General features: G+C 52.4%; 11 protein-coding genes across 29 annotated transcripts in view; 7 read left to right on the forward strand and 4 right to left on the reverse strand.

Annotated features, from left to right (window-relative positions):
- The first annotated feature begins 23104 nt into the window (after nt 1-23104).
- LZTS3 (leucine zipper tumor suppressor family member 3) lies at nt 23105-71144 on the forward strand. Of its 4 annotated transcripts, none has more exons than XM_040064747.2 (4): nt 23105-23262; nt 59590-60078; nt 61626-62456; nt 63616-71138. In XM_040064747.2, exons 2-4 carry the CDS (start codon nt 59629-59631, stop codon nt 64324-64326), a joined length of 1992 nt encoding a protein of 663 aa, XP_039920681.1. In that variant the 5' UTR covers nt 23105-23262; nt 59590-59628; the 3' UTR covers nt 64327-71138. The 4 variants fall into 4 exon arrangements, with proteins under 4 accessions (XP_039920681.1, XP_039920682.1, XP_039920680.1 ...); XM_040064748.2 differs by lacking the exon at nt 23105-23262 and adding an exon at nt 24561-24683 and having other exon boundaries at nt 63616-71144; XM_040064746.2 differs by lacking the exon at nt 23105-23262 and adding an exon at nt 49893-50065 and having other exon boundaries at nt 63616-71144.
- Nucleotides 71145-73313: 2169 nt separating this feature from the next.
- On the forward strand, nt 73314-90816 carry UBOX5 (U-box domain containing 5). Of its 2 annotated transcripts, none has more exons than XM_040065064.2 (5): nt 73314-73378; nt 82081-82177; nt 83365-84541; nt 87477-87638; nt 90044-90816. In XM_040065064.2, the coding sequence occupies exons 2-5, from the start codon at nt 82124-82126 to the stop codon at nt 90256-90258; spliced, it is 1608 nt and encodes a 535-aa protein (XP_039920998.1). In that variant the 5' UTR covers nt 73314-73378; nt 82081-82123; the 3' UTR covers nt 90259-90816. The 2 variants fall into 2 exon arrangements, with proteins under 2 accessions (XP_039920998.1, XP_039920999.1); XM_040065065.2 differs by lacking the exon at nt 73314-73378 and adding an exon at nt 74572-74652 and having other exon boundaries at nt 90044-90391.
- On the forward strand, nt 73325-80032 carry FASTKD5 (FAST kinase domains 5). 2 transcript variants are annotated; one of them, XM_040065061.1, is made up of 2 exons: nt 73325-73378; nt 77432-80032. In XM_040065061.1, exon 2 carries the CDS (start codon nt 77471-77473, stop codon nt 79856-79858), a length of 2388 nt encoding a protein of 795 aa, XP_039920995.1. In that variant the 5' UTR covers nt 73325-73378; nt 77432-77470; the 3' UTR covers nt 79859-80032. The 2 variants fall into 2 exon arrangements, with proteins under 2 accessions (XP_039920995.1, XP_039920997.1); XM_040065063.1 differs by lacking the exon at nt 73325-73378 and adding an exon at nt 74529-74652.
- A 5890-nt stretch (nt 90817-96706) lies between the features above and the next one.
- On the forward strand, nt 96707-98421 carry LOC120753108 (vasotocin-neurophysin VT-like). Its single transcript, XM_040065050.1, has 3 exons — nt 96707-96871; nt 97371-97572; nt 98160-98421. The coding sequence occupies exons 1-3, from the start codon at nt 96752-96754 to the stop codon at nt 98327-98329; spliced, it is 492 nt and encodes a 163-aa protein (XP_039920984.1). The 5' UTR covers nt 96707-96751; the 3' UTR covers nt 98330-98421.
- Nucleotides 98422-100692: 2271 nt separating this feature from the next.
- On the forward strand, nt 100693-101715 carry LOC120753163 (neurophysin 1-like). The gene is made up of 3 exons (XM_040065162.2): nt 100693-100852; nt 100933-101134; nt 101549-101715. The coding sequence occupies exons 1-3, from the start codon at nt 100733-100735 to the stop codon at nt 101596-101598; spliced, it is 372 nt and encodes a 123-aa protein (XP_039921096.1). The 5' UTR covers nt 100693-100732; the 3' UTR covers nt 101599-101715.
- Nucleotides 101716-102024: 309 nt separating this feature from the next.
- Nucleotides 102025-105045, reverse strand: MRPS26 (mitochondrial ribosomal protein S26). Its single transcript, XM_040064708.2, has 4 exons — nt 104783-105045; nt 103900-104037; nt 102886-103009; nt 102025-102653 (listed from the first exon to the last, which is right to left on the reverse strand). Exons 1-4 carry the CDS (start codon nt 105043-105045, stop codon nt 102522-102524), a joined length of 657 nt encoding a protein of 218 aa, XP_039920642.1. The 3' UTR covers nt 102025-102521.
- A 1074-nt stretch (nt 105046-106119) lies between these two features.
- On the reverse strand, nt 106120-107235 carry LOC120752921 (progonadoliberin-2). The gene is made up of 2 exons (XM_040064709.2): nt 107098-107235; nt 106120-106294 (listed from the first exon to the last, which is right to left on the reverse strand). The coding sequence occupies exons 1-2, from the start codon at nt 107233-107235 to the stop codon at nt 106175-106177; spliced, it is 258 nt and encodes an 85-aa protein (XP_039920643.1). The 3' UTR covers nt 106120-106174.
- A 4600-nt stretch (nt 107236-111835) lies between these two features.
- On the reverse strand, nt 111836-227303 carry PTPRA (protein tyrosine phosphatase receptor type A). 2 transcript variants are annotated; one of them, XM_040064687.2, is made up of 24 exons: nt 227186-227303; nt 200404-200538; nt 170321-170392; nt 134930-135008; nt 134160-134525; nt 132170-132187; nt 128403-128487; nt 127104-127177; nt 125207-125343; nt 123372-123462; nt 122813-122889; nt 121905-121941; nt 120678-120775; nt 120430-120549; nt 118866-119032; nt 117974-118109; nt 117015-117164; nt 116812-116905; nt 115772-115848; nt 114346-114480; nt 113982-114107; nt 112939-113090; nt 112609-112744; nt 111836-111937 (listed from the first exon to the last, which is right to left on the reverse strand). In XM_040064687.2, the coding sequence occupies exons 3-24, from the start codon at nt 170330-170332 to the stop codon at nt 111863-111865; spliced, it is 2442 nt and encodes an 813-aa protein (XP_039920621.1). In that variant the 5' UTR covers nt 170333-170392; nt 200404-200538; nt 227186-227303; the 3' UTR covers nt 111836-111862. The 2 variants fall into 2 exon arrangements, with proteins under 2 accessions (XP_039920621.1, XP_039920622.1); XM_040064688.2 differs by lacking the exons at nt 170321-170392; nt 200404-200538; nt 227186-227303 and adding an exon at nt 143428-143507.
- A 1765-nt stretch (nt 227304-229068) lies between these two features.
- On the forward strand, nt 229069-236341 carry MAVS (mitochondrial antiviral signaling protein). 3 transcript variants are annotated; one of them, XM_040065236.2, is made up of 7 exons: nt 229069-229119; nt 229742-229871; nt 229982-230162; nt 230490-230695; nt 231083-231656; nt 232681-232835; nt 233276-236333. In XM_040065236.2, exons 2-7 carry the CDS (start codon nt 229755-229757, stop codon nt 233936-233938), a joined length of 1896 nt encoding a protein of 631 aa, XP_039921170.1. In that variant the 5' UTR covers nt 229069-229119; nt 229742-229754; the 3' UTR covers nt 233939-236333. The 3 variants fall into 3 exon arrangements, with proteins under 3 accessions (XP_039921170.1, XP_039921172.1, XP_039921171.1); XM_040065238.1 differs by lacking the exon at nt 229069-229119 and adding an exon at nt 229155-229274; XM_040065237.2 differs by lacking the exon at nt 229069-229119 and adding an exon at nt 229295-229502 and having other exon boundaries at nt 233276-236341.
- A 2232-nt stretch (nt 236342-238573) lies between these two features.
- Nucleotides 238574-254861, forward strand: PANK2 (pantothenate kinase 2). 4 transcript variants are annotated; one of them, XM_040064948.2, is made up of 7 exons: nt 238574-238834; nt 246801-247153; nt 248269-248522; nt 249463-249639; nt 249883-250006; nt 251562-251687; nt 252347-254861. In XM_040064948.2, the coding sequence occupies exons 1-7, from the start codon at nt 238624-238626 to the stop codon at nt 252395-252397; spliced, it is 1296 nt and encodes a 431-aa protein (XP_039920882.1). In that variant the 5' UTR covers nt 238574-238623; the 3' UTR covers nt 252398-254861. The 4 variants fall into 4 exon arrangements, with proteins under 4 accessions (XP_039920882.1, XP_039920884.1, XP_039920883.1 ...); XM_040064950.2 differs by lacking the exon at nt 238574-238834 and adding an exon at nt 239048-239092; XM_040064949.2 differs by lacking the exon at nt 238574-238834 and adding an exon at nt 243345-243468.
- Nucleotides 254862-256338: 1477 nt separating this feature from the next.
- Nucleotides 256339-277648, reverse strand: part of RNF24 (ring finger protein 24) — a 29424-nt gene continuing 8114 nt past the window's right edge. For 5 of the 8 annotated variants that reach the window (XM_040065756.2, XM_040065758.2, XM_058420811.1 and 2 more), the window contains 6 exons: nt 277347-277430; nt 267920-268069; nt 262416-262458; nt 261472-261513; nt 259417-259496; nt 256339-257539 (listed from right to left, as the gene is read on the reverse strand). In XM_040065756.2, the coding sequence (XP_039921690.1) occupies nt 257401-257539; nt 259417-259496; nt 261472-261513; nt 262416-262458; nt 267920-268062 (447 nt within the window). In that variant the 5' untranslated portion in view covers nt 268063-268069; nt 277347-277430 and the 3' untranslated portion in view covers nt 256339-257400. Of the gene's footprint in view, nt 257540-259416; nt 259497-261471; nt 261514-262415; nt 262459-267919; nt 268070-269361; nt 269605-270426; nt 270562-277346; nt 277431-277648 lie in introns of those variants that run through there. The other 3 variants (XM_040065755.2, XM_040065761.2, XM_040065762.2) reach the window with 3 other exon arrangements.

Genomic DNA, 277648 nt, shown 5'->3' on the forward strand with positions numbered 1-277648 from the left:
GCCTTCCCAAGGCATCAGGTTTGTCTCCCTGTTCCTCCTCCAGACCCAGCAGCTCCATGGATAACACTCTTGGCTGGGAGGAGCAGGTGAGGGTCACCCAGGTGGGCAGCGCTCCTGGACACCGGAGTGGGGAAGATCCTAAGGGAACTTTACCCCCCCAAAAAAGGGCTCAAATCTCAGTGCAGCACATCCTGTAGGAGTGGACACACTGACAGACCATCCACCCTGTGGATCATCCAGCTAAAGGTCCATCCTGCACAGTGCCCAACCTCTGAGAGCAGGGAAGAGGGGAATGAAAATCCAATATGGAGTGATTATCCACAGCCCCCAGAAACTTCAAATTCTGACAATTCCTAGGGAAAAGTCATAGAATGATGACTGAACCATGGGTGGTTTTGGTTGGAAAGAACCTTAAAACTCATCCAGTCCCACCCCTGCCATGGCAGGGACACATTCCACTGTCCCAGGTTGCTCCAAGCCCTGTCCAGCCTGGCCTTGGACACTTCCAGGGATCCAAGGGCAGCCACAGCTTCTCTGGGCACCCTGTGCCAGGGCTCTCCACCCTCACAGGGAACAATTCCTTCCCAATATCCCATCCAACCCTATCCTCTGACATGTTTTAGTCCATTCCCCCTTGTCCTTGCCCATGTAAAAAGTCGCTCGCCCTCGTTCTCACAAGCCAGAAGCTGAATCTTTGGAAGAGCCCTTTGGGATTATCAGGTGCTAAACTTTTGGGATCCATGTAAGTATTTCACGTTGGCAGCATCCCGCAGCAGTAATTCCTCGTTTAGCTGTACAGGTGATGGGGAGCAGGTCTCTGTTGTGTCCGATCTGCGCTACCCAAGCGTCTCTTGATTGCTCCTTTGTCCCCAGTTCTGTGTCCTGACAGACAGAGAGGCCAGCAGGGCGTTGCCTGTGTCCTTTTCCCAGCCACCCTTAATTTTACAACTCATTTCAATCCCAATCAAATCCTCCTCTGTCACCCCTCCAACTTGAGCTGTCACATCTCTGAACCTTCCTTCCCTCCCCTACAAACCCTCCCCAAAAATTCCTAACGAGGGGTGATCAGGACGAACCAAAACCCACCAGAGCATTCCCGTGGTGGGGGGGGCTGGAAGACCCCAGGGAGCACGTGGGCATCCCTCTGATCCCTTACATAACCACCGGCACTCTTTGTTTTTCTTTTCCCGACTTCTTTTTTATTCCGTGCGCGCTTCTCCCGCGCTCGCCGCTCCTAAAGCCGCTTAGAACGGCGCTAAACCCCGGCTTAGCCAGACGCTGCTCTGGTCCTGGGTGACTCACTGAGCACCTTCCCGGCGAGGAAAAGCCTCCCCACCTCCTCCCAGCACCCCAAAAGGATGAGAGCGGCTCTGCCACCCCCTTCTCCGTGTGCTCACCCGCCGCCTCTGGCACTGAGGCGCTTTTGTTTCCCTTCTCGCTGCACCAGATTTGGCGTTCTCGTGGTTTCTCCCCTGTGTGGTGACTCTGATTTGGCACCTGCTGCCCAGGAGATGCTCAGGTGGCCTCCTCAAAGGTCTCGGTCATCCTCAGGAACACCAGCCTGCCGAATCCCCCCTCAAAAAAACCCAAAATTAAATCCCAAACTTGCAGAGGAACAGGGCAGCTCAGGCTGAGTGTGGGAGTGGGTGTGCAGGAGGCACTGAAGTCGAGGTCCTGGATGTTTTTCTGACATAGTCTCATCTTGCCAGGGAGATTTTCATAAAACACAACCTGTCCTGCTCTTGCTTTGTGCAACGTCGTCCTCTAAAACCTCTGTCGTGTTACTTGTGTGTGAGCACACTCGACAGATGAACACACACACCTCTTTTCTGTGAAATCCCACCTTGCTAAGGCGGACCAGGAGTTTTGGGGCCTCACTGAAGCCTCTTTGCTCTGCAGGGTCACTGTGTAGAAGCCCTGGTCTATCCAGGTCTTTTTTATCAATGCCTGAGTCTTTTTTGGAAAGCAAATCGAATTTTCGTGGGCATTGAAACAAAAGCAGTACCTGGGCTTTGTATCCTCTCCAGAAGAGCCCGACCAGTTCGCTGCTGGGAGAATTGTGAAATCTCCTGAGCTGGAAGGGACCCACAAGGATCAACAGCCCAACTCCTGGCCCCGCACAGGTCAATCCCAAAAATCAAACCACGTGCCTGAGAGAATTGTCCAAATGTCTCTTGAACACAGGCAGAGCCAGGAGCTGGGACACAGCAGTAAACTGAGGCAGGGCATTTTTAAAGCCTTCCCAAGTGCTGCAGCTGCCCCAGCCCAGTTCCAGAGGCTTCTTCCCCCAGCCCAGTCCCAGAGCCGCGGCTCCGAGGGCTCAGCTCGGAGGCAGCTCTTCCCTTTGTGATGCTGAACATCAAGGAAGGGATAATCAAATTACATCCACGCGATTACACGGAGCACCCCGGAGGGATCCGTCCTTTGTCCCTTCGGGAGGGCCACTGGATCTCTCGGAGAGGCCAAACGGAGAGGCCAAACCCCCCTCAGGATACTGAACAGCCAGGATCGATGCGGCCACCTTGGGCGCTCCTGGATCTGCCCGCCTGGTTCCCACCCTGACACTGATGTCTCTTCCAGCTCCTTCACCTCTCCGCGCGGTTTTTGGGGCGCTGCCCCCCATCCTGAGCCCTCTGGAGGGGGCGTCCCCCCCCTGCACCCCCGTTCCAGGGCACAGCCCGTAGGAAGCAGCTGCTTCCCGGCTGGAGCCAGCGCCGCCGGGGCTTACGCAATTATCGGGTGAATCAGCAGCACATCTGGGCACCTGATGAGGCCGCACAGTCACATTTTCCCCTCCATCCCAAGCCCGACGAGCTCTTAAGCCCCGGAAAGGCAGAGATCCAGCCCGGGCTGCCTGGCTGAGAAGCGGCAGGGAGAGGAAGCCGGGCTGGCTTTGCCTCGCAGGGGAAATATTAAACGCTGCCATCAAATAACTGGGTCATGTCCCTGCGTCTTCCTGAGCCGGGGTGAGAAATCGGGGCTGTGTTCTCAGGCTGGTTTTAGCGTCCCTGTGCGCCGGCCTCGGGCGTGAAGGGGAGATCCCCCCTCCTCCTGCTCCCGGCTCCAGGCTTGGAGGCAGAGGGATGCTCCTGAGCTCGGCGCCCGGGTCCTGGAGGGCCGGGATTTATGGGGCCAGGTCAAGCCCAGGGCAGCACAGACAGCCAGGGGCAAGCTCAGGGTGAGCAAAAGGAGCTGCGAGGCCGGCGATGGATGAGGGGGAGGCTGGGGAGAGAGAAGGAGAGGCCGGGGATGGAAAAAGAAAGGATGGGGATGGATGAGGGGGAGGCTGGGGAGAGAGAAGGAGAGGCCGGGGATGGAAAAAGAAAGGATGGGGATGGATGAGGGGGAGGCTGGGGGTGAAAAAAGGGAGGACGGGGTTGGAGAAACAGAGGCTGAGTATGGAGAAATAGAGGAAGGGAGGGGATAAAGGAAGAATGGGGATGGGGAAAGGGAGGATGGGATGGAGAAGAGAGTCTGGGGATGGAGAAGGGATGGCCTGGCCTGCATTTGCACCACGAGGAGCTGCAGCCAGGCTGAACAGACCCCTTCCACCCTCCACCATCGCGTGTATTTCCCCCAGCCCATCACCCCAGTCCACGAGGCAGGGGAGTGCCCGTCCCAAAAATGCTCCCGCCCCGCCAGCACAGCCCCATCCAGGGGGGGATTCTCCCCCAGCAGGTACCTGGAGCCTTGCGCACCCCCCACCTCCGGGACCCCAAGCTGCGGGGCTGGATGCGGGGATCGGGGCGCTGCTGGAGCAGCTCCCGGGGCTCCGTGGCTGCGGGAGGGGCAGCGGCTGGCGGGGGCGGCCGTGTCCCCGCCGGCACAGTCGAGTGTCGCCGCGCATCACCGTCACCCGGCACCGGCACGGATCGGCCACAAGCCGACAGGACCGCAGGCGGCTCAGGCGGTGCGGGAAGAGCATCCCTTCCCCCATCACCCCCGCTCCTTCCCCCAGCGCTTTGCCTGGCCCCAAATTCCGGCCTTTCCCAGGATGATGGGGAGAAAAGCAGGCAGGGCGAGGGGGAGGAAGGTGTTTCACAGCTGGAACAAAGCCCGAGGGGGAGGCTTGGCCAGCGGTTCCCCTCCTTGGGGGATGCGGTTTCCTCTCCTGCCCCCTCGTTTTCCCCTCTGGAAGGAAGAGGGGGATCGGGTGCGACATCACGAGATGCCGGCCGGAAGGGAAAAGGGAGTGTGTGGATCCCACGCTGCCACGGCACAGCCAGCCCCTGCCACAGGAAAAATAAAACAACAAAAAAACCCCACTTTTCTGAGGAAAAACGGGAAGCTGGGGAGACGCGCCTGCAAATGGAGAGCTGGTTCCTTCAGGCTGTGCTTCCCAGAGGAGAACATCTCTTCTGGGAGGCACCAAACCAGGCCCTGGGACAATCCCAGCAGGATTTGGCCTCTGTGAATTATCACCTCATCCATCCAGTCACGCCAATGGGTGATGGAGAGAAGGGGACACCTCCGTGCTCCCGTTTGATCTCATCAGCAATCAGCAATCGATGGTCGATCCAACACAGCTGGGCCACCACCACCCTCCTCTCCCTCAAACCAGAGGAGGAAGGAGAATTTCTCCAGCTCGCTCAGGTTCACGGCCTGCCCCGATTTTCCCGTGCCATTTTCCAGATGAAAATCTTTGAAGTGCTGCGCTTAATGTTGCCATATTATGTGAGACGTTTACAGCTCTGTAGCTGAATTCTCATGATCTGTACTGTAAGCAATCGTGTTTTTCACATTCCTTTCTGTTGAGGGTCAACTGATTGACCTTATTACTCTCTACAACTTCTTGAAGGGAGGTTGTAGACAGGTGGGGGTCGGTCTCTTCCACCGGGCAGCAACTGACAGAACAAGGGGACACAGTCTCAAGCTACGTCAGGGAAGGTACAGGTTAGATAATAGGAAAAAAATTTTCACTGAAAGAATAATAAAGCACTGGAATTGTCTTCCCAGGGAGGTGGTGGAGTCACCGTCTCTGGATGTGTTTAAAAAAAGACTGGATATGTGTGGACTTAGTGCTATAGTCTAGTTGAGGTGTTAAGGCATAGGTTGGACTTGATGATCTTAGAGGTCTCTTCCAACCTCATTATTCTGTGATTCTGTGATTCTGTGATTCTGTGATTCTGTGATTGACTTCTAGCCTGGCCAGTGGGATGGAGAGGTGGTAACCTTGTTCTCCAATCCCTGGTCATTCCTCAGAACCTATATAAGCGACGTCTTTTTAAATAATAAGAGCTTCTTCAGCCTTCATCTTCGTGGAGTCAGATCTGTGAGTATCTTTCTTGTACTCTAGCAACAGCTTAAAATTTAGAAGGCCAAAAAAAAACCACCCCAGGCAGCGAAACCTTGTGCGCACAGGGCAGGGAGTTCGAGGCTTGGTCTCATTAACCAGCAAGCCACGACGAGCCGCGACGCTTTTGTCAGCGTTCGCGGTAACAAATCCAACACGCGGCTCCCAAATTATCCAATTACCGCTAATTCCCGTCCGTAATGCAATTATGGCGGCTACACACGGCCTTCTGAGCACCTCCTGCGCTCTCCTCTCCTCAGAGTGGCCACGGCGAGTCACCAGCACGGCAGATTTTGTGCTGGAGGAGGTGAGGGCGGCAGGGTGGGGGCTGTTCTCGTGCCTCCCGCCACAACCTGCAGCTGGCAGCTGCGTGTCCTGGTTTAGGGCAAATTTGGGAGAAAACCCCTGAATGGGGTCCCTCTGGAGAGCAGACCCTTCTAACCAATGTTGGAAGGAACTTCCTTGGAGAAAAGTGGAAAAAAACAATTTTACTTAACAAACAAAGTGCATACAAGTACAAAGAATGAATAATAAGAAACACAAACACCTCTCGTTCTGGAGTGAGATGGCAAATTGAGAAAGTCCTTGCCGTGGGTGGAGCTCGGCTCTCTCTCAGTCTCTCCTCAGTCCCAGTCCCTCCAGCGCTGCTGGAAAATGCCGAGGTCCAGGCCCCGGTGGGCCGCAGGTGCAGCCCCCAGTGCTCCCCTGGGTTTTTTCAGTCCAGAGCAGGTTTAAACAGTCCCAAGAAAAGAAAAGAAAAAAACAGTCCAGGGAACTTCTCTGCCATAGCTAGCTGAAACTAACTAAAAGCAAAAAGATCTCTGTCCTGCAGTCTCTCCAAGGTCCGGAGAAGGATGTGCAGGAGTCAGGCAGTTCTCTCAAAACAAACTCCGCGCTTCTCCTTGCTCCCAGAACCGGTCTTAAAGGCACAGAACTCAATATACAGCGCAGACAGAACAGACAGTTGGGGATACAAGCATCATGAAGTCACCCCAGGACATCGGGTCAGAGGCTCACCCCTGATTTATTCAGATCCTCACGGGCTGGTTGGACGTTGTCAGGGTGAAACTGTGCACTTGCAAAAGGCCGGGTGAAAGCTGGTGGCCTGACTGGTTGCCACACCAGCACTGCTCATCTGACCATTGGGCAACGCACTGCTTCAGCTAAAAATCAACTGAAAAGGGCTAAAAAAAGCTCCAGGATGAGCCAAGGCCTGCCAGGACCTTAGCCCTCCTCTTGCTAAGCTAAAGAAGGAGCATGACCCAAAGGCAGAGGTCACATTTAATTTTTGTGCTCCCAGGGCATAAAGGCAGTGTCGTGATGTGCTATCCCTGAGTCCTCCCTCGAGTCTGCCCTGAAAAGGGGAGATTTGGATGGGATTTTGGGAAGGAATTGTTCCCTGTGAGGGTGGGGAGGCCCTGGCACAGGGTGCCCAGAGAAGCTGTGGCTGCCCCTGGATCCCTGGAAGTGTCCAAGGCCAGGCTGCACGGGGCTTGGAGCACCCTGGGACAGTGGAAGGTGTCCCTGCCCATGGCAGGGGTGGGACTGGATGGGATTTAAACCTTTCCATGAGTCCTGCCTCCTCCTGCAGCACTCTTGGGTCCATCCCACCCTCCGTGCTCTCCCATCCAGCTCTTGGAGACCACCTGACCTCCACTCTCCTCTTGGCCCCAGGAGGATACAGACAACAAAACATCAACATTCACCGTGTTCCTACAGGATTTTCCTAAATCCTCAAACATTAAGGGACATTTCGCATCCTTCGAATGCTTAACAACAAAGCTCTGGTTTCCTTCCCTTTTCATCTTCCTTTGAACACTACTCCTTTCATTCCCATCACCAAATCTTTTGCACAGTGAGGTTAAGTTCCCATTTCCAGACATCCCTGCCTAAAAAGAGCCTCAGGCTGCTGGTCCAGAGGATGGCCAGAGCAGGGAGGGCTGGGGAGGCAGAGCTCAAGGGTTTGTCCCCGAGCTGGCTTGGAGGAGGATAAAACACTGCTGCAGTGTGAGGTAATGGCAAGGAGAGATTTTTTTTTTTTTTATTTTTTTTTTTTTTTTTTTTAGCTTGTCAGTAGGAAGCATATGGCTGCCGCTGAGCTCCCAGGCTTATTTAGGATTTAGTGACTATTTGATCTATTTTAATCCAGATGTTCAGCTCATCACATAACGAGATCCCACCAGAGGAACTGGTGATGCCTCCCAGACACCCCAGTCCCCAAATTGCACTGGGGAGAAGGAGCAGCTCCACCAAGGCTGAGCATCCCAGGGGAGCTCGTGGTTCATCAACACGCCGGTGTTGGGAGTCCAGACAGCTGCCCACGTCCTTCTGGCATCCAACCTTGGCAGTTTCTAAAATCTGACATTTTTTTATCTTCAAGCATTTGGAAATTTCGAAGGGTTTCGCCAAAGATGGGATGTGTTTCTCTCCAGCCTCCTTTTCCCTGAGCCACGGGCATTCCACCCTGACACAGGCACCATTTCTTCTCCTTGTTTTGGTCTCTCCTCACCTGGATTTTGGTGTTTGTGCCCGTGGAATGTGCCAGCTCCCAACTGCAGCCTATGGATGTGGATGGGAATCCAGGCTGGAGTCAGTTGCCTGCTCATATTGCCACCAGAGGAGCCTCCTTAAAGCGCTTCCCAGGAGAAATTATGGTCGGTTTGGAACACTAAATTCCTCTGACTTTGAAGCTGACTCCCACTGTGGGCTCCCCAGAAGGTGACAAAAACACATCTCATCCCACCAGGGCCGCTCCCCAATCCCGCTGTCACCACTGCAGGATTCACGCTGGGATTTAAAAGTTTATCGAGATTAAAAAAGGCTTTTCCCAGGTGCAACCCCGAGCCTGGCCAGGTCTGAGGCTGGGACAGGCACCTGGAGCCGGGGGACTCGAGGTGGGTCAGGATGTGGGTGGCCCGAGACGAGAGCCGTGTGCGTTTTTCGTTGGCACTGGACGGCGGGAGGATGGAGGTGATGGATGTGTCCTGCCTGCAGCTTCCTGCCCTGCTGCCTCCTCCCCTGGTTCATCTCCAGCTCTCCTTGGGAGGACAAACTGTACAGAAAGATCCTCTGGGAGTGCCAGCACTCGGCATCCAGCCCTCCATCAGCCGCCAGAAAGAGCATCTGGCACCTCTCCACGTCGGACACTGCGCCTTTCCCAGGGAGAGCCGAACAGGGGAGGAGGCGGCTCCAGGGACAACTCAGTGTGGAGGATCAGAAGAGGATGGAAGCACCTCAGCTCTGCAATTCCCCTCCCTGGAAGTGTCCAAGGCCAGGTTGGAGGGGGCTTGGAGCACTCTGGGATGGTGGAAGTTGTCCCTGCCCCTGGCTCGGGGGGTGGAATGAGATGAGCTTCAAGTCTGCTTCCACCCCAAATCCATCTGGGATTCGGGGATTCTGGGATTCTGGGAATCCATCATGTTCCCAGGCCCCTGGGGGGTGGTGCCAGGCTGACCTCAGCTGCAGGGGAGCAGTTTTGGTCCTTCAGGATGTCCCACACTGCTGCGGGACAGGACTGGCTTCCCCCGGGGGTGATGCCCCAGGAGCAGCCCTGGCTCTGGACATGGAGGAGCTGCACCCCAGGCTGTGTTTGGTGGATCACAGAACCATGGAGCCTCCTGAGCTGGAAGGGACCCACAAGGATCACCCAGTCCAGCTCCTGGCCCTGCACAGACACCCCAACCCTGTCCTGGGAGCATTTTCCAAACCCTCCTGGAGCTCTGGCAGATTTGGGGCCATGCCCATTCCATTCCCTGGGGATCCTGGGCAGTGCCCAGCACCTTCAGGGAGAGAAGAACCTTTCCCTGATACCCAGCCTTTCAAATAAACAACCCAAAGGATTTCAGGGGATCCTGCGTGGCTGTGATCACAGTTTCCCCACAATTTTCCTATCCACAGCTCTCCCTCCTCCTCCCCACGCTGTAACTGAGCTCTCCGTGAATCTTTCCAAGCAGAGGAACACTTAAAAGGTAATAATAATAATAATAATAATAATAATAATAATAATAATAATAAACCCTGCATATCTTGACATTTAATTAAAGAGATGTGAGTGGTTCATGGGGGATGCAGAGTGAGCAGCACGGGGACAGGAGATGCCCTTGACGGAGCCTGTGGATGTGCTGGGCTCGGGAGCAGGGGGAGGAGGGTGGGAAACCCATTTCAATTAAGATGCTGAGGCATGAAAGCCCTCTCGGCCTCATTCCTCTTTGCACTAATGACCCCCGACTCCCCTCCTCCATCCCAGGTGGCTGCTGGGAGGTTATGGCACAGGCACAGCCCTGTGAGAGAGGCAGCAGGAGAGGGATGGTCCCCGCCTGTGGCAGGGTCTTTAAGGTCCCTTCTGAACCGGACAAGTCTGTGATCCTGTGGTTGATTCCCTGGTGCAAGTCCAGCTTTGTTCTTTGGTGGTGAACGCAGGAATGACCATCCATTATCCGGGGTTTGCACTCGGGATTGTGTTTTCAGGGAAAACACCTCAAATGAGGGGATTTTTCTTTCCTTTCTGCCACCTCCTGCAGGTAAACTCAGAGCAAGAGAAGCACCTCTACTCTCATTGAGGAGGAAAGGTTGTGGCAAATTATCCCTTCAATATTTCCGAGGGTTTCTTGCTGGATTCAAGACAGCCTGGTGGGGTGACGCTGGCACGTCCTGCAGCATCCTTCCCCCAGCTCCTGAGCTGTGAGGAGAAAGGAGGAGCAGCTCCCAGAGCCATGAAAACACGGCGCTGGACCTGCCCCATCCCTCTGAGAGCAGCACTCCCTGCCTCTGCAGCAGCTGGGGTGGGGTTTGCAGGTGCCAGGCGTGTGCCTGGGGTGAGAAATGGTCAATTTATCCTGAGCTGTGTCAAAATTACCTCGTGATGCCTTGGGAAGGCTGAGCTGGAACAGAGACTGGACAGAGCTAAGAGAATAAAGTAGAGATTTATTAAAAGGTCTTCAAGGATACACCTTGGGTAGGACAAGAGCCTGGCCAGGGTTACACCCAAGGTGGACCCAAAATGAACACAAAATGGTCACAAAATGGACAAATGGTCACGAGGTCTCACACTTTTATAAGTTTTGGTCCATTTGCACATTGGGGTTTAATTGTCCAATTACAGCTTTAGATGATGAAGTCTCATCCTTCTTGTTTTCTCTCTCAGCCCAACATTGTTTGTGCTTTTGGGCCTGAAAACTTGTACCAGTTGTCCTTGGTCTGCAGCAGGAGAAGGATTTGTTTTGTGTCCCTGCTCTGTACAGAGAGCTGAGTGACATTGAATGTGAGCTCAGAACTGCACCCCTGAGCAGCGCAGAACCTGAAAAACATGAAAGTTAAAACTTAAGGCCTCAGAGGGGAGGCTGATGTGCTCAGGTGGGCTCCTGCTCCCAGTCCTGCAGCCCACCTGCCCCTGCTGGGCACGTGTTCATTCCTGGTGGTGTTCATTCCTTCCTCACCTCTCATCTGGCTTCCCAAGGCCAGGCTGGATGCAGCTTGGAGCAACCTGGGGTAGGGAAAAGTTCCCTTTCCATGGCAAAAATCCTTTGAGGTGACCAATCCACGACTCCGCGCTGATTCCCCACTGTTCCAATGCAAACAGATGTGGTTGGCCCCAAAACACGAATCCCAAAAGCTCTGAGGGCTTTGTCCCCGTGTCCCCATCCATGGCACCCCCAGGTACTCCCAGCACTGTTTTTTTCCCTGTCCTCCCGGTGTTAATGAGCCGGGAAGTGCCCTTGGCTGCAGGAGGAATCTTCACCTTAATTACTGCACACAGAGCTGTACCCAGAGCAGGGCAGGAACGGAGAGGGAAGGAGATGGATTATCCTGCCCTGATGCACAGGGCTGGGAGGTGTCTGGAGGGATGGGAAGTGGAAAGGAGATGGGTTCAGGGCCCGGATCGCCATCGATGCCCAGGATCATCGGTGTTCCAGAATGCACTCAGCTCGGGAGTGTGGGGATCTGCGCAGCTCCATCCTCTCCAGAGATCCCTCCCTTCAGCACAGCCCTTCCCCACCCGTTCCCAGGAGATGCTCGGGGTTTATGTGGATCTCTGGGCACACTGATAATCTTGGATAATCCTTTCAAGGATTCTCAGGAACTGCCGGTGGTCCCCACCAGCGCCGCGTGCTCCCAGGCTGCACCCCTGGAAGAAAAGAGGACGAGCCGCCTTGGATTCGTCTCAGGTTTGGTCCCAGGGTCAGGTGAGGTGACGCTGGAGGTGGGATCCTGCTGGATCAGGCCCTCGCCGAGCTCCAGCAGGATTCAGCAGAGATTCTGCCAGGCTTTTAATAGTGGACTCCTTCCCCCAGCCGCCCCCGACCGCGGCACGTGCAGATCATCAGCTGAAAGCCTGCTGTGGGCAGGCAGCCCACGGCTGCTTCTCTAAATAAACCTTCCCCTCCCTGCCTGACTCTCCATCTCCCTGCAACGGGATGGATTTTATTCCTTGGGTGCGGATCGAGGCCTGGGCGGCCTCTGGAGCTTCCTCAGCACCAGCCTGGCTCCCTGGAAGGGACCTGCATCTCCTCACCCACCCTGGAGCTCTCCTGCTCCAGCGGAGCCATCTCCTGCCTCCTCCCTGCCACCAAGGAAATGCAGGACACGGTGCGCCCCAGAAAACGCTGGAAGCTGAGGAAACTCTTGGATCAGGCAAAAATGTTGCCGTGGGCTCTGATAAAGCGGGAAATGCCCCCAGACTGTGAGGTACCAGCACGGTGCTGCTCACAAAGTCTCTTTTGCAGTGGCTGGATCCCCTTCCAGCCCCCCAAAAACCCAGGGCACGGAGGGTGTGAGCAGGCAGAGGGCGATGGGGGGACCCCAGTGTCCCCTCAGCACAGCGATCTCGGTGCCAGCAGCACGATTTGCTGCCCGAGCCCAGCTCCAGGATGAGATCTGTCATGCTTCACTTGACCTGTTGGCCGAATCATCATTACGTGGGGAATGCTTTGATTTATTTTCTTTCGGCTGTGTAGAAACAAGGGGACAGGGGAGGAGGGAGAGGGACGGTGCCTGGCTGTGTCCTCTCCTCTCCTCACGTGTCCCTCGCCGTGCTCACGGAGCACGTGGGGCCCGGTGGAGCATCACTGAGGGCTTTAAGGAGGGGTTGCTGCAGTCCCTGGTGCCCTGGCCAGCAGCTGCTCTGGATTTTGGGTCCTGCAGGGACCAGGCTTTGCTCCTCCAGCCTGGCACCATCTGGGAATTCCTTAGGGAATCAGGATCTGATCCACCCCACTCTGATCTCCCTGCCGCGCGTTTCTCACAGTTCCTTGTGCCAAAATCGTGCAGTCCCATGGGTTCAGAGGGGAGGCTGAGCACAGGGAATGACTTGAGGACAGACTGGGCACAAGGAATGACTCTCTTTGGGAAAGAGAGAGCAGATGAGAGTCACCTTTGCCTTCGTGTCTTGACCCAGTGCTGGTGAGCACTGGCGTGGTGACAGCAGCACTGCCCCATTCCAGCACGGCTGGTTGTCCTGGTTTAGGGCAAATTCGGGAGAAACCCCAAACTGGTGAGGCTCTCCCAGGAAGGGCTGGATCAAGGACTGAGATAACCCAGCCCCTGCTAAGAAAAACACCTGCAGAAACATCGCAGTGAGCCCCAATCGTCCGGCTCAACCCGAACCTGTGTTCCCAGAGGAGAAGGACGGAGAAATACCAACCACAGCTCTCCCAGGAGCCCTTTGCCCGGGATTTCTGGCCCAGCTGGGGACACCAGGAGTTATTTATGGGTTGTGTCATTTTTATCCTGCTGTGATCAATAAGTGTGACCCATCACACAATCCAATACCAGATCAGCAGTGAGAGCAGGAGAGAAAAGATTTTCCTCTCTGTGCCACGCACCCCGCTGTCCTTCAAGGAGGGGGAGAACCAGTCACTCCCTCCAGGCTGGAAAGAAAAGCTGGGATTCTCCTCCTTTTATTCCCGTGGGTTTCCAACAAACCACCTTTAGGTGCTTCAACAGACTTCCAGGTCCCGTCCTTATCACCTGGTAAAAATAATCCTGTGGGAAGATAACAATGGATCCAGCAAGCCTGTGTTGAGGTGGGAGAAGCTGGAACACATCTGTGCTGCTGAAGCCCTGGATTGCCCTGCCCTGGCTCTGGCATCCCTGACCTCCAGCTCTTCCTTGGATCAGCAAGTTCCTTCCAGCCAGCAGTAGCAGGAGATGGTGATTTGGGGAGTTATCCACATTTTTCGCGCTCAGAGAGTTGCAGCCAACCCGGATCTTGGGAAAGGGATGTCCTGGGGGCAGGGTGCTGCTCCTGGTCCGTATTTGTGCCTGAAAGAGACTTTCCAAGAGTGGGATCACGGAGAGGAGGAGGCAGCATTGAGCAGCTGTCGGAGGATCTCCTCCCAAGACAGGGTCAGCCCAAAACAGAGCCCTCACCAAGAACTCGCAGCTCTCTGGTCCCCAGCTGGGTCTCACTGGGGTTCACCTCTCCTGGGATGGGGCAGGACACTGCTCCTTCCATTGGGAAAGCAGATTCCCTGAGGAGATGGCCCTCAGGCAGCCAGAGCTGAGATGCTTTTTGGCCACCATCCAGCCCCGATGCCCGAAGCTTACAGGCTGTGCCCCTCTCCAGGTGCTTTCCCGAACCACCAGGAGATGTCTCTGAGTGAAAGCCAAGATCTCCTCTCCTCCCTCATCAGGAATTGCATCAGCAAACACCTTCACCCACCCAGCCACACCCCTTGGGTCAAGCCCTTCCATCCCAGTGTCTCATTCCCATTATTTTTACCAAGATTCCGGAGGTTTCTCCCCCATGGCTGCTGCCCTTCTTTCCTGACATCCACGGGGGGTGTTGCTGGAGTGACCATGGCCCGTTGTTTCTGGTGCTGTTGTTCTGGAACATCCCCTGTGCACCATAAACAAAGAATTTATCACCCAAACACACGAGGAAGACAAATGTCGGGTACAGGGAGCTGATGGATGGGGCAGGGAAATGGAATTAAGCAGGATTTTGGCCGGAAAAGATCTTTAGCACGTGGTTGGAGCTTGGTATAAAATCCTACCAGCACGTGCTGAAGGCCACCAGAGAGCCCCTCTTACCCCTCCTGATGGGGACACTGAGGTCCCCAAATGAGAAGGACACTGCAAACCACTCCCCAGATAGAAAATGCTCTCCACGGGTGGAAATCTTCCTTTTCCCTTGCTCGGGGCAGTGATTGAAACGCCACAGGAGGAATTTCCATCCCAAAGCTTCATCGCACCTCCAGTTTTTCTTCAAAACCAGGAGCAAAGTTACAACCTCGTAGTTCTTCCCCGCTCCCTTCCGTGGTGTCATCCTTGCAAGGACAGAATCCCTTTCTCTTCCCCGCGGCGGGGATGCACAGGCTCCTGCTCCCATCGCAGATGGCATACCCAGGAGCAATGGGCATGTCACCATAAAACCTCCTCTCTATTTATACAGCGCTTGTGACCTTCAGCTGTTGCTACACCGCTCTGGACGCAGCACAGACCGATTTTCAAACATCCTGGGGCTTGTTTCCGGGAGGTGCAGAGGTTCCCTGTGTTTTCCAAGGGGTCACGAAGCGCAACGACTCCGGGCCTTTCCGCAAAGTTGCTAACAGCCTGATTTTTAAAATTTTTTTTTTTTTTTCTGTCTGTATCATCGTTTCTGGGGTTAAACTTAGTATTTAAAAACACAGATGGGCTCAGTTTAAAGACTGGGAGAGGATCCAATTGTAAGCTGTCCAGCTGGTGAAAACACCCTCGCTGCTAATAAAACGGGTGAACTTGGGAATTCAGGCAGCTCCGTCCTCCCATCCTCGCCTCTCCCTGCGCCTTTTCCCAGCTCCTCCAGCAAAGCCACGAACCCCCCAAGAGGCCTTCACAGCACAAATGGGGTCAGCCCTTGAGCCACTGACCCCTTCCCCCCGTTCCACAAACCCATCCCACCTCTCTGCCTCTCTGGCCGCGGCTCAGCTTTCTCAGGCCGTTAAAAACCTGGCGTTTTCCTGCGCTTCCTCCGGTTCTCCTTGGCTCCCTCGGAAGCGCAGGCACAGGAGGGGGGTGCAGGACTGACCTTTAGTGGGATGTGGAGCCGCTGCACCCCTCAGCCTCTCGGCTGCCTCCATTCATAAAGCGTTTTCCACGCGGTTATGGATGAACTCATCCCAATAATGGCAGGGAAGCGCCTTCTCCGGGCTCCCAGCCCAGCTCCCGTCCTTGGGCGGGGGAATGTGTCAGCCTCAGCTTTGGCTTCGTGGTGTCCCAGCATCAGCAGCTACCTCTGCACCCAGGGGGGATCATGGGGTGTCCTCACTTGTTGCTTTACGGTGGGTTTTTTTTAGGGAGATGCAGGATGGGGATGAGGCAGGAGAACGAGATTTTCTAAATCTTGAAGCTCAGGGGAAGCCTTGCAGTCCAGTGGAGAAAGCACTGCTGGGAGAGAAATTAATGTGAAATTAATATAAAGCAAGTTGTGGGTGTTTTGGGGAGGGGAAAACACAGATGTGCGAGGGTCTGGGTGTTTATTGCATGTTCAATAAGGAGCATTTGGAGCCAGGAAAGAGATCCCAGTTTTAAAGAGAGTGAGGCAGAATATCTGAAGATGAAATGAGCTTTGGGGGCTGACAAGGAGGGATTGGCTCTCCCCGCTTCAGCAGAGCCTCAGGAGGGTGCTTCCACTAAAAAATGAAGGTATTTTCCCTCAAAGCCTGCTTGGCTCCCCTTGCCTGGCTGCATTCTGGGGGGAGCTGGGCAGTCAGTGCCCGGAGGGATGGGACAGAGGGTGGGCAGTGGGCAAACCAACCCCTGGGGATGGGGCAGAGGTGGGCAGTGAGCAAACCAACCCCTGGGGATGGGACAGAGGGTGAGAAGTGAGCAAACCAACCCCTGGGAATGGGACAGAGGTGGGCAGTGGGCAAACCAACCCCTGGGAATGGGACAGAGGTGGGCAGTGGGCAAACCAACCCCTGGGGATGGGGCAGAGGTGGGCAGTGAGCAAACCAACCCCTGGGGATGGGACAGAGGGTGGGCAGTGAGCAAACCAACCCCTGGGGATGGGACAGAGGTGGGCAGTGAGCAAACCAACCCCTGGGGATGGGACAGAGGGTGGGCAGTGAGTGAACCAACCCCTGGGAATGGGGCAGAGGGTGGGCAGTGAGTGAACCAACCCCTGGGGATGGGACAGAGGTGGGCAGTGAGCAAACCAACCCCTGGGGATGGGACAGAGGGTGGGCAGTGGGCAAACCAACCCCTGGGAATGGGGAAGAAGGTGGGCAGAGAACAAACCAACCCCTGGGGATGGGGCAGAGGTGGGCAGTGAGCAAAGCAACCCCTGGGAATGGGGCAGAGGGTGAGAAATGAGCAACCAACCCCTGGGGATGGGACAGAGGGTGGGCAGTGGACAAACCAACCCCTGGGGATGGGACAGAGGTGGGCAGTGAGCAAACCAACCCCTGGGGATGGGACAGAGGGTGGGCAGTGAGTGAACCAACCCCTGGGGATGGGACAGAGGGTGGGCAGTGAGCAAACCAACCCCTGGGGATGGGACAGAGGGCGGGCAGTGAGTGAACCAACCCCTGGGGATGGGACAGAGGGTGGGCAGTGAGCAAACCAACCCCTGGGGATGGGACAGAGGTGGGCAGTGAACAAACCAACCCCTGGGGATGGGACAGAGGTGGGCAGTGAGCGAACCAACCCCTGGGGATGGGACAGAGGGCCAGGGCTGCTCCTCTTCAGGCTGCTCGAGCCCAGGCCTCTCCTTTAGGAAGCCCTTCTTTGCTTTCAGCAGAGAGAAAGCACTGAAGAGAGGGGTTTGGATCGCGCTAGAGTCCTGCTGACTTTCAGAAGAGCTCAGTTATTGATTTCTGGGCCTGTGCTTCTCCCTGGAGGACTGGAGAAAGCCCAAGGCGGTTGCCTAGGATGCCTGTAAACTGTGACTCTGAGAGCAGCCTTGTTTAACCAGGACCTTTCCTAATGGGATTTGAGGCCAAGGTCATTCCCTCAGGCTGCTCTCCGGCAAGCAGACTGCGAGGGGCTGGAGGATCTGCCAGCCGAGGCTGCTCTCCCTGGCAGCAGATCCCAAAAAAAGGTAGAAATCAGGATAAGGATGTTTTCCCCCTGGAGCCTTTCTGTGGCAAAGAAGCAGAGATTTCCTCCTGGCTGGAGTGGCTGATCTGGAGGCCCCAGAGCCTACACGAAGAGGAGCTGGAAGTTGTTCATTTCCCACTCAAAGGTGTGGGGAGAGGTGCTAAAATGACCCCGGAAATCACTCCTCTGTGCAGGGCGGTCCTGGGAAAACTGGCTGTGGCCATCTGGCATGACACGGGCACAGACCCTGCGGATGTGCTGGGCACAGGGACCTGAGGTGGCCAAAACTCCATTTCCCATATCAAATAGATGGAAGCACCTGTCCAAGACTCACAGAATCATTCAGGTTGGAAGAGACCTCCCAGATCAAGCCCAGCCTTTGACTGACTGCCACCACTCCCACCAAGGCCAGATCCCCACATCTCATTTTTTGAACACTTCCAGGGATGGTGACTCCACCAATTCCTGTGGAGCAATTCCTGTGTTCCAATGATTAACCAGTGATTAACCACGCCTTCGGTGAGGAGGCTTTTCCTAATATCCAACAAAAACCTCAACTCATACAGAGAAAACAGGCAGTGCTGTCTCCAGCAAGGATGTCCACCAGAGGTGATGCCGGTGGAGACCCCACTCCACGTCTGCCTGCTCCTTGTGGGTGCCTCAGATATCCTGGGACACCTGCAGAGGTCTTAGACACTGCTTGGAAAACTGAACCGAGCTCAGATCAGCACAGGCAAGGAGCTGGGATTGCTGCTCACCTGGCACTGGTGTGGACACCAAGGTGCAGTCAGCCCTGTGTCCTTGAGGAGGGACATTCCCAGGAGCGGGCATCCTGCAGCCTGAAAATCAGGGAACCACTGGAAGGGACCTTAAAGACATCTGGGACACCTTCCACTATCCCAGATTGCTCCAAGCCCCGTCCAACCTGGCCTTGGACACTTCCAGGGATCCAGGGGCAGCCACAGCTTCTCTGGGCACCCTGTGCCAGGGCTCAGCACCCGCACAGGGGAGGATTCCTTCCCAACAGAGCACCCCTCAGTGCCCAGGCCTTGGCTACCTTTAACAGCAATCAGCCTCCCACTGATTCCAGCGTGATCCCAAGGGTGGCCCCGCAGCCTCCAAGGCTGCACACCGCTCGCAACACGCTCACAAATAAAAGGTCCCTGCTCTTTCCCCGCTAAACGTGAACCCACAGAGGTGTAAAACTGCCAAACCCGAGCTGTGCCTGCGGCTTGGCGTGATGGATGGCAGGGCTCAGCTGGGAGCTGTTTAATTTGGGTGAAAGACACTGTGTGGGAAGCAGCCCTGCCTGAGCTCCAAGGTGTGTAGGAGCCAGCTCGGTTTCATCTCAGCTGATTCTAGCAGCAGAGTGTTGCTTCGGAGAAAAACGAAATGCCGGGAGCTGTGGAGGGGGAAGGAGGCCGGGACAAATCTCCCCATTCACTTTTGCAGGGATGAGAGCAGCAGCAGAGATTTCAATGGGAATTTCTCCGTGGAAGGGCTGTGAGAGATCTGGTGTGGTGCTGAAAGGGGAGATGACCCGGAGCGTGCCTGCCCTGGCCAGCTGGCCACGCTTCCGACCCTGGGCTCTCACTCGGAGGAAGCCCTGAGGCTTCTTCCTGGCAAAGCCAGCGGTGTCCCTTCAGCACAGAACCATGGATTGGTTTGGGTTGGAAGGGTCCTCAAAGACCATCTCATTCCATCCCCTTCCACCACCCCAGGGTGCTCCAAGCCCTATCCAAGCTGGCCTTGGAGACTTCCAGGGATTCAGGGGCAGCCACAGCTTCTCTGGGCACCCTGTGTTCCCTCCCCAGCCTCACAATTCCTTCCCAGTATCCCACCCAGCCCTGCCCTCTGGCAGTGCGAAGCCATTCCCCCTCGTGCTGTCACTCCAGGCCCTCGCCCAAAGTCCATCAGTTCTTCAAATTCCTTTGGACTTGTAAAGAGAATTTTTGATACAGGATCCCATACCCCGAAGATCTCTTCCTCTTTGCATGATACCCCAAAGATCTCAGTTTCTGCTCCTTCTCCTCAAAATCCATCGAAACCACCGATACTCCCGAGAGTTGCTCACAGACCTCCTGCATCTCCCCATTACTTGGAGAGACCTCCTTGGTCTCGAGCATGTTCAGCCTGCCACGATGAGACAGCCCTTGGCACCGGTGCTTCTGAGCACCCCCAAACCATCTGCTCTCCTTTCATCCCTCTTCTGGGTCCCTGCGAGGAGGAGGAGGCTCCAGCTGAGAGAAAGGGACAGGCCGCCCACTTGTGCTGAGTAACCATTGCCAAATTGGATGCCAGCACACACACACACACACACACACACACACACACAAATATTTCCACCGAGCTTGCTATGAACAATGGTCCCTTGATGATCTGCTGCCTCAAACACTTTTGCCTTTGGCAGCCCTCCACGGGGAGCAGGCAGTCCAAGCACTGACCCTCCCGCCCCTGGGCCGGCCCGTGGGCACCTCCACATCCGGCACTGCCCACTGAGAGGGTGTTCCGTGGATGAGGATCCCTGCGCTGGGGGCTTGCGAGACGAAGGTTGGCACCTGGGCAAGTGCAGAGCTGCGTCCTCGTCGGTACTGGGGAGAAAATCCTTCTGCCTCATCACCCCTGGGCCTTCCCTGCCCACTTGGAAAGCCTGGAAATCTCCCCGGACACAACCCCGGCCTCATTTTGTTACCATCTTCCCACATTCCCTTCAAAGCATTTGCCATGGTGCCCACAAACCCACGGGAAGAAGTTGTGGGAATGCCCAGCCGAGGTCGGTCGGTCCTTTTTTCCAAGGGTGCGACAGAGTAGTGACACCCTGAGTCACCCTGAGTGGCACCAGAGTCACATCCCGATGATGTCCCACCTGAAAGGTGGACACCAGTGATGGAGGGAGATGTTTGAACCCAGGGAATGGGGTGAGTTGAGCCAAGCCCTGCTTGGCACAAGGTGAGAACGTGCTCGGGTAGTGGAGAAACCGGCGCTGCCTTTCCTCAAGCCAAGGGGGGAAAGACGGAGGTTCTCAGCAGCAAAATGTTCGATCTGATCATTGTTTGTGATGCTCAGAGGTCTTTGGGCAGCCCTTGGATGGCCTTCCCTGCTGGTTCCTGCTTGGCCTGGAGAGAGCCTTCCAGAGCCCCCATCCGCTCGCGGCGATCCCCGGCTTTTGCACCCTCTACAAACAGTCGGTGCGTGCTGAAAAGAGCAGATCTGGAGCCACAGTTGGCAAATTGCACCAACAAGCATATTCCCAGCGAGGCATTGTTCCAGTTTGTATATGTCTGAAAAGAACTGTTCAGGCATATGTTAAAGTTGGCACCTTCTCCCGGGGACTCGCTGCAAGCTGACGGCTGGAGCGTGATAACCGCGGCACGGCGCACAAAACAGCCGGCAAAGAAGGGAAAACAGAGCCCGCTCGGGGTTAGCAGGGCCGGGATGAGGATGAGGATGAGGATGAGGATGAGGGTGAGGATGAGGATGAGGATGAGGATGAGGATGAGGATGAGGATGAGGATGAGGAGTGGGGGCAGAGTGCTGTCCTCTGGAGGGAGAGCTCATCCCAGCCTGCCACAGGGAATCTGCACCGCCAAGCACTCGGAGAGGGATTGGTGTAGAGGAGGAGAGTGAAAATCCTGCAGTGCTGGTCCCGGGATGATCCTTACCAAAAGCGTAGGAGAGGGAATGGGGGGGTGTCCTGCAGGCTCTGGGCTCCCACCCACCCAAGGAGGCAGCGCCTTGCAGTGGGGATGGACTCGCAGCACATGGAGGGTTCTCAGCTCCCAGGGATGTCTGGACCTGGCATCTCCCTTGGAGATGCTGGAGAATGCCAAGGGGGAATATTGTCCTGTTTTACTCTTCCTTGGGTGTCCATGGACAGCTGCAGCTGGGGACAGGATGCTGGGCTGGCCTGGTGGGACTGTGACAGCCTCAGAGCATCTCTTCTTAGCAGGGCTGGGTTCACTTTTGGACTCTGAGATCTTAGGGGTCTTTTCCAACCTCAACGTGATTCTGACTCTCAGCTACAAAACTGGACCTGCCCCAGCCTAGTTTTGGGTAGGGGGACATGTGCAGGCTCCCTGTTAATCCCCTCGGGGTGTCCAGTGCCCCTGGCAGAGGGCAGCTGGAGCTCGTCTCCAGCTCCAGGGGCGGCTCCACGGTGGTGCTCAGTCCCGGAGGTGTGTGGTGAGGTGACAATCGGAGCAGGGATTCTCCAGAGCTGGAGCAGCACGAGAAGCTCTGTGAGCTTCCTGTGGGACACCCCACTCTTGCATGACCCCCAAACGAGGCTGTGCTGGCAGGCTCAGAGCAGACCAGGCTGCCCAGGAAGGACAGGACAGGACCCCTCCAGGTTGTCCGGGACTTAAACTGCTCCAGAGCTTGGCGGTGCTGGTGGGAAGCGGCAGAATCCCACCCACAGCAGAGGTGGCTTTGCCCAGCCTGTCTAATCCCGGTCCTCAAAGGGCTGTAAATAAATCAGGGAGCCTCGGTTGCCCTTTCCATCCAGGCAGGATCACACACAGCCCCTGGAGCGCTGTCAGCAACAACCTGTGCAGGGAGATACTCACAGCCTGAGGTTCTGGGGCGGCAGCCGAGGGCCTGCTCGGCACTATTAGCAGGAATAATTAATTACCCTCCCTGCCATTTCACTGGGAAGCTGCAGAATCCAGTGGCAGCAATTCCTGCCTATTTCCTCCCTCCTGGTACTCCTGGCAGGTGAGCAGGAGGGGTGTGACCTCCATTTATCCATGGAAGGGCCAAGGCGAGAAGCAGAGTTTGTTGTTAGGACCTGAATTTGCTGTGGGAAAACTGGGTGCAGGGACACGTGCCCCCAGCCTCTCCATGGACAGCATCATGAGTTTTCCTTTTCCTTTTCCTTTTCCTTTTCCTTTTCCTTTTCCTTTTCCTTTTCCTTTTCCTTTTCCTTTTCCTTTTCCTTTTCCTTTTCCTTTTCCTTCTCCTTCTCCTTCTCCTTCTCCTTCCCTTTTCCCTTTTCTTTTTCCTTCTGGCACCTCTCATTTCTCCTTGGAGAAGACAACTCGTGGAATGTCACAGACAGGAGCTGCCCTGCCTTCGACTGGAGTCCTTGGCCATTTGGATGCCCCTTTCTCAGCTCGTTCGTGTCAGAGGGAATCTGGGAAGTTTGGGTAGCTCAAGACGAGCTCAGGTCCCTGGATTCTCCGTGGGCTGGGAAAAGTTATTTCCTCTCCCACACTGACTTTCCACCCCCATCCCACCCCCAGGGGTTCAGGCCGTGGCCCCTCCACCCCGAAGAGCTCTGCTCCTGGAAATGGGGTGAAATAGGGACCAAACCGGGATTTTCACGGTGGATTCAGGCAGGCCTGAATCATCTGCCTCCCCTCGGCCTCCTCTGTCACCCGGGGGCTGCCCGTGCCCCCGAGACACCCCCTGCCCCGCTGCCCGGAGCAATGTCAGGGCTCACCTGTGCTCGGGGACTCTTTTTTGGGGGGAGGCACGAGGGCGAGGAGGCACGATGAGGCTGCGGGGGGACGGAGCCGGGGCACCAGCAGACCCCAAACCTCCCCTGCCCCGGGGCCCTGCGGGGGAAGGCGGCGAGGTGAGGGAGGTCCGAGCAGCATCCCCAGCCAGCCCCACGGGGACAGAGCCCTGTCCCGGCGGGGGGGGTGGCGAGGGAAGGGTTAAAGGGAAGGCGAGCAGATCCTCCTCCATCCTCCCGCTCCTCGCTGTTAGGCTGCCGCTGTGACAGGGGGTGGGGTCGGGGCTGGCCGCCGTTTGCCGCAAGAAGGGGGGGGAAACGTGGCTGCGAATGTGTGCGTGTGCGTGTGTGTGTGCGCGCGTGTGTTGGTGACACAGGACAAAATGAGATGAGACCCCTCGGACGGGAGCGGCCGCCCGGCTGCCAGCCCTGATCCCTGCCCGCTCCCTGCGCATCGCTGCCGTCGCTGCCGGGCACCGGCGCAGCCCCGCCAAGAGTAAGGCTCGGGGTGGGAAGCGACTGGGAGGAACTGGGACTGCGAGAGGGGGGAGGTGGGATGGGGTGGGGGGTGGTAAGGAGCGGGGAGGCGGGGGGGGGTCCCTCTCGGGGGTGGAGAGAGGTGGGGTGCACGGAGAGCGAGGCGGGGGGACCTGATGCTGGAGCTCGGCTCGCCTGAAGCACCCACCCAGATGTAATTTGGGGAGGGGGGAAGGGGGAGGGGAGGATTTTGGGGAGCGGGGGGTGGGGTGGAGGATGGGCTGCCAGCGCCGATTTTCGGGTGTGATGGAGGGGAGGGAGCCGTGTTTGTGCCTAAAGTCGCAGCTGCCTGGGTTTGGCCCCGCGGGGCCATTGGGATGTGACAGCACCCAAAAATAGAGTGCGAGGCGGGGAGGAGCGGCGGGGAGGGGGGGGTGCAGACCCGTGTGCCAGTGCCAGCGCCAGGTTATCCCCCCTCGCCTCCTTTGATTTCATTTCTTTATTTCTTTGGCGGTGATGCCAGGGGAGGGGAGCCGTGGCTTGGGGCTGGGGGTTGGAGCGGCGGCCGAGTGATTAACGTGCAGTTGCTGGGAATTATGTCATCTGCCTCGGTGCTGGGTGGCCCTCGCCCAGCAGCGACGGCGGGGAGGGAGGGAGGGAGGGCGTGGGGGGACGTCACGACATGGGGCTCCCCGCCTGAGGCTTCACCCCGGCTTGGAGAGGACTTGAGCATCCGGCGTCCCTCCCCACCCCGGCGCGGGGATCCCCGCTCGGGACATCACCCGAGGAGGTGCCGGTGCCTCCTCGGCTGCTCAGGGATCCGGCGGCCCCCACGCCGTGGGTGCGCTGCCCGCTGCTCCCGGGGGAGCGGAGCGGGGTCGCGGCCGCTCCCGGCGGCTCCCCCCGCTCTCTGGCCCCGCTGCCGGGTTTGGAGCGGGCGGAGCGGGCGCTGCCATCGAGGGGAGGGTGAAGGTGGCATCGCCTCCGCCACCTCCCCGGGAGAGAGCGCGGCTGGGGCTGCTGCAGTGCAGCACGGAGCCCCATCCGCGGCCGGGGGTACGCCCGGGGGGCAGCGGGGACCCTCTTTGCCACCCAGGAGCCCCGGAGAGAGCCTGGGGACCTGTGGCTGCCGGCGGAACCCCCAGGCCTGATGATCCCTCTGCTCCAGAGGAGGGTGTCGGGCCGCTGGGTGCTCCACACCCTCCTTGGGCATTCCTTGAGCATCCCCCGAGCACTCCCTGAGCTCCCTCCCCGAGCATCCCCGTCCTCTTCCCCACGTGGGGAGCCGGGGGAGGAGGACGGGGCCTGCCGCTGAGCCAGGCGCGGACCCGGTGCGCATCCACCGCCTCTTCCCTCGGCTCCACACCCCGCGAATCGCCGTGCAGGGCGTCGGGCAGGGAGAGGAGCAGGCAGGAGCCGGCAGGAAGGCTGCAGGCAGAGGTAGGAAGGGCGGGCACAGCCGTAGAGGGGCATTTTCTGGCATTTTCTGCCCCACAGCTCTGTCCACTGGAGGGAGGGGGGAATGCCGACAGCTTCCCGGATGCCAGCTGGGAGCCAGAGGGTCCTGTCCCAGCCCGGGGATGCCGCTTGCCCCGTGGGATGGATAACCTTTGGCAACTCCCTCAGCTCGCCGCGCTCTGCTCCCAACACCCTCCAGCGCATCCTTCATCCTCAAAGCCGCTCCGGCGGCGGATTGTGCCGGCGCTGAGCCCTCCGGGAAGGAGCTGGCATTAAAGGGGGACGCGGGGCACCCCCGATTTGGGGCAGGCAGGGGCCGGGAGGCCGCTCCATCCCTTCCCCTCGGCCGTGCCCTCCCCAGGCGGGCTCCGTGCGCCGGGGGTTTGTTTATGCGCGGCCCTGGTTGGAGCGGCGATCTGCCGCGGCTAAATATAGCAGCGATGCTGTCATCCGAGTTCAGCCCGGCTGGGGAATTTATTTTCTGCAAAGGCTGCGAGGCGAACGGGGCTGGAAACAGGCGTGGAAACGCCGGAGCCGTGCGATTCCCTGGCTGCCCCGGCTCACGCGAGGGGAGCGGGCGCGTCGTCCCCAGCGCCGGCCTTGTGATGGAAACAGGGAAGAGGGGGAATGTGTGGAAGGGCTGGGATTGTCCCCGCTGGCTCGCCGGGGCAGGGGTGGGTGTTTAAAAAGCGGCGCGGTGCTTGTGTGGCTCCGTGCAGGGAAGAGATCCCCTCCTCCTCCTCCTCCTCCTCCTCCTCCTCCAAATCTTCCTTGCTGGGTCACCGCGCCGGGACCGACTCCCAGCGCCTTGAGAGCTGGAAGGAGCCGGGAGAGAAGCGTCTGGAAGTCCAACAGCTGGCTGTAGATATCCGGGAGGGAGCAGCAGCTTGTCCTGCAAGAGGTGGGATGGGGAGAGCCCCCATCCCTGGGGGCTGCAGCATCAGCCTCGGGCATCCCCCGCTGCTGCCATCATCGTGAGAAGGGAGCCTCTGATCACCCATCCCGAGGAAAAACGGGAAAAGAGGCAGGAAGGCAGGTTCCTGGCTTGCAAAGAAAAAAGCAGGCGGCTGGGGAGGGTGTTTTCCACATGCACACTGTGAAAACCGCGTTGCATCAGCAGTCGGAGGCACTCGCTGCCTGATAACTCCGTGCGGATGGAGCAGGAATGTGGATAAACTGCGGATAAAAAGTTTCTGAAGGGAGTTATATCCCGGCAGCGAAGGTTAAGAGTTAGGAGAGTGTTGCCGGAGCTGTTGAAGGGTTTCAAATCTGCTTTCTCCCGAGGAGGAACTGAGCCATGGCCCGGGCTGTCAGAGAAATCCAGCAGACAAAGGGTGAGACGAGGAGATTTCTTGTTTCCCTTCACTGAGGATCTTTCCCATTAGTCATTCCTGTCACAGGAGCTGGCAAACGCGGCTCTTACTTGAGGATCTGGAAGTGCAATGGAGGCACGAGGCCAGGAGCCCAGACATCCCTGCCCTCGGGATTGGGGAGCAGGCAGGGACCCCCCAGCCCCTCCGGCTCCCCCACACCTCTGCTCCATGGCTAAAGCCACCGGATTCATCCTCTGGTTGTGGGAGCCCTTCCCAAGGATCCTGGTGTAGGATCCCTTCCATCCCAACCCATTCCAGGATTCCACGGCTCCTGCAGGACACGGTGGCACCGGGAGCCGTGGGAAGGCTGTGATGGAGGTGGTGGAGGATCAAGCACCTTGAGGTCCTGCAGGTGGTTCCCCAAAGCACCCCAAACTCAGCTCTCCCGTCACCCCACAGCCCTGGGCACCTCCATGGGGGAAAGGACCAGGCTGAGCCCCACCGTGGGTGGGAAGAAGCTCCATGGAGCTCCCTAAACAGCAAGGAAAGCAGAGAGAACTGTTAAGGCAGCAATCAGGAAATGGGGATGGCTCGTGCCTTATCATCCAGGCCTGCCTGGAGCCAAGAGCTGTCCTGGCAGAGGGAGCTGAAAGTCCTCTTGAGCCATGCAGGAGCTGCAGGAGTTCCTGCAAGGCTGCAAGGCTGGGACCAGGTTCACAGGGATTTGGGCTGAGTTTCCATCTCACAAAACCGGGGGGGGCTTTGCCATGGAGATGGGTCCTGTTGGCTTTGTCTGGTTCCCGAATCAGAAGGACGAGTTTTGTCTGAGCCCATCACGAGCCTCTCTTTCCTTCAGGGCCAAATCCCGATCACAGGCCAGCGAGGTGCTCCAGAGCCAGCAGGATGCTCCAGGTTTACACAGGTGCAATCCCAGAACCATTCAGGCTGGAAAACACCTCCGGGATCACTGAGTGCCAACCTTTGACCAAACACCGCCACCCACCACCCCTGACTAAACCAGAGCACTGAGTGCCACGTCCAGCCATTCCTTGGGTAATTCCAGGGATTATGACACGTCCAGCCGTTCCTTGGGTAATTCCAGGGATTATGACACGTCCAACCATTCCTTGGGTAATTCCAGGGATTGTGACTCCACCACCTCCCTGGAGAGCCCTTTCCAGTGCTTAGCAACCCTTTCCATGAAGAAACTCTTCCTGGCATCCTACATAAATGTCCCCTGGCCCAGCCTGAGGTTGTTCCCTCTCCTCCTGTCCCTGTTCCCTGGGGGCAGAGCCTGACCCCCGCAGCTGTCCCCTCCTGTCAGGGAGTTGTGCAGAGCCACAAGGTCCCTCCTGAGCCTCCTTTTCTCCAGGCTGAGCCCCTTTCCAGCTCCCTCAGCTGCTCCAGTTGCTCCACACCCTTCCCCAGCTCCATTCCCTTCCCTGGACTCTCTCCAGCCCTTCCAGGTCTTGTTGGGAGAGGTTCAAAATCCACCCCCAGCCCTGGAAGTGCCCCAGCAGTGCCAGCACAGAGGACAGGCGCTGCCCTGGCCCTGCTGCCGCCCCATTCCTGACAAAATCCAGCTGCTGTTGGCCTCTTGCCCACCTGAGCACACCTGGGCTCATGTCCAGTCGCTGCTGACCAGCTCCTCCAGGTCCTTTCCCACCGACGGGCAACGGGGCCCGTTCCCTTTGCGGGGAGCCCGGGAAAAAGGCAATCGGATCATTAACACATGCTGCTCTTCACACAACCAACCTCACAAATATTTATCAGCTGGAGGAACACACGGGCTCGGAAGTTGCCAAGTAACACAACAAGAGGCGCTTTGAAATAAATATCTGCGCGTCTGCGGGTGACGAATTAACCAAATCCCTTGGGACGTGGCCCAAAGATATGTTTTCCTCTGGAAGCCCGGCACCAGGAAGAAAAATACTGATCCAAAACCTGGGATAAGCAGTGTCTGACTGTCTGTCCAGCGCTGGAGGGAATTGGTTCCCTGCTGGGAAGGTCAGCGGAGTGATGCCCAACAGATCCGTGCCTGCCAGGGACAAGTTGAGAGCGGGGAGGGATGAGGTGGGGTTTGTTCTGCAGGGGAGGTGGGAAGGAGCCCAGGGCTCCAGGCTGGGTCTCCTCCTGCACCCACGTGCCTCTCCTAAACTCCCACAGTGTGAGTGTTTAGGAGAGGCACGTGGGTGCAGGATGAAACCCAGGAAATTGGGATGAAACCCTACAGATCTTCTCTGTAGGCTCAGGATTTCAAAGTCTTTTGTTGTTGTTTTAGAGCCTGAATCTCTCTCTGCTTCTCCACGTTCCCTCCAGCCCTGAGAAGGGTCCATCCCTTCCTCTCCCAGCCTCTGGGTGTGTCCCAGGAATCCTGCAGGAATATTGCTTGCCCCAGGTGTGTCCTGCACTGGCCAGGGTTCCCCTGTTGCTAAATCCTATCAGATCCTTGCTGTGAGGTCAGTTTGGAGGTTTTGAGGGTTGTTAGGAGGGGTCAGTGCTGACAGTGGAGACCAGGCGGGTTTGCAGATGTATGGAGATCTCTCCTCCAGTTCCTTCTTCCAAGGGGAAACTCTGGCTGGTGGGGATGGGATTTCACAGAGCTGGGGAATGGATTGGGATGGACCTTAAAACCATCCCGTTCCACCCCCTGCCATGGGCAGGGACACCTTCCACCATCCCAGGCTGCTCCAAGCCCTGTCCAGCCTGGCCTTGGACACTGCCAGGGATCCAGGGGCAGCCACAGCTTCTCTGGGCACCCTGTGCCAGGGCCTCACCACCCTCACAGGGAAGAGTTTTTCCTAATATCCCTTTTAAGTCCCTCTCCAGCTCTGTCAGAGGCCCTTTAGGTGCTGGAAGTTCTCCCCAGAGTTTTCTCTTCTCCAAGCTGAACACCCCCAGCTCTCCCGGTCCGTTCTCCCATTTGGCGGAGATGTTCCCATACAAATCCACCATCACCAGAGGGCTCGGCCTGAGGGGTTTGCAAGCAGGTTGTCATTTTGGGGCCCATCTGTGGTCAGTTTTGGGCCCATTTGGGGGTCATTTTGGGGCCCATTTGGGGTCATTTGAGGGTTCCTGCCTGAACCAAAACATGAGGAGAACACAAGCTGGACGTGGATCTGGTTGGCAAAGTCAACTTGGAGAGCGGTTTTGGGGTGACAGAGCCTGCCCAGTCCTGGTGGGCCCAGCTGAGGGCGAGAGGACACGGGCTGGCCGAGGTGATGGCGGGAGATGCCTCATCCCAGGAAAAGCTGGAATGTGGGAGCCATGGCAGAGCCCCCAGGCACACGCTCAGATGATGCACAGGGGGAGGTCGGAGCTTTTATTAGCCCAGCTGCTGGAGCTGGGAAAGAAAAAACCAGCCCAGCTTTCAGGCCCAGGAGCTCATCTCCTTGTCCCCGCTTTCTAATTATATCAGCTGATCTAGCACAGGCTCCTTCCACTCCCCACGGGCCGCTGCCTTCATTCCAGCCCCGGCTCTGCCCTTGGCAAGCTCTTGGAGGAGCAGCCAAGCTGTCCCAGAGGAGATTTTGGGATGGCAGCACCGCCTGCCTCACCTCAGACGTTCCCCTGCAGTGCAGTGCCTGCCTCCAGCACTGCCAGGAACGGCGAGGGGACAAGGGACAGGGACAGGGGACAGGGGACAGGGGACAGGGGACAGGGGACAGGGGATAGGGGACAGGGGACAGGAATGGGGACAGGGGACAGGAATGGGGACAGGGACAGGAACAGGGGACAGGAATAGGGACAGGGACAGGGACAGGGGATAGGGGACAGGGGATAGGGGACGGGGGACAGGGACAGGAACAGGAACAGGGGACAGGAATAGGGACAGGGGACAGGAATAGGGACAGGGACAGGAACAGGGACAGGGGACAGGGACAGGGGACAGGGACAGGGGACAGGGACAGGGGACAGGGATGGGGACAGGGGATAGGGGACAGGGACAGGGACAGGGGACATGGGATGGGGACAGGGACAGGGACAGGGACAGGGACAGGGACAGGGACAGGGACACGTTGGTGTTTGTTTCGTCCAGGCTGTGTGCACGTCACCTTTCAAAGTGCGGCATGGGAAGGCAGGAGAGGCTGTCCCCGTCACGGGGATTGGCTGGGGTGGCACCTCGAGGTGGCTCAGAGACTCCAGGGCAGAAAGAAGAGGATGAAAACATCCCCCCAAATCATCAGGGATGCTGGGATGAGACGGGCACAGCTGCATCCCCACAGGTGCCTGCACCCCGTGGCTCTCCTGCCCAGGGGAGGGGGTCCCTGGTGGTCTCTGCCCAGGGAAGGAGGGCTCTGGAAACACCAGGATCTGCCCTTGGCTCAAATCTCTCCCTCCCCCAACAAACACATTTCTCAAAAAGGTCTCAGTTAGGAAAATCCACACCTCCACCCGCTGCAGCTCAGCGAGGACAAAAACCCCGGTCTCCAGGAGCGGGCTGAGCACAGCCCATAAAGCTGGTGCCAGGCTCGGGGAGACCCTGACGTTCTCCCAGCTCCTCCAGCAATGTAAATAATAAATCACCGCTGCCGAGCTGGTGCCCAGCCAGCCACTGCCCGGCAGGAATTTGCTCCGCTCCTTCCTCTGATCTGCCGCGCTCTTCCTCCCTCCCGGCGCTTTTCCAAGCCTCGGGGCTTGATCTTTTTGGGGGGATCGGGGTGTCCCCAACACACAGGAGTGGTTTTGGTGCTGTTGAGTCCCAAGTGGAAAGTTTTTAACCCGTTTTGCTCCCCGCTGCTGGCTCTCGATGCCGTCCTTGGCGCGTTCCTTAACCTCAGTTTCCCTCTGCCAGGCTGCGCTGCAGCCTCCCGAGGGATTGTAGGGACCGGGAGCTGATCTGGGAGCTGGGATGAGGTGTTCCAAAACCTGATCGTGAGGCTGAGGTGGCGAATGTGCCACCTGCACGCGTTTGGGGTGGGTGACCCCCGTGTCTGCTTTTCCCAGCAGAGCCCAGACAAACTCCTCTGCTGCAGCTCAGGAGAGCTTCGGGACCAGCCCAACCCACCCCCGGCCTGCCGACACTCCTCAGTGCCAGCCAAGAGCTTCGCCTTCCCCTCCACGCTCTCAGAAGCCCAAATTAGCTTTTAATAATATTTCATTAAAAAAAAAAATTAAAAAAAAAAAAAATCCCCGGGCAAACAATCCGGCCTTGGCGCCCGCCGAGACAGCAAACACTCCCGGAGGGGCACCAGGTGTGGCGCATTCCTGATAGCTGGAAAAGAAAGGAAGGATTATTTCCCTCTCTGTGCAACGTGCGGGGTTGAGCAGGAGCAGCCAGCCCGGCTCCAGGCTGGGCTGGGTTGTGCCCAGCGCCGTGGGAGGTGGGTACGTGGCTTTGGGAAAGGTCCCTCAGCCAAGCCCCGGGCTCCGGAGCTGATTAATGGTGGCATTTCTTTGTTCCGCACGTTTCCTCCTGGCGGAGGTGCGCGGTTCCAGGCGATGAAAGCGTTTTGTTTGTTTTAAAAACAAGTCCTGCGAGTCAGCCGAGCGATCCCTGGGGCAGCTGCCCCGTGCCCCGAGTGCCCGCGTCCCTGGCACAGCCATCCCGGCCCTTGTGGGGATGCACCCACCGCTCAGAGAGTTATTCCTCAAAGCTGGAAAACCTGATTTTTCCTTCTTTCATCAACTTTCCCACCCATCTGTCGTCGTCTTTCCCTCTCACCCTTAGAAGAGGAGTCGAGCGCAGGCAGGACATGGTGCCACAGCCCCAACCCCGGCTTGGATCGGGACAGAAACCAGGGAAAACCCTTCCCTGCAGCTCTCCCCCCTTGGCTTTGGAGCTCAAAGCAATTTTGCACCCCTCCGGGGTTTAAAAGGCAGGCAGAGATTTGGGCTGCCGGATAATGTTTTCTCTGGGCCAGCTGCTGGGATAAACCCGGGGCATCTGTCAGCTCCCGAGCCAAATTCCTGCTCGAGTTCCAGCACTTAGCGCAGCATCCCTGCGCTCCGAGGGACAGCACGGGGGAGGTGACACCCGCACCTCCTCGGGGACATCCCAGCGGGATCCGCATCTCCCTTTCAAACCCCGCTGCGGGGAGAAGAATCCCTTCATTTCCTTCGGACTCTTATCCTCTAAGGATCTTGATCCCGGGGGCGAGCGACAAAAACACCCTTCAAATCCACCGCAGCGGGCTTAGGGGAGGATTAGCAGATGTCTCCGCAGGCTTTAACACCAGGCTCCGGCTCCCGGGGTCCCACCCTCGCGGCCCCATCCAGCTTTCCCGGAGGAGAAATGATGGAGCCCAGCCCGGCTCTAATTCCCGTCGGGAGATCGCTGCATCGCAGGCTGGAGATTCGCTCCCAAAAGTGCCAATCGGTTCTTCACTGGTGGGTGTCCTGCGGCCGGGAGCAGAGAGCTCTTCCCAGGATGTCTCACCTTGGAATTTTCCAGGAGGGGGAACCTCCCCTGCTTCCCACCTTTTGGGGATCCCTGCAGAGAAGCCCGGATAATTCCCCGGATAATTCTGACTTCTGCCTCTCATCCCAGCGTGGCTGGTGGCAATCAGCCCTCTCCACCATCCCTTTTGTGTTTGCAAGCAAATACCTGGATCGCTTTCCGTTCTCTGCACTTTTCCTCCCTAGCTTGTCTCAGTGATTTTTTTTTTTTTTTTTTTTTTTTTTTTTTTTTTTTTTTTGTGTGTGTGTGTGTGGTTGGGGTGGGGGTTTTTTGTTTTGTTTTGGGGGTGGGGTTGTTTGTTTGTTTGTTTTCCTTTAATTTCCCTGCTACCTCCCACATCCCTTTTACCTCTCCTCAATTCCCACCCCCGAGGGATGATTTCTTTTTTTTTTTTTTTTTTTTTTTTTTTTTTTTTTTTTTTTTTTTCTTTTTGACCGCCAGGACTCTCAGCATTGGCTTTCATCCAGCGCGCTGCGAGCTTGCATAATAGCTGTTGACACCGCAACTTCATTTGAATCGATCTTGTTTGCTAATTAGCTGATTGCAGTAATTGGCATGAATTACCTTGGGGGATTCCGCCTCCCCGGGGGTGGCCAGTGGCCGGCGTGTCCCACGTTAGAGGTGGGAATAGCGGTGAGGTGGCTCCTGCTCCTTTTGGAGCTATCCCGGCGATTCGTGGAGCTGCAGAGGAGTTTCCAGAGGGGAACCACAGCCTGGTGCGGGGATTCTGAACTCCTGGAGCTCCTCAGAGCCACCAAAATGTCCCGAGTAGCTGCTACAGAGCCTAAAATGGGTTAAAGCCCCCGTTTATGTGGTGAAGGCGTGAGGGGATGTGACTCCGCTCCACCTCAAAATGCAACGGGAGATGACCCAAAGCGCTGGGTTAAAGACAAACCGAGCGAAGCAGCTTTTCTCAGAGGTCGTAATTCCCTTCTGAAAATTCCCTTCTGAAAATTCCCTGCCAGAAATTCACGGAGGGTGGAACAGCTCGGAGGGAGCAGGCAGTGTCAGCGTCCTCTGATGGCAGCAAACCTGCTGGGGGACCCCCAGACAACCTTGGGTGGGAGGCGTCCCCGAAAAGCTCTGAGGCTCAGGGGAAATGGGATGGGATCAGTGAGACTCCCGTGCTCCCAGGCCCTTTTCCTCTAAGCAGCAGCTGCACAGGGAGGAGGGAGGCAGGGAGAACCGTCCCTGTCCCAGTCCCTTGGGATCCAGTCAAGATCCAATATTTCCCACTGGGAACTTCGCTGACAAAAGAAGAGGGGCAGGTTGTGGATGATAGGACAAAGGGAGCAGCTTTAAACTGCCAGAGGGCAGATTTACCTTAAATATTGGGGAGAAATCCTGCCCTGTGAGGGTGCTGAACCCTGGCACAGGCTGCCCAGAGAAGCTGTGGCTGCCCCTGGATCCCTGAAAGAGTCCAAGGCCAGGTTGGACAGGGCTTGGAGACACCTGGAACAGTGGAAGGTGTCCCAGCCATGGCAGGGGGCTGGAATGAGATGAACTTTAAATCCCTTCCCACCCAAACCATTCCACGGTTCTGTGATAACTCATTTTTTTTAACCAGAATAACCAGGACACCCCAAACCAAAGCTCCTCACACGGGCACATTTCCATCTGTGGCGCTGCCGGGCTCTCCTGATCCAAACCTGCCCACAGTGAGGCCAAAGGACTCTGTGAAATGCTGGGGTTTTATTGAGCCATCTATTTGTATTGACAGCTCCCCACGCTCCATCCCTCTAATCCTGCATCCCTTTCTACCAGGCTAAGCTGCATCATTCCAACTCTTCTTTCCCCACCTTTTTTTTTTTTTTTTTCTTTAATATTACCCTGTGATTATCATCTTTCCACTCTTCTGGGATCTGAGAGAAATCCCAGGACTTCTTAGAGAGGATGAGCAGCAGCCCATACCTCTCCTCGTCCAGCTTCCAGTGGGCTCTTGGGAGCAAATTAATCTGAACCTGCTGTTTAAAAATGTTTATCCTCAGGCCATGCCATTTAGTGTCTTCCTGGGTTACTAATGGACTAGAAAGCACTTCGTTGTCCCTGTGCAACATGAGAACGTCAGGCCGTTTTTTTCCGAAGCCAGAACAGAAATTATTGAACTTTTTTTTTCTTTTTTTTTTTCCCCCTCCGTTATTATCAGCAATTTCCTGATCTCCAGCTTGAGGACAGGCAACGCTGCTGCAGTTATTTTGCTGCTCTCAATTTTGTAAAATCAAATTAAAAGTCGCTTCCTCCCCGTAGTCCATGAACATCCAGGAGAGACCTGATAGGACCAATTGCAGACCGAATTATGGAGTAAATTCCGTAACTTTATTGATCCAGAATGCCAGTAAGTTTTGTCTTGGTTGCCAGGGTTGGTTCTTAAGTATTTCGGGTGGAAAAGAGAGAGCCCAAATGCAAACCGAGCTCTCCAAGACCCTTTGGTGGGTCAGGAGGCCACATCAGGTTGGATGTCGGGAAAAAGATTTTATGGAAAGAGTGGTAAAATACTGGAATTGTCTGCCTGGGGAGTCACCATCCCTGGATGTGTTTAAAGACAGACTGGATGTGGTGCCGTGGTTTAGTTGAGGTGGCGTTAGGGCTGGGCTGGACTCGATGGCCTTGGAGGTCTCTTCCAACCCCAATGATCCTGTGATCACTAACCAGAGCTTTTATTCTTTATTTCGAGACGTTGTAAACGCACAAGAAGCAGCTGGAGGGGGGTCCCCAGGGATTTTGTGGTGATTTTTCCCAGCTGCAGCAGAGGGGTGAAGACTCCTGAAGGGTCTGGGTCAGACCTGGCCAGGGGATGGATATCCCATTTTCCCACCCTGCTGGTGGAGCTGTCACCCAGCAGCTCTGCCGGGCACGAGTGACACGAGTGGCGGTGGCTGAGCCGAGGGAGGAGCTGGCAGAGGACACGGGGCTCAGCAGACAAGGGACCGCAGCAGGAGAAGCCGCTGCTTTTCCTCCCCGAAGGTCTGCAAGGTTGCACACAATGAAATTCCCTCCCTCCCTCCCTCCCTCTCTCCCGTGCCCGAGGCAGCCACATCCCAGGAGGAATTCAATGCTGCCTCCGAGTCCATTCAAAACACCGCCAGGGTCAAACCTTTATGAGGCAACAAAGAAAAATAAACCCAAAGACAAAAAGCTATTCTGGAGGAGGGGAGGGGAAGGAAGCGGCTCCCAAAATATCGATGAGAACTTTTCCTTTAACCCCAGCTGCGGGATGGGGTCTCTGCTCCGGTGGGACTGAGCAGGGGAGATGTGGGCACGTCCTTCTGCACCTTCCCCTTGGTGGGAGAGGGCCACAGCGACCAAAGGGCAGAGTTTTGGGAATGCTGGGTCAGGATCACGAGGATATGGGTGCTGGAGAGGGGACAGCTCTGGGTGGGAAGTCTGCTGCAGGGAAAAGGGTGTTGGCTGCCACCAAAGGACCAGGGACCCCCTCCTCTGCCCCATTTCCTGTGGTCACCACTTCCCTGGTGGCTGTGAGGGTTCCTGGGGTCACCTGGTGGTTTTGGAGGTTGCATTTCTCCTGGCTGTGGTCCCAGAGGCAGCTGGATGGACTCCTGGACCCCACACCTCCAGGAAAATTCGGGTTTTTCCCTTCATTTCTGTTCTTCAGCTGGGAGCAAGAAGTGAGGCTTTCTGAGAAAGGTGTTTTGAGTTGTTCCCACGTGGGGTTAGAGCTCTGGCGCTCGGGAAGGGACAGGAGAGGACTGCGAGCTGCAGGAGGGGGTGGGAGTCAAACCAGAGCCAAGCGAAATCCCATGGGGTGAGAACGGACGCACACAGGGTCCCACTTCCCGCTGGACACCTTATTCCAGAGGGTGAGGCTCCTGCAGGTGTAGAAACCCCCACCAGCAGGGCTGAGCCCCAGGAAGGACCCCAGGAAATCCCGGGAGAAGCAGAAGAGGGTGAGGATGCTCCGCTCAGGATCCTCCCCAGCCCGGCCCGGTGCCATCTCCCCGTGCCTGAGGACAGGGCTGTGCCTCCGGGGGTCACCAAGGGTGGCTCCGGACACAAACACGCTCTGTGTGGAGCGGAGCAGAGAAGGACGATTTCCCCACGGCCCCTGCCGTGACTCAGGAGTTTGTGGCCTGTGACGGGTGAGTCAATGTGAGCGGGAAAAGCCGGGCTATTTTTAGGGCTATTTTTAGGACCGCTGACATCTGGGGGGGTTTAACCCCTCTGCCTCCTCCCACAGAGGCATCTCAGCAGTGCCTTGAAGAAGGAATGAAAGAGCCTTCCCCAGGCAAACAGGTGCCAGCCTCACGGGGCGGGGAGATGAGGGAAGCAGGATCACGGTGACCTGGAAGAGGCTGCCAAGAGCCACAGAGACAAAGCGAGAAGCCATGCACAGGGAGAATCCCAGAATTGTTCAGGTTGGAAAATCCCTCCAGGATAATTGAGTCCAACCATTCCCCCAGCACTGCCAAGGCCACCACTGACCCTTGTCCCCCAGTGCCACATCCACACAGCTTCTAAATCCCTGCAGGATGGGGACTCCAGCACTGCCCGGGGCAGCTCTGCCAATGCTTGACCGCTCTTTTGGGGTGGAAATTTTCCCAATATCCAATTTAAACCTCCCCTGGTCCAGGCTGAGGCCATTCCCTCTCCTCCTGTCCCTGTTCCCTGCCAGCAGAGCCCAAATCCCCCCGGCTGTCCCCTCCTGTCAGGGAGTTGTGCAGAGCCACAAGGTCCCTCCTGATCCCCCTTTTCTCCAGGCTGAGCCCCTTTCCAGCTCCCTCAGCTGCTCCTGGTGCTCCAGACCCTTCCCCAGCTCTGTTCCCTCCCCTGAGCACTCTCCAGCCCTTCCAGATGTTTTTCCCAAGCTCTGCCTGCCACTTCTCCGAGCACTCAGAGGTCTCTCTGCGCCAGGGTGATCCCCCCACTATAAATGCTCACAGATCGAGTTTTAAAGCTCCTCACCAACCCATTGAGAGCTTTTCCAGACTTTTCTTTTTTCCTGGGTCTGAGGGCCGTGTGGCCACATCCCCTGAAGCTCCTGGGACCCCTCTACCTGCAAAAGTGACATCATGGGGCTTCTCCAGCTTCCAGATGGGCCCTGGGACAGCGTTTCCTCTCCTTGTGTCCAGGGAAACCACATTTAGGGTGGCCTGAGATGCACCATGCTGTTGCTCCTGTCCTTATCAGGGAATTTGGGCCTTCAGCGTCTCTTCATGGGATGAACAGCCTTTTCTTGGGGATGCTCTTCCTTCCCACGGCTTGCCCAAAAAATCAGCCCCCATTTCCCCTTCTTTGCCATCCCACCTTCCTGCTGGACATGAATTTCTTGTCCTACCGTGCAGATTTAGCTGCTTTCATGACAGTTAATCCGTCCTCAGCGTGAAAAATTCCCTGGTTTCATTTAGTTTAGCAAAATATTACGGTGTTTGGTGGTTTGTATGGTTGGCATATTGGGGGTCTTGGTTTTTTGGGGGGTTTGGGGTTTTTTGTTTTTGCTTTTGGTTTGTTTGTTTTGGATTTTTGGTTGGTTTTTTGGGGGAGGAGGGTTTGTTCTGGTGGGGTTTTTTTTTTGTTTGGTTGGTTGACTGGTTGGTTGGTTTTGGCTTGGTTTTTGTAGAATCATGAACCCAGGCACCTTTGGATTACAACAATTTTAATTTTGACAGCTCTTTCTGCACAGTCTGTTGCATTCCTGGGACACAATGGGGCACTTAATGTTTTAGGGATGAAAATCAATATGAATTTTTGGGCTTGATGATCTCAAAGGTCTTTCCCAGCCTTAACAATTCTATCAGCAATGGGCAGGGAGAGGTGAAAAAAAGGGCCAGTCTGACAGCCTGCTTTATATTCCCTCAATACACTCCCAAATCTGCCTTCTGTGCAATTTGCAGCAGATCCTGACAGATTTCTGGTCCATGAACTTGCCAAATTTCCCCTCAAACACTGAACATCAATTGCATCCCAGACAAGGAGCTCTCCAGGCCACCAACCACCACCTGAGGAAGGGTTTTTTTTTTTCCTTTTCTCCCTTTTTTTTGCCTTCACCTGATTCCTGACGGCGATTTTTTTTTTGTGCTAAAAAACTGAAAAAAAGGAGACAGCTCCACATCTGTGTGTCATTTGGCTGTGTCTCTGGTCCTGTCTGAAGCGCTGCCCCAAATCCATTGATGCTCCTACAGAGCCTCCTGGGAATGTCTGAGCAATTTGTCAGCACGGATTCATTAAAAAAAAAAAAACAAACCAACCCAAAACTGCTGAGGAAAAATGCTGGGACTACTCGTGATGTCTGCAGAGGCAGATCCCACGGCAGCCCCTGTCAGCAGCACAGGTGAGATGAACGGCGTGGGATTGCTCCCAGCTCAGACAAATTAATCAGGACGCTGTGCCGGGGTGAGTTCTGTCCCAAATATATGAAGTGCAAGCTTGTAACATGTGCCGAGCTCCTCTGGAGCTTGTTTCACAAGTGCTTCCCATTTTTACACGCACGCCTGAGGAATTCTGCTTCCCCGAGCTCAGGGTAGGGATGAAGGGGAAAGAGAGGAGTGGAGAGAGCAGGTGGTGCTGCAGCCCCAGCAGACGCCTTCTCCTCTGGCAAATCCTTGCACAAAGCACCAGGAACCTTTGCCTGGCGTCTTGGTTTAGGAACACAAGGTGTCTGCCAGGGAAATCCAGAGCTTCCCTTGGAATGGAGAATGTAAACCTCCCTCCTTCCGAATTATTATAGTTTTGAAATTAAGGGGCTTTCAGGCAAAGATATGGGAATAGGAATAACAGTGCTTTACTAGGGATATTAAAAATAAAAATGTAGCACGAAAAAAGCCAGCAAGCAAAAAAAAAAGATAACTCTGACAGAGTCAGAACACAGCCTGACACCCTGCTGGTCAGGGTGTTGGGAGCAGTGCAATCAAGTCCTTCTGCAGTGACCGATGTGGTTCTGTTGGAGCAATGATCCTGTAGAAGGGTGGAGTTTTCCTCTGAAGGCTCCAGTGGTGGTGAGATGGGTCCGGTCTTTCTCTGGGAATCCAGTGCACACAGGCTGTGCTGGTGTTCCAAATCCCAGGTTTTATCCAGGTAGGAATGCTTGGCTCCTCCCTCTGGGTGGAGCATCTCCCGATGGGATGATGTAATTGTATCAGCCATGCAGTGAGCCTGGATGGCCCATTAACAGCAGATATCCCTGGAGGAAGGATGGGTCCTGGAAGAGAGAAAGAACACTGCCCCATCTGGATTTAACAGCTGGCCCGTTAACAAAACACGCCCAAAGTCACGAGGAATGGGTCACAGAAGAGAAAAAAAAATTTCCCCAACCGGTTTCAACAGACAGTAATAGGATACATAGCCCTGGCCACATCCTGCCCTGCAACCCAAGACACCTGGATTTAGGCCACAGACTCTGGGCTGGCTCAGGATGGATGGACAGCCCCAGCTAGGAACTGCTGCATTCCTTTGGAAACAGGAAACCACAGAATGGTGGAGGTTGGGAAAGAACCTCTAAGGGTCATCAAATCCAACCATTAACCCTGCGCCCCCAAGCTCACCATGAAACCACCCAAACCATGCAGGAGCTTGTTTTCTCTCCTGCAAATCATTGACAAAGCTGCATTCCCTTTCTCCCTGCTCCCACATCACCCTTCTCCACCTCTCCTCTTCCCACACAGAACGATGTGCTGTGTCACTGGGGCGTCACTCCCCACCTTCTCCCTGGGACTCTGGTGCTGAAGAGGGAAAATTTCCAAAGATGAGGAGTTTGGGGTTTTTTTAAGGGTTCCCCAGAAGCATTGGGATGGAAGCAGTGAAGACCACACATGAGCAGGGTTAGGGCAGAAGGGCAAGGCCAGCAGCTTTATGTCCCCAGCGGTGCAGCCACGCAACACAACCCCACATTATTCTGGGGAGCCCCAGCAGTCCATGAGAGGCTCTGCAAAGCTCAGGTGAGCAATGAAAGCCACAAAGGCTGTGCCTCAAGGGCCTAAAAGGGAGCTGCAGAGGGACTTTGGATGTGGGGAATGGCTTCATATTGACAGAGAGCAGGGTTAGATGGGATATTGGGAAGGAATTCTCCCCTGGCAGGGTGGTGAGGCCCTGGCACAGGGTGCCCAGAGAAGCTGTGGCTGCCCCTGGATCCCTGGAAGTGTCCAAGGCCAGGTTGGACAGGGCTTGGTGCAGCCTGGGACAGTGGAAGGTGTTCCTGCCCATGGCAGTTTTAAGGTCCCTTCCCACCCAAACCCTTCTGTGACTCTGTTGTCACGATGATTTTCAGGATGACTGGGGCAATGGGTTTTATATCAACCACGGGGTGTTTTAAAAAAGCTCAAGAGGACACCAGGGCTGGAGATATCTCAGTGGAGACATCATGGATTTTTATATTTTTTCATGCTTGCATTCTGGCTCTGGGTTTTCCTCTCCTGGAAAGACCATTTCTGATCACAGACACACCCAGCAGCTCCTGAGACTGGTCGTGAACAGGAGCCAAAGGTTCCCTTTGGACAGGCCTCACCTCGTGTCCCCTGGGTTGGTTATTCCCTGCTCACAGGGCGGCTCACAGGTTTCACTAGAGCTGGCCCCAACGACAGCTCTGCTGAGCTTTGGAGCCCTCCTCTCTCCCCATCCCCCAGCCCTCCGCATCTTCTGAGTGGAAATAACGCAAAACTGAGAAAGGGGGAGGAGCTGTCACCACCCCACTCCACGGGGCCAGGATAGAGAGGATGTTTTTCCACTTGAGGATGGTTTATCCAAGCTGCTCACACACGCTCTCACACACACAACACAACCGTCTTCTCACCAAGCCCCTGGGATTTTGGCACTCCCTCCCACTCTCCTGGTCGTGCGCAGTTTCCAGCTGAAGGAACTTCCTTGGAGATGTGCACAAATCTCCTCGCTGTTTTGTTTGCAGCAGAGCTGCTGGCGCTTTCCCGGGCTCCCAGGCTGGTTATGAGCAAATGGAAAACAGAAGGAAACCAAATCCCTGCCTCATTCATCCTCCCCTCCATCCCTTGCTGTGTCCCTGGCGCTGCCAGCTTGTCCCGTGGCCATCTCCAGCTCCACATGAAAAGCCCTTCATCAAACCAGGAGCTTTGCAGCCTCTGCTTCCACTTCAAAGCCTCTTTTCCCTTTTGCCTAGGATCTGGAGGGATGGGAGGAGTGTTCAAAGCCCCAAGTTGGTTCTGAAGTCCAAAGCTGGGCGAGCAAAAGGGGTTTGTTTTATATGACAGAGCAGAGAGCGCAGGAACCTGTGAGGGCAACACCTCCCTGCGAATCAGGTCATTTATTTAGCGAGGGAAGAAAAGCCTTCCCAAGGTTCAGAGCATCAGGGCAGAAATCAAAGGGTATTTGAAGGAGGAGGGAAAGCCAAGCCCTGGCTTTGCCATTCCTGCCCTCCCGCTGGATCCCCACGGCCCAGCAGGCACCGAGGCAGGCCGGGAAAGGATTTCACCTTTTACACACCACTTCAAACCCTCAGAGCCGCCCTTTCCCGAGGGACTGGGGTCAGCTGCCACACTAAACTCCAAATATTTTCCTAGCTGGCAAATGCAGAAAAAACCCAAAAACCTCCGTGTGTCTGTGCCTGGCTCTACAGCCAACGTACACGGAATGATAAAGCCCCTGGCACACATCTTGCAAGAGCTAATTATAGAATTTGGAAGCCAACGTGATAATATTTTCTTTAGATGTGTGGTGCAGATGTAATTACTTCTCCGGAGATGCCAGCCGCAGATGACGCAGGATGCCCTTATGTAATCACCTTTATTATGCAGCTATGGAAATTTTCCCTCCCTGGCCCATCCTCTCAACTCCTTCTTCTCGTTCCTCGCCCTAAACTCTTTGTGCCGCATTCAGAAGGCGATGGGGTGAGGTCCACAGGCCGGCTGGGAGCACAAGGGCAGCTCCAGAGAAATCCCGTTCCTGGGTTTCCCCATCCATCACCCCTCCAAGGAGCAGAGGGTGTTGATGGCTGCGCACTGGCAGGGTGGGAAGAGGCCCCTCTTCACCTGGTGGACTGCAAGGGGGTCACGCTGGAGCCAGGTTTCCCCATCCCTGGCATCTCCTGTGGCTTGGACCAGGAGCCAACTGCTCCATCGTCCTGCTGTGGAGGAGCACCTGCATGGAGCCCCCTCCCAAAAATGGGCTGGGGGATGCCGAGGATGCAAGAAAACTGCAGAAGAAAGCTGGTTTGTCCCTGCAGGGTGAAGGCTTGGTGGGTCACAAACACCTGGGTTGCTGCAAAATGTTCTTCCAGAATGCAGGAGGATCTCCCAGGTGATCCACAAAGTCATTCTTGACAGGGTCAAATCACAGCATGATCACAGCCAAAAAATGCTTCCAATACAAGAGGGATTTTTGCTTGTGGGTCTTTTCTGAGGTTTCCCTTTTTGCCAATGGATCCTCTCGGTGGTTTTCCATTTCGCCTGTGGATCCTCTCTGAGGTTTTCCTTCTTGCCTCTGGATCCTTTCTGAGGTTTTCCACTTTGCCTCTGGATCCTTTCCGAGGTTTCCCATTTTGCTTGTGGATCCTTTCCTAGGTTCTCCACTTTGTCTCTTTGAAGTCTCTCTGCCCCACTCTCCACAGGCCACTGAGGTCCAAGCCATGGGTATCTCCAGGACAGAGGCTTTCCCCACCACCAGTGCTGCTCAGGGGGGACACAATCCCCTGGCACAACCAGTAAAACCCTGCCTTGGCCACAGATATTCAGGAAAAAGGGTCGGTAAGCAGCCTGGAGCCATCACCCTGGAGAGGCAGCACAAATTTTGGCTGCGTACCTCTGTGCTCCTGTCCCTCTTCCATCCCTCTTCCCAGCCAAACCTGGATCCTTCCTTGCTGTTTTTAGGGATTCATACGTGATGCAGAGGGGTGAGTCCTGGTTCTGGGGCATCCTGATGCCACCAAAGTTGCAAATCTGGGTTGTGAAGAGTTTTCTTTCTCTTTTTTTCTCTGCGTGGCATCCGAGCCAGGGCATGGATTGAGGAGGATGAGCCTGGAGATGGACAAGGCTGAGTCCCTCAGTGGCTGGGGAAGCAGAGTTCAGAGAGTTGGGAAATGGGGGAATTGGCAATGCAGCCGGAAGAAAAGGAAGCCAGGGAGACAGACGGCAGCTGGAGCAGGGCTGGAGGCAAAACCATTGGTTCACCCACTGGGGAAACTGGTTTCCAGTCCGGGGTCAGTGCCAGTGACTGCAAAGGAATTTGTCCTCAGGGCTGGGAATACCCACATTCCTCCAAGGACATGGGGGAGGCAGTACTGGGGGGATGTGTTTGTAGCACTCGGGACATTCATTAACTGCAAATTCCAAATTCCCGGGATTCCAGGGCCATCAGATGGTCATGGATTCAGGCAGCGTTTCAGCCCATGCCCATTTCCAGTCAGCCAATCCCTCCCTGTGGTCCATGGACTGTATCAGCTGGAAAGGGACTCTCAACCTTGAGTCCTATCCAGAGAGGCCCTGGAGCCACCACAGGGGTGCTCCAAGCTTCCTGCTCGGTGTTCCACTGCCCCTCCAGAAGATCATTCCCAAGATTTGAGGATTCTCATGCTTCTGCTCCTGCTGAAGCCACTCAGCCACCAATTCTTCCCCAGAGCAGAGGTTGGTCATGATGGAGATCAGATAGATGGAGATGGAGGTGGAGGTGGAGATGGAGATGGAAATTGGAGATAGAGATGATGGAGATGGAGATGGAGATGGAGATGGAGATGGAGATGGAGATGGAGATGGAGATGGAGATGGAGATGGAGATGGAGATGGAGATGGATGGGACAAGAAGAGCACACACAACTTAGTCCTGAGCCTGATGTTCCTCCCTGAAAAAAAACTCCCACCCTGAGCTGAGGGGGCTGTGACAAAAATCCCTAATTCCTGATATGGACAGAAAGGGCACTTCCAAACAGGATCCTTGAATGCCTGGTGGTTTCAGTGGAAACCTGGCCCTCCTGGCTGCAGGCTGGTCTGCTCCAGTTTATTTTTACTAGGCCTGGCCTGATGCTTTGGGACTGTGAATGGGAGGTTTGTTTCCTTCATTCTGGATAATCGCCCAATGATGCTTAAGGAATGGTTTTAAACTAAAAGATGAGAGATTTAGACTAAATATTTGGAAGAAATTCTTCCCTGTGAGGGTGGTGAGGCCCTGGCACAGGGAGGCCAGAGAAGCTGTGGCTGCCCCTGGATCTCTGGAAGTGTCCAAGGCCAGGCTGCATGGGGCTTGGAGCAGTCTGGGCTAGAGAAGGTGTCCCTGCCCATGGCAGAGGGCTGGAACTGGATGATCTTTAAGGTGCCTTCCAACCCAAACCATTCCATGATGATACTATGATCCCACGATTCCCAGGTCTAGACATTTTTGGGAAACCTGAGAATTCACTTTCTCCTCCCCCCAGGGCAGCTCAAATCCCAAATCCCAGGACACCCAGCACACACTCCGGGCTTTCAGCACCCACGGGTGGAGATGCAGGAGCCTCTCCTGATTTATGGGAAGACCTGGCCCGTGCACCAGGCTGTGGCTTGCCAGCGCTGCGAGGCTTTGTCTGCCCTGTGCTGGTACAGGAGGAGACAGCTGATACCAGCAGGGATCTTTTTTCCAGAATAAAACCCCATCCCTCTGGATGACACAAACCAGAGTCTTTTGGCTTGTTCCTGCTGGCTCAAGCCGAGCAGGCAGATGTCACGGCTTGGAGATGGGAAGTGTCCCCCGTTGCAGCAGCTGGCATCAACTCAGCTTTTGGGGTCAACCCAGCCTCAGCACCCCCGGTTCTCCCCCTGTGGCAGTTTGGAGAAGCTCCTCTCGCATCCCCAGCTGTGTGTGGGTATGAAGAGGTCTCACACAGGCTGAAATTAGTCCATTTAATGAGCAGGAAGAGCCTCTCCCAGCATTTTAACTTCCAGACTGGTGGGATATCCCTGTGCTGGTGAACCCCCAGGTGCAGAGAAGGTTTGTTTTACCACCTAACCAGTTTCTTCTTGCACAAACAAACCCTGGGTGTCATCCTGACATTTATTCTGGGAGCTCAGCCACAGAGCCTGCTCAGGCTGTGCAGGCTGCGGGGGATTTTTATCTGTTTTCCCTGATAAAGGTCGGATTTCCTGGCATGGCGTAGTCATGCTCCCCTACCAGCCCCATCCTGCACGTTTGGCTGTGGTCCCTGCGATCCCTGCAGGGATCACTCACAACAAATCAGGCAAGGCAGCATCTCTCCACAAACACGGGGAAACCCTTGGATGTTCCACACCCACTGACTCTCACACAAAACAGGGTCTTTCCTGGGAAAACAGGGCTGGAGATCTCTGCTTTAATAACAGACAGCGGGGAGGGGCTTCAAACAGAGCCTGGCAGGGAGGTACTGCAGGAATTCTGGTTTCGCTGTCCAGCCTGATGGATGTCAAGCTCTTACAGGCACAGCCAGGTCACAGCTGAGGTCTGAGCTGGGTTTAAGTTCTTGGTTGGAAAGCTCAGAACTGCCTTCATCGCCAGACCAGGCCTTGACATGGCCCAGCCAAGGCACTCAGACATCCTGGGATGGAGATGCCACTTCATTCATGGCCTCAAAGTGTGTTCAACAGCCAGGGCACCCTTATTGAGGGGCTTTTTCTGCTCCTCAGGGCTTTGAAAATGATCTTTCTCTCCAAATAAAGGAGTCTGGGTGAAGAGAGCAGGGTGGCTCTTGCTCACATTGGGATGTCTCGGACCGAAAAGCAGCTCCCCAGGGCTTTCCAGGAAGAAATCCCCGTGCAGGGAGCTGCTGTCTCTGCTCCCATTCCCATCTCCACCTCCGCCTGGCCGCGTGCCTGAGCACATCAACGCTTTCCGTGTGTTCCCTGGGGAATGTCCCGGGCCATTGATGCTCCTTCAGACCTCACTGCAGCTGATGAGTTCCTCCTTCTCTGATCAGTGCAAAGAACACTGAACCAATCCTGCAGGTGCAGTCCAAAGACTTTGGAGAGCTTGGGAATCTTGAAATGAAACGGCTCCGAGAGAATGGGAATCACCCTGCCAGGGGCTGCCACTCCTGCAAGGGAAAGGAAAAACGAAAAAGGAAACGAAAGGACACGGGAACAAAGAGTTTGGATTTTGGAAGAGTAAGTTTTTCCTTTTGGGTGGATGTGCAAAGCCTCAGCCCCAGGACGGAGCGAGGGCATCGTGGCTGGCTAGGGAAGGATTTTTAGGTGGGTAAACCCAACTCTGTAGTCCCAGGCTGGAGGTGACCTCAGGTGGTTGGGCCTGGGTGACACAGTTTGACCATGACCACCCAAAAAGGGCAGAGCAGAGAAGGATAAACCCCACAAAGGGCCGAGGCCAAGTCCTGGTGGTTGTGTCCCATGGGGACAGGGAAACACGGTGGGCTGGGTGCAGCCAGCTGTGCAGGAGCCCTGGCACAAATTGGGTGAGAACTGCGGGCCTCTGTTGGCTCTCAGAGGTGCTGGAGGGGCTCTGCTGGACTTGAGCTGGGTGGGCAGAGAGGTTCCTGGCTCAGCCACCCGAGCCTTGGGTTAGAAACCGGAGTCGGGAGTTCAAAAGTTTACGCCCCGCCTGAGAGCGCCAGGAGCACGGGTTATCCTGGATTTCCCAGCCTTCTCCAAAGCCTCTCCTACCATGATTTATTCATCTGTGGGAAGCGCTAAGACATAACTCAGCTCCCAGAGGGAGCACGAGCACAGCCTGCACCAGCTGCCTGCTCCCTGTGCCCTGCCGGGCAGCCACAGGCTCCTGTGCTCGGGCAGCTTCCCCAAATCCCGCTGCTGGGAAAGCTCCACGTCCCAGCAGAGCTCCTCTGGTTATTGCCAGGGCGGTGCCAGCGGTGGAAAGGGCTCTCTGTCTGCGTCGCTGCTTCCGAGGTGCACACACATCCCCAAAACCAGCCTATTCGTCAGAATTCTCTGCTTCTGGAGCTTGAGGGCAAAACTAAGAGCTCGAATCTCCGCAGGAATGCATTTGGGTATAATTTACACCTTCCCCCTGCACCCCAGCAGCGTGTTGTTCCCCGGGTTTAACCGCACATTAACCCATATTTGATTATTTTGGCGTTATTGCTGTTTTGCCGCTCTCGCTGTTGTTTGCCCACCAACACCGGCACCGTTTGCGAGGCCCCGACCCGGCGACTCCTTTGAGCCCCAGACATCCTGCCAATCGAAAATTCACTCCAGCAAACGGCTCTAAATTAGCGGTAGCTTTGTGTGGCTTTTCTTTCCCTCCCTCCACGACTGCAAATAATCCAGAGTAAGTGCTGAGGCTGGATGGGCCCCCCATGGGAAGCCTGATTGCCCTCCTGCCGCAGCGCTGGCAGCTGGGAAAGTGGGAAAAGGAGCTCTGGGCCATCCTGTGTCTGCAGGGCTCTGCTCTGAATGATGGAAAGGAAGGAGGGAAGCATCCAGCTCCAGCTTTTGGCCACGTGGGTGGAGCTCGGAGCACTCTGGGATAGTGGAAGGTGTTGGAATGAGATGAGGTTTGAAGTCCCTTCCCACCCATCCAGGTCTCTGCCCCTCTTTGAGAGCTCCTCACAGCATTCCATTTCAGCCACGCAGATGGGAAGCATCCCCAGAAGGATGGGAAAGTTGAGAAGGGTCACCTGATAGAAAGATCCCAAAATAACTATTTGAGTCAAAATGAGCTGTGCTGAGCAATCTTCACTCAAAAAAAAGCCCAGTTTGTCAGACCCCAAAATTCCATTTGGAAAAAGCCCGGCTGTCAGAGCCCCAAATCGCTGTTTGTACCAAAACAAGCCCCCAGACCCTAAAATCCCTTTTTAAAAACAAACAAATAAACAAAAAACAAAACCGGCAGTCAGACCCTAAATCCCTATTTGAGGAAAACCCTTCTGCCAGACCCCAAAATTCCGCTTTAGGCCAAAATAAGTTACCTGATCCCAAAACCTCCATTTGAGCAAACCCAATCCATCAGACCCCAAAATTCCCTATTTGAAAAATAACCCAAACCTCAGCTATCTGATCCTAAAATCCCTGTTTGAGCAAATTGAATCTCAAATTCCTCCATTGAGGAAAAACCAAGGCCTGAGAGTCTGAAATTCCCTATTTGAGAAAAAAAAAAGAAAAAAAGAAAAAAATTAAAACAAAATAACCCAACAGTCAGATCCCAAAATTCCAGTTGAGCAAAACAAGCTGTCGGACCCTCAAAACTTCCTCTGTGCAAAACCAAGCTCTCAGACCGCAAAATTCCCATTTGAAGAAAAATGGGTGGTCTGACCCCAAATTCCCTGTTTGAGCAAAAACAAGCCTCTGAACCTCAAACCCCTATTTGAGTAAACCCCAAAACCTTCCAAACCCATAAATCTCTTTTTGTGCAGAAACAAGCTGTCAGACCCCAAAATCCTCATTTGGAGAAAAATGAGCGGTCTGACCCCAAATTCCCTGTTTGGGCAATAACAAGGCCCTGAACCTCAAATCTGTATTTGAGCAAACCCCAAAACCTTCAAAATTCAGAAATCCTTATTTGAGCAAACCCCAAAACCTTCAAAATTCCCAAATCCCTATTTGAGCAAACCCCCAAACCTTCCAAATCCACAAACCCATATTCGCGCAGAAACAAGCGGTCTGACCCCAAAATTCCCATTTGAAGAAAAACAAGCGGTCTGACCCCAAAATTCCCATTTGAAGAAAAAAAAGCGGTCTGACCCCAAATTCCCTGTTTGAGCAAAAACAAGCCCCTGAACCTCAAACCCCTATTTGAGTAAACCCCAAAAGCTTCCAAACCCATAAATCTCTTTTTGTGCAGAAACAAGCTGTCAGACCCCAAAATTCCCATTTGAAGAAAAACAAGCGGTCTGACCCCAAATTCCCTGTTTAAGCAAAAACAAGCCCCTGAACCTCAAACCCCTATTTGAGTAAACCCCAAAAGCTTCCAAACTCATAAATCTCTTTTTGTGCAGAAACAAGCTGTCAGACCCCAAAATTCCCATTTGAAGAAAAATGGGTGGTCTGACCCCAAATTCCCTGTTTGAGCAAAAACAAGCCTCTGAACCTCAAACCCCTATTTGAGCAAACCCAAAAACCTTCAAAATTCACAAATCCTTATTTGAGCAAACCCCAAAACCTTCAAAATTCCCAAATCCCTATTTGAGCAAACCCCAAAACCTTCCAAATCCACAAACCCATATTCGCGCAGAAACAAGCTGTCAGACCCCAAAATTCCCATTTGAAGAAAAACAAGCGGTCTGACCCCAAATTCCCTGTTTGAGCAAAAACAAGCCCCTGAACCTCAAACCCCTATTCGAGCAAACCCCCAAACCTTTCAAACCCACAAATCCCTATTTGAGCAACCCTCAAAACCTTCCAAACCCACAAATCCCTTTTGGTGCAGAAACAAGCCGTCAGACCCCAAAATCCCCGTCCGAAAATAGGAAAAGGCAAACTCCAAACCCTTATTTCGGGAAAACCTCAGCGTCTCACTCCAAAGTTCCCGCTCCAAGCTAAAACAAACCATCAGCCCCAAATTCCCCTTGGAGGAGGACGGAGCCAAACCCTTCCCCAAATCCCTGCCGGAGGTGGGCACAAAGAGTTAAAGCTCCTGCGGGCGCCGTGGCCAATCCCACCGAGCGAAGGGCAGCGCTTGGCCGCAGCCCAGCAGCAGGTTGCTCTCCGCAGGTATTATTTTGGACTTTTTTCCCGGGATCCCGCGCAGGGAAACGATGAATTTTGGCGGTCGGCGGAGGATGGGGAGCTGCGGGACGCACCCCTGGGTTGTCCGGGTAAATCACGGTGGGTGCCGGCTTGTTTTGTGGGATCTTTCCTCTCCTTCCCCCCTCTCGCTGGGTGTCTTTGTTTGGGGCCGGGCAAGGGGGAGAACAGTTTTCCGAGGATTCGTGCAGGGCTGAGCCCGTGGGACACTTCGCAGGTGATTTTTTTTTTTGGGGGGGGGGGGACACCGAGCAGCGCTGGCCGCGGAGGTCGGAGCAGAGATGGGGTGCGCGGAGCTGGGTGGCTCGGGGTGGGGAAAGCTGCGATTTCCTCCTCTATATCCTCTGTAAACCCCGCTGGATCCAGCTGGAACCCTCCCCCGGCACCGCGACCTTGCACCCCGGCGGATTTTCGGGCGTCACTCCGGTTTAGCGGCGCTAATTCCGGCGGTGGGGACAAGGCACAGCCGGGACGAGCCACCATGGGGGTTTGCTCCGAGCGTGGTGTCCGGGGAGGAGCGAGCGCTTCCCGGGCTGGCTCCGCGCCCGAGAAATTCCTCGGGGCGAGTTAATGATAAATCACGGCCGGGCTGGGGGCGTGGGCGTGGGCGGCGGTGGGAGCTGCTGGCCGGTCCCCTCGTTGTCCTTCCTGCGGGGACAGAGGTTTTGGGTAAAGTTTTGGGACGGCAGAGCCAGGCAGGGCTCGTGGGGACGCTCTGGGGGTGATGGCTCATCCCAAAGGGCAGGATCAGCTTCCCCCCAGAACATCTCGCCCGGGACAGGGGTTTAAATCGTGCAGGGGGGGTTCTGGTGACAAAGAGGGGGGGTCCTCACGGCATTTGGCGCGATGGAGCTGGGCTGGAGCAGGAGATCACATTGGGATCCCGGAGACTGGGGTGTGGGGGTGTGTGAGGAGGCAGGCAAGGGATGTAGCTCAGTGCTGGGACACTCTCAGTGGTGACCAGGAGCTTCCCCATATCCCCCGTGCTCGGGAGTCCCACAGGCTCAGCTGCCAGCACCTCATCTCCAGCCACATTTCCAAAGAATTTTTAGGGGATTAATGCAGGGCTGAGCCAGTGGGACCCTTTCCAGGTGCTTTTTCGGGATGGGATGTACCTGCCGGGCTGTGTTTGCACCCGGGGGGGTCAGAGGATGGATGCACAAAGGTGGATTGTTCAGGATGGGGAAACCTCACCCTGGATCCCACTGGCAGCCCCTTAACAAGGGGAAACTGAGGCACGCAGGGCCGGGATGACCCCAAGCAGTCCAGCCTGACCCTCAGGGCTGCAGCCAGCACTGAGGCTACTCAGTCAATCTGTCCATTCCCCGTACTGAGGGAAATCAGGGAGTTTTCCCTGTGCCACCAAAGCTGGTGCTTTCCTGGGCAGAGGTTGCCATCGGGACCTCCCTGGGGACAATGACACAGCTGGCCCCGAATGTCTTCTGGGGGTCACAAGGTCACAGATGAGATCCTGATGGACACATGGGGTTTGGGTTGGCAGTTTGGGCCGAGCTGGAAACCATCCTGATGGACACATGGGGTTTGGGATGGCAGTTTGGGCCGAGCTGGAAACCATCCTGATGGACACATGGGGTTTGGGATGGCAGTTTGGGCCGAGCTGGAAACCATCCTGATGGACACATGGGGTTTGGGATGGCAGTTTGGGCCGAGCTGGAAACCATCCTGTCCTGCTGCCCCTTGGGATGAGGGGGACAGGTAAGGCAGGGTATGGAAAACCCTTCCTATCTCCCCTCAGGTGCATCCTGGAGGATGCCAGCCCCGATCCAAACCCAAGGCTCTGAGAGCAGGTGGGGAAAAGGGGGAAAAAATCCCCCTGAGGATGAGGACACTGGCCAGGGGAATGCTGGTGGATATCCAGTGTGGCTTGCAATAAAATCCATAGGATAATTCCTGGTGGAAAGGACCCCTGGGGCTCTCCAGGCCATCTTGCTGCTGGTGGACCCTGCCTGGTCCATTCAGGGCTTGAAAACCTCCAAGGACGAGACAAAAAAGCCTCATTGGGACTGTACAAATGTGCCTTGTCACACCTCCACGTCACCTGCCGAGGTTTCTCTGGGGCTTTGCCCACCTCGCTGCAGCCTCCAGGATAATTTTGATTTCTTCCCTTACTGGAACAGCTCAAGACTGGCGCGTCCTGCCAGGTGCTTGGCTTTTTATTCCACTCTGGCTGCTTTTTTGGATCCTGAAAATCCTGTGGATTAAAACTGGGAGCCCCGGGAGATGAGGAGCTGGCATGGAGGAGATGGGCTTGGGACAGGTGGAGCAGCTCGCTCAGGATGAACAATGGCCATGCCCAGATTGATTTACTGATTATTTTACCGTCAGTAAGAGGTTTTCGGGAAGCTGTGGCAGGGTGTCCATTCCAGGAACACCCTCAGGGAGCTGAGAGGGAAGGAGGGACGAGCAGGAGGGCACAGAGCCAAGGCCGTGCGCTCCACAGTGCAGATTGTGCTTCACCACGATTCCCCCTGCTGCCACGTCCTGGGGGATGGGGACAGCGTGGCGCTGGACTGTGTCCCTCAAAGACAGCGACCAGCTGAGGGAGGAAAGCTGATAGCAGGGTGGGAGGATTGGCCAGGGAAGGTGGAGCAGGCTGCAGTGCTCAGGCTTTGTCGGGGGAGAACAATGGGGCCTTTATTGGAGAATGGAGGTGGCGAGGCTGGCAGGGACACTTTGGAACACAGAGAGTTCCCTGGCCAGCTGGGGCACGGGGCACTGGCGTGTGGGGTGGGACAGTCTGGTACCCAGTGTGGGGCCAGGGAACTGGGATGTGGGCTGGGACAGGCTGGGACACACACTGGCCAGCTGGGGAAATGGGAAATGGAAATGGAAATGGGAGTGGGAAATGGGAAATGGGAAATGGAAATGGAAATGGAAATGGGAAATGGAAATGGGAAATGGGAAATGGAAATGGAAATGGAAATGGGAAATGGGAAATGGGAAATGGGAATGGAAAATGGAAATGGGAGATGGGAGATGGGAGATGGGAAATGGAAATGGAAATGGAAATGGAAATGGAAATGGAAATGGAAATGGGAAATGGGAGATGGGAGATGGGAGATGGGAAATGGAAATGAAATGGAAATGGGAAATGGGATGGAACAGGTTTGTAGCCAATGCATCCCATGGCCAACTGGGGGGAAAGGGAAATGGTCTGGGACAGGCTGCGACACACACTGGGCAGCTGGGGGGATGGGGGAATGGGAAATGGAAATGGAAATGGAATGGGACAGGTTTGTAACCAATGCATCCCTTGGCCAACTGCGGGGTCAGAAAGTGAGACAAGGAACAGGGATATGGGATATGGGACATGGGATATGGGATATGGGATATGGGATATGGGATATGGGACAGGCTGGTACCCAGAATGTCCTTTGACCACAGTTGGAGGAAACTGGGACTCAGCAGATGGGAAAAGGGACGGGTCAGTTTGGTACCAGACATCCTCTGGTGGTGGGACTCATCCCCAGGTGCCACTGTGAGCCCCGCAAGTGCTGACGTGACTCCTTGAACGTGGATTCATGGCCACCTTCCCAGATCCTTTGGCATCAGGAATTGCCAGGAGTGGTTTAAGAAAGACCTGGTTCTGAGGACCCTGGGGACCCTCCCAGCTGAGAACGAGGAGCATCCCACGCTGGGGACATCCTGAATCAGGCGCTGCCACCCACTCCAGACCAGAGGAGCTTTGGGGGGATGCAGGAGTCCGTCATCCTGCAGGCTGTCCCTTGGCAGCTCAACAAGAGCTCCCCCGAAGAGCCCGCCTGGGTCTTTTCATCTCATCCCTTTTGTTTCAGGCTTATTATGTAAATAGCTGATGCGGCCCCCATAATGAGAAAGTGGTTTCCCGGAATACAAAAGGCTGTAATTATCTCATTAGCAGGCGGAAAGGAAAAGGAAATGTTCCTAAGCCGACTCACTTTTATTTCCCACAGCTGCCCCCAAAACCGGGACCTGCCTGCCCCTAATCCTGCCACCCCCTCCTGACGCTGCCACGCTTTCAGGAGAGAAAAGCAGAGCGTGATCCCCCTGTCTCAGAAATGGGTTTGTACTGGGAGGATTGAGGGTTTTGAGCTGGGACCAGTTATCCAGAGGATGCTGCAAGTCCCTGTGCAGACCCCTCAGTGCTCTCAGGGGCTGGCTGGAAAGTGGAGGGGCCACAGAGGGACAGGACAGTCCCCATGTTCCCAAATTGGATGTTCCTAGGCAGGACTACCATGCTGGGCAGTGCAAGTCCAACCTCCCTGCTCCAGCAGGGTGCCTGCTCAGGATCGTGTCCAAAAGTAAATCCAATCATAATTCCTTTGCACAGAAGGATGGAAAATGTGCAGATACACAGCAGTGCCACAGCCCAAGGGGTGTCTGAGGGTGGCTGCAAGAATTTGCCACTGCTTGAGCCTTCAACCTGCCTTCCTGGGTTTGCTTTTTAGCCCTGAGTCGGGAGAAAAAGATTTGCAGTTCAGGGATAAATGGGAAAAGAGAGTTCTCTGTCCTGGGGAAGGAGCAGGAACTGTTCTGACTTCATTTGGCTTTTGGTTGCGGAAAAACTTGTGGTCGAAAAGCTCGAGATCTGCATGTTTTTGCAGACAGGTTCAAGTGTGTTTGTGCTGTATTCCAGCAGTGGAGAAAAAACCTGGCAGCCACCGAGCCAGGATGGGGGGAAAGGAGTAGGAGGAGGTGCAGGAAAGAGCCACAAGAGTTACTTGAGGGCTAGGAAAAAAAAATGCCTGTGAGAGACAAGAAAAGCTCATTCTGTTCCCCTCTTCAGACTGAGCAACTTGAGAAAGGTGTAGGAGAACAGGAGGTGCCGGGGCACTGGAGCCAGCTGGGAGCGGAGCTGTGGGGTCCCTGCCTCTGGAATCAATCCCAGTGGAGGAGCTCTCAACCAGGATTGGGCCCAGCACGGCCGTAAGGACGTGGCAAGTGACACACAGGAGGCAGAGCTGAGTGGTTCTTTTTGGAGGATGTGATGTACAAGAAAAGATGAGGGAGAGGAAGAGGGACATGACTGAAACCTGCACCTGAAACCAAGAGGACAAGAGGGAACAGCCTCAAAACAGGAGAGGTCTAGGACTGGATATTAGGGAAAATTTCTTCATGGAAAATTTCTTCACGGAAAATTTCTTCATGGAAGGGTTGTCCAGCCCTGGAACAGCTGCCCAGGGCAGTGGTGGAGTCCCCATCCCTGGAGGGATTTAGAAGCCATGTGGATGTGGCACCTGGGGACAGGGGTCAGTGGTGGGATTGGCAGTGATAGGGGAACAGCTGGATCCCTTGGTCTTAGAGGGATTTTCCAACCTGAATAATTCAGTGATCCTACGGTTCTACAGGTACAACTGCAAGTCTTGTGTTTCAGTGGTGCTTTTTTCCCCAGGGCTTGTTAATGCCTCACTGGACACAGGTGGTTTTGCTCCCTGCAGGGTCTGCGTCTTTATTGCAAACCCATTCCCGTCTTTCCCTTCCCACTCCGCGAATCTTCCTGGACGAAGCTGAAATTACCGCAGCCATTCTTTCCCCACCATTTCCAACCCGTTCCACCACCCCAGGACGTGTTGACTTTTTCTCCTCCGGCCAAACCAAGCCCTTGGCAGCGCTGCCAACAAACTGGCAGGGCCAAGCCATAAACACAAGGCAGGTGTGGGCCCTGCCCCTAGAAAAACAACAGAGCAGAACACGGGGTTTATGGTGTCAGTAATTGCTCGCTCGTTAAAGCCCACGCAAACCGACCTGACTGATGAAGGTCAGGGGCACACCTGTTACCACGGTTGGCAAGGGCAGGAATTTCTGACCTTCAGACGCCTCCGCTGCCCGTGCTGCCGGCGCCACATGCCTGGGAGGGCGCGTGTGCCAGCGCCCTGCCTTGCTCTGGGGCTCCAAGAGCGATGATTGATCCCCTTCTCCATGTGGCACGGTGCCGAGGCGTGTCTGCCTCCCCAAGGCCTTTGTTAGGAGAGCGTTAACAATTAACCTCCTCAGGCAGAAACTGGAGCCAGGCCTCCATGATTCAGTCTTAGTTAACCATTCAGCTGCTTACCTCGGAGCAGTTTTTTCTTCTTTTTACCGGAAGGCGTTCACTGAAGGGTCTGGGTAGAGCAAGTGCAAAGATGCAGTTGTTGTTTTACAAATTACTGTATTCACAGTAACGTCCAGGAGCGTCCTCGAGCTGCGGGTGCGGCAGGAAACCTTGGAAAGTGGTGGACATGCAGGGTTTGCCTGGGGAAAAGGACATTTCACCCCAAGATTTTCTGCATCAGGCATCAAAATATTGCTGTCTCCGTGGCGAGGCTGCTGCAGGAAAGGCCAAGAGGCCGCTGCAGTTGGGTGGGATGGGGAGGTGGTGCAATGTGGAGTTGTGGATTCCCAGTGCCCCTGGTCGGAGAAGGTCGCCCAGCTCTTCTTTCCTTCTAAAGGACCAGCCTGGGAATGAAATGCTGCTAAAGGCAAACCACTTGGCTTCCCTCAGCCTCCCTGTGCTCATGGACAGGCTCAGCACCCTTGGGAATCACCCGCTTCCAGTTCATGTTCCCGTGGGAGGGGGGCGGTTATCATGGGATCATGGAATAGTTTGGGTTGGAAACTATCCAGTTCCACCCTCTGCCATGGGCAGGGACACCTTCCACTATCCCAGGTTGCTCCAAGCCTCTTCCAGCCTGGCCTTGGACACTTCCAGGGATCCAGGGGCAGCCACAGCTTCTCTGGGCACCCTGTGCCAGGGCCTCCCCACCCTCAGTCAATAATTTCTTCCCAATATCCCATCTAACCCTCTCAGTTTGAAGCCATTCCCTCTTGTCCTCTTGCCCCAGAGATGATGAGATTTAAGGAGAAGAAATGTCCTGGGGAAGTTTTCAGTCACACATTCCCCCAAACCTGGAAGGAGAAAAAAAAAGGCCTCTCCTGCTCTGTGCCAGAGCTTGGCAACCTTGTTCCTGTGCTCAAAATCTGATTTCACATTTCGGCTGAGGAACAACCAATGTAAAACCTGACTGGGAGCTGGAGCTGGCCGGAAGATACAAACCCAAGGGTTGTTGTTCTCGGAAAAAAATGGCCCTTTTTGGCAAACAAAGCTGTACTGTCAGGAATCTGTTGGCACTTCTGGAATCTCCTTAATAACATATTTGTAACACTTGTCTGTATGCTCTCTTTATCAGATCCCGGGTTTGCAGTAAACATAAGCTAAGAACAAGGGGTTTGTTTATTTTTTTTCAGAATATTTTCTCGGATGATTCCCAGTTAAAAGAAAACCCTTGTTGTTGTGTTGGCCTTTTTATATTTTTCCTTTTGGAAGGATCAAATTTTCCAGTGACCTCATCCTGCCCTCAGAGAGTCAATGTAAATGTGCAAATGTCACCGTGAAATTTACCCAGCGAGGGAAAAGTAACCTGGATTTCTCCCTTGCTGGCTGGGGAGCACTGCAAGGAGACAATGCCACTTCCTTGTCTGGAGCTGAGACCTTCCAGCACATCCCTCCCTTGCTGCCTGGTGTCCCATAAAAAGAAGTCACAGCTTATAAAGATTCCCAAAGTCACCAAAAAGCAGGTTATTCCTAAATTAGGAGGACAAAAAGTCTCCCCTTGACTCATAAACTCCAATTTTATGGCACCGTTGGTTGAGTGCGGCTTCAGGTGGGTGTTCTCCATCCTTCCTCATCGCCCCACAGCCCAGCCAAGTCTCCAGGTGCTCCTGGATTAACCCCTGGGCATTGTGCACTTGTGAGCTGTCAGTGGTGATGTATCTTTAGGGTGTGACGGGGTCAGGAGCCCTTTGGGTGCTGCTCAGAGCACGTGTCCAAACGTCGCCTGCCGGACACGTGACCAGACCCTGCCACTTGTTGCTGCTGGCAGAGGTTTTGTCACCTGTGATCAATCAACACTCGTGTGTTTTGGCTATAGTGGATCTCCATACGTGCTCATGTGATCCTCCTTTACTGCCTGGCCTTTGGACTTCCATCAGGGAATGACACGAGATCATCCGCTGGGGACAGAGGTGCAGCCTGCAGGGTGTCCTCAGCAGGGACCTCAAGGTGTTCACTTAATGCTTGCTCATCATAAAATCCCAGAATGGGTTGGGTTGGAAGGGACCTTAAATCCCATCTCAGCAGCTCTGTGTCCTCTCCCTGCGGCACAGCAGCTGCCACATCTGCCACTCGGGCTGTACTTTGGACAGGGCAGGATGCTGGGAATAGGGGGAGGAGAAGCCTCCAGAAAAGCGGTTTAATAAAAGCAAAGCTGAGCAGCACAGGGCCTGCTTTAACCTTTTTAATTCTTTTTCCATGCCATTATTAGTGCAAATAGCAAGGCCCCGTGAGACACCACATGGGAGCTGAGCTCCAGACCTCAGCTTGCTCTCTGGGGAAATAAACCCAGTTCTGCTTTACACAGGGAGGGCTGAATGAACATCCCTACCCCAAGGAGAGGGAAAACCCCACTGAAATGGGGATTTTCTCCATCTCCCCTTCCTGCTGGTCCTGCCTAACCCCTGCCACCCCTGAACCTTTCTCCAAAGGGCATCACTATTTTTATCCCATCCACAGGGAAACCTGCACCTTCTGCTGCCCTTAAGTCCTGCTTTAGTCCCCACCCTGCCAGGATGGTGTATCCTGGAAAACCTGGAACTGAGAGGAAAGAAAAGCATCCATTCTGGCCCATGGGGACCGAGTCAATGAGCTCAGTAGGGCCGGGTGGACAGTGGTCAGCTGAGTGGCACCTGCTGTCCACGAGCCACTGACCGTGCTCCTGACCCTGCTCCTCCAGGTTTGGTTCAGCCACACAAAATTTGCAATGCACCTTCCCCCTTCCTTCAGGTAATGAGATCCTTGGCTTGTACAGGTTCAAATTCTCCATTATTCAATAAGGCAACAACAACAAAAAAGTTGTTATGGGTCTTTTATTTTCTTAAATAGGATTTTACACCTTTGTGTAAAAGCTGAAGAAGAGCGTGTGATAATTGGTCCCATGGATAATTGGTCTCAGGACAACCCTAGTGAAAGACAACTTTTGAAACCATTATTTGCATGTTATCCATGTCCCATGGCCTAGTTTAGGCCAACCCAAGGCACAGCCTAAGTAAGAACCAAATGGAAAAGGGGAATAAAGATTTTAAAGAAAATTTCGGATGACACCTGCACAAAAGCATCTTTTTAAAAGCTCAAGTTCAGGCGAGCAACAATCCCGAGAAAGAGACGGAAATTGTGTTGCTTAAACCCTGTGGTGTCATCCCTAAGGGATGTGCTGGAGGGAGCACTTGTACGAGCCAGGAGCAGGGATGGAAACCTTCCATCCCCATGGGAACACAAACCTGGGAAAAGGGACAGAAATAATTCAATCTGGGGCACAGCAAACAGTTGTGTCTCACCGATGCCGTATTAAAATCCATGCAACTCACCCTGGGAACCACAACCCTTGGACTGAGAAGATTAGGAGCTCTTTTTGATAGCAATGGGTGGGATTTGGGGAATGCTGCTCCTCCGAGCGATCTGGGGGCCCCACAGAAGAGGAAAACCCCGTCACTGGGACACGATTTCACTCCGCAAAGGGCACGGCGGACAAAAGGCATCTCTTTAACGACCCTTTTTCCCTCCTTTGTCCCAGTGCCACTGAGCTGTGCCTCCACCTCACCCCTACGCTGCCATGGCCACGCTAGAGACGCTGCCCGTCCTCAGTGACCCGGCCTACCCCAGCCCGGAGAACTTCCACGGCTTCGCCCCCCGGTATTCCCAGACCATCCCCAAGAGCGCCATGGGGAGCGTGGGCAGCGGAGTGGCCAACGACCAGGAGTTCGCCATGAAGAGCGTGGGCACGCGGACGCAGAGCAGCGGCCGGCAGACGGAGGGGCCCCGCAACGGCTACTCCGCGCGGGAGATCTCCAACCGCTACTCCGGCGAGGAGAAGACCTACAAGTCGGAGAAAGTCTCCAACTCCCTCTACATCAACGGCGACCTGCGCAAGAGCGAGAAGGTGAAGATGGACATCTGCGGCAACGTGACCACCAACAACGAGAAGAACCTGCCGCCGCCTCCCCAGTACCGAGAGCCCAGTAACCCACCAAAGATTTTGCCGATCTCCGGCAAACTAGACCAGGTGAGGACCTCCTGGAGCAGCTGGGTGGCTGTGGAGCTTCTCTGGGAGCACAGACCAGGAGGCTTTGGTGCAGTCTTGATGGTCTTGTTTTTATTTTGTACGTTTTTTTTATGTAGAGGTGATATAATTCTTGTGACTTTCAGGGGGGTTGTTAGTTCTTGAGGAACCCAAGAGCATGACCACAAGTCTTCCACATACAGCTCATTTTAGCCTGGGTTTAAGTCACTGGCTATTCCAACTTCCCTGAGATGTTGTGCCTGCCTCCCTGGAGGATGGGGAAGGAGCTGGAGTTGGCTCCTGTTTCAGCAGGTCCGGCATCTGAGTCCCACTCCTGTTTTGTGCCTTTTATAGGCAGTTTCCAAACACCCACTGCCACATAAGGCTGTTGCCTGAAAGCAGCCACGAGCATCTGTTCGCAATCCCAGCGCCCCTTTTGAGGGAGAAGGCTTGGGAACTACCCCTGTAAAAGTTTATCCCCCAGCCCAGTCCTCGTGGTTTATACTGAGGCTCATTTGCTCATTCAGGGAGCAAGTTGGAACCCTGGAACTCTGATAAAAAACGTCCACTGGAGCCATAGGAGCAAAATCTCCCAGGCCTAGAGGAACAGAGCCCCAGAGCCAGCAGTGTTTTATGTAGCCTGCTGCTCTGCTCCAGTGACTTCCATAATTTGTCCAGTATTATTTCTGCAGCCTTTGGTGGCCTTTTCTCCTGGGTTGTTAATCCAACAGCCCCTGCAGTCCATCTCAGTCTCACACTTGGTCTCCAACCTGTTCAGTGGAGCTTATTCTGTTTCTCCTAGAAGGCACTTTCAAAATACCTTTGCTTCCTCCAGTTTAATTTTCACCTAAAATCCAACCTGCAGCAGGGGAGGCTCAACCCCATTTTGAGGAAAATTTTGTTTCTAATGGTGCATTGATGGGGTGAGGAGTGTGCAAATCCTTTAAAATCCTTTCTAAATCCCTTACAGCTGTGGCCTGTTGTCCCCCAGCATTGCTTATGCCACAGAAAACACAAATTTCAAATGAAGAGCAGCTCCAGTTGGTGTCACTGCTGTCACAGCTCCTACCTGCTCCTGTCTGAGGACAAGCAGGACACGAGGTCCCCACAGGCACTGGTCACTGCTGGCAGTAGGGAGATGTGATGTTCCTGAGGCAAAATCCAAGGTTTTGATTCAGCTTTCAGCAAAAAGGCAATGCAACCTCAAGGGTAGAAATATAATCAGCAAAAACTAGAGTTGCTCAAGTCTGGTAAGCAAGGGGCAGCCCTCCTTGTGAAAAGCACTAAGGAGGATTCTAGGGAAAAATCACGCGGGTTTGGGGTGAGTCAAGATGGTTTCCTTTCAGCTGGGGCAAGGGAAGGCATTGTGTTGCCCTTCGAGTGACCACAGGTCCCTCATGTGCAACCCCAAATGGTCCAGGGTGTAACGGGGTGGGATAAGGAGCCAGCACCAGCTGCATCAGCCCCACCCCGTGCTGACGTGTCTCTTTTGTGTGTTGTTACCGAGCCTCCTGCCGTGTTTGATGCGTGGTCCTTTTTCCTTTTTGCAGAGCAATGAGCCCTTAGTTAGACCCTCAGCCTTTAAACCAGTAGTTCCTAAAAACTTCCATTCCATGCAGAACCTCTGCCCGCCGCAGAGCAACGGGATGGCAGAGAACAGAAAGAGCTTGAACCATGCCAACAGCAATAGCCCGTCCGCACCCAAGGGTGGACTCGACAAGAGCAGCCTTAACAGGACTACAAACCAAGGCGGGGGGCTCTCGGATTCGGGGCGTAACTCGCTAACGAGCCTGCCCACCTACGGGACGGGCTACAGCCAGCACGTGGGCCCCATGAGCGCCTCCACGAGCCACATCAACCGCATCGGGACCACCTACGTGGAGAAGAACATCGTGGGATACAACGGGATATCTACCTCAGACAGCGGGCGGTCCTCGAGCAAGAGCACCTCGTCCTTCAACAGACTGAACCATCTCAACGAAACGATGCCTTTCCACTCGCCCTCGACCGACGACATCATCCAGGACCTGGAGGACCGGCTGTGGGAGAAGGAGCAGGAGGTGCTGCAGATGCGGAGGAACTTGGACAAGAGCGAGGCGGCCATCTTCCAGGTGTTCGAGGAGAAGCAGAAGATCTGGGAGAGGGAAATGGAGGACCTGAGGCAGAACTATGCCAACAAGTTGCAGCAGGTCTCCAAAAAGGCGCAGCGGGCTCAGCAGGCTCTGCAGCTCCAAATCTTCAAGCTCCAGCAGGAGAAAAAAAAACTCCAGGATGACATGGGACAACTCCTCCAGCAACGAGAGGAGCTGGAGAAGAAATTTGTGGCTTTCAAGAAGGAGCAGGCTGAGTTTCTCCCCAAGATTGAAGAGACCAAGTGGGAGGTAAGAGCGTTGTTGTAACAGGCCGTGAATGAGGCTTCCATCGCGGAATCTGGTGACCCAAATACCTCCCACGTGCCCTAAGTGGAGCCCACAGATAACAGCCATGGGTTGGTGACCTACAGGTAACAGGTGACCCTTGTCACCTCACTTGTCTTGAGTCCCAGGCCTGTTGATTTCAGTAAAGCTAAAATAAGCACAGGGGTTTTTTGTGCACACCCTCCTGTGCTGGTTAATAATTTGACTTCACGGTCTGGTCACTCCAAGTTGTGACATTCAAATCCAGTTTCAGGGAGCACAGGTCTTTCCACACAGGTAGTTGTGCCTGCCAAAAATGGGCTTAAGTCTATTTTAATTAAATTCTTTTACCATTTGCATTTGGGCAAACCTTGAAACCTCTTTTCAGAGACTGGACTTTTTTTTTTTTTATTGAAGATATAAAAGCAACTGAGCTAAGAGTGACATTGATAGCCATGTCTACCTCATGCCTTCCATTGTAACACAATGTTTTCAGTTGTTAATAAGTTTGTCTCTCTTAAAAGGCTGAAAGACAAATTCCTCTTTCTAGTGCTCCTCCTGAGACCTACATAACTTTTTCCTACTGTTCCTATTTTTAGAACATTTTATCAAGGTCTGTTTGTATAGCCAGTGCTAACGTACCTTTTTTTCATCTTGATCATGTGAAGAATTTTAATCCTCCCATGCACAGCTTAGAAACTTTAAATTTATTAAGAGTGCAGAGGCAAAACATAGCCCTAGAATCAAGAAGACCTTATTCTGCTAATCCTGATGGAAAGTCACTGAAGCTGGGATTAATTAGGCTCTGAAATGTGGCATTTTGCAGATGTTCAGCAGAAGGTTTGGGATTGAGCCCCGCGGGTTTGTGTGTGGGAGAGCAAGATGAAGGCAGGAGCGAAGCATCGCTGGTGGGGACTGCAGCACTGGGCTTGGCTGTTTGGGCAACTCCAGCTGGGAACAGCGTCGGGTCCCTGAGAGCCAGGAAAAAACACAGAGGTGTTTTTTAGGGACAACCTCTAGGTCCGTGGCATGGTCTGGGTCCTGGTGAAGGCTGGGTCCTTGAGCACGGTCATTTCATGGGCAGTGCAGGGGACAAGCAGCTCCTCATTGCCATCCACCAGCCTCACAAGTGCTCTCCCCACAGGTGTGCCAGAAGGCAGGGGAGATCTCCCTGCTCAAGCAGCAGCTGAAGGACTCCCAAGCCGACGTCTCCCAGAAGCTCAATGAGATCGTGGGACTGCGGTCGCAGCTCAAGGAAGGTAAGAACTTCCTACGGGAAAAAGAGGAGCAGATCCTCACCCTGAAGGACTCCTACAGCTCCAAGAGCGTCAACCTGGAGATCTGCGAGGGCGAGCTGCAGAGGAAGATGAGCGAGGTCCAGGTGCTGAGGGAAAAACTGAACCACTGTGAGCTGGAGGTCTCCGGCCTGAAGCGGACACTTGCCAGCATGGCACCTGCGGGGTCTTTTGGCGGGGACCTTGGGGAGAAGCTGCGGGACCCGCTGGCGTGCGAGAGCGACGAGGCCAAGATGCAGCGGCAGAGCGAGGACAGCGTGAACACCCTGCGGAGGGAGGTGGAGCGGCTCCAGATGGAGCTGAAGCTGGAGCGGCAGCAGCGGGAGCAGCAGGTGATGGACTTCGAGGAGGAGCGGCGCACGTGGCAGGAGGAGAAGGAGAAAGTCATCAAGTACCAGAAGCAGCTGCAGCTGAACTACGTGGAGATGTACCAGAAGAACCAGCTCCTGGAGCACAAGGTCAACGAGATGAACACGAAGGCCACCAGCCCACCGCACACCGAGGAGAAGAAGACATGGACTCCCTCCCGACTCGAGCGAATAGAGTCCACCGAGATCTGAGGAGGGACCGAGGAGACACAACGGAATTTTTCATTGCTGTGCATGTACTACCTACTCAAGCCAGTGATCTTCCGAAGGATAATGCGCTCCTGTCGGAGCGGTGTGAGTGTGCTCCCACCAGGCTCCATCACCCTTACCCTCCACTTCTGTGCTCTGTAGGTAAAATAACTGTGGATGTGCATTGGTTTTCTATCGATAATGCAACATCTCATCTGGGTTTTTTCCTAGTACAGCTGGTGAGGGTCAATTGGCTCTTTTGTAATCTGCCCTGACTGTTACTTCGCTAGAGGCTGCCACCCCCTCTCCTACAATTCACCCTTCCTTGGTGGGTTGTTTTGGAGGGTTGTATTCGGTTTCTTTGGTTTTTCCAAGCATTTACGTGCAGCGAAACAGTTCAAAGTGGCAGGTTTGTTGTTTTTTGGGTTGTTTTGTTTTGTTTTGTTTTCCAGGATGTTTTTAGCCACATTGGCTAATGGAGCAAAGCTCTTGGGATCATGAGCAAACTCAAGTGTTCTGCATCAAGTATCCTGTCTAGACGGTGGTCTTAGTGAAGTCAGTGCGAGCTTGGCCACTGATTTCAGTGAAACCAGACATATCTCTACCAGACAACTCCCTCTTGCCCTGGTTGCAAGAGGGTAGGACATCCTTGAGGAGCAGGATGAGCCTGTCCTGGCAACAGAAGCCAACAAGGAATGATGTCCCAGCAGGAGCCTCTCTGGAGGCTCAGCAGAGCCTAACATATGCTGCGTTTTCACCTCCTTGTGGTTTCCTCCTGCAGTTCCACTCTTCTCCCAGGTTGTGACCAACCCCGGGAGCAGAAATACCCTCTCACTTCTGCCTTCGTTCCCGTACTCTTACTCTACACCCAAGCTGGCTACAGCAAGAAAAAAGCTCGGAAATCCGAGCTAGTTTCCCTTCCCAACAGCCCTCTTGACTTCCCAAAGTCAATGGAATCGAGGTTTGGGGAAACCTCCAAATCCATGGGATGTTTATGCAAACTGAAGCTTTAGCAATCTGCCCCAAAAGAGGGCAATTGTGCCACCCTATCCCCAAACGAGTGACACCTTGGTGCACTCTCTTGGTCCAGGGTCTGCTTAAAAACAGCACTCGAGCCTCACTCAGGAGCTGCAGGGGGGGGCACAGCAGCATCACAGCTGGATGGCAATGGTCAGCCTTCAGTACTGCCATTCCAAACAGCGCCCACAGCCATCCCAAAATCCAGGGATGGAGATAATAACTCGCAGGCCTCGCTCAAGAAAATACTCAGCTACGAACTCTGAGCATGAAAGAAGTCATAAGAGGGGAAAATGCTTAAGATCACGCAAGTGCTTATGCCGTGGCAGAATAATAAACCAAATCCTATGTGCACAGCCACCGAGGCAGCAAAGCCTGGCATTCCGCTTGAAAACACGGGCAAAGTGAGCTCGGTTCTTCCTGTCACGGACAATTTTTTACCATGAGTCACAATAAAGAGGAGAAAAATGTTGCAAAGTGGAGTTTGCACTGGCCAAAGGATCAATAGGAGTGGGGATTTTGGCTCTTTGCCCTGGGGAGCAGCTAGAAGAGAAAAGTTAGAATTAGCACTGGGATGTCTTGAAGTGTCTGTGACTCCAGGGTGAGTTTGGCCAGATTAAATTTCATGTGCATACCAAGGAAGAACCTCGAGGCATTGGGGGGCTGAAGACCTTCCAAACAAAAGCCCTGAAGCTGCACATTTTCCATGTTCTGTCTCCCCAAAGCTCTCCTGTTCATGACCAGGTCTGACCTTCAGTTTGAGAGCAAATATTGTTGTGATGAGCTCCAGACTGAGCAGAGTGGAGACTGAAGTCAGTCCCACCAGCCCAAGTCATCAGCCAGTGCTACTGGCCAGGAGCTGGCTGCCAGAGATCCCTGGAGCCATTGAAAAATTGAAAAGTGCAACATGACCAGGGGCATTTCAAGATCCAAGTTGACCGTTCCTGTCTTTGCCCACCACTTCTGCCTGTGTTGGAGCTGGAGGAAGACAACTCATGGAAAACACCCGGGCTGCTCAGGCTAAGCCCCTTTCCCTGGACCAGCCATAAAAGGGGGATTAGGTCAGGTCTGACTCCTGACAGGTGTGGGGAAGAGTCCTACTGCAAATCCTGAAGATGCTCCAGCGCTTTCAGATGTCAGCCCGTGCGCCCCAGCACGGAAAGAGTGCAGCTGACTGCCAGTGCCACACAGCTGCAGACTTTGCCATGCCCAGGGAGACATCCACGTACACCTGGCCAGGCAAATCCTAGAGCTTCCTCCATGTCATACTCCAGGCCTTCCAGACAGAATCAAACATCCCACAGTGTCAGGGTTGGACATCTGCTGTCCTGCACCATCTCAGCTTTCTTTTGACATCAGACAAGCCCACGTTGTCCTCCGCCTCAAGGCAGGTGTTTGGTGTCTATTCTTGTGAAGACTGTTCACCTCAGAGGAAAGGCCCACTCCCTCCACCTTCTTCACTGCATCACATCGATCCAGAGTTTCAATCCAGATCTGAGAGACCTCGACTGTGGACATTCCCTGGATGATAGAGCCTTGCAGACATCCATTAAGACGCTCTGCTGCTGGTTTTCCCTCTCTCGGGATTCTCCCACCCAGGATCCCCCAAGCATCCGGCTGTCCTGCAGAAACCACCCCACCAGTGCTACGGAAAATACAGATGGTTTTGGGAGCCAAACTGCCACAAAGGATTCCTGTGCTTCAGGATTCCTTCCCACAGCTGGATGTGCTGCTCCCCTGAGCCAGCCCTTTGCTCAGCAGAGACGGAGCAAAATGATGGCGGGACACCTGGGTTCCTGCTGTTTGTGCCCAGGTGGGAGCTCACCTGGCTCCTTCCAGATCCTTACGCTTTCACGAGTTGATGAAATCTCTCATCAAAAGCTTTGTTGAGGCTCTGGGGTCTTAGCCCTGGATTAGGACAGCCAAGGGGTGCCAGGCTGGTGTTTGGGTGACTATATCCTGGGAATGGCCAAGGAGGCGTGTGTCTCTTGAAGGCTCAGGCAGGGCTGATAAATTGTTCCTGTCCCATGGAACTTGGGCTTGACCATCCCCCAGCTGTCCACTCCACCTCGGAGCTAGTGGATTTCAGCATGACGTCCTGGCTCACGTGTCATTCTCCAAGTCCTGGCCCCAAAATCCTCTCTAACTTGCCACTGGCCCCCACCACAAGCTGTGGCCATGAGGGTCTCAGCTCAGTTGCCCACAAGCATTAGAGATGCTCTGGGATAACCAACACATGCAGCTGAACAATATGATCCGAGATTTTTGGGAGAACCAGGCCAGTGGTGGCAGTCCTGGAGCAGCTCTGGTGTCACAGGGCCCCATGTACAGAGCCCAGTCACACTCCAGGCACATCCACACGGCGAACAGAGGGCGCTGATCAGCTCCAGTGGCTTCCATCCATGAGGATGTGGGCTGAGCAGGCTATCCTGGTGCCAGGGAAGCTCTTACTCTGCTGTGAGCGGGGCTGCTTTGCTCCGCCACCATCCCAAAGCTGGCTGCTACTGCTGATCCAGCAACCCAGCTGGGCTGATTCCAGCACTCCCCTCTCACCCCCAGGGTGGACACCACAACCAGGGCACGTGCTTGTGCTTCACACAGCCCCACTTAGCTCCTGTCTGCTGGCAGCTGGTGGACCCAGTCCTGCTGTCACTGGTGGTGGTCTCTCACCTCCGGGTTTCCACGCTCCAGAGAGGAATGGAATTGTTTCTCTTACGCTGTTGTACAGAGAGAAGTGCACTTGGATGTAAGTAAGAGCCCAGCTCTGTATGTTGATGATTAAATGCAGACAAGAAAGCTCTCTGTCTTCTCTGTTGGCAAGGGGGACCGAGCGCTGAGCACCGCACAGGGGGTGCTCAGCACCCCGACCTGTGCCTGGCTGCACTGAGAATCTGGGCTTCAGCACCTCCCAGGAACGCAATCCATTTGGGATTAGCTCAGCCTGGTGTCACTCTGTCCTGCTTTGGTCACCCTGAGCCAGGTTTGCAATTGCCCCCTGGTTAAGGGAGACGTCCCTGCTGCCTGTCCGGTGTCACACCCAGACTCCAGGCAGACAGTGGCTCCCAGATGTGTCCCCCCTGAGCTCTGCCAATGGAAAGAACCATCCTGCTCCCCTCCTGCCCCTTGCAGTGGCACTTTATAGCTCGCTCAAGGCAGCGAACTCACGAGCAACATGACCAAAGATCTCCAGAGAGTGTTGGGCTGCATGCTTGGAGCTGTGTTCCGGCTTTCCTGCAGAGAGATGAGGCTGGTGTGGGCTGGAAAAGGGGAATGAGAGCTGGCCAGGGTCTTGATTTCCCCACGTCCCACCTGGGAATGTTTGCAGGTCCATGAGGGCCTTTCCTGTATGAGATAGGACAGCATCGAAAGGAGTTCCTGGGTGAGGTGATTGTCCCCAGTTGGTGACACCAGTGTCCTCCACAGCCATACCAATTGGCTCCATTTCCCATGGAGAATTTGGACCAGGGACTGTCCCTAGGAATTGAGATGGATGCCATTCCCTTTCTTCTTGAGGAGAAGAGAGTTGCCAGTCTTCAGGCAAATTCCTGCCTCTCATCTTCAGAGCAATAGGTCTGCTCTAGGTTAGCAGCAGACACCACAACAGGGTCCAGTCAATTGTTCTGGCTCAGTGGGAACTGTCCAGGAAAATCAGCATCCTGAGAGCTGGTGGTCCTGCTGGCTGCCGCCCACAGCTCACCCCAGGGCATCCTCAGCACCCGCCTTACCAAGGAACCAAATTCCGAGGTGAAGGCAGCGTGTTCTTCGCTTCTTCTGCTTGGGGTGTTGAAAGCATCTCCGCCCACCTTTGCTCCATGGAGGCTCCTGGGCCTGGCAGGAGGCCAGCGGGAGATCTGTGCTCCTGCAGGTGGGTGTGCAGGTGGGTCTGGGCCTTGGGCAGATGCCTCTCACTGTGCCTCTGCTCCCCAGGCATTCTCAGCCTCCTCCACTCCATGCCTGGGGTGGGAGAGAGCCCAACTCACTGTTAATTTAACCCAAACCTTCAGTTTAAGCCTTGGAACCCCTTAATATAAGGTACTGTTGACCAAGACCCCTTGCTAAAGATCTGCTCATGTGCCCTGCTGCTCCTCTGCTCCAGCTCTCCAGGCTCTGCTGCCTCCTTTTAGATCATCCCCATCCCACTGGAGCAGTCAGTGCCTCTCCCAGTGCTCTCCCAGGTACATCCGGACAAGCTGGAGCTACAGCGCCCACTGAGAATGGGTTATCCCAACTCTGCTCTCAGGAGCTTTCCAGAACACTGATCCACTCCTCTCTGACATCCCCATGGCAGCTCCATCAGCCCTGCTTTACCTCCAAGGACAACCTGGCTTCCTGCTGAAGGACATTCCCATGGCCTGCAATCCTGTGGGATCATTGCACGGGGATTCACACCATCACCACCCAGCTCTGGAGCTCCCTGGTTCTTCCACCCTCTGGAAAAAACAGGGGTCTGAGGGGTCTGTGAGGTCCTTAGGGGCATGCAGGATCCCACAGTGTATCAAAGGGTTGGGATCACATCCAGCTGTTTGCAGATGTTGGCTTCCCAGTAGGATGTTCCATGCTGGCAGTGCAACCTGCAGGATAATCCTCCTCCGTGGTTCTCCCAGTGACGGAGATCGTGTCAGGTCTGGAGCCTGGGACCAGGCTGTGTTTCCACAGCTCTTTCACAAATCTGTTTTCTCCAGCAGGAAGTCTCTGCTTTCTGCCCCAAAGCAATAGGCCATTCCAGGGAGATTTAAAAGGGACTATTCCCAACTCTGACGCCTGCAGGCAAGCCAACATTCCCGTGAATACCTTCACAGCTCCAGCCCTGGCCTCGACTCCTTTGGAAAGGGATGCAAGGCCCAGTCTGGCTCTAAATAACCACAGTGGTCTGAGCTCTAAATAAACAGGTGGCTCTGTTCATCCGGAGAGCCCAAAACTGCCCACACCCAGCAGGCCACCAGCAGGCGTGACCCATCTCCTCCTGGTGCCCACCCCATGGCTGCCACTGGGTCCCTGCAGCGGGTCTTCTCCACCTGGGAGCCACTGGGGTGTCGGAGCTCATGGAGTCGCATCCCAGCGGGACACTGTGGCTCTGCCATCCCTGAGAGCCAGGCTCGGAGGAGAAGGCCCCCTTCACCCCTTTCCCATGACCGAAAGGAGCAGAACGCGTGCGGGCAGAGCTCCGGCACCGGCGCAGGAGCGTCCCGGCACCACCCAATGCTGCACACCCGGCTGATGTGTCTATGCAGTCCCTTCCCAGGCAGCCGTGTCCCCGCAGAGCCCAGCCCGGGGCCGGGGCTCCTCCAAGGTGTCTTCGTTTGCACTCTCCGGGACCTGGTAATCGCTGTGAGCCCAGAGGAGCCGCGCCGGCCTTTGCCTCGCTCCGGGCACCGCGCCGGGGAGGGTTTTCCTCGCCCCAAACCGACGCACGTGGCTGAGTCGTCCCTTCTGCAGCAGATCCATGGCTGTCCCCTCAACCCCCAGCTCCCGAGGGCGGGTGGGGCGAGGCTGCTGTCCGACTTCACCAGCAATAACGGGAGCTCCGCTGGCGCCGGGCCGTGCCCCTCTGCAGGAACTCCTGCGTGAGACCCCTCGTCCCATTCCGGACCTCCCCGAGTGTAAATTCAACCCCAGCCTCGTGCTTTCTTCCCTCTCGTTTCCTGATGCCTCGGTGTCTCTCTTTCTCTCTCTCTCTCTCTCTCTCTCTCTCTCTCTCCTGACTGTGAATTCAAACCAGAAGTGTTCTGAACTCGACTCCGTTACTGTTCTGTTTCTGCGTCGACTGTTGCTGGTTCTCCGAACTGCGTTTAAACGAGACTTTGAAAAAAAAAAAAAAGAAAAAAAATAAAAAAAAATAAAAAAAAAAAAAAAAACAAAAAAAACAAAAATTGTTTAAAAAAATTGTAAAAAAAATTATATATATATAAAAAAAATATATATATACTTTAAAAAAAAATAACAAAAATATTTAAAAAACAACTCCATAAAGTCGGATGTCTCTCCTGTCCTCTTGGTCACTGGTCACTTCCAAACACTGTTGTCTTGACTTTGCCTCTGGTTAAGTGTGTTTAAAGAGGTTGAACAACAACAACAAAAACTAAATAAAAAAAAATTAAAAAAAAAAAAAAAGGAAAAAAAGAGGTAACACGCAGCGTTCTGAGATTTTTTGTACAGCCAAGGTGTATCTGTTTCAGAGGTTTTTTGTCAAAACTCCACCACACTTCCCAATTCCCTGCTGGTCTGTTGTCTGTTCCCATTGGGTTATCCAGATGTGAAGAGCTACTGCCTTTGCCATTTTCTACGGTGAAAATATAAATATATCTGTACAGAGGTATGTATATATATAAATAGACATGCAGATCTATATGTATACGTATCTCCAACTCTCCTCTCTCGACCTGACTGTGAAGGATTTTTATTGGGCAAAATAAAATGGAGAAAGGCCCCGTTTTAAAAACAGGACTGCGTGGTTTGTTTGGCTGCATCACGGGTGGGAGAAGGGGGGGAGAACCAGGGGGATTTTGGGGATGGATCCACAGCTGGGCTGGGGAACTTGGGGCAGAGCTTCACCCTGGGTGTAGCAGCACGCTCCCATCCAGCTGCAGTGGTGGGAAGGCAATTCCCCTTCCATCGCTTGGAAAAGCCACATCCCACACTGGAGCATCTCTGGGGGTTCCCTGATTTCCCCAGCACGAGCCCTTCACGTGGCTGAAGCAGTGGAAAACACTCAAAATGCACCAAATTTGTGCTGGATCCCAGATGTTCGGGGTGAAGATTCAGATGCAGCCCCCAGGCCAAGGCCCATCCACCTCGCCTCATAACCAGGGAGGCAAACACCACGTCCAAAACCTCCCGCAGGTTTTTACTCAAATGAATCCTGCCCAACTCTGTCGGCCTCACTAAAAAAACCCACATAACTGTTGTTTTTCTTTAAAAACCCAGCAATTCTAGCACTTTTTCCGATGGCAGCTTTATTAGAGAGGTCTCCTGCCCTCTGGTGACAAAGCTGGTGCCTCCCAGGGCAAAGTGAGTCAGGGATTCCATGAGTTCCCTCATGAGGTGCCATCAGCCAGCGTGGCTCCCCTCCAAACCCCTGTGGCCTCCTGAAAATGGGATTTCCTCACTTGCCAGGGGATAAAAGCCTGGTCGGAAGGAAGAGGTGGACAGAAAGTAAACCTGGTAGAAATATCAGGAGGAGACACAAGCGCTATGTAAGGTTCAAGGCAATATTTAAATAGTTTGCCAGTGCTGAAAGCCTGCAGTGGACGGGAAGATGAGTTCTGGGAACAGTGGAGCCGTGATTATTGGAAATACTCAAAATCTGTGTGGACACAGCCCTTGCCAACGGGCTGTGGGTGGCCATGCCAGAGCAGGGGCTCAGGCGAGACCTTCACAGGTCCAGAGTCACCGGAGTTCCCCTCGTTCTCTTGGGACAGCTGCAGTGACGGGTGTCAGCTCGGACACCGGCCTCCCACACACCGCACTCACGCCCCCAGCCCACACACGCGAGGGAGCTGGTCCCTAGGGACAAAAAAAGGACATCCATGGGTGTGCACGAACCCAGCGGGTTTCTGCAGCCACCAAGGGTGTCCTGTAACCACAGACTCAGAGAGCCACGGAATGCTTTGGGTTGGAAGGGGCCTCAAAGACCATTGCCATGGTCAGGGATCAGGGACACCTTCCACTAGCCCAGGTTGCTCCAAACCCCGTCCAACCTGGCCTCGGACATTGCCAGGGATCCGGGGGCAGCCGCAGTTTCTCCGGCGGGTCGCAGGGCTCGGGTGCTGCGGGACGGTCACGACTCTTCAGTGTCCCCCTCAGGACCCCCGGGTCCGCCATGGCGGCGCCCACGTGACTCCGAGCTGTCACGTGATCTCCGTGTCACGTGGCCGCGCGGGGCTGGGGAGGGGGGCCCGCGCCGCGCGCCGCTGGCGCCACCCGCCGGCCGCGCGCGCTCTGGGAACCGGAAGTGGCGTCACCGGCGCGCGACCGGAAGCGGCGGGAGGAGGCGAAGGGGGCAGGAGGAGGCGGCGGCGGCGGCGCCGGAGCGGCCCCGGTGAGTCCCGGCCCCTTCCCGTGCCCGTTCCCTTCCCCTTCTCATCCCCGTTCCCTTACCTCTTCCCATGTCCCCGTCCTCTGACCGAGCCACCCTCTCAGCCGGCGAGGCCGCTCTCGTTCTGCCCTGAGCTGCATTGCCCCATATACATATATTTATATATATATGTCTATGTACGTATATATACGTCTCTGTGTGTGTATATTTATATTTATGTGTTATGTGTCTATAGGTGCAGCCGTAGGGTGAGTAGAGGGGCTGGGGCTTCCAGCCCTGCCCGCCCCCGGTGCTGCCCTGGAGCCCCGGGAGAAGGGAATTGCACGGAAATGCTGCGAGGGCTGGAGCCCCTCTGCTCTGGAGCCAGGCTGGGAGAACTGGGGGTGTTCATCTCGGGGAGAGCAGGCTCCAGGGAAAACCTCAGAGCTCCTTGCAGGGCCTAAAGGGGCTCCAGGAGAGCTGGAGAGGGACTGGGGACAAGGGATGGAGGGACAGGACACAGGGAATGGCTTCCACTGCCAGAGGGCAGGGATGGATGGGATATTGGGAAGGAATCCTTCCCTGTGAGCGTGCTGAGCCCTGGCACAAGGTGCTCAGAGCAGCTGTGGCTGCCCCTGGATCCCTGGAAGTGTCCAAAACCAGGCTGGATGGGGTTTGGAGCCACCTAGATTGGTGGAACGTGTCCCTGCCATGGCAGGGGTGGAATGAGATGAACTTTAAATCCCTTCCCACCCAAACCATTCTGTGATCTCAAAAAAGAAGCAAAAAGCACAGACAACCCAAAAAGTGACAATTTCACTCCCTGACATCATAACCTTTTGGGGGAATAAAATCCCTTTTCTGTTTCTCCTCTTCAGCCCAGTCCAGGAGTTCCCTTGAGGCTGTTGGCCAAAAGGAGCTGTTTTATCCCCAACATTTCATACCCCGTTCATCCCTCACACATCCCCAGGAGATTCCCTCTGCCCTTTGGCTGTCAGAAGCACAGAGTGAGGGGTTTCCAAAAAGTGAGTGTTCCAGAGGGAGCAAAAGTCCTGACAGCATTTTGGGATGCACCAACATCCCTTTCCACAGGGCTGAGCCCCTGGGTTGGGTGACATCCCTCTGGGAATGTTCTTTTACAGGTGTTTAGTGATGCTCAGCTGTGACACTGAAACAGAAGCGTTTCCGTGCCTGAGCAGCTCCTCAGAGGGCATTCCCAGCCTGCAGAGCCCAACTCCAAAACTCCTTGGCTCCTTGGAGCTGCTGGAAGTGAAAATTCTGGAGGGACCTGCCCAGAGGTGGGAAGGAGCTTGGCTGTGTTGGGATGTGAGGTGGGAGGAGGAAGGAAGGAAGGCTGATTGCTCAAGGTGCAGAGAGGCAAATCCAGCGAAGGTGTGGGTGGAGTTGGAAGAGAACTGGGGTGGAAACTGGAAAGATCACAAAGATTTGGGCCAAGGGTGGGCAAAATCATGGAAAAAAAATCACTTGGAGCAGCCTGTTGCCCTTGAGGGTGCTTGGAACTGTCTTGTCCCATCCCAGCCTTGCTCTGCTGGTGCGTGGTCTCCTCTTTTTTGCTGGATTTGGAGCAAAGGAGGAGAGAAACGATCTCTCCACTGCCTGGATTCCCAAATGTGTCACAGCTCCACAGTCAATCCAGGGAGGATATTCTTAGCAGCACGCGGCGCTCGCCTTCGGAGCCTTCACCGGGGCTTTGATTCCCTGACTTTGAAGTGGGGCTGTCGTTGCTGGGAGGGGTTCTGGGAGCAGCAGTGCTGGATTTCCTGGGGGGTAACACCTTTCACAGCAGAGAGAAGTTGGTTTATAGAAATAACCTGGGGTTTGTTAGCGGAAAAATAGATAAAGACACTCAGAAGTTGAGTCAGGCAAGGAAATCGCTGGGAAAGCCTCGCCTGGGTAAACCTCCTCTTGTTCAAGATGATTTTTGGAGCTTGGTCCAGCCCCTCTAAAGGTTAAAGCTCTGTGAGGTGCTGGAGGAGGAGATGTTGGAGGGGGTTTCTCTTTCCCCCAGGTGCAGCCTGAGCCTTGTCCCCTGTCTTCAGCATCTGTCACCTGTGGCCACTCCAGGCTGGACACCACAGCCACTAGAGCCAGGAATGATCATTTCATCAGACATTGCTTTGAAATCCAGCTCTTGGCTCAGGTTTTCCTCTCAAGCTTCTGAGGAGGCTTTTCCTTTCCCCGCTTCTCAGACAGGCAGGAAGGAGCAGAGTCTCTGCTGCCTGGCAGGATTTGACTTCTCCTGCTGGAATGGGACAGTCACAGCCTTGGAACAGCCTGGGGTCTGTGGGACAGAGCCTGATCTGCTCCTGGGACAGCCTCAGCGTGTTTGGAGAAACAGATATGGTTCCCAGTGGGTTGTTGAGCAGCTCACAATATTTACTGATCACCCTAAAACCTCAGTGGCCTCTCTTGTACCCTCCTCCTTGCACGGCTTTCCCCACAGATCCACATTTCAGTTCGCCTTTCCTTCCTCCCAGCACCCCCCAGAGCCTCTTATCTCCAGCCCAGTTGTTTTTTTCACCTCTCTGCTGGGGTGGGTTCTGCTCCAGCAGCTTCTCCTCCCTCTTTGGCTGGTGTTTGCTGCCTCCAAGCTCCGTCCATGGAGCAGAGGATGCCAGATGTCCTCATCTGCTTCAGTGGAATGGGCTGCCCAGAGAAGCAGTGGATGTCCCATCCCTGGAAGTGTCCCAAGGCCAGGTTGGACAGGGCTTGGAGCAACCTGAGCTAGTGGAAGGTGTCCCTGGATCATGGGAGGTGTGGGGATCCTTAAACACCCAAAAAATCCAGTTTGTGCTCAGCCAGAGCTGCACGTGAGCCTGCATCCCACTGTCCTGCTCACACACCCCAAACCCACCTCTTCTGCCCCAAAGTGCCCAAAACTGACTTTGCCTGCATTGATCCCACCTCTTGCTCCATCCCTGGTCAGGAAGCCATGGATGCAAGCAGAGCCCCGAGGGGTGTCCATGAGGATTTATTTCCCCATGTGAGGAACACAGTGTGTTGCAGTGACAACATCTCTGCCAGGCTTTGGCTTTCCTGGTTTCCCAGCTCCCTCTGTGGTACCGAGGGATTTTAAGGAATTGGATAACACCTGCGTGATGGATATTTGGGTGGGATAAGGATTTGAAGGAAAAACCTGACCTGGTGCTTTGTTTTTTTCCTTAATCAGCATCTGAATCGTGGTAAACAGGGCTGGCTTGGCAGCCAGCGCAGGCTGGCAGCACCCAGCTGGACTCCTACGGATTTCTCATCCTCACCCTCCGAGCTGTAGCTGCTTCAGGCAGGAGTTAGGAAGGCACCAGCCATTTTTAAGCCTCTTGTACCCTAAAACTCTGGGGAATGCTCTCAAATCCGGAGCCTAAAGCTCTGTTCCCCGTGGTTCTCAGCCTGGGATGCAGCGTCACGTAATGATTTGTGTTACTTCTCCCCGCTCTTCCCCCGTTTCGCTCTGGCCACATTTCTTCATTCCTCCAACCTCCATCTGCAGGTTCTGGGCCAGTTTTCACTCTCTGCACTGGTTCTGTGGAGATTTTGCTCTACATGCTGTCTCCAGGTGCAAAGGGCAGTGTGGCACCCTGGATATTTGGACAACTTCCCAGGTGGTGGTCAGCAATTCAGACCACAATGACCGAAGCAGCAGAATGCTCTGTCTGAACACATAAAGCCTCTTGAAGCTGCAGCTCTTCTGCAAAAACACTTTTTTTTTTTTTTTTCCATTGTTCAGAATGAAAGAAAAGCAGCTTGGGTCTCTTAAAAATGAAAAAACAAATTTTTTTTTTTTTTTTTTTTTCCTTCTTTACTCTCCTAGTCTGTGCCAGGTTTCTTGTGTCTGCTGAATGGCAGGTCATGCCTGGCCACCTTCTGCTCCATCCCCAGGTCACCTGGGTGCTCGTCCTCAGCTGCCTTTGCACGAGGTGACATTCCGTGGTGGCTTTGCGGGGACCCAGCCACCCCGGCCAGGGGAGGCACCGGCTCCGCCTCCCTCTCGTTAGCGTAAAGGATTGATTAAAACCTGTGAGGTGGAGGCCACTCACTCTCCGTCTGCCCTTTTTTCAGTACCTGGAAGCAGCTCTGAGCCCCAGTAAGTTGAGATCCATGGCTACGGTGCTAATGTGCCGAAGATTGCCCGGGCTGAGCAGGGTGACAGCGTTTTCCACCACAGCCAAGCGCAAGGCCAAGCGTGGCAGCAGCAGAAGCAAGAAGGAAAATCAAGAGAAACCAGGAGCAGCCAAGGCTGGGACCGAATCCGGGGCTACAATCCAGCTGCTGAAGGCGCAGGACTACAGAGTGTTGTATAATCCAGCTGCCTATGCCAAAGGCGGGGCTGGCTCCCAGCAGCACATGGATAGGGACAGCAGCCAGGGCCTCGGTGACACGTTCACCGGCCCTGGCACCGTGCAAACGTTCCCCACTGCCTCTTCCCAAGCTTTGTCACCCGTCAGGAATGCCCGGCCCAAGCCCAGCACGCTCCTGGAGCGAACCGTCCTGGCCACGCTGAACAAGGAGGAGGCAGAGAAAGAAAAACAGGAAATGCACAACTCCAAGGAGGACCCCCGCATGTTCCAGAAGGGGAGGCCTGAGTACAGATCTCTCAGCTGTGACAGCGCTGAGCCAGCACAGACCCTCCCTGCAGAGGAAGGGGACTCGATTTTACAGAGCGTCGCCGGGTGCGAGGGCAGCCCGGGAATGCTCACGGATTGTTTCCTCAAGCTGAGCCGTTTGCCAGCGGAGCGACGCGCGGCGCTGCCGCCCGACCCCCGCTTCGGTGCCCTGTGTCGCCGTGCTGCCACAGCCATCAGGCTGTTCAGCACCCTGGATCTCATCCAGATTCTAAAAGCTTGTGTCCCTTTGGCCGTGCCAGCCTCCCACCCCCTGCTCGACGCGTGCGAGGCCGAGTTCTGCCGGCGGGCGTGGGACATGGGCCTGGAGCAGCTGCTGCTGGTGGCGGATTGCTGGCGCTGCCTGGACCGCAGCGTGCCCTCCTACCTGGGCATCCTGTTCAGCTATGCCAACCTGCACTGGAGGGACCTCACCTTGCCCCAGTTTGTGCAGCTCCTCTACATCATCGGGGAAGGCCGGAGGTCGCCCGCGGACTTGGTGCAGAAGGTGGAGAGCGCGATCCTGAAGCACTTGGACGCCTTCACCTTGGAGGAGCTGGGTGCCATCTGCCTGGGGCTCTTCAAGTCCCTCAGCGGGATTTCCGACCACGTCATGAGGAGGATTGCAGACAGGGTGTCCCTGCAGATGGAGGACATGAGCACCTACGCCTTGGTGAACGTGCTCAAGATGCTCCGCTACACCCGCATGGATCACCTGCCCTTCATGAGGGAGCTCGGGAAGGTGATTCCTGCTCGCATTCCTGCCACGAACATCCAGGGCATCATGCACATCGCTCTCACCTATTCATCCCTGCACTTCTTTGATGAGGATGTTTTGGCTGCTGTAGCCACCTCGTTGCCTTCCAAGGTGTCCTACTGCCGGAGCAAGGATGCTGCCAAATTCCTGTGGTCGTTTGGGTGCCTGGACTATGAACCTCCCAACAAGGAGGAGTTCTACTCCAGCCTGATAAAGCAACTGCATGCAAAACTCCATGAGTTTAGCAAGTTTCCAGAGCATCTCCTCACTGCTCTGCTTGGCCTGGCATTTGTCAAACGCTTCCCAGAGGAGCTGATAGACTTTGCTTTGAGGGAGGAGTTTGTCCAGAAAACCAGAGGTAGCAAATACGAGCTCGAAAAGGACCTGTTCACCCTTGGTAAGAGCGTCGAAATCGAGTGCCCGTCCTACCGAGGCAGCCGCCTCCCACCTCAGCTTTGTCAGGAGTTCACTGAGATGGTTTCGAGCTTTGCAGAGCAGGAAATCTACGTCAGGCCTGAAATCGTGGAAGCCACGTCCCTCCTCGAGAGCATGTTGGGAGGCCCCGAGTATGTGAAGAACCACATGATCCTGCCCCACACCAGGTCCAGCGACCTGGAGGTGCGTTTGGCCGCCGATGGATGTCCCATCCCTTTCAACTTCAAGGATCCCGTGGCAGCCAAGAAGCTGAAAGGCATGGGAGTTAGCCTGACAGATGATTTAATGTCTCAGCTCCTACAGGGGAGAGCTCATAACCACAGTCCCACAGAAGAGGGAAGTGAAGCCGGGATTCCCGGACGGCAGCGAGGGGACGCCGCAGGAACGCCGTGCTCGGGTGGAGCCCTTCCTGCGGGTGCCAGATCGTGGGCTGAGCCTAACCCAGGGCGCTGGCAGCCTCGGGAAGTGAGGCTGGCGCTGCAGGTGTCCAACAGGAACCACTTCTGCTACAGCTCCAAGCGGCTGCTGGGGCTGCACTGCCTGAAGCGGCGGCAGCTGCGCCTGCTGGGCTACGTGGTGGTGGAGATTCCCTTCTGGGAGTGGTTCCCCCTGCTCAAGCGCACGCGCTCCGAGAAGCTCAGCTACCTCCACTACAAAGTGTTCTGCCCGGCGCTGCTCACCAGGGCCGGCTAGTGGGGGCAAGGGCTTGCCCCACAGCCTCCCCAGTTCATCTCCCTGACTGGGTGCAGTGGTCTCTGGGTGTTGGGCTCGGTTTTTGGCAGGTGCTCTGTGTGGCCGTTTGTACGTCCCACGCTCTCCTTTTGTAGCTGGATCCTTCCGCCACCAATAAAACCTGCTGAGGATTCATTTGTCTCTGTGCTTGTTTCTTTCTCCGCCCTAGACTGGAGTGGTTGGCTTTGGTGCCTCTGTGAGAGCAGGAACGGAGGGTGTTTAGTTGTGAGGCTGAGCTGGGTGCCAGGAACACACCCAGCTGTTCCCTCGTGTTTTCCATCCCCATGGGGCTGGAGCTGAGGGCGCAGCCTGGGTTTCTCCTTTAGGATGGAACGTGGATACTTGAGTGGCGCTGAGGGTTGGGGTGCTCTGACCTCAGGACATTCATTTCATGCCCCAGTGACTTTTTTTGGTGTCCACCATGCGGGTTCCTTATGGCAGCAGCTCCGTAGTCCCACGCAGGACACCAGGAAGAGTTGTGGTGACAAACTCCAGAGTGTCTTGTTTAAAACTCCTTGTCCAAAACCACTGAGGATTTTTTTCAGGTCTGCATTTCGCTGCCTCAGTCCAAAGATCTTAGTCCACCTTAGGGAAGGTACACACTGAAGAGAGAGGAAAAAAAACCCAGCCATGGGTAAAAGCAACTCGGTGACTCAACTTTTGCCATGAGATCTGTAGCAGAGCCTTGCGGCAGAAGGGAGTGCAGTGACTTGGAGATGGAGAATGATCCATTTTCCTACTGAGGTATTGAGACTGGAAAAATTACCCTGAGTTCTTTCTCTCAGGGCCACAAACATAGAGGAGAAAATCCCATAAAATACCCACACAGAGCTCCACATGTAGCAGGAGAAGTCTTCAGCCCAGGAAAGAGTGGGGAGAGAGAACAGGGGGAGAACCTTGAGTTTTCCCAAGTTTTTCCAAGCAAGGACGGTTGGTTTGCCATTTTTCACGACACCAGTGCTGAGAGCCAGGTGAATGTACCACTTGGTAGATTCATTTTGGTTCAAAATGAGCCAGAAAGAGCAATTTTGAGGCACAGCCTGTAGCTGAACTGTCAGTCTCCTACAAGATGTGAGTGCCAAAAGTTAGACCAGTTTACACAGCTCCTCACTGGCTGCCCAGTTCTGGAAACCTCTCAGACTCAGAAAGCCAGGAAAGTCATGTTGGAGGAGAGTTGATGTGTGCTTGTCCTGTTCCTTGAGGAGCAGGAATTGCTCCTGACAGCTGCAAGACCAAATGTTGGGATAGAAGCACTGCTCACCTGGCTGTTCCTCTCGTTAGGTTCACACCTGCTTCACTCAAGGCATTGTAGCCAAGCTCTGCTCTCTGCAGAATGCCATGTTGGGATGGGTTTTATCCCTGGGATTTGTGCCTTGAATTCCACCTTTCTCCCTGCAGATGCAGCACGGGCAGCTCATTAACTCTGCCTCTCCAACGTGCCCCCAGAAGACCAATCTCATTTGGGCTGAACCAACAGATCAGTGGAAAATCATTAAAGAGCTGCTTGTTCTTGAAGGAGGCAGCGAGTCTCTGATTTGCAAGGTTGCCCAGGGCGGTGACATTTTAAAGCTGGGGTTAACTTGAGGTTAAAGCTCTCACCTCGCAGATAATTTCATTCTTAAAAGGGATCTGAAAGAGCCAATTCCAGTCACTTTTTTTTTTTCAATGGGAAAGAAGGTGTGTTCACTTGAGTTTCTTTAATGAATGCCAGCAGAAGAATTTGCTGTTCAGATCCCAGACATCTCCCTCAGAGCTATTCCGTGCCCTCTGCTCCCTTGGAGTTTTTTAACACCAATTATTAATATTTGTGGTTCATCTTGACTCACTGTGACAGCCTCCCGTGCTGTGCTGGTGCTTTTCTACACCTACAAAACTCCTGCATCTTTGATAAACCTTCAGATCGAATTGCTGACCTGTTCATAGGTGGTTTTAGTTGAAATAGGCATTTTCTCTTTGATTTTTCTCCATGGGTTCTCTAATCAATATTAATGTGGTTTCTTTCTCTCTCTCAATCTCATCTCTCCACCACATTCATTTGAGTTTATATTGCCTTCACCTTATGGACTCGGATCTGAGCTGCGTTTTAGGAATTCCCCAGCCTGTAAATCACCCAAAACACGAGATCCTTTCACTGCCCGTGGATATTCACTTCTTTTATTTTTAATTTTTTTTTTTTTCCCAAGCTGACTCTGATGCTCAGCAAGTGACCTCTCTCCAGCTGCCAAGATGGTAATAAACGTCTGTCTCCCACAGTTCAAGCCAAGAATTCACTGCAACAAGGTAAAATAATGATGGGGGGGTTTTGAGGAGTGAGAGGGATGGAGGGATTAGGTGGAATTATCCTGAGGGAAGCTTGTTCACTGCTCCTGTGGGATAATCAGCATCACACACTAAATAGTGCAGGGAAAAGCCCTAATTTTGCAGGATCTCATAACCAGACAGCATTATGTGCTCCCCGGTGTAATTTCTTTGGCTTGAGATCCCTTTTTGCAATGTTCCAGCTTTCCCTCTGCCCGTTGGAACGCACAGCTCTTGATAATGTTTGCTGAAGTTGCTTTCCAAGTATTTCTGGTTTCACTCAGCACATCAGAACCTCTTTAAGAAACTCAGTTTTCATTCAGATCTGTTTTTTATTTGTAAGTTTCCACAACATCTCACCCCAAAATCCAGGAGAGCCTTGGCTTTGTAAAGACTGTGCTGCAAAAGCAGCAGTGCTGGAATTTTTTGTGGAGAGGCCCAGCCATGCCACAGAGGTTTGGTGTGATTGTCATGATCAAGACCATATTAAACAGGTGGAATAAACAGATTTTCCTCGTTTTTGTTTGTCCATTCAGCAAGTGCTGCAGATTTCTCAGGGCCTGGGGCTTCCAGGAAAGGGAATGGGTTGAACCAGTCTGCCCAGGAGCAGAGCAGAGCAGAGGGTGGGTTTGGATGTTCCAAACCAGACCCAGCCTGCTTTGATGGATCTCCCTCAGGGATGGGTGAGGTGGCTCCCAGAGGCTGATTCGAATCCAGAGTTCCTCTGGGATGCTGTAACTGTGATCCCCAGTGCATTTCCACGTGGATAAGTAGGCACAAAGAAAATCAGGGGACTCCCACCTGAGAAGGGAGACTGAAAGAGGAGACTCCCATCTCCCCCACGCTCATCCTCTGCTCCCAGCCACCCTCTCCTCCTTGGTTTATGAGCCTCCTGAGCCGACCAAAACCAGGAATTATCCCTAATTTTCCACTCTTCCAGCAGTTAAATCAGGTCTGCACGTGGTGACAGAGGGTGCAGGAAGAGGGGATGGGAGGGGAGGAGGGTGGGAGTGGGGCTGCTGTGCCTTACAGCAGGGATCTCCTGCACATAAACCTCAGCCTTGGCTCCTGAGGTCGATGTCGCCCTGAGAATCCCTGGAAGCGCTGGTGAAATTTTTTTCCCTGCGTTTCCTCGCTCCAAACTGAACCCGGTTTGTGCTGGCACGCAGATCTCTGCCGATGGCTACGAGGTGGAGAACCTGATCTCCGAGGACCTCGCCAGGAGGAACCGCGGCTTCCGCAGCGAGTACTTCATCAAGCCGCCGGTGCACGTCACCATCTCCTTCCCCTTCAACATCGAGATCTGCAGGATCAACATCGACATCTCCTCCGGGGGCTACCAGACCTTCTCCGGGCTGGAAGTTCACACCTCTACCTCATGCAACAAAAGCTCTTGGCAGAGCCCCGAGGGGCAGTGCTCAGGTGTGGCCGGGCAGGCTGTGTCGGACAAGGACACCTTCACCTTGGTGGGCAAAGCTGTCTTAAAAAACCAGAGCAAAGTGACTTTCGGCCACAGAGGCTTCAAGCCGAGGCCTCCCTTCCATCAGATGGAAAATGTCTTCTCCTACCCCGGCTCGGTGTCTCAAGACCTCTGGAACAAAGGGCCGGCCTCGCTCAGCAACGTGTCCCACCTGAAGATCTGCATCACCCACGTGGCCGGCGGGGGCCTGCCCAGCATCAAGAGGCTGGAGGTGTGGGGACAACCTGCCAAGTCCTGCCCACAGGAGGTGATCGAGGGCGTCTTCCAGGTGGCCTCCCAGTTCCTGGCCCAGGACGTCGGCAGCGTCAAGCCGGAGCCCTGGACGCCGATGGAGAGCGACTGCGTCCCCTTCAGCGCCAATGAGCAGCAGACCCTGCGCAAGCTGGTGGACGTCGTCCAAGACGTCCCTGAGGAATTCCTGGACCCCATCACTCTGGAGATCATGACTTTACCCATGCTCCTGCCCTCTGGGAAGGTGATTGACCAGACCACCCTGGAGAAATGCAACCGGAGCGAGGCGTCCTGGGGCCGCGTTCCCAGCGATCCCTTCACGGGGGTGGCCTTCAGCCAGCACTCGCAGCCCCTACCTCACCCCACGCTCAAAGCCAGGATAGACCACTTCCTGCTGCAGCACAGCATCCCTGGCACCAACCTGCTGGGGAGGGCTCACGCCTCGGAGAGCCTGGTGCCCTCCTCCATCACCATGTCTTCTCTGAAAAGGAAGATGGACTGCATGGATCAGGGCTCCCTGCAGCCGCCCTATTTCTCCGCTACAAACTTACTCGTCACAGCTACCTCAGAGAACAGTGCTAAAAAAATGAAAGCTGACGGTGACTCCCACTTGATCCAGATGGACTGTTCCACAGGTATTGCGGTTCCCCGCGTCACCTCCGTTCCCTGAGCGCTGGGACAGCCCCAGGCTGGGCTTTCCAGTCAGGACAAATCCAGTGTCGCACCTCTCGGAAGCTTCCAGGCTGTTGATGGGTGTGGTGGAGCTGGGTTGTTCCATCCGCCTCCCGTGATCCCTGTTCAGCGTTTCACAGCCTTTGTTTGCTCAGGTCACCCCTGTTCCCCTTTAAGCTGGGATTTCCTTTCTCTTCCCTCCATGTGGAGACAATATTTTTTTCTCACCGTCCTGATCTGAAGTTCCTTTATCCAGGGGGATTTATTCCAGGCAAAGAAATGTCTGGTGGTGCGGTGGTGATGGCACGGGGAGTCCTGGCTCATCACGAGGAGGGAGGTGGGAAGGAAAGCAGGAACGGGACACAGAGCAAACCACAGCGAGGGAATTGCAGGGAGGAGGGACAGCTCAGCCTGGGGGAGACTTGCACAGAATTTGCAGGTGGTTAAAGCAGAAAAGAGGCTAAATTAGACAAGAAATGTGACCTGTGGCTGCAGGGGGAGGGAGTGGGTGCCGGTTTCCCTTTGTCCTTTTCCCAATGATGTGGTAGCAGCACTGCTGGGGATACAAAATGTGCTGCAGATCTGGAGAAAAGGAGGCTCAGGTGGGACCTTGTTGTTCCCAACAACTCCCTGAAAGGAGGGTGGAGCCAGGTGGGGTCGGGCTCTGCTCCCAGGGAACAGGGACAGGAGGGAACAGGGGTTGCACCAGGATTTTGGGAACAATTCTTTCACAGAAAGGATTGTCCAGCCCCTGGCACAGCTGCCCAGGGCAGTGGTGGGGATTTAAAAGCCGTGTGGATGTGGCACCTGGGGACAAAGAGTGTAAATCCAGGTGTGGGGGTATTTTAAGCCCAGTTTCCTGGTCTGCTCTAACCCAGTGCTCTGGGACATGTCAAAAGGTGACCCAGAGCTGCTGGGAGCCTTCTCCCTTCTCCCAGTCTGCCCGAAAACGTTTTGAGGACAAAGCTCAGGTGGCAGTTTGATTTTAAACAAATAATTGATGCCGGGTGGTACCAGGGAGAAGTCAGACTGCACATTTCTGCTCTGATCCCTCAGCCTGGAGATTTTAGGAGGAATCTTTGGTTATTTTGGCTGTGGAGGTGTGTGACAGCTCCCACCAGGATGTGCCCCAGCCCCACAGGAGCGGGAGCTGCCGTGTCCATACATAAATAAAAGCTCAGCCCACGGAGCGCGTGCCTCACTGGATCATCAGCCTCGATTGGCGGAGCAAATGTGCAGCACCAATTGCGAGCTCTTCCTCTGGGAGACGGATTTAACAGAATTAGTGATGCAGACAACATTCTCTTAATGCTTCGTGTTAATTAGCGCCGTCGGTGCTGCACAGGGCAGCCCTGCAGGGAGGGTCCAGCCCTGGCCCTGTGGCTCAGAACTGGGACAGAAAGGGGAAAAACAAGTCCCAGGGATTTTATTAATGGTTTAAATGTTCTCCCTGAGCTGCATGGAGCAAGGCTGGGATCCTCGGGAGCTGGCCGAGGGAGTGCCTGGGATTTCAGGGAAAAACAACTTCCTGGGTGAACTGGAGTTCTGCCCTTTTTCAGTCCTGCAGACTCCTACAACTCCATGAAAGGGGCGTGCAACCAGGTGGGGCTCAGGCTCTGTTCCCGGGGAACAAGAGGAAATGGCCTCAGGGTGTGCCAGGAGAGGTTTAGGGTAGATATTAGGGGAAATTCCTTCATGGAAAGGGTTCTCCAGCCCTGGCACAGCCTGCCTATCCCTGAAGGTATTTAAAAGCCATGTGGATGTGGCACTTGGGGACATAATTTAGTGGTGGCCTTGGCAGTGCTGGGTTAAGGGTTGGACTCCAACCTAAATGATTCTGATCCTGTGGGAGTTGGCACAGGGACACCATGTGAATGTCTGGTGGTAATCCATAGGGCATTCCACCTCTAGCACCCAAAGGAGACAAGGCACTCCACCCCAGACCCCAGCCCCTCAGTGGGGAAAAGACACCTCTCAACAAAACAAGTGGCAGGGCTCCTAAAACCCTCCGGAGCCAAGGCAGTGCTTGCATCACAGATTCTTTTCCCCAGCATCTGCTTCTCCATCTTTTTCTTGTCTTTGCAGGCCTGGTGTTTGTGTTTCCCTTTTCAGACCTGATCTCTGAGTTTCCCTTTGCAGACCTGGTCTCTCTATTTCCTTTTGCAGACCTGGTCTCTGTTTCCCTTTGCAGACCTGGTCTCTCTCCCTTTGCAGACCTGGTCTCTGTTTCCCTTTGCAGACCTGATCACTGAGTTTCCCTTTTCAGACCTGGTCTCTCTATTTCCTTTTGCAGACCTGGTCTCTGTTTCCCTTTGCAGACCTGGTCTCTATTTCCCTTTGCAGACCTGGTCTCTGATTCCCTTTGCAGACCTGGTTTCTCTCTTTCCCTTTTCAGACCTGTTCTCTCTGTCTCCCTTTTCAGACCTGATCTCTGAGTTTCCCTTTGCAGACCTGGTTTCCCTATTTCCCTTTTCAGACCTGGTCTCTCTGTCTCCCTTTGCAGACCTGGTCTCTGTTTCCCTTTGCAGACCTGATCTCTGAGTTTCCCTTTACAGACCTGGTCTCTCTGTTTCCATTTACAGACCTGGTCTCTCTGTCTCCCTTTTCAGACCTGGTCTCTGTCTCCCTTTGCAGACCTGGTCTCTGCTTCCCTTTTCAGACCTGATCTCTGAGTTTCCCTTTTCAGACCTGGTTTCCCTGTTTCCCTTTTCAGACCTGGTCTCTCTGTCTCCCTTTTCAGACCTGATCTCTGAGTTTCCCTTTTCAGACCTGGTCTCTGTTTCCCTTTTCAGACCTGATCTCTGAGTTTCCCTTTTCAGACCTGATCTCTGTTTCCCTTTTCAGACCTGATCTCTGAGTTTCCCTTTTCAGACCTGGTCTCTCTGTTTCCCGTTGCAGACCTGGTGTCCCACGAGCAGAAGCTGTCGGAGAGCTTGGACACTGCCCTGACCTCGGCTCTCAGCTCCATGCCCTCCTTCACAGCCAAGCTGATGAAGAGCCAGCAGCAGGCTCCAGGAGAGGGCGGCTGCAGCAGTTCCTGGAGCGTGGGCACAGTCCTTGGTGAGCAACAGGCGCCTCTGGATCCCCTTTGGGAGCTGGGGCTGGGTTAACAGGGAGCGTTGGTCAGAGTCCAGGGTATTTTGTATTCCGTATAAAAATATTACATTGCCTCCCAGCAAGCTTTACTTCACAATCCTTGCCTCTGTCTCGGCAGCTTTGCTGGTTTATTCTCCCACTGAGGCAGGTTAGACCTTGCTGACCCCCACGAGGTGTGGGATGTTGTCCCTGCCCCACGGTCAGAGCGGGCTGTGGCACCAGTCCCGTGATTTTCCCGTGTTTTTGGCTGTCTGTGCTGCCCAAGGATGATCTGTGCTTGGACACAGCCTGCTCCAGCTTAGTTCAGGCTGTTCTCAGAGCTCTGCAATTCGGGCTGAGTGGCTCGGTGTTGCCTCTGAGCTGCGTGGAGCAAGCTGGGGAGCTGCCACGTGGGTGAAGAATGAGTCTGGTGTGGAGATGCTGCAGGAGAGGTGTAAATCCAGCAAATTCCAGTGCTTAAAAGGGCTTGGAAAAAAGAGGGAGAGTCACTTTTTATCCAGGCAGATAATGGCTGGACAAGGGGGAATGTTTTAAAAGAGTAGAGTGAGATGGGATATTGGGAAGAAATCCTTCCCTGTGAGGGTGGGGAGGCCCTGGCACAGAGAAGCTGTGGCCGCCCCTGGATCCCTGGAAGTGTCCAAGGCCAGCTTGGATGGGACTTGGAGCAGCCTGGGACAGTGGAAGGTGTCCCTGTCCATGGCAGCAGGGTGGAATCGAATGGGCTTTATGATCCCTTCCGACCCAAACCATTCCGTGATTCTTTGAAATAACCGTGTGATGTCCAGAATCCCAGCAGGACTGAGGGTCCATAATCCAGGCCACCAAACCCTCGCTGTTTGCACCAAACCCTCGCTGCCCACCCACTCATCCAGCCATGAATGCATTCCCAAAATTACTCCTTTGGGGCACAGAGAAGCACTGAACCTTCAGATGTCCCTCCACGTGTCCTGGCTTCTCCTCCGCTGGGTGAGGCTCTGCCTGCTCATGGCTGAGATGGGGCTTCAGAGGGACCAGGTGACCCTGGGAGGGGCTGTGTCTGTCTGTCCATCCATCCATCCGTCTGTCTGTGCCTGTTTTTCCCTCTCTCCCCCTCCCCGAACAGCGTTTGTTGTTTCACAGTGACGTTCAGCTCCTGAGCTTTTTCCTGTCCCCTCTAAAACTGCTGCCGTTTGAGAGCTGAGTGGCCCCGTGTGTGACCGGAATGCAAAGTGACACCTCAGCCGTTCCACCTGGGAATCGCCGCTTGGGAAGAGCGGGAGGGAGGGTGATTTAGCCTCAGTGAAAGTGAAAAGCCCTTTTTTACACTCATCTCTCCCTCAATTAAAAGCCTGACGGCGCAAGTGCTGATGCGATCCATCCCTTTCCGAGCACGCCCTGCCCTGGGAGCTGCACCGTTCCCTTTCCCTGTGGTAATGACAGGAAACTGAGTCACAGCCGTGCCCCGAGCCCGCAGGACCTGGGGCTCTCGGCTTGTGGCCGGCACTGGCCCACGAGGGGTGGCCCAGCCTGGAATTCTCACTCCCTGCCTGCCCCACCTCTCCTGTCCCTTTGCTTTATGCTCTCAAGCTGTTCCAGGGGAGGTTTAGGCTAGGCATGAGGAGGGATTTCCTCACAGAAAGGGTTTTACCTTCTTTTTGCCAGAGTGGGGATTAAATGCGTGAGACGGTGTTTTCTTGTTCGGACTCAGATGTTTATTAATTCTTATCGATATTAACAGTCTCACAAACTGTGAGTTCTACAGCACGTCAAGCTAACAAACTAAAAATGCCCCCCTATATCTCTTTCTCTACAAGGCCTTTTGAGAATAAACTGTCCAATTAAGAAATGACACCTAAATTATTTTTACTTTTAACCCAATAACCAACCACCCATGGCAATGCGGACTTTTCTGCCCAATTGCAAAACACCACCCAGACCCGCGGAGAAGAAGGTGAAAAAGAAGGACTTAACCTCCACCCTAAATCTTCCATCTTGCTTTATATACATTACTATATTCTAAACCCTTAAACTCTTTTAAGTTTTCCACCATGTGATACCACACACTTCTACTCAAACCACACACCCACAATCCCGGTTCTTATAATTTGATTTTGGAATGGCCTCGGGTCGAATGCAGCGTTTTCTGGGGGGGTCAGTGCCTGTCAGCACAGAAAGCTTGAAATTCCCAGTGCCTGGAATTCCCAGTGCCCAGGGTTCTGACAAAAGCGTGCTCAGACACGAGGGTGACCAGACATTGGAAGGGGCCGCCCAGGGAGGTGACGGGATCACCGGGAACGACTTGGACGCGGCGGTGTCGGGTCAGGGGCCGATGACTCGATGACCTCGGGAGCTTTCTCCAACCTGCTGATTCTGTGATTCCTCGTTTGCAGAGCACGGCAGGAGCGGCCAGACCCAGGCGTGTGCTTCGTGTGGCAAATCCTTCTCCTGCTACTTCAAGGCGGAGCCCGTGTACCAGCTCCCCTGCGGGCACCTCGTGTGCCGGCCCTGCCTGGCCGAGCGCCAGAAGGCTCCGGCGTCCCCCATCCACTGCGGGAGCTGCAAGAGGGCGGCGGCCACGCAGGACGTCAGGAGGGTTCACTTCTGACCCCCAGGGCAAATGAGGAGCTGCTGCTGTGCCCCGCGTCCGCACGGAGGGCGGAGAGGACTCGGATCTTGTGCTCGCAGAGCGGCGGGGGGGAACGGGGTGTTAGAGCCTTGAGGATGACGAAAAAGCCATAGCTTCTTTATCAAGGAACATGTATTTATCCAGGACTGGTCTCCAGCACTGCCCCCGAGGCTCAGAGGTTTAGCACAGGTGCCTTTCGGAGCAGCTCGAGTCGACGCCGCGTTTGACCGGCAGCCGCCCGGCCGCGGAGCAGGTAAAGTCCTCGTGAGTGACAACACACACCAAGCCCCCTCTGGCTTCCTCCCCGTCCCCAGCTCGCCCTCTCCTCCCTGCTGGGAGCCGTGTCTCTCATCCTGGAACCGACAGTGAGGTGTGAGGAGCTGGCAGTGATCTCACCCTGCTCATCCAGACTCTTGTAGAAAAGCCATCCCACCCCACCCCCTCGGTTTGTGTCGTGTGACCGGCCCAGCTCCTTGGCTGGCTGATAGACATTTAAGCCTTAATAAAATGTTTAAAGTCGGGTTCTTTCTCTCTCTGGCTCCTCATCGGTCTCGTCCTGGGACTCCTGCGGAGTGCATCTCTTGGCAGGGGAGGGAAATAAGCGGGCTGGGAAAAGCCAAACCGGCGCGGAGGAGCTGCAGCCCAGGGGTTCAGAGGGGCTGTGGCAGCAGCTTCGTGCCTCACAGCCCTGGGGGCTTCAGAGAAAAAGCCAGACAAAAAATGACTCGGCTGTGTCCTGGATGTGCCGGGCTAAGGTGACATCAAAGGGTTTGTCACCTCTACAAGCCCCTGCTGGTGCCCCGTAATTGCTGTTCTGGGCCACGAGGAGCTTCCAGCTCACTCAGCTCACCTTGGTCACGCTTTTCTTTGCTCTCAAAAGGCACCTGAGCAACGTCGTCGTGCTCCTGGCTCGGGAGGGAGCTGCTCATCCCCTGGAACCTGGCTTTGTGCCGGCCCCACCCTGATCCTGCTCCCCGTCTGCGTCAGCGGGAGTTCACAGCCCGAGCAAAAACAGAAAATCGCACGTCTTTAAATGATAAACGCTTGGAAAACAGGCGCAAAAATTCCTAAAAGCCCCGCGGTTCGGAGGCAGTTAATCCGCCCGGCTGCAGCGGCGGTGCGGTGTTTGCAGTGAGCCATCCCGGGGTGATTCAGCTCTCACACCTCCCCCAGGGAAGGGGGAGGATGGATGGCAGCCTCTGGATCCCCAGAGCCATCACCTTCTCCGGAGCTGGCAAAGCTTGGATGCTTCCAAAGCCGCCGGTTCTGACAAACTTCTCCAGTGCCCAAAAGTTCCTCGTGGTGTCCAGGTGGGAGCCATCTCCCAAATTATCTCCGGGCTCCCTTCGCTCTGCAGGGAGGGGCAGGAGCCCCAGGGAGGCGGGGTTGGAAGGAAGGGGTGGTGTTGGGACATCAGGTTCCCCTCCCTGCTCGGAGCAGGGCTCATCCCCGGCTCGTAGCAGGTTCTCAGAGCTTTCATCCCCCAATTTCTCCTCCTCAACCCTCTGGGACCTGTGGTAGCACATTTCACCCGCTGTGTCCCCTCTTGCAGCAGATCCAGGGATGAGTTTCCCTCTGCCCCCGCATCTTGGAGCTCAGGGAAGGACCACCTGTCCCAGCTGGGTGTGAGACCCCCTGATCCCGGGGCACTGACACCCCTGTGGGCAGCAGGGACCCTCTCTGCACCCCGAGGTGACACGGGGCCAGGAATTTCCCTGGCTGCCTCTGCCTGGACCCACAGCTCCCACTGGGATGCCACCAGCACCAAACCTCTCTTCTCCCTGGGAGCTGGGATTGATTGCAGCCTGAGCAATTTCCTCTAATGCTGTCCTTCAAGCATTTTTTGGACAAATCCATCCCTCGCTGGTCAGTGACTTTCCCGGCGTGATGTCCACACCCCAGCAGGGTGGATTTGGCCGTGGAAATGATCAAAGCAGTGCCCCAGCCGATCTTGACGTTGGCTGTGCTGCCTTTAAAGAGGCATCAAAGCTGTTTTCCAGCTGTCAGGGTAGCAGAGGAGCATCTCTGTCCGTGCTGTGAGGGGAGGAGGTGCAGGATCCCCCTCCCCACCACCCCCCGGCCATTAACCCCCATCAGCCACGGGGCCGCGGTGACAGTGACAGATCCATTTGAGGAACATCAGAGCTCCCAGGCGGGAGCAGGGAGCTCTCCCTTGCCAGCCTGACCCTCTCCGTGTGACATCTTCCAGAAGTTTCTCCTCCCCTGCTGCATCCCCCTCCAGCCACGGCAAAGGCAGGAAATGCACAAACCAGCGGAATTCTTCCTGTTTTCCAACGTCCTCTGCCTGATCCTGATCGAGTGCTGTGGCTCTCATTCATCCTGGTTAAACTTTGGTTAAACCAGGAGCTCTGTGTGCTGCAGCCAAGCTCCATCACCTCCATCCCTTCTCCTGCCTCCTAAAGGGCTCACAAACCTCGCTGGGGGCTCCAGAGCTAACAGAGCTCCCGCTGGCAATGGAGGAAGGGGGAGGTTCAAGCTGGGTATTAGGGGAGGTTTCTTCATGGAAAGGATGCTCAGGCACTGGCACAGCTCCCAGAGCAGTGCTGGAGTCCCCATCCCTGGAGGGATTTAAAATGTGGATGTGGCACTCGGGGACACGGGGCAGTGGTGGCCTTGGCTGTGCTGGGGGAACGGTTGGACTCGGTGACCTTGGAGAGCTTTTCCAACCTCAGAGACTCCGTGATCTCCGTGGCTGAGCCCCTCTGGCCGCCCCAGCTCCTTTGCTGGTGCTACAAGAGCTGGGGCCGTATTTTGGCTGAGCGAGGGGGCAGATTTGAGGGTGCTGCTCCATTCCCAGCCCAGGTCAGGCCTTTGGGATTTCCCTCATTCCCCAGGGGAGCTGGCAGCCAGGAATGCCCAGATGAATTCCCTGGCACCAGCCATACCCTGCGCGTGTTGTTAGGAGATCAGAGCTAGGGAAGGGACATCCCCTGGGGAAGAGCAGGGATGTGGCAGAGCAAATCCCGTGCTGGAGACACAGAGAAGGAACCCTGGGGCTGGTGTTGGAGGATTTGGGGTAGAGCTCTGAGTGGCCCCAAAGCCTCGGCTGGGAGCAGGATGTGGGACGGGAGCCCAGCAGAACCCCGGGTACCAGGGAGCATCACAGCCTACCCCTGGGAAACCCAGCCCCTGAGGGATCACCTATCCCATGGCTCACCCCAGGTGACCCCAATATTTCCCTCTTCAAAACCCCTTTTTTTGTGTTTTCTACCCATTTTCCCCTCCCCTTTCCCCCCTCATCCTCCCCTTGATTCCCGTAAGTGATTCCGCGTTGCGGCTGCGGAGCCTCTGCAACTCGGGAAAAAAAAAAACATTTTATTAACCTTCCTTGACTTTAGAGAGCATAATTACATTTTAATCTCATATTCCTGCGTTATCATTCCAGACACAGAGTCATTTGAATGCAGATCGTTGCCGGCTTAATGTAATTTTACGATACAGTAATGAAGAGACGGCGCACGAGCGCGGAACACCCAATTTAGAGCTGACATTTGGGGTTCTTTTAAAGAAAAGTTTTCCCAGCCGAGGGCTTTTGCATCCTCCTCGGCCCTGCAGCGTAAGTGGGTTTGGGCTCCCGCTGTGAAGGGATGGCTTTGGATGGCGGAACGAGGCTGGCGCTGATGATGTCGGTCATTAAGTCCCCCACGGCTGCCCCACGTGGGTGATTCGGCGTCACGGGGCAAATTTGGGAACTCGCCGCTCCCTGGGTCCCAGCGAGAGCTGAGTCAGGGGCTGTGGCCGCCCTCACCCCCCCTTGAGGGGAGGAAATCGCCCTCGTGTTACCCAGGAAAAGCTCCGGAGCCCGGCACTGTCACCCCCCGGGCCGATCCATGCTCCGAAATCACACGGCGGGAGCTGGGAGCAGGCTGGGACCCCCCAGCACTGACACATAAAATGCTTCCCTGCGTGCCTCAGTTTCCCTTGGGGGGGGAGCAAAGCGTCACTTCTGGGGTTCAGCCCCCTCCAGCATCCCTCCCTGCCTCCTGTGGAGCTTTTCAAAGCGCTCTGAAACAAACACAGAGGTTTTCCAGGGGGGATTGCAGTGGGATCGCCGTTTTCCTTTGGGACGCTCGAGCAGAGCATCCCCTTCCCCACCCAGGGTACCCCCGTTTCCCTCACTCTAACTTGGGTTTGGTGTTTGTCCAGCAGAAAAGGGTGTTAATGAGGGGGAGAAAATGAGGGAAACTAATGAGGGGCGGGGGAAAAACATGTTCAGCCACCCCAAGTGATGTCCAGGCTGATTTTTAAGGTTCTCTGCCTCAATTCCCCACCTCGTGTGAAGACGAGTAAAGGATCAAACCACTCCAGAAGTGGAACCACAGCTGGCAGCACTCTCACATTGTCCAGCCCCCTCCCAGCCCCCCCCAAAAACCCCTCCTGATCACTGTGAGCCAGTCCCAGCATTTCTGGGGGGCAGAAGGAGAGGGTGGATACCCACAGGCACCGGATTCCGCTCTGCTCTTTAATTTCACTTCGCTGAGGTTGCCCTCGGTGCAGCTGGAAAAGGGATCTGGGAAGAACAGGGATGTTCATGGCTGGACAGGGCAGGGGGTTGCTGATGGTGTTTTTCCCGTACAGATGTTTTTGACAGCCCATGGGTGCCTCGAGTGTGCTGCTGCCAACCCCAAAGGCACCTTTTCCTCTGCTCTCCCCTTCTCCCATTGGTTTCCCTGACTTCTGGTTTCTTGGAGAAGAGGGGGAAGAGGCAGGAGAGCCGTGGGTGGCACTGAGGGATCACTCTGGGGACAGGGTCCTGCCCTGCACCACAATGCCACAGCCCAGCCCCTGGTTTTGGGGTTTGTTTTGTGCACCCGGGGTTCTCTCCCAGGCCCAACTGCCCTCCAGTAATCCCTGCCCAGAGCAGGATCAGTCAAACCATCCCACAAATCAGCATCCCTCCCCAAATCAGCATCCCCAAACCAGCATCCCTCCCCAAATCAGCATCCCCAAACCAGCATCCCTCCCCAAATCAGCATCCCCAAAACAGCATCCCTCCCCAAATCAGCATCCCCAAATCAGCATCCCTCCCCAAATCAGCATCCCCAAACCAGCATCCCTCCCCAAATCAGCATCCCCAAATCAGCATCCCTCCCCAAATCAGCATCCCTCCCCAAATCAGCATCCCCAAACCAGCATCCCTCCCCAAGCCAGCATCTCCAAAACAGCATCCCTCCCCAAATCAGCATCCCCAAATCAGCATCCCCAAACCAGCATCCCTCCCCAAATCAGCATCCCCAAATCAGCATCCCTCCCCAAATCAGCATCCCTCCCCAAATCAGCATCCCCAAACCAGCATCCCTCCCCAAATCAGCATCCCCAAAACAGCATCCCTCCCCAAATCAGCATCCCCAAATCAGCATCCCTCCCCAAATCAGCATCCCTCCCCAAATCAGCATCCCCAAACCAGCATCCCTCCCCAAATCAGCATCCCCAAAACAGCATCCCCCTCCAAATCAGCATCCCTCCCCAAACCAGCATCCCTCCCCAAATCAGCATCCCCAAATCAGCATCCCTCCCCAAATCAGCATCCCCAAACCAACATCCCTCCCCAAATCAGCATCCCCAAATCAGCATCCCTCCCCAAATCAGCATCCCCAAACCAGCATCCCTCCCCAAATCAGCATCCCCAAACCAGCATCCCTCCCCAAGCCAGCATCTCCAAAGCAGCATCCCTCCAGGACCAGCGTGCTCCAAACAAACACCACTTCCCAGCACTTCTCCCAAAATCTGCATCCTTCCAAACCAGCATCAATCCCTAATCAGAATCCTCTAAATAAACAACTCTCTCTAAAGTGGCACCTTCCAAACCCTTACCCCCACACAAATTAGCATTTTTCCCAGATCAGCATTGCTGTGCCACCAGCACCTCTCCCAAAATCCACGTCCATCCCAAACCAGTATTGCCCCCAAACCAGTACTCCTCCCAAAATCCACACCTATCCCAAACCAGCACCCTTCCCACATTCTGCATCCTTCCCAAAGCCACATCTCCTGAATACATCTGTCCCCAAAGCCACCTCCCTCCCCAGACAGCATCTTCCAAACCCACAACTCTCCCCACACCGGCACCTTCTGAAGGAGCCGCTCTCCCTGAATCCACCCCCCAGCCCATCCGGCCGCCCTTCCCAAGCGCATCCCAGGGCCGGCCCGTGCCCCTCGGAGCAGCCAAGGATGGGATTCACCAGCCCTGAGCGCTGCCGCACTGAATCATCTCAATTACAGATTTGTTTGGATGCGATTTGGGGAAAGGAAAAGAAAAAAAAAAAAAAAAAAAAAAAAAAAAAGGAAAGGAAAGAAAAGAAAACAACAAAAAAAACCCAACCCATCCCTCTTCTTCCTCCTCCTCCTCCCCTGGGAAGGGGTGATGGCAGCATAAATAGCAGCTCTCTCAGCACGGGGCCAGACGCAGCTGGAGCAGCTTCCCCTGGCACGGCCGCGGGCACCTCGCACCATGGCAGAGCCTTCGCTGCCCCTCTCCTTCCTCTGCCTCCTCGCCCTCTCCTCCGCCTGCTACATCCAGAACTGCCCCCGGGGCGGGAAGCGGGCGCTGGCCGACACCGCTCTGCGACAGGTACGGGCCGGGACGGGCGCTTGGGGACGGGGCACGGAGCTTCAGCAGGGACACGGTGGCTCTGCGGGGTGCAGCAGCTCCCCGTCACCTGTGGGTACCGCTGGCCGTGGGGCAGCATCACCGCGGGGTGATGCGCTCCCCGCAGCAGTGGGAATTTTGGGGGACACCTCGAAGGGCAGGCGATGGGGCAGCGGCGGAGGAGAGACCACTCCGAAGTGCTGCTGGCACCTCGGGAGCAGGCTCGAGCTTGGGTGTCCTGCAGGCCAGGAGAGGGGACAGGGAGGTCGTGGGGGCGGTGGGGACACCCCAAAGCGGGGACACGAGGTCCCCGCTGCTGGCGGCGGTGACCAGCGTTGGTGGCAGCGTGGCACCTCCAGGAGCTGGAAGAGGGGTTGGTGGGGCGCTGCTTTGGACGCGCAGGGGTTTCTAATATGAAGGGGTGCAAAAAGGGGGTTTTTTGGGGGGGAGGTTTGGGCACTGAGGCAGCTCCTTCCCGCAGTGCATGCCCTGCGGCCCCGGCAACAGAGGGAACTGCTTCGGGCCCGGCATCTGCTGCGGCGCGGAGCTGGGCTGTTACCTGGGCACGGCGGAGACGCGGCGCTGCGCGCAGGAGGATCTGCTGCCCTCGCCGTGCCAGGCGGGCGGGCAGCCCTGCGGAGCCGGGGGCTCCTGCGCCGCGCCCGGCATCTGCTGCACCGCCGGTAACCGGGGCACCGACACCGCGGGACGGGGAGTTGGGGGTGGGTGGGGAGAGTTGGGATGGCGAAGGGGAGAAGTCTGCAGGTAACGCTTGGCCGGTGGCGTGGTTTAGTCTTAGCGGGGGGGTGGAAACTGAGGCCTGGAGGGGAAGAGGTGTTGGGTTCGGAGATAATGTGGGGGCGCTTGGATTCAGGATGAGTGTGAGGAAGGAATTCTCCCCTGTGAGGCCCTGGCACAAGGTGCCCAGAGAAGCTGTGCCTGCCCCTGGATCCCTGGAAGTGCCCAAGATGGGGCTTGGAGCAACCTGGGCTAGTGGAAGGTGACCCTGAGTAGTCTCTAAGGTCCCTTCCGACCCAAACCATTCTGATTCTAAAGGACTGGGCTCGGGGCCCCTTCCTGACCCACCATGAGTTTTCCCTGGCCAGCACAGCCTCCCTGATGCGCCGGGAAATCCAGCCCCACTCCCTGGCTAACGGGAGAGACAAAACTGTAGCACGAGCTGTGCCACCAACCCCTTCCCCAGCCGAAAACAACCCCCTGACGATCCCAAAACCCCTGTTCCATGGCCGCGTTTTGCTCCCTGCGGCAGAGACGTGCGCCGTGGACAGCGGCTGCCTGGACGAGGGCAGCGACGGCGCTCAGGAGGAGGCGGAGGAGAAGAACCTGACGGTGCTGGATGGCTCGGCCGGAGATCTGCTCCTCAAGCTCATGCACTTGGCAAACCGGCAGCAGCAGCAGGGCAAGCACCCCCTGCTCTGAGCCAGGGCTTGGGGAGCCCCCCCTGCCCTGAGCGACCCTCCCCAGCCCGGTTCTGTACATAGGAGACCCAATAAAAGTCCTCGTGCACTGTGGTGGCCTCGTCCTGCGCACGGGGGGTGGCTCATGGGGGCTCCAGGGGATCCGGCTGGGGCTCGGGATGGGGGGGTTGGAGCATATTCTGTCCCCAAATCCTCACAGAGAGCCGGGGGTTTGGCCAGGTTGGGAGCAGGAGTTGGCCCCGTCCTTGTAGCTGCCAGGGGAAGGAGCTCAGGTAGGGCTGGGATTTGGGATCTGGCCATCGAGTCCCACCCAGGAGACTGGGGACAGCTGGGATGTGCCACTGTCACGTTACCTCGTGCCCAAGCTCTTCTTTGGGGCGGGTTCGGGGACTCGCTGCCTTCAGGAATCAGCACAGCAGCTACTAGAAAATGATAAAAAGCATGGAAAAGCGCCCCGAATCCCTCAAGAGCAGAGAGATTTGGGATCCCAGCTCCAAAGACCCCCTCCAGGGCTGGTCTCATCTTTCCCCATCCCCTCTGGACACCAACGGGGAGGATCGGTGCCCGTTATCCCGCAGTCACCCCCCAAAATTCGGGGTGCGGTTATCCCAACCCTCTCCCGGCTCTCTTACCCTGCGGGATCCTTTGCTCCGAGGTCTCTGCGGGCTGGGACTGGCCACGGCACAGGGGACAGCTCGTCCTTTATACTGTCCCTGAGGGAGGTGGCACCTCCGGGGAGGTGGAGCTCCCTGACACCGGCGGATCCATCCTGCCCACGGCAGCTCCCCGCAGGGAATGCAGGATTGATCCAGGACCTGCTTCCCACAGCCAGCACCTTATCCCAGCCTTGGGGAGGGAAGCAACCCCAAATCACCCCAAAATCATCGGGAGAGGGGTGACACCAGCGTGGATGGGGGATTCCAAGGTGGGATGAGGGAACTGGGCTTTCAGCCCAGCTCTAGCACTCGGAGTTTTCCGAGATGCAGGATGTGACCCCCAACGTTCCTGCAGCACCGGGAAGCATGTGGCTGAGCTGGGAATGCCCCAGCTGATGAACACCTCAAAACCAGGTAAAAATCGAGTCCCCAAAAAGCACCAGGGGTTGATAATTGTGGGGGTTTTCCCCACTTTGTCTACCCGAGACACATCCTGCAGGGGTCTGGGCACCCCTGGAGCAGCTGTAGGGACTCTGGGGTGACAATTCCCTCCCTCCACCCTGTGCTGCAACCGGAGCTGAGCTGCTGGGACGGCACACAGCCGGTGCTGAGCCCCATTTCCAACAATTACCAGGATACCAGATCCTGCCTTGTCCCCAGGGACTGGGGCTGACCCCGGCTGGGTGACAGGGACCCGGCTGCCCTCGCGCCAGCTGCGCTAAGTGGAGGATTTCGAAGCAAACCGGAGGGACAGGAAAAGGTCACGGCTGTCCGGCTCTGGGCTGCCTAATTCCCAATTAAGCCGGTGCAGGGGAATGATCTCAGTGGACGTCAAGTTTTGTCCTCGGCAGGGAAATTTATTCAAGCTGGGAAGCTCCTAATTGGGATAAGGAAGGCGAGGGGCCGGAGTGAGCAGGACCCTGGGCGGTTGCATCAGCCTATGGCCTCATCATCCTCGGCGCTGCTGCTCGGGGAGGAGGGGGGACTTTGTCTGCTGCTGATGTGGCTCAGGACACCACATTCAATCCCTGTGTGCAGCTCCAAGGAGAAACAGTGGGGAAATTTGGGATTTCAGGCCTTTTCCCAGGGGGTTTGGTGTTCTCAGGTGGTTTTGGAGCTGTTGGATGAACGTGAGTGGGGACGGGCTGGGTGTCACTGCTGTCCCTGAGCAGGATGAGCCCAGTGCTGAGCATCCCCCAAAGGCCAGGCAGGGATGGGTGGGCAGGGCCATCGAGGCCATTCCCCACCCCAGATGCCCTGGATGATCCCCGAGGATATGGGATTGCTTCCTCCCACCCAAAGGGATTTGAAGCCAAGGGAAGCACTCGCTCCTGGGTGGACAAATCCCACCTGCAGCTGCCTTCCTTCACCCCTACGCTCTCCACGCCAGAGGGATTCCCAACGGGACACACCACAGCTCAGCAGCCCCAGGTGGCTGCGGGAGAGGGGCCCCAAATCCCTGACTCCATCCACAACCTCCACACGTTCATCCAGCTCCATCCACAACCTCCACACGTTCTCACCGCCGCCGGACTCATCACGGAGGAGAAAACCAACACCTTGCCCTTGACCTCACGTCCTCGACCTCCGGCTATTAGCCGAGCCCTCTGCTGTGGGAAGCAATGCCTTGTGGTTTTTAAGGAACACGGGTGACGCCGGTGCCAGAATCCCTAAGTAGGAGCCAGGACTATAAATACAGGGCCAGCGGTTGGGATGAGCAGCCAAAAACCTTCCCCTGTCCCGCCGCTATGTCCTGCAAGGCTCTGGCCCTCTGCCTCCTGGGGCTCCTGGCTCTCTCCTCCGCTTGCTACATCCAGAACTGCCCCATCGGGGGCAAACGCGCTGTGCTGGACATGGACATCAGGAAGGTAAGTCCTGGAGGGATCAGAGCGCTCCAAAGCCTTCTCTTCCCTTCTCCCAACCTCCTTCCCCCGTGTTCCCCGAGCAGTGCCTGCCCTGCGGGCCGCGGAACAAGGGCCACTGCTTCGGGCCCAACATCTGCTGCGGGGAGGAGCTGGGCTGCTACATCGGCACCTCGGAGACGCTGCGCTGCCAGGAGGAAAACTTCCTGCCCACGCCCTGCGAGTCGGGACGCAAACCCTGCGGCTCCGGGGGGAGCTGCGCCGCTCCCGGCATCTGCTGCAGCACCGGTGAGGGCGGCACGGGATCCCGGGATTCCCGAGCCCTCGCACAGCCGGGAGGGAATTCAGGATTCTGTACAACACTGGGAGAGGGGAGGATACCCAAGGTCTGCTCGGGGGCTGAGCAAGCGCAGGAGCCACGTCCCCTCCTGCTCTCGGTAGTTTTTCTCCAAATCCCACCCTCCTCCCTAAATGAAATTACCAGAGATCCTGCTATAAATCCTGGGAAGCAACAGAGAATGGGAAGCACGAGCTCATTAAAAACCAGTGCTGGGGGGGAGGTCCCTGGATCGGGGATCTCTGGGGGCTGTTTCAGGGATCTCCTGGGCCCATTTTGGGGGATCTCTGGGAGCTGTTTCAGGGATATCTGGGGTCTGCTCAATGCTGTCTGGTCTCACCACCCTCTCCCCTCTCTCCCCTCAGAGGGCTGTGGCACTGACTCATCCTGTGAGCAGGAGATGCTGTTCGTGTAGCCCACCCGGCAGAGAATCCGCGGGATCTGCATCCATCACTGTCCCAGCCCCACCTCAGGGAGCTGAAGTGATGAGCTTAATTAGAAATAAAACTTGGACAGAAAAACTACCCAGAAAGAAGTCTGTGGGTTTTGTGCACTCGCCTGGTTGAGGTGCAGGCTCGGGAGAAGACGCTTTTAGGGAAAAGTGGAGGGAAAAAGTGAGGATTTCAGGTCAGTTAACTGAGGGAGGGAGGGAGGGATCTGTAAACCTCAGCTGAACCACAGCAAACTCCAGGCTCAACGCTGGGCAGCCCAAAGCCAGAAGTTCTAGGAGAAAGCCTGCAAGACCCCAACAACCCAGAACACCCAAAGTCATTGCAACGCTATCTACACCTTCGGTGTCAGGTGATGAAGGGAGGAATAAGGAGACACCAGAAATCCTGCATCATTCAGACACATTTTCTTATTCAGCCACACCAAGGGATGTGCAAAGGAGGGTTTAACATGTGAAATCAAGATTACAATTAATTCCTTCCCCCAACAACAAAAAAAAGGGGAAGGTCAGTGTTTCCTACAAATTCATTCAGCCCTCATTTGCCTTTGGAAGCATCCAGAGGAGCTGGGAGCGAGGAGCTCAGAGCCAAGCTCTGCCTCGGGACCGCTCCTGCTCCTCCCCACATGCTGTGTGTGAAGGCAGGAGCCATCCAAACACGTGGGAGGTGGGATCACGGCACAGCAGCAGGGCTGAGCCAGGCTGCTGGAGCCTCCAAGTTTCCCCTCACCCCCTTTCCCGCAGGCGTCAACCCTTTGGAAGCAGCACAGCCAGACCCCGTGGCCTTTCTCCACCACTTGTGCGGTCGATTCATACATTCAGCGGAAGGATCTGTGTTTTTTGGGGGCCCTCTGGACACAAGCCAGGCCGGGAGCCCCCAGCCAGGGCTGCTATGACAGCACCGTGCGCTTGACGATCCGCCCGTCCTTGTCGATGGCGAAGTTGTAGTTCCGTGGGTTGTCCAGGCACTCCTCGATCCGCGCCTCCAGGTTCTCGGGGGTGATGAAGTTTTTGGCTTCCTCCTGAAGCAAAGGACAAGGATTGTCCCCCCTCAGGGTTATCCCACCCTGTTCCCAGAGCTCCGGCTCAACCTCTCTCCCATCCACGCGCTGTCGACACCCCTGGAAGGTGCCGACGTTTGTGTTCCCAGCTGGGAACTGAAAAATCTGTGGAAAACGAGCCCACGGCTTCCACATGGCTCCCTGGCAGGGAATTCTGGCAGCCTGGCTCCCAGGAGGCACCAGCTGCTCTTACCTGCAGCTGCAGAACCTCCTTCTCCTTCTCCTCCTGGAAAGCCTCCATTTTCCTGGCCTGTTTCTCCGCAATCTCTAACTTCCTCCTCTTCTGCTCCTCCTCTTCTCTCCTGACTCTCTCCTCTCTGCCAGAGAAAAGGAAAATCTGATGGATGAGGTGACACATCCACCCCCAGGAGAGCAGGAGGCTGCTCAGAGCACCCTGACTTGGCCCTCAGCAGCAAAAGGCACAGGAACACAACAGCTGCACCGGCAGATTTATTTAAAAAGGTGAGGATTTCCCAGAATCAATTAGGGTGGAAAAGGCTGCGTTCTCTTGTCCTCAGCTCCCAGGGAGCAGATCCTGACCCATCCTGGCGGCACCCTCCTGTCAGGGAGCTGTGGAGAGTGACAAGGTCTTCCTTGAGCCTCCTTTTTCCCAGGCTGAGCCCCACCAGCTGCCCCTACTAGGACTTTCCCTGGACACATTCCAGGGTATCAAGGTCCTTCCAAAACAGGGGGGCCCAGAACTGGACACAGCACTTGAGGTGTGGCCTCACAAGCGCTGAGTAGAGGGGAAGAATCCCTTCCCTGCTCCTGCTGGCCACACCATTCCTGATCCAGGCCAGGAGCCATTGGCCCTCTTGGCCACCTGGGTACTCTGCTGGCTCATGTCCATCCTGCTGTCCATCAGTGCCCCAGGTCCCTTTCTCCCTGGCCCTGTCCCGCCACTCTGTCCCCAGCCTGCAGGGCTCCAGGGGTTGTTGTGGCCAAAGTGCAGGACCCAGCCCTTGGTCTTGTTAAACCTCCTATCCTTGGATTCAGCCCCGGGATCCAGCCTGTCCTGGTCCCTGTGCAGAGCCCTCGTGCCCTGCAGCAGAGCCACGCTCACACCCAGCTCGGTGTCATCTGCCCAGGCTTCTCTGTAAATATCACTAACTATTACTCCAGCCTCTAGCTGAGCTCAGCTCTGCCTGAGCAGAAGCCAGAGGCGGGCAGGGCAGCGTCTCCCTGGCCCCGCAGGGGCCGTGCTGACCTGCGTGCCTGCTGCCGGGCGTTCTCCTCGTCGTTCCAGGCCATCAGGCGCCGGTGCTCCTCCTGCTCCTCCACGGAGCCCGCGGCGGCCAGGCGCTCCTCCTGCTTCCTCTGCAGCACCTCGGCCCTGAACTCGGCCCTGTCAGGAGGAGGGGAGGGCACTGAGCTGCTGCCCGCGGCTGGGAGCAGAGCCAGCTCTCCCCACAGCAGAGCCAGCCCCACCACCCTGCCCCACAGCGCTCCCAGTCCCACCACCCCCACCCTCCTCTGCCACGCATTGCTCAGAGACCCACCACCCCTTCCCACAGCAGTGCAGTCCCAGCACCCTTTCCTACCCCCCAGTATCCCAGGATTTACCTGCTCCTGTTACAAAGTGCCCCAGACCCAACCCTCCCCTGTCCCTCGCAGCAGCCCCAAAAGGCCACAAGCCTGACAGTCCCCTGCCTCCCACCCCACAGCCATTCCCACACCCAGCCACCAACCCTCCCTCGTTCCACATCAGCCCTCCAGCACCTCACCCAGCCTCCAAACCCACACCCAGAGCCGCAGCCAACCCCAACCTTCCTCTGCCCCACAGCAGCCTCACAGCCCTACACTTACACCCCTACCCCTGTGCCCCATCCAGTCAGCCCCAGAAACCCCGCACCCAGCCCTTCAGTCCTCCCCTGCCCCACAGCCAGTCCCTTACCCAAACCCACAGCCGCCTCCAGCCCCATAACCAGTGCCAGACCAACCTATGTCCGACCTTCCCCTGCCCCACAGCAGCCGCGCAGCTCCAGCCCCCACAACGCTCCTCTCTCCCACAGAAGCCCCCATCTCCATCGCCACAGCCAGACCCCGACCTGCCCCACAACCCCGTCCCCATCCCCGGCCCGTGCCGGTACCGGAGGGCGCTGAGCACCAGCCGGTGCTGCCGGTACCGCTCCAGCACCACCAGCAGCTCCTCGGGGTCCACGGGCGGCGGCAGCTTCACCCGGGCCGCCTTGGACTTGGCGGGGGGATCGTGCCGGGTCTTGCGGCCCCGCGCCGGCACCGCCCGCGGGGACCAGCCGGGACAGAGCCCCGGGACGGGGCCGGGCCTCAGCGCGGCCGCCAGGGCCGGGAGCGGGACGGGCCCCGGGCGGCAGCGCCTCAGCGCCGGCAGCATGGCGGCGCCGCAGTGACGGCACGGCGCGGAGAGTGACGTCACGACGCTGGCCCGCGCGCGCGGTGCCACGGGAGGGGAGGGGGGAGCGGGGGCTGATGGGAAATGGAGTCCGGGAGGGGAGGGGGACTGGGACGCGGGCACGGACATCTGTGGGGTCGGGACACCCTACACGGGACAGGGACATCCATGGGACACGGATATCCATGGGGCAGGGACAGCCAGGGACAGGGACATCCATGGGACAGGGACACCCTGCACGGGACAGGGACAGGCGGGGACAGGGACATCCATGGGACAGGGACACCCTGCATGGGACAGGGACATCCATGGGACAGGGACATCCTGCATGGGACAGGGACAGCCATGGGGCAGGGACACCCTGCATGGGACAGGGACATCCATGGGACAGGGACAGCCAGGGACAGGGACATCCATGGGACAGGGACATCCTGCATGGGACAGGGACATCCTGCATGGGACAGGGACATCCATGGGACAGGGACAGCCAGGGACAGGGACATCCATGGGACAGGGACACCCTACACGGGGCAGAATCACCCGCGGGACAGGGACACCCGCAGGGGACACGGACATCCGTGGGGCAGAGACACCCCCTTGTGTCACACCCCAGGGACCGGGACACGGGGCGCAGAACCCCCGCCGGACAGGGACGCGAAGCCCGAAGGAACAGGGGATCCGCCCAGGGAACAGCCGCCCACGGCGCCCCAAACCACGGGACACGAATTCCCGAGCACTGTCCCAAGGAACAGCACAGTTCCCACGGGACACGGGACCCTCAGCGGACACAACCGCCCCTTATCAGACACCCCCCAAGGGACAGAGCCCCTCCTCGGGACACAAATCCCACCCCAGGGACAGATTTCCTCCCACCCCGCGACACGAATTCCCCGCACGGGATGGCGTCCCCGGGTGACGCCGTTATCCCCGTGGGACCCGTGCCACCCCTCCCACCATCCCGCCCCCCATCTCACCCCCACGCAGGACCCTTCCCCAGCACCATGGCTGCGCACAAATCCCCCCCGGCCCCTTTATTCCCCGCGGGTGGGGGGCCCCGGCTCGCTCCCGCGTGGGTCGGTGGTCGCTGCGGGAGAGGGGCGGGGGGCATCGCTCAGTCCCGCTCCTGGGGACCCCCCCGGGACCCCCCAGCCCCGTTCCCGCTCACCGACAGCGGCTCCTCCCGCCGGAGGGGACACGGGAAGGGACGGCAGCGCCCGAGAGGGGACGGGACCTGCGGGGTGGGGGGAAAAAAGGGGGGACACCCGTGGGGGGAAAAAACAGCCGGGATAGGGGGGAATCACCCCGCGAGTGGGGGGAATTCCAGGGAGGAAGGTAAATCGGTGGGGAGGATAAGCAAGGGAGAAGGGGATTATCTGAGGGGGGGATAATTCAGGGAGGGGGGGATAACCTGGGCGGGGGGGGTGGTTATAGCCCGTGGGGGTGATAAATCCGGATAATTCGGGGAGGGGGATAACCCGGGGGGGTTATAGCCCGTGGAGGTGATAAATCCGGATAATTCAGGGAGGGGGATAACCTGTGGGGGGGTTATAGCCCGTGGAGGTGATAAATCCGGATAATTCAGGGAGGGGGATAACCCGGGGGGGTTATAGCCCGTGGAGGTGATAAATCCGGATAATTCAGGGAGGGGGATAACCCGGGGGGGTTATAGCCCTTGGGGGTGATAAATCCGGATAATTCGGGGAGGGGGGGAATAACCTGGCGGGGTCATAGGTTATAAACCGGAATGGGGTTAAATTTGAGGCGGGGATAAATCCAAGAACTCTGCGGGGAGATACAATCGCGGGACGGGGATTGCGAGGATGATTTGGGGCAGTGTAACTCGTGGGAGGGGGATAATCCGGAGGGATTACAACCCCTGGAGAAGGGGGCTTTTATCCCGGGAGAAGAGGGGGACGCACAAACCCTGGGGACGGGGGACACAGCCGGGGTGGGCATCGCCCTTGGGCGGCGAGGAATCCCCCCGGGAGGGAAGGGAATGACCTGCAGCGGGGTGACGCGAGGGGGACACCCTACCTGGAGGTTCGTGGCGGTCCGCAGGTCCCTCTTGCCCCCCGGGTACCAGCCGTGGGACCAGTGCTGGCCGCGGCCGCGGGGCAGGGCGCAGCTCAGCAGCAGCAGCGCCAGCAGCAGCAGCGACCCGCGGGGTGCCATGGCCGGGGGGCTGTGGGGGACACAGGTGGCCCTGTCCCACCGGCATCCGCTCCGGGGACACCCCCGGGGGGCGGGATACGGGGGGCTTGAGCACCCGTGGGTGCTGCCGGGGGTGGTTTGGGTCTAGCAGAACCCCAGTTTGGGATGCAGGTGCTGGAAGGGATGCGCCAGCGTCTCTTTAGGGTCGGTTTGGGATGCAGATCCAGAGTGGATGAGCACCCGCGGGTGGTGCTGGGTGGGTTTGGGACGCAGATGCTGGAGGGGATAACCCATCTCTTTAGGGCCGGTTTGGGATGCAGATCCGGAGGGGATGAGCACCCGTGGGTGGTGCCGGGTGGGTTTGGGACGCAGATGCTGGAGGGGATAACCCAGCATCTCTTTAGGGTCGGTTTGGGATGCAGATCCAGAGGGGATGAGCACCCGTGGGTGGTGCTGGGTGGGTTTGGGATGCAGATGCTGGAGGGGATAACCCATCTCTTTAGGGTTGGTTTGGGATGCAGATCCAGAGGGGATGAGCACCCGTGGGTGGGTTTGGGATGCGGATGCTGGAGGGGGATAACCCATCTCTTTAGGGTTGGTTTGGGATGCAGATCCAGAGGGGATGAGCACCCGTGGGTGGTGCTGAGTGGGTTTGGGATGCAGATGCCGGAGGGGATAACCCAGCGTCCCTTCAGGGTCAGTTTGGGATGCAGATCCGGAGGGGATGAGCACCCGTGGGTGGTGCCGGGTGGGTTTGAGATGCTGATGCTGGAGGGGATAACCCATCTCTTTAGGGTCGGTTTGGGATGCAGATCCGGAGGGGATGAGCACCCGTGGGTGGTGCCGGGTGGGTTTGAGATGCTGATGCTGGAGGGGATAACCCATCTCTTTAGGGTCGGTTTGGGATGCAGATCCGGAGGGGATGAGCACCCGTGGGTGGGTTTGGGATGCGGATGCTGGAGGGGGATAACCCATCTCTTTAGGGTCGGTTTGGGATGCAGATCCGGAGGGGATGAGCACCCGTGGGTGGTGCCGGGTGGGTTTGGGATGCGGATGCTGGAGAGGGATAACCCGTCTCTTTAGGGTCGGTTTGGGATGCAGATCCAGAGGGGATGAGCACCCGTGGGTGGTGCTGAGTGGGTTTGGGACGCAGATGCTGGAGGGGGATAACCCGTCTCTTTAGGGTCGGTTTGGGATGCAGATCCAGAGGGGATGAGCACCCGTGGGTGGTGCCGGGTGGGTTTGGGACGCAGATGCTGGAGGGGGATAACCCAGCATCTCTTTAGGGTCGGTTTGGGATGCAGATCTGGAGGGGATGAGCACCCGTGGGTGGTGCTGGGTGGGTTTGGGACGCAGATGCTGGAGGGGGATAACCCGTCTCTTTAGGGTCGGTTTGGGATGCAGATCCAGAGGGGATGAGCACCCGTGGGTGGTGCCGGGTGGGTTTGGGATGCGGATGCTGGAGGGGGATAACCCATCTCTTTAGGGTCGGTTTGGGATGCAGATCCAGAGGGGATGAGCACCCGTGGGTGGTGCCGGGTGGGTTTGGGACGCAGATGCTGGAGGGGGATAACCCATCTCTTTAGGGTCGGTTTGGGATGCAGATCCAGAGGGGATGCGCAGCCCGTGGGTGGTGCTGGGTGGGTTTGGGATGCGGATGCTGGAGGGGGATAACCCATCTCTTTAGGGTCGGTTTGGGATGCAGATCCAGAGGGGATGAGCACCCGTGGGTGGTGCCGGGTGGGTTTGGGACGCAGATGCTGGAGGGGGATAACCCGTCTCTTTAGGGTCGGTTTGGGATGCAGATCCAGAGGGGATGCGCAGCCCGTGGGTGGTGCTGGGTGGGTTTGGGATGCGGATGCTGGAGGGGGATAACCCATCTCTTTAGGGTCGGTTTGGGATGCAGATCCGGAGGGGATGCGCAGCCCCGGGGCTGGAGAAGCCGGACGGGCTCAGCACCCCGGGGTGCTGCTGGGGTTTGGATCCCGCACGGACACGCCCCCCACCCCCCCGCTGGGGTCCGATTTGGGGCGAGCAGGACCCCGCACCCCGTGCCGTGGCCGGGGCAGCCTCACCTGGGCGCGCAGGTGCCGGCGGTGGCGGTGGCGGTGACCGGAGCCGTGTCCGGCCGGGCGGGCGCCGCTATTTGAAGGGCTCGGTGACAGTGACGTCGGCCTGGCCACCGCTCCCACGGGGGACCGTGACCTCGCTGACGGCGTCCACCTCCCCGTGCCTGTGCCCAGTGCTTCCTTCCCCCCCAAATCCCCTTGGGCACCGCAGGACGGCACCCCGACCCCCCAAAACGGGCTCATTTCCCATCTCCTGGCAGCTGGGAGTGGGATGGATCCACGTGGTCCCTCTGCAGCTCTTGTTGAAAGGAGGGGAGCGAATTCCCCGTGCCTCAGTTTCCCTGATCCCACCCCAGCCCCCATTTCCCCGGTCCTCCCCCCGTTCCAAATCTGTCACCCCCAAACCGGGGCTGGACGTTGGCCACGGAGCGTGGAGCTCCCGGCTCAGGGGATGTGACAGAGCTCGGGAAGGGGATTTAGGCACGATCTGGCCCTGGATTATCTCCAGCAGCTGCTCCTCGCTCTGATATTTGCAGTTGGATGCAGGACGGGGCCCGGGCAGCTGCTGTGGCAAAAGCTCAAGGAAAAAAAAGGGGAGAAAACTCCTTGAGAGCAGGCAGCAGCCATCGGGCAGTGGTGGCATGGAGTTGGGGTGACTTGTTGGGGTGGTCCTTGCTCCTTGTGGGGACAAACAAAGCCCTCCTGGGTCCCCATTTCTTTGGGGTCACCACATTTATTTCTGACTGTGACCGATTCAGTCACAAAGCCCCCAAAATTTAAGAGTCGGGATTTCTTAGCAATGGGGTGATGTTGGGGGGTTCATGAGGGGTACCAGGAGATGGAAGGGGGATGATGGCAGCAGCAAAGCAACTTTTGGGGGGTGTTTGGGGTGGCTGAGGGTGTCCCCTTGCCTGTGTGCCTCCACTGAAACCCCCTGTGAATCCTGCCTGGATGGAAAAAAGCGGAAAAACTTGGATACTCTGACTGATGGGCTGTTTTTACCCAGAATTTCCCAGATTTCAACCCCATATCCCGAGTCTAGGACATCCCTGGGCAGAGCTGTCAATATTCCAATATTCCTGCCACCCACCCTGTGCTCCCCATCGCTGTTTGCAGCGTCCAGAGAAATCCTTGGCGTGGAGCTTCTGCTCCAAACCAGTTCTCCCAGTTCTGCAGTGGGGATGGAGTTCCCCCACTGACCTGGGCATGGTGGAAGGTGTTTCCTCAGGCACTCCTTTATAACAAAGAAAATAATAAAATAAACCCTGTTAACCTGTGGTTTTTTTGGGTTTTTTTTTTTTCCTAATATACAAACGTTGCACCCCTGGTCCTCAGGATACTTCTTGAACCTTTGGATTCTTTTTGAAAGGGAGCAGGCCTGGAGTAGGGATTTGGGAGAAATCCTTCCCTGTGAGGTTGGCAAGCCCTGGCACAGGATGCCCAGAGAAGCTGTGGCTGCCCCTGGATCCCTGGCAGTGTCCAAGGCCAGGTTGGACGGGGCTTGGAGCAGCCTGGGACAGTGGAAGGTGTCCCTGCCCATGTCAGGGGCTGGGATTGGATATTCTGTAAGATCCCTTCCACCCCAAACCATTCCCTTATGCTGTGATCTCTCAGGATATCAGGAAAAATCACCTGACATCTCCTCCAGCAGCTGGGGATGGAGCTCACCCGCTCCAAGGGGCACCAGCAGCGGTGGCAGGGCCACAGGGCCAACCCCAACCCCTGCCCTAAAATCCTGCTCCAAACACACAGACCTTCCCTGCAGGGAGCAAAAATCCTTTTGTTTTTCTGGGGTTTGCTTTTTTTGGGGGTCGAAATCCCAACATCCGGGCGCTGCTCTGTGGCAATTCCCGTTTCCAAACCAGCAGCACATAGTGGCCTGAGTCTGAGGGAGGAAAAGTTTTTAGCTTTTGGTACAAAAATGAGGGTATTCATATATAAACACACACACAGAATGAGCTTTTTTTTTTTCTTCTTCTTCTCTCTTTTTTTTTTTTTTTTAAGAGCTGACCAGCAGAAAAATGTGAAACCATTTCCCTGCAGGATTGGAAAAGTTTGTGCTGGTGGGGTCGAGGCGGGGAGGGGGGAGTTTGGCTTTTGTTTTCAGATGAGATCCAGGATACATTTCTTTCCTTTTTTTTTTTTTTTAAAAAAAAAAAAGGCTTTACTCCCTCAAGGGGAAAAAAAAAAAAAAAAAAAAAAAAAAAAAGAAGATTTACAAACAAAATAACAGCCTGTATCAACTCTCCAGAAGAGAGATGGTATGACAATATTAATCCAAACATCACGCTATTTAATTCCCCAATAAAACATTGGAAAAAAAAAAAGAAGAGCCAACAGTATCTGCACTAACACTTTGCTACATATAAAATCTCCAGCTAATATGAAGCTTATGGTACCAACCTCTAAAACAGTTAAGATATATACACATAGGGTTTTTTTTGTTGTTGTTTGGGGGGGTATATTAACAAACAGAATATTACAAAATATTAAAGAAGGCAACTCTTCTGTCATTTGTTTTTTGTTTTTTTTTTTGGGGGGGAGGGAGGGTGGGTGTGGATTTTTGTTCCTGTTTTTCTTCACTTGAAGTTGGCGTAGTCTGAGAAGGCGTCGATGTATTCCTGCACCACCTTGTAGCAGAATTCGTACTGTTCCTGTGGGATTTGGGAGAGAACGGCGTCAGAACGGGAAAATCCATGCCTCAGACAGCACCTGCTGCTTGGTCAGGTGTCCAGAGCAGCTCCCACCTCCCCTGTGACCCCCAAACCCTTGCTGGGGTACTCATGGCAAAAGAAACTCTGCTTTCCCCTTGCCTCTCTGAGGTTCTGTTTGGATCCCAAAAAGAGTTTTCCTTTAAAACCCCGAGCAAACCCCTCTTGCAAGACCTCAGCCAGCCCCAGCTGCTCCGTGCAGGGTTCCACAGCCGCTCCAGGACGCTCTTCCAGGTGGTTCAGCCCGTTAAGGTATGGACTGTGGCTGAGGATGTCTCCAAGGAGGTTCCTACAACTGCTGTCAGTGCTTAAAGGGCACTTGGTGCCTTAACGAAAAGGGGAGACAGCTCCTGGCCCACCTCCTTAGAATCATGGATCCTGGAATGGTTTGGGCTGGAAGGAGCCTTAAGGATGACTTTGTTCCAACCCCCCCCCAGGTTGCTCCAAGCCCTGTCCAGCCCGGCCTTGGACCCTTCCAAGGATGATGCTCTCACACCTTCCCTCGCTCCCTCTTCCACGGAGAGCGAAAACCTTCGAATCAAAGAGGTTTTTGCTCAAACCCTGAGCCCCCAGCCCGTCCTTGCTGAGGTCCTGGCGGGCCAGGAGGCACCTACCAGTGTCTGCACCATGTGTGGCCTCTGTAGTCTTAAACTCTTGACCGTCTGAAAGACGTCCAGGATGGCCTCTGCCTTCACCCTCTCCAAGACAGTGCTCAGCGCACAGAAGGTGCCCGTTCTTCCTGCTCCAGCGCTGGGAAAGAGAAGCCAGCAGTGAGGGAAAAGCCCTTGTGCCACCCCTGCTGGATTTATCCACCGGAGAACTGGAGGAGCCGCTCCTGCTCCGGCCTCTCCCGGTTTATCCAGCGCTTTGGGATTCCGACCGTCTCCCCAGCTAACTAAAAGCAAAGGAGGTTTCTGTTCTGCCCCGGCCAGGCTCGGCTTTACCTGCAGTGCACGGTGATGGGGTGGTTGCCCGACTGCTGCTGCTGCTTCTGCACCGCCGCGATGATGTTGATCATCCCCTTGCCGTCCCCGGGGATCCCAACCTCCGGCCAGCCGTGGAAGTGAAACTGCCGGATCTGTCGGCTCTTGTTCTCCTGTTGGGAGGGCACAGCTGGTGCTGAGAGCGTGGGGAATGGGGGGCAGGAAGGGGGAGGTTTGGTGGTGGAGGGGATGGTCGAGGAACATCGCTCCTGGACCGTGTCATCTGCAGCAGGACAGACAGCGGGACAGAGCTCTGCTTTTAGTTAGTTTTTAGTTAGCTGAGGCAGAGAAGTTCCTCGGGTTGGTTTTGGGGTTTTTTTTTTTTTTGCTTTTTTCTTGGGACTGTTTAAACCTGCTCTGGACTGAAAACTCAGAAGAGCCCAGGGAGGTCACAGCTGTGAGCCTGGACCTTGGCATTTTCCAACATCGGAGGGACTCATAAAAGAGACTGGGAGAGCCGAGCTACACCCACAGCAAGGACTTTCCTTTGCCATCTCACTTCAGAACAATGAGAGGTTTTACTGTTTCACATTATTCATTTTTTATGCTTGTGGGCACTTTGCTTGTTAAATAAAGTTTTTTCCACTTTTCTCCAAGGAAATTCTTTCCTGGACCAGTTGGGGGAGGTTGGGTTTGCTTTCCAGAGGGACCCCGTTCGGAGATTTTCTCCCAAATTTGCCCTAAACCAGGACAAATACATTTCTTGGCTAGGCAAACAATCCGTGTAGGAAAGCTCCTTGTGGAGGCACAGCATTCCCAGGGCATGGAGTAGAGGAGGTGTGGGGAAAGAGGAGCAGGAGGGAGGTTTGGTGGTGAGGGCAGCAGAAAGGAGGGGATGGTTGAGGAACAAGCAGCAGGACAGGGACTCTCAGGGCTGGGACGCAGGATAAAATCCCTTTGGGACAACGGGGAGCTCACGGAGCTGAGGGAACACCAGCAGGGGCTCGTGGCAGTGAGACCCAGGAGCAGCCAGAGGTGCCTGGAGGGAGCAGCCAGGCTCTTACCCTGGTGTTGGTCACCAGCAGGTCCCGCACCGTGTAGCTCTCACACTCCTCCTCTTTCTTCAGCTCCACCGTGATGTCCCCGTAGGACACGGAGCCGTCGGACGGCCAGTACTGGGCACACTTCTCCTGAGGAGGCACCACAGGAGGGCACAGGGTGAGGACCTCGAGTTTTCCCCCATGGGTTTGGAGAGAAGAATCTTCTGGCAGCTGCCCAGCACCGTGTGGGATCCCACAGGCGTCGCAAACTCCCCGAAACACAGACCGCTTTGGGCTGGAAGGGTCCTTCAGGCTCTTCCCATTCCAAACTCCTGCCATTCATTTATTTATTTCCCTGCTGTTTGTGCAGCTGATCCCGGGAGCTTACCTGGCCTCTCTCCTCCAGCTCTGTCAGCATCACTATGGAGCAGGATTTCCACTCCCAGATCATCCTCCAGAAGTCCTCTATCGTGTGCTGCAGCGGCCCTTGGCTGGCGATGTACGAGTCCTTCTGGCGATAACCCTGCAATTTGGGAGCGGGGTCAGACCAGCAGGAGGAATCTCCTGGATGTGGCTGGCCTACCAAGCTCAGCTCAGTTTTGGGAGGATCATATCCCCTACACACACCTGGCTTTATCCATTTGGCTTTCCAGCACACCTAAGCAATTATTGCAAGCTCTGAGTGCTGGAGAACAGCTTTGCCTCAGCTCCAAGTACTCCAGGTATGATTTTTTATTGGGGATTTTTGGAAGAAGCAAGCAAAACCAAACAGAATTAGATGATCTTTAAGGTCCCTTCCAACCCAGACCATTCTATGATCTATGGAAACCAGCAGGAAGGCTGGATGACTCTGGCTCTTCCACAGCCACAAAGAGTTTCTGTTTCCAAACCCCCGTGCCCTCCCTGCAGACTCTGACTGCAGATGCTTCGTCATTTGGAGTTTGTCATTTAAGCAAAGTTCAGCAGAGGCAGGAAATTGAATCCTCAGCCCAAATTGCTTACGTGCCACGGAAGCTTTCTGATCTGGATGCACAACAAGGCAGCTGCTCCTGCCACAGCAGGGACACGGCAAAGGAGATTTCAGGGAGCAGTTAATTAGGGATGTTAGAACTGCTTTTAGTGGGCAAACCCAGCAGCTGCCTTTTTTTGGGGGGGAAAAAAAACCCCAAAACAGCCCTGTGTCAACAGGAGATGAAAGCAGAAATTGGGCTGGAAAAGAGCAGGGTCTGTCACTTGGTCAGCGCTGGCATCACTGCATGGAGATCAATACTCATCCGAGATGCCTCCCTGGAGTCAACAGGACTGCTCAGGAGAGAAGGATGTGCAATCACTCATCTCCTCCTGGGAGTGAGGACAGCACTTAACCTCCCTGCCTCCCCTCCTGCTGCCACCCAGACAGGTGTAATGGGATTGACCTGGCTCCGCTCCAAGGCTTTGGCATCGTGTTTTGCTCCCCGATCTAATCTGGTGGATGTTTTCTGACCAAATGGCCCGTGCTGCGTTATTTCCATGGATATGTGGATCCCTTCTCCACAGCCATCAGCAGAACCCAGAGGGGCAGAAGTGAGCCCAGGATTTGGAAGCTCTGCTCAGGCTCCAGCTCTCCTCTCCCACAAGGAGCTGGATAAACCCGGGGGTTTCTTGGAGAAAGAAACCAGCACCATCCTGTGACACGAAGCAAAGCCACGGGGAGGGAGCTGTGCAAAACCCTTAAAAGGAGTGTTTGGGACAAATTCTTCCCAAAGAAAGCAGCTTGAGGTGGTTGAGGTGGTTTCCATTGGGAGAAGATGGCAAGAAGATTGGAGAAGACTCACATCAATGAAGGAAGCGTTTACATAGTCTGTGTTCTCTTCCCCTCTCTTCACTGGAATGATTACTCGGTTGAATTCATCTGGAACAGAACAAAATCACCTGAGATTTGGGGTAACCTGCATGGCCTTTAGCTGGGGAGTCACCAAGCCCTAAGTGTGGGACAGAGATAAGGGCAGGGGAGCAGAGGGCACCTGGCTGGGACAGGGACAGTCAGCTCCACCCTCCGCCGTGCGTGGTTTGGGGCAGAAAGGGAAGCTGAGCTCTCCAGCAAAAGGACCTGCTCAGCACTGGGACTCCCTTCTCCTTGAGGCACAAACCTCAAGGTTTTGGCAGCAGAAACCAGCAGAGAGGGACCTACAGGGCTGGATGCCCATCTGTGTCCAAAGTTTGAGTATCTTCAGGCACAGAGACTCCACAACACCCCTGGGCAACCCATGTCACCCCCACAGCCAAAACGAGTTCCCTGTGTTCAGAGGGACCCTGCTGTGGTCAGTGTGTGCCCGTGGCTCCTTGTCCTGTCCCTGGCCACCACTGGCAGGAGCCTGGCTCCATCCTCTCTGCACCCTGCCTGCAGGTGTTGATGCACAGGATGAGAGCCCTGGAGCCTTCTCTTCTCCAGGCTGAGCAGCCCCAGCTCTCCCAGCCTTTGCTCAGAGCAGAGATGCTCCAGTCCCCTCACTGGGCTCTCCCCAGTGTCCCCAGTGTCCCTCCTGTCCTGGGGAGGCAGGACTGGACCCAGTGCTGCACGTGTGACCAGTGCTGAGCAGAGGGGCAGCATCCCCTCCCTGGACCCGCTGGAAGTGTTTTGTCTCACACAGCCCAGGCCACCACTGTCCCTTTTGTCACTCTGCTGCCTCAGGTCCAGGCTGGAGTCAGTCAGGACCCCCAGATCTTGTCCTGCCAAGCTGGGTGACCCCAGCACAGACTTGTGCCTCCCCAGGGGCAGGACTTTGCCCTTCTCCCTGTTGAATTCACACCACAAGGTGCCCGTTTGTCCCGTTTCTCCAGCCCCATTCCCCGCACGCAGCCGAGCGAGCCTTACATGGAATTATCTGAAGCACCCTGTTCTTCTTCATGTTGGCTGGCAAATTGCCCGTTCTCATCTTGTCGTTCTGGATTTTGATTGAAGTGAGCTTCTGCGGGGCAAGGAGCAGAGCAGAGCGGGGTTTCAGAGCCACCCAGTGCCAGCCCAGCGCACGGGGATCGCTGCACATCCCAGCACATCCACCTGAGGACAACGCTCACCTTGAACTCCTCCTCCAGCCCGTTGCTGCTGGTCCCTGGCACTTTGTTGTAGATCTTCTGGAGGTGGATCTCTAAGGAGGTCACCTCCAGCTCCGTGTCACCGTAGAGATAGTGCTCCAGAAGTGCTTGGTATATGAACACATACTGCATCTGGAGGGTGGCAGGGGGAAACGGTAAAAGGAATCCTGAGTGTCTCTTGAAATCCTCCTTTTTAAACTGCTCCCACTGCTCGTAACTACACCTCCCCTCTACCCATACAGGTTATTTTGCTTTTTTTCCTTCCCCTGCTCCTTTTTTTCCGCTGTGTTCCATGCCCTGTGAGCACCTGCTGGGTGCAAACCCACCACCCCCCCGCCCACCCTCTGAGACCCCAGGAAAGTGAGTGACAACCTTCCTGCCACTAAATGGGGGCTGGGGCTTTATTCACCACACCAAACAAAGCAGGTGTGACACAAAATGTTCTCCAAGCCTGGTAGAAAAGGAGGCTCAGGGGGGGAACTTCACAAAATTCCCTGACAGGAGGGGGGAGCCAGGAGGGGGACAAGGGTTAGGAGGAGAGGGAACGGCCTCAAGTTGTGCCAGGGGAGGGTCAGGTGGGATATTGGATAAATTTCTTCATGGAAAGGATTGTCCAGCCCTGGCACAGCTGCCCAGGGCAGCGCTGGAGTGCCCATCCCTGGAGGGATTTAAAAGCCACGTGGATGTGGCACCTGGGGACATGGGTCAGTGGTGGCCTTGGCAGTGCTGGGGGAACGGTTGGACTCGATCCTAAGGATCTTTCCCAACCGAAACGATTTAACGACTCTACAAAGGGCATTAAAAAGAGCAGGACCCCGCGAAGGGCTCCCTTGACGCCGCATCGCCCAAAAGCGAGCGATGATGACGCTCCGACCCCTCGCACAGGCTTTGGCTGGCTGAAGGAAATCCACGCCCAGAGGGCAGAGCAGCACCACACTCACATCTGTCTGGACCATCTGGCAGCGCTGGGCCCGGATGCGGCTCACGAAGCCGTACACGTCCACCTTCCTCTCCGTGTGCATCATGTCCAGCATGGCATCGATGACGATGAAAGTGCCCGTGCGTCCCACGCCGGCGCTGCAAGGCAAGGGTTGGGGGGGACACTGGGAAGGAATTCTTCCCTGGCATGGTGGGCAGGCCCTGGAGAAGCTGTGGTTGCCCCTGCATCCCTGGAAGTGTCCAAGGTCATGGCTTGGAGCAGCCTGGGATGGTGGAAGGTGTCCTTGCCCGTGGTAGAGGGTTGGACTAGATTGTCTTCAGTGAGGCCAGTAGATATTAAGGGAAGAAAAAGCTCTTGGAAGCAGCTGCCTCCCAAGAAGGCAAGGAAAATGAACTTGAGATGGTGCAAATGTGCCAATCTCTGGTTTTAACCACGGGGCTCCTTATTGCAATGTGGAAGCTCCTGTGGCTCCCCCAGGGCTGCTGCTGTGCCTGAAACCACTCCAGCTGAGGCCAATCTCCGTGGCCCTTGCTCCAGGCAGTCTGTCAGCCCAGTTCTGCCTGCTCCCAAAGAGAGATGTCATCTCCTCATGCCAGGGCAAGGGAGACGCCACCAGCGCTCAGCCTGGCTCACTCAGCATCCAGCCAACACAAATGATCCCTCCAGATGAGCTGTAACACCCCAACATCACTGATTCCAAGGACTTCCTCCAATTCATGCAATTTTTTTTGCATGTCCCCGCGAGGAACATCGCCGTTTAACACAGGGCAGTTAAATAAAGATAATGAAAAAGTCCTGACTGAAAAAAAAAAACCCAAAAAATTCCCTTTTAAGCAGGAGACGTTCTCCAGGTGACCCAGGACGGGCAGAGGCTGGCTGTGAGCAGGACTCACCTGCAGTGCACCACTATGGCTCCTGCATACTGGGGGTTGCAGGTCTTCACCTTCTTCAGGAATTTCAGCATCCCGATGGGGGTGAAGGGCACCCCGAAGTCGGGCCAGCTGGTGAAGTGGAACTGGGTCACCAGGCGCTGAGGCTTCTTGTTGGTCACATCTCCCACCTGGAGGGGAAAGGTGGGCTCAGGTTAACGAGAGACACTCAGGGTTCCCTTCTGCTCCAGGGTGATTCAGTGCTCAGCTAAACCTCAAAAAGACTAAAAGGCAGAATTTTTTTTTTTTTTTCGTTAGTTTTAGCTAACTAAGGCAAAAAAAGTTCCCTAAACTGTGTTGTTTTTTTTTTTTAATCTCTTTTTCTTAAAACTATTTAAACCTACTCCAGAATAAAAAACCCAGAGGAGCAGCAAGAGCTCAGTATCTAGAGCCTAAACCTCCAGAAAAACTAATAAAATTAAGAGAGCAAAGCTAACCCATAACAAAGACTTTCTAAATTTACCAGCTCGCTTCAAAACAACAGAAAGTTTTATTGTTTCATATTATTCATTCCTTGTACTTGTAAGCACTTTGTTTATTAAATAGTTTTTTCTGCTTTTCTCCAAAGAAGTTCTTTCCCAGACCAGCTAAGAAGAGGAGCAGTTTAGATTTGCTCCCCAGAGGGACCTTATCCAGGAGTTTTCTCCCAAATTTGCCCTAAACCAAGACACCTTCTTCCCCTAAAATTAAGAGAAGAGAGGGATCTGCAGACCCGAGATGGAGCTGGATGGCAGCATCCACAGCTGAAAGGGCATGGACTCAGGCTCTGGGACAAAAACATGACATTTTAACCACCCAGCACCACATCCCAGGGGCGTGAGATGCCAGCCTGTCCCCGCCTGTGGATCCAGCCTGGCAGCAGCTGCCATGTTTCATCCTCAACAAGCTCAAACAGAAGCTGTTGCTCCATCCTTCCCCACTCCTCCGTCCAGATCATCCTCGGATTAAAGGCAGGGGAGGAAAACACACACGTCCAGGCCGTTGGAGGGAAGGATAAGACTCAGGAGAATCAGCCTCAGGGTGCAGACAGGTTTGCAGGCACCAACTCTTCCCTGCCCGCCTCTGAGAGCGGCAGGAAAACAAACAAGAGTGACTCAAACACCCAGAGTCTCCATGGGGGCCAGAGAAATGTGGTGACAGATGGGAAAGCAATCAAACCCAACACAAACGGCGCTGGATTTTGTCTCAGCTGAAGGGGATGAATCTGATTATTTTCAGGCTTTAAATGTCTGTGGGTGAGAGCAGGAACCAACACTGGTAACAGCAAGTGCTGGAATAGTGCAGGATGGAATTTCAGCCCTGGCATCCCTCAGCTTCCCTGCTCTCAGCACAGCCATGCTGGGAACAGGCTCTTGGGAGGGACAAATCCGTACCAGCTCTGGTTAAAAATGGGTGCTGGGGATCATTTCATCCCAACTCTGCCCTCACAGAGCCTTGGAGGAGCTGAGGCAGCACCTTTGGGATGGCCAGTGTGGAGAGGGGAGGGATGGGACGGGACAGGAAGGGATGGAGAGGGGACCCCTGGCACCTGCTGGATGCAGAACTTGCGCACGGTGTAATCCACCAGCACCGTCACGTCCTCCACGGACACTCGGATGTTCCCGTAGGTCCAGCAGCCCTGATCCGGCCAGTACTGAGCACATTTACACTGTGGGGGGAGAAAACAGGTGCAGGTGAGCTCTGGACACCCTCAGGAGGCTGGGGATGGCTCCAGGACACGCCCATAAGCACAGGATGTGCCAGGTTTGGCTCAGTTTGGCTCAAATCCCAACCGACCTCTTTCCTCTCCTTCAGGTTGGTCACCATGACAATTGTCGCTGTGTTCTGCTCCCAAATCATCCTCCAGAAATCGTTCACTGTTTCTTCTTTTGGTCCTGAGGGGGAAGGTAAAACAAAAAGCCCTCTTTGGGATCGACCTCTGACAGTTTGGGGCCAAACCCCAGCGTGTGAACCCACACGTCTCCAACGATCCAACACGTTTTTTTTGCCAGGAGGTCACAGGAGGTGCTGCGGTGTCTGGGCATGCCTGATCCAAGGAATAATCCTATCACACAATAGCTGGGATTTCTGGATTTCTTTTATGGTCAGGAATTCCACATTTAGCTCAAGAAAGGGGAAACCAGACAAACAGAGCATGGATTTGCCCAAGGTCACCCAGGGAAATCGTGGCTGCCCCAGAGTCTGCCCAAGTCCTGCCCTCGGATTTTGGGTTTTAACCATGGGATCCCATTTCAGAGGGGCACAGGAATAGTTCCCTGCTGCCTGCCAGGCACGGAGCTAACTCAGCCTACGCTCCCTTGCCAAGCCTGAGGCTCAGGGTGAGCCAAGAGAACAGCAGGGCCAAAGCTTAACCTGAGCCTGGAAGCGCTGACGGAGCTGATCCAGCCTCCTTCTCCAGCCAGAGCCAGGGAGAGCGGCCAGGAATGCCCTGACCCAAGGGCAGGTCAAGAGAGGAAATACAAAACGCTCCCATGGGCAGGTAACATCCTGCTGCTGACATGATCCCCACCCTGTGAGAGGGAATTTTGGTTTTAGGGATGTGTTTGGACTTCTGAAGGTCATAAGGACGTTTCTCTCTATGCCATCCCTGGGAGTGTGCTCAAGGGAGCTTGGAGCAACCTGGGATAGTGGGAGGTGTCCCTGTCCATGGCAGGATGGTGGAATGAGATGGGCTTTGAGGTCCTTTGCAGCCCAAACCATTCCATGGTTCTGTGATTTGGAGAGTTTAATCCCTGGCAGTATTTCCAGAGGTCACAACACCCTCCAGCAATGAGTATTGCACAGGCAGGATTTTCCTTCTGTCCACCAAGACATCCAGCACTGCTCTTTGACTGGGAAAATCATTTTGGGAACACTCTGTGGAGCAGCCAGGCCTCCTTTTGACCAGGGCAGCTCTGCAAGATGCTGTGCTGGGGGTAGAGGGGCACAGCTCCACTGAGCAGAGGGACCCAGCCCAGCTGCCCCCAAAAGAGCAATTCCCAACAGGAATGGTCAAGATTTTACCTTGTGCAGCAATGAACTTGTTTTTCTCTTGGTACCCCTGCAAGGAAAGAAGGAAAAGGAAGAGAAATTAATATTTCTCTAACACAGGAGTCATGAAATCTACTTCAGGAACAAACATCTGCTCTGCTGCTCATTCCCCCTTGTGCAGAGAAGGGGCTGCAGCCTCTGAGGGGAGAATCAGCACCAAAGACGGGCTGAAATAATTGAAAATCCTTGTGCAAAGGGCTGATTTCCCACAGGAACACTCCCCACGGTCACACAGCGCAGGAATGACCCCACTGGTTGGCACAAGGCCCTGATGAAGCGGTACCTGACAGCCACCGGGGTCAGGCCCTGCATCCAGAGCATCACGTGAAAACCAGCACTGACCCTCACAAGAGGAGCTGTAGAACTCAGGGGGAGTGATTTTGTGTATTTAATTTACTGGGGAGGAAAGGGAAAAAAAGCTCTTCTGAGTCCTGCTTTGCTTCATGCGCCTGCATCTCTCACGTGACCCTCCCAGCTGATTGGGGCCACGTGGTGACAACCACAAAGGAGCCATCCCCTTTGTGCAGGGCGAGGTTGCTTCCATCTTAGCTGGATTCCTTGATTTCTTCTTCAGCCCCTTCCCACGTCCAGCCCTGCAAGCTGGGAAGCGCTGATGATCCACTGGCCACGCCCTTCAAGGATTTAAAACCGTGTGGATGCGGCACTTGGGGACACGGTTCAGCGGTGGCCTGGAGGTGCTGGGGGAATGCTTTGGGATTTGGGGGTCTTCGAGGGCTTTTCCAACCTCAAAGATTCCGTGATTCGTCAGCTGTTTGTTGATCAGGAGTGCCCAGCTCCAGCAGGAGCGGTTCCCCAGCCCCTCCCAAAGCAGCCAGCTCGGCTTTGCTCCCGGCCAAGGGATTTCCCACCCCAGAACTCACATTAATGAAGGAGGCGTTGATGTAGTCGGAGTCAGGGACCCCTTCCACGGGAGTCAGGTGAACCCTGGAATGATCATCTGGAGGGAAATCAAAGCTCTGCATTAAGGACAACCCCCTCCACTCTGCTGGTACCTGGCACAGGGAGAATCCAGGTGTTGGAGCGGAGCCCACGCTCCTGGCTCTGCTGCAAAAACACCTCTATGCCCCCAAATTCCTCGTGCTTCAAGCCAGAGAGCTCCTAGATCCTGTCCAAGGTACTTTTCCTTCTGCAGAGCGCGTATTTGAGGACACCCCAGGCCAGCCCACTGCCCAATGCCACCGGGCAAGAGCTGTCCCTTCTGGCATTTCCCATCTGTTTCACTCTCCACGGCCTCCTGGCCGCTGAGGGCTCCATGGAGCTTCTCCTCAGAGGTATCTAAAGCTAAATCAGACACAGCCACCCACCTAGGAGGTGAAACGCCCTCAACTGTGCCCATTCCCATCCCAAAACCAGGAATGGGGAGTCCTGCCAGGAGCCCCTGAGTGTTTCCCCCTTCATCCAAGCAGCTCTGACGCTTACAGGGCAAAATGTTCACGTATCTGTTCTTCTCCTTGTTCTCCTCCTTGGAAGCAGCTTCACACGTGGCCTGTATGGGACAGGCTGGGAGAGCCTGAAACGGCAGAAATAAAAGGGTTTTCCGTGATTTTCGTGGCGCAGCAGGAACGATGTCCCATCCGAGCATCCTGCCCCTCTGGGACACGTCCCCAGCACCCCTCACCTCCACCCCAGCAGCAACTCTGCTCCCCAGCCGAGCTCCAAGTGACCATTTAAACAGCTGGGCTGGCCCAGAGAGAGCCAATCCCTCCGGAAAGATGTCTGGAATCTCCCGATCCGCGGACACGAGGTGGCAGCAAAGCCTCCAGCTCCGAACCCACCCGGCAGCACCGACGAGCTCATCCCCGATTCCTGCTCTCGGAGGCTCCTGTGAGATTCCCTCATTAACAGCGCTGCTAATTGCGACCTGATTAAGCCCCCACTGGCCCAGGCCACCCGGTGATGGCAGGAGCAGCACCGGGGGACCTTTGCTGGGGGGTACTGGGGTGACACAGGGGGACGCTGTCCCTGCGTTTCCCGGCCGAGCACTGGCGGCGCTTCCTCAGCGCCGTTTCTCCACATCCTCTCGGAGCACCAAAGAATGTTCTGGAGGTATCCACCATCCCCTCCTCCAGCTGACAGGATGGCAGGAAGTGTCCAGAGCGATCAGGTATTTATAACCCTAAAAATCCCCCCCTCCCCGGGCATTCATTGCAGCTCTTTGGTTTCAGGGCAGCACGGCCAGGAAAGGGATCGAGTTTTGTAGCAGCTGGACAAGGCCGAGCGGCTTTTTATCTTCTCCTCGTTCTCATGGTGCCATAGCACGGCTTGGACCTGGGCTGGGAGCACAGGTATGATGAGGAGCTGCTGAGGGAGCTGAGGGGGTTCAGCTTGGAGAAAAGGAGGCTCAGGAGGGACCTTGTGGCTCTGCACAACTCCCTGACAGGAGGGGACAGCCGGGGGGATTTGGGCTCTGCTCGCAGGGAACAGGGACAGGAGGAGAGGGAACGGCCTCAGGCTGGGCCAGGGGAGGTTTAGATTGGATATTTAGGAAAATATCTTCACAGGAAGAGTTGTCAAGCCCCAGCACAGGCTGCTCAGGGCAGTGTTAGAGTCATGGTCCTTGAAAGTGTTAAAAAAAAGAAAAAAAAAGTGTAGATGTGGCACTTAGTGGTGGTCTTGGCTGAGTTAATTGTTGGATTCAGTAATCTAAGAGGGCTTTTCCAGCCTTAATGAATCTATCCTGTTCTGTTCAATTCTATTCTAGTCCATTTTTCTATTGACAAGGCAAAACGGATTTATTGTCCCAAGCTGCAAAGCTCAGCAATGTCAAGAAGAGGCTGGAGGCACCCCTGAAGCAAAGCTCGGGGCTTGTGGGACAAGCACAATACCTGAACTGCTCACAGCTGAAGGCCAGCCTTTGTCCCACCCTTTGCCATCATCGTGTCTCAGAGTGAAGAGCTCACTGAAATAAGATGGGCTCTTTCCTTTTCTCTCTCAGAACTCTTTTTTTGGCTCTTTCTGGATTTAAAGCCACGAGGACTGGGAGGGAGGTGGGAGGCAGAGCCCGGGAAGCAACCAGCGAGCAGGAGAGCTCTGGAACACCCCAAGACATCCAGAATCACTCCCGAAACCCAGGAAAACTCAACCCTCGAAGAGCTCCTTGTTGGAAACAAATTTTCCGCAGCCAGCGCGAGCTGCTTCTCCGCCCTCACCCAAAATTCAGGGCCAGAATCACCCCCACCGCCGCTCAGCCCTTCCAGAAACCCCCCCAGAAGCGGAGCCTGACCCCGAGGGCAGCAGCAGCAGAGGGAACTCACGTTGAACTCCTCCCTGAAGAGCTTGTTGTCGTCGGCCATGCGGCGATTGATCTCCTCCTCCAGCTTGTCCACGGGCAGCGGCGGGTACTTGCGGTTGGTGCTGGGGGAGCGGGCGAGCAGGGGCATGCTCTGCGGCTCTGCAATGACACCAGGGGTCACGGCGGCCGTGCGCCCCCCTGCCCGCGCCCAGCCGCTTTCGGGGTCTGCCCCCGCGTGTGCGCAGAGGGGTCTGGGGTGGATGGGGACGTTAAAGGATCGTCTTGTCCCAGCAGCTCCCACCAGAGCGGGCTGCTCTGAGCACGGTGACAGCTGGCAGAGCTGGGGGTGGCAGAAGGGACAGGGCAGTGCCAGTCCCCTGTGCTGGGGCACCTCCAGGGTTGGGGGTGGATTTTGAGCCCCTCCCAAGACCTGGAAGGGCTGGAGAGAGTCCAGGGAAGGGAACGGAGCTGGGGAAGGGTCTGGAGCATCAGGAGGGGCTGAGGGAGTTGAGGGGGCTCAGCCTGGAGAAAAGGGGGATCAGGAGGGACCTTGTGGCTCTGCACAGCTCCCTGACAGGAGGGGACAGCCGGGGGGATTTGGGCTCTGCTCGCAGGGAACAGGGACAGGAGGAGAGGGAACGGCCTCAGCCTGCGCCAGGGGAAGGTCAAGGTGGATATTTTGGAAAATTTCTCCATGGAAAGGGTTGTCCAGCCCTGGCACAGCTGCCCAGGGCAGTGTTGGAGTCCCCATCCCTGGAGGGAGTTAAAATCCGTGTGGATGTGGCACTTGGGCACGGGGGTCAGTGGTGGCCTTGGCAGCGCTGGGGGAACGGTTGGACTGGGTGACCTCAAAGGGCTTTTTCAACCCCAAAACATCAGTGATCTCACTCTGATCAACACTCTGGGACCTACACTCTCACAGAGGCAGCACAGGGCCCTGAGAACCAAGTGAACACTGGGGTTGGAGACCACCACGCTTTGAATCCCAACTTCTCCCTCTCTCACACGCAAAGTCTGGCACCGCCACCGTGACACAATTCCCAGGAGGGCTCAGCAAAGGCCAGCTGCTGCTTGTGGTGCTCAGCAAAAGCCCAGAAAAGCCGTGTGAGGGTTACACCAACACAGCTGAGCGTTTAGGAAGTTCACACCTCTGTTAATGGTGATGTAAGACGGGCAGGGAAGGTCTCAGCAGCCAAACATAAAATCAAAAAGGTGCTGAATTCCAGTCAGTGCTTCTCAGAGGCTGTTTGGTTTATGTGGAAGGAGTGCTCAAAAAGCATCTGGACTGAGTTTAGGAGGTCTCCTCAGATCTTAATCAGCGCCTACACATGGATGGAGATGCCCAAGTTCAGACCCTCAGCGTCAGCTCTGCCTCACAGCTCGGGGGCAGAAGAATTTAGACACCACGCAAGGCTTTAAAATTGCATCTGTGCGTTTTTAGGAAGTACAAAAATGTTTTTATAATGAAAATAAGCGTATTCCCTCTTTTCTCCTGGGTATCCAGGTGTCCACAGTTAGCGTGAAGATCTGAGTTTTAATCAGAGACCATCCTAATCTAAAAAGAGCAGAAGAACGTTTAATTACTCCCCAAAGATGTGGGGGTTTTTTTTCAAAAAAGGTTCTCATTTGAGCCAAAGAAACACCGTGAAAACTCAAGAGGAATATGAGCAGTGATTTTGGAAGCGATTTTAACATGAACCACTTGAGGGCAAACATTTAGTCAGCGGAACGAAAGCTGGGAAATGAACCTTCATTCCACGAAAGTCTGCCAAAACCACGGAAAACACGGAACAAAGGAGATCAGGAAACAACAAAAAAACACCGACAAACCAGAAATTTAAAAAAAAAAACCAAAAAACCAAAACACCTGCCTCCAAAAACACAAGGTGGGGGAGATGTGTGGCGCCAGGTGGACTCACCTGTGTCGTCCGTCCGGCCGTTGGACAGACGGAAGGAGTTGGAGTGGCTCCCTGCCTGCTTGTACTTCTTGAACCTGCCAGAGAGGATTGGGGTGCAAAAGTCAGCAAAAATCCGCCAGGAAGGCCAGGTCCCCTCCCAGATGAGAGCTGCCACGCTTTCTCGTGGCTTCCTGGATCAGCTGGTGGGGCCAGGATGAGGCAGGACCTGGAGAATGCTGCCTGTGAGCAGAGGTTTTCACCGAGCACATCTGGAACAGCTGCAGGAGCCCCGAGCCAGCTGGGAACCAGGAGAAGCTTTAAGGGTGCTCTTTACAGGACACCCCAAGGAGTCCCTGCTCCCTGGGCTGAGCCAGCAGAGCGCATAAAGCCCAGGGGGATCTGTCCTGCAGCGAGTCCCTGCTCCGTGTGCTTTTAACTTGCAGCAGCTGCTCGTGCTCCCTTTGCCTGAAATTGGGAGTTTTGCTGAATCACTGGGCAGTGAACACAACCCCTTTTTTTTTTCAGGGCTGGAAGCCAGGTGGGAAGGACTCAAACTCTGCTGCTGCTGAACTCCTGAGGCAAAAAACTCTTCTCAGGTTCACTGCTGGGAGGGCAGGCCTGGAGCCAGGAGACACAGGGAAGTTTTCCACTGCTAAGGATTTTTTTTTTTTTTTTTTCTTTAAGACTTACTTAATCACCAAACTGGTGAGTAAATGAAAATCTTTACTGCAGCTGAATGAAGACATTCCATTTTGAGCAGGGCAGATGCTTGGATTGTAAAAAATGGACCTAAGAAGGCTTTATTATGCTGTAATTTCATTTACAGCGTCACCTAACACTCCTCACAAGGTCCTGCCGCTCGCAGTGAAAGGTGCACAGGGACCATGTGAGGTCTGGTACCCAAAACAGAGCTTGGATGTTGGATCCTGCTTGCTATCAAGATGGGAATAATCAAGGAGTAACACACTGAAAGGACTTTGTGGCTGTGTTCAGCCTCCCTGGATTACTCAATCCATCATTTTCAGCCTCACAAGGAAACCTCACCTGCTTTTCCCCACATTAAACTGGGCTTCAGCTCAGCCTACCCTGCTAAATGTGACATTTTGAGAGGCAGGACAGGAATTCCCCAAACGAGGAGCAGCTTTGCAGAGAAAGGAATAACCCCAAACATCGTTTTCACTCATTGTCCTTACAGGTTTCTTTTCAAAGCACCAGCTGTGTCAGCCTTTAGCTTGGGAGACAGCACAAAAGGCTCATTCCTGTTCATTCAGGAACTGTTTCTGTCAAACAAGGGAACCCAGCACTAAAAGCAGCTCTTACCTCAACATGTACAGAACAATAATAATAAATACTATGACTAGGAGGGAGGACAGGGCCACCATCACAGCTATAATGGGAGTCTCATCTGCAAGAGGAAGAGAAAGGTGTGGTTATGGGCATTGGAAAACATCCAGAGCCATCATTTAACAGGGCAGAGTTCTACAATTTCTGCTTGAAGAACAATTCTGACAATATTAGTAATAAAAAAACCATAATAAATAATAAATAGTATAACGTGAGCTTGCATTTTTTCAGCCTGAGAGTGAAGACAGAAAAGGATGAGTGAGCACCACGTGCCTCAGACACTCCCAGGTCAGATTAAAGCCTGAAACCACCTCAATCTTCTCCAGGAGTTGGTCACTGTGGAATTGTGACCAGGCAGATGAAAACAGTGATGGAGAAAGGTGGGACTGGGCTGCTTTGGGGGTTCCCTCTGCACACCTGAACGTGCACGTGGTGGCCCCGCAGCCTCCAGCAGAAATTTCCTGTCACTTGATGATCTACAACACTTGCTGCCCTGAGACTCAAGGGTCCAGAGAAGTTCCTAACAGGAACCATGAGTTTGGTATAATATGATAAGGAACTTTATATCAAAATGGGTGAAAGCTGTGGCCTCTGGAAGATCCCACAGGTACATTTGTAACACCACCGGCATTTTGCTTCCAGTTCTTTGTCAAACAGGACAAGAGGGCAAAGCTTCCTGCTGCACCTGGGATCTGAACACCTCCAGGGTGAGATTTGGTGTGGACCAGACTGCCCAGAGCAGCTGTGGCTGTCCCTGGATCCCTGGAAGTGTCCAAGGCCAGGCTGGATGAGGCTTGGAGCGCCCTGGGATAGTGGGAGGTGTCCCAGCCCACAGGACATTGGATGGGTTTTAAGATCCTTTCCAACCCAACCATTCTGTGATTCTGTAATTACAGACTAATTTGGGTTGGAATTGACCTCCAAAGACTATCTAGTCCCACCCCCTACTCTTTCCTCCCTGGAAATACAGAGCTGTAGAGAGCAGGAGGGGTCAGAAACCACCAGGCCACCAAGTGTGACCCCATTTGGCTCCCTTGCAGAAGCTCCTCAAGGTCAGGTTACCTCACAACCCCCTTGCAAAATCAGATTAATCCGAACCATTCCCATCCTCCACGACCACAACAGATTTCTTTTTTTTTTTTTTTTTTTTTTCTTTTAAATAAGCCACTTCTATCTTGTGCTGGAGGTCATTGAATCAGTGGTTGGTGCTGGCAAATCACCCAGATGGGTTGGAAGCCGAGCAGCTCCAACCAGGGAGGAGAACGGCCCTGAAGGGCATTTTTTTCAGAATATTGTGGATGCCAGCCATGCCAGCTTGGGGTTATTTCCATTTTTCATCAGCTGCCTCCATCTGAGGGGACCACCACAGCCCCAGGAGGCTGCAGGGCACGAGCCCTCTTCCCACCTTCTGTGCATCCATTTCCCTGCAGATCCCTGCTCCGTGTTCCTCAGCAGTTTCAGCCTGATCTCCTTAGGTGGGGTTTATTTGGTCCGTCTCTGAGCTACCCAAGGGCACTCTGATTTTATTTCTGTGTTTGTCCCTCTGTGGTGTGAGGTCTGGGAATGTTATTTCTATTAAAACTTACATGTTATGATTTCAAGGCAATGACCCCCGGTGCGGCAAATAAAAAAAAAAAAAGAAATTATCCTGATTTTTGCGCGTCTTTGCCCTTCTCATCTACTGCCCTGATGTGGCAGCACCTCCCACAGCCCAAAAGGAATTTTTTGGGAATTCTGCCTCCTGCACACCTCCTTAGGTGACGAGCCTTGACATTCCCCAAAAAGCAAGAACAGCTTGGTCTTGGCCCAACCACAGCCAGCCTTGGCCTCTCACTGAGACTCCTGAGCACAGCCACCGTCTCCACCCTGGCTGCAGGAGAGGAAGGGGAGCTGCACTGCCAAAAATGGTGGTGTTAAGCCACCGTTGGGCCATTTTTTCCTGCCTTGGCTGGAGTTAAGCTCAGCCTAACCAGCGCTGAGCCGGGCTGGAGCTGTGGGGCAGCGGCGGCTGGTGATTTGTGGGCAGGGCTGGCTCTGGCAGCAGGGTGCAGATTTGTGGGCAGGGAGCTTGGAGGTTTTGGGGGTTTTTTTTTGCAGCCCTTCTTTCCACACATCTGGCGGGATGAGGAGTGGGAGCTTTCCCAACCAGCAAAGCCCAGGCAGGAAAGGAGCTGGAGGGTCCCCAGCTGCTCCCTCCCTGCCCTGCCAACCCTGCTGGGCTCTGCCAACACCCCCACAGCTCCTGCGCTGCTCCAGCCCCAGCCTGAGGGCTTCATGCTGGAAAAGGGAAAAATCCGCTTGGAAAAGGAACAAGGACTCAAGGAGCAGCCGCCGCAGCCCAGAGCTTGGAAGGCATCAGGAGGCTTCAGTCTTGTCCTGGCCCCTGGTGCTGGGGATCCTGTGCCAGCTGCAGGCAGAGGGGCCCTAGGTGCTCTGCACGTCCCCTACAGCTGGGCCACCCATCCCTGCTCACAGCTGGCAACATCTGCCCACAGAACCAGTCGCAGGATGCTTTGGGTTGGAAGGGATCTTAAAGATCATCCCATTCCACTCCCTGCCACAGGTAAGGACACCTTCCACCATCCCAGGTTGCTCCCCAAGATGGCTTTGGACACTTCCAAGGATGAGGCTGCCACAAATCTCTGGGCATCCTGTGCCAGGGCCTCACGCCCCTCACAGTCCAGATTTTATTCCCAGTATCTAATCTAAACCTACTCCCAGTTTGAAGCCATTCCCCTTTGTCCCACCACTCTACGCTCTTGTGAAAAGTTCCTTATTTAATCTAATTTCATAATTGTATTTATATTAATATGCATTATTAATGTAAATCTTGTTAGGAAGTCAGATGTACTCCCATTTTTTTCTTTTTTCTTTGCCCTCAGGAGCAGGGATGAACGATGGCAGAGGGAACACAAAATGAGGCGTAAGCCAGGCCAGGTCTGAGGGAACTACACCGAGCATTTCTGCAGAGGCTTAGCCACAATTTCAAATGAGTTCCCTCAGTCCTGCATCCCTTTTATTCCCTCTGCCAAACGCCTGCTGCAGAGCATCTGTGTGTTCCCTGGACCATCAGTGGGCTGGGTGAGCCAGAGTTTGCAAAGCTGCAACACCCATCAGAGCCAGGGTGAGAACACACAGAGGCAGCTGATTCCTCCAGGTGGGAGCCCAGCCCGGCTCTGCCCGCTCCTGGAGCGCTGAAGCCGTGGGTAATTGCAAATATTCTGCTGGAGGTGCCGGTTCTCAGAGCTGAGAGATGGAAAAATGTCCCTAAAGTGCTGCTGTCTTACAAGAAATGGATCTGTGTTAGTGCTTGCCAACAGAACGGAGGAGAACAATAATTATTCCCATCATCTGCAGGATGGGTTTGGATCAAATCGCGTAAGTCGCGGTAAATAAAGACAATTCGGCAGCAAAAAAAAAAAACCCATCAAAAACCAAACCCGAAAGCAAATTGCCTGAATGGTTTCTTAGACTTTGGTCATCCAGCTCTAGGGACGTGCTGACATTCTCAGAGCGGGAAAAATCATATCTAATAGGACATGTACAAATTGGAATGGGATTGCTTCGTTCTAAAAAGAAAAGCTCAACAGAAATTAAGATATCAGCGTGTCACCAGCTCTTCTAAAGAGCTTGAGAGGCTTCATAAAAGCACATTTGGAAGTCCTAGGGAGAGCTCTCTAATAGCAGAACGCTTCTGGAAATGTTTTTACTGAGTAAAGAGCAATGAAATGTAACATTCTTACCTCTTCTGTCAGAGTTACCTGAGGAAAAAGAAAACAAAAGTCTCTTAGCAACAAAGGAACAAGACACTTCAGTAAGTCAGGAAGGATCAAAGACCAAGACAGGAACAAATTTAGTAACTCTCATCATCTGCCTGTAAATCTTTCCTTTAAAACACCAGCTATAAAACCAGGATGTTAAAATGAATTTCTGAGTAAGGAAAAAAAAGGAACAAATCCTGAGTTTTTATCAGCTGAACAAGGAGCTGAAGCCAAGCCTTAAACATCAATAAACACAACTTACTGTTTAAACCCATCACCAGCAAGTCACCGGTGTCATTCATTAGCACTTAAACTTCAAGAGATAACACTGGTGCATAATTTTAAGAGACTTGGCCGAGCCAAGAGTTCAATTAAGAGCAGCTGGGCTCAGGGATGGGGGCGAGGAGCATCCAAGGGAAGTCTCTACCTGCTGGGTTGGATGTCTGATCCAGAGGACACCGGAACAAAGCTGTGCCAGGGAGAGCAGAGCCTGGCTCTCCTGGGGCACTGCTGCTGGCACGGGCACCCCGTGGCCATGAGCTGTGTGTGAAGAGCTGCAGCACAGGGCTGAGGACAATCCTGGTGAGTTTGGACAAGGAGGAACTGCCCGTGCCAGCTGTGACCTCCTGCCCCAGTCCCCTTCTCAAGCGCCACTTAATTCTTCCACGACTAACATTTAACATTCCCTGTTAAATCTAACGGCAAGGGCAGCCCTGAAACTGATTTTGCTCCTTGAGAAATCACTTGAGATAAAGAAAGAATTAGGTTGGATCATTTGTTCTCTGGGCTGATATCGAGTGAGAAGCCACGTTCGGCCTCGATGGCGCAATGGCCAAGGTGTCATGGCATACCAGGGGAGTTCACCAAAACCGGTAAGCCAGATCGCAAAAAGGCGCTGGAGACACAAAAATGATAAATTCGGCCCCTCCAGGAGCAGACATCCTGTTACAAAATCCAGATATTAGCAGCACTTAAGGCTTTTGCCTCCATCTCTCCTGTATGTAGGCTACACTTATACCAAATTTGTCCAATGTGTGTCCGAGGCTACGCCAGACTCCTCCACTCTGCAAAAAAGGATTTGTGCTGGGACGGAAGCTGGACAAGCTCAGGGGTGGCAGAACACTACAAAAGCTGGGTTGTGAACTTCCCTCAGCCACATCCCTTCCTATGCTGGTAGCAAAGACAACTTCACTGCAGCTTCACAGGCTGTGGCTTCCAAAGATTCCCGGAGGAAGAGGGCACACACATCTCACTGAGGTGCAGGGACACCCAACATCCCTTGGGAAGTTGGTTCTTAAGGAATACACGCTTGACACCTCCCTGCATTAACTCCACCTTTATCTTGTTTCAGGGTTTTCCAATCCACGACCAAGTTACCAATCCTGCTTTTCCACTAAATCCCAAGGTCTAGCAGGCACTGCCATCTCCCTGTTGCAAGCTGGAGACACGCAGTGCCCAAACTGGTCTCAGACAATACAATGAGCAAACCATGGCTGAAGAGCCACAACTCAAAGATTCCTGGTCACTTCAGCCTCTTTTTGCCCGATTTTTTGTTCTTAACTCGGACTGAGCAGCCAAACTACGTTTCATGGGGTCACTTTCCTGATGTGCCAAGAGGGGAATGAGATCAGGATGAGACAACTCTCGCTCATCTGGACCTTTCAAAGACTGAAGTTGCACAAGTAATGGGGGAAATTGATAATGTAAGGAGAGAATCACAGACTAGTCTGGGTTGCAAGCAAAGATTATCTAGAGCACCTGTGGATATCTTTCACTAGATGATCTTGGCCCAAACCTTTAGTCAGAGCAGTCTCTTCTGATCTGGGCCATTCAGGGACTTCTCTTGTTCTGTATCACCATGGAATCAACCCCAAAGTGGCCTCTTGCTCTGTTTCGCTCAGCAAAGTGAAAGAAGAGCAAAGAAACAAACCCAGAGGCAGGGTGGAGAAGACGAGGTGGAGGAGGTGCCTACCGTTGTGGGAAGCAGAAGAGGTCTCCTGTGTTGTCACCACCGAGCTGAAATTCCCCTCCGTCACCTCTGCCTCCGTGCTGGGGACAGCGGTGTGCGGAGGCGTCGGCGTCACGCTGGGGAGCAGGGATGGGGCTGGAGGCACAGGCACGGTTGTCCCCAGGGTGGAGGAGATGTTGAGGCTGCCAGCGGTGGCGTTGGGGGAGACCCTGGCGGCTGTGGTCGGGGGAGGTTTTGGCGCTGTGGTGGAAACAGTCCCTGGAGTGCTCGCGTTGAATCTGTTTGTGTTGGGCGAGGTCCCATCCTCAGGACCTGCTGTAGGAGCTTTGGTGGGGCTCCTGGGGGAGGTGGACGCTGTTGTGGGTGGCTCTGAGAAGGGAAAAGCACAGGGGAACCTCTGTGAGATTCTTTTCTCTGATGCTGAGGGGTTTAGATGCTGAAGAGTCACGAGTGTAACTATAAGGACTAAACACCCAACAAATCCTGAGTGCGGGACAGGAAATGCTCTGCACAGCAGGTGATGCAAATGCCATAAAAATATAACCTGAACAGGTGCTATTAACGGGGAGGTAAAAGCATTACAGCCCCTGGAGGTGAGGATCAATATCACTCAGAGCTAAACCATTTATAAGCACCTGAAGCTCGTCGCCCTCTTTTCAACATTTTACGTTACAGTTACGTGGAGGGCAGAAGGAATGAGACACTGAGCACATTCCCACCCACTCCTTTGATCCTAATGATGGGATAAAAGAGAGATGAGGAGCACAGTTTACCTGTTGTAATGTTGTTAGCACCTACACTTATCAGGCCACTTCCGAGCAAAAGGAGAAAGAGCCACAAATCCATGTTGACCTGGGGAGGAAAGCACAGAGCACTCATTTAAACCCTCATGCAATATCATCCCCAAATAATCCAAGGGGAGGGAGGAGTGGAAGCGTGGCTGCAGTCCCTGCAGGGATCTGGACGGGAAGGATTTATGGGTGAGTTCATAAAACCCCAAGGGAAAAGAACATGGAGAAATCCCAGGCTGGTGGAGCAGCAAAAGTGTCCATGGAGAAGCAAGGAATGGGTGAACACTGGAAGAGCATGAGAAGAACAAGCTGAGCAATAAAACCAAGTATCTGACCTTAAAGGAGATTAATAAATGGTTCATATAGCGGTCTGCAAATGAGTGTGCTCTGAGCAAACTCAAAGGCAATTTAGGTGAAGACCACAGCAAAGAGCCTCGATCTCAAATGCCCCAAAAGTGGAGGCAGGAGTGACGGAGAGGTCAGCTCCCCCTGGCTCACTGACACCTGAAATGTTACTGGGCTGGGGCAGAGCACTCAGCTCCATTCAAACCCCGCTGCATGCGGGCAGAACAAACACTCACAAATAATCCAAGAAGATCAGCGAGCTCAGGCTGCACGCCCGTACTGTACGTGCTTCTCAGGAAATGTCCAGCAAAATTACAGGACGATGACATCAGTAAAATCATTTCCCCCAGCCCTTTCTAATACAAGATTTTTACAGTGATTTCTTTCCTCTGGAGACCTCAGAAAGCTCCTGAGAAATGGGTATCATTATCTCCTCCCAAACACCTACGGATCCAGAGGCCCGGAGATGTGAGACGTCATCGTGCTGGCCAGGACAGAGCCCAGAGCTGCCAAGTCCAGACCAGCACGTGGTCCAAGGATGGGCCAACACCTCTCCTCTGCTCTGAGCCCAGAGAGGGCTTGGACACAGCTCTGCCCCGTGCCATGTGCCGGCAGCTGCCGCACGACTCCTGTCCTTCAGGCTTTTGTCCTGTGTCCAGTTGCATCTCCAGGATCTCCCGGGAGAGAGCTGCGAGATCTCGCTGCCAAGTCAACCTGAGGCGCTGCCAAGAACGGGTTTTATTCCCTCCCCCTCTAACAGATCTTACGTTGTTTGTGCTTCTTCTATTTATTTAAATCTGCTTCATCTAGACCCATCCCAAACTCCGGGCAGAAGGACAACACTGAAGTCATCCACGCGCTGGAAACGGTATCAGCGGTACAAGATCCTCCCACCCCACCCAGGAGTATCCTCCCACCAGCACCACCTACTTACATGTTTTTCCTCCCCTTCCAAAAGAAAACCTGGCAAAAATCGACCTTACTCAGTGACCAAAAGGTCAGACAAACCCTGAACCAGAAGGAAACCAAGCTCTGGAGATAAGAGCTTTCCGTAGGCTCCGTCCATGGCCAGCCCTGCTGCTGCAAGCAGGGCTGGGCTTTCTCCAAGGGTCCCGCCGGTGTGAGCATTCCAGAGGGTTTCATCACCAGTTAAAATATCTGTCTGCATGAATTTGAAGTGATTCAGTCCTCCTGTCGCTGGTGAGAGCAGCACTGGTCCTGCAATGCCTCCCCCAGGCTGTGCTCCAGGGTGGAATGTCGGGAAAAACCCACAACCAGCAGTTGGATGGTTTGATGACACGTTCCACTCATGGTGATTAACACACCCCACTCAGCCTGGTCAGCCGCCTGCCTGTCTACACAGGTTTGGTTTTGGGGAGAAAATCTAGTATTTATAAGGAATAAATTCTTTCCTGTGAGGGTGGGGAGGCCCTGGCACAGGGTGCCCAGAGAAGGTGTGGCTGCCTCTGGATTCCTGGAAGTGTCCAAGGCCAGGTTGGATGGGGCATGGAGCAGCCTGGGATAGTGGGACGTGTCCTCTGCCCATGGCAGGGGTTGGACCTGGATGGTTTTTAAGGTCCCTTCCAACCCAAAGCACTCCGTAATTCTATGATCTTTGTAACCTGCTGCATGACTGGCACTGTCCAAGCATCCCACTGTGGAATCCCACAGAAATAAGGGGCTCATCCTGACACGACCGCCGTGCAAAAGCAGGAGGAAGTTAAACACACACTGAAACTCCAGAGAATGGAAATGATGGCGCAGAAATGCTCTGAAAACCCCGCAGGGGCTGATGAAATCACCAAGATCTCGTCATTGCAACCACTTCCCTCACTGGGAGCTCATCACTTCCATAGCAAGGACACAATGCCAACAGAAAGGGAAAGACTCGGCTCTTCTCGAAGCACTGCTAGGAAAAGAGTGACCACTTGCTGTGTTTTGGTGAATATTTGCACAGAAACACCATTCACAGAGGTGGATATGGCTCCTTTCTCTTCCCTCAACTTGTTTCTCTAAACAAGAGTTCCCCTTCCTTTGGGATCCGGTGCATTTGGGATCCCCATTCATTTTGAGTTCTGTTTATTTGGGATCCTATTCACTTGGAACCCACAATCATTTGGGATTTCCATTCATTTGTGGTTCTGTTCATTCGTGATCCCACTCATTTGGAATCCCATTTGTTTGGCATTCCCATTCATTCAGTATCCCATTAATTTCATGTTCCCATTCACATCGGGCCCTTGTTTATTTGGGATCCCATTCATTTAGGATCCCCATTCATCTGGGATCCCACTCATCCCATTTCTGGTCCTGTTTTGGGCAAGCTGTGCCAGAGCCTCCCCACATCCTCACCACACTTTCCCCTGGAATTAAAGCAGGACATGGAGGGTGGGAGGAAAGAAGGAAAAGTTGTGAATCTCCTCTCTGCCCTCCAGTATTGGGAAATAACCCACCAAGGATAAAAGAGTTTGGGCTTATTTCCATAAACCGTGATTGCCACATGGATGAGAGCTACAGGAGATTCCTGGACGGGCTACAGAGCCCCTTTGGGATGGTTGGGATGATCACAGAAATTGTTTAGGTTGGAAAAGACCCTTAAGCTCATCAAGCCCAGCCATCGATGAGGGTCCCTCCTTCGCTGAGCTGGCAGCACAGCTCCGATGGTCTGGAATTACAGCAGCAGGCAGGGAGCACTAAACCCCTCACGATTCTACATTTAATCAGTTCATTGATCCATGAATGGATTGCAGAAGGAGGAAGGGCTGGGCAAGGGGGGATAACGCTGGATTTCCTCAAGCCTTGCCCCGCTCTCGTGAAGAAAGTTGGACGCGGGCAGTCCATGCAGAGCCTGAGTTTTTATGGCTTTATTACAATGACTGTCAGAAGGAACGAGATGCTGGGAGCATCCCAGCTTGCTGTGCACATCATTACCCAAAAATCCAAATCCCTGGAGCTGCTCCTGTGACCGGCAATCAGCTGCCAGAGCTGCTTTATCACCTTAAAACCGGATCCGGAGCAGGGAGCAGAAGAGCCCTGCGCCGGGGGAGGGCTGTGCCAGCCCAGCTCCCAATTCCCAGCCCCTGCTCTTCAACACTCCCTGTTCCCAAAAGCAGCATAAATAAACCCCAGCGGGGTTCGTTCCCCGCTCCTCAACGTAAAAAGCCTCCGGAGTCCAACCCCAAAGCTGGAGAAACCCGAGTCTCCCTTCCCCCTCGGCTCCCTCCCTGCTGGTTTCGGAAACGGAGAGGAAATACTTGTAATGTTATCAACATAAACACAGCTCTTGGCCGGCTGCAACATCCTGCGAGCTCTGCAGAAAAACACCCTGACGTCAGGGCGCCGGCTCTGCCCAGGAGAAAGGAGCCGGCTCCGGCACCGCTGCTCCGGAGGGTCGGGATGCTGGGCATCGTAGCTCTGCCTGAGACCTTCTTTTTTCAAAGACCAGGCTTGGAAACATCGATAATTGCCACTGATGTGCACATAAATATTATAGATATGTGCATTTTTTTGTTGTTGATATAGATATATAGTGTATGTGCGCTGCATTCTTCCATAAACCGCTTGGGATCTTCCTTATAGGAAAAGCTGGATTTTAAGCTGCAGGATGTATGTTTTCAAAGAAATGTATGTTTTAAAAGAAGCAGATCTTGTCGAGATGATTGATGCCGGAGGGGAGGGGGGTGGGAAATAAAGGAAATAATCTCTTTATAAAGCAATAAGTGGCTTCAAAATGCCTGTGGCTGGTGCTACAGGGGGGTCAGGCTGCAGGATCACCCTGCCGCGCTTCCAGAATGCAAAGAATTGGAGTTTATTGCTGCAGAAGCTGCCCAGATCCAACCCGGATACAGCCGTCCACAATCAAAGGCAGGATTTACCCCCACCTCTGACATATTCCTAATTCCTGGAAAATGAGGCAATTTTTTCTCTGCGTGCACCGAGGAGACACAACCTGAATTCTAACCAGCTTTCCCGGGACCCCAGAAATCCCTGCTGTCATCAGGAGGATGCTGAAAGGCAGTGGCTCAACTGATAACTGCCTGACTGCCTTGTGCTGGCTCCAGCTGCGGTGAAAAATAAAAATAAATGTTCGGTTTTCCTATTTATTTGTTGGCGAGAAGGAGAGGGTGCAGAACCGGGAGCAAGGTTGGCTCTTTGAAGCAGCTCACAGCAGGGTGAGAACAAGCACAAGCATAAAGAAAGGGGAAAAAGGACATTATTTTTTAATTCTTTTTGGTGGCAGCAAGCCATCAGCATGGCTCAGCCACCCTGGAAAACAAACCTGCCGTTCCCTCTCCCCCTCCCTGCTCCTTTTAAATCCTGTTTGTGGATTTCCAGCCTCTCACTGGAGCTGTGATCCACGGTAGAGGAGTTTGATAGCAGGGCAACCTCATCATAACCCCAAACCTCTCAACGAGATGCGAAGGATGTAAAAACACACATGGAATAGCCGAGGGCCGCAGTGAGTTGGCCATCACAGGGAGAGAAGAATTGAATTTAGGGGGGAAAAAGGGTTCTGTTGCACTAGAACGCGGTGACTAATTCCGTGCATGTGTCTCCGAAGCTGAAGCGAGGCCTTTGATGTGTCACTGAACATTATCCCCCACCCTCTGCCGCTCCACTCTTCACCAGAAAAGATGAATCACAGCAGCCATTCACCCTTTCTGAAAATCCATTTAGTTGTTCGGTTTGGGGTTTTTTTTGTTTTTAATTCTTTTAAATAAACGTGCAACTTCCTCACGAGGGACAGCCCCTGTGCGGAGCGGGGCAGGAGGAGGAGGAGGAGGAGGAGGATGAGCTTGTGGGAAGGCCCTGGAGCTTGGCTTTCTCCACCTGCTCAACCTCCCACAAATCGCTGCTTTCCTGCACATCAGCATTTGCTCGTGGCATGGTTTGGAAGGAACCTTAAAAACCATCCAGTTCCAACCTCCTGCTGTGGGCAGGGACAACTTCCACCGTCCCAGGGTGCTCCGAGCCCCATCCAACCTGGCCTTGGACACTTCCAGGGATTCAGGGGCAGCCACAGCTTCTCTGGGCAACCTGTGCCAGGGCTTTAACACCCTCACATGAATGAATTTCTCCATCTAATTCAGCTTTCTGGCAGTTTGAAACCACTTCACCCTGTCCCATGAATCCAGGCCCTTGTTTAAAGGCCCTCTTCAGCTCTCCTGAAGCTCCTTTAGGCACTGGAAGGTTTTGAAGGCCTCTCTGGAACCTTTTCTTCTCCAGGTGAACACCCCCAGCTCTCCCATCTGCCTCCAGAGCAGAGGGGCTCCAATTCCTGGAGCATTTTCATGCCCTTCAGTTCAACAGGTGAACACATACTCATCTTTCAAAGAGTAACATCATGCTATGTGCAAGGAGGGAACCCAACCCTATTCCCACATGGACTTCTGGGCACCTAGAAATACCTCTCACTGTTAGGATAATGTTAAAATCTGCTGGTCTGAAGCAGGATCAGTTTTTCCCATGGATATGAACTCGAGCGAGATGTTAACCCATCCCATGGTGATCCTCTCCCAAAGCCCATCCGGCAGCAGCAACGTGTGTGAAGCCATCGTGGAGGGATGGAGAGGATCAGGTGTTCACCAGCCAGAACCTGGAAGGAGGTTCTCCAAGCAGGGAGGGGATGCTGCCCCTCTGCTCAGCACTGGTCACACCTGCAGCACTGGGTCCAGTCCTGCCTCCCCCGGACAGGAGGGACACTGGGGACACTGGGGACACTGGGGAGAGCCCAGTGAGGGGACTGGAGCATCTCTGCTCTGAGCAAAGGCTGGGAGAGCTGGGGCTGCTCAGCCTGGAGAAGAGAAGGCTCCGGGGCTCTCATCCCTGTGCATCAACACCTGCAGGCAGGGTGCAGAGAGGACGGAGCCAGGCTCCTGCCAGTGGTGGCCAGGGACAGGACAAGGGGCCACGGGCACACACTGACCACAGCGGGTCCCTCTGAACACAGGGAACACGTTTTAGTTGTGATGGCGACCCAGGTGCTGACACAGGTTGCTCAGGGATGTTGTGGATTTTCCTCCGTTGGAAATATTCGAAATTTGTCTGGACACTGTCCCGTGCAACCGGATCTGGCAGCTCTGCTGGTGCAGGAGGTTGGATCAGATGACTTCCAGAGGTTCCTTCCAAAATCAATCACTGTGATTCTGTAACTGCCCGTCCTGCAAACTTTTCAAAAAGCAAAGCTGCTGGGATTGAAGCTCATAGTGGAGTAAGAAGCACCTAGCTCTGAGTAGGAGATTCCTACACCGTACAGGATGTTGGAAGGGATTCACAAGGAACACCAAGTCCAACTCTCCCTGAACAGGACAACCCCAAAAATCACACCATGTGCCTGAGAGCATAGTCCAAACACTTCTGGAACTGAAAAATAAACTGATGAGGTTTTCAGAAAAACAAAACAAACAAAAAACCAAAACAAAAAAAACCAAACCAAACCAAACCAACAAACACCAAACCAAAGCAAAACAGAAAAACAATAACTGTGGATGTTTTTGGGATATGTATAGTTCAACTTCCTACAAAGATGCAGAAATAGTGACAGTGGGTACCAGTCACTGAACCAGAGAACGGTTTGGGTTGGAAGGGACCCTAAGGATCATCCAGTTCCAACTCCCACAATTAGGCCCCTGTAACTGGCACATCAGACCTCACTCTTCTGTAATATCTTGCTTTTAGGCAAGAATTCTGTCCCTGCAGGTTTAAAAACAAACAGATAGTAACAAAGAACCTACAGACTTGATGGTCTCATGCTGAAAGTATGGAAGTAACAGTCAAGGGATGAGGCTGCATCCCTGGATCGCCGGGAGCAGACCAGTGGGACATCCAAGACCAAAGCTCTCGAAGATCCTTGTCCATGGAAGGGCATCCCTGCCACAGCCACCGCCTGGAAACTGCCCGAGGTGCCTCGGAGAGGAAGAACTACAAATACAAATAATTTTCCTAATAATAATTTTCCTAATAACTCTCATAATTAGGACAGGTTTAAATCGCCCTCAGCCACTCTTTTCTCCCGGTGCCACAGATGTGCGATCGTGGGAATACGCGCCGCTTGCTGCTGCAGAATAAACGGGGATGGCTTGGGGAAAAAATTATGGAAGAGATAGAGGGGATGAAAAGCTTCCTGGGCCTGTGGCCATGGAGAATGACCAGTTGGAGAGGGATTCCTAAAGGACAGAGCCTCGAGGCAGGACAGGTGAGAGCTAAGAGAAGAGGAAGTTTTGAGGAGGAGTGCAGAGAGCTGGGCCTGAGGGAGCTGTCGGGGCAGGGAGGAGGAATGTGAAGGAACAAGCCCAAGCCTTGACCAAGAGGAAGATGCTGGGATGGAGGTGAGGGATGAGGGGGCAGCAGGAGCTGTGCTGCCAAGGGGAGAGGGAGGTGAGACACTCTCTGGCACGATTCTGCCAAAGAAACGCCCTCAGAGCTTGTAAAAACCCCCGGCTGGCACAAGACCACTCTCCTGGTGCGCTTTCCCCACGGGATCAGCGCTGCAGCCCCAACACGGCACCGGGAAGCGGAGAACAACTGCCTGAGAGGCACGGGAGAAACTGGCTGGACTCATTATTCAAAACCATTAATTAATAATCGAAACAAAAAAAAAAAGTCAAGGCGCACAGGAACGTATTTCCTTAAATATCCCGTTCCAGGGTGTCCCCTCCTAAGTGCCAGGTGTGTACAAAGGAAACACGAGCTCAGTTCACATTCCGGCTATGAAAAGGACCGGTTGCTTTTGATGGAGGAGTCAGGATGAAGGATGGCCATTAATCAGCTTGACAACATCTCCACCTAACAAAATGCCTTTCGGAGAGAGCGAGCGGTGCGTGGGGAGGAGAAACGAGGCTTAAAATAAAAGAAACCCCCACAAAAAAAAAAAACAAAAAAAACCACAAACCCCAAAAAATAAAAGCCCAGCGTTTGGGCTCAGCTCCTTCTGCAGGACCGGGGTGAAGTCCCAGCTCCACACCAAGACTGAGCCGGGAGCGTTGAGGCAGCGAGGGCTCGGAGCATCCTGCTTAAAACAAAGGTGTCGGAGGGGATCACTCGCATGACGGCCTTAAAATCTCATTACGGAGGCTCAGCCCCAATTAAAACGCATGCGTTCGGTCATGCAGCTTAATCTCCGTGGTTGTGCTTACCCTGAAATCCACCCGGGACACCTGTAGGTGCGGGGAGCAGCCAGCCCGTCCCACGGAGCAGCCCCCGGGGCTAAGAAAGTGCCGCCGGAGCCGTGAAATCACCGCTTTACCTGCGGTAATTCTGCACCGCTGCTCAGTTCAGCCCTGTTGCCACAGTAACACTTGTGGTGTAGCCGAGATCACTGATTATGAAACTGGGGGGGGGGGAAATAAAAAAAAAAATCAGAGGCTGCTAATTAGGATATACTCCAGTTCTCCAAAGGCTCCATATTAATGACATTACGAGTGCGAGCGCGGGGAAAACAGATGCCAGGGAGAATCACCTCGGTCAGCACCCGCGGCCAACAGATGCTTTTTTTGGTTTTGGGTCTTTTTTTAATAGACGGGTCTTAAAAATTCAGCCTGCAAATTCCCTGTGAGATCGACTTGTTTTCCTCCTCCTTGAACAAACGTGCAAGACTCGGTGGAACAGTCTTTACTGTTTACATATATTTGCATGTATTAGACTGGGGAAAGAAAAAAAAGAACGGGTTGAGGATGAGGTACAAACGGTGACAGCCAGAGCGGGGCCAGAGATTCATCCCCCTGCATCTCTCATTAACTCTGTTTCTCTGTTTTCCAGATAAACCAGAACCATGATTTTACCAGTGGCTGTGAGGGTTTATAAACAAGGTTTGCAAACGAGGGGAGCTGGATTTGAAGCGTATTCCTCCCTGATTTATGTGAGTGCCAAAAGCATCGTGAGGCACGTCTTCTGCTGAAGGCTTCAAGCTGAAAAGTCTGACTGGAGCAGTTGCGCTGCCAGACACAACTGTTTTTCAGCACAATCCACAAATAAGACATCGGAGCGTGTTTCCAGGTGAAAGGAAAATTGCCTGACAGGTATTTCTGGAGCTGCAAGCCCAGAGAGATGCTGTCTGAAAAACGTCAGCTCATCAAAATGCCATGATTTTTCCCTTTTCTCAGATGAACAATCCAGTGAGTGGATGAAATGCTGCTGAACATGTTGGGCCCAGGGAAAAGTGATTTCATAGATTTTAGAGAGTTTATAAGAGCTTCCAATCCTGAAAGTGTCCAAGGCCAGGTTGGACAGGGCTTGGAGCAACCTGGGATAGTGGAAGGTGTCCCTGCCCACGGCAGGGTGTGGAACAAAATGGTCTTGAAGGTCCTGCCCAACCTGGCCTTGAGCACTTCCAGGATAGGAAGGGAAGCCACAGCTTCTCCAGGCACCCTGTGCCAGTGTTTTACCACTCTCATTGTAATAAACATGTTCCTTACATCCAGAACTTGCAGAACAACTTGGGGACCCGCCTTCTCATCCCCTGCTTTGAGGCAGGAAAATAAGTGAGGATAATTTTTTTCTCCGGCAGCATCACCTAAAGCCTTGAAAGCCCAGAGCCCCCCACTCACAACTGCACCAAGCAATTTCTTCTCCCACTCATCGGCAACGCTGAGGAAGTGTTAGATGGAGTGTTAATTACCTATAAATGTGATTTATTAGCTGGAAACAATACAAGACACCCACCAACCACCACATACGAGCAACTGGCCGAGCACCAGGGCACCCGGTCCTGGGTGGACTGGGATTGGCACGTTGCAGATAACAAATTAATACAAGCACTGGGATTCAGCTGCATTTGATGGCTTAGTTGGAGGCATTATTTCCAACCTTTTAATAGGCTTATTTACAGGACTTAGTCCTTTAATGCCGTATGCTCGTGTTTCCAGTGCAGTCTAAGCCGGCTGCACGCGACCACAGAGAGAACATCTGCTTTTGTGAGCATTTAGGGAAATCATTGCCGATTACATGGACGGCAGGTGAGGGCAGCTGGGGAGGGAGGGTCTGCCAGGAGGGATGAGGAGCCTTGCTAGAAGCTGATGTGGGCAGGAAGTGCCCACATAAACATAAATAACTCAGCAAAAACGAGCTGTTGCCCAGAGTGCCACCGAAACACCTTCAGCAAGGCAAGGATTTCCCAGGCCTGCGGAGTTTAGGGATGATCCCCGATATCATCCACACTGTCAGCATTTCAAGCAGGTCAGCCTCCCAAATATTTCTTCTCATCAGACCATGCTCCTGAAAAATGGCCACACCCTGCTTGCCTCCAGTGGTTCTGTTTCCACTTTTATCTTTCTTTTTTTCTTTTTTCCATCTGTTTTGTGTCAGTTTTTCTAATTTGCCTTTTCTACACCTTTCCATCTTCCATGCCCAAGAGAGTTGTCCTTGTTTAAAGCAAAGTGATGCTGTGACACAGGTCAAGGAGCCAAACCAAGCTGGGCACCTTCTATCATTGTTACTGCTAGAAACCCATGATGTAAAAATACATTTATGGATGCGACCAGAACGTCAAGGGAGGGGATTCTGCCTCCAGTGCTGTGTCCAGCTCTGGGATCCCCAACATCAAGAGGATGTGGAGCTGCTGGAGCAAATCCAGGAGTCCAGGAGATGTTCCAAGGTCTGGAGCCAGGCTGGGAATTATCCCCTGGAGAAGGGAAAACTCCAGGGAAATCTTAGAGCCGCTGCCAGCACCTAAAGGGGCTCCAGGAGAGCTGGAGAGGGACTGGGGACAAGGGATGGAGTGACAGGACACAGGGAATGGCTTCAAACTGACAGAGGGCAGGGAGGGATGGGATACTGGGAAGAAATCCTTCCCTGTGAGGGTGCTGAGGCCCTGGCACAGGGTGCCCAGAGAAGCTGTGGCTGCCCCTGCATCAATGGAAATATCCAAAGCCAGGTTGGACACTGGAGTTTGGAGCCACCTGTGACAGTGGAAGGTGTCCCTGACCATGGCAGGGGGGTGGAACTGGATGATCTTTAAGCTTCCCTCCAACTCAAACCACCCTGTGATTCTATGTTTCTGAGATTTAAATGTCTATAAACCTGTTATAAACTAATATAATATAGCTCCTACAAATTATATATAGATTTTGCTATAAACCTACCACAAACCCAATATCACTGCAATAAACATATTTCCTGCTGAGTCAAGATTGTAAGAACCAGTCCTAAACACCACGGTGGCTACAAGCCCCCGCTGATACCAACACAAAACCTCACGTTCAGCAGTTCAAAAAATATATAATTAAAATGCAGCCTCTTATCTTTGAAGTGATTAACCAACATCCTGGGACGACTGACTTTTAACCCTCCCATGTTATTCAGGATTCATCCTCTATTTTCATCTCCCCAACAAAAGGCTGAACTCAACTGTATTATTGTCAGCCAGGGCTTTTATCTCCAGCCTTTGGAGCGGTCAAGGCATGGGACAGAACAATGGCTCTCACAGGAGAACAAATACAATCTGAACAAAAATACCCTGTTGCTAAGGTCTAAACCAGCCTTCTTTTTGGCACAGCTGGGGAGCTGGGAATTCCAGAGCACCCCTATATATATATATTAAAAAAAAGGGAGAATTAGGACTTGGATAAAGGAAAGTAACCGGACGTTCAGCACTGCTGTGTTCTTCCCTCCAGGATGGCATTTAAAATAAGAATATAAATCCAAAGCTCATGGATGGGAGGAAAGCTGAAGTTGGAGGAGCAAGCCCAGAGGTCCATGCAGATGTTGGCCCACACAGCCACAGAGCAGAAGTTGGGGAGGTCCAGATCAGACCTCCTCTCCAGGAAAGCCCCAGCCCAAACCACAGCGAGTTCTCTTGTGAAATCTACCCCAAGAGCAACCGCAGAGCAGCTGTGTGCGGTTTCCACATCCTCAGCCGAGGGAGCAGCACCTGCTTCTGCTTTTGGGGTTCAGCAGAGAAATGTCCCTCCCCAGCAGCGGCTGGGCAAGGAACTGGGTCTGGCTGTGGTGTCCTCCCCAATAAACACAAAGGTTTCCAGCAGTAACGTGGCTCTGGGGTGAGGAGTGACCCCAAGGTCAGAGAAAGCACCTCTCACAGCGCTGGCAAAGGTGCTGCAGGGTGGGATATTGGGTGAGGGGATGGCAGAGCCGTGGTGGCCCACAGAGGCCACCAGCCTCCATGACCAGCCCGTCTTCCTCCCCTCTAGATGGAGCTGCAGGAGAAGCCTGAGGTCCCTCCCTAAAGGGAAGGTGGATGCACCCCATCATCTCCAAGAACAGAATCATCGAATCACGGAACCGTTTGGGTTGGAAGGAACCTTAGAGTCCACCTAGTTCCACTCCCTGCCGTGGGCAGGGACAACTTCCACCAGCCCAGGTTGCTCCAAGCCCCGTCCATCCTGGCCTTGGGCACTTCCAGGGATCCAGGGGCAGCCACAGCTGCTCTGGGCACCCTGTGCCAGCTCCTCCCAACCCTCACAGGGAAGAATTTCTTCTCAAATCCAACCCTGACCTTTGTAGGTTTGCAGCCATTTCCTTTTGTCCTGTCACCCGCAGCTCAGCGTTAGAAAGGAGAACAAGTTCCTGAGGCAACTTCATGAAAGGCAGCAAATTACCACTTGAATTATTCCGTCCTGCCACGTACCAATCACGGCAAATCAAAAAAACCACCCAAAATAATGCTCCCATCCTCTGGTGAGGCAATTCTGTGCTGAAAACCCGCTCAAAAGCCTGGAAGAGCTGCTGCGCTCAGGGGCACCACGGCGGCAGCAGCTGCCGGAAGGAGCAGCTCCTCTGAAATGTTTGGAGATTCTATTTGCACTGGGACCACAAATGTTTTTGGACACACGTGGGCAGTGGTGGAGAGATGAATCCTGGCCATTTCATGTGCAAAAAAGAAAATACAGAGAGGGAATTTCAAGTTTCCTTGATGACAGCAGGATGCATATCAGAGAGACAACAGAGTCAAGGTAATGCTGAAATTAATTTTTTTATGATGCATTTTGCTTTTTTTCCCCAATAAACAAAGTCCCTGAGCAGCCATTAAACATCACCATTTCTCACTTAGATTTTAGTGATAGGAAAATAAACATTAAGAGGCTACTTACAGAGCTCTGCATTAGGCACCTAAGCCAAGCAAAATTATGCTGAATTAAATTCATTTCAATCCCATCCAGCAGGACAGAGCCCTCCACCCAGGTTAAATCATTCCAACAGCAATGAAGACGACGGCACCCGAGACATCCCCATCCTTGAAAGTCCTCGCTGTTCCTTTCAAAAGGCTTTGAAAAGCAGCTTTCCTACAAAAACACCCGTTCCCATCACGCCCTGGACAGGAACATAATACACAGAAGGCTCCTCAGTGTCGCTGTTAAATAGGAGACCCCCCAAACCAGGCATTAAATGGTACAGGAGCTGCCACACAACAGAGAGGGCTTTCTGTGCCCGCAGGGACACAACACAAAGTCTGTTGCTCCAGACCAGGACGGCGTTTGGCGGCGCGAGGGCCCAGCCTGACAAACTCCTCTCGTTTTCATCGAGTTATGGCAGGGTTTGGGTTGGAGAGGAAGCTTAAAGACCATTCAGTGTCACCTCCCTGACATGGACAGGGATAGCTTCCACTGTCCCAGGGTGCTCCAGCCTGGCCTTGGACACTTCCAGGGATCCAGGGGCAGCCACAGCTGCTCTGAGCATGTTGTGCCAGGGCTCAGCACCCTCACAGGGAAGGATTTCTTCCCAATCTCCCATCCATCTCTGCCCTCTGGTAGTGGGAAGTCATTCCCCAGTACCTCCATCCCTTGTCCCCAGTCCCTCTCCAGCTCTCCTGGAGCCCCTTTAGGCCCTGCAAGGGGCTCTGAGCTCTCCTGGAGCCCTCCCTTCTCCAGGGGAACACTCCCAGCTCTCCCAGCCTAGCTCCAGAGCAGAGGGGCTCCAGCCCTTGGAGCATCTCTGTGGCCTCCTCTGGATTTGCTCCACGTCTTTCCTGCACTGAGGATCCCAGAGCTGGACACAGCACTGGAGGTGGAGCATCCTGAGAGCAGAGTAGAGAACAGACTCCTCTCCCTTGACCTGCTGGCCACCCTTCTTTGGACACAGCCCAGGGTACAATTCTTTTTCAGGGCAGTAAGCTGGCTCATTTTTCATCCACCAGCACCCCCAAACCCCTCTGGGCAGGGCTGCTCTCAACCCATTCATCCCCCAGTCTGTTCTGATCCTGGGAATGCCCCGACCTAGGCCCAGCACCTTACACCTGGCCTTGTTTAACCTCATGGGGATCACAAGGTCCCTCTTTCCCAGCCTGCCAAGGTCCCTCAGCATGTCATCCTGTCCCTCAGTGACACCTGCGCCTCTCAGCTTGGTGCCATCACTTTTGACTCCACGCCCCGCACCTTGAGGCCATCCTGGCTCAAATCTTCCTTAGTCCAAACCAAATCCAGTCCCATCCTTCAGTGACATCCATCTCCAAGCTATGCCCTGTCCCAGATCAGGCACATTCCTACATTATCTACGGGATTGGCTCATCCTAAATGGGTGATGTTGTACCCCAAGCCATCCTGTGCTCGTACAGCAGTGGGGGGAAACCTCCTGCGATCCTTCCATAACCAAATGCAGGGATGTTCCAAAGAGGAGGGAGAAAAGGAGAAGAATTCATTTTGGGAGGTGCAAAGGGTTTAAAACCAAAACCCTACGGAGGGAAAAGGGGCGACATCTAATATATAGACAAAGCAATAGGGACGTTACGAGCAGTCACTTCATTACAGGGTTATTTTCGGACACAGCAGTGCTGGGTTCATGGTTGGACTCAATGATCTGAGAGGTCTTTTCCAACCTAAGTGAGTTTATGATTCTATTTCTACCTTAATAATGCTGTTAGGGCACTGTTCTCAAAGGAACCGTCTCCATGTAACTTCAGAGATCTAGATGTGATTTCCAGAAGCGACTTGACTTAAATATGAACCAACCAGCCTCTACTCCTCTGTGGAGTCCTTTTCTCTGCTCCTCTCCCCCACAGCTTTACAGGCATCCCGTGGGTTCTGGGTGTGATTTGCTTGCTTTTAAAATCCAAGTTCACCAGATGTTATGGGATCTCTTTACATCCTCTGTACATCCCTGATGCTCTGACGTACAAATGCTTGTACAATTACACATTTGGATGCTGACTGCTCCCCACCTCCCACTCTGGAAGCTGTAGGAAAGGCAGACCTGGAGTCTTTGGAAAACATGGTGCCATCTTCATTCTCAGTTAATGAATTATCCCATAAGCAGTGCAAGAAACAGATTAACCTTGCTGAAGGAAAGCCCTGTATCTCCACCACCACTTTGCAGAGGATGCCAATGAAGACAAAGGATTCCTGAGTCGAATTCTGACCGCCCCCAGCTCCAAAGCAGCAAAGATGACAGGCACAGCTCAGCCTCTAAAGCAGATTTTGCACCATTGGAAAAGACTGGAAAGGGAGAGAGAGCACAGGGGAAAAGCAGGACAACTCCTGCCTCTCCAGGTGGCCTTTCCTGGCAGCAGCAGGGCATTTCAGGTGTGGGACACTCTTAAACCACCTGGAGGAACCAGTCATTCATGGCAGATGCTGAGACAGTTAATAAGAGTCAAGGAAGGAACATCAGCAGTGGGGCGGCTTTTAATCCTTGCTGGCGTGGACTGGAATTAAAATTAATGAGTCTGAAATGAATGGCCACCCATCCCAACTCACACCCCAAAACATCTCTGGCTGTGACATTAACACGGAGACAGAATCAGTCCAACACCATCTTCCCTCTGACCTATTTGGGCACGGAGACAAGACCCCCAAAAACACCTCACAATATCCAGCCTGGTGGCACTGCCATGGGCTGTTTTTTATCCCCACCATTGATTCTCCCCCTGCTCCTCAAAGAGGACACTTGGAGGGACAGGAGAAGCTGGAAAACATCTCTGAAAGCTGCCTTAGGTCAAAGGGAAAGACCTGGAGGGAAGGGAAGGGAAGGGAAGGGAAGGGAAGGGAAGGGAAGGGAAGGGAAGGGAAGGGAAGGGAAGTTTCAGGTGATTTGGTTGAGGGATGCAGCTGTTGCTGAGCAGCTTTAACTCCTCTCATCCCAGATTAGCTCCTCGGAACTCAGCAGGAGCTTTCCAGCTGTTCCACTTGCTGGAACGATGCCACGTTTGTGTGTCAGACTAAACATCTGTGCTTTTAAAGCCCGGGATTTTCAGATCAGACCTTCTGTGTTTTGGAGGGGGAAAATAACAACACAAACTGTCTGTTAGGAGAGCTCCATCCAACAGAGCCACCATTATTTCTTCCTCCCCATCCCCCACATGACCCCTCCTCCCTCCACAGGCAAAGCAGTTCAACAGATTTCAGGAAAATGAGGAGAAAAACAATATTGAACATTTTCTGTGGTCAGTCTTTTCCTGTTAAAGTCAGAGAGGAGCTACCAGAAGCACAGCCTGCATTTGGCATCTTCCCCTCCTGCCTCACCACTTCAGGGGGGCACCCGACTTGGCATCTGGGGTTTGAGGACCAGCGGGGTAGCCCAGTATGAACTGGGAAAGGGTGCTGGTTTAGCCCAGGGATGTGTGCACCACTCCTGCTCTTACTGGATGTGATGACAGGATCCCTCCAGTTTGGCTCCAGGGGCTCCATAAATCTCCATGAGCTCCACTTTTCCACCCTCCCAGCTCTCCATCAGCCCTCACTGCTGGAGCAGCCTTTGGTCCCTGCTGACACCCATCCCCACCCTCACTTGAAGACAAGAGTTAAATATTTCTGTGTTGACAGCTGGCTCTAATTTGTGGTCAGCTCTGGGGAACATGATCTGTGCTTCTGGTCTGAGCCCCCATCAGTGTCCCACCATCAGCATCACCTCGTGCCTCAGCATTTCTTTTTTCTCCCTTCACCTCCCTCACAGGGAAGAATTCCTTCCCAATATCCATCTAAACCCGGCCCTGCTGCCCAGCACGACTCCAGGCTTCTCCCTGTGCCCCACAAGATCCTCATGGCCCAACAGCATTTTCATGCAGGGCTTTTGCTTCTTTCCCATTTCAAAAGACCCGAGATATGACAAGAGCTGGGATGTGGAGCACCAAAACTGGGAGTTTAACAGCCTGGCAGGTAAAAACCGCGAGTCACAAAGCCCAGGAGCACTCGGGGACATCAAATTGCACAAGCCCTGCGGTAACCTGAGGACTTGGTGTGATGCCTTAGGAAGGCTGACCTGAAACAGGGACTGGACAGAGCCAGAAAACAAAATATTTATTGAAAGGCCTCTGGGATCCACCTTGGGCAAGACAGGAGCCTGACCAAGGCTGCACCCAGGGTGGTCACAGAAGAAAGATGGCGTTGGGGTCACGAGATCTTACATTTTTTAAGTTTTGGTCCATTTGCATATTGGGGTTTAATTGTCCAATTACAGCTTCGGGTTGTGAGGTCCCATCCTTCTTGTCCCTCCCTTCAGCCCACTGTTGTTTGTGCTTTTGGACTGAAAGCTGTCCTTGGTCTCCAGCAGGAAAAGGATTTGTTTTGTCTCCCTGCTCTGCAAAGAGCTGAGTGACACTGAATGTGAGGCTGAGAGCTACATCCCTAGGCAGCACAGAATCTGAAAATACGAAAGTTAAAGCTGAAGGCATCCCGCCTGAGATATGACAAGAGCTGGGATGTGGAACACCAAAACTGAGAGTTTAACAGCCTGGCAGGTAAAAACCGTGAGTCACAAAGCACAGGAGCACTCAGGGACATCAAATTGCACAAGCCCTGCAGTAACCTGAGGAATGGTGGGGTGGGAGGAGGGAAATCTGGCGCCTCTTGCTCACACCGAGCTGGTCCCTGGAGCAAAGCATTCCCAGAACCACACCTACAAGGATCTGCTCACCTGCCATGAGCCAGGCAGCCAGCCTGGAAGCAGGTGACAAGCTGGGCAGCCAAGGACAGCGAGGTGTCCCAAATCTTTACCTCCATCCTTCCTTGCTGTGCAGAAGCGCTGGCGTCACAGAGCCAGATGTTGTTTCAGCACGACAGAATAACGGCATCAGGTTTTTGTGTGCCTCACTGTGCACCCACCTCCCCTCTCCCAGCCCAAGGAGCCGTCACTCGGGCTCTTTCCACCTTTTTTACAGAGAAAATCAGTGCCAGGATCAAAGGAGGCTCCTGGGTGAGAGGCTGAAGGGGAAGGGCAGGAGCTGGAGAGGTGACAGCGAGGCGGAGACGGGGGCTGAGCAAAGTGAGGAGTTGTTCTTCATGCTGCAGCCTCTGGCCACGTAACCTGAGCGGCAGCACAGATGATGCTGAGCGGCAGAGGAGAGAGAAAAACACCTGTGTTCAGGTTTTATAAATACAGGGTGGCTGCAGGAAAGGGAGAGCTCCTGCTTCTCCTTCTCCTGAGTGTCGCCGCTCTGGGTCATCCTCCAACGACCCCAGATTTTACAGGGAGAGGATAATTTGATTTCAAGTCTTACCCTGGAAGTCCTTTGGCTGCACTAGATGGAAGAAGCTCTGTTGGGAAGTGAAGCAAACACAACTAGGTCTTAATTCCCTGCTGAACCATGGCATTCCCACAGAATGGACTAACAGAAGTGGTCTTTTCCCTTCCTTTTCCCCAGCAAAATGAGAAGCATCTCCAACATTTGGCTATCCCACGCCTACCAGGACTTTTGTGGTTTGGGTGGAAGAACGATTAAAGGTTTCCATGCAACTCCTCAGTCTCCCCACACATCCATCTATTTCCAGTGTGGTTGGAGAGCAAAATCCATGTTAAAGGCAGAGAGAAGTGGATTTTTAATTTTTTTTTATGGATCCTTTGCAGTGCTCTGATCCTAAGTGCTTTCAGCAGCTCTGGGAGCACAGATCCCAGCTTGCTGCTTGTTCCCATACTGAGGGAGAGAGGAAACCTCTCAGGGATCTGCATCACCTGCTCATGGACCTTCAAAGCCTTCCATTCACCTTGGGCCGTGTTATCCCAGCTCTTTTCAAGGACTCCCTGTGAAAGTCAGTTAAAGGAAAGGCCAGGCTGTATTTACCTTGGCACCTGATTGCCTTCCAGAGTCCTCCTATTCCCTCCCTGAGTAATTAATTAATAGTTTGTCAGTGAGGAGAGGAGGAATAAAGGACTTCACCCCATTTTTCCCAAGTCTTTTGCCACTGTGGCCAAACCCTTGACCACGCCCAACACCTGCAGTTTGTCACAGTATCGCAAAATACAAAAGCTACCAATAAAAACCCCAAGATCCTTCTTTTGGGATGTTACAGGCATTAAGCTGCTTCCAAAGACGAGATGCAAGGGTCACCCAGAAGCGCTGGAGCTGATAAACAGCCCCAGGACTGATTTATGATCTCTGCCAAAAAAGCCTAGTATTTTAGAATAAGGTTCAGAAAGGTGAAACACCTGTTATGTATCATTTCCAAAGCTCCTGTTGAGGGGAAAAAACCCCAAAACCCCCCACTCCTTGCTGCTGCTGCTGCAGAAAGCATTAATCCTGGGCTCCATGAACTTTCCATCCCAAACGCAGCACGCCGAAACACGCCGCCGGCGTGAGCTGCTGCCCAACTGACCCATTTTTTTTTCCCCCCCCTTTACAAACCGGGTGAATAAGGACAAAAACCATCTTATTTTCATTGAGAAAACACAATATTCTCTAAGCAAGGTGCGATCCCGGCCTCGCTCTCCCGGCGGCAAGTCCCCTCCTGACCTATTTTACGGAAGCGCCGCAGCGAGGATTTCTGCGCGATCCGCCGTGTAAAAGCCTAAAATTACACCGCCCTACAAAGAGCTGGGATAAATTGACCCCTCCAAGCAAACGGGTTGCCAGGCTTTTATCTTCCCCCCATTGTTGGATGATGCTGGAGCGGAATAATGAGACGATGCGGGGCTCTACGGGGCAGGATTGGAAAACTCTGCCTTAGCAACTCAATTGTATCCCTGATGCCTGCGCTGGCTTTTATACACAGCTACTGGTTTGGAAAGCTGCTTCTCATTTCACACACTCACTCCATGAAACTGCATTGACCACCCTTGTCCACTTATTTTTGCCCGGCGAAGGGAATTAGTTGTGGGGTTTGGGTCTGGGATGGAGAAGTGTCTTTATAAAAAAAAAAATACGAGTGGGGATTGCTCTGGTTGCATTTTTGTGCCCTTCATGCAGTCTAGACATGAAAGTTTCAGGATGCAGATGATTTCTGCCTCTCTGCAGAGGTTGTTCCATGGTATTAAAAAAAAAAAAAAAAGGGGATGAAGGGAACAATAAGCAGTAAGACGTGTCTAAAATTAGAGGTTTACAAAACAATCCGAGTTTATAATATCCCCAGTACAATAAAAGCCAAGAGCAAGCGGGCTGATTATTTAAAAACTGCAGGATAAAAGGAAACCTTGATCAAAACTGTTATCAGGGGAACAAATCTATCTTTATTGTGCTGCAGTTTCATTGCTGGCTGAAATAACTTTTCTAAAATTGCCACTATTCTGCTAAGAATTAGCTAAATAGAAATAACACACCAGAATCAAAATTGCCTCGCCCAAACCATCAACACGACAGCAGCCCACAGTTCTTCCCTATTTTCTGCCAAAGTTTAAATTCCAGTATGGTTTTCCCTTTATGAACCTTTGCTCATCACACGGAAAACGGATGAGTTGATTTCCATGTGATCTTCAGTTAAATTTGCATTTTGAGTCTCAAGTGGTGGCAAAGCTGCAGTTACAGGACTTTAAGTGAATGGGTAAATTAAGAGGAAAACGCCAAAATTGCGTTTGCTTTGGTGCTGTTATTATTTTTAATATTAATCTTAAACAAGGAGCAAAACTGATACAACAGCAGTGCCAGAAATATCCTCCTCCTTCTGCCAGGGGAGATGAAAATGTGCTTTAAAATACTGAGGGGGAAAATAATATTTACAAATCACTGCTGAGAGGAGGGATGCAGAACCAGCAGGGGATCGGAGATTATGCAGCATCCAGCTTCTGCTGTCCCTGACCACTGGGAGAATTCAGAAGGAATTAAGAGTCGTCAAGGGGATAAAGGAGGACAGACTTTTCCTTTGAAAAGCCATCTCTTCTTCTGAGGGCAAACCAGCCCTTCAGAAACCTGACCTTGAACTTGTGTAAGGGAGTGGACGTGCTCTGAGCACAGATCCAGGGGAGAGCTCCACAGGCTCTTCCTTAGGAGAGGACAGCGGAGCTGAGGTTCGATTCTGGCAGGTGAAATAAGAAAATACGAGCCCTGGAGTACAGAACCAAATAAAGATGGGCACTGCAGTCCCCAGGGTCTCAAAACCAGGCACGTGTGGACTGTGTTCACATGCACCCCCTGTCTCCAGAACAAACATAACCACGGAGCTGTATTTGCTCAGCATCCCACTGTTCAACTGCTCCACACAAGTTGCTCCTTTATCCAATGCTCTATAATTTTCATCTTCCCAGCTCTCTCTATCCCAAGAATTCACATTCAGCACTAAACTCAATCCATCTCCTTCCTAAATGCTGCACACAGTCCCCCTTCTCACCTTTTCCCTCTGCTCACACCCTACAGATCTTTTCTCCGTCACAACCATCCTTCCTAGGTAAGAAACGATTCTCAGATCTCCCCGTTCCTCCTTGGAAATCCATACCAAGTCACAGATCCTGGCTTTTCTTCCCATCAGCAGGCACAGCACTCACCTTGGCAGATAAACAAGGTTGGTGGCAAAGCACTCGTGAGCGTCGAGCCGTGATTCAGCCACGACAGCAGCCACGACATTTAATCTGACAGCTGGGTCAAACCCTAACCTGCTTCACAAGGTTTCCTCATCAACAACCTGCACCACAACCAAGGGGAAAAGAGAAGGGAAATTAAAAGTTCATGGCCAGCTACAGGATGTCCAGAGAAGCTGTGGCTGCCCCTGGATCCCTGGAAGTGTCCCAAGGCCAGGCTGGATGGGGCTTGGAGCAATTTGGGATGGTGGAAGGTGAGCTTAAGGTTCATCCTGTGATACTATGATGATACATTCTGCCCCACTTTCTTCCCCATTCTCAGAGCTCTGTCCCATGGAGCAAACAGGAAACAGGATGTTTTTTTGTGGGTGAAATCCAAGAAAAAGCTGCTCAGATCTCAGTGAAACCATTTTCAGCCCACGAGCTCCAGAGCTGACACCCATGGACACCAGGCAGTTTTGGGAGATGCCTCAGCTGCAGCTTCAGGGAAGGTGGAGAACATTCCCTGCAAAGATGGTTACACCCTCCTAAGCCTAAAAAGAGTCACAGCAGGGGATTTAAAAAAAAAAAAAAAAATTAAAAATTCTTCTTTAATTGAAAACATTTCAGAGCAGCAGAATCACAGCCCAGGACAACAGCAACCCTGTAAGCAGTGACAGCTCCCTAAGGCCACCACACTCCCCAGTCCAGTGCCCTTCCCCACCTCCCAGCAGGAGGAAATGAAAACCACACGGACTGGGCAGGGAAGGGATCGATTAGCTCAGCTGGTCCTACCCACCACGCAGCAAAAACTGCTCCCTACGAGAAACTTCCCAAATTGCTCTATCCAGTCTCACTTACAGAGACGTCCAAAGTGATGGAGTTCCCAGCTCTTCTCCTGGGATATGATTTCTCCCTGCAGGAAGCCTTTCCTAGCAAAATTTTCCTTTTGAAAATGTCTTCATTTCAATTTGCAGCCCCCCTCTCTCCCCTGCCTGTGTGCATTTGTGAACTACACTAATGAAACAGATTAATACCAAAAAGGAATTACAATTTAGGAATAAATTAGTTTATTTTCCTTTTATCCTCTACCAAAACCCCTCAACATGTCAAAGGAAGCCTGAGTCTCTCTGAAATCATCCTTTTTAAATTGGTCCCACTGCTCATAATTACACCTCCCCTCTATCCATACAAGTTACTTTGCTTTTCTATTTCCTTCTCCTTTTTTAGGGAGGAGGGAAAGAAGGCAGAGAAAAGAGTAAGAAAGGGGGGGATAAGGGGAGAGAGGAGAGGGACCCATCCCATCTGATTTGCCTTAATTGCTTCCAACACTCCCCAAGTGTCTGAAAAGGAAGGTTATGATACCTGTGGTGCCTGATTAATATTCCCAACTTCATTCCAGATGCAGGATCTGAGTTTATCCAACAACTGGGTTTTCTGCATCAGGAAACAACTTCCACTTCCCAGAAATCCCAAGGAGAAAGGCTGAGATGTGGCCAAATTATGGGCAGCCGCTTGGAGAAAGAAGGATTAAGGGCTCAAACGCTGCTCCAAAGAAATATTTGTTCACAAAAACTGGAAAGTCTGCAAGAGACAAAAAAGGCCCCAAATATCCACCCGGCGGGAGGTTAAGCACATATTTTGGGCGTCAAAAATGCAACGGCTTCGACCGAAAATGTCCTTAAAAAAAGCACTGGATGAGAAAACTCTACTCCAGCCACCATCCTATTTCCCCAAAGGACTTTATACCCATGTCTGATGGTAAAAGCTATACTGATTTATTACAAAAAACGGTTATTTTGGGCTGGACCATCGCTTCAGCAAAGAACGACCCACTGGATCCAAGAGCCTGCTGCTACTTCAAGGTTCTCCCTCTGGGACAGGGACACCTTTCACCAGCCCAGGTTACTCCAAACCCCATCCAGCCTGGCCTTGAACACTTCCAGGGATGGGGAACCACAAGGCATCAAAGGCTTTTCCCAGCCCACAGGTTGCCCAGCTCAGCGTCACTTTCTCAAGGTTTCCACTCCTGTCTGGAGTTCTGCTGGAGATCTTCATTCCCTCTTGTTCAAAAACATCCAACCCTGTGTGTAAATCCTTGATCTGAAGGCCAATGGGAATTTTTTAGGTGGGTGGGCTGCTCCAGGCAGGAAAACCATCTTCCATCGAGGAAGATGTGAGGGAAGCTCACGCTGCAGAGGAACTCTCTCTGCTTGCTTCAGCAGCGAAGTTTAATTCCCACCCTTGCACAGCATGTTCTGATATTTAAAAATATTCAGCTGATTTCCAGATCTCCTGTGCCCTTTATTTTTCTGACGGCTTCTCCTGGATGGGAAGTACGGGAAAATCCAAACTGCAGCAACCAGCCAGCAACCACTGCAGCCACTGACCCGGGGCCAACTTCGGGGGTGGTTTTGTTTAAAACACAACTTTCAGAGAGCTGTAAGAATAAATATATATCCTAAACCCTCTAACACTTATTAGAGGTCTAAAAGAAAGCAGCCTTGGAAATAGGAAGCGCATATCCAAAGGGAAAGCCGGAGCACAGGGAAGGCAGCCTGCCTTTCCCTGGCTGCACCTCTCCCTTTCTTGGCTGCAAGGAGCAGCAAGGAAGTGATTGTAAAGCGTTTATTTGCAAAATCACAGCCAATAAATCCGAGAGCAACAACACCCTCCCTCGCACCGCTCGGTCTTTGGGTGGGGGGGAAATGAAGGAGAGCTCTAGGTCTGACCAGCAGGCAGGTGCATGGCAGGAGATCTTCACCCCAAAGCTTTTTGGGAAAGAGTTCAAGCCTATAAAGTGGAATATTCACCCAAGCTGCCCCTTACCTCTGCTGTTTTCGAAGCCCTAGAAAATAAAAAGCCTTAGAAAGGCGACGACGGTTGTGGAATGAAAACGCCTGAAAAGGTTAAAAAAAAAAAAAAAAAAAAAAAAAAAAAAAGGACTGGGCTGTTGAATGAGGAAATGAGTAAGGGAGAGCAAGAGAAAATAAAACGGTACAGAAAAAGCCATCTAAATTCTCCTCCCCTTTCCTGGATACAAATACCATCACAAGAAAACCGTAGGAAGCGAATCTGACTGCTTTGAAAATCGCTGAGGTCAAAAGCCCGACAGAAGAAAGGAAAAAGGATTAAACAAAGGGATGATATAATCTATCCAGCTATAATTCAAACCTTCGAGGTATAAATAGCTCCACTACAGGGCTCAAGTCAACCACTAATTTACACTGCAATCAGGAGGGGGAGGCAGACACCCATCCCCACCAGCAGATTAATCCTTAATTGCTCATTTTTGCATTTCTGACACCTTTCTTTTGAAGAACCAAAGCTGGTGCCGTCTCTCAAAAGGCGCTGGTGAGCCCGAAAATTGGCGAGATGAGCCTGGCTGCTGCTTGTTCGGGGCCCACTGCACAGTCCCAGATGCTTTTGTGGGTCCTCGGTGCAAAGAAGAAAGGAGATGGCTCCAATCCATGGGGATAAGAGAGGATCAAAGCCAGCATTTGCCAGTTTGACACAAAGGGAAGCAGCATCAGCATGGCAGCTCGTGTTTCACAATGTTTTTCCAAGGCCTTAACTGCAGGTAAATACTTAGTGGAAATTCAAATACTTGTGAGCACTTCAATCACTTCGGAGGCTCTGAAACCCTCTAGGAACAGGGGTGAGGATGGGGTGTGTGATGTGAGACTAAGAGCAGCAGGACCATCAGGATCATCAGCTGGTGGGGGCGGTGGCTTTCAGAAAGGGACACCCAACCCCTTCTCCAGCGCTGTGTCCTTGCCACTTGGTTCACCTTGATCCACGCGAGGAAGGCAATCACCACGATGGAAGTGACCCTCGGGGGGTTCCTTCAGTCCCTGCACACATCCTCTGTGCAACTGAATCCATTTGTAGGGGAGAAATTCCTTCATTCCTCACCGCGTCTTCAGCTTCTGGAGTTCGGTTCAAGAGCGCGACCCTTCCTGCTCCTGTGTGCATCCCGTGCTCCCAGGTGGAATGGCCGTGCCCAGACACCCCCTGCATGTGTTCCGTGGGTTAATTAACCACCCTGCCCCTGTTAATGACCCTGACTGCATCCCAGCCTGTCGAATTGAGTGAAAATATCATCCTGGAACCAGAATCAAAGCATGGTTTGGGTTGGAAGGGATGTTAAAGCCCAGCCAGTTCCACCCCTGCCATGGGCAAGGACACCTTCCACTAGCCCAGGGTGCTCCAAACCCTGTCCAAGCTGGCCTTGGACACTTCCAGGGATTCAGGGGCAGCCACAGCTTCTCTGGGAATTCCATCCCAGGGCCTCCCTGTCCTCACAGGGAAGAATTTCTTCCCAATATCCCCTCTAACCCTGCCCTCTGGCAGCAGGAAGCCATTCCCCCTTGTCCTGTCACTCCAACCTTTGCCCAAAGTCCCTCTCCAGCTCTCTCGAAGCCTCTTCAGGCACTGAATCCTCCCTTCCCTGCTGCCCACAGACCAGGGAACGGCCAGGGCATGTCCAGCCTTTCATCCACCAACATCCCCAAAACTCTCAGGGCTGCCATACCCCATATCCCTGCTGCTTCTGGCTGATGAGATACAGCATCCCATATAAAAATTCCTATCCTGTAACACATCAGATGTTGTTTAGCCAACAACTCTAACACCATCTCATCAGTCACCAACCTCAATTGTGCCCAACCTCTGCTACACTAAACTTTGATTTATTCATTTTGGGAAGCATCCAGCTTGATCCCACTATCAGGGGTGTTTTTTGGTTTTTTTTTTTTTTTTTTTTTTTTTTTTTTTTTTTTTTTTTTTTTTTTTTTGTGTCCCAGTGGGTTATTTCCTTAGGATGTGCCCCTGGAAAACTTACTCCAGGCTGAGAGTGCAGCTAGTGGGAAGAAAGACTTCTCGATGATGCATTTTCCTACCAAAATAGAAGCAGCAACTTTAAACATAAACAGATTTCAGCTTCCAGCACGGCAGTCCTGGGGCAGGAGATTGAACCAGCTTTAACTACTGAAGTCACACAGGGAAGAATTTGTTGGGGGGAGAAAAAAAAAGTAAAAAAAAAAAAAAAGTGTGGTTTCTGTATTACAGCAGCCACGTGCTCCAGATGGATTAAATGCCATGTGGGCTGGTGAGAAAAAAAATAACTTTGCTCCTCCCCCGAAACAGAAGTTGGGACAATTCTCATCAAAACTGGATAAAGCACAAAGCAAAAGTCACCAAATGCTTCAAAAGCAGCGAATTCTTCCGAATTCAGATGTCAAAGCATCATTGGGGAAAAATAAAAAAAACTAAACCACAATGCCCTGTGGTATGAAACTCTGAAAAATGTATGTTAAAAACTGTGTAACAGGGAATTTTTCCATATTTTTGCTTCCAAGAATAAAGACTGGGATAAATCAACAGCTGAAAGGGCTGAAAGTCATCTCGCTGTGAGCCTTTGTTAATAAAAATCAGAGTGTGGATGAAACCATCCAAGCTGAAAGGAAGAGCAAATGCTTTAAAAGGTATTTTCTTTTGAAAAGGAAAAAATCTGCCTCACGGTGAAGAGAAGGAGCAAATCAGTTCACGACATTTCTTTCTCTTCGTGACAGGGCGAATTTATGAAAATTATGATTGCTACATAAGGAAAAGTCATTTAATCACAAGCAAGACATGAAGCACTGAGGAAGAATTTCTTCCCGTGCTAAAGCTCAAACCCCAGGGCTGCCCCCAGGAGATGACAAAGCAGGGATGCCCAGAGCACAGCGTGGGGACCGAAGGTGAGGCTGAACATCCTGCTGATCACCTAACGAGCATTTCCAATTAAGTACCTCTTACAGATTCATCATGGACTTCAGCAAGCTGACAGCCCTTCCAAAAGCCCAGAAACAGCCACTTAAAAAACGATGAAAACTCCTGAACACCTGCCTGAGGGATGAACAAACCCGGTGTCTAGCAGATATTATCTCTCTTTTTTTTTTTTTTTTAATTTTATTTAAGGGCAAATAAAACCGAAGCGGGGAGTAGATGTTTTAAAGCAGTTAATGCAGAGCTGGGTTGCCAGCCAACATCTCACTAAAACATCTTCCCAAATGGTACACTTCAGGATTCAAAGCACATAAAAATAAAGAAAGAGATATTAAACAGATTTTGATCAAGCCTCTGGCTGCTTGGCAAAAGGATTTTTAACAGATTCACCTCCGAAGCAAAACAGTAGCTGGGAAGCATCCTCCAGCAAAGCTGCCCTTCCATTGACCAGTTGGCTCAAAACCAGTGCCATACTGGGCTTCCCAACTGGTTTTCATGCTGAGGACACCTGTCAGCATCCCTGGTGAAGTATTTGAGGGTGGTTTCAATGCTGCTCACGGCACCTGAGCAGAGCAGACCGCAGTGGCAGCTGAGGAGCAGAAAATTCATTTCCTGTGACCTATCATTTGAGGAAACCAATCTACATCCTGCCCAAGGTGTGTCTGAGCTCCAGGACAGCTAAACTGAGCCTCTGGGAGCTTTGGGAGGAGGTGGAGCAGTCTCTTTGGGAAGAAGTGGAGCAGCACCACAATGTGCGTGTTCAGGTCTTCTTGCCCCCCAGCACCTGCAGGGTGCTGCAGGACCAGGGCTCTTCTTTCCTTCCCCAGCAGCCTTGGAAGATGTGGTGGCCTGAGGCAGCTGGAGGCACTGATCCACGGCAGCTGCAGTGTCAGGGTGGTTTTTTTTTTTTTGACACTAAATGATGTCTGTAAAGGGACACCTGCTCTGGCAGTGTGCAAAAGCAGAAGCCTCGTCCTCTCCGTTGAGTGTTCATCCCAAGAGAGGCTGGGAAGAAAAAAATCCAATGCTGGGATCCCCAGGAGGTTCAGCCATTCCTGGGGTGCCTGCCTGGGGTTCCCATTTGGGGAAGTATTGAAGGGCAGAGCTCCAGCCCTTCCAAATAATTTCATTTTTGCTCAGATTTAACTCTTTTCCTCCAGATCCTTCAAACTCTTCTTGGTCACCGCCAGCAATTTTGAGTTCATCTTTGGGATGAAGGCAGGGAGACACAGAACATCCCAAACATCCCAGCAAGGGCCTGCTGAACTCCCATCACTTCCACACACCTGAGTCTTCTTACATGGATGAAAACACCAACACAACGTGAATCCTGACCAACTTCTCTCCTGAAAAACCTAACTCAGCCTCCACATTACTCCACCACCTTTCTGCTGCTCATTTCCTTGCACCATTTCCCCCTCCTGGAGAGCTCTCACCTCCTTGCGAGTTTTCTCTGCAAGGAGGAACCTTAAATAACTAAACCCAAGGTCTCTGCAGATGCACAGACGTCACTGCTCAGTCCCACCCGTACCTCAGAAGCTCAGATGTCAGTTTAGATGCCGTAACATCCACTCATTTTGGGGGAGAAACAGCAACACTTCATCCTCAAAACTAGTTTGTCTCAAATATGAATTTTTTTGCAAAATCATGGTCTTGTTCACATGATCTTGCTGATTTAGCAAGCTGGTCTAGTGAAAGGTGTTCCTGAATGTGCCAGGGGGTTGGATCAGACGGTCTTCAAGGTCTCTTCCAACCCAGAACATTTTATGGTTCTATGATTTTATGACTTCTCCACCCCCTTGTACAAGACTGGAAGCAGCCCATACCAATATTTTTTGTTTGCTTGCTTTTTAGGTTTGTTGTTGTTGGTTATTATTATTTTTTTTTAACTAAGGACCAGGTCTAGTTGAATTTTAAACCTACAAACTTCCTCTAGTGGGACAGCAGTTTGACCTTGTGCTTCCTCAAAGCTCAGCCCAAGGTAAGACCTGAGGTTGCCAAGAACCTGCTGAGTGAGGCTCAGCCAAGCTGGGCACCTTCCACGGGGGAAAAAGAGCCATGAAGAGGTTAAACACAGCTTTAGTGTAGTACAAACTCCATCAATACTTGAAGTGTTTCACTTTAAAGAGCTTCACCCTTCCCTCCAGCTCTGCAAAGAGAGAACTGCTCACCAAGGCACACAAACCACATCCAACAGCAGCAGAACCCGGCCAAGCAGCCCAGACAAAGCCCCCATCCCACAAATGCTCTCTGCAGCAGCACAACTATGGATTACAGTGTTTCCTTCCCCAAATATCGTACATTTCACCTGGTACACCACCCACTTCCTGCACTACAACTTACAGGCTGGGCAGAAGCACCTGGGTAAGAGAGGACAGGAGAGGAAGGGAAAATGTCTTGCACACGGATGGGCACCTGTAAAATGCATTAAAAAATCAAGTTTGTGAATTAAATTCCCTCAGCAATGGTCAACCAAAATCCAGTTTCTCTCTAAAGCCTTCCTCCTTCTTGGTTATCTCCCCAGATCACCCTTCCAGTCTCCCCAAGCCATAATTTACCTCCTTCCCCAGCGAGCTCATCCCTTGGCTCCACAGGTACCAACTGTGCCCTCTCTCACCCCAAAGTGTTGTTGTGTTTCGACGAATCTCAGAGCAACTGGGGGAGTTTGTAACACAAACACCGCATTTTGTGTCAGAACTGGAGGATTTACGCATCAAAAGCTTGTCTGGCTTCTCCGCAGCTGCAGCCGTTTACCTGCTGCCAGGTATCACTTCCCGTGAAATGCACACCCACCTTGGGCCACCACAGGTGAAGGATCACAGCCCTTGGAAATTACACAAAAATAATTCGTTTTTTCGGCCTGCCTTATCTCCCTGTGGACATCCACACACAAAAATCCCCAAGCCGAATATCTGCCTGCCCTCAGAATGACTCTGTGTGAAAAGGGAACAGGTCCCTGACCAAGCACCAGCGGTTCTACGCCGCAAGGAGATCGTCCACGTGTTTAATGCATCACAAATCCATCCAACCTCCAGCTGGAGCTGCGAGGGGTCCACGAGTCCCTCGCCAAATTCCTGTGTAATTTTTCATTCTTTCTTCTTAAGCATTGCATAATCCAGGGAAGATTTGTACAGCAATATTAAAGGAAAAGTCGCTGGGGCAGAGAGAGGAAAACACCGGTGACGGTGCCAGCCTGACAGGGGATTTCCATGCTTTGCTCTTGGAAAGGCCTGATAAGATGGATATATTTGTTTTAGCTTTCAGCAAGGAACCTCAAGGATTTGGATTACAAAATCCTTAAATAACATCACGAGAACTGAGGTCTGGAAAAGGAGATAGGAGAAGTTAATGGCGTTGTTAACCACTGACCTGGCAAATCCCATTGCTGACCTGTGTCCGGCTGGGCAAGCGTGTTCCTGAAACCTGGATGTGGTTCATAGCACGTGGTCTCGGGGCAAGACAGTGCAATTCTAATTGTACCACTGCTGGGTGCAATTCCAGGGTTTTGGGTTTTGGGTTGGATCAGCTGGGACCAGACGTTCTCCTCTGGCCCCTCCACCTCCAGTGTCCTCTGTGCTTGGGATGTGAAAAAATGTCACCAAAGCAGCTGCACTTGTGTTTTACCAACAAACCCAAAGCACATCTGACTGAATTCCCTCTTCTTTTCTGTTGGAAGGGATCTTAAAGATAATTTAGTTCCACGCTGGCGCCATGGGCAGAGACACTTCCCACTAAACCAAGTTGCTCCAAACCCCATCCAACCATGAGCACTTCCAGGGATGGGGCAGCCAATCGGCCTGAAATGAAGGATCTGTTTCACTGAAAATGTGGATCAACTCAACCCTCCCACTGAACCAAATACAATCAAAACAAGGATGCATTTGGAGACAGCAACATGAAAAAGATTTGCACCTATAGGTGCAGGCCCACCGGTGCCAGCAGTAGCTGCGCTTAGCTGCAATCACCTAAATTAGCACGGCTTGATCTCAGTGGAGACAAGTTGTTGAGGAAGGCCGTAAACTCAGCAGGCAAACAGCACTAAAAACCCTGAACTGACTGCAGCTGCAACCCTCCTGAAAGCTGAACCTGGTTGCTACACCCTTGGCAACGTATTTTTGAGGCAACCACCCCTTTGGTGCAGTTTCCCATCTGTTCAGGCAACAGGTACACCAGTTGCTGGTATCGGTTTTTCAGGACTGAATTTCAATAAAAATCGCACGTCTCAGAAGGATGTGAGAGCAGTTGATGTCTGTGCACTGATCGTTATGCCTAATTAACATAAAAATGAGGTTTTCCTAATCACCTGCAAGAGAAAACCTGCTTGCAGAACAAGCTACTGGGGGAAAAAAAAAAATAAATTACTCCTCAGGGAGGCAGTTGTCAGAAATAAGGCGGAGGGTGGATGTGTTTATTTATACCCAGCAGCTCCAGGTAGGGGCTGCAGGTCCTGACACGCTGCCTGGTGTGGTTTCTGTGAGGAGTTTTCTTTTTCCTGTCCCCATTCCACGCTCAGCTCCAACCTCCCAGCGCTGGAGGTGTGTGCTGGGAATGACGGTTTGCACTCTGCGCAGCAGTCCCTGCAAATCCCAGGGTATTTTTTAGGATGCAGCAGGCCAGGCCAGGTCAGCTCACCTCAGCAGTATCAAATTTCATGTAGAAGTTTGAAGCTTTGCAGGAAAGAGGTGGGGAGAAGTGCCAGTGGGATTTAGGAGCACCACTCGCTTGTGATTCCTGGTCTCTGAGCAAACTGGTTTCCAAAATGTACTGCAAGGATCAGCCTGCACATCAACAACTCTCAAAATGCGAGAGCAATCTTTAAGGGGTTCAGAAACACTGCAGCTGGTGGTGGCTTTGATCGACACTGCAAATCTGAGTGGGGGAAAAAAACCACTTTATGCCTTGGCCAACCAAACCAGAATCCACCAAGATGAAGCAGTGCAGAGCTGGGACAACTCCTGACCCACCACCTCCTGTCTCATCTCATGAGGTTTGGTCACAGCTGCACGTGCCTGGGGAGAAGATGAAGCCGTGGCACTTTTTTGAGGAGCAATCCTTGAGGGAGGGGCTGTGGGACCGCGGCCAGGCGGTGCTGGAGGGTACCCCTGGAGGGGAGCAGCAGCACCCCGGTGATAAATGAAACTTTACTGAGAGAACAAACACCAGAGGAAGGAGCCAACCACAATTACTGACTTATCTTGCAGGAAAGACATTTCAGTTATTGTGGGTAGCACCGAAAACAACAGCTCGGTGACGGGCGCTGCTGGAACCGGTGGAGGAAACCACATGTGTCGAGCTCTTCTGCAAATCCACAGAGCACGTCAGCATGGCTCCCACCTCCCCAAAACTGCTGGCAACACAGCTGGAGGAGGATACGGATGGTGCAGAGGTTGTGGATGGCTTTGGATGGGCTTTGTCGAAACAAGAGCTGCGGTTTTAGCGCCCCTCCTCTCAAAAACACGGCGCTCGGCACCGCGGTGGTGTCATGGGACTGTCCCCTCCACACCCCGATGGTTTCTGCCCTTTTGAGCAGCTCTGGCAGTTTTGAGTTTGAGTTTTGCACACTCAAATACAGCTCCACACAACGCCGCATCTCCAGCACACTGAGCACCTTGATCTGACTGCTTTCAACACACGCCGGGGCTCCTCCCAACGCAGGACCTCACAAATGGTGGGACCATTGATGCTCCATCTCTCCCATCACTCACACCTGCCCCTGATGCTCTGGGGGCAGAAGTTCCCCCAGTTTTTCCCAACAAAGCAAATTTTTCAGGAAATAAATACGTTACACGAAGTATTGTAGACGAACATCCCAAGGTATTTGCCTTAACCTTTTCTACTCTCTACAAAAAAAGGAAGTAAGAGAACTACAAGCAAATTTTTAAATGCCAGCAGATTTAGTCAAATTTAGTGAAGACACCAGATTTACATCAATGTAGAGTTTAGAATTAAACAACTTGATTTTGTACGTGAAACCTGAAGTCACCCAAAATTCCAGTAATTTTTTCCTCACTCTTTCTATTCCTATGAGACACCATAATTTTAAATATTGGATAATTTGAGTCTGCAGCTTGAAGGTTTCTCCAAAACACCAGCTCTATTTGGAGGCAGACTGATGTCACTGTAGCTCGTCTGCTTAATTAGTGATTTACAGAACGATCTCTCTAGGAGAAGGGGGAAACCCTTCAAATGAAAAGCTCCAAGTGCAGAATCAAGAGACCATCCCCAATGACTGTTTATTCCAATTTTATACATAATTTTGGGCCATGCTATATCAATCAGAAGCTGTGACAGATGCCATTGCACTTCCTAAATATAAAAGTGAACTCTTCAAGAGGCCAAGCACAACTGCCCCGAGTTTTTCCTAACAGGAGGACGTCGCTTTTACAAAATCGCGCTGGGACGAGAAGTCGGCGCGCAGAACAAACGCGCAAATCCCGACGCTGCTGCACAGCCCTGAAGGAGCTTTCCCCTTATTTCAGCACTTTGTTTTTATCACCGCAGCCTTCCTTGCCCCAAGCGCTCTGCTGACCGCTGCACCCCGGCACACAAATCCTTCTCCAAAGGGGTGCTCGGGTACCGCGGCGCACGGAGAGAGGGCTTGCACAGATGTGCACGTTGCAAGGAACAATAATTCATGCAAATCCCTGCTCCGAGCAAATTCCACAGCAGCGCATCTTATCGCGAGCCAAACAAACAGAACGAATACACTGGAGAAGGGTAAAAACCCACGTTCAAAGAATCGGCTCTTGTTGCAGCTTGAATTTCCCCCTCTCCTTCCAACGACCCTCCGCCGACACCGAAAACCAACCAGACATTAACTGAACCCATTAATCAGAAGTGAAAACCCAAACGGTGAGAGGAAGCAGAGCCTCTGTTACAGTAGATATTTGGGAGTCTCTGTGGTGACTCCTAAAGGGTGAAGACGCTCTTTGCTTCAGGGAGAGGAGGCAGAGGCCAGCAGTGACCATCTCACCCTCCTGGTGATGCCTCCAAGCACAACCACCACGGCAGAAACAACCCAGCAAGGCAAGAATCCAGATATTAAAGCAGCATAAAAACTACTTATGAATCCATTTAGCTCTGCTCACATTTGTATTCTGTTCTCCAAGTTTGTACAACAGTTTGCTGCCTTTAAATCGGGGATTTTCCTCTGTTTCATCAATCAAGAACTGAGCACTCTCTTGCCACATTTGGAGATAGACCAGCTCTCCACAGAAGCTCAAGATGATGAAAATAAACGAATAAAATATATTTTTAGTTCGAGTTTTTTTCTTTTTTTTTTTTTCTTTTTTTATTATTTTTGAGATGGCAAGTTAGAACCTGAATTCCAACCCGACCACTGGGTTTCAGCAGAACAAAAAAATCCCTGTGCTGAGTGCTCTCAAATAAGAGTCATGTCCCTTCCAACTCCGCACCAACAGAGACCTTATTATCCTCTGGGAGAGGAAGTCAGATTTTTTCCACTTAGTTACGTTCTCAGGTAGCTCTTAAATAAGATTTCCCTTCCCTCTGTGTTTAAAGGGACACTTTAGCACAAGTTTCTGCTTGGCCATAGTGCCACAGTTGTGTACTGAACCCCAAAATAGAGCGATGACTGTCGGGCTGCTGGCCAGCACCGTTTTATTTCAAGGACAGGACAAATGAGAAGATGCCAAAATTAACAGCACCTCTTCCTACCTTAATTATCATCGGTCAATCGTCCACCTGCACGTCATGAGGAGCCCATAAAGGTTCTTCCAGTGCTGTCCCCTGGAAACAAACAAACAAACAAAACAAACATTTAGAACCAAAGAGTTAAAATAAAGCAACATCTCAGGGAAACAGCATTTTTTACTGCTGCCAGCAAGGCAATTCTGCTTCATTTTACCAGATGCAAACTGCAGTTTTTTGTTATTGCTCAAGCTACAGACACACTCGAAATCATGAAAATAACTTTTAAATACAGAAAAGAAAACTGGGAGCTTCCAGGGTTAAAAGTGCTTTTGGGAAGAGGTGGCAGGAGGGAGTTACAGGGCAGCAGCAGCAGTTACAGATGAAGGCACTCTGATATTCCCAGCTTGGCCTGATACATGCACTGCTGTTTGGGTAAAAGCAAATAAAGTTTAGGAGGGTCCAGAGCTAGAGGAAATAGATAATTTCTGTAGAGTGAGGACACCACAATCACTTTGGGCTCCTCTGAGGGTGTATTACCCCAGACAGAAGTAGTTTGGGCATTGGGAAAAGCAGTTCTGTAACCGTGGGACAGCCACCAGCAACTTCCCCAAGCCCAAACCTCTCTGGATACAGACTTTGGCTGTAGGATCGAGTGTGATCCTATAAGAAACCGGCTGGAGGTCTGCAGGGATGTTCTCACACTCTTGCACAGACCACCTCTCTCCCCACCAGCTCTCAGGTTTGGATTCCTGGCTCCATCAGCACAGCCACACCACAAGGCCTCAGGGTTCACCTGCCATGTCCACACTGCTCCTGGCTGTTCCCCAGTTTTACATGACCTGCCAAGTTGTCTCCACTCCCTGCATCCCAGTTCTCCTTCCCCAAAATATTTTTTTACCCACATCAGCTTTGAGGCAGCAGCGGGGCTCCTTGCAGGAGTCTGCAGAGCCAACCCCCAATTAATCCCATCTCCTGGGCTGCTGCTACGAAGCACAGAATTAGAGACCTGAGGCATTTGTAGATTTCAAGCTGACTGCATTTAAACCGAATTAAATATATATTTTTTTCCTATCGACATCTTTCCTGCCCAGCCTTGGGCAGGATGCGACTCAGCCATCTGCTCTGTCTGTGCCAGGAGCTGTGGAGCTCAGACATAATCCCTGGGTGATCTCCTCATTGTTTTTCATCCTGCTCAAGTGTTGACTCGAGCACTTGTTCAATTAGACAAGTCTCGGCACTGCAATCAGATGGGGCTGATTTTCTACCTCCACGGAGAAAAAAAAATTCTGATTTAGTCGACTGTGATAGAACCGGGAGCTTCAAAGCAACGAGAGCTGGAGATCACGGCTGCTCTGAAGTCTGCCAGGATTGCTGCTTAACCCGAGCAGACCACCAGCAACTTCCATTGGAAGAGAAGCTGTGAGACAGAGCAGATTAAAAGACATCGGATCTGCCAGGGAGGGGGAGAGCTGGGTTATTTCCCTGATACTTCTTTTTTAAGGGAACTGGAGGACAGCTGAGGCATTTGCTTTCTCTTGTCTCTGGCCCTAAATGAGTGACCCCAGATGTGCCAGACTCGCTGATATTCCCACATACCACTTGCATTTTCTTCCTGATGATCCAGCATTTCCCAACACCTCCCAGGAACGCCTCTGTCCTGGGGCAGAGGGGTCTGAGGGCTACAAGAATTCAGTCCAGCCTTCACCCTGTCCTCTCCTCCCTGTGCAGAGGGAGTGAGGCCCTGCCATCCTTTGGTTAGCTCTGTGCGTTGAAACAAAGCAATAAATTTTATGGGACCAAGGCAGGAAGTTGGCATAAGCAAATGTGCTGTCAATATTTTCACGGTCAATTTACTCCTTCATTCACGAGGCTGACAGATTCCAAACACAGCTTTGGATGGTGCTAAGTGCAAGAGAATCACAGAGTTGTGGAATGGGATGAAAGGGACCTCTGGAGATGATCAAGTCCGGCGCTGCTGCCATGGGCAGGGATACCTTCCACTACCCCAGGTTGCTCCAAACCGGTCCAACCTGGCCTTGGACATCGCCAGGGACTGGAAGTCCACAATCTCCCTGGGTAACCTGTGCTGGGGCCTCATCACCCTCACAGCCAAGAATTTCTTCCTAATATCCCATCTAAATCTACTCTCCTACAGCTTAAGCTCATTCCCCCTTGTCCTGTCACACCATGCTCTTGTCCAAAGTCCCTCTCCAGCTCTGTTTTAGCCTCTCTAGGTGCTGGAAGGTCTCCCCAAAGCCTCCTCCTCTCCAGCTCCCCTGCCGCTGCTAGCATCTGAGAGTTCAAAGGGAATCAGCAATGAAGCTGATTTCCCAAAGCTCGGAGCAGTGCACGCTCACGGCACAAGGACAACATCTCCCGAAAGGCGAGCGCACACCGGGAGAGAACAAAAACCAGCAAATGCAAAGGCAGAACGAACACAGGAGAGCTCATAAACGTCAGTGGCATGTGCGTGAGTGGGGTGCAGAGCTGGCTGTGCCTTCAGATGGCTGTAAGAAGGGATCAGTGGCAGGAGCGGAGGGGAATTCGGGACGCGTGACTTGCAGTGAGTCACAGCCCCCGTTCCCTGTGACAGGTACGGAGCACGGCGCAGGCGGGCACCTGAGCACGTCACAGTACAAACATCTCGCGTTGTACACCCTCGCAGGAGTGCCTTACATCCACATCTGTTCTTAGAAATTACTCACTGCCCTCAGAAAGGGGTTTCTGTGCGGAGAGGAAGCGCGACTGCCGAGTGCGGCGCGGAGCTGAGAGCGTCCCACGTTCGGTTCCTGCAGCCCCACGCAATCCCTTCCACTCCTCTGCCTTTTCCCGACCCCGCTGTGCCAGCAGTGTAATGCTCTCGCCAGATGATCCTCCCAAAAAGCTGCATCCAGAGGATCTGGTGCCATCAGCTGAGTGTGGAAAGCCATCCCTGCAACCCACTCGCCACAGGAATACTATAATAATTCATAATTATTATTTGTATACCATTTGGATATATTTGAATGAAAGCAATTTAATCTGCTGTTACAGCACACCAATGGTAAGGAAGACACACTGGATATAGGAAGGAACTTCCATTCTCTACCACGAAAATTCAGTTTTCTAACCCTGGCAGCACTGGGAAATCTAACACTGACCCGATCCAGGTATTTCTGATTACGCTGTTACACAAAGTTTCTTCAGAAAGAGATTCCAGTTATGAAAGAGACCACTGGACTCAGAGTCAGTGTCTTCTAGGATGGCGGAATCACGGAATATCCTGAACTGGGAGGGACCCATCAGAATCACTGAGTCCAACTCCTGTGCAGAAGACCCCAAGGATCCCACCTGTGCCTGAGAGCGTTGTCCAAAAACTTCTCAAACTCAGACAGGCTTGGTGCTGTGACCAGCTTGTCCTGGTTTAGGCTGGGAGAGAGTTAATTTTTGGGATACAGTTAATTTTCTTCCCAGTAGCTGGTACAGTGTTTTGGATTTAGGATGGGAGCATATGGTTAGCTCCGTGCATTTAAACAAAGCAATAAATTTTATGGGACCGAGGCAGGAAGTTGGCATAAGCAAATGTGCTGTCAATATTTTCATGGTCAATTCCATTCCTTCATTCACAAGGCTGACAGATTCCAAACACAGCTTTGGATGGTGCTAAGTGCAGGAAAATCATAGAATTTCACAGGTGATGGAGACCATGTCAGATTAAGTTGGAAAAAGATCATAAAAGTCCCTTCCAACCCAAAACAGTTTGTGATTCTATGAAAAAAAAAATCTCTGTTTCTTTTATTAAAATGAGGAATATAAAGTTACAATCTGAGAAGGTTTTTTTGGAAGAACCCTGCTGAGAAAGTGCTCTGGGAATTCAGATGATGACAGCAGTTTTGTTTATCGGGAATATTAATGGTATAAAATGTTACACACAAAAATGCTTGAGATCAGGGGTTGGCAAAGGTGGCCCACAGTTCCAGGAGTACTCCATCCCTTTACTAAAATAATTAAAATAAAGGAAGGCAGGTATTAGCTGGCTAGACAGCCCCAAATCCCACCGCCTGTTAATCCACCTGAAACCCAAGTGTATCAAGGCAAATTAAAGCTGCCTCTAATCCATGCAAATCTCAGCCCTGGAATCCTTTATTCTCTTACCTCCTGCCACGAGTTTAGCCCTGCTCTGCACCCCATTCACGCTGCCAGAGCAAAACAACACAAACCTTCACATTTTAGTAATAGAAAGAAGGAATTCTGGACCTTTCACGCATTTTGGGATGGAGGCAGCTTCGTGTTTCATTGGCTGGGTGATACCAAACCCTATTCCACCTGTGCTTGGTTTAATCATATGTATCGACACACATAAATTAGGGCAATTTGTGCATAAATTAGGCAGCATCATTATGCTAATTGGGCCAGTGTGATTGTGCTGCGAGTGTTTGCAATCTGCCACAGTCCTCTGGGACAGCGCTGTGAGGGAACTGCTGCCTCTGAAAAGGTTGGAGCTCCTCCGGGATCCTGCTGGGGCAGGCACGGCCCCACAGCGACCCCAAACAAGCCTAAATAACTGAGGAGAAGGGGGTGAGGAGAGCTGGTGTGATCTGCTTCCTCTGGAAAGCTGGTTTGTGCTTCTCTGGCTCCTAAATCCTCTCCCTGATGCACGAAACAGGTGGAGTTATAGGTGGCTGCAGAGAGAGGCTGCTAGAAAAACAATCCTCTGAGGCGTGTGTAAACCAAATAAAGAGCAGGAGACCCAAATCCCTTGCACTTTGCTGTATCAACTTTATGTGAAGAAACAAGCCATCCTCACAAAAACCAGAGCCACTCCAGTGTGCCTCTTCCAATTCCACCTGAATTGCCACAGAGGTAGGAATGGTTGCTGGGATCAGGGAGGTATCATCAGAGTGACCTGATGATCCCTGTCCTAAAAGGAAAAAACAACCCTAAATCTTTCCAACTGAATGAGCAAGGATAAGGGAGGAACAAATAAACTGCAAAGTGACTGCTTCTCCTGGAACTGTAGAATATCCAGAGCTGGAGGGGTTCCAAAAGGATCATGGAGTCTAACTCCTGGCCCTGCACAGGACATCCCAGGAGTCACAGCAGAGACTTGGTTAAACCATTAAATCACCATACACAGCTAGGTCTGCCTGGAGCAGGTAACTATCGAGGTTTTTTTGTTAAGACCTTCACGGGCTTTTACCAAAACATGGATTTCTTCAGCTATCCCACAGGTATCCTGCAGGGCTGTGGTTGGTGTCCCTGTCCAGAGAACAGCCCTGCTGCTGCTGCTGCTGCTGCTGCTCAGCTCCAGCTCCAGGGGCTGGTGTTGCACCGCATCTCCCTCCTCCTTATGGAGGATGCTCCCAAAGTCATCCAGCTTTCCTTCCAAAACGGGTCACTAATTTACCAAGTAGGAGCATCATGGTGAAAAATCCTCCCTGTGGGACTTGAGTTTTCTCCCTTCAGACAGAATTCGAGCTCAGTTTATTCTCCAGGACCCAGCCAGGAGTTTTTCCTCCGACAGACGTGCTGGCACTTTGCCTGGCTAAAAAACATACAGTTGAAGAGCAGCAAGCACGAAGCTACTACTACTAGAAGTGCTAAAAAAAAAAAAAAAAAAAAAAAATCAACTTTGAGCAAACCATCTGGTAACACTCACCACGCCACAGGTGAGAGCAAACACAATACGCTCCGTACAGCACCAAAAAACCATCACTGCTCAGAGAAGAAGGGTCTGAAACACCAAACCAGCCCAGGGGCAACCTGGAATGAGTTGCCCAGAGAAGCTGTGGCTGCCCCTGGATCTCTGGAAGTGTCCAAGGCCAGGCTGGACAGGGCTTGGAGCAGCCTGGGATAGTGGAAGGTGTCCCTGCCCATGGCAGGGGGTGGAACTGAATGATCTCCAATAAAGGTGGAAGGATGAAACACTAAAAGGGCAGAGGCACACGGGAACTGGGAGCTGCTCCATAACCAGCAGGAGCAGGGAGCAGAACTGAGCTGTTTCAGCTGCAGGGCCAAAGGAATTAGTGTGATACAAAGGGAAAAAATCTGCAGTCAGCTTCCTTCTGTTCTTCTGCTGCTCCCCTTGAGCATGAGCGGCTGCATGGTGGCTTTTTCACCCCATCCTTACGCAGAACCTTCTCTAAGTAGTTCAGCAGTGAAAGCACACTCATCTCTCCGTCCGTATGATGTGGATACTGGCATGGGCCAGCATCAGCATCTTAACACGCAGCAATTCCCAAGCCTCTCTGAACACCCACCATCTTATCAAAACAACACCTTTAAAACCTCTTCTCTGCACTCTTTGGTCATAATTAGCTTTATTCTGTCACCAGCAGATCAGTTTAGGATTGCAGCTAAGTCAAAGGCATATGAAAAGGTTTTGTCCAAAGCCTCTCCACACCAAATCAGCTCAAAAAAGGGAAAGACAAAACGCGAGCTGGCTGCACCAGCAGCTCCAACAGTTTCTGCTGCTCAGAAGGGAACACGGCGAGATTTAATAAACAAGCTCAATAAAGTTATTCTTCCCTGTTTTATTTCCCCTTAAAGCATCAGGCCAGTTTGGTTTTGTTTCCATCACAAACAGCTCCTTTAATCGTGCCTGACGGGAGCACAACGCGGGGCCCCGGCGTGCGAAGCCTCCCCCAGCCCCTGCCAGCTCCCAGTTAATGGAGCTGCTCTGCCTCACCACAGCAATTCCTGTAATTCAAGTCTGGCAAACAATTTCTAGGCTGAAAATGGGACAGCATCCAGTTGTTATCTCCTTTCTTGTAAAAAAAGAACTAAAAAACCCCAAAACGAATCCAGCATTATTTACTCTACCTGCCTGTTTGCCGTGCTGGCAGTGCCACCACGCAGGTGTGACAGCAACAAACGCCGGCAGCTCTCGCAGTTTTGCCTGCTGATGTCTCTCCTTTCATCCCAGCAAACAGCCTGTCAGAGCTAAAGCAGCAGCTGAGAGCAAGGAAAGCATCCGGCTCTCTCCTGACAGCTGAAAAGCTTTCCTACGCTTCTAAACCACGGCAACTCCTTCCAGAGCCGATCTTAAAAAGTATTTTCCAACCCTAACGATTCTGTGATTCTAATATCCTGTAATTCTAATCTAATTAATTTTGGTTCTGGTCCCTCCATACAGCCTCACTGGCGATTCTAACCTCATTCATCTGCAGCGATCCACCCAAGGATTTCCATCCTGATAAAAAAGAAATGTGTTAAAGACCGAGAAACCCATCGGTTTTCTTACACGCACATTAATCGTGGACCAATCCCCTCCCGGTGCAGACACCAGCCCTTGGCCAAGCGCAGGAACTGTGCACAAATGGAGGTGAAAGGCTTTTGTTTGAATGGTTTCGCTCACCAGGACACACCTGATAAGAGCCTGCAGCAACGCCACACCCCGAGATAAAGCTGGCGGGCTCCGTCTCCCAAACCCAGCCCCGCATCCCGGGCGAGGGGTGGGAAACAAACACCCAAAGAAAACACTCTGTGTGTAACAGAACCATTTCCCTTGGCAAACCTCTCTGCTTTCCTTTCCTCGCCCTCTCTGTGTGCAGAGAAACCATTCCCTGGCATTTTCCGAGCTACAGTCTAGGCCTGCTCCCCTGGATGGGATGCCTGATCCCGGAGCAGGAGCACCCCACGATCTCCTGGTGCCTGTGAAATTCAAACCTTGCTGGTTTTTAGATTGGAATGTGCCAAGAGACAGGGCAAAGCTGCTTGAAAAGAGGCGTCCTGTACAAATTAAAGTGATACAGCTGGGAAGAAAAGAAATCCCGGGATGCAGAGGTCACCGCTGGCTTTAAGAGCCGCATTCTGCCAGTGGATGCACAGCTGTACGTGAGAGGCTTTCAGCAGTGAAGATCTGACGCTCAAACACTGGCATGCAGAATCACAGAATGGTTTGGCTTGGAAGGGACCTTAAAGATCGTCCAGTTCCAGCCCCTACCATGGGCAGGGACAACTCCCGCTATCCCAGGTTGCTCCAAACCCTGCCCCACCTGGCTTTGGGCACTTCCAGGGATCCAAGGGCAGCCACAGCTTCTCTGGAGAACCTGTTCCAGGGCCTCAGTACCCTCAGAGTAAAGAACTTTTCCCCACTCTCTGTCAGTGTAAAGATCATTCCTCCTCTCCCGTCCCTCCAAGCCCTTGCCCAAAGTCCTTCTCCAGCTTTCCTGGAGCCTCTTTAGGCACTGGAAGGTGTTGGAAGTTCTCCCCTGAGCCTTCCCTTCTCCGGGCTGAACAACCCCAGCTCGTCTCCATAGGAACTCTGGGCCATCTGGATGTAAGCAGACACACAAACAAGCTGTGACCTTACCTGAGCACACCTTGGGAGGGCACCTCGGGCTTCTCGAGCTCTCACCGGGGACACTGGAGCTGCCCACACAGGGCAACGTGCAGCCCAGTCACTGAGGTCTCATTTCTAAGCAAAACATTTGCAACCCTTCTATTCCTCTTCCTCTTTTGACTTCCTTAATGAATAAACAAACGTCTGAAGGGGGGAAGAAACCCACTGGCACCACCGGTCATCCTCTGCGCAGCCCGGGTTTGCTGGGAGCAGCTGGGAAGGGGGAATGGAAACGAGGTTTTGGACACTGGGGTAGAGGTGGGGCAGAACCTCACAGAATGCTCCAAGGGCAGCTTGTGCTGATGGCTCAGGGCTGGTTTCATTTTTGGGAAGGTATCTTAATCTGACCCAAGCCATGAACAGAGCAGGTGGGACACAAACCAAGAGTTTGCAAGAGGCTGCATCCTGTACATTTTGGGAGTGAATGAATGCAGTGGAAAAGGTTGCTCAGAGAAGCTGTGGCTGCTCCTGGATCCCTGGAAGTGTCCAAGGCCAGGCTGGACAGGGCTTGGAGCAGCCTGGGATAGTGGAAGGTGTCCCTGCCCATGGTAGACTGTCTTTAAAGTCCTTCCGACCCAAACCATTCCAGGGTTCTGTGATTTGTGCTTCCCTAAAAGTTTTGGGAAATAAATCCCATATCCCATCACGCTTTCTGCTTGCCAAATGTCAAATTCAAGAATTTCCATGTCTGACCAAGGGACAGATGGGTTGTCCCTAAGCCACATCCCACCTGTATTACTACTCCCTGCTCTGCTCACCAGTGAAAATCACCGTGATGGAAACATCCTTCTTCCTGCAGGGAGATGTTTCACTTGGGTTTTCCTGCCCATCACTCCACCAGATCCCAGCCCACACAGCCTGCCAAGCCCCAGGCAGAGATTTATCCACTTGAAGGCAAGCAGGATCTGGTTTTTAAGGCAGATCCACATGATGCAGGAGTCAAGTGGTGGTTTTGGCTGGGATTTTTGTGCCTGAAGGAGTTGGGACAGGGACAGGGACAGGGACAGGGAGTGACTGAGGAAGCAACCCAAGGATCAAGCTCCAGCAAGTTCTAGCACTGGACAGCAAGAGGATATTCTTCATTCCTCCCACAGATGGATTTCTGAGCTGTGGATATAAATACAACATTGTTGTAGCCAGGATATTGTGCTTCCCTCCTTCGAGACACAAGATCAGAGTTACAGCAGCTCAAAAAGCAACGGCTCCTTTCTGCCTGTCACTGACACTTGGGTTCCTCAGAGCCCTTTTTGGTGGCCCTTTCCTGAGGGCTGGGTGTCTGCATCTCCAGATCTGTTATCAGTGCTGATCAGAACACCTCGTTACACACCTATACGCCCCTGTGGCACCTCAACCCCATCCTGCTCCAGCTGAACCTCAAACAAGCACTCAGCAATTGACCAGAGTGCAGAGGAAGGCTTTTAACAAAGCCAAAGAGGAGCAAAAAAATCCAAAAAAAAAAAGCCAGAGCAGCAGAGACCAAAAGAAAATGGGTTTCACTTCTGCCACTGTCACTGCACCACTTCAATGTGTTCATGGAAGAGCTTCATCTCCAGGCCTGACAATCAGGCTCTACGTTCACTGCCAAAGTAAAGTTTGTGAATAAATCCAATTCAATTTTATAGAATTATAGAATTATTTAGGCTGGAAAAGAACATCCAACCATTCTCTCAGCACTGCCAAGGCCACCACTGACCCATGTCTCCAAGTGTCACATCCACGTGGTTTTTAAATCCCTCCATGGATGGGAACTCCACCAGGGCCCTGGGCAGCTGTGCCAGGGCTGGACAACCTTTTCTGCGAAGAAATTTTCCCTAAAATCCAACCTAAATCTGGACACAGCTCCCTCCCCACACGACAGGGGTGTCCCTGTGGTAACTCCAAGGAGGGAAGGGATGGACACGCTGCAGAACCAGGCTGTTCTCTGCTGTGGATCGGTGCACTTTGCACCAAGCAGTAACACTGGCTCTGAAATTCAGAGTTTTGAAAATCCCCCTGCCCCACAAACACCACTGAAGTCCGTGGGGACTCGGCAGACGTAAGGAACAGCAGAACTGTGGCACAAACCCTCGTGTCCATCAGGTTTTGGAAGCATTAAGGGTGTTGTTATGCTACAAAGAGGCTACAGAGCAAATTTCTACTCCACCAGATTCCCCAGAACAGCAAAAGATCCAGGATTTGATTTTTTTTCCTGCCAGAGGTTTTGATGTTTTGGGATGCAGTGGACAGCAGGACTAAACCTGCAGGACTCATCACATCCTTCCAGCCCGGCACGGGGAGTCCTACCACGGGAATTCCGGAACTTTTGGACATACTGGGGATGGAAAATGGAGCCAAAAGTCATGGATATGACCTCCTCATGGACGGAAAAGCTCTGACTGAGCTGTGGTGGCAGCTGTTGTGCGCAGCTGTGGAACTTCCCTTTAATCCACCAAGGCTCCAGGTGACCACAGGTCCTTTTGGGGGTTTCAGTTTTGTTTCACCACTAAAGACCCTACTCCAACAATAAAATAAGTTTTTTGATTCTCTGGAAGTCCACTCATAGCTCTGTGTTCTTTGTTTAAAATACAAAATGCTGCTTTAAAAAGTTGAGTTTATGTTTTCTTGTTTTTTTTTTTTTTTTTTTTAAATTAAATTTAAACCCACACGTTTTTGGTTCCAATTCCTTCAGGTCCTTCCCTCAAGTGAACGTCAAGTGTCCACCCAGGACTCTGCCTTCCCACACAGATATTCCATCCTACCTTAGCTACCAGGACTACTTTGAGATGATTAATTACCTAAACTTTTTAAAAAATCATTAACAGTGAAGGTGCCAAGTACTCAGACCCCCAACAACACGGGATCACAGAATGGTTTGGGTTGGAAGGGACCTTAAAGACCGTCCCAGCTGCCACAGAGTCCGGGATGGCATCAGAAGATCCTGTGTGTGTCAGGTCCACCCCACCAGGAGCAGCAGCAGGAACATGCCAGGCTACAAGAAGACATCTAAATCTAACTCTTGAGGTACACAGCTGCTCCTCCAAAAATCCTGGATGCTTCAAGAGCCTGAAGAAAAACAAAGAAATCCATCTGCCACCTCTTAGGGAAGGTACACGCTCCAGGTAAGGCAGTATCCTGGGAAAAAGGAGGTTAATTTTCTTTTTCTTTTCCTTTTCCCACCACTGCCCTGCAGCAAGAACGAACCCAAATGGTTTTGCCCTAATTTATGCCTGTTTTTCTTACGATCCTAAACCTATTCAAAGGAAGGTTTTGCTGCAGAAACTTTTACAGATGGTAAAATAATAACAATCTGTGATGCACTCTGCATCCATGTAAATCAACAGCAAAGCTTCCAGCATTTCCAGGGGACGAGTTTTGCCACAGCTCCAGCTGGGACTAAGTGCACCTGTGCTCCCACAACACCACAACAAACCAGAATGGAGGCGGTCCCTTCTCTGTCTCTGACACCTGAAGCTCTTTTTTGCCTTCTAATAAACGAGGTAATGATTTTTGAGTGAGTTTGCCCCTGATCTGAACAGCTGTTTCTCCAGTGTTGTTGATATTCACAATAAACTGGAATTTCTCTCTCTGATGCTGTTTATTCTGGTTGAATTAAATCAGGAAAGGGCCATAAACTGAGAACAAGTAAACAGAATTGAAGTGCCAAGACATTACGGGTATCAAATACTCGGCCTCAAAGAGGAGGAATTCCTGGGATGAATAAAGGTAACAACTGCTCACAGGGAGATCCCCACTTCCACACAATGAGGAAGGAGATGGGGAAGAAAGGACCTTCTTGAGCTGTGCAGAAATGTCCTGGATTATCCCAAATGACACCCTGCAGCCATGAAAGCTTTCCAGGGCAATGAGTGGGTGATGGACACAGACATCCAAAGCTGTTATTTAAACAGGAGAGTGAGGATGGCTTGGAAAGCCTCCACGCTCCGAAGGAGTTAAAAGGTAGTTCTGGAGCCTGGCACAATTAACATTCTGGCAGAGTCTATTTAAATTGCAGGGAAAGTTGAGCTTGTCCAACTGGATAGTCAGACTGCAGGCTCCCCCGAACAGGGCTTTGATTCTCCAGCACAGCACCCGGAATCCTCTCTGCCTTACATAAAACACATGTGGAATCACGCTCCCTGTTGCACAACACAGCTCCAGGGAGAATTCCAGGTATATAAGTATAAACTGGAGGTCATTGCTCTGCCAGAGCTGAGGATTTCTCTGGTAACAGAGGGGAGGACAAGCTGGTCCTGGTGGCAACGCTGCCTCGAGAGCTACTGACAGCAGCAGCACCTCCCAAGGCAAAGGCAGGGGGAGTTTCACTCAAGCACAGCAGTCAGTGACAAAAAAATGTGAGCAAATATCTGAAAAATAACCTAAAAGCAAGTAGTTTTTTCTGATCCCAACAACCCAGTAGGATTCTTACTGCTTCTGCATCCTCACATTCCCCATGCTGCTCTAACACTCCCAATAATCACCACTGCCTTGACATCTTTTCTGTTCTCAGGTCCACTGTTCTGTCAGCCTGGTTTTAAAAAACGCTGCCAGGGTGAAATAAAACCTGCCTGTGCTTTTCTCAGCCTGCAAAGGGCAGGTCAGCACGGGGAGGGGAGAACTCCCTGCAGCAAAAGGCGTTCGAGAATCATGGAATGGTTTGGGATGGAAGGCACCTGAAAAATCATCTCATTCCACCCCCCTGCCATGGGCAGGGACACCCTCCACTACCCCAGGCTGCTCCAAGCCCCATCCAGCCTGGCCTTGGACACTGCCAGGGATGGAGCAGCCACAGCTTCTCTGAGCAGCCTGTGCCAGAGGCTCATAGCAGAGAATTTCCATTTAAAATCTAATCTAAATCCTTCCTCTTCTATTTACAAACCATCCCCTCCTTCGTCCTATCGCTGTCTGCCTGTATAAAAAGTCACTCTCCCTCTTTAAGTCCCTTTAAGTGCTAAAATACCAAATCCCCTGTGCAGAGACCATACATGGAGCTCCCAGTGATTCTGGAGGGGATGTCAAAAACCATCCTGTCCCTTCCACACAGAGCAAGGCTGCAGTTTAAAGCTGGCTTTCTTAGACTGAGTCTAGAAAGAAGGAATGGGATCCAGGAGCTGTGCGTAAGAAAATTCCCGAGCTCTGCTACAGATCAGAGATCCCAGATCAGAACCACTGAAGGGACCCAGAAGGGTTTTTGAGTCCCACACCCCCGACAGGCCAAAATGACCGTGCACAACGTGGGCAGCTCTGCACATCCCCAAACCCAGCGGTGCAGGCACCGCTCCCGAGCTGACACAGACAGATTTTGGAGTTTGTCCCACGCACTCGCTCTGAAAGCACTGCTGATGGACAGGGGCCGGCTCAATGGACTGGCAGGAAGGCCAGGGGAGGAACGGGCTGGGCACAAGGCTCAGCTTCCCTTCTGACAGCAGAAAGCAGCACACACCAGCCACGCTGCACAAAAGCTTTTGTTTTCCATCTCGAAACCAAGCCACCGTCGCTGCTCCGGGACTGAGAACTGCCCGTGCAAGCTGAAACACAAACCGTGCAAAAAAAACCCCAGACTTGGTGGGGTTTTGGTCCTGAAAAGAGACTTTTTTTTAAAGAAATGAAGGTAAGAACGTGGCAGCTCAAAGCAAATCCCAGAGGGAAAGCCTCCCCTGCATGCTGTTGGAGGTCAAAAGCCAGTAAGTGACATTTCGTGATGCAGGATGGGGCACATCCTCATCACCCCAGTGAGGTCCCCAACCTCGGCGGCGCTTTCACAGCATCACAGAACGGTTTGGGTCGGAAGGGACCTCAAAAATCCTCCGGTTCCAACCCCCTGCCACGGGCAGGGACCCTGTTTTGGGGAGGAACAGCCTCCCTGAGCCGGGCTGTGCAGTTTCCAGTAGCAACTGTGCCTAATCCAGCCCCGAGACAAAAGTGCCAGCGCTCATTCATACCCACGGCACGTGCTGGGCAGACTCTGGGCATGGCCACAACTACTGCATGGGTTTGTTGGTTTGGTTTTTTTTTTTCCCAGTTTTAAAAACATTTTTTTAAAGAAAATAGGCATATTTAAGGTTTTTTTTTTTTTTTAACAAGTATAAAATTTTAATAGATGAGGTTGGGATCAGGTTGTGTCTAAAGAGTGCACAAAAGCTTTTCCCTCTGCAGGTTCATGGTACAAAATACATTTATTCAGTGACATATTTTCACAGTATTGGAGAAATCAACAAAAAAAAAGTAAGCTGGTTTGGTGGTGAAATTCTTGATTTTTTTAAAAAAAGAATTATAAGAAATAAGATAAAAACTGTAATGAAGAGGATTAAATCAGCAGTTGCTCTGCCCTGTATTCAGGTCACAGCACCAAAAAGATGCCTAATTGACAAAATAATGCTGGGATCACGTCACCTCTCAGGTACTGACAGCAAGGAATGTAAAGACTGAAGCAAAATAAATACTTTTCTATGAAAGTTTCAGAAGAGGCAAGTCACCAGATACACGGACTAATGAAGCAGGAAGAAATGTCGCTAACGGATCTTTTCGCTAACCTCTTCAAAAAAATTCCTTTTCTAATTTTAATTTGAGGTACGTGGTAGGTGCACAAACACAAATATTTGTCTCTTTTTCTCTCTGGGCATATTTAGCTACCAGCACCAGGTGAGGAAGGGGAGGTAGAGCAGCATCTCCAAGGACACTGGGGAGAAGGGAGAACCTGGCTTGCACAGGAGGTGATGGGCAGAAGATGGATTGAGATGTTCAAGGTGCAGGGAGAAGCTTTTCCACCACGAGGTCAGTCAAGCTGGGTGCCCAGAGGTTGGGCAACTTCCATCCCTGGGCACAATCAGAGAAACAAAAAGGTTGGAAAAGCCCTGTGAGGCCACTGAATCCAACCACACCCCCACCACTAAATCATGTCCCCAAGTGCCACATCCACACAGCTTTTAAATCCCTCCAGGGATGCGACTCCAGCACTGCCCTGGGAAGCTGTGCCAGGGCTGGACAACCCTTTCCATGAAGAAATATCCAATCTAAGCCTCCTCTAGCAAAACTTGAGGTCATTTCCTCTGCTCCTGTCCCTGCTCCCTGGCAGCAGAGCTTGATCCCCTTTGGCTGCCCCCTCCTGTCAGGGAGCTGTGCAGAGCCACAAGGTCCCTGCAAACACACAAAAACCTGTTTAAAAACGTGTGTAAAAAGAAACAGAGGCCCCAACACCTTGTTTGAGAGACAGTCCAATGCCATGATGTGAAAAACCTTCAAGAAAAACCCCTTTTCCGTGTCACCCCTTCCTGAGTTTCCCCTCCACATTCCAACAGCGCCTGCCCTTCGCTTTCCCAGCCAGCCTGGAGAGATGTTGTTCTTCCCACCAAAAAAAAAAAAACAAACCCAAAAAAACCCCAAAATAAAACCAAGAGAAACCACCCCCCCCTCGATTATTTATGCTGCTCTTTGAACAACACAAGCTATTGTCAGGGAGTGTTTTACAGCTCTGAATGTCACATTGAGAGTCTGGTCATGCCAGGAGAAAAGCCTGCCACTGCCATGTCCAGGCATAAATCCCTTTATTCAAGGCACCCGGAGCCTAGAGCTGGGTAAAACCTAGAAGGAAGCCGATGGGTGTGACAGCCACATTTTGTACAATGACATAAAAAGGAACAGGCAAAGCTGCTTGGGTGTTTATTTTTTTTTTTTTTTTTTTTTTTTCTGGAGGTAAAAGGTAGAAAAACTCCAAGGAGCATTGTGCAGAGCCAGGTGAGTCTGAGCTCGGGCTGGATGCTGCTCTGGAGGAATTGCACGGGGAAGCATGGGGCTGAGCAGAGCTGGAGGGCTTCCCAGCAGGACCCAAGCAGCTTTTGCTGTTGAGAAAACCAGGCTGGCTGGACAAGAAACCCATTTCCTGCCTGATTGTGACTGTTTGAAGGGAAACAGGGCTGTGGAGGCAAACAAAGCCCAGCCACCTTCGGCGGGGGAGCGCCCCAAAACCATCGAGCCATTAAAAACCTAAAAGACAAAAAAAAGTGTTAAAAAAAACCCCAGCCAGGCCCTTTTCCACGGTGTGTTACGTTACAAGGCAGAACTGGACAGGTTGCAATCTTCCTCTGCCGCACCCCAAACGCCGGGTTTCAGGTTACTTCACCCGCTGTACCTGCAGGAATTCGCTCGGAAGCGCGGCATTCCTACCGAGCTCTTAGAGCCAACCTTTACTCTGCAGCTCTTCCCAAAGTCCTGCAAAGAAAGCAAGTGCCATTTCCTTGCCCCCTCCCACACCCCTGTGTGCCGAGGGGGAAGTTATAAACCATGTGAAATAATAAATATGGCTCGGCAAAAAAAAAAAGGGAATGCGGGGGGCAATCGGAAAGGCAGCGTTCCCGTGCTATTCCAACCTGCAGGATCCATCCTTCCAGCCTCCCACTCAGGAAACAGCTTTTCAACGCTGGTTATCAAAGCTCCTCCCATTTTTGGCATCTCCACCTCTTCTCCCTGCAGAACTCGTTTTTAACAACTGAGGGCTTGGGTTTTTTTTCTTTAACCAGTTCGGGGATATTTGCACCGTAGCCAGCATCGGCGCCCGCGGTTTTTCCGGCGGCTGTTGCACGTCTCATGGGTATATTTACTATCAGCAAACATCCCGGCAGTAATCCTGGATTTATCTCTTTGTCTTTCTGATAACTCCCCCATGGCTGCGCCCTCAAAGCCCAGAAATCCAGTTTGCCACCCTTCACAAGGCGCCTCCAGGCGTTTTGGAGAGCTCTATCATTTATCTCCTCCACAATCTCGATTCACCATGAAAATATTTGGTGAAATCCATCAGCAGCTTCCCTGATATGAGTGCAGAGACTCTACCACTGCTTCTGCCCACACAATTTCCTCTAACAACCAAAAAAAAAAGACAAACTGTGTGGCTTTTAAAACACAACCCTACGGTGCTCAGCACTCCTGCTGCCCTTTGAGGTCCCCATGAATTTTCCCAGCAATGGCACCGTGCTGCTGCAAAGATCTCTTGATTTATGCAAAAACTCGATCCCTTTTCCGCCCCTTTTATGAGCAAAGGGTTTCTCTTTTCCTTTGGATGTAGCCTGCTGATTAACTGCACACTGCCACGAGCCCTGTGCGTTGCAGCGCTTCGCTGAACGCCGCCACAGAGCTTTTAGATTTCCGAAGATGAGAAGGATGTCGGGAGTGCAGACACCTACAACAAAGAGAGCTACGTGCAAGCATCACCTTCAGACCTTCCTTTTTATGAGATACTGCCTTTTATCCTCGATTTTAAGCAGCAGGGGCAGGGATGGGGGCTTTGCTGAGGTCGCTGGCGATGCTGGTGGCACAGTGCCGTGATCCGCCGGGCTGGATCCATCAGGTACCGCTGTCTCCGGGATGGAGAGAGAGGCTCTCAACACCACAAGGGAGTGACCTGCAGCAGGCAGGGAGCGTGGGGAGTGTGCTCAGGGAAGGGCAGGGAGGTACAAAGGACCTGCAGCCCTCACTGATCACCTTCTGCACCTGCAGCACTCCTGGGGTGCAGTTGGGTTATTCCTCATTTCCCAGCAGTGAGCCTGGGCTGAGCTCAGTAATTCCAGCTGGATCACGACGACAAGAATTGCAGGGTTGTGCCAAAGCATTGATCAGTGGCATTTTCTGGGCTCCCCAGCAGAAGTAAGACAAAGATCTGTTAAAGCAGGTCCAGAGAAGGCCGTGGAGCTGCTCCAAGGGCTGGAGCCCCTCTGCTCTGGAGCCAGGCTGGGACAGTTGGAGGTGTTCACCTGGAAAAGGCTCCAGTGAGAACTCAGAGCCCCTTGCAGGGCCTAAAGGGACCTCAAGAGAGCTGGAGAGGGACTGGGGACAAGGGATGGAGGGACAGGACACAGGGAATGGCTCTGAATTGCCAGAGGGCAGGGATAGATGGGATATTGGGAATAAATCCTCCCTGGTGAGGGTGCTAAGTCCTGGCACAGGGTGCCCAGAGAAGCTGTGGCTGCCCCTGCATCAATGGAAGTGTCCAAGGCCAGCCTGGATCAGGCTTGGATCAACCTGGGACAGTGGAAGGTGTCCCTGCCCATGGCAGGGGGGGAGGAACTGGATGCTCTTTAAGCTTCCCTCCAACTCAAACCACCCTGTGATTCTACGTTTCTGAGATTTAAATGTCTATAAACCTATTATAAACTAATATAATACAGCTTCTACAAATTATATATAGATTTTGCTATAAACCTACCACAAACCCAATATCACTGCAATAAACATATTTCCTGCTGACTCAAGACTGTAAGAACCAGTCCTAAACACCTCGGTGGCTACAAGCCCCCGCTGATACCAACACAAAACCTCACGTTCAGCAGTTCCAAAAATATATAATTATAATACAGCTTCTTTGAAGTGATTAACCAACATCCTGGGACTTCTAGCCCTCCCATGTTATTCAGGATTCATCCTCTATTTCCTCCTCCCCCACAAAAGGCTGAACTCAGCTATCATTCAGCAACCTGGGCTAGGGGAAGGTGTTCCTGACCTCGATCGAGGGTTGGAACTGGAGCTTCTTTAAGGTTCTTTCCCACCCAAGCCACTCTGTGATTCTGTAACTGGAGTCACCTCATGCCCAGGACAAATGGAAGCAGGAGCAGCCGTGCCTGCAGCCCTGAGACCACCCTGACCTCGAGGGTTGATAATCGCTTAACTCTGATTTGCCCCTGCTCACAAGTTCTCCTCTCCTACATGGGAGGTGTCCAGAGCAAGCCAGAGGCAGCAACACCACCCAGGGAAGAGCTCCAGTTTCCTTCCAGGCACTCAGGCTGGAGAAATGGAAAGGATTTAAAGCAGATGACAGAGTTGTTAAAAGATGATCCTTTGGTCTTAGTGGTTTGGTGTTTTTTAACCCTCCTCAAACAACTCTGGTGACACAGAAATCACAAGAAGCCTGTGCCTCTTTGAGGGACAGTGCACTACTTCTCCTAATCAAAATATTATTACTGAGCTGATAAAATACTGATCAAGAGATAACTTCATTTTCTCCCACTCAATCCTTTCCCACTGCCACTGGGGTTCATGCTGGCATATGTTATTTTCATGCAGGCAGAAGGTAACGATAGCAAAGCAATTACTGGCCAACGTTTTCAAGAATATAGTAAAATATTTATGAGCAATCTAATTTTTTTAAACTCCCGGTTGCTCCATGCACTGGGCCTACAACTCCACCACATCGTGGATGAGATGTCTTTTCACAGCAGACTGGAATCCAGACAGCAGAGCCTCCCAAAATCAGCGCTGCTGAACTGCGTGGTTAATAACTGTGTCCTTTGGAACAGAATCCTACGAGAATCCCAGAATGTTTTGGGTGGGAAGGACCTTAAAGCTCATCCAGTCCCACCCCCTGCCATGGGCAGGGACAACTTCCACTATCCCAGGTTGCTCCAGCCACATCCAACCTGGCCTTGGACATTTCCAAGGATCCAGGGGGGCAGTCACAGCTTCTCTGGGCATCCTCTTTTTCTGCTTTTTTAAGGGATTGATTGAATTGAAACCAATACCAAAGCAAATTTTTTTCCCAAAATATTTTGTCATTAATCCCTGGATCTGGACCACAGGTTTCTCCCTGCTCTAAAAATGCAAAATTTTCAGATTCAGTCAGGCAAAACAGAGAAACTATTATACACACAGGAGATTTCAGCATGAACATTTTAAAGCTGTGGTAAGTGACAAGGAGGAGGCTGCTGACTCAAGGCATGTGAATATGGTGACCATAAACACCAGACCATGAGGTGCCTGTCATGGGGACAACTTTTTGAAAGAGAAACTGAACTTCAGCTCCTGTAGGTGTTTAAATTCCAGGTAGAAGGGTTTCTACAGTAAAAAAAGAATATTCCAAATATTCCATGTACAAAATGGACTTGGGTGAATGCTGCACTACTCCGGCCCAACTAAGGGATAAAAACTTCATTTTTATGCTTAGAATCAGAGAACCATTAAGGATGGAAAAGCCCTCTAAGGTTACTGAGTCCACTGTTCCGCCAGCAGTGCCACATCCACAGGGCTTTAGACCCCCAGGGCTGGACCACCCTTTCCATGAAGGAATTTTCCTAATATCCAATCTATCCCTTCTGTGAGCCGCTGCCTCTCACATGTCCCTTTGAGAAGCTGTTTCAACCCAACTCTCCCCACAAGCCTCATAAAAGGATTTCACTGCGACAAATGCCACTGCGAAGAACAAGGATGACTTAAAAATCCAAATAAAGCTCTTTTTTTCTTTCTTTTTTTAATTTCTTTTTTTGACCATGTAATTGCAAATAACAAACATATCTGTGGTTTACAGAGGAGGCAATAAATGAAAGCTACGGTCACAAATCAGACCAGAAAAAGATACTTAAGTCATTCAATCCACCACCCCGGCATGGCTGCGGCCCCATGGGATTCTGCTCAGTTTTGTGAAAGACTTGGAGTCCTGAACAGAGGAAGTATGACACGATCAGCTCTCTCAGAAGTGTTTTTTTGGTTTTTTTTTTTAATTCTTATAAAATGAAGCCATCCCTCTGTTGCTTCCTGAGCGCAGCCTTGTCGGTCTGGCTGGAGAAAAGCAAAAGGTCCTTAGCAAATAAGCTGTTTATGTGTGAGAGGAGCGCATCATAAATAAAAAGGAAGTTCGATTCCCGGCAGAATGGTTGTGTGTGTTTCTTCTGTAACCACCCCACGATGGCTGTGTCATTTCAGCTTCCAGAAAAAGGGACAGGCATTTAATATCTTTTGTGAATCACAGAGTGGTTTGAGTTGGGAAGAGACCTTAAAGATCATCTGGTCCCACCCCCTGCCATGGGACACCTTCCACTATATCCCAGGTTGCTCCAAGCCCTGTCCAACCTGGCCTGGAACACTTTTTAACTTTAAATTCATGCAAAAAAAAAGATGCATTTTGAGCCATTAGGAAGCTGAAGACCCCAGAAATTTAACTTCCTCACTGATTTTTCTGCTCTCACCAGACACTGAAGGGGAAAAAAAAAAAAAAACCACCACCAAAACCCAAACTTTTTTCATTTTTCATTGAGCTGTACCCCTCAACCAATGCATTAGGTGCTCATTTCCATAACTCTGGTGACCAGAAGTATTTTAGGAATGGTCTCTAAACAAAACAAGCTGAGGGTTTGGGTGTTGCAGTGGTTTGGGGTTTTTATTTCTGGGGCTTTTTTATATTTTGAGGACAAGAGGAAATGACCTCAAGTTGCACCAGGGGAGGTTTAAATTGGATATGAGGGAAAATATCTCCATGGAAGGGATTGTCCAGCCCTGGCACAGCTGCCCAGGGCACTGATGGATTCACCACTCTTGGAAGATTTAAAAGCCAAGTGGATGTGGCACTTGGGGACATGGGTTAGCGGTGGCCTTGGCAGCGCTGGGCTAAGGGTTGGATTCAATGATCTTAAAGGCATTTTCCAACCCAAACAATTATATAATTCTGTAATTCTATGAAGGAAAAAAACCCTGTAACCACAAAGCCATGAACTCTGCACCAGTTTCCACATTTCCAGAACACACGTCCAAAGAGACACGTTTTGGGTGAATTAAAGACATTTTGCCAGAGATGGGTTTGAACAAATAACACAGTGAGTAGTTCCTGTCCCTCAGCTGAAGCCCAGCTGGGTGTAGGTCTGCACAGACAGGTCTGGTTTCAGAGCAAGTCCATCCATTAGGATTCTCAGGGCTTTCCAACGTGGTGGAAGCAGGAGAAAACCCCAAAACCTGACTGCATGAGCTTTTTCAGTGATCTGGGCTGTAGCTGGAGCCATCTCCCCACACCACAGATGCGACAGCGCCACAATAGAATGAATAATTCTCGTAACTCACTCCGAGCCCAAGGACAGCACCGAGGGCCTAAATCAGGAACATGAAAACCATTAACATGACCAATTAACCTCCGCCCCACCCTCCCTGCGCCACATAAAAGCCGACGTAACAATCCCCAAGATAACATTGTGTGTCAGAAATATCACACACAGGAATACAGCAGTGCCTGTGCTTGTTTCCTGACCCGGGAATGCTGCTATAATTGTAGTGCATTGTGCTCCTGGAGGATTTCGGGTTGGAAGTTGGTTGCCAACGGTCCCGGTTTGCTGGAATTTCCAATCAGGCCCCCAAAACTCTTTGGGTTCCCCAAGCAACACTGTGTCAAGGCGCCACTCTGAGTTTTGCGTGGTTCAGAAGGAATTTAATTTTCTTGGTGGAAATAAATCAAGATCATCCCAGGAATATAAAAGCTGGACATGGAGGAGACAAGCAGATCAAGCAGAATTTGTGATTTTTGATGCACATTTCTTTGCTGAGGGAACCTAAACCAAAATCATCTTGGTTTTTGGAGGCCCTCCAGCTGAGTGGAGAGGACAGATGTTCAGGAGACCATCTCATTTTAAGGAATTTCTTCATGGAAATGGTTGTTAAGCACTGTAGGTGGCTGCCCAGCGAGATGGTGGAGTCCCCATGCCTGGAGGTGTCCAAGGAATGACTGGACACGGAGCATTTGGTGCTCTGGTCTGGGTGACAAGGCGGTAATGGGTCACAGGATGGACTCAATGATCTTGGAGATCTTTTCCAACCCAAATGATTCTGTGATTTTTCATTAACTCAGCTGTTACATTACATGTAATTCAGAGGTTTGGGCCTCCAACCTGGCCAGCCTCCAGGGAAATATCTCAAGTTCCCAGAAACCACCACACCCTCGTGCACAAGACCTCAGCCCATGGCATTCTCCCCGCCTGGTGGACGCCATCCTGGCAAGCAAAATTCCCCCAAGTAATCCCCCACACCTTTCTAGGGAATTTAAACTGCCCAGATGACACAAATTTGAGGAGTGTAAAGGATTCCTCTCCCCCAGCAAACCCCAAAGGATGTGGCACCTGACAAACACAGAATTTTCAAGTCCTGTCCTCATAAAGAGGTTTTATCTCAAAGAAGCCATCTCCAGTCAGTATTTCCAGGTACCACCATCAGCTTTTAGTTCTGAGTGCTTTACTTACCAAGACCACACAAGGTTAAAAGCAACACTTTCACTCACTTTGGTTCCTTTCCAATTAAAATGAACAGATGTCAGTGATACAAATTGACAGCGCCAGAGAAGGGCTTCTCCAAAATGAAAACAACATTTCTGAGGTCCCCAGCTACTCCGAAAGCTGGTGGCATCTTAATTTATCCTTGTGGTGACCTGTGGGCTTAGGCCTCTCCTTAGTTTCATCCTCACTTTCTCTCCATGAAAAGCAACGATTTCTACTTCAATCCCTCCTCCTTCCTTCCTCAAGGTCTTTTATAAACTACTTAGAGGATTCAATTTTGGGGCTATTTCCTTGAAAGTTGGGCTTTTCCTCCTGCCACTTCCATGCCAGTTGTTTGCCAAGGACTCCACAGGGCCCATCCCGAGAGGAAGACCATCCTCCCAGGAAATTTTTCAAGGGTGAAGCTCAACACCAGCCAGACCCTGAACGATAAATACCTCCTTCATTAGTATGCTGAGCCACATTAGCTCTGCTGCTCACAGAGCCAAAGCATCAAAGTGGGGCTCAATCTTCAATTTCACACTTTGCAACGTGATGCATCAGATATTCCCAGGGCTCTGGGCGCCGACGGGATTCGCAGGGAGTTTGAGATGTGTGAGGTGCTGCTGGCAAATCTGCTAATGTGAAAGAGGCAGCACGTGCCTCTCTGAGAGAAGGGGGATGAAGTCATCCTACATAAAATTGGGGTTAACGCAGCGGAAGGGCGAAGTGACTGCCCAGCATCACACTGGAGGCTGTGGTAATACCATGACCTCAACCGAGGAGCTGGCAACATCCTAAAAATCAGACATGGATTGCCTAAGAAGTAAATTTACACTGCAGAATTTGCATCAAGTCTGGGAAGTCTCAAGGTCCCTCCACTCAACCCCCTCCCCCACTGCTACTCGGTTTCCACAGAATTTGCAAGATTTGAAGACTTTGAAGTTTCTCAAAGGCGCCTGGAAATGCTCAGAGGTTCTCTGGTTATTTGGGATGGTGGGGCCTATAAACACAGGCTGTGTCCTGCTACTGCTCTCCTGTGTTTAGGAAATGAGTTTTAAGAACACAACACGTTACTCATCGTTGCAAGAAAACGGTGAATGACGCTGTCATGGCTGCAGCTGTACCTGTACTTATCAAACGCATTTCAGCTGATTTTCGCACTGAGGACTCTTTGTCCCTATTGAAAACAGTATTCCTCAAAGAAGACTACATCAGCCCTGATAATTAGAACAGAGTAAGACCAACCAAGGCCAGGGAATGTATTCAAAGTTGAAGCAAAAAAGTGTCAGGGATGGCAAGAGACTCCCAAATACTCCAACTGGCAGCAACATTCCTCAATACATGTGTAGCATTATGGTTTTAGAGGCTTTGGAGGCTTTGCACAGATTAATCACTCAAAGTAATGATCTCACAGTGAGCTGATGAGCTAGAATTAGAGAGATTAATGCTCAGGTCCCAGCTCTCAAAGTTCTCACCCTTGGGGAAGTCATATCAACTCCTGCATCTCGCCTCCCCTTCCCACAAAACCTCCTTTGAATTACTGATTGCAGAACCTGAGTGAAGATGCCAGAGGGAAAGACCATTCCAAAGGCTTTTTTAAAAATTATTATTTTTTCCTTAATACCCGCTGTGAGGCACTGTCTTGTTTAATTCATGATTCTTTGAAGAAAGGTTTGCCATCTTAAGGGAATAAAAACAACTCTGTGTTATCTTTTTAAAAACATCACGTGTTTCTGCTACTGGTGAACAAATACTCACACGGACTTCCCAAAACCTGCAATTTCAGGTAATAATGAGTTTGACGGGACATGGTTACAACGTGCTTGGAGACCCAAAGGTTGGGTCAAGCAAAACTCTGAAGTTAGCAGAGCATTTTTTGACTTAAATTCCCACAGGAACAGAAGGGCACAGCAAGAAACACTGCCCCATACAGCTTCATGTATTTTGTGACTCCCATTGCTGAATCCCTCAAGACTTTGGTTCTTCTGGAGTTAAAAGTTAGGGCCTTCCTTTAATTTTCCAAGCTCACATCACAGAAAATAAGACATTTAACCGTTATCATGGATTTCTACATCTGTTACTCCACACCAGCTCACCTGAAACCCCCTGAACATCCCACATGCAGCACTTCTTTGGTCACATCCCAATTCCTCTACAAACCAAAGAGATATACAAGATTTCTTGGTATGTAGCTTTTCCCCATCACCCAAAACCCAAAATTCAGACCAGGTTGTGGTGAGGATGGGAAGAAATGGGAAAGTATACAGGTGGAAAAAGAACAACAAAGTTCAGTCACGCACAAAATGCCTTTTTTTAATTTTTTTTTTTTAAAACTGAAACTCAAAATTTCTATGAAGAATTTGCCATGAGACAATACCTGTGTTTTGGTGGTGACATCTGTGCCGTGCACAGCCCCACAGCCAGAAGTGACAGTCGCAACTGAGACATCTCCAACCACAGCCACCAAACCTTCCTGCCCACACCGCGCCTGAAATTGCATTGGGAGGCCTCAGAAATCCCACACGATTCCAACCAATCTCCAGTTGCCTCCAAAGCGTAATTAACTGCAATTGCTTTTTTGATTTTATCTCCATTTTCTCAGGTTCTGGGCAATTTGGGAAAGCTCTCCGTGTACCTACGGGTGAGAATGCACACCAGTGCATGCACCTACTTGTCTGGAGCTACCAACTTCCCAGTGGATCTGCTTTTCTCAGGGCCTCCTTGGAGAATGAAACTTTGGGAAGAAGCCCATCCTTTGGGAAATTCTCCTTCTCCTGTAAAGTCACTGATAAAAAGATTTCTCTTCCTGCTGGTGATACGAGCTCAAATCAAGGGAGTGTTCAAGCTCAGCCTGGCTCCACTAGGCTCAAGCTCCGTGCTTCCCACAAGGTTTTCTGACAAATTGCTCTCACAGGGATTTTAAAAAAATTTGCTGACCTGGCCCTTGCAGTAAGAAAGAGGTTTTCCTTGCTTCTCCACATAAATGTTACAGTTTCCCCCCAAAAAATAGTAAGAAGGGATTCAGAGAGAGCAACGGGAAACCTGTACAGAAAAAAAAAAAGGGAGAAAGTTTGACCTGGGTTAAGGAGTAATTGATATTCCAGTCTACAGCTTCATCCATTTTCAAAGAATCATAAAATTAGGGGATGGTTTCAGGGAATCCCCAGGCTGGATGGGCTTGGAGCAACCTGGTCTAGTGGAGGATGTTCCTGTGTTGGAAGGAGATGGTCTCTAAGGCCACTTTCCAATCCAAGCCATTCCATGATTTTATGAAAATTCTTGCCCCTGCAGGGAAGGTCTGCCACTAGTTTCATTCAAAAATACAGACTGGGTATAGTCAACAGGTTGGAGAAATCCATCAAAAAAATTAGAGAGCTGTTTCAATCCAAAAAACTTTCCCAGTTAGTGGAAAATTCAGCTTTGCTGCAAAGTCAGATGGAAGTTTCTGAGCCAACCCAGGCAGGGGTTTGCCCATACACCCCAGGGAGAAAGGCCAAGAATGAGGCATCTGAACACAGCCCTGCCAAAACCTCCCTGGTTTTATCATCCACAGTTAAAACCAAGACCTCCTGTCCTGCTGTTCGCACTGGAAGGGTTTCCAAGAAATGTTTCTTGGCAGCAAACACAAAAAACCCAGCTTCCGACCCACTGCTGGGAGCAGAGGTGGCTTCTCTGCGGATTTTGAAAGTTGAATTTCCAAAGAAATTCCAGCATTTCGAAACAAGGCCCTTGATTTCCCCAAACAAAACTATTTCTGTGAGCCTAAGGCAGGGCTGGTGGTCTAAGGACCTGGAAAAGATGATCCTGCCCACAATCCCATTCCAGGTTTTGCAGGGCATCAGGAATGCCGCCCCCTCAACCCTTCCTGAAAACCTGCTGGGATCATGAAAATAATTATGATGGAAAAAACTGGGTGAACCCAGATTTTAGAAGGAATTTCTTGACTATGAGAGTGGTGAGGTCCTGGCGCAGGGTGCCCAAGGAAGCTGTGGCTGGCCCTGGATCCCTGGAAGTGTTCAAGGCCAGTTTGGACGGGGCTTGGAGCAACCTGGGAAGGTGGAAGGTGTCCCTGCCCATGGCAGGGGGTGGAATTAGATGACCTTTAAAGAGCCTTTCCAACCAAATATTCTACAATTCCTACCCATACCCTCAGGAACAGGTAGCACCAGCTTGGTAATGGGCCTGTTCCTACCTCCCACCCGCCTTGACCTCCTCCAGTAATGCATTTTAAGCCAATTTTGATTTGAGACCACCATGACCTCTACTCAGAGGTGCCACCAGACCTGGGAGCACTACGATGTTCAAGACCCCAAGGTTTCCAACCGCACAAGAAGAACCTTTTAGGATATAATCAACATTTCAGATCTAAATTCGGAAGTCTTCTCCCATGTGCTCTGCAAACACAGGCTCCCTGCTCTGCCAGCACTACTACTGCTATGCCTGAGCTGGAATAAATGTGTGAGAGTGCTGAAACAGCTGACAAAAAGAAGACAGGAACTTGTGACAAGTGAATGTGACCCATGCTGACAAAGCCCAGAAATCTGAGTGAGCAGCTTTGTGTAGGCTTCATGCATCACTTTTCCACCCCATAATCCGAATCTGAATGCTCTGGCCCTGTGACACCAATCGGGAAGTGATGGATAATGAAACACAAGCAGAAATGGGTGCACAAGCCCTTCCAGCTCCCATCAGCTGTTTCATAACCCCCGTTCTAGAGAGAGAAAAAACACTCAGCCCAAAATGTCTTTCTAGTAGCCCAAAGGAGTCAAGAGGCTGTGGGAATGATGAACACCTCTGACACTCCATCTCTGAATCCCACCTAGAATTCCACACTGCCTGAGGCAGCTGAACAAGTCCCACGATCTCAGTGTGGACTTTGCCGTCTTATTCCAAAAGGACTCTGTTGAAGAAGCTGCTGTTTCAATCCAGATTTTAAAAGGAAGGTGCTGTGGGACTATTTCACTTCAGCCAACAGTGTCACAGCCGCATGGGGCTTCATCATGCAAGGCAAACCACGCACACACAAGCAGTTTTATCTGGGGCCATTTCACCTGGCCAGTCACAGCAGTGGCCACAGTGATCAGCCACTGTCACTCCTCCTCATGTGGCTCCAGGCACATCCTGCCAATCCCAGCAGCTTCAGAAGTCCAGCTGGCCACTGAATTCCAACCCCAAACAGCTCAGAAGCCCTGACGGGCACATCCAACCAAGCTCTTGCTCCTCTCAAAAATCATTTCCTTATACTAGCAAGAACTTAAAAATAAATGGAGTTTAGTCTATTAATGTTTATGCTGAGGATCATACATTAATTACTTCTGAGACTTCAGTCTCATTGAATTTAATCATTTTCTGGGATCAGCTATGGAGAAAGCAGGCATGAAAGACAAAGTCCTTCTCCTAGGACAGTTGGCCACTTCTCAGTAAATTATAATCATAGAAATTATAATTTACTGAGAAGTGGCCAACTTTTCCAATTATTTTTCTCAAAGAAATTATAAATTACTGAGAAGTGGCCCTTCCCTGAGTTGGAAGGGACCCACAAGGATCATCCAAGTCTGATTCCTGGCCTGGCACAGGACAGCCCTAATTACTGGGATTAATTCAGCTGATGACCTCAACAGGAGTTTTCCCCGAATCCAAAAGTGAGAAAAAAACCCTCAAACCCAACTTAAAAATACAAGTGGCAAAACACAACATGAAATTCAGTGAAGTACAGAGAGGAACACACAGAGACAGATCTGAAACTCACTGCTGAATATCACACAGATTCCAAGGGAAGGATTTAGTCAATCCTAAAAGTTAGGATTGGCTTCAGTTAGGCACTGCGGTATCAAATCAGATTTGCAATGAGTTCAAAGAATTTTTACACGAAACCATAAATTGGTTCTGTTTGTGAAGCAGGCAGTGTCGGCAGGACCTTGTGTGGAAGCTTTAAGGAAATGTCAAACCACAAATACAAACTACTTCTCCAGACAGGGTGAACCTGTGAAAGCCACAGCAACAAGAAATGCTTTAGGAAAAGACCCTGTTTATACAAATCCCCAGGTTTCACACGCACATCTCCCTTTGCTACTCCAGCAGCACCGTCCCAGCACTGAAGCCACTTGGGCTGGAATGAGTTCTTCGAAACACCCAACAAGAAATCTTACAGTAGGGTTTTTATTTTTAATTTTTAAAAGCATTCCTCAATCTTTTCCACAGGTCAGACCACGGGAAGAACTTCGACCAGTAAAACTTCCCACAAACTCCCTGACGGATGTTGGGTTTTAATTCACCAATGTCCTGAGTAACATTTCTTACTCTGGAACCTTTCTTCTTACACCATGGCCTTCCTTTCCTCAAAAGGACTCTGGGCTTTTTCTTTCCCCCTCCTTTATAAATAACTCATGCAAGAATTCTGTGCCCATCTGCACCAAGGTAGAGAATATATTCCAGCCTAATACTAATTCAGTATACTTTAGTCTAATACTGGCTTGTCTAGACAAGAAAAAGAAACTTAAGAAAAATTCTCTTCAAAATAGTGCATATATTGATGCCCAAGCTCTACTCATGACATAACCCAAAAGTTTCAAAAATGAAAGATTATTTAATGTAAATGAAGAGAAAACACTGGATTTATCCAAGTTTGCGTCAAAACAAAGCCAACGCCCCTGGTCTAAGAAGACTGCGCTCACTAGGATTGAACAAGGGAACGCAGATTCCTCCATGTAGGATTGAGGGATGTGAATCCACGAGGAAGCTGTACACCCTGGAACCTCCAAAAGTTACACCAGCACCAGCTCCATGCCCCAAACACCTCATCCATGCTTCTACTGTACCTTGAAAGGGACGTTCATCCACCACTTCGCCTCCCCAACGCGACGGCCAAAGCTTTTCCCGATTAATACCAAACCAGGAGGATGAGGAGCACACAGTCAATCCTTGTTAAGGCTGATGATTATTCTCGATGCACCCTGGAAGAGAGGAACACCCAGTGAGTGGCTTGTGCCAAGATGAGTGAGTCTTTTCACAAGGATCAGCCTTTTTCTGCCCCAAAAGTTTGGGTTCTGTTGTGGATGACTGGGATTGTCCCACTAAACTGAGACCGTCCCAGCCACTAATGGAGTCTCCATATAAAATATGTTTATCCAAGGACTCCAAGCTCAGATGGAGGAAAACCAGCTTGCAGAAGATGTGGAGATGGTCATATGAAGAGCACAGCTCATATTTGAGGGAATAACCCAAGTCCACACGGCTCGTTAACACACCAGCAGCTAATGAACAATGATAAAAAAAATTAGTCTTAAATTGTTCTGTTCTGCAGAGAGGACAACAAAGATCAAACATCACTTGACCTGAAGCTGGAAAGACCTTTTGTGCTGGATTTTATATCCAAATCTAGACTGCTGCCTTAAAAACACCCTTATTTTTGGGGAGGAAAGTGAAAGTCTGTGGGCAGGAGGCAGGTACTCATCAGGCCAGCCAGCACCATGGGAAGAGAGGACAAACCTCTGGACAGCACAAACCCTTCTGGAGGCCTGGAGCAGGGGAAGGTGCCTTCAAAGGCTGCTCTGCTCATGAAAACAGCCCCAAGGTGGAATTAGGAATGCATCAGTTAAAGCATCTATAGAAGTGAGAGTGGCTCCTCTGGAGCTGTGGGTATGCTGGCAAGGAGGAGAGGAAAACAATATTCTGTCAGGCTGGGGGAGAGACAAGTGAATTATTCCCTTGGCAACCAGCTTCACAGGACTTGGTTCTCTCCCCAGTTACTCAGTTGTATATATTTGGCTCCTCAGTTACTTTCTATGGGACTCCTCCAGTTTTAGATCTCATTTTCAAGCTGGCCACATCTTCCTCGTGCTGTGCAAAGCACAAACAGGCAAGGTGCATTTTTTTAAGGCAAGGTGACTCTAAAACAGTTGAAACCTCCTGTAACATGGGAACATCTGGCAAAATTCAATGCTCTCCTCAATGGAGCAAGAGAAAAGTTGATGCTCTTTGTTCCAAGCCTCATTAGGGCATTAAATCCTCACACAGAATGAGCACCCAAACCACCCACAGCAAAGGCAGCAGCAGAACCGGTGCCCGAGAGCTCCAACAGCAGCTTCCAGGAATTCCTTCAACATCTGGGTGTAGATGATGGAGACTGCCAGGCTAGAGAGCACCACTGCAAGAACCAACATTCTCACATCCAAAATCCCTGGAAGTGTCCAAGGCCAGGCTGGATGTGGATTGCAGCACCTTGTGGAGGATGTTCCTGCCACCTGTCTCGGAACGAAATGGTCTTGAAGGTCCTTTCCAACCCAAACCATTCTGTATTTCCATGGATTTATGTTAAGCTGTAGAAAGGAGATACTTTCTGCAGGCACAGGGAAGGAGCAGCAGAGCATCTTCTCCCTGGTGGTGCAGCAGTGCTCCCTGGACACCCACTCCACCGCTTTGCCTTCCCCAACAAACAACCCAGCCTGCTCACGGCGATGTGGATTCCCAATCCGGCTCTGCAGCAAAACAGGCTCCCTCTAATTATCCCTCAGCCTGATGACATCTGAATGGTGGAACAGAAACATGTCACACACAAAATGAGAGTGTGAAAACAAGCCTGTCTCCTTTCCCCGTTCACACCGCAGGTCCCAAGCGCACGAGGACTCGCTCCCGCCTGAGTCATTCCCAGCAACGCTTCACAACCACAGAGAATTCCCACGCAGGAGGCTTTTTTTTTGCAAAATTTATTTAAAAATGAGAGGGCAGCGAGAGCGGCTCTAGGACTGGAAGGCGCAACAGTGTGATGAGAAGGATCAGTCGTGTCTACGGAGCCTTATTGGAGGTAATTTATATGCAAGTAAAACAAATATCCCCTCACACTTTTCCAGGAAAATGCCAGAATTCCATACTGATTTACACGCTTTCCAATCTCATTGACTTCAGAGGGATTGCCTGAGGTAGGAATCACCAGGCTGTGGCCTCCCAGCAACAGAGTAATCCCTTCATATTCCCCCTTTCAAAAGCCCCATCGTCCGACCAGGTGCTGCAGCTCAGGCCCCACCAGCCGGGTTCCAGCCCTGCGGCCACATTTCTCCTCTCCCTGCAAAAACCTGGGAAAGGGAGGAAAGGGAAATAAAAGTCTGATGATGGAAATGCCTTGTGGAGCGTGGCTGAGCTGGGGGAGAGGGGCCCGAACCCTCCTTCCACCTAATTAAATCCAGATCCAAAAGCTGTTCTGATCCGAGTGCATTAAGTATTTTTGTTAGGAAGGGCAGGGATAAATCAACTGCTAACTTCTGGCCCTAATTTTTTTTTCATTGTTGTTTAAATTCTCCCACTTCCTAAGATTTCAGCGTTTCCTTGTGATAAAGAGGAGCTCTGGCCTGCCGGATCATCTGCTCCTTTTTCTCCACGGCATCTGGGCAGATGCTCCCCTCAACCAAGCTCTTCAAAATCACAGGACCTGCTTCAGCATTTACAAACATCGGTGCAAAAGGCAACTGCTGACCCCACTCTTTTGTCACAGCTGTTATTTACAGCACTACCAGCACGCTGACGAGATGATAATAAATGTTTAATGGTCCAGTAGACACCAAGGGCTTTATCTCCAGCCCATTTCCAAGCCTGATCAAATATAATAATCCTTTGTATGTCTGTCTGCCACTTCCCCAGCTTCCTGTGGGGTGGGAAGAGATAGACAGGGCTGCTCTATATTCAGACATGATAAATATAGAGAAAAGGGGGTTAGTTATAGGGACATAAATGTTTTCCCTGCTTCTGTATCAATTTTTTGCTCCCAGAAGGTCAGGGCTATCCACCAACCTGTTGGACCTCAATTTCTATATAATACAGAAATGCAGGCAGCGTCTGCCTCTAGGACTCAATGCAGCAGTTATAAATAACAGGAATATTACACAGAGGAAGTGGGGAATATGTGGAGGAAGTTGAGAGAAGAATCATTCACTTACAGACTGGGCAGATAAACCACTTCCTCAGCTCTAAAATGGGAGATCTATCCCTCCTTCAATTACAGCTGTGGGTCCATTACTCAATATTCCCTCCCCATGCAAGTCTTACTTATCTCATAGAACCTCATCTCTCCCAGATGACACTGTAAATGAGTCATTTGACACATTAAAGTGAAGCAGTTTGGGTTTTATTATGCTATTACGCATCGCCGTGACAAGCGTCCCTAAAGACCTAATCCTAAATCACAATCCAATCCTGGTTTGGAAAACTGATCCTAAATCACAGTCCAACTCTGGTTTGGGAAACTGATCCTAAATCACAGTCCAGTTCTGGTTTGGGAAATTTATCCTAAATGTCAGCCCAGTTCTGGTTTGGAAAACTGATCCTAAATCAAAGTCCAACTCTGGTTTGGGAAAGCGGTCCTAAATCACAGTCCAGTTCTGGTTTGGGAAACTCACACAACCCAGAGATAAACACATGAGAAAAAACCACATGGACCCTGCAGGTGAGACCTCCCACATGCAGGGCTCCACCTATTCAATACACAGGCTCCAGGAACCTGTTCCATAGTTCTCCAGACCACATTCAAGGTTTGATTTCTTTTTTTCAGCCTCCAAAGGAAGCCCAAAATCAAGTCCTGGCACTGGTGAGGTCTTCTGATACGGCCAAAGCCACCTGACTCCACCAACACCAGCACTTCTTGGCTCAGACAGTGGGAGAGACCTGCTTCCCAGTTCCATCTGGTCAAACTGGAGGGTCTTCTAAGGCTGATCCATGCAGAAGAGAAGGGATCAGCGCAGGATTATGTAAACTAAGGCTGGAGGCCAAAATAAAGGAGCCTGGAGGCAGGGCTGTCATCAGGGCGTAGCTCAGCTGTGCCTCCACGCACTGGCCCCTTCCCTCCCTCCCTCCCTCCCTCCCTGGGACATTTTCACTCAGCGTGGCCAGGAGGTTCTTGCAGAGGGTGTTTGAAACTCCCCGAGCTGCCAAAAAACGTCCAGTTAAAGCCCAGTGAGAGCCCATCATAAATCCACCCCACTGAACCGCAGCCCTGCTCGGCTGCATTTCTGGGTGAACCCAAAAATCATGAAAGCAAAGACCTCCCAGCAATTACACCCAAAAGGTTTCCTGTCTCAGCACGAATCTTTGTTTGCTTTGGGTTTTAGTGGTAGATGGGAGCACAGACTACAACTTGTGGGAGATAGGTTATTGCTGCTAAAGCAATGAGCCTTTTTCCTTCCCCCCCTGAACAGATAAAGCACTTAAAGCGTTACTCTGAAACAGCTTGGTCCTGCATTCACAGATGGCAGCAAAAATTATTTATCAGTGGCTTTAGTCACTTTTCAAAAGAAAAGTAGATAAAGGAAGACATGCACCTGAATTAAGGCTCCTTGCCCTTTCTTTTGCAACTAATACCTTAAAATGCAGCAGGGAAAGAGCATTTTGCAGAGCTTTAGGAAACCACACTTAAAAAAACCCCCAACAACAACAACAAAAAACATTTACCCAAGAAAGAGAATGAAAACAAGCAGAACAATAAGAGTCACGGAAGCTTGCTCTGAGGAGACAGCTGGGAAGGTGAAAGGAGGAAGCAAGCAAAGAAAACACATAGCATAAAGATAGAAATTAATCCAAAACAGCAGGAGAAGAATTATTAAGCCATTTTACATTCTCACAGCAAAGGAGATGTGATCACACAGTGCTGTTCGATGCCAAATGTAGCTGTGCTTGTGCACAAGTCACACCCCTGCAGAGGGCTCAGCCCAGCCCTGCATCTCCTGGGGACCTTGATCTCCGTGTCTCAGAATCACAGGGTGGTGGAGGTGAGAAGAAACCTCTGGAAGGTTGTCTGGTCCAACTCCCTGCTCAGCAGGGTCACACAGAGCCAGCTGCCCGTGCCTGCAGACAGACAAACGCCGAATATCCCCAAAGATGGAGACTCCACAACTTCCCTGGACAACCTGCGCCCGTGCTCAGTCACCCCCACAGCCAAAACGTGTTCCCTGTGTTCAGAGGGACCCTGCTGTGGTCAGTGTGTGCCCGTGGCTCCTTGTCCTGTCCCTGGCCACCACTGGCAGGAGCCTGACACCGTCCTCTCTGCACCCTGCCTGCAGGTGTTGATGCACAGGGATGAGAGCCCCGGAGCCTTCTCTTCTCCAGGCTGAGCAGCCCCAGCTCTCCCAGCCTTTGCTCAGAGCAGAGATGCTCCAGTCCCCTCACTGGGCTCTCCCCAGTGTCCCCAGTGTCCCTCCTGTCCTGGGGAGGCAGGACTGGACCCAGTGCTGCAGGTGTGACCAGTGCTGAGCAGAGGGGCAGCATCCCCTCCCTGGACCTGCTGGAAGTGTTTTGTCTCACACAGCCCAGGCCACCACTGTCCTTTTTGGGCACACTGCTGCCTCACGATGTCCAGCAGGACCCCCAGGTCCTTTCCTGTCCAGCTCCTTCCCAGCTGGGTGGGCCCAGCACAAACCGGGTGCCTGGAGCTGTGTGAGGAATTGTAGGGAAACGGCAAATGCAGGAAAGAAAAAACACTTGTAGGCCTCTAAAATCTGCTGTCAGACAGGGAAGCTCATCACCAAAGAGCTTAGTTCAGATGAAGGACAAATAAAAAAAGGCACAGAGAGCATCATATGATAAATAGGCATCATTTTCTCCAGCAGTGAAGCCTGTCCTCGCTGCAAGAACTTGCCATTTCCTCCCAGCACAAATGGATTACTCATGGACAGAGAAGTCGGGAACAAAATTAACTCTTGGAGCTCAGCGTGTCCCAGGAGATGAGCTCAATCCCAGCCTGTTCCTTTCTCCACAAGGCACAGACAAGAAGCCCGGTGGCCTCTTTGATTGCTTCCATCACCACAATAATTACTTCAATTTTTAGCTTCTTGATTTTGGCAGAGATTCTCTTAGAAGCCGAAGGAAGAACAATTAAATGCGAGAATTAAGTGAAATAAGTTGCCAACAGGGTTCAGTGTCTGTCCCTCTTCCCTTAAGTGAGGTGGAAGATTAAGTGCTCAGCGCATGGGCTCCTGAGAAAGCCTCCAAAGGGAGGCACCCACAGAAGAGATCCAAAAAGCCTTTTTCTTAATAGAAGCCATCTAAAACTTGCCAAAAAAGCTTAAATCCTGCAGGAATGACACGATGGAGCCTTGGCTTCAGTTCCCATGTGGGCTTAGCAGTACAAATCTGCTTCCCACACCCCAGGGAGAGCAACCCAAAGTCTATTCTGTCCTTCCTGCGGTGCTGAGCAGCCAAAATGAGAGTCACTCCTCCAGAAAGCACCGAGTGAGCTGATTTATGCACTTACCAAGGAGGGGAGTTCTGATCAGGGTCCTCTTTCTCAGGGTTTTCATGTGTGTTACATTAGGTATTCATTGGACCTTGAGGAATCCACAAGCACTCCTGCTGCACACAAAGCTGACAAGAGGGACCAGGACACAATTCCTTCCCTTTTATGCTCCCACCTGCTCAGGTTTGAGTGGCGAGGAAGGATTCAGCACCTCTGTCCCACACAGCCAGACAGTGCTGCAGGTTTCTCACTGGGGATCAAAGCAACAGGAACCCAACACCTCCACCAGCAGCAGCTCAAGAAGCTCTCAGTGCTGGCTGCCCAACGAGCCCAGAATCCTGGGATCGCAGTCCTCATCCTATTTTTTTTTTTCTTTTTTTAATAAGAATATAGTCATCAAAAATTGTCTCTTGCTCGAAGGCTAACAGCTGCATGACAGCCACATTCCAAGTTTTCTACTCACTCATGAATTCAAAAGTCAGGCTGAGCAGATGCACCATTAAGTCCAGTTTCCTTATTTTTGAGAACACGTGTAATTATCTCCAACTTCAGAGACACAAACTACTCCTGGAGAAGTGACTTGTCAAACAACGAGATGACAGAGGCAGCAACAAGAGCCCACTCACCCTGCCACTGGTCTCATGTCTCACAAAATAATTGCCTTCCCACCCAGAACTAAAGGTTACAACTACAGAGAGAATGAGTCAAGCCGGAAAGACACATTTAAAAAAAAAATGGGAAAAAAAAAAAAAGGAACAAAAAAAGGGTTTATGAAAACACACTGGCATGTGTAAGACAGGAGAGAGACCATTTCTGCATGGCACCTTGTTTGCTCATGCTTTGTCTCAGCTGCCAACCACAAATTAAACACCACAGTTAAAACTTTGCTCATCTGGTACCTTTAATACTTAGTTAGTCACTAGAAACTGAACATCTGTTTTGCTTTGAGGCTTTCAGCAGTGACTCAATGTTATCTGCAGCGTTGGACCGCTGAAGTTGAGCATCCCTGAGGTTTTCCCCCCCGCCCCACTCCTAGCAACAGGGCTTCTGCTTTGGGCAGGAATCAGCTGACAAAGTTGGGTTATAAAATCGTTACAGCTTGACACGAGTTGAGGAGGAAGCGCGGGACACAGAGAAATTTCATCCTCAGCTGGAAACAACCCGGCTGAGATCTCCACCAGCGTGGTACCTGCATCCCACAGCTCCCTGGGATCGATACACCTTTGGCTCCCAGGCTCTGGAAGAGCAGCAACCTCCTGCTGTGTTTACAGCCAGCTCGATAAACACAACACAATTAAAATCCCTCCAGCAACCTCTCAGTGTGTGCATCCCCCCGCTCTGAGCTCCAGGCTGTGAGCAATCCCAAAGCTTTCTCTGGGATTTAACCTCCGCTGGCTCCGGGCACGCCGGAGAGCTCAGCATCACATCTTCATCAGCAGGGAAGTTCCCGAGGTGGAGGCGTAGCTCCGGGAAGAGGATGCAGCAGCAGGAAATATCCCAGCACCGAGGGACCCAATTAACTCGCTGATAGAAGACACCAGCATCCCATTAGCACAAAGGCGTGCCACGCCTGGGAAAAGAGCTTCAAGGAGAACATATTCTGAGTGTGTGTGCTAGGGAAGAGCCTGGACACGGTCAGCATCTTGTCCTGCTCTAAGAGAAGGGATCTGGGCAGGATCCAAGCCAGCCCATCGTTCAAAGTAATTTCCTCGCCGTGTGTGCAGGGATGATCCTGCAGCTCCTTCAGCAAGTGGGAATGTTCCCTGAAAGGGCACCCGGACAAAGCAGATCCATAGATTTTCCCTTCACCTCGCCAAATGGTGGCTATAAAACAGACCCAGGCGTCAGAAAGGATACTCAGCTTGGCTTTATGGGGTTTAGGAGAATCACAGAATATCCTGAGCTCGAAGGGATCATCGAGTCCAGCTCCTGTTTCACCATCTCTCACCCCAGAGATGGGCACACACACAATCACCCAGGTTCTAAAGGACCTCCAAGATAATTGAGTCCAATCTGTGACCCATCACCACCAGACCACAGCACAGACTGCCACATCCTGTCTTTCCTTAAGCACATTCAGGGACTCCACCACCTCCCTAGGCAGCCCAGTCCAGCGTTTTATCACCTCTTCTAGGAAGAATTTGCTCCTAATGACCAACCTGAACCTCCACTGGAGCAGCTTGAGACTATAAGGGATTCACTCAAAGGGTTTTGCGACTCACTTCGCCCTCACATACAGATAAAGGGCACTGACACTGAGGATTCACATGTTAATCTGCTGGGAGATAAAGGTTCAAAGAGAAATCTGAAAAAATCCCTACTCCTGGCTGCTACCCCAGCACTGGAAAAGGCTTTTTATTCTCTCAGTAAAATCTTAAAACCGAGTGTGCACAGCCTGACACTGTCCCAACAGGCACGACAGACCCCATCTGAGATCTGCTTAATTCAGTACCTCCAACAGCAATCTGCAGCAGGTCTAGGAAGCAAGGTCAGACCCACACCAGTCTGTACCATTTTCTCCCCAGAACACTTCCCAGTCTTCAGCACAGACTGTTTCTACCCAGGGATCTTTACACTTCCCTTCCATGAGTTTATCCAGTCACCTTCCTGATCCACATCAGCTTTTAAGCATCCTACAGAAAGTAGCAGCATGGCTTGCTCAGAGAAGCTGTGGCTGCCCCTGGATCCCTGGAAGTGTCCAAGGCCAGGTTGGACAGGGTTTGGAGGAACCTGGGATCCTGGAAGGTGTCCCTGCCCATGGCAGGGTTTGGAACAAGCTGATCTTTAAGGTCCCTCCCAACTCAAACCATTCTGTGGTTCTGGGATTAACACATGTGGTGGAAATTCTTACAAGCACTGACAGTACACAGGGAGAGGATGTGCTACCTGGACAGAACCATCAGCTCCCAAAATTCTGATCCCCAGAGATCACCAAACTCCTCAGAGTCCTCTCCCCAAAGTTTTTATGGTGCTAACGCAGACCACAATGAACAAGTGCCACCATGCAACTCTCAGGGATTCAAACTGGGCTCCTCATCACAGCCTCTGCGGGCAGCCAAGCAGCAGAACTGGTTTGGAAAGGAGAAAAGGAAAGAAAACACAGATGACTCTGATAACATGTCTAATTAATAAAGCATAAACGAGACGGGCTGGTTCAGGCTGCGCGTCCCATCTGCTCCGGCTTCAGAGGGGATGGCTCCCGTCCCCAAAAGCACCCGTTTCCATGCAGATATTCCCACATGCTGACAAGACAAAAATGTGCCCTCAGCACCCCAGCACACATGCTCTGCTCTGGCATTCCTGCACATCCCTGAGTTCCTTTCTTTAGGAAAAAGGGATGAACAGTAAAAAATAAGAGGGCCCAGCATGCAAAGCATGGTCTGGGACACCAAGGCCATATTCCAGAAACCAAATATAAGAGTTTGGTACGAGTTTGCCATAACTTCATAGCCATCAGTCCTCTGTGATCTAACCTACCGTTAAAGCTTTACCCCCAAAACAGTTAATATGTTTTATTCTGTCCTGCTTTAAGCAGCTTTGCAATCAAGTTGTGTCAATTTCTACAGTGTAAAAGCTGATTTACAAAGATTTATTTGAGGACCTGACAGCTCCCTAAGGCCAGCAGCTAGAGTTATGATTCTAGAAGTTGAGGTTCGGACAAAGTCTTGACCTCTGCATCTCAAAAAAAAAAAAAAAAAAAAAGCAGAGAAGACACACACAGTAGAGTCCCAGTAGTGGGAAACATCCAGACACTCTCACAAATGTGCACCCAGGCCCTAAAAGCTTCATCCAAAGGAAAGGGAGACAAACAGGAGCAACAGGAAACCGGTGGTCAAGCGGTGCCGACAGTCCTGGTGCTTTCTGTGGACAGGCTGACTCATTGTCCCCAGTTAAAAAACCAAACACCACCAACACCAGCCAGTCTGCTGGAGGTGGGAGTTCATGGTTTTTTCAGGCTTCATTGCCACGGGTGGACTTAATGAAAATTGAAACCTTTCAGGGAGGGTAAATCCTTCAGAGGCAGAGAGGAAGTTACAGTCAGTTCTGGACAAGCTTCTCCTGTATCACTTCGTTCACAGCCACACCAGCTGCTGGCACCTGGTCCTGAAAAACCAGCAAGAGTCAGGCCCTGAAAAGATAATCTGTTCTAGTCTTTTTCAAAAAATGGGATTGAATGAGCAACCTTCTGTCAGGAAAGTCCACACCATGCCTCAGATGACACAGAAAAAAGAAACCAGCCTGGCGCTCCAGCCAGCCAAACGGGGAACGCCAAGGCTTTATTAGAGGAAAACCCTGAGGAACCTGGATGCAAACAAGCTCATCTCCACCTGGGATGCCAAGATCCTTCCACTGCCTTCGTACTCAAGAGCTGTGAACATCATAAAGGTCTGATCTGTGCTTGAGGAAGGACCAGGCAGGATGTGCCACGGCAGAAGCATCCCTCGCCCAAGCTCCAAATGTGACTTCCTTCAACGCTGCTACATCCAACCCCTGCAGCTTGCTCCAGCCCAGCTCCTATCTCCACACCCCTTGAAATCCAACAGCAATAAACAATGGGGAGCTACTGCTTGTAAATCAGTTACCACATTGAGGATGGTCACATATCGCAATGTCGGAGGAACAACAACATGGCGGTGGCGAAACCCTTCGGCAGAGATTTCTTCTCCAGACTCAGAGCATGTGGGTGGCTGGAACTTCATCCCAAGAAAGCCAACCAACACAGGAAGCCTTAGCTGCACTGGAATAGTCAAGATTTCAGGCAAACTACTTAAAAGCGAGCAGTTCTCCTCAGGAAATGGACAATGAGTTGCTGGCAGCGTCTTGGAAGCCTTTCCTCTGACAAAGAGCTGGTTACTGAGGAATGGAGCTCACTCAGGTACAGGCACAAAATAAAAGGCAGAAGTTGAACTGGAACTTGCTGACTAAGCTGAGCTGGGCCAGGGGGGGCAGGGGAGATCCGGGCAGCAGCCAGTGCTCTGGAATAGGCACGGAAACAAGTTTCCACGGGAGCATGTTCCTTTAAAGTCAGCTGTATGAGATCATCTTGTCTCCTTGAGTATGTTGTTTCCTAATGTTTTGCCCAGACCAATCACAAATGGCAGGAGCAATGCTTGGGTCTGTTGGTTTGGGGTTTTTTTTGGTTTTTTTTTGGACTACCTTGAGTCCCCGCAAAGCCTGAAGAGGATGAGGATTGTAGACCCTGTTCTGTCTTTCACATTACAAATGCAATTACCCCTGCAGCCTGATTGCAGCATCTCCTGCCAGAGTGATTCTGCGAGAGGCTGAAAGAACAGCTTGCCTTTCAAAGGGAGTTAGGAACATTCCTTCAAGTCCTTCCCTGCCCTGCAGTCACGTGCTGGTGAAATTTAAGGAAAGCATGTGCAGTCCCAAGGGAAGAGCATCCCTTGGAGAAAGCTGTTCTTACAGCCTTCAAAAAAGGATGTGACGAAATGCCCTCGCAAAGTACAAAATCTCCTGGGCAAAAATATGATTCTTCTCGCTTTTCAATCCTCCTACCTAGATAATGAAGAAAAAATTTCACTGTAAGATGATTTTGAGATGGAAGGGACAGTTTGGAGATGGACAGGCTTGTCCTACCTGGATGCAAGAGATGTGGGATTGAGCAAAGCAAGAGAGAACACTAAGGTCAGTTGAACTTCTCTTTCTAAAGGCACCAAGCATCTTGGATTTGGCTCTTGGATAACTGCAAGTGGAAATTAGCACTACAAGCTAGAAACATCTGGAGATAGGGTGTTAAACAAGATAGTGTTGGCGGGTCACATCTGGTCCCCACATTTTCCTTTCAGCCCAACCAGAAGCAGGAGTGAGGCATGCAGGGCACCAAAATGAGCTGGGAATTCTGTGCTGGATGATCACACAGGCCTCTGCCACCAGGTGAGAGCTCCCTTTTCATCACCTCCAACCCCAAGCACTCCCAGAGCCACCCGTGCCAGGCTCTGTGGGACAGCTCGTTTGCCAGCCTGCCAAAACGCGGTGCCACACTGGAGCACCACATTCATGCCAAGGTAAGCGAGCTGAGCCACCTCACTCACCACCAGACGTGGTCCAACACGTGCAGAAAGCAGGGAACGGAAAAATAAACTCTCCAAAACAACACCAGCTCCATCCTACATCGTGAAACAAAGCTCTTCGCACCTTCACCTCCTTTTGGCACCGGCACTGCCCGCTCAGCCAGGAACTAATGGAGGGGCCAACACTGCTGCTGGCCCCAGAGAACTCCCAATTTGGACAAAACAGGGCTTGTCACCCCCAATTATTAGGCAGGAAGTGGGAAAATTAAGTGCAGATGTTAACGGTGATAGAGGTACAGCTGATGCTAAGGTGAAAGGGAGGTTGGAGGACAGGACTGAAAGAGAGTAGGTGTGGATTGGATATTAGGGAGAAATTATTCCCTGTGAGTGTGGTGAGACACTGGCACAGGTTGTCCCATCCCTGGGGGTGTCCAAGGCCAGGCTGAATGGGGCTTGGGGCAATCTGGTCTAGGGGAAGGTGTCCCTGCTCATGGCAGGGGGTTGGAACGGGATGGTTTCTAAGGGTCCCTTCCAACCCAAACCATTCCGTGATCCTGTGACTAAAACACTGAGTTCAGCTCACAGCACTTGAAATCACAAGGTTTCACAGATTATTATTATGCATGGAAGCCCCTGCAGGATGTTTTATTTTAAGAAAAAGTTAGTGTTGTTCTCTCAGCTGCCCATTACCTAAAGCGGGCTGAATGAACCCCACTTCTGAGGGAATAAATCCCTTTTGGACCAAGCACTAGGGAACTGGCGTGGGGAGTGGCCAGTATCGTTAGGCACATCAGACCTGTTCTCCAAGCAGTTCACTTCAGGCTTTGGGCATTTCAAAAGCCAGCATTTCTCAACAAGCATGGAACACCTACTCCTCCTTTTATTTCACATCTATCCCCTTTTCCCAGGGGACAGCAGGCAGCCTGGTGTGACACAGTGGGAATAACCCCAGTCCCTCATCAGGCACTGAATCTGGGAGCAAGGCAGGCTTTGATAAATGGGAGGAGGAAAGTTCATGGAAGAGAGCTCGCAGAAGACAGGAATATTAAAGAGTTTCAACGCTGCAGCCAGGAAACACTTAACAAATAGGCATCTTTGCACTCAAAGCTGCTGAGAAACAACCCTACGCAGAGGAAAGAAAAATAACAGATGTGAGAATTAAGTGGGCAAGTGTCTGGTGTAAGTGTGATTTTGGTCTACAAAGACCATTTAAGGGACAGGTTTGCAAAAGCAGAGGATGTTTGTGGCTTAAAGGAGTTGGAGCAACCTGGTCTAGTGGAAGGTGCCCCTGCTGGTTGGAATTGATGGTCTTTAAGGTCTTTCCAACCCAAACCACTCCATGAAAGCAGCAACACTTGGGAGCTCTCCGGCACGAAGCCCCCGAGGTGTTCAGCATCACTGAGCTCTGACAAAATTCGGTACAAACAAGGAGGCTTTTCTCAAGTCATCATTTTTTTGTTGCTTCCAAAACTGAGACCTGCACGAGCTCAGTGTCTCCATCTGGCACATCTGCAGTGCTGGAGCTCGGGATGCTGCAATTCTGTGTGCCAGGGCATGGGGGGAGAAGGGAGAGTTTGGCAGCTGGAGGCGAAGAGAGAAGGAGCGAGAATGTGAATTTAGTTCCAAATCCAAGAAGCGAGATGTGAATTTAGTTAGCTCCACAATAGGATGGACCAAAATTGAGCCCAAAAATAATTTCAAGTGGCTCTTATTAGCAAGAACAGATTTAAGCACCACAATTCATTTTCAGTTCCTCTCTCCCAAGCCATCATTCCCAATGTTCCCCCTGCTTTCGTTTCTCTCTGGAGGTAGATCCAAGGAGCTCTGCAACCCAGGCATAGCTCTGAGCAGATATTCGGGGTCAGATCTAGGATGGAAATGACTGAGAATGTCTGAAGGGAGAACGTAGCTCAAATGCTTTGAAAGCTTTGGAGTGTTTTAGTCAATGTTTTGTCTGTTTCAAAGTAAAATCAGGGCCCAGCTTCTAAAAATATATCAAGTAAAACCATCAGCAATGAGAAAAATTGATTGTAACGTAGAATCCAACACCACAGTTTGAAAGGGTCATTTGGGACCGCATATCAAGTGACCACAGGCACATTATGGTAGCCAGAGATGGTTCAGAACTGGCTGAAGAGCCACAAGAGGGTCACTGCAAGAGCTTCCTACAGGAAGGACACAAAATACCATCCTGTCTTTGGCAAAAACCACTCTCATCAGAGTTGGCCCATGGATGGAACTTGGTAGCCCAAGTGCAAAGGTGGGTTTGTGCCACAGCACCTGTCAGAGGCCACGCAGCCTCCCGAGGCTTGAGACAGGACTGGTTCTCCAAAAAACCCACCAAAATTCATGAATCCAGAGGCTGAACTCTGAATCTCCCCAGAGCAGAGCCTGCAGGACCTTAAATAAGGATTTCAATAAGGACAGGGAGAGACACAGAGGCCGGAGCTCTGCATTTCAGGTGCTCCCTTGGGAAGTGGTCACAGCATCCCAAAGCAGCTGAGCTGCCATTTCTCCAGCTAAAACAACCCTCTAAGAAATGCCCTGTGCTAACAGCTCAGTCCTGCCAGTGAAGACAAAGCTCAAGGAATGCTTGAAGGGATTGGCAACAATTCCTGTAACAGGAAAAAAACCATGGAAGTGGCAATCCTGTTCCTACCCCGGGGCTCAGGGTCTGATGGCAGGGCTGGGAGCCTGCCTGAAGCCCCATTTTGGATGGAGGGATGTGGAACGCGCTGCCATGACCAGCCAGGAGACAGCTGAAGTGGCGCAGAAAGCGCTGGATGTAGGATGGGACCAGCCACAGCTGTGACGAGCGTGGCAGAGACGACCTTTCCATGTCGGATTGAAAACCCCGGAATAACGCTGTGCACCTATGGAAGCTGCTACTGCGCTACCACCCGTGCCCCTCATTAGTTAATTACTGACATTTCTGCAGCCTTCATGAAGCAGCAGGGGAAGGAGAATTCAGTATCAAATATAAAGCAGCGGTCTCAGCTGGGCAGCAATACGTTCTCTGGCACAGCTGGGTGGAATTTCAGGGCTTCAGAAACTCCAATTTCCTGAAATCTGTGCCATGTTTCTTGGCCTGTGGGGGCACTGAACAGCCCAATATGAAATCCCAGCATCATGAGTTCCCTAAGAGGATGAATCCTTAAGAGCTTCAAAACAACTTTAAAGATTCTCTCCCAAACTGAGCCAAATTGTAGCCAGTGAGATTTGCACCCTTCAAACACAAGAGAAGCTGTGGCTGCCCCTGGATCCCTGGAAGTGTCCAAGGCCAGGCTGGATGGGGCTTGGAGCAGCCTGGGATAGTGAAAGTTGTCCCTGCCCATGGCAGGAGGTGGAACCAGACCGTCTTTAGGGTTCTTTCCAGCCCAAACCATTCCAAGATTCAATGATTCTGTGAAACTCTGGCATTCTGGGCACCAAAAAATATGAACTTGTTCTGTGCAGCAGAGACTGTTTAAACTGATTAAACTACAGGACTGGTGTTCTAGTCTGCTCTGCTGCCCAGAGGCTGCTGCCAGGTCACCTCCAGTGAAGCCACAGTCACCAAGCCAGGCCCCACCTCGCAAGGACCTCCTTCCACAGCAGCTAAACACACTCACGTCCAAAGATCCCACGCTGGGAACTCTGAAGCCATCCTACAAAAATAAAACCATTCCAAATAACCCATGCCAAAGCAGCTGAGCGAGTATTGAGCAACAGCAAAGTTCCTGGCTTCCTAAAGACACTCATGATCTTGCAGTAACTTCAAAAAACCCCACAGAATAAGTCAATCCCCGGGTTTGGATGAGGAGGAGCTCAGTTTTCCCAGCACTGCTGAGGCTGCCTGGCTGCCCAGGAGCCCTGGCTGAAGTTTCCAGCCAGTTACCATCAGACCTGCAGCGGCTCAACCCTGAAGCACTTTTTCCCCTCAGGACTTTCCACCTCTCCCATCCACTTGTGCACAGAGCTCCTCGTTCTCCGTCTGCGGGTCAAACAGGCGCAATTGTCAGAGGACAAATTGAGTTTGTCAGCCTTGACGTTCAAAAGAGGGGTTTGTTCAGTGGCTGGGCTTCCTGGCTTTGCTCCAGGGGGGGTTGGAGAGGGAATGGAAGGGGATGCTTTTGGAGATCCTAATTAAACATGTAATTCTCCAGTGGAAGGCAGGCTCCAAGCTCTGCCAGTATCCTGCCTACAATTCCTCTTGCACTTGGGACTGAACCATTTCAAAAATGATAAGCAGAAATGACTTGGGTGATGAGTGAAGGGCTTTGTTCAAGTTTGTAGAGAACAAGAGCCATGAATTTCCTACGGGCTGCTGAGCTTGTGGCCCACAGGAGCCAACAAATGTGCATCTGCAAGACACTGAGTGCTCTCAGACCCCCTTGACATGGGCAATGGAGCTGGGGAAGGGTGTGAAGCACCAGGAGCAGCTGAGGGAGCTGGGAAAGGGGCTCAGCCTGGAGAAAAGGGGGATCAGGAGGGACCTTGTGGCTCTGCACAGCTCCCTGACAGGAGGAGACAGCCGGGGGGATTTGGGCTCTGCTGGCAGGGAACAGGGACAGGAGGAGAGGGAACGGCCTCAGGCTGGGCCAGGGGAGGTTTAGATTGGATTTTGGGAAAATTTCTGCATGGGAAAGGTAGCCAGGCATTGCAACAGGCTGCCCATGGCAGTGGTGGAGTCCCCATCCCTGGAGGGATTTAAAATCCATGTGGATGTGGCACTTGGGGACAGAGGTCAGTGGTGGCCTTGGCAGCGCTGGGGGAACGGTTGGATTGAATGATCTCAAAGAGCTTTTCCAACCCAAACAATTCCATGATTCTATGATATACATGGGAATAGCAGACCAAGCAGCACCTGGCAAGATCAGGCCCAGCAAAGCTGTTCAATAAACACTGAACTTAAAGCTCCACCTAAAACACCCTCTGTGCCGGGCCGAGAGGCGCTGCAGGGAATGCAGCAGCTTTGGAAAGGAGAAAAGAGCTTGCAAGGAACAATCGTGGAGAAACCACCACCCTCACAGCACGTGAGGCTCTGGAGCCTCCTCCTGCAGCAGCATCCCAGCGTTGGGCAATGGGGCAGCATCAGATGCTCCATCCCACGCTGCTCGCTCAGCTGTGCCAGAGAGGAAACGGGGACAGAGGGCTCCCAGGTTCCCCTTTTCTGGCCACAACCAGGCCGAGCTCCAGCTGAGGATGTCTCCTTTTAAAGCAGCTCCCCGCGTTTCACAATTTATCTTCAAGTTTCTACAAGAAGAGGGCAACATATGGGAAGTTACATAAACTCCAACAACCCCCACAGAGTATCATGGGCAAAAAAAAAAAAGGCAAATACCTCTGCACAGGCACAGAAGTTGCTCTAAAACATTTTAAGGAAAGCGAGGAGTAAATCCTTCATTATGGCATGGATAAAACCTGGACACAAGAAGCAGCATCAGATACTCAGGTGCCTCCACAGCCTCTGCTGGGTGGATCAGGAGATGTGCACTGGTTTTGCACGTGTATCACCAAGAGTTCCCCTGCTGCCCTGGCTGAGGGACATGAACTCCCACAAGGACCCTCACAACAGCCACCAAGAGGGATGGAGACACTTGGAGACCCTCCAAACCATCCTAAATGCTGATGGATCCAAGGTGGAAAATGCTCAGGTTTGTCATCCTTTCTGGAACCTCGGCTGAGGAGGGGATGAGAGAGACGAGAAAACATGATTGCACCCTTTATTTACCTCTTTGGAGAGCAGAGATTCACCTTAGCCCTCCCAAAGCTGCTTTTCTCTCTCAGCTAGCCTTTTCCTATTTTATTATTCCCATTTTTATTTGTTTGGATGTTGGATTCTGGGAGGCCAGACCTGAACAGCCAGAGCTGAAGCTCAGCCCCGATTTAAGCACTGATGCAACACAAATGGCTGGGCCACAGATTTCACCTCCAAGTACCTGCTGGAGTCAAAAAATAACTCCCACACAACCACTGAAGGCCAAGACAGGTATAGAAAGATGATAAATGAGTTGGCTGAATACAACTCCCTGACAGAAGGTTGGAGCCAGACTTTCCTCCCAGGGAACAAGAGACAGGACAGAAGGAAAGAGCCTCCAGTTACACCAGGGGAGGTTTAGATCAGATATTTGGGAAAATTTCTTCATGGAAAGGGCCGTCAAGCACACTCCTAGATAAGATTAGAAAATAATTGAACCTCTTTAATCCCAGTCTCAGTATCTAAAGACAAGCTGCTGCCACCAAGTCACCCAAAGATCCCACCCTGCCATGGGAACAAGGATGCAAATTCTACACGGCAACTGGGATTAAAAACATCTATTTGCCTGCAGCCAAATAGGTTTAAAGTCTCCTCAAGGGAAAAATCTTGAGGATTATCCATGCTTTCCAATTTATTATTCATTTCTAACTCATCTCTGTTCATCTCTAATTCATCATTTAGGGCACGGCATTAGTGTCTGCTATGGAAGGGGTATGAAACGGCAGCATTTGGACGAAAGTTGTCCTTCTGAGCTTTCAAAAGTGGCCAGTTTGCAAGAGAGTGAAATCCAGAGGCTCTGAGACACACCATGTGTTCAACAACACTGGCAAACACATGTGAATATATTTATTTTCAGGCTTCTCAAACACATCCACAAGAGCTTCGCTTCTGGAACACGAGTGAGATGATTATCTGCTGGCATGATAAAAACATGACTCAAATTGTAAAGCAGCAGGAAAAATTTTGCATGCTGGCCTGCCACACACTATCACCAGAAAAATTTATGTACTTCAAGACCTGCAGGTCGAGAGCCAGGATATTCCTGTGCTGAACACGGTGCCTGGAACGGGAGGCTGCGCTTTCCCAGAGAGCTGCTGGAATCTTTATAAACCACTAAAATGCCTTTTTTTAAAAAAAAAACCAACAAAAACCGAACCCACACACACACAAAAAAGCAAATCTTGTTCTTCATATTTCTCCTGTTACTCAGTAAAATTTACTTGAGGGTTCCAACCTTCTAGAAAGCTCTAACAGCATCGGGACTGGGAGATCTGTCCCTTTTGCTCCTGGTTTGGCTGAGCAGAGAGACCAGAGTTCCTTCCTGGCTTTTCTGCCACCTTTTTCCCTGCCTTGGTTGGTCATTTCTTCCTCCAGCCCTGTTGCTCCTGTCCCTGGTGCAGGGCTGGGTCTGCACTGGGTGTAGCAGAGTTTTTTGGGGATGGAGTAAGAGACGCCTGACTGGAAGCAAGCAGTACTTTGAGCTGGTTGCAATCACACTGGGGCCAGGAACAGATTTCCTGGCTGCAGAACCCTCCCTGACATGGACCACCACGGCATTCACCAGCACAAGTTACAGTCCTGCCGGCCCTGAGGTTGTGACTGGAGTGTTTGAAATCCCCAGAGGAGGAACTGACTCTAAAAGACACAGGTGGAAAGCAAGGGATGGGGCACACACACATTCCCAGGGATTCCAGGAGGATCTGCTGCTTCACTGGCAAGTTCATCACTGTGGCCTGTTGGAATGAGTCCAGAGGAGGCCACCAAGATGATGAGACAGATGGAGCAGCTCTGCTATGAGGAAATAGAGAATTGGGATTGCTCAGCCTGGAGAAGGGAAGGCTTTGGGATGACCTAATTGGGGCCTTCCAGGACCTGAAGGGAGCTATGAGAAAGATGGAGAGAGATTGGGACAGCAGGAGAAGGGGGAATGGATTCACACTGAAAGAGAGTAGGTTTAGATTAGACATTAAGAAGAAATTCTTCCCTGTGAGGGTGGTGAGGTCCTGGAACAGATTTCCCAGAGAAGCTGTGGCTGCCCCTGGATCCCTGGAAGTGTCCAAGGCCAGGTTGGAGCACCCTGGGATAGTGGAAGGTGTCCCTGCCCATGGCAGTGGGGTGGAATTGAGATGATCTTCAATTCCCTTTCCAACCAAACCACCCTGTGATTCTGTGGTTCCATTATCAGTGCTCCCAGAGGACAAGTGAGGATGGCCAGGTGTCAGTTTTGGGGAGATCCTCTACAAGTTCTCTTTTGGGCAGATGATCCCAACTCCCTGGGGAAGAGCGTGTGAGCACAGACCCAGGGAGAAATCCTGCCCTCAGCAGCCACATCAGGAGCTGCTGCTCTCCTCAGCCCTGGAGCAAGGTCACCACTGATGGGGTGGAGCTCAAAGCCAGCTAAACCCCTGGAGTTTAAATCATCAGAACACTCAGAAATTATTTCGAAACATCAGGCGTGATATGGGAGGACACTCATCCCAGGGGGGGTTGGTTCAACCCCAGAGCAATCCAGTGCTGATTGATTCACTGCTCATACCTGGATCCAGCCTTCCTGTCACCTATTACTTAACTTGGATACACAAAACCTACGAGTCCCAACAGGCCAAACCCTGTTTTTCAGAGAGGTATGCTGCTGCAGCACCTCCACAATGAGCCTGTAACACACCTTTACTGATGGAGTCTGGATTGCCAAGAAGTGTCTTGGATCCCCAAGTTATGAATCCAGGTCTTAAAACTCTCTGTCTAAGCAGCATCAATCAGCCAAGGTGTCTGGTGGTCAGGTATCAAATCAATGAAAGCCCCTTTTCTGCCAGCTGGGATTTCCAGGCTGGACATCTCCCATTCCCACTGCCTCCAGGAATCACCCTGAAGAGACGTTCGTGGCCTCAGTGCTCACAACCCCACCAGCAAACACCGAACCTCCCAGAATCAAGAAAGGCAGCTGGGAGAGATCCTGCCTTCAACAGCTTCGCCCTGGAATTCATCTCACGCTTCCTGGGTAAAGCAGGAAGGATGCCCTGCACCTCCCCTTCTTCAGACATGCAGGGATTTGGGGCAGGGAAGGGATTTGGCTGCTTTCCCTTCCCTACACAAAGGGAGGCAGAGCAGGGATGTCTTCCTGGAAGGACCAGAAAATAGCCGTGGATCGAGTCAGACTGCGGGGCAGGATGAGGAAGTCCTCGTTTATGGCAATAAAAAGGTCTCAAGTACTTGGCTGGGGCGCCAGGAATCCACCAGCAGGCCAGGCTGGCTCAGAAGCAGCTTTTCACATCAGCGCGGTGAGAACATTTCTGTTTATTTGTTCCCCAGTGTCAGCCAAGAAGGAAGGAGGTGCTGCTCCGTTCCCCACTCACCACACTTTTCCTCAGCTCCCTGCAACAGCAGAAGGCTTAAAATCGGTGACACCTCTACCTCCTGCTCCCTCCTACCAACCTGGAATGTTTGGTCTCACGGACAGGTTTTAATTTTGCTTCAGAGGAGGGAGGGATGGCACGGCATGACCTGACTCACGCGGGGGAAAAGCAGAGGTTACGCTCCTGTCTGCTCCTCTGAAGTCAGGGAACTCTTGTTTTCCATCCCAGGCCCGAATTAGTGCTAATTATTCCATGCAAAATGGAGTTGCTTCAACAGGAAGGAATTAGGACAACAAATTATTCTGGAATAAAGAGTCGCTGCTGCCTAAGCAAGCGATCTGTTTGCACAGAGAATAAAAGGAGCATTCTCAAGGTCAGGTTGGATGAGCAACCTGGGCTAGTGAGAAGTGTCCCTGCCCATGGCAGGGGGCTGGAAGGAGATGAGCTTTAAGCTCCCTTCCAACCCAAACCATTCCCTGATTCTTTAATTCTTCCACAGGACTTTTGGGGAAAAAAAAGCAGTCCCAATTTTAAAAGTATTTCCAACCTCCCTGCCTGTTAGACACCAGGATTTTCTGCACGACCAACACGCCAAACTCCAACCCACACTCAGGTGTTTTAACTGCCACCATCAGAACTGCAGCAGCCATAAACACAGAGGTACCACACGAACAACCACGGCACGGCGGGTTTGACAGCCACAGCTGATGCTTTCGGCCAGGAGAGATCTGATTTGGGGCAGGGAGGGAGGGGAGGTGCAGGCACACACCCTCCTGCAGCCTAAAGGAGGGTTTCCTTCAGGAGAAACCTAAAGGAAACCATGGAGACACAACCTGCAGGACCATGTGGATGTGGAGATGCATTATTTGAATGCCCTGGCACAGAATTGTGGAATCACAGCACGGTTTAGGTTGGAAGGGACCCGCAAGAGCATCCAGTTCCAACCCCCAGCCACGGTAAGGGGCACCTTCCACTATCCCAGGGTGCTTCAAGCCCTGTCCAGCCTGGCTTTGAACATTTCCAGGGATGGAGCAGTCACAGCTTCTCTGGGCACCCTGTGCCAGGGCCTCACCACCCTCAAAGGCAAAAATTTCTTTCTAATATCCAGTCTAACCCATCACCCATCCTCTGGCAGTGGGAAGCCATTCCCCTCGCCCTGTCCCTCTGTCCCTTGTCCCCAGTCCCTCTGCAGCTCTCCTGGAGCCCCTTTTCAGGCCCTGCAAGGGGCTCTGAACTCTCCCTGGAGCCTTCTCCTCTCCAGGTGAACAGCCCCAGCTCTCCCAGCCTGGCTCCAGAACAGAGGGGCTCCAGCCCTCAGAGCATCTTTATTGCTTCTTCTGGAGCCTCTCCAAGTCCTTGTTGTGCTGAGGAGCCCAGCCTTGGACACAGCACTCCCCACCATCACCTCCTCCCTGCACAAACACAGCAGTCCCACCTTGCTGTACTACAGAACATCTCATGCTGCAGGAGAAAACCCGTGTAAGGCAGCACGGAGCAGCTGTGGAAAGCAGCACTGCTCTGGTGCGGAGCTCCAGGACCACAGTGGGAGCCTGCAGATGACATGAAAGGCCTCCTAAAGAGGTTAGACAGGCAAAAGAATGGATGAGCTGCCTCCGCATTAGTGCTTGGGCAGATGCCTGTGACAGTGGCAATGTCCATGGATCCCACGACATGTTTCCCACGAGTTTTGGCCACACACACAAGCTTCAAGTGCTGACAGGTACCAGAGCTGACAGTCCAGCCACGTGAGCTGCAGCAGAGAAAAAAAAAGGTTTCCAGAGTATTTGTGAGTTTAATGAGAAGCGAACACTCGTGATGAAAACCACTCTACCCACTTAAGAAAACTGGAGACATCAGGAAGAACAGGATCACACCAGCCTCTAGCGATATCCAGGACCAGCTGCTCCAGAGGAAGATGCAAGAAATCACTCTGGACAGCTCAGGAATCACTTGCTTATCGCTAAATCTCTTCCTAAGCTCTTCAGATAGTGATTAAGCACACTGGTTCATACCCTATATATTAAATATTAATCCTCCATAGTGTGACTGCAGACACTCCGGTTTCCCAGTTCGGATAACCACACACCCCGTTCCTTTTCCACCCCAAACCACGGAAACACGATGTACAAAACCCAGCACAATTCCGTGATCCAGCCAGAGCCTCCCTGGGCTCCGAGCCTCGAAGCAAAGCAGCTGGATCCCACTGAAATCAGGGGGGAAAGAGTTAAGAGCAGGAGATGAATCAGCCACTGCTCTAAATGTGGACATTTCCTACCTCTCCACTCAAGTGTCTCTTCCTGTCTGAGGGCTTTGGGGATGCTCACAGACCTGGTTGCCTCCAAATGACTTCCACCGTGAGAGGAAAGCCCGGGGATTTGTTTTATTTCCAGAGGGAAATGCGATTTGTGAATGAGCCCAGAGAGCAGCTGCCAGGGATGACCGACCGACCGACCTCCTGCCCGAGTCACACCAGGAGGGGAGGACCAGGCAGCAGCAGGTGCCATTCCTGACCCTGTGGAAGCACTACAGGTACCCTGTTCCACACAAAATATCCCACCCCACGCTCCCCAGTGTTTCGAGGCATCACACAGATAGTGACAGTGACACCGGCTTAGCCAAGCACAGCAGAGGTCACACACAACTTGTGCCCTCCCCACTGGATTGGGACCCACCACCCTGCTGGGAACACAGAGGGTTGGAGCAGAACAGATGTGGGCTGGCAGCAGGAGACAGGGAGAGAGGGAATTCAAACCGCCCGTGCACCAGGGTGTTGATGTTGGACGTGGACCAGTATCACGGAGCAGCACAGAGGTTGCAGCTATTTGTGAGGGATGTTTCAGGAAGGCAGGGCTGTGTCTCCTTAGTCTGGGACCAACACAGCAGCACCAGTGCCCTGGAAACAGGAAATATCCATTCCAGCACCTCCCAGGATCCCCCACCGCTTTCACAGAATCCCAGAGTCATTTAGGTTGGAAAAGACTTCCAAGATCATCACCTCACAAGTCCAACCTGTGAGCAATCCTCACCTCGTCTCCAGAGCAGAGCACTGAGTGCCACACTCACTTGTTCCTTGGACATGTCCAGGGAAGATGACTCCACCACCTTCAGCCAACTGTAACCAACCAGTTGCTTTAACCAACTGTTTTAATAAAGAACAGGCAAAAACCCTGGAGCTTCCCGCAGGCACTCCCCCAGAAATCTCTCCAACAGGGATGGAAAGAAACACGTGGAATGGGAAGGTGGCAGTGCCTCTTTCTGCCCAGACCAGGTTTGTCTCCCCAGCACTCCCAGGTCCTAGGGGAGCTGTGGTCCCTGTTCCCCAAAAAGCACCCTGGCTCTTCACCCTGGGCCACAGCAGAATCCATCAGGCAGCTGGCAGTGCCACGACCATCCCTGTGATGCCGTTCCTCCTCCCAGAGCTCCACATCAAGCCTGTTTCCCAATCTCTCTGGGAACAACAGCATGAGTTTGCATCTGATGCTCGATGCCCTGCAAACCTGGCTGCAGCCTCTCGGAGCACATCCTTCCCCTCCCTGCCGCTGGCCGCTGCAGCAACAGGAATTAAAATAAAGATGAAAAACTCCTGTCGGGGCCGCAGTTTTATTTCCTGTCGTCTCTAGAACTCCTCGTACAGGAGGAAAAAAACAAAAACCAAACCTTAAATATTTCCAAGCATCCCGCATGCTTGCAGCAACCTCCCCCCCAAGCCACGGCCAGGCAGAGAAGGGATGACTAATTTTTTTTTTAGCGTAAGACGCTGCAGAGAGCGTCCCGTGAACAAGCTCAGTAAATTCCTGAGGCTCCCGGCAAGGACTCCACCACTCCTTGCGAAACTTCCCAGCTGGAACCGAAAAGCCAAGAAAACATCGCTTTCTCTCCCTCGGCAAACAGAGGTCGGGATTCCTTTCGCGACAGTATTTGGATTTTTAATGTCAGTCCATATTTAGCAGGAGGGGAAAAAAAGCCTCCCTTCCTTCCTGTCACATTTTCCACCCTCGATGACATCCAAGATCAGAAACAAGCAAGTGCTGGCCGAGGAGGGAGGATGCAGCTACCCGAGCGTGGGAGAGCTCGGAGAGGGGCAGCGCGGACATTCCCATTTGGGATTCCCGTTTGGGATGCGCGGAGGCAGCAGCGAGGAGGGGACACACCCTTCGAGGAGCAGAAAGAGCCAGTGAGAAGGGGACAGAGCCCTGAAGGAAGGGACAGAGCCCTCGGACCTCACAGCAAGGAGGGTGTCCCTTCCAACCTAGAGCATCTCCTGGAGGGATGGCACAGGGAGCAGCCAGGCCACAAGTCCCCAGGCTGGAATATCGGTCCCAAAAGAAGCCTTCGGCCACTGGCACAACCTGGATCTGCCAAGGGGTGCGTGGTCAGACCGTGGGTCAGGAGGGTTCCCCACTGACCAGAAGCCCCAGGGCTCTGAGTGGAGGTGTCCAGGGAGCCCGGCCATCCTGCAGCAGGGCGCTGGTGGGTGGTGGCAGGAGGTCGTGGCCGTGGTGGCCCTGCCCTGCAGCTGTTTTCAGGGTCTTGGAGGGGTGTCCCCTGCTCGGACCCCCGTGGGTCGCTGCAGACCCACAGCTGGAAATTCATAGAATCATGGAATGGTTTGGGTTGGAGGGGACCTTAAAGATTATCTTGTTCAACCCCCTGCCATGGGCAGGGGCAGCTTCCACAAGCCCAGACTGTTCAGAGCCCCATCCAACCGGGCATGAAACACTTCCAGGGATCCAGGGCAGCAACAGCTTCTCTGGGCAACCTGTGCCAGGGCTTCGCTATCCACACAGGGAAGATTTTCTTCCTAATACCTAATCTACCCATACTCCCTTTGAGTGTGAGGCCATTCCTCCTTATCCTGACACCCCAGACCCCTGTAAAAAATCTCTCTCCGTTTTTCTTGCGGGCTCCCTCCAAGTACTGAAAGGCCCCCATTAGGTCTCCCCAGATCCTTTTCCTCTCCAGCCTGGACAATCCCAATTCTCCCAGCCTTTCCTCGCAGGAGAGGTGCTGCATCCCTCCGATCAACTTAGTGGCCTCCTCTGGACTCACTCCAAGGCAGCAAATCCAAGAGCCCCAGCCGGCGATCACTTTTAGAAATCATCACGATCACTTACAAATACGCAAATGCTAAACCCCAAGTTCAGCGCGGACAGGGCGGGGGCGACCCAACTCCAGAGACACGCGTGGGTCGCGCCCCCCCCGTCCCTTCCATCACCCCCACGCCACCACAACAACCCCGTGCCTCTCCCCGGGGCTCACCTGCGGCCGCTGCTCCCTCGCCGGCTCCCGCCCAAACGGCTCCGCTGCGAGGCCGCGGCGGCCACCCGTAACCATGGACGGCGCAGCGGGGGAGGGCTCGGGGTGCGGGGGGTCGGGGGGGATCGGGGGAAGAGGGGAGGGGGATGTGAGGGAAGGGGAAGGGGTGCGGGAAGCCCCCGCCGCCCCTCGGGGCTCTCCCGGCGCTCAGCGGCGCCGCCGCCGCCGCCCGCCCGCTGCCGCCGCCATCGTGCGGCTCCGGGCCGGGGGCGTGGCCGGGGCGTGGCCGGGGGCGTGGCCGAGGGGGCGTGGCCGCTCCTGCCCCCGGCGCGTGGCGGTGCCGCCCCCTGGTGGCGCGGAGGCGGCACTGCGTCACCCCACCCCGAGCCCGCTTCCCAAAATTCCGGAGTAGGGAATTAATTGCAAAGGAAAAGTTTCGGCGGGATGCTACAGGAAAGGAGGAGAGGGACTCTGAGGAAGGAGCTGCGGAGACAGGAGAAGGAGTAACGTGTAAAAGTTGAAAGAGGGGGAATTTTTATTCGGTATTAGGAGGGTTTTTTTTTTTGCTGTGACTGTGGTGAGAACAGGAACAGGTTGTCCGGGGAAGTTGTGGATGCCTCGACGCTGGAAGTTTTCAAAGCCAGGCTGGATGAGGCCTTGAACAAGAGGGTCTAATGGGGTTTGTCCCTGCCCGTGGTAGGGCAGCTTGGGATGACCCTTAAAGTCTCTTCCAAACCTTTAACATTCTATGATTCTGTGAATCCGTGATTCTGTGATTCTACGATTATGATTGTATAATTCTGTGATTGATTCTGTGAACAGAAATTACTGGGTGCAACTGAGTAACTGAGTGAGTGTTTTTTTTTGTTTTTTTTTTTTCCCCCATGATGTAAGTTTTGACCATCACAAATATCTCCTTTTAACATTACAAACAACCCAAAAATGTGATCCTTTTTTATAATTTAAAATGAGAAAAGCTGGCTTCAATTAATTATAATCACAGAATGGTTTAGGTTGGAAGGGACCTTAAAGACCATCTCATTCCACTCCCTGCCATGGGCAAGGACAACTTTCCACTATCCCAGGTTGCTCCAAGCCCCATCACCTGTGGCCTTGGACACTTCCAGGGATGAGGTAGCCACAGCTTCTCTGGACAAACTGTGCCAGTGCTCACATGAAAGAGCATGTTCCTCTTATCCAGGTGGAACTTCCATCAGTTTCTGCCTTTTGCCTCTTGTCCCATTGCCAGGCACGGAGCAGAGTCCTTTTGGCACACCCCCTTTAGATATTTATGCACATTAATGACGTCCTCTCTCAGATGTCATTTTTGAGGATGAACAGCTCCAACTCCCAGAATCAGAGAATACTGAGGTTCAAAGGGATGTCTGGAGATCGTCCAGTCCAACCCCCCGTCAAGGCAGTGTCACCTGGAGCAGGTGACACAGGAATGTGTCCAAGTGGGTTTGGAATGTCTCCAGAGAGGAAGACTCCACTGCCTCCCTGGGCAGCTGTTGCAGTGCTCCGCCACCCTCAATATAAATAAGTTCTTCCTCATGTCGAGGTGAAACTTCTCATGTTTTAGTTTATGGCCATTAGTCCTCATCCTGTAGCTGGGCACCACGGGCAAGAGTTTGGCACCATCCTGTGACACCCTCCTTGGAAATATTTATATGGATTGATGAGATGCCCTCTCAGTCTTCTCTTCTCCGGACTAAACACGCCCCGCTCCCGCAGTGTCTGCTCGCAGGAGCGACGCTCCTGTCCCTTCGCACCGCCGGACGCGCTCCGGGACCTCCGCGTCCAGTCCCCGCACCCGGACCGGACACACCCCCTGTCAATCACCAACTGTCAATCCTCGTGACAGCCAATCAGCGGCTGCCGCGACACGAGGGGGCGGGGTGAGAGCGGGGCCGGGCGCGCGGCGGCGGCGGGCGCAGGTGAGGGGCCCTGAGGGGCCGTGAGGGCAGCGGGGCCGGGGCAGCGGGTCCGCACCGATCCCCGCGGCCGCCGCAGCTCCGGCCGCCACCCCCGGCCGCTGTGCCAGGAGGATCTGCGAGCGGAGAACCTCCCGGAGCTCCCCCGGGGGCTGAAGGTCGCGCTGAGGGCGGGTTGGGGCCCCCGCCGTGGCGTCGCGGCCTTCTGGCTTCCGTTACCTGTAGGAAGGAGCCCTATGCTTTCCACTTCGGATTTTCCGTTGCTTATGCGGGCTTCCAGCCGTGGCCTCTGGTGGTTGTCTTGGCCCTGTGGTCTGTTCTTCCTTGTCGGCTGTCGTGACCCTGCCGCCAGGCCGGCCCCCAACCCGCCGGCTGAATCCGAACAAGTAGAGTGGGAATAAACACGGGGTGGGCGATGGCAGAAAGAAGCGCGGTTTGTGGAAGTGAAGCTGAGCGTTGAACTTTAACCCGAACGTCTTCTCTGTGCGCGTTTTCCGCCTGGGATTTCCCGTCTTACCTCAGTGTCTGTGCCAGGGCGCGGGCGCTTATAGAAGATCCCCAGCTTCTGGAGGCAGCCGGAGCTTCACCAGCAGCCTCTGCTCATCCTGAGTCTCTGTCTCTGCAGGTGCTGAGCCAGGATGGGTTTGGCCGAAGACAAAGTGTACACCCATATTACGAGAAACCTCAAGAAGTTCGGGGCTATCCGAGTGGCGTCGCTGGCCAATTCCCTGACCTGCCTGGTCGATTCTGACAGAGTAATTTCTTATTTTGCTGAGCTCTACCAGGCTCCTTGCCCAATGGCTACACAGAGCTGTCTTACCTCTAAGCCAGACCCTCTCTTAGATGCCCTGTGTGTTTTTCCTAGGATGAACTCCTCGCCCGGGAGGAGACACGGGGCAACCAGGCAGCTGTCTTTAGGTTTTATCAGCACCTGAGGTGCCGGCAGGGCTGGGTGCAGGATCTCATCCAGGCGCTGCACCAGAACAATGCGGGGCACTTGGCTGATGAGCTGCAGGAAGTCTATGATACCTGGAAACCTCAACCTCGTATGTAGCCTCATTCTCCCTGGGTGTGCCTTGTGGGGTGCTGGAGGTGGGGGCATGCAGTCGTCTCTGTCCCTGCCTCGGCTTCCCCAGGTGATGGAAGTGTCTGTGACTGTCCCAGGGATGTCCTTCACTGTGGTGACATGTCTGAGGATGGTGCTTGGGTTGGTGGTGGGCTGGGGTTCTCACCTGAGGACAGATGAACAAGGGGATGCTGTTGGCTTGGCTGATGTGAAGACAGAGCAGAGACACACACAGGGCTGCCTCAGCCCCACACTTACTCTCTGCTTCCTCAGTTTTTCCCCTCAATGATCTGCTTGCCTCTTCCAGGTTCCTCAGCTCCTGCTGCTGTCTCTTCCCTTCCCAGTGATGCCCATCCCACTGCCTCCTCCGTCAGTGCCCAGACACCACCCCAGGGGCCAAATCCTGCCCCGTTGGCTGGGCAGCCATGCCAAGAGCCACCCGACCATCCACCTGTCCTGGCCAGTGCTGCCACGAGCACAGACCTGGAGGCCAGACTCCCTGTGCAGGAATTGGTGAGCGGGTCAGCTGTTGGATGGGGACACAAAGGTCCCTTTTGGACCTTCTGATTGGGTATGGGGAGCCTGCGGTAGGGTCAGGCTCCTACAGGGCCACCCCAAGCAGCGGCTCGCTGCTGATCTCTGCTGCATGTGGTAACTTACAGCTTATATATGGCCCTGTAACTGGTCTCTCTCCTGTCTCCCTCCATGGGGGAAGTGCTGGATCTGCTTTGCCAGTCCAGGCTTCTCCCCACAACCTCCGACCCTTGGGTGGGTCCCAAGGAGAGACGCCAGACCCCCTTCAGAACCAACCACATGGGGGTCACCGCTCAGGGTTTGGGATACCCCCGCCGTCCCAGACCCCCTCATCCCAGTGTTTTAATGCAGCTCATTTCCTTCCAGCTCCCGCAAAAGCTCCCGGAGCAAGAGAGTCCCTTGCCAGTTCCACCTGGGAGCAAAGTCTGTGACAGAGTGAGCGGTGGGCACAGCGGAGAGGGGAATCTCCCGTGCCCTGCCGGGGCTGTGCCGCTAGCAGTGGAGGTGCCGGGGGTGACCGTGCCATCGGCGGTGTCCCCAGAGCAGGGCCGGGACTGGCTGAGCCGCCGGCCGGTGTGTGTGGACAACGGGTTTTTTGGGAATGCCAACCACCTGCACCGTGGCACGCCGGGCCTGGGCCTGGACAGGTCTGTTCCATCGAGGGATGCAGGTGCCACTCGCAGCCCTGGACAGCCCAGGAACGAGCCCGAAGAGAACTCAGATATCTCCGCAGAGTCACTGCCACGGCTGGAGGGGGCCACTCGTGGTGTGGAGCAGCAGCCCCCAAACTCGGTGCCAAAAAAGCAGGCTGTGCCAAGCTCTGGGCACGGTGAGCCCACGGGCAGCTTGGTGGATGTGCGCAGCCCCCTCCTGATACAGGAGCAGTTTGATGCGGAGAAGAAACGGGTCGGGATGCTGCAGGAGCACCCAGGGACTGGAGGTGAGTTTCCCTCCTGGCAGAACCAGGTGGCCACTAGGGAGCAGGAGGTGCTGCTGAGAGCCCCTCTCTGCAAGAAACTGGGATGCTGGAGCATGTCCAGAGAAGGGAATGGAGCTGGGAGGGCTCTAGAGCGTAAGTCTGATGAGGAGCAGCTCAGGAAGCTGGGAGAGCTCAGTGTGGAGAGAAGGAGGTTCAGGGGAGACCTTCTCATTCTCTACAACTCCCTGACAGGAGGGTGAAGCAAGGTGGGGATTGGGCTCAGCTCCCAGGTAACAAGCAGCAGGAGGAGAAGAAAATTGTGTCGGGGAGGTTTAGATTGGATAGTGGGGAAAATTTCTTTTTGGAGGAGGTTGTCAAGTACTGGAACAAGTTGTCCCGGCCAGTGGTGGTCATCACCATCCCTGGAGGGATTTAGAAACCGTGTGGATGTGGCACTTGGGGACATGGGTTGGTGGTAGCCTTAGCAGTGATGGGGGAATGATTGGAATAGAATATTTAGTTTGGAAGGAACCCATGATGATCATCTCATCCATCTGCATTTTAATTTTGTTTTGTCAGTGGAGCAGCTTTGGGGTGTGAAACTTCTCCCCTTCCCCTAGTTTGCAGAGATGTTTGTATCCTGCATGTGGGGTGATTTTAGCATCTCCTACATCCTTCACCGATGGGCATCACAGAATCAGGATAAAGCCTTGTCCTCCACTTTAGGATCTCGGGGTGGGAAAAGAGACAGCCATCCCTCCCAGCCCTTTCCCCTCTGCCATGTGGGGTCAGCACCTCCTGGCTGGGAGGAGCCTCAAAAGCCTCTGTTTCCCTTGGTGCTCCAGCATGAGTTACCCCAGCCCTGCATGAGTTACCTGCAGCTGCAGTGAAAGCTTGGGTACCACAGCAGAGCTGGGGCACTGACTACTCCTCCTTGTGCTACTCACTCAGCTTGGGGACTGTCCTGTCACAGCTTCCTTGAGGAAGAGCAAATCTTACCTTTCAGGCCCTCTGCTTAACACAACATGCTTTTTCTCCCTGACAGCTGCTTCAATGGAAAAAACTACCCTGGGTGCTACCCCTGTGCCCAGAGACACTTTCCCACCCTGTGACACCTCTGTGAAGTCTGTTATGCAAGAGAAGAAGCTGCCCATGGGGAATAAAGCCAGGAGCACCCCTTCTGTGCCAACAAAGGAGAAAGTAGGTGACCTTTCCTCTTGCCACTTGGATTTCATTCATGTCTTCGTGCACTCCCCCTGGTTAGGAGATGAGTTTATTCAGGGATTTTTTTTCCCCATTGTGGTGTTCCTGTTACCATCCACACTGTATGATGGAGCATGGGAGAAGGGAGCCAAACTCTGTTGGGCTTTGACTCCTTATTTCTCCTCCTTACCTTGCCAGTCAGTCTCCTGGCTTCCAGGTGCTGTTTTCCATGGTTCTTGAGAGAACTGCTCTCCTCACTGCCTGTCTCCCCTTCCTGCCTGCCTGCCTCCCTCCTTGCCTCCCTGCTACCTGTGACCCAACCTTGTTAGTGGCAGATGTGGACTGTGTTGAAGTGGGTTTGTGTGGGATCTGTGTGCCCAAAACCAGGCTGTTGGGTGCTTCCCTTGACACCCAGCCCCTCTCCTTGTCTCCTAAAGGTGCTCCCGGCCTCGGCAAACTCTGTCCTGGGCACGTCTGTGGTAGGAGGCTCCGAAGGCACGGCTGGGAGATCGGCTTCCCGCGTGAGCTCTGCCACGAATGTCTGGGCACCTGGCAGTAATGAGGAGAGAGAAGAGGAGCTCAGCAAGCCAGGAGCCCTCATGTCTGCGCCTCAGGGCAGCCCAGAGGTGGCAGGCAGATCCTCGAGCTCTCGGGAGCCCGACAACCCCTGTTCCGCCATCTCCGGTAGCCTTGGCCTCAGCAGTGACCCAATCCTGGTGAGCAGGGATAGCCTGAGCACAGGAGGAGCGTTCCCCAGAGTGTCCTCGGTTCATGGTGCAGACCCCAGAGAGAAGGAGGCATCTAGAGCGAGCAGAGACTCCTGTGCTACTCCGAGCTGGGACAGCACCTCCGTGGGCACCCATGAGGTGTGTGTGGATCATCACCCCAGCATCCAGCTTGGAGCCGGCGGCGACGGAGCCGGTCCCCTCGGAAGCTCGGTGAATTTCAACTCTGGCAGCGGTCGTGATGCTGCCACCAGCTCACCTCAGGCCAGAGTCTCAAAGGGGGGCAGCAATGGCATGTCCCTGCTGTACATCCTTCCGGCTGTTGGCCTCATTTCTGCCGTGGTGTTCGCAGTGTACGCTCGGCTGCGGAAGTAGTGGCTGGGATGGCGCGGCCGTGACGCAGCTGGGGGGATTCCTCTGGCAACGGGATTTTGGCCAATGTGTTTGAAGCCTGAAGAGTAGCGGGGGGCAGTAGGGGTGTTTTTAAATCTTTTTCTGGAAGGTTCCGCTGGAAGAGGCCTTGGTACATGATACTGTTGGGTTTGGGTCTGTTCCCTCCCATTTCCCCACCATCTTCTTGGCTGTAGCCGCCTCTTTTTACACTCCTGGAGGAGAGGATCTCGCTCCAAAATGTGCCATTGAGTTAAAAAAAAGGAAAGCACTTATGGTGATTCTCCATGTCTACCTTGTTTGATCCCAGGAGGCCTCAGGGAAACATACTGGTGATCCAAAGGGTGACCTCCAGGTCCCTCTGTGCAGTGCAGCCAGGAGAAGTTGTGCAGATATCCTGTAACAGTGGAGCTGATTTTCTTGGCTCTGCTCATCTTGGCTTGAAAACGTGCCCGAGGGTGGGTGCAGCAGCCTCCACTGGACGTCTCATGTTCTGTTTGCCTTACTTGGTGTCTCTGGCTCTGCTGTTCCTTCTGGGATTGCTTCATGTAGTACTGACCCTGGGGATAAACAGGAGGGTCAGGAAAGAGCTGCATCTAATCAGCATTATCAAGGATCAGCCTCATTTCACCCCCCTCCAGGCAGGGAAGAGGATTTCTGGTTTAAGAGGAATGTTTCAGGCAATGCCAATTTTCAGCAACTTGGTCCCACAAAAGGTTGTTGGGTATCTTTGATTTTTAGGCTGGATTTTTGGAGCTTGGAAGTGTAGATGGAGTTCTTGCCCTTCCTGGTACCTGCTGCTATGGGATCAGGGTATAGGAACCTTCTGCCCAGGCTGGGACACAATCAGGATCAACTGTGCACTGCAGTGAGGCCATGCCAGTGTGAGATGCTCTGGGCTGTGGGGAGACCTTGTAGCACCTTCCAGTATCTAAAGGGCTTGGAACAAACTGGTCTTGTGGCAGGTGTCCCTGCCCCTGGCAGAGGGCTGGGATGAGATGCTCGTTCATGGCCCTTCCAAACCATTCTGTGATTCTAAAATACAGTAAAGAAGCAACAGCCTGGAGTAGTTACATTGCTCCAGGTTGCTCCAAATCCCATTCAACTTGCCCTTGAACTCTTCCAGGGATGGGGCAGCAGCAGCTTCTCTGGGCAATCTGTGTCAGTGTTTCACCACCCTCACAGGGAAGAACTTCTTCCCAGTGTCCCATCTATCCCTGCCCTCTGACAGTGGGAGGCCATTCTTCTTTGTGCTGTTATTCCAGGTCTTTGTCCAAGTTCCTCTCCAGCTCTCTTGGAGCCCATTTAGGTACGGGAGGCTGCTGGAGAAGGTCTCCTCAGAGTCTTCTCCAGGCTGAACACACAGCCTGGCTCCAGAGCAGAGGGGCTGCAGCCCTCAGTTTCTCTGTGGCCTCCTCTGGACTCACCCCAGCAGCTTCACATCCTTACTACGTTGGGGCTGCAGAGCTGGACACAGCACTGCAGGTGGGGTCTCACCTGAGCAGAGCAGGGGAGCAGAATCACTTCCCTCATCCTCCTGTGTCCAGTAAGTTACTCATCCTGAATTCCTGCCATCAGCACAGCTTCCCAAAATCCACTCTTCCTGCTGGCAGGGAGCAGGGGGGAGCTCAGCCCCCTGGGGCCTGGCTGCAAAGCACAGTCATCGCACCTGGAGCTTGGCCTGTGGTAGGAAAGGTCCATCAGCCCTGAATGGCTGCTCCTCCCTCCCAATACTTCTGCCCAAAAGTCCAAGAAGTGCCTCCAGAAAACTAAGGATAACCGATATATGCAAGAGGGAGGTGTTGATTTTGGTGTGTCAGGGCTGCTTTCCAAGAGAGCTCTAAGTGTTCATTCCTTGCTCAGTGCCCGGTGCTGAAGGAGGAAGGGACAGTCCTTTAAACACACTTTAAACCCCTCTGCCAGGAGAGGGAATGTGGGGGCTGCTCTCCCTGAAAAAGATAAAACAGTTACACTCCCTAACAGGAGGGACAGGAAGGGACTTGCCTTCTCCACACTTTCTGTAATTCAGGGGAGATCCGTGCGATCCCAAACCAGACACATCCATACCAAGGCCCTCTTCTCTGATGCTTTACTTGCCTGTGAAATTCTTCCCATGTTTTTCCATGCATTTAAGCAACAGCTTGTACGCTTTGCCTTTTCATGTCATATTTCTCTTGTGAAACAGCTGGTTTGTCACCGCCTCAGACTGGGGAAAGCACATGTTCAGATTGCTGCTGTGGAGTACCGGGATTTTCACAGTTGTTACATAGCACTTTAAAGCCTCATTAGCAGGAGATGCTGCAGCAGGGAGCTGTGTCCCGGCACATCTTTTACTAACAGGCTAAAAAGCCTTTTACTAACTATAATAAATCGGTTTGATGCTTCACACTTGACTTGTTGTGATTTGTGGGAAGAAGAGCAGGAGGTCGATGACGCTGTGGCTGGAGGGAGCGCTCTGAAGGGGTCTGTTGGCAGTGACACTGAGAGACTCAGGCCATCGGTGCCAGGAAGAGGTCACAGGGTTCAGGGACAGGTTCCAGACCTCATTTTAGAAAGCAAGCACAGGGCCTGGTCCAGAGGATGCCCACCATGTCAGGTCTTCCTGTTGGTGGTAGGATGCCCAGGATGAAAACAGGGGAGGTAATTGCTGAGGCAGCAAACCGCTGAGCTGCACAAGTCAGGATGTTGTCATCAAAGAGGAACTGGAGAAGTTCTGGGAGGAGAAATGCACCAAGCATCTGCAAAGTGCTGCAAACTTGAAGGTTGAACCAGAGCCACAAGGAGCTGTGGCTGGAAGGAGCCTTGGGGCTGGATGTAACCAGGTGGACACAGTGCACAGACACGTGCTGGGCTTGGTACCACCAAGGCCAAGACGCTGCTTTATTCGTTATCCAGGTTTTCTGGTTGAATCCTATCCTGGAATCCTGCCCAGAAAAGGAGCACCTTTTCCATGCTGGGCTACCTTAGCCACTCTGGGTTCAGCTCTGGAGGTGGCTGCTCCCCAGGTTTCTCTTAGGGTGCCCTGAACAGCTGTGATGGGCAGAACAGAGGCACCAACATCCCATAACCACCGCTCGTCCCACCGTCTGCCTTTTGGGGACACACAGGAAGCTTTTGTGAGGGAACAGCCTTTCCTGTGCCCTCTCCATGCTCCCAAGGGCTCTGCTCTATCCCAACAGCTGAGATACCCCATGAGCTTCCCTCACTTTCTGCCTTCCCAGCTGTTACAGCCCAGATGTGTCACACAGTCAAGCAGGGCTTGAAAATACTCAAGAGCTCAGGCAGCTCAGCGAGTTCCTTTTTTACCCAAATGAAAGCAACACTGCTCTGGAGGAGATTATTTGTGTTCAGAGAGCTCATCCTTTATCTCCTGTCACTGCCAACCCCATTTATCCTCCGCTCACCCAACAGGATATTAAAATACACCAACTAAATTTGACCGATCCCTTTGTTCCATTTTCACTCCAGCAACCAGAATTCAGTGAATTTTTCACGGAAATCATCGCACCTTTGTGGAATGTTGGTTGCTGATCCTTCGGGTATCGAATTAATGCATGAGGATTGTGGTGAGCTGGGATTACCCCGGGGCAGGTGAGGAGCACCCTGGGTCACCGGGCTGCAGTTCCAGCTTGGTGCGCTCTGGGTGTGTCAGACAACAATCAGCATTCCACACGGGAATCTGCATCGCGTTACAACGGGAGATGCTAAATCACCCTGTGGTCTGGGAATCTGTGTTTTCCTTTTGAATTTTCGTCCTGTTGGTTGTTGCTTACACCGCTCTTCAATGGTTGCCTCAATTTTTCTGCCACCTGGAGGTTTCCAGCTGTGCTTTGATAAACGCGGAATCAGGGCTTAAAGAACAGAGATGTATCCAACAAGAGTTCTGTTGGGATGTAAAGGAGAGCTGAAGATTTTAAGATCTTAGGATGAAATTCTTCCGTGTGGGGATGGGCAGGCCCTGGCACAGGGTACCCAGAGAAGCTGTGGCTGCCCCTGGATCCCTGGAAGTATCCAAGGCCAGGTTGGACGAGGCTTGGAGCAGCCTGGGCTAGTAGAAGGTGTCCCTGCCCATGGCAGGGGGTGGAACGGGGTAGTTTTTAAGGTCCGTTCAGGCCCGCCATGGTGGGTGGCAAACCAGCCCCACGTTTATATGCCTCGTTATCTCTATTTACAAATCACATTTAAATAAGCCCCTCCGCGCGACCCAGCCCAGTCGAGCCTACTGCGGTTCTTCCCTTCAGCCCCCCGCATTGCCATAGTTACCAGCTGTCAATCACCGCGCCTTCTCCCGCCCACCCGGACACTTCTCTCGGTCATTGGTCGGTTGCCTTGTCAATCTCTCTGTAGAGGAAACCCATAGGCCAGAGCTGCCGCATATCGACCCGCCTCACCCGGGCGCACGCTTCCGATTGGGCAGCCGTGCTTGTCACTCTACGCGGCCGAGACAGGAGGCGGGCCCGGCTCCCGCAGCCGCGCAATATCGGCCTCCCATTGGCGAGTCCTCCTGTCGCTCCGCGCCGCGGGTGGCGCGGATTGGCGGCCGCCTCACGGGCTGTCCCGCCCCGCGGGGCCGTGCGGCGCAGGCGCGCCGGGGGCGGTGGCTGCGGCGGTGGCGGCTGAGCGGGGCCGGAGCGGGGCCGGGCGGCCCATGGGGCCGGGCCGCGCTGCCGATGGAGCCGTCGCGCAGCTGCGGCGACGGCGCGGAGGACGAGAAGAAGCCGCGGCGGCGGTGCGGCGGTGCGGACGCCGGGCCCTCCCAGCTGCGGCGGTGGAGCAGCGGCGGCGCGGCGGGCGCGGACAGCGCGGCGGCTCCGCAGCCCCGCGAACGCGGCGGGTCCGTGAGCCGGCAGCGGCGGGACTCGGTCCGCAAGAACCGCCCGCGTGAGTGCGGGGGAGCGGGAACGGCAGCGGCGGGGGGGAGGGAGAGAAGCGGAGGAGAGAAGCGGGGGGGCTTAGAGGATGGGCTGGGGGAGGGGCGGGGTTATGGTAATGAGCGCGGTGGGCGGGGCGGAGATGGGTGGGGCTTCGGGGGCGTGGTCTGGGGAGGTGGGGCCGGGGGGCGACTTGGGGGAGCGGCGGGGAGGGACTGGAACACTGGGACAGCGCGGGGGGCCCGTGGGATGGGCACGGTAAGGCGAGGTGAGGGTTTGTACAGCGTGGGCGGTCTGGGGACACCACAGTGGGGTGATGACATGGGCACAGCATGGCCGGTGTGAAACACTATGAGGACGCAGGGCGGTGGTGGCTTGTCAAGCATGGCCGGTCTGGGGACAGCACGGAGGGACACGGTGGGGCGATAATTGTGCACCATGGCCAACCCGGGAACAGGGCTGTGAGGTGATGGCATGGGCACAGCACGGCTGGTTTGGGGACAGCACGGTGGGACAGTGACATGGGCTCAGCAGGTTGGGCAGAAGGGTGGGACAAGCAGAAATCCAAGAGCTCTAGGAGGTTTAGGGTGAGGAGGCACCTGCCTGGTGGGGTAAGACATGGGATGGGGCTGTGGCAGATGCTGAGGTTCCCAAATTGGGGACCTTGGATGGGAAAGAAGGGAAAGCGCCTGGTGACAGAGGGTGAGGAAAAGGGCACACCGGGACAGATGGAGGGACCGGGGCTTGAGGCTGTGGGGCTGGACTGGTAACTGTGAAGGCAAAGTAATGGAGAGCAAAGGGAATAGTTTAAATTTTGGTAGGGAAGAACCCAACAGGTTTGGAAGGAGCTGGAAACAGATCAAAACAGGCTTTCTCAGGGGATAAAAAAAATCCCTAGAACCATGTTTGTAAATGTCCTACTGGAAACGGCAAAATGGATGGCAGCCTTCATTTTGGGAGCAGCAGGAGCTGCTGTGCAGGTGCCGTGGCTGTCCCTGACTTCAGCCATATTTGAGGAATAACTGAGAGATTATTCCTTGACTTCTGCTGGAGTTCTTCCTCCTGGAAGGAAATTGCTTTACCCTGAAGATCAGCCTCAGTGTAATTCCTTGATACCTGCACAGCTGTTAAAAATATGTCAGCAAGAAATCTGGGCTGAAAACAGGGATCAGGATTCTGCTGCATCTCGGCTGTGACTGGCAGCGCCGAGACACCATATTTAGGGGAAGTTTTAAGAGTGTTCCTGCTCTTTTTTTTTTGGTTGCTGGTGAAAAAGGCAGCTTCTTTTCTGCCCTTAGTGTGAAAAATAGGAATAGAAGTCTGTGAGGCTGTTAATTAGAGACCTGTTAAAAGGCTGCAGGGACACAAAGGAGATCTCTGATATGAAAATGAGGGAGCGCTGCGTTAGGTGATGATTGTCCTCTGCCTTGCTTGAGGCAGTTTCTGTGTCTTCTCTGGAAAATGTGGATTAAAGTCTGGTGCTGATAGAGGCGAGGGATACTTTAAGGAACACAGGTGTTCTGGCAGCTTCCAAGAAAGGGTTTGGATCGAGTCTGGAAGGTCAGCTTGGTGTGATTCAGGATTACAACGTAGTCTGACTTCCCTAAATTATTCTGTAAGAGTGCTGTGGAACAGAATTGTGCTGGAGCAAGTGTGTCCCTTAGCAGGGACAATGCCCAGTGTCACACCCAGTTGTGTTTTGGCGTTAAAACGCTCCATCCCACCTGAGGAAGACCCGAGCGAAATGAAAGGAAAGCGCTTAATGGGCGTGGGATCAAAAATGTCCTGCTTTAGCTCCCACTTGTCTGCTGCTGGCATGTGGCAAATGAGCTGGGTGACCTTGAGGCTCATCTTGCCTGCCTGTGCTGGCAGATGCCCTGGCAGATGAGCCCGACTTCCCCAGGAACGAAAGGATTTCAGCAGACTCGTGATCCTCCTTCCTCCTTGGCCCTCTGAGCCTTTAGTGTCCAGTCAGGGCTGGTTCTCTGCAGAGAGCAGGGGAGAGGACTGGATTTGGGATAGATCCGAATTAAACAGCGCACCCAATATGCCAGCTGTGTGCCTTCATGCACCTTGGGCTTTTCAGTTCCCTGGAAATTTAAATTCTCTGTTTGAAAGTCATGTGGAAGTGGTGACGTGAATTAGGGGTGAAGATGACAGCGCTGTGTTAACAGTTGGAATTGGTCATGGAGGTTTTTTCCAGCCTGAATGATTGTGTAATGTGAAATTCTGAAACATTTCCTGGTATACTTGAGGGGCTTCACTGCAGACACTGGGAATTTCCATGTGCCCCTGGCAGAAGAGGAAGAAGTCAAGGACACTGTTGCTCTCAGAAGGGACTGAGAAGTATCCCTGAAAACATGGAGATTCATTGAAGCTTTGGAGTGTTTTGTTAGGAAGGGGAGTCTGACCGGGTTCTTCGTGCAGGCAGACACATTGTACACAAAAACTTCATCAGTTTCAGGAAGAATACAGGAAAATTCCCTTCTGGTACTGAATTATCAGTGCCATTATTGAAATTCATACTTAAAATTGGGGTGGGAAGACCCCAAATGAGTAAAGAGGATATTCCCATCATGGTTCATCACAGCTGTGGCTGTGGACATGGTGAAGAGCCAGGCAGAAACCTGATGATGGTCATAATGAGCAGGGGAATGATTTTTTAATGAATCTTTTTTTATAGTAGAAAGATATCAGGGTTTCAGTTTATCGTCTTTCCCCCTTTTCCCCTTCCTCCACTTTCTCCCTGCTCATCCTGAAATCTTGGTGTATTCAACCGAGATGAGTTTAGGTTATTTCCCTGCTTAGCAAAATGTGCCTCTCTGTTCTGCAGCTTGTTTGTTCCATGAGAAAAAAAATATTCTTTCAATTGATACCTTTTATAGAAGTTTTAGTATATTTTATCAGAATCATGCAAGGATGTAATGGACAAATGACTTTAAATTTTCAATTTACAAAGTATCCAAGAAAAGGTAAAAATAAAATGCTGTTTTGTCACCTCCTTGGTGGTACAGAATTTAAGCTTTGATGTTTAAGTATCTTTTTCTGGTTTGGAATGCTGTATGAAATATGAATTCCTATCAGAGCCTGTTTTTAGGGATGGGAGGAGGTGAAGACTTTGTCACTTTATATTAAATGCTAATGAATTGTATTTTTTTCTCAGCTGTAAAATTTCTAGCATGGTCTAACACCATTAAAATATAATATTGAATATTTCAGAGTAAGCCTAGAGGTGCTGTCGCGCACTGAACTAAATCATCAGACTAATCTTTTTAGCTCCTGATATAATTGGCTCAGAAGTTAAGGATCACACTGAAATACAACTCGAGTTGCTTGTTTTGTGCTGAAAATCCACCGTGGAGATCTTTAATTATATCACCTCTTTCATCTTGACAGTTCTGCAGCTTCCAGAATAAATCTGTTGAGGTTTTTTTTTATTTACAGAGCATCCAATTTTATGAAGTAATTTGCATATCAGATAAAGGCAATTTCTTCTTATTGCCCTGAAGATCTTACAGTCTGACTGCAAAAGGGATTTGAAAGGAGGGTGGCAGCTCTTGCTGTGGGCACAGGAAATATCCTGGAGCTTTTCTGGGATTATTTAGTCAGACCTGTGAGCCCTTAACTTTGTTGGCAGACCAGTCTTTTGTTTGTTGCTGCATATCCATAGATCTGCCCCTGAGAAGAAGGTTTGTTTTTAAGACAAAGAGCTGTTTATATGAAAATATGTAGCTAGAGCTGCTTTTAAAACTGCTCAAGGAAAACAAAAAGTTTCTCAGGCCAATGGTTTGGGTTGGGATGGACCTTCAAGACCATCTCATTCCACCCCCTGCCATGGGCAAGGACACCTTCCACGAGTACAGTTTGCTCCAACCTGGCCTTGGACACTTCCAGGAATGCAGCAGCCACAGCTTCTCTGCCCAGCTCTCTGAGAATGGAATTCATGGCTCTCATCCTCTAAAAAAGCAACAGAGTTTCTTTAAGGAGACAGATTGCAGGGGGTTTGGAGCTGAGAGCAGAGGATTTCCTGCCTTTCTCAAAAATGCCCAAACACCCAAAGAACAACTAAACACTTCCCAGAAGGTGCTGGGCAGGAGGAGAGCCCAATGTTCCCTACAGTGGATGTGCTTCCCACGGCAGCCTTGGGATTTTTCATCCTTCCCATTGTTCTGCGGCTCCTGAGCGCTTGGAAAGGAGACGTGTGAGGCTACTTCCTCACAGACAGCTCCAAGTAGCAGCAGGGAGGTGGTGATGAGAGGCAGAGTTTGCATTTCCTGCCCTGGCCCTTGATGCTGGTGTCTGGTTATTCCAGCAGAACCTTCTGACTGAACAGAATCAGCCTCAGGGATGCCCAGAGGGCTCCTGGATGCCGGCAGTTCTCCTGCTGCTCCTCCAGATCTTCGGCAGCTCTCTTGGAAAAATTGCTTCAGAGGCTTAAAAGGGAGAGATCTCTGAATGGCTTTCATCTGCTGAGGAAAAAAAAAAAAAAAAAAAAAAAAAAATCAGTGTTTCAGGAGAAATCTTGGTGGCAGATGGTGATGGCGTTGATCCAGGAGAGCTTCCTCCTCCCTCCCTTGGATTTTTCTAGTCCTCAGACATGGAAGAGCTGTCGCTGCCCTGCATGTTCCTGTTGGATGACTTCCTGTAAGTGTCAGGAAAAAATTCCCAGTTCTTCATGTCCTTGGAATAATTCCCTCCTCTTGTTTGCATGCCATTCCCCTTTCCTACAAAAAAAAAAAAAGAGTTTATGGGGGAGTTTTGTCCCTGTAATGGATTGAGTTCTCCAACAGGTGTTACAGCGTAGGGAATCCTTCACAGCCTGGGGAAGAAATACTTAATTTTGAGCTCACACGCTTCTTCCTTGGATTCTTAACCTGTGGCTGGGATGTATATAATGAGGGATCCATAATTAACAATCATTCGGGGTAAGTTAATTACCTTAATAGTCTGTCTTTTCGAATTTATCCCTGGTGACTTGGGGAAGGTTGAGCCGAGCTGCTGGCAGATGGAGAGCACCAGCTGCTCCGTGCGGAGCCTTTCCAGCCGGCGCCGCAGGGAGGTGTGAGCCGGCTCTGGTCGGAAGTTGTGCTGGATTTTCTTTTTAGGGGGTTGGATTTTCTTCTTTGGGCCAGTGCTGAGTGGAGATAGTGACCCCTGAGCCCAGCCTGGCTGCAGTTCCTCCCAGCTCTGCTGGCATCATTCCTGTTTGCCTGTTCCTGGTGAGACAGATAATGGATAACTGGTGTGGTTTAACTCCGTGCTTAATGTTCTGCCCAAATAAAAACTAAATTTATGTGTAATAAAAAAATCAAAAGTCTTGATGGTACTGGGTTTGAGATGAATTTTCCAATGAGCTGCTTATTTTCTTTTTTTTTTTTGTGATCAGAAAAGCTGCTTAAACTGATGGACCCAGTTGGTGTTTGCCCTGAAATCTGGAAGGTTTGAGTCGCTGAGTGTAGGAGTTTGTGAGCTTCACTACCAGCTTTAAAACAAATATGTTATTTTACTGAAGCTGTGCGTGTGCTGCCAGCTGAGTGCTGGGAAGTGAGAGCCTGTTAGCCTGTGATGGAGCAGCCCCTGTGGCATTTGCAGGCACGTGGCCTCAGAGCACCACGTTTTTGGATGTTTGTCTTTCCTGCTGCACATCAGTGAGGCCATCTCTGAGACCCCAGCCTCTGCTCTCTCCCTGTTTTTACCCCTGTGTAGCCTGGATGAGGGAGTTCGGGGGAAGATTGTTGTCTAAATGCAATGGTGGAGATGCTTTAAAGAAAACCAACTCAGTGGACTTCAGAATGCAGAAATCAAATGGCAGGCTCTGACAGGAGCAAATGCGTTCCAGAAATCATAGAATCATGGAACGGTTTGGGTGGGAAGGGACCTTAAAGACCATCTGCTTCCAGTTCCCCTGCCTTGGACACAGGGACACCTCCCACTCACCCAGGGTGCTCCAAGCCCCATCCAGCCTGGCCTTGGACACTTCCAGGGATCCAGGGGCAGCCACAGCTTCTCTGGGCACCCTGTGCCAGGGCTCAGCACCCTCAAATGGAAGAATTTCTTCTAATATGTAAATGTCTCCTTTTAGTTTAAAACCTTTCCCCTTTGTTTTACCACTCTCTGCCTGTGTAGAAGTCCTTGGATTGCTCCTGCTCCCTCCCTCTGTTGGGCTGCCATTCAGATTCCTTTCCCTTTCATTCATGAAAAGTTATTTTTGTGTCTGTTCTTGTTTGAAGTAAATGCCTCCGGAATGGAGAGTGATTGGGGTTTGGATGTGTCTCTGAAAATAGAGCTTGCACCTTCTTTCAAGATTTCCTTTGGTGATGGTTGGGGGTGTCCTCTGTGGAAAGACATAAAAATAACTCTGTGGAATAAAAATACTGTGGGGAGCTGCCAGTGCCAGGAGCTCCTGGGAGCTGGAAAGCTCTGGAAGGGCCTGTACAGCCACCAGATAAATCTGCCCCGGAGAGAATGTGTCCTCCAACTTGTCAGGCTGCTGCCTGTGCAAAGATTGTTCCCTGAAGAGCCTGACACAAGGGATTCTTGCTCCAAAGGGAGAGGAATGAGGGTTCTCCATGTTCCACCCTTATCTCTTCACAGATAAGGTATTTTACTAAAACTCGAAATCCTGTTTTCCAAAGGAATGTTGGTAACATCTACGCTGGAGAGTGTCCAGGGAAGGGAACAGAGCTGGGGAAGGGTCTGGAGCACTGGGAGAGGCTGAGGGAGCTGGGAAAGGGGCTCAGCCTGGAGAAAAGGAGGCTCAGGAGGGACCTTGTGGCTCTGCACAACTCCCTGACAGGAGGAGACAGGTGGGGGGGGTCGTGCTCTGCTCCCAGGAAACAGGGACAGGAGGAGAGGGAACGGCCTCAGGCTGGGCCAGGGGAGGTTTAGACTGGATATTGGGAAAATTTCTTCCCCAAATGAGCAGTCAAGCTTTGGAACAGGCTGCCCGTGACAGTGTTGAAGTCCTCATCCCTGGAGGGATTTAAAAGCCATGTGGATGTGGCACTTGGGAACAGGGGTCAGTGGTGGCCTTGGCAGTGCTGGGTTAATGATTGGGAATGTGGAGGTCTTTTCCAATGTTTATGATTCCATTATTCAGGTTTATTGTCTAAAAATTCTTTTTTTTCCTTCTGGAATCTGCCATAAGGATTGAATCCTGCTCCCATAAGCCTGAACATGTGGCTACATTTTTCCCTTTGCTCTGGAGCCTGTGCATCTCGTTAGCTTCAGCCTCTCCTTTAGCTCATTAATAGTTATATTAATCTGTTCCAGTTCCCAGCTCTAATCGCAGATTCCATCAGATCAGGGGGTTTCTCTTGATCTTTTCCAAGAAGCTCATTATCTAACACAGTTGTAAATGTTGCTGGGCCTGACACCGATGCATATTTTGTACCATGGGGGAATTTGACTAATAAAATAATCCAATTAGACATTTGTTTTTGTCTCCCTGCGGCATCTTAGATTACTTGTCTACCTCAGCTCTGTGTTGTAATTAGGGAACGTTTGTACATCCCTTTGATGTAAAAGCACTGGTGTTATCCGTGGCTCTGGCTCTGGTTCAGAACCTGGGAAAAGGAATAGCTGGGGATTAAACCTTCAGCAGGATCTGGCAGGGCTATGGAAGCTGGCAGATCTGTGGGGAGGGATGTCAGTGTTTGAGTGCTGCACAGCAAATGCTCAGAGCTTCTGACCATGGGGGATCTCTAAATAGGAGCTGTGCTCGTGTTGGAGGAGCGTCTTGTCAAAGACAACATTCCTGAAAATGGAGCGACCATGTGGGTCCTTACAGAACTGTGTTAATTAATTCAATGAAAACTGTTTTCCTAGAATCACAGGATGGTTTGGGTAGGAAGGGACCTTAAAGCCCATCAAATTCCAACCTCCTCCCATGGGTAGGTGCACCTTCCACTTGAAAGGTGCTTGTGCTGTGGCTGTGCCATACCCTGTCTCATTTTCCCTTTGTCCTCTCTCTCCAGTCTTCCCCTGGTTCGGCTTGGACATCGGAGGGACCTTGGTAAAACTGGTTTATTTTGAACCCAAGGACATCACGGCCGAAGAGGAAGAGGAAGAAGTGGAAAACCTCAAAAGCATCCGCAAATACCTGACATCAAACGTAGCCTATGGCTCCACAGGCATTCGGGATGTGCACCTTGAGCTCAAGGACCTTACCCTGTGTGGACGTAAAGGCAATCTGCACTTTATACGCTTTCCTACTCATGACATGCCTGCTTTTATCCAAATGGGAAGCGAAAAGCACTTCTCGAGCCTCCATACTACCTTATGTGCCACGGGAGGTGGAGCGTACAAATTTGAGCAGGACTTTCGCACAGTAGGCATTTTTGGCTTCTATACCGTTAGGATCTGGTAGTTTTTATTGAGAACTTTCTCTGCACGCTCTAAAACTTCTCTAAATCTTTGTTTTGACCCTAACTCTGGTTAAACTTGGCATGTTGAGTCAAGCTGGCATCTCCAAATCAAAACGTTTCCTGCCCTGAACGTAACTCTAAAATTATTCACTAATGATCTTTCTTACAAATCTCCCTCTCTGTTTTTAATCTCTTCTTGTGCTAATCTCAGTCTCTTTGGTTTTTTTTCTCATTGCTGTCTTTCTCTTGCTTTATTTTCTTTCTTTGCTCACCTGGTTTCATTTCTAACACCTGTGTGAATGAGCTGCTTGAGGTTCAGGCAGATTTGGTGGGAAATGGAACTGTCAGGAAGGTCATAGTTGGGGTTGGACATCATCATGTGGTTTCATTCTCAGTGGGATCCTTGTTCTTGGTGAAAAATGTGTGATAAATGTTTGTTTAGTCAGGGCTTGGAAAAATTCAAATAAAGAGGCTTTTAAATAATCATTAAGGGTGAAAAGCCCTCTAAGATCATCAGATCCAACTGTTCCCCCAGCACTGCCAAGGCCACCCTGTCCTCAAGTGCCACAGCCATGTGGTCTTTAAATCCCTCCAGGGATGGGGATTCTGCCAATATCCTGGGCAACACAACCCTTTCTGTTAGGTTTTTCCTAATACCCAGTTTTGTGTGGTCAAGGCAGTGACATGAGGCGAGAAGGATTTTATAACTTCCTCGCTGTTTTCTGATGTTCCATTGGATGGGTTTTGTGGCATATTTTGGTCAAACACTACGAGTCCCTCCTCCTGGCTTTTCACACCGGTGCCTCAGCGTCAGGGCCTAAATCAGGCCTGTGGGGGTTGCTGAAATTCTCTCTCTGTGTCCATCTGTGGATCCAGATTGTTCTCCCCTGTTCCACACCTGAGGGCTGCAGCACTTAGGGTCCCTGTGCTCTCCTGTGATCCGTTCTCCCTCAGCTCCGCAGGGAGCGTGGATGTAGCTGGACCGAGCTGGCAGTGAAAGCATTTTTCCAGCCCTGAGCGAAAATGCTTCAAATCCCTGGCTTCTTCTTCAATATTCCTCTTTTTTCCTTCCCACCAGATGGGTGACCTTGAGCTTTGTAAGCTTGATGAGCTGGATTGCCTCGTTAAAGGAGTGCTGTACATCGATTCCATGGGCTTCAATGGACACTCGGAGTGTTACTATTTCGAGAACCCCACGGATGCTGAGAGGTGCCAGAAGCTCCCGTTCAACCTGGAGAATCCCTACCCTCTCCTTCTGGTGAACATTGGCTCAGGGGTCAGCATTTTGGCTGTCTATTCCAAAGACAACTATAAACGGGTAACGGGCACCAGGTGAGTGCTGGGGGGTTAAAGGGGCTTTGGTTTTAGGGTCTGGAGGACGTTCCTGCTTTGTAAATGGAATTTCCAGGGACAAGCTGCAATAAAGGCAGGCAAGGGAATGACCAAGCTCCTGCTCTCACTGCAGTTACTCCCTGCCAACAAAGGTCCCTCTTGGAAAAGAGGATCTGGGTTTCTTGGTTTGGTGTCTTTACTGCAGCCAGTCTCCATCAAAGCTGGTTTTTCAGTTGCTCTGCTGCAGGAATTTAAGGGCTTTATTTATTTATTTTATGGGATCATGTGGTTTGAGATTGTTAACAACTCCACTTTGATCCAAGAAATTGAGATTTTTCATCTTGGCTTCCAAAAGTTGCCAGATTTTGGTGGAAGAGATGATGGCATAGCAGCAATTCCCCAGTTGCTGCCCATCTTGAAGATGTGGCTTTTGTGCCCTGGCAGAACCATAGAGTTCTGTGGCTTTAAGCTTTCCTGGATTCCCTGACAGGTAATAGTAGTAATAATAATGATAATAATTTCAAATCCCCTCCCCAGTACAGGTCTCACTCTTAGTAGACATTATTAGTGGCATCTATGTGCTGTAAAGTGAACAAGAAAGGGTTTTCCCCCCAGCTTTTGGCTATCTCTGCCCTGACACTCCAGTTATCCCTCAGGACTAATATTTATTTTAAGATTAACATCTGTGGATGCTGGGAAGAAAGCAGACAGTGTAACATAAAAAAATCGAGGTCTCATTTCACACCATGGCCTGTGCAGAAGGCTGTGAGGGATTCCTTACAGGCTGTAGGCTATGTGAGAGGAACAGGCTTCAAGGAAAATGCTGCCTTTCCAAGATGGTTCTCCTTAAAAAAAGAGGTTGGGAATGGTGTGACCTGAGCTGACTGGGATGCAGAGCTGAACAATCCCAGCTTTCATTTTCATCCTGCTTTACTTGCAGCCTTGGAGGGGGAACCTTCTTTGGCCTCTGCTGCCTTCTGACGGGCTGCTCCACGTTCGAGGAGGCCCTGGAGATGGCATCCCACGGGGACAGCACCAAGGTGGACAAACTGGTGAGGGACATCTACGGAGGAGACTACGAGCGCTTCGGGCTGCCAGGCTGGGCTGTGGCATCCAGGTAATGCCCTGCCTGGGTCTCATTTTCGTTTTGTTTCCCCTGGAGATCCTGCAAGGACGAGAAACTGGATTTAGGTGCCTTAGGAGAGCAACCATTCCTGAGAGATCTAAGTTATGGAGGATAGCAGTGCTTTTTTAAAGTTACAAATCAGTCCTTCGAGATGAATTGCTTTGGTTAAATTAGCAGTTCCCATTTTCTCCTGGAATTCTGATGGGACCTTTAAACTCAAAACTATCTTTACAGCTTTGGAAACATGATGAGCAAGGAGAAGAGGGAATCTGTCAGCAAGGAGGACCTGGCCAGGGCCACTTTAATCACCATCACCAACAACATCGGCTCCATAGCGCGGATGTGTGCCCTTAACGAGGTATTTTGGGAATCTCTTCCCTTGCTCCCTGCCTGAAACATCACCTGTGTGCTGCTGCCTGCTTGAGGAATGTGCCTCTCTTTGGGAACAGCTCTGGGAACCAGTGGGAGAGGAGGAAAGAAGGGGTAGAGGGTGTAGAGGCTGGATCTCTTCTCCTGTGTTGTTTTTACGAGTTGCTCTGGATTTCTTGGCCAAGCCCCACATCTTGCTGCTGCATCTTTGTGCTTTCAGCTTCTTTACAGTGCTGCCTTGTTGCATTCATGTCAAGCAGCATTGTACAGGGCTATGAAAGAGCAGAGACATGCTCTGCAGTGCATCCTCAGCCTGCTGCCACAGATTCCAGCATCCTCCTGACTCCTCTGGCTCTGTCTTCGTTGCAGCCAAACTGAGGCAGGACGTGTCCTAAACAGCCTTGCTCAAAATATATCTGCTGATGCCTTGTTCTGGAGCTCAGCTGAATGAAAAGAGGATCCTGAATAGTTCAGGGGAAGTGTTAATCAGTGTGGGGAGGGAAGGAAAATCCATAGAAGGATACGAATGCAGGAGCAGGTAAGACTTGATGCTGATTCCTCAGAAAGAGGAGGAACTCAATTTTTTGTGTTGGAGAACAAGAAAGCTTCAGAGCTTGGATCAGAGCTATTTTGGGAGGGAAAAGTAAGGCTGGAAGTCTGGTTTAAATCCAGAATAGTCACTGCTTGGTTGGTCTTTTTCTTTCTTTAAAAATTGCATTGGTTATGGGCTCCTAATTATTTTTTTTTCCCCCAGTTTAACAGTAGAGTCACTCAGCTGTTTTCATGATGAATCAAAGGCCAGAGCTGGGAGGAGGGGAAGAGGTGGCACTTGATGATCAGTGTTCCCAGGCAGTGTAAGGATTTTGTGGGAAAATCAGCTATTACATCCAAATTCCAGAGTTAGAAAGGCTGTAGTTTGGTCTGGGAATTTCTGGGAGAGTCTGAGGAAGAGTGTGGCTTAAAGTGATCTGATCCTGCTTTCTGATGGAATCGTGTGTGGTGTTCTGCACATTCTGCCAGACACTTTGAGCAGGATCTTAATTCACAGGATTTGAGAGCCATTTAGGTTGGAGAAGTCCTCTAAGATGATCCAGTCCAACCATTCCCCCAGCGCTGCCAAGGCCACCACTGCTCCATGTCCCCAAGTGGCACATCCACACGGCTTCTAACTCTCTCCAGGGATGGGGACTCCAACACTGTCCTGGGCAGTTGTGCCAGGGCTGGACAATCCTTTCCATGGAGAAATTTTCCCAATATCCAATCTAAACCTCCCCTGGCCCAGCCTGAGGCCGTTCCCTCTCCTCCTGTCCCTGTTCCCTGGGAGCAGAGCCCAAATCCCCCCCGGCTGTCCCCTCCTGTCAGGGAGTTGTGCAGAGCCACAAGGTCCCTCCTGATCCCCCTTTTCTCCAGGCTGAGCCCCTTTCCAGCTCCCTCAGCTGCTCCTGGTGCTTCACACCCTTCTCCACATGGAGTTTCCATCATTGCAAGCAAAAAACAGAATTTAGCCTTAATATTCCTTTTTTTGTTTCCCTTAACACTTGCAGAACATCAACCGTGTGGTGTTTGTGGGCAACTTCCTTCGGATCAACACCATCTCCATGAGGCTCTTGGCCTATGCCCTGGACTACTGGTCAAAGGGACAGTTAAAAGCACTTTTCTTGGAACATGAGGTAAAATTTCTTTTTAAAATTTGGCTCATGGCAAAATGCAAATCCTTGGAGCGCTCTGGAATCAGCCACGTGCAGCTGTTGGGTGCACACAGTGCAGGAGGTGCTCAGGGCTTTGCTGCTACAGCCACAGCTATATTTTTATTTTATTTTCTATTTTATGCGGTACCTCCCTGTAGTTGTATCTTTCCCCTCTCCTTTATATGTTGTTAAAATTAACACTGTGTTTATAATAGCTTGGAGAAGGGAAGGCTCCCGGGGGACTTCCCAGTGCCTAAAGGAGCTCCAGTAAAGCTGGAGAAGAACTTGGGACAAGGGCCTGGAGCGATGGGCCAAGGGAGAGTGGCTTCCCACTGCCAGAGGGCAGGGTTAGATGGGATATTGGGAAGGAATTTTTCCATTTGGGGGTGGGGAGGCCCTGGAATGGATTTCCCAGAGAAGCTGTGGCTGCCCCTGGATCCCTGGAAGTGTCCAAGGCCAGGCTGGATGGGGCTTGGAGCAACCTGGGTGAGTGGGAGGTGTCCCTGTCCAAGGCAGGGGGTGGCACTGGACATCTTTAGGATCCTTTCCAGCCCCAGCATTCCCTGATTTGTGGGCATTGCTGTTCCTGGGTCAGGTGTGTGCCTGTGGATTCTCACTGGGGGTTCCCATCTGCTCCTCAGGGTTACTTCGGCGCAGTCGGGGCTCTCCTGGGACTCCTGGACTCAGCCTGACTCCTTGCAGGATCTGTGTTGGACCTACGGATTCAGGGCACTCCCTGGGCCCCTGAGCCCGTGGTTTGGGGGTCACTGAGCCCATATTTCGTGTCACAGCCCCCACTGAGACTGTTCCACTGGGGTGGCCTGTGGGGATGGGTGTCTGTAAGAGTTGAAATCCATCTGGGACTGCAGCGCAGGTTTGTTGCAGAGGATGTGGTTGGAATGCACTGGCTGGATGTGGGGGTGTGTGGGAAGGTCTGTGGGGCATTTCAGTCACATGGAATTGCCCTTTTTAGGTAATTTTACTCTGTTTAATGACTGTGACAAAGCAGAGCAGGGACACTCTGCTCCCTCCAGTGGGATCCCTTGGAGTGCCGAGTGCCCAGGTCAGTTCTGTGTTTGCAATCAGAGCTTCTCCATGTGCTGGAAAATGGTCTGGGAAGGGGGAAGAGCCTCAGCACAGCCCTGGTGTGTGTGACTGACTCCATATGGCCCCCTGGATCCACACTGGGACACGGCTGTGCTGTCAGCCAGGCTTTAGCCCTGCTCCACACGTCCTTATCTCCGTCCCGGGGATGACAGGTACAGCACAGCACGGATCTGTGCCTCAGGGTGAGTCCCATGTCAGGCTCCAGCACTCCTGCACAGTCCTCAGCACCCTTTGAGATGGTGGCAGGGGTGTCAGTCAGCCTCCAGCCTCGAGATCTAAATTTGAGGATGGAATTTCGTTGTTCGGTTGTCTGGGCTTATTCTGTCTGTTACTGAACTCCACCAAAGAGACACTTCCTTCAGTCACACTTGGATCTCTGTAATAATCCATGTTGCATTTTAAAATGCCTACACTCCTGTCGTTTTGGCAAAATTCTCCCCTTTCCATGCATGCTGTACTCCCTCTTTTCCCTGTGCATGCTGCCGCACAGCCTGCAAGCAGGATACTGCAGGGTGCAGCCCCTGTGGAAGTTACACCCTCAGGATGGGGGGGTTGGAATGGATCCTGCACGCTCAATAAATGCTCTCTAAAAGCAACGAGGTATCTGCAGCTTCCCTCAGGATGTGAGCTCATGGAGACACAGCTTTGGAAGTGTTCTGCCTTCCTAGGGTGCAGCTCCATGGAGCACAGGGAAAGCTCTTCAGATCAGGTCATGGTGTCAGGGTTTATCTCAGGATATCAGAATGACCGTCACCGTGACCTCAGCACAGCCTTCCAGTCCTGGTTTCTTCTCAGAGAAACCAATTTCCAGCTCTCTGATCCCCTTGTGAGCGTGGCTGGAAGTGCAGGACAGCCCTGAGCCCTTCCCTGCCCCGTGAATCCTGCCGGGCTCTGCCTGTAGCTGTGTCCTGAGATCTGAGCACCCCAAGGTGGGTTCCTTGTGTGGCACCTCCCTCTGAAAAAGGAGGAAACTACGGGCACAGAGGGGGTTTGCTTTGCTGGGGAGAACAGTGTTTGTCTCTAAACCTCAGCTGACTGTGAGCTGGGATTCTGGACACAGCCAGGGATTTGATCACAGTAAAATTAGGGAAAAGAACACAGGGCTTGTGGCCTGTGATCTCTGTTTGCTGAGGAGGAAAATGTTTGTTTTTCCTGCAGCTTAACACAAGTTCCAGTTGTGTCCTGCTCTGTGGTGCTGGGAGCAGGATCACACAGCTCAGGGAATGGTTTGGGTTGGCAGGGATCTCAAAGCCCCTCTCATTCCACCCCTGCCGTGGGCAGAGGCAACTCCCAGGATCCCAGGGTGCTGCAAACCTTCCAGGGTTTGCCACTTCCAGGGAGCCGGGGCAGCCACAGCTTTTCTGGACAGGCTGTTTGGGATCAGCCAAATTCTCCTTTATTCATTCCTTGTGAAATAACACAAAGATTCCCAAACTCTCCATTAAAAAATCTCCATTTCCAGAGTGCTGACTGAAGGGTTTCTAGACTCAGCTTCTGCTGTACCACCTAAAATTTAACACACATGTACCCACCTTTCACCCACTCTCACAGCCAAAACTCATGGAAAAGGCACAGAAACTTCGGCTTTTTGGAATGTCCATGTGCCTGGGACCTCTGTGGCTCCTTGATGTAACGGGTCAGTGATAGGCTGGGGAGGCTGTGGGAATCCTTGGGATACACAGGAAAAAAGCCCTGGCTTTTATTAAGCACAGCAGCCTTGGGAGCAGAAGGCACCTTGCCGTGGTTCTGCTGTGGAGAGCTGGGAAAGCTCTGCAGGGCTGGGAGTTCCCAGCAGCAATCCCAGAGCCTGATCCACCAATCCCTGCCCCGAGGCACTGGGGTCCCTGGGCACAGCATCCTGCAAGTTTTCCGCTTCCTCACCCCGTACGTGAGCGCGTGTAACTCCTTTTTCTCTGGATTTTCAAGCAGTTGAGCATGGTCTGATCCCTGCACCAAAGTTCCCGGCTTATTGTCTATCCTTTTTTTGTAAGCTGCTTGGATTTTTCTTCTTGTTATAAAATATTACAGTTATTTTTTATATGCTTCAAACACTTTGTTTGCTTTGTGTCTCGTTCTTGGAGCTCCAGCGCAGCGGACCTTGGTGGGAATGAGCAGGAATGTGCTGGGGAAATTGGGGTTGACCCCACTTGGTTTTTAGCTTGTTGAAAATAATTGTTGGCAATCCTTGGTTGTTCCTCCCTCCCTGCATGTTTCAGGCTCTGGGAATCAGTTGTATTTCAAAACATTTTAAAGGAGGGGAAAAATATTTTTTTTAAAGGGCATTAGTTATCCTAGGGGAAACGGGGTTTTTGGCTTTGATGAAAAACTTCACTGCTAATCATTGATACGAATGGGATTGGTGGGGAGAGTACAGCATCAATCCAGAGCAGGAGCTGTGGGGTGGAAACACCAAAAATAACTGTTCTGTGCAGCTCTGTGGGAGATCCAGACTTTGTCCCAGCAGTGGGAAGTCACCCAGCGAGCTCGTCATCCCAAAAATGGCTGTAAGGGCAGCCAGGCACTCAGTCCCTGTGGATCCTTCTGGAGGAGGTGAACAGAACATTGAGGGGATGGCTTCCCACTGCCGGAGAGCAGGGTTGGATGGGATAGTGGGAAGGAATTCTGTCCTGGGAGGGTGGTGAGGCCCTGGAATGGATTTCCCAGAGAAGCTGTGGCTGCCCCTGGATCCCTGGAAGTGTCCAAGGCCAGCTTGGACGGGGCTTGGAGCCACCTGGGCGAGTGGAAGCTTCTTCTTGACCATGGCAGAGGTGGGATGAGTTCTAAAACTCCTCCTCATCCAAAGGGTTCCATGGTTTCGGTGATGTCCAGGTGGGATCCGGCACTAGAGGGCAGCAGCCCCGCAGGCAGGGATCGATCGGGGGACAGAGGGACAGAGGGACAGAAGGACAGGACAGTGGGAGCCCCGCCTCCTCCAGACCAGGGTCCTCCGGGGATCCCAGCCTGGGGTGATCCCAGCTCAGCCACCCCCATGGGCACAATCCAAGGGGACTTTTTCACCCGCCTGCTCAAGCCTTGGAGGAGGAGGAGTGGAACAAAGTGAGCAGCAGACGGGGTTGGAGCTGCACCCCAGGAGATCCCAAAGCGCTGAGCTGGGAGCTGAACCCCTCCCACCGCCGCGGGAGGTTCGGCATTGAGGGGTTTGGGCCGGGAAGGTTGGCTGGAGGAATATCCTCTCCCTAAGCAGGGAAGCTCGCCCGTGCCTGGATCCTGCAAAATCCCTCTGAGCCGGGGGTTTTGGGGTGGGATGCTGTGCCCATCGGCTCTGCGCTGGGACAGGGATGCTGCCAGGGCAAGGGGACATGGACAAGGTGACCCCAACCCCGCCCCTCTTCCGTCCCCGCGGTCCCTCCCCTGCTGGGGACATCCCCAGGGTGACAGGGAACAAGGGAGGGGGGACAGACCCCCTGCAAACACACCCCCGCTTCCAAAACCTGCTTTTATTTACATTTCAAGTCAAATCACATGCAAACTCTTGGTTGGTTGTTTTTTTTTTTTTTTTTTTCTTTCCTGGTTTTTCCTTAAGAAGAGTGTGATTAGCAAAAAAGACGCATTATTAGAATTTTTCAAATAGCAATTAAATATACAAAAATAGAGCTTACAAAAAAAACCCAAACAAACAGAGGAAAAACAAAACAAAACCAAACCAAAACAAAAAAACCCCAAAACCAGCGAATGTTTTAAAAAATATTCTGCTGCAGAATTTGTAGTGTACAAACACGTCTATGAGGCTCCACGCTCCATAAACAGTCCCGGGTGTTTTGGGAGGGAGGGAACGGCACCGGGAGCCCCCCCCAGCCCTGTCCCGGGAAAGCCGCTGCCGTAACACTGACACCCCCTCCCCTAAACCCCGGGAATGCCACCGCTGAGGATGGCAGGCGACACCCAAAACTCGTGCTCGGAGAGGCGAGGGGGTGGCCCAGCTCCCCGCCAGGCGCTGATGAAGGGTTTGGGGTGTTTTGGCAAAGGAAAGCGCTGCCCAGAGACCGCCGGGGCCAGGCTGGAAGCGACGGGACGATCCCAAAGGCCGGGATTTCTGCCGTGGCTCTCGCTGCTGCTGAGGCCGGGATGGGGCCCCTTACAGGGACTCCAGGCCCCTGAGGTAGCCGAGGAGGAGGGGCAGCCGCCCTCGGGAGGGTGTGGGGGGATCCAAACCCCGGAGACCCCACACAGCCGCCCCCGGGGGTGACACCGAGGGGACACCCAACCGCACCACGACTCCAGGGGCGAGCCCCCATTTCCTGCTGGGAACCGCAAAGGCCGAGGAACCGAAGAGGCGGAGAGGAGGGAGCAGGAACCGGCTGCGGCGCTCCGGGGTCCGCTTCGCGCTCTGAGGACAGGCGGCGCCGACGTTCCCGGGGGTCGCCGGGCGCCACCGCGCCGCTGGAGAAGGGAGGTGCTGGAAGAAGGATGTCGTGCCGAGGACGCCGAGTCTCCTCCCGGCCCTGGCGGAGGATCCGAGCCCAGGCTTCATCCCGGCAGGATTCGGGGCTGCTCAGCTGCGGCCGAAGTGCTTTGGTTGTGTCCGAGCGCCGCGGGCGGGCGCGGGCCGGGCCGGGCCCGGGAGGGACTATACGATGTTCTGGGAGCCGGGCAGCGGCACCTGCGGCGGGCCCGGGTCCGGCTTCCCGTGCAGCTGCGCCAGCTGCAGCACCGGCATGTTACACAGGGGACACACCTTCCGCACCTCCAGCCACTTGATGAGGCACCTGCGGACACCGGGGACACGGGGCGTCAGCGGGGACACGCCTGGCATCGGCGGGGACACACACCTGATATCGCTGGGAACACTCCTCACATTGGTGGGGACACACACCTGACATCATTGGGGACACACCTGACATCATTGGGGACACACCTGACATCATTGGGGACACACCTGACATCACCTGGGACACACACCTGACATCATTGGGGACACACACCTGACATCATTGAGACACAGCTGACATCATTGGGGACACACCTGATATCACTGAGACACACCCCTGACATCATTGGGGACACGCACCTGACATCAGTGGGGAAACCTGACATCACTGGGGACACGCCTGACATCAGTGGGGACACACCTGACATTGGTGGGAACACACACCTGATATTGATGGGGACACACCTGCCTTCACTGGGGACACGCCTGACATCAGTGGAGACACCTGACATCGATGGGGACATACCTGACATTGGTGGGGACACCCATAACATTACTGAGGACACCCCTGACATCATTGGGAACACACACCTGGTATCGATGAGGACACACCTGACATCACTGGGGACACCTGATATCACTGGGGACACACCTGACATCCTTGGGACACCCCTGACATTGGTGGGGACACACACCTGATATCGATGGGGACACCTGATATCACTGGGGACACACCTGACATCCTTGGGACACCCCTGACATAGGGGAGCTGCAAAAATCCCCCCCAAAGCCTCTTTACCCCACCCTGGAGCTTTGCTTCTGCCTGGTTTCTAATTCACCATTTGGGTGCCTTTATGTTTTATTGGGATTTTTTGGGGGGGGGGTTCTCTGTGTGTATATACAGGAGTTTTGTATAGATATGTATTATATATAATTTGTGTGTATATAAATTTTTAATACATATACACACATATTTTTATATGTGCATATGTATTTATATATTTGTATTTATTTCTAATTTGTCTTTTTATATATGCATATATAAATATACATATATAATTTGCACTTATATTTGTATTAATAGGGATATAAAAATGCATACGCCTACCAAAAAATAAACAAAAAATATATATAAAAGGTGTCTGTGAAATTATAAACACAGAACCTGTAAATAACACACCAATAATACACAATCACCTGTATAATGTGCATAAATAAAGATTATGTAAATCTGATATAATCATACCATTATGTATATTATTATATATGTTATATAATATATATTATGTAATATATAGCTATATATAGAACATACAGTATACATAGTATGAAGTGTATAGTATATATATTTATAGATATACACCCTATATATAACATATATATTTATATGTATATATAGGGTATATATAGTATATAAATAGACTAAATACATATACTATACTACATATAAATGTGTAAATATGCAAAATATATAATATATAATACATAATATATAAAATATAAATATATATATATTAAAATATATAAATCTTCAGATAATATAAAAATATGTGTAATACATAGTAGGACATTACATAGTTTTAGCATAGAGAATATTATATAGTATTGCTATATAAGATAGAATTATTATTATTAATATGTAACATAAATTTTAGTGGGTTAGCTTGATGCAAACCTATATAAAATAAATATATTTACGTTTTTCGTGGAATTACAGACGGAGCTGGAAGGGATCCATGAGGATCACCAAGGCCAGCTCCTGACTCAGCGCACCCTTCAGTTTAACCCCCAGATCCCCGAGCTGTGAATCGGTTTTGCAGCTCCCAAAGTGCTGCTCCACATGTCCCAGTTCATCCACCAGGAGCTTTTCCTGCCGCTCCCGCCCCGGGATGGGGGTGGGAAGAGCCCGTGGCCCCAGCCCCTGCCCACACTTACTTCCTGTGGAAGGCATGTTTGCAGGGACAGATCCCCAGCTCGTCCTTGGGCTTGAACTCCTCCAGGCACACGGCACAGATCTGCAGGGGGTGGAGGCACAGGGAACGTCACAGGTCAGGGAGCAACATTTGCAAATAAAAACTACCAAACCATGGAAGGGTGGAATGGTTTGGGTTGGAAAAAAACTTCAAGATCATCCGGTCCACGCCCTGCCATGGGCAGGAACAGCTTCCACTATCCCAGGGTGCTCCAAACCCCATCCAACTTGGCCTTGGACACTTCCAGGGATCCACAGCTTCTCTGGAAAACTTGTGAGGGGGCCAGGGCCTCACCACCCTCACAGCAATAAAATTCCCCCTAAAACCTTCCTAAATTTTGCTGCCCGAGCTTCAGGATCACCGGTTGTGGCTTGGGTCTCCCTTTCCTGCAGGAAGGGACCATGGAGTCTCCACAGAACAGCCCCAAAGCTGGGATGTGTTTGAGGTTTTAGGGTGCAGGGGGATGGATCCACGCTGCTCCTTGGTCCCTGGGACAGAGCTGCAGCTTCAGGGACACCTCTGGGAAGAGGAAAAGGCAATGGGCTGCTGCCATGCCTATCCCAGGGCCGGGAAAGCTGGTGGCTGTTTTCTCAGCCAAAACCTCCTTCACCCTCACAGCCAATTCCTCCTGACTCATTTCGGATATCCCAGGGGACTTTGGAAATTCCTGGGTGGTTTTCCCAGCCTCCCCGGCCTGGGAACTCTCAGTGCAATGGGGCCAGGTGCAGCTGTTGGGGTCATCCCCTGAGGAACACACACATCCCGAGCTCCCCCAGGGCCTGGGAGAGGCAGAATGATGGAAAAAGGGGAAAACCAGACCCGGAGACAGGGAGGGAAGAGCTGGGTGGGCGCTTTCCCTCCACAGGGCTCTGGGCAGCCGCCCCATCACGTTGGAAAATTCCCACCCCGACCTCTGCTTTCCAGAAACACTGACTGCAAAGGCCAAAATACAGATGTCCCAAATGGGTTATTTTTAAGCTAAACTCTTCCAGGCTTTTCCAAATCCCAGGGAAGAGCTTGAGCAGCTCTGTCCTCTTCCCCACGGAGGCCTCGTCCTCCCCAGAAGCTGGGAGAGCTGCAGACAGCTGGGAACAGAGGTGGAGGAGGAGGAGGGCTGAGTGTTCTCGAGGCCTTTCCTGGCTCTGGCACATTCCCAAATCCCTCCTCCAACCCATTTCTCACCCCAGGAAGTGCTTTGAAGCCTGTGTGCTGACAAAAACCCCACTGCAGGTCGATTTAATGGGAGCAGATCAGAAACAGGGGTCTGCAGCAGGGACTGCTCCAAACCCAGGGGCCCTTGGGATTTACCCTCGGGGCTCTGGGGAATGGAGGGTCAGGATAAAACATGAGATGGGCCCTGCTCAGGGGATTAAAATAAAATAAATAGTGGCTTATAAACAACTGGAGCTGGTGCTGTGCAGATGAGCAGCCTCGTGCCCGGATGTGGGTGGGAATTTTGTTATCTCTAGTGGAATAAATAAATCCAGGCCGCGCTTTGACTCGGGAGTTGAGCAGATTCCTCCTCAAATTCATCAGGGAAAATGTGCTGTGACTAGAAAAGCTCGGCTCCAAAAAGCCTGGAAGGCCAGGGAGATAAGTTAAGGTGTCTCAGCCCTCAGGAGGTGGGGAGGGAGGAGCTGATCTGCCTCTTCCAGGAGCGTGTTTATCCTGGATTTTGGTTTTCCCTGCCCACAGCTGTGCTGGAAATTGTCACACCCCAACAGTGGCCAGAGGGGATGTCCCCACCCAGGAACACTGTTTATACAAGACCCAGCCTGCCTTGGCCTCCCCTTATCCACAGCTTCTTATCAGTGTGATAAGAAGAACGCAATAAATAATAACATGCAAGAAAACGCAAGGGGAGCCAGGACGAGGGTTTAATCCAGACTTTTGCAGAGGATCTTTCCCCATTTCCAAAGCACAGCTGGCTGCATGCTCTGCTCCCAGTGGCGTTGAATTTGAGGGTTTGCCCCCTCCCCAGGGTGAGGGAGCTTTTGTTGCCCCGGGATGTGCTCACCTCATGGAGGTTCAGCTCCTTCACCTTCTCCTTGAGTATGACCTGCAAGGCAAAGAGCTGGGGTCAGGACTGAGCTTCTGCCACGAGCATTCCCAGGAAAAATCTCCACAAAGGGATCCCATTGAGTGTCCCAGTAGAACTGGAAACCCCCCAGTAGAACTGGAAAGCCCCCAGTAAACCCAGCACAGCCAGGGAGCACGAGGGGCCCTGTGCAGGGACAGGAGGAGGGGAGCGCTGGCCAAGATAAAACCACAGGGACCAAGTCCAGGAGGTTTCCTCCCCCAGATTTAACCCTCCTGGGCTACCACTTCATTTTCCCTCCATCCAAGCTGAAAACACCTGGAGAGGGCTATAAATCCAGGACAACTGTGTGTTTTCAGTCCAACTCCACCCAGCTTCCTGCACGGATCAAGGGATCAGAGGCAGAAAATCCCACAAATCCTGGAGAAAACAGGACGTGGAAGCAGCAGCCTGACACCCACCTCTGGGCTGTGTTTATTTTAATTGGTTAAGTGCAGGTGGGTGCAGGGAAGAGCTGAGCCTGCCATGGAGCTGCTCCTTGGCTTCAGGGATTTGGAACAGCCAGGTCCAAACCTGGGAGCAGAGCCAGATCCCAAAAAATATAAGTTTGGGGAGTGATGGCATCACTGCTGTGCAGTGGGTGAGGCTGGAGAGGTTGGGGTGCTCCAGAGGTGGAGATGTTCCCACTGCTCAGGACCTCAGTGGAAAACTGGGAGATTTGTGGATGAGCAGGTGAGGGATGGTCCTGGGGGGCCCAGCTGGTAGGGGACAATAAAATCAGCAGGGACAGATTGGCTCTAGGTGTCACAGCCACCCTCTGAGCGCCAGAAACCTCCCAAGGAGAGGAACAGCACGAGGAAAACTGATGGATTTGGCACTAGGAAGGAGGGGAGGGGGAAAAAAAAATTAGAGGATCATCTCACCTGTTTGTAGGCGTAAAGCTCTTTGTGTGCCTGATGCCTGAGCCTGCAATGAAACCAGGGAGAAATGTGAGGTCAGGCAAAAAAAAAAAAAAAAAATCAGGATTATTGTAATACCTCCAACATTCCACTTCCCTCCTTTCCAGCTTTAGCATGTTATATTCTAAATTTCTGCATTTCAGAAATGAGAATGGCCACAGGAAATGACATGTTTAGGCAACATCCAGCTTTCCCTGTCGCTGGGAGGGCAACATCTCCATCCCAAACCACACAACTCCTCCCTCAGCCCTCTTTTGACCTCCCTGATTTTCCAAGCAGACATCTCCCACATGGTTAACACCAGAAAAAGTGGGTGAGGAAATCACAATCTGCCATAAACCCCCTCAGTTTCCAACCACTTCTGCGGGCAACGACTCCAACACTGAATGCAGTACCATTTCTCAAGTGATGAGGGTTCAGACCTGAGGAAAGCCCTGCTCCTACTCCAGCAGGGACAGGGAAGGAAATTCCCTGCCCAGGGGTTTCCCACCAAAGCCCCCACCACGCTGCTTGGGTGACTCTGGGTCCCTCAAACTCAGCTTTATCCTCAATTCTAAGATCAGTCAAACCACATCCACTCTTGGAGCAGTCTGAGGGATGGAGATGAATGGGATGAACCTGTTCCAGGAGCACCTGCTGCAGTGCGAAGTCCAGCAGGAATTTTAGGCCACAAGCAAAGTGCTGGTTCCACCCCCTCCCTCTCTAGTCTCCCCTCTCCAGAGTCAGAGCCAGCAGAGCACTCCACAGTCATCTCCACAGGCTGGAGAAACCCATTATCCTCCTAAAATAAATACATTTAAAATTAAAATAACCAATATTGCCTCTCATTACCAGACATGGCATTTAATAAAGTGCTTGGAAAACTCATGAGGCAAGCTCCCAGGGCTGAAGAGCTGGCCAAGGGCTTTCAATATGGAGTCAATGTGTGGCTGCAGGGCTTGGAGAGCTGTAGGAATATTTTCCCCAGCCAGCCCTGAGCGTGATTTCAGATGGGAAAACCCCTTGCCTGGAATTTCTCTTCTCCAAAAATATTCTGAGGGCTGTCTGAAATCCCTGGCTGTTTCGACCTGAGCTCCTGGGGGTTTTCCAACCCTGCCACGCCGCAGCAGGAAGTTATAAAAATGGGATGGAAAAAAATTTCCTAATGTCTGACACCTTCCCCCAAAATGTCGTGGGGCTTCAGAGTTGAGGGATGGGTAAAAAAAAGCACCTTCATGCTGCAGGGAGAGATGCAGAAAGTCGGCTCCTGAGTCCCAAATTTCACAGGGAGCCATCCCTCCAGCTCCAACAGCGCTGCCTGGCAGGAACCTGCCTGCGGAACCAGGGAAACACTGCGGCAGGCAGGGAGGAGGAGGACGAGGAGGAGGAGGAGGAAGAGAAGGAGGAGGAGACTGGGGTCTCACCCCTCTGGCAGTGACCCTGGACAGAAACACGAGCAGAAGATGCAGGAACAATAGAGAAAACAGGATGAAACCGGCCCGATCCGCAGGGATGCGGCGGCTGGGAAGACGCTTATGAAACCCAGATGGGGAGAAGCGAGGCGTGCGGCTGCAGACCACAGACCAGGGAAAACTCGCCCGGAATGGGAAGCAGCATCCCTCTGTATGAGGGGCCACCAAGGGTTTGGCCCCCCTGAGCCAAAGCCACTGGAGCACCTTGGACCAGCGGTGGGGAAGAAGAGACCACCTGGATGTGGATCTGCACAGCTCCGAGCTGCGGGCACGGATCTACAACGCCCTGCGCCGGTGCTGAGCCAGACGGGGAGATTTTCCCAAAAAACCTCCTCCCTGGAGGTTCTGGGGAGCAGCCTGAGCACAGCTGGTGCCGAAGCGTGCGAGCTCAGCCTGCTCCTCCTCGTCTCTGGGCCAGATGGAGCCTGGTGGGGCCGGGTGCAGCTGTCGTGAGGAGACCCCGGATCCTGGCAAGAGCTGCTGGAGCTGGCTCCATCCCTGTCCTGTCAAGTGCTGTGACTCCCCAGGAATTCCTGGCAGATGTCTGACCAAGATAAGGGACCACACAGTGCCTGGCTTCTGATCCTGTGTGCTGTCACCCTCCCTGAAGGAACAACTGCTTCTCCTGGGCTTTGGGACCTCTTCCTGCAGGAGTAGGAGCTCCCTGCTTCTCTGGGTGACTGAATCACCTACAGCAAGTGAACAAGCACAGGTATAAAAGGCAGAGGAAAAATGTTTTGCACGTTTACCTCTGAGATTTCCAAATTAGAATGCTTTATAGTAGAAGGAGTAGAAAGGTCCTGGGCCCGGCTTTTTATCCCAGCATTGTTTCTGTCCCCAGCTTAGCCAGGCTCCCTGGGCTCTTCATGGAATCACAGAATCATGTGGGTTGGAAGAGCTCTCTAAGATCCAGTCCAACCATTCCCCAGCACTGCCAAGGCCACCACTGACCCCCGTCCCCAAGTGCCACATCCACACGGCTTCTAAATCCCTCCAGGGATGAGGACTCCAACCCTGCCATGGGCAGCTGTGCCAATGCTTCACCATCCTTCAAGTGAAGAAATTTTCCCAATATCCAATCTAAACCTCCCCTGGCCCAGCCTGAGGCCGTTCCCTCTCCTCCTGTCCCTGTTCCCTGCCAGCAGAGCCCAAATCCCCCCGGCTGTCCCCTCCTGTCAGGGAGTTGTGCAGAGCCACAAGGTTCCCCCTGAGCCTCCTTTTCTCCAGGCTGAGCCCCCTCAGCTCCCTCAGCTGCTCCTGGTGCTCCAGACCCTTCCCCAGCTCCATTCCTTTCTCTGAACACAAAACCCAACCACTGTGTTGGATCCTGGCAGGTCTGAATGAAGAAGAAAACAGCCCTAAAAAAAAAGGCTTTTTAGGGGCTGTGTACTCTGCAGCTCCAGGCTGGGCAGGGATGAGCCCTGGATGATCCCCAGCAAAGCACAGAGGGAGGATGCTGCATACTGGAGCCACAGCAAGGGTGGCATTGCTCAGCTCAGCATCCTCCTGCACTGGGTTTTATGGGACCAAAGGCAACACGAGTTTATCCCTTTCATTAATTCACCAGAGATCAGACACCACCAGCTGCCTGCAAAATCTCATTTCCTTGTTCTTCCTTTTTTATCTGTAATTTTGCAGAGCAGAGGCAGCAGCCTTGAGGGACCTGAGCTCTGACCTGAGTGTTCTGCAGCACCAGAAGAGCTCGAGGTTCACCTGAACAGCGCACAGGCAATGATGATTTTTGTTGTGAAATTCCTACTGGACTCCTGTTTTGAGCCAATCCAATTAAAAATGTCATTTCTCCTGCACTTGGAGAGGGCAGCACAGCCTGTATTGACACAGCTGCAAAGCACAGCCCATGTCCTCTCCTTCCCCAGCACATCTTTTATTTAATGCCATCAGCTCTGTGATTTGGGGTGAATATATTCGATGTTGGCTCTTCCACACTCCGGATGCCTCCCCAGCTGGGGATGAGGGAGAGCTGCCGGGGCTGCTCTGATTCAGAGCAGGAGATGAGAACCAGGGCTGTGTCATGAGCCTTGCTTGGTGCTTGCCAGCTGTTTGGAGATGTGGAGTTATGGGAAAAGGAGGGAGAGGAAGGGCGGTGTTGATGCTGCACCTATGGGAAAACCAGGAGCTGCTGCTACCTGCACAGAACCCCCACGGATGGAAGCAGAGCCCTGGAGCTCTGGAGGGGACCACCCTGCCCTTCTGCTGGTCTCTCTGCCCTGGCAGGTGGGTGGTTCTCATCCTGTTGTCCACCTACAATGCTTCCCAAACCCCACCAAAACTCAGACTTTTATATCCCAGACGAGCTGAGATTACAGAGCGGCTTCCGTGGAGGTGGATGCTCCCGGGACACCGGCACAGCAAAACCCTCCCCAGTGGGGGCTGCAGGATCCTGTTTTGGTTCTGCTCTGCCAATAAAAGAGCTGAGGGAGGAGGGCTGCAGAGCCATTTGTAGAGTCTCTTTAGGGTTTTGGGCTATAAAGGGATCACTGGGTGACCTAATCCAACTCCCCATCTATCATGGGTTGCTAAATGGCACCTCAGGAACAGGAGCCAAAACGTCTCGTCCAGAAAGGTCTTGATTTAAAGACGTGAAGAGAAGGAGCACTTGCCACTTCCTTGCTGGCTTCTCTCACCGGTTACTCACCCTCTCTCTCTTACAACACGCCTCCAGCTTCTAAATTTAAAGATTTTCTGGCTTGACCTCCCAGACATTACTCCTTGTTATTCCTTCTTTGGGGCATAACACACCCAGCGAGTGCCCAGGAAAATACTCTCAAAGTCCAAACACCTCTTCAGTTTTCTAAGTGAGCCATATAGACTCAAGCTCCACCTGAGCAAAACAAGTCCTTGAGCCCTCTGAACACCTCTGGTCTATTTTCAAACACCTTTAAAACACAATTTTCATAATTGTGGGGGGGAAAAAAAAAATTAAGATATGATGCCCCAATCATCCTTCGGTAAACCTAGGTTTGGGCTCATCTGCATATTTTATGAGGTCTTGCTTCATACAGAACTGAAAATGGGTGGAAATGATCAAGTATTTAGAAGGTTGACATTGAAGTCTCACTTCCCTGGTCTACAAGAGCAGGGTAAAATATTTTTAGCACCCTCTGGATAGATAACCTGGTGGGACTGGCTGCTGTGGTGCAAGGAGAGCCTGGGTACCTGTTTTACAGGAACACAGGGAAGGGAGGTGATGGATGCACAGCTTGCAGGGAGCTGGGGCCAGCTAGAAAGACAGAAGGGAAGGAAAGGGGTTGAAAAAGCTGGAGAGGAGAGCCCTGGGATCGCAGAATTTTGGCTGCCACTGCTGGCAGAGCGATGACCTCTGCTCCCAGGCAGAGGTCGAAGCACAGTCAGCCCCCATCCTGGGTTATCAACACAACTCATCTCCATCACCACCTCGATTCTCAGGCACCGCGCTTTTTTCCCCACTTGACTCATTTTCCCTACGCCAGGGAGAGTTCCTCCTCTCAATCAGCAGCCAAACAATCTCCCCAGTGGCCCATAAAATCATTAAAACAAGCCCCAAATCGGAACAACCTTTAACCCTGCTGTCCCGCTACCCCGTCGCTCAGATTAACACATCAACTCTGCATCATTAATCTCCAAACTGTGCTGTTGAAGGAGCAATTTGTGTTCAATAACCAACAGAGCAGGTATTAAACATTCCTCAGGCACGCAGCATAAGGGTTACTCATTACAGAGGGAAATGTGTTGAAACATTAAGCAGAAAGCAGGGAGCGTAAAACGTCCCTTTCCAGGTTTTTTTTTGAGAAGCTGACCACAATTCCATACTTTTTTTTTAGCAAATGTCAGTCTCCTGGTTTTAAGTGGATAACGTGACTGCTTTGTGGGACACCAGGTTGACATGAGATGTGTCAAGGAAATTGGTGCTGCCAAGGAAATAAGGTGCTGCCGTCCTCTTTTTGGGATGGAGGCATCAGTGATAGACCTGGAAACAGAGAAGCTCTTGGGGAATGTTCCCTTACAACATTCCCTTACCTGATCAAGTAGCAACAGAAGAGCAAACTGAGGATGAAGACGAAGATGGCCGTGCCGAAAACCACGATGTATATGTTGAGAGGAAGGTTCTGGAACCCGATGTTCGGCATCCTGAAACTGTAGTGCTGGAAGTCTGAGCTCATGGGTAGGCTGTGGAGACAGGGAGAAAACACAGGGATGTGACATTCCTTAGGGATGCACTTTGCAGACCAGTGGTGCCTTCAATGGACGTGGAGGGGGCTGGAGATGACTTCTCACTCATCCCCACCTCCTTGCCCAAAACCAAGTTCCCATTTTGGTAACCTTGAAAACAAAGCAGGGCTGGATCAGTTGGGTCTGGGATTTTCCTTTCTCCTCCAGCTCCTTTCCTTTCACACATCATCCTTCGAGTTAAACACTGGATGAGATGGACGGTGGGAATTGCATCCAAGCGGCCCCAGCTGCAGCCAGCATCCCCCAAACCTCACAGTAACTCGGTAAAAATACTGAAAGCAGACAGGAAGCCCTGGAGCAAGGTAAGTTTGCCTTCCCTTCCCCTCCACTGCTTTCTAAGACTGATTCCTCATTCCACGGAAAGTCCCTCCCAAAATAATCAAAGATGAAAAGGAAGAGGACAAGGACACTCCCAGGGCACACAGCAGTGCCGCTGACAGATATCATGGGGAGACTATGGACTCTGGAAAGGAGGCTTTGCTTGTTTTTCCCATCTGAGACGCAGGTTTGGTGGTTTCAGAGCACTTCTGCAGGTTTCAGCTTTAGCCCTCAGCACAGCCCCAGGCTCCTTCCCCCCAGGAAAGCCCCGAGGCACCAGCCAGCGACGGCCAAGAGGAAGAGGCAGCAATTTTGGCTGTCATGTCCCACGTCTGGGACCCGTGACCAAAACCTCCCTCCCCTTGGAGAGCCCCAATTAAACCCCAAGCAGCTGTCTGGGATAACGACTCCAGCAAATCTTTTCCCCCAGGATTTTAATTGCACTTATTTATTATCTCTTATCTTCCTATCATTCTCGGAACCGTTTGCTCTCAGATGATCACAACCGTTGCTGCCCAGGAATAAAGTTCCCCTGCCCCCAGCTCAGAAAAGGAAGTTAAAAATACACCTTGTTTTCCCTCCTGCCCACGGGAGAGCAACGTGCGACCAAGTTTTACAAGCAAGGAAAGTACCTGCAGTCTGAGCCCTGTTTCCTAAATAAAATCACCGAGGGATAACAAAACCCTCCCCTGGAGCGGGGAGTTTTCCACGGCGCAGTAATTTGCACAGGGTGGGAAGACAGTGGGGAAACCACAGGATCTGAACCCACACATGCCAGGGAGCGATGCTCCAAAATCCCAGTGTCCCTCCAAGCAGCATCCTCGCTCCCAAATCTCCTTTCACCCTTAAAACCCGTCTTTTTGCTGAACGCTGCGAGCTTTCTTCTGACCTCCCCCGGGGGGCAGACTCACCTCTCATCCCGGCTGCCTCACCGGGACTATCCCCTCGCCGAAGGCAACATCCCTGCCAGCCCCAAACACCCGCCCGGGAGCCTCCTTGCTCCGGCTGCTTTCGGCTTCCTCAGCTCGCTGGAAGTTTCGAGGCGATTTCTGGTAAAGCCTGGATTTGATTAAAGCCTCCAGAGACCAACACGCATGTTCAGAACCTCTCCCGGCCAACGTGGAAACGCTACGAGAGCTCGGGGAGCCGGCACATCCCCCTGCCAGCGCTGGTGGGGATGGGATTTTATAGCCCAGCAACCACCCGGCAGCTCACGCTCCTCCACCGACGCCTGTTCCGCTCAGCTGAGCTCGTTTGCTTTGCAAATAAATTAAAAAAAAAAAAAAAAAGCCCAAATCCAGCCCCCAAACCTTTGTTCCCAGCTCCGGCGGAGTTAATGCGCAGCTCGGCAGCGCAGGGCTGGGTTTGGGTTTCAGTCCCGCTGGGTCAGAGGGATTTGGGACGGTTCAGGGGCTCCCCTCGGTCTCACTGGTGGCAGGAGGATGTTTCAGCTGCTGCACCTGGCCCTTGGGCTCGTGCTGATAATCCCTGCCTTTGGCCAAGGCTGGCTGCCTCCAGCTCCTCAACCGCCCGAGAGAAACGTCCTCCGAGTGGGGAAAGCTCCAGGTGACTTTTTGCAAGGAAGGAGAGACAGCTCTTGGAGGACAAGCAACAAAACCAACCAGCACTGGACTGTCGCTGTTCTTTCCTTTACAACTCTTTTAACTCGTGATGCTCCTCTCAGCGATCCCACTAAGAGATTCCGTGGGTAAGGAACATCCAAGGACGCATTTGGGGCAGCAAATCCCATCAAGCCAGAAAAATTCCTCGTGCCTGTATGCACCTGAGCTGGGCTGCTCTTCCGCCAGTCCCCACATCCATGAGCACAGCCAGAAACCATCACAGCCCTCAGCAAATAAACAGTCAGCTTAAACAGAGCTCAGACCAACCCCCAGCATCTCGCCATCCTCTGCCAATGGAAACATTTCCCTAATATTTTGTCCCAAAAGGGGGTCACGAACGCAGCCATGACCTACCTGCCAGCCATGTTGTGGGGACTCAGCCTCCTGGGGACAAGCCTTCCGTCCCCTGTGGTGCTAATCCAGGGAATCCCACACCAGATTCATCCAACCCCCGTGTGAAATAACCTCTTCCACATTGGAGCTGCCCTGGTCCTCCCTCCCTCCTGCTGCCAACAGCTGAGAAACGTTACAGCAAAAAACACGGAGGTTAAAGGGGAAAAATCAGTTAGTCTGCCCAGGATCCAGGAAACTGTTAACTTTAAAAGACTCCAGTGAAATCTGATGATTTCAAGCAGCCGAGCTTTGGGTTTTTGTTTTTTTTTTTTTTTTTTTAAGGGGAGTCGGGGGGAGGAACTGCACTTTAAGCTGTTTCAGATTTGCAAGGGTGCAGCCAAAAGAAATAAAAAAAGAGCCATAAAGAAGGATGAAAAGTTTCTGGTGCAGAACAAAAGCCTCCCTGTTGCTCTCTCCATGGTCACGGCATCACAGAGCAAGGAGATGAGGCCTGTGGGGCATCCATGGCCCCTGAAATCCCTGGGGTGGGGGACACAGTCTGCACATGGAAAAAGGGGCATTGGCACAGGTTGCCCAGAGAAGCTGTGGCTGTCCCATCCCTGCAAGTGTTCAAGACCACCTTGGATGGGGCTTGGAGCAACCTGGGACAGTGGAAGATGTCCCTGTCCATGGCAGGGGGGTGGAACTGGATGGTCTTTAAGGTCCATTCCGACTCAAACCATTCCGTGATTCCATGAAAAATAACAAAAGAACAATGGTGTCCTGGGATGCAGAGAGCCACAAATGGCAGAACAACCTGAGCTCCACATCTCCTTCCTTCCTTCCACCCTCCAACTCGGCTACGTGGGGCCAAGCACATCCACCTTTTTCCAAGGAGGACAAAACCCAGCTTTAATTAAAAGCCAAGCGCTGGTTAATGGCCCATCGAGCAGCCAGAAAAGGGGCGTTACAGGTCAGCCTGGGCTCCTGAGTGGCCGCGCTTTGATTACAGCTGGGCTGTGAAAGGTAAACTTCACCAAGCCACGTCCCAAATTAATTCCCATTAGAGCCACAGCAAGCCCTTAATACGTGGGGCCAACCTCGTAGCCAGAGCATTCCTCAGGAGATCCCGCAGGGATTAATAAAGGATGCAGTTGTCTTCTCACAGGCAGAGAAACTGAGGCAGGGAGGAGGAGGGGAGCGAGGCAGAGCTGTGGTCCCTGAAGCCAGGGGGTGACAGCAGGGGTGCCACTTTTAAGTAACGCCATGGGCAGAAAGCTGTAGATTTTTGCTTTCTTGCTGCTTTGTCACATGGATTTGAACTGCGTGCTCCTTCGTGGGGTTTTTCTGATTAAAAGGAGCTGTTTGTCCTTTAAAAAAATAAAATTATTATTTATTTATAACATCAGTACATAAAGGGGCCATGCATCCTCACACCTAAATACAGCCCACATGCTGGGTGGAGCGGTGGCTTCTGCCTCCGCTGTTGTAAATAAACTCCTGCTTTTAGAGGGATTTACTTTATGTTTTCAAGACAAACAACTTTCTCCACAGGGGTTCAAAGCAAACTCAGACTGAATCTCCTCAGCCATTAACTGTGGAAACTGAAAGGAGCTGGTGGTCCGGGCGTCCCACCGACCAGGCTGGCAAAGCCAACCAATCTCCAGGAAACACGGAGCTTCAAACACCCAGCGGAGCCAGACACAGAAATCACGAATCTCAGGGAAAAGTGAAGGCTAAGCCGTGGCCAAACTCCAAGCTGAAATATTTTATCGATGGGAAAGGTTTCAAGCGGGCGTGAACGGCGTCTCGAGTTTCAAAGGCGTTTCGCAACGTGTTTCAGACAGGTTTAACCAAAAGCGTTATTAACTCGGTTGAAAGTTAAACTGGGAGCAGCTGACAAGACCTTTCTGAAACAGCCTAAGTTGTATTGCAAAGCAGGGTATTCTTCCATGGAATGATTCTACAAGAGGAAGGTTATTCAATGGCTATGACTAACGGGATAATATTTAAAAGAAAAAGATTCTTCCATGTGTTAAGAAGCAGCAGTCAGAGACACCCTCATTGTACTTGCAGGCAAAAAAATCCCCCTCGTGGACCCCAAAAGCAAAGCAAAGCCCTGACCTCAAGCAGCTGGAAGGAATTTCCTTCAGCTCCGTCTCTGGAGCTGGTCCAGTGCCAAGATCCGCAGCGTGGCGATGGGAAAATCACAGGCAGCTGCAGAGCCAGCCCCAAACCGGCATCGCCGTCGCCCCAGAGATGCCACACAGCTGCCTCACCTTTGCCTGGCACGGAGTGGGGGAAAAAGTCAGTGCTGCTCCAGCCAGGAGTGATGGTTTGCTGTCCAAAACCAGGGAACAATGGGATTGAGCATGGGGGAAAACAAAGGCTCTTGGCATGATGCAATTTCAAAGAGCCACGATGCTACCGTGGGGATGCCGCATCCAGCGCCAGCTCCGGGCATCCAACCTGGCCCAGATCCTTCACTCCACAAACCTGGCACAGAATGGAGGAGCGTGAGAGATGGTGCAAGGCTTGGCAAGGTTACTGACTAGTGGGATTAATGTGCAGGGAAGAAGGAACATCCCAACAGGTCCCTCATGCCACAGGCAGAGTTATACCGGGATCCAGCAAAGCTCGGCTGGGGTGATGCGGCACCGTCACGGCAACAGAAAGAACTTCTGGGCGTCAAACAGTACAAAAACCCATTTGTTTCACCCATTTTGGCTGCATGCAGGCTTGGGGGTGGTGGTGGGATTTTGCTGCGTGCCTGGACATCCAAGGAACCAAACTGACCTCCAAGCATGAAGTGCTTCAGACCTTTGATCCCTCCTCCCTGAGAGCGGATCTGATGCTTTTTTTGAACTGGAATCAGGAAATTTCCTGGCTGTGTTCCCCAGCTGGCTGACACCAAAGACAAAACCTTAACCCTCTCCACTGCCTCTGGGCAGGGGACCCAGCAAGCGATGTGACAACACGACAAAGCAATTGGAAAAAAATAGGAAAGTCTAAGGAAAGCAACATCCGGCGGCATGACCGTAATGCTGCAATTTCCAGCAAGGCCTTCTGATTCCAGACAGTTTAAGAAACAATAAATCCCAGAACTTTAAAACTGAAGAGAACCTTTAAGAGGGAAAATGTTTTTGCTACCACTGGCAGAGAAACATGCAGAAATGGGTCAGCTGCAGCTCCCATCACCCACTGTAAAGTCAAGTTTTTTTCTCCCAGCGCCGTTGGAAAAGCAAACCAGAGGTTTGCTCAGGGCTGATTTTGCAAGTTCCAGGAAAACAGGCAAAAATAAATAGAAAAAAAAAATTAAATCAATAGCGCTATTTAATACAGTCTGGAGGAGGGGTAAGCAGAGCTTGGAGGAGAGCCCTGATTGAGCTCCCATCAGGAATGAGAGGTGGAAATCACTTCCCAGGAGGGTCTGAAGCAGACCTGGCAGCGCCTCTCTCGGAAAGGCTCACACGAGCTGCCCAAGGACAGCTCAACTCACTGCTCGGAGATGAAATAACACTTGAGGAATTTTTCCCCTTTGGCCTTGGGGATTTGTAATTATTTTTTTCCCCCCTTTTCCTGACATGCACTCCAACGTCACGACCTGGTGAGCTCACTCTTCCTCCCAAAAGCGTGGTGGGAAAGGATGTGCTGCTGCCTCCTCCTGCCCCCAGCCTTCTTTGTACTCCTGAGGTGAAAACAGAAGGCAGGAGCCACCGCTTCCTTTTATGGACTGATGGTGGTGGGACACACATTAAATTTGGGTGTATTTTAGCCCAAAAAGAGCATTGAGAACCCAGGCAAGCGGGAATAATCTTCCACCTTCATTTGTGGTTGCTTTTCCTCATTTGCAGTGCTCCCCAATGAACGGGTTCCTTGGGGAATGCAAATTGGAAACTCCATGAGAAACGCTCAGCCTACGCAGCTGAAGGGTCAGAGCAGAGAAATTGGTGTTAAACACTCCAGGGAATTTGAAAATTCCTGGGTGATGACACAGAACTGTGGGAAGCACTGGGGACTCCCAAAATATCACATCTGGAAGAAAAAAAAAATCCCACTTGGATCAAGTCGTCTTCAGGCTGAACCAAGACCAATCACTTTCAATGGAGCCAAAGAGTAACTTGCCCTCTCCACTCTAATACTGAGAAGCAGATGGATTAAACAACTTCCTGAAGCCCTTTTTTCTTCCCCCATTTCCTAAGCTCCTTTAATGAGGGGGAAAAAAAAATAAATTATCAGTGCAACATGCAGTGATCAATAATCCTACGAAATCCTGCTGGAGACGAGCACCCTGGACCAGGGATGGGATCACAGCTGCCAGCAGCCGTCCTATAAAGGCAGTCAGAGGAGCCAAGCACAGTTTGGGAACAGGAAAGCAGAATGATCTCGTTTACACTAAATAAGGTTGCTAGGTTATGGATTTTTGGGAAGGGGGGCATAATCTGAAAGGGGATCCAAATGGCTGTAAAGCCTGTTGGTGGAAAAGCAGCATGAGGCCAAGAGAGGGAAGAATTCCTCTTTATGCTGCTGCTGTCTGCTCCCGGATCCTGGGTTGCAGTCCTCAGGAATGCACTCTGTGCATCCTTTTAGTTTATATTTGAGGTAAAAATTAAGAAGAAGAGGTGGCTGGATGGAGAAGACTGAAAAAGCTGGTGACTGGATACTAGGAAAGAAGTCCCTGAACAAATCCCATGGAGTAGCCGTTCCCCCAGGATCACTTTGATCTGGCCAGGTTTGTATTTTACAATCCTGACAGCCTGAAAAATGCTTCAGAAAAACCCAGACAATCCCAAACCCCCCCCTGCTGGGAATTCACACCAATGCCATGTCACTGCCGTTTCCAATTTTTCCTAATACTTCCAAAAAATGAGCTGCACACTCAGTCCACCCTTTCCTGGCTTTGATGCAAGTACTGGGATTTAGGGGAGTATTTTTTTTATCATTCCTTCTCCCTCGCCAACAGAGACTGGGATGGTTTTACAACACTTCTAGAGCCCAGCAAAAAAACCTCCTGGAACTCATACGGAAACAGAACAAAAACTGCTTCACCTCTATGGGACTGGCACAAGAAAGGTGGCTGCAAGGATGGAAAACCCCTCAAAATATAGTTGGAGATGGAAAATGGAACTTCTCCAGAGCCAGAGTTGCACAGCCAAGTGAAGTGCTTGGAGAGAAACCTCACCAAACAACAAATGCATCCCTTCCTCTGTCACAGAGTCTCAGCACCGAGGGTGATGCCATGGGATATTATCCTTCTTCCCTCTTCTCCTGGAATTGTGGTCTGGAATCTTAGTGGGATACAGAAAATGAAGGGACCTTAGTTGAAGCACTGGCACAGGTTGTTTAGAGAGGTTGTGTGCTCCCTGTCCCTGGAAATATTCAAGGCCAGGTTGCAGCAACCTGGTGTAGTGGAAGGTGTCCCTGCTTATGGCAGGGTGGTGGAATGAGATGGTCTTGAAGGGCCCCTCCAACCCAAACCATTCCATGATTCTGTGATTCTAAAATCTAGGTGGACCCATACCCCAGGGGTCTGTAACCAGGAGGTGATGGACAGCCAGGTGTAAATTTTCAACATCACCAGCCCATCCTTTGTCCAGGGATGCTGCTTCTTAAGGGGTTCCCTCATAAATTGAGCCCTAAATAAGCAAAACCCCAATTTACAGCTGTGCTGCTGATGCATGACTTTTTTTTTGTTAGTTTTTCTTTTAAAAAAAAAAAAGCAAACTAAACACCTCTTGTGAGAGTTACTTAAGACTGACATTTTTCTTGCAGCTGACTGAATGAAACCTCCTAAATATTTCCCGAATGCTTCAAGGCTACAAAGCTAAAAACCACCAGTGGGAATTTCAGGCGTGTAACAGTTTACTGTTGGATCTCCACAAATCCCCGGGTGCTGAATCGCCTACTGGAAGGGAAAAATATATGAGTGGCTCTAAGGAGGTGGCTTAGCAACGAGCAGGCTGGCAGCTTCGAGTGGCTTTTTAAAGGTCAAGAGAGAACACGATGTCTGGAGCGCTCACGTTCCATTTTTTTTACTACAATTTAATGATACTTCTGGCCAGCCCAGTTATTAAATCGCCGCCTCGCACCAGCCAGCCACACATCTGTTAAACCCAGGCTTTAAATTAAGACTTTCCCCTCCTAAATATCCCCTTTCAACCCATTCCCACCTTCACCAAAGTGAGGGCGGGGAAACTTTGTCGGGATGAAACACAAGGAGAGGTCCCACCACCGAGGGGATTTTTTGGGAAGTGCCGCTGAGCAGCACCGTTGAAATTCGGCGGGAGGAGCCGGTTTTCCTCGGCTCCGCGGGGGCTGCCATGTTAAATCACATTTGGATTCACAGTACAAGGCTGCTAAAATACCACCGCGGCGCCTATTGGCACATTTCAATGAAAACGCCATGGCCTCATTAGTAGAGTGGAAATTATGAGCTTGTCTTTGTATATATTTAAAAGCTCGCCTCTGAAACTCCACTGGGTCGGGGCCAGGAATTCCTGGCTCCGAGCTCCTGCCGCTCGGCAGTTCGGGATCACTTTGCTCACATGGGTCAAGCGACCACGCAGCCATCGACCCGGGAGAAAAGGCATTTAAAAACTGCCCTGAGGGAAGAGGCAACAGGGTTTGAACCAAACCCTCCTCCCTGTCAGCTCCCTGCGAGCCACTTAGGGAGCAAGTCCTAATGAAAGTGCAGGTTGTAATTAAGAGGATGCAGGAATGTGGGTGTGTGGAGTTTCATCCTGCTCCCAACAGTTGGGGTGAGAGCATCCCGTCGGCCCAGAAGAGCCATTCCCCGCTGGGGACGGACCACAAAAGCCCAAATCCTTTGAAATGAGGGGCAAACTCGTGAAACAACACAGTTTTTTTGGGATCTGGTCCTCTCGAGATGGGAATTTGCAAGTCTCTGTGAAGGAAAACTTTGGGCTCAGCTCCCTACTTACCCGCACGGGCGCCGCAACGCAGCCAGGCCACGCAAACCCAACGTTATCTGCTTGAACAGCTACCGCGGTTTGGTGCCAGGGATGCTGGAAGAAAAGAGAAAAACACCCTAAAAATTGCACAAAAATTCAGAAGGAGCAAGGGAGAGGATGTAGACGTGGTTTTTAAACGCTTGGATTTGCAGAGGCTCCCCGAAATTGCTTCAGCTCTTGGTAACAGCAGAGAGATCCCCTTTTAAAACACGGCGATGACGTTACGTGACACAGAAAGAATAGGGGGGGAGGCTCGGCTAATCCTCGCAATT

This window comes from Hirundo rustica, chromosome 5 (assembly GCF_015227805.2).
Source record: "Hirundo rustica isolate bHirRus1 chromosome 5, bHirRus1.pri.v3, whole genome shotgun sequence".
NCBI lineage: Eukaryota > Metazoa > Chordata > Aves > Passeriformes > Hirundinidae > Hirundo > Hirundo rustica.

Excerpts from the sequence above, each read along its gene's own strand:
- LZTS3 (XM_040064747.2), top strand. The coding sequence starts at position 59,629 with ATGGCCACGCTAGAGACGCTGCCCGTCCTCAGTGACCCGGCCTACCCC. Across the intron at positions 60,079-61,625 it reads TCTCCGGCAAACTAGACCAG|AGCAATGAGCCCTTAGTTAG; the intron begins GTGAGGACCTCC and ends TCCTTTTTGCAG. Across the intron at positions 62,457-63,615 it reads TTGAAGAGACCAAGTGGGAG|GTGTGCCAGAAGGCAGGGGA; the intron begins GTAAGAGCGTTG and ends CTCTCCCCACAG.
- FASTKD5 (XM_040065061.1), top strand. The coding sequence starts at position 77,471 with ATGGCTACGGTGCTAATGTGCCGAAGATTGCCCGGGCTGAGCAGGGTG.
- UBOX5 (XM_040065064.2), top strand. The coding sequence starts at position 82,124 with ATGGTAATAAACGTCTGTCTCCCACAGTTCAAGCCAAGAATTCACTGC. Across the intron at positions 82,178-83,364 it reads CAAGAATTCACTGCAACAAG|ATCTCTGCCGATGGCTACGA; the intron begins GTAAAATAATGA and ends GCTGGCACGCAG. Across the intron at positions 84,542-87,476 it reads CCAGATGGACTGTTCCACAG|ACCTGGTGTCCCACGAGCAG; the intron begins GTATTGCGGTTC and ends TTCCCGTTGCAG.
- LOC120753108 (XM_040065050.1), top strand. The coding sequence starts at position 96,752 with ATGGCAGAGCCTTCGCTGCCCCTCTCCTTCCTCTGCCTCCTCGCCCTC. Across the intron at positions 96,872-97,370 it reads CCGACACCGCTCTGCGACAG|TGCATGCCCTGCGGCCCCGG; the intron begins GTACGGGCCGGG and ends TCCTTCCCGCAG. Across the intron at positions 97,573-98,159 it reads CGGCATCTGCTGCACCGCCG|AGACGTGCGCCGTGGACAGC; the intron begins GTAACCGGGGCA and ends TCCCTGCGGCAG.
- LOC120753163 (XM_040065162.2), top strand. The coding sequence starts at position 100,733 with ATGTCCTGCAAGGCTCTGGCCCTCTGCCTCCTGGGGCTCCTGGCTCTC. Across the intron at positions 100,853-100,932 it reads TGGACATGGACATCAGGAAG|TGCCTGCCCTGCGGGCCGCG; the intron begins GTAAGTCCTGGA and ends TTCCCCGAGCAG. Across the intron at positions 101,135-101,548 it reads CGGCATCTGCTGCAGCACCG|AGGGCTGTGGCACTGACTCA; the intron begins GTGAGGGCGGCA and ends CTCTCCCCTCAG.
- MRPS26 (XM_040064708.2), bottom strand. The coding sequence starts at position 105,045 with ATGCTGCCGGCGCTGAGGCGCTGCCGCCCGGGGCCCGTCCCGCTCCCG. Across the intron at positions 104,038-104,782 it reads CTGGTGCTCAGCGCCCTCCG|GGCCGAGTTCAGGGCCGAGG; the intron begins GTACCGGCACGG and ends TCCTCCTGACAG. Across the intron at positions 103,010-103,899 it reads GCCCGGCAGCAGGCACGCAG|AGAGGAGAGAGTCAGGAGAG; the intron begins GTCAGCACGGCC and ends TTTCTCTGGCAG.
- LOC120752921 (XM_040064709.2), bottom strand. The coding sequence starts at position 107,235 with ATGGCACCCCGCGGGTCGCTGCTGCTGCTGGCGCTGCTGCTGCTGAGC. Across the intron at positions 106,295-107,097 it reads GGACCGCCACGAACCTCCAG|GTCCCGTCCCCTCTCGGGCG; the intron begins GTAGGGTGTCCC and ends CCCACCCCGCAG.
- PTPRA (XM_040064687.2), bottom strand. Across the intron at positions 120,776-121,904 it reads CAAGTTCATTGCTGCACAAG|GACCAAAAGAAGAAACAGTG; the intron begins GTAAAATCTTGA and ends CTTCCCCCTCAG. Across the intron at positions 115,849-116,811 it reads GGTGCTTCAGATAATTCCAT|ATGAATTCAACCGAGTAATC; the intron begins GTAAGGCTCGCT and ends GTTCTGTTCCAG.
- MAVS (XM_040065236.2), top strand. The coding sequence starts at position 229,755 with ATGGGTTTGGCCGAAGACAAAGTGTACACCCATATTACGAGAAACCTC. Across the intron at positions 230,163-230,489 it reads TACCTGGAAACCTCAACCTC|GTTCCTCAGCTCCTGCTGCT; the intron begins GTATGTAGCCTC and ends TGCCTCTTCCAG. Across the intron at positions 232,836-233,275 it reads CTGTGCCAACAAAGGAGAAA|GTGCTCCCGGCCTCGGCAAA; the intron begins GTAGGTGACCTT and ends TGTCTCCTAAAG.
- PANK2 (XM_040064948.2), top strand. The coding sequence starts at position 238,624 with ATGGAGCCGTCGCGCAGCTGCGGCGACGGCGCGGAGGACGAGAAGAAG. Across the intron at positions 238,835-246,800 it reads GGTCCGCAAGAACCGCCCGC|TCTTCCCCTGGTTCGGCTTG; the intron begins GTGAGTGCGGGG and ends CTCTCTCTCCAG. Across the intron at positions 250,007-251,561 it reads GGATGTGTGCCCTTAACGAG|AACATCAACCGTGTGGTGTT; the intron begins GTATTTTGGGAA and ends TAACACTTGCAG.